Source organism: Miniopterus natalensis, chromosome 2, assembly GCF_054644295.1.
Source record: "Miniopterus natalensis isolate mMinNat1 chromosome 2, mMinNat1.hap1, whole genome shotgun sequence".
Lineage (NCBI taxonomy): Eukaryota > Metazoa > Chordata > Mammalia > Chiroptera > Miniopteridae > Miniopterus > Miniopterus natalensis.
In genome coordinates, this window is record NC_142082.1 from 20,189,035 (window position 1) to 20,477,392 (window position 288,358).

At 41.0% G+C, this 288,358-nt stretch overlaps 8 protein-coding genes, 1 long non-coding RNA gene and 1 pseudogene across 20 annotated transcripts; 3 read left to right on the forward strand and 7 right to left on the reverse strand.

The window, feature by feature from the left end:
• Positions 1–2,958: 2,958 nt before the first annotated feature.
• Positions 2,959–7,274, reverse strand: STAR (steroidogenic acute regulatory protein). Its single transcript, XM_016210563.2, has 7 exons — positions 7,211–7,274; positions 6,268–6,381; positions 5,824–5,951; positions 4,621–4,779; positions 4,304–4,488; positions 3,603–3,696; positions 2,959–3,086 (listed from the first exon to the last, which is right to left on the reverse strand). Exons 1-7 carry the CDS (start codon positions 7,272–7,274, stop codon positions 2,973–2,975), a joined length of 858 nt encoding a protein of 285 aa, XP_016066049.1. The 3' UTR covers positions 2,959–2,972.
• A 10,030-nt stretch (positions 7,275–17,304) lies between these two features.
• Positions 17,305–27,308, reverse strand: LSM1 (LSM1 homolog, mRNA degradation associated). Its single transcript, XM_016210540.2, has 4 exons — positions 27,119–27,308; positions 23,075–23,143; positions 21,647–21,762; positions 17,305–17,811 (listed from the first exon to the last, which is right to left on the reverse strand). The coding sequence occupies exons 1-4, from the start codon at positions 27,162–27,164 to the stop codon at positions 17,641–17,643; spliced, it is 402 nt and encodes a 133-aa protein (XP_016066026.1). The 5' UTR covers positions 27,165–27,308; the 3' UTR covers positions 17,305–17,640.
• Positions 27,309–27,664: 356 nt separating this feature from the next.
• Positions 27,665–58,737, forward strand: BAG4 (BAG cochaperone 4). Of its 2 annotated transcripts, none has more exons than XM_016210521.2 (5): positions 27,665–27,971; positions 41,416–41,523; positions 52,230–52,484; positions 53,549–53,803; positions 54,537–58,737. In XM_016210521.2, exons 1-5 carry the CDS (start codon positions 27,702–27,704, stop codon positions 55,020–55,022), a joined length of 1,374 nt encoding a protein of 457 aa, XP_016066007.1. In that variant the 5' UTR covers positions 27,665–27,701; the 3' UTR covers positions 55,023–58,737. The 2 variants fall into 2 exon arrangements, with proteins under 2 accessions (XP_016066007.1, XP_016066014.1); XM_016210528.2 differs by lacking the exon at positions 27,665–27,971 and adding an exon at positions 47,238–47,398 and having other exon boundaries at positions 41,456–41,523.
• On the reverse strand, positions 48,093–48,823 carry LOC148093644 (origin recognition complex subunit 3 pseudogene; annotated as a pseudogene).
• Positions 58,738–70,338: 11,601 nt separating the features above from the next.
• DDHD2 (DDHD domain containing 2) lies at positions 70,339–89,210 on the forward strand. Its single transcript, XM_016210496.2, is given in 18 exon segments — positions 70,339–70,372; positions 70,375–70,557; positions 71,041–71,231; positions 71,997–72,086; positions 73,175–73,295; positions 74,614–74,703; positions 75,644–75,779; positions 77,342–77,550; positions 77,820–77,887; positions 78,709–78,825; positions 79,927–80,022; positions 81,782–81,907; positions 82,009–82,164; positions 82,435–82,537; positions 82,664–82,834; positions 83,532–83,694; positions 87,318–87,425; positions 87,895–89,210. Coding segments are annotated over 17 exon segments (2,136 nt in total). The 3' UTR covers positions 87,400–87,425; positions 87,895–89,210.
• Positions 89,211–92,888: 3,678 nt separating this feature from the next.
• PLPP5 (phospholipid phosphatase 5) lies at positions 92,889–98,035 on the reverse strand. The gene is made up of 7 exons (XM_016210509.2): positions 97,877–98,035; positions 97,618–97,726; positions 97,068–97,158; positions 96,574–96,637; positions 95,973–96,097; positions 95,172–95,342; positions 92,889–94,066 (listed from the first exon to the last, which is right to left on the reverse strand). The coding sequence occupies exons 1-7, from the start codon at positions 97,951–97,953 to the stop codon at positions 93,903–93,905; spliced, it is 801 nt and encodes a 266-aa protein (XP_016065995.1). The 5' UTR covers positions 97,954–98,035; the 3' UTR covers positions 92,889–93,902.
• A 552-nt stretch (positions 98,036–98,587) lies between these two features.
• Positions 98,588–192,941, reverse strand: NSD3 (nuclear receptor binding SET domain protein 3). Of its 5 annotated transcripts, none has more exons than XM_016210457.2 (24): positions 192,515–192,941; positions 164,698–165,416; positions 156,402–156,473; positions 155,769–155,931; positions 152,523–152,677; positions 150,469–150,984; positions 148,667–148,793; positions 142,597–142,694; positions 140,479–140,524; positions 137,458–137,588; positions 136,966–137,094; positions 136,209–136,335; positions 130,833–131,030; positions 130,118–130,291; positions 126,064–126,210; positions 122,677–122,860; positions 118,881–119,083; positions 118,070–118,182; positions 116,981–117,250; positions 109,118–109,234; positions 107,387–107,528; positions 105,986–106,092; positions 104,814–105,018; positions 98,588–104,421 (listed from the first exon to the last, which is right to left on the reverse strand). In XM_016210457.2, the coding sequence occupies exons 2-24, from the start codon at positions 165,370–165,372 to the stop codon at positions 104,180–104,182; spliced, it is 4,341 nt and encodes a 1,446-aa protein (XP_016065943.1). In that variant the 5' UTR covers positions 165,373–165,416; positions 192,515–192,941; the 3' UTR covers positions 98,588–104,179. The 5 variants fall into 5 exon arrangements, with proteins under 5 accessions (XP_016065943.1, XP_016065950.1, XP_016065958.1 ...); XM_016210464.2 differs by having other exon boundaries at positions 122,677–122,833; positions 192,515–192,940; XM_016210472.2 differs by lacking the exon at positions 126,064–126,210 and having other exon boundaries at positions 192,515–192,939.
• Positions 192,942–196,305: 3,364 nt separating this feature from the next.
• Positions 196,306–197,298, reverse strand: LOC107535507 (uncharacterized). The gene is made up of 2 exons (XR_001603035.2): positions 197,213–197,298; positions 196,306–196,614 (listed from the first exon to the last, which is right to left on the reverse strand). It is a non-coding gene; the product is annotated as an uncharacterized LOC107535507 (long non-coding RNA).
• A 2,483-nt stretch (positions 197,299–199,781) lies between these two features.
• Positions 199,782–213,434, forward strand: LETM2 (leucine zipper and EF-hand containing transmembrane protein 2). Its single transcript, XM_016210445.2, has 9 exons — positions 199,782–200,291; positions 200,917–201,060; positions 205,155–205,292; positions 205,727–205,927; positions 207,089–207,208; positions 209,791–209,904; positions 212,147–212,239; positions 212,546–212,647; positions 213,372–213,434. The coding sequence occupies exons 1-9, from the start codon at positions 199,932–199,934 to the stop codon at positions 213,432–213,434; spliced, it is 1,335 nt and encodes a 444-aa protein (XP_016065931.1). The 5' UTR covers positions 199,782–199,931.
• Positions 213,435–217,443: 4,009 nt separating this feature from the next.
• Positions 217,444–264,940, reverse strand: FGFR1 (fibroblast growth factor receptor 1). Of its 7 annotated transcripts, none has more exons than XM_087814179.1 (18): positions 264,848–264,940; positions 256,026–256,204; positions 232,424–232,690; positions 230,963–231,046; positions 230,532–230,704; positions 228,736–228,859; positions 227,527–227,717; positions 225,465–225,609; positions 223,231–223,434; positions 222,254–222,398; positions 221,910–222,031; positions 221,377–221,487; positions 220,642–220,832; positions 219,710–219,832; positions 219,403–219,473; positions 218,922–219,059; positions 218,645–218,750; positions 217,444–218,526 (listed from the first exon to the last, which is right to left on the reverse strand). In XM_087814179.1, exons 2-18 carry the CDS (start codon positions 256,114–256,116, stop codon positions 218,350–218,352), a joined length of 2,463 nt encoding a protein of 820 aa, XP_087670305.1. In that variant the 5' UTR covers positions 256,117–256,204; positions 264,848–264,940; the 3' UTR covers positions 217,444–218,349. The 7 variants fall into 7 exon arrangements, with proteins under 7 accessions (XP_087670305.1, XP_087670304.1, XP_087670303.1 ...); XM_087814178.1 differs by having other exon boundaries at positions 230,957–231,046; XM_087814177.1 differs by lacking the exon at positions 264,848–264,940 and having other exon boundaries at positions 222,254–222,399; positions 223,238–223,434.
• Positions 264,941–288,358: the final 23,418 nt, after the last annotated feature.

A 288,358-nucleotide genomic window follows, 5' to 3' on the forward strand; every position in this document is an offset into this window, starting at 1 on the left:
CAGGTCTTGTCCTTGAACATGTGGATAGGTACATCCAGCTTGTTTTCCTGCCTTCTCTTCTTTGTATAACTGATGATTAAAGGGCAGTTTTCAGAAGCTAAAAACTAGAATGTAAGAAGGAGCATTTCCTTGGGATCCCCCCCCCCCTTTTAAAAAACACACACGTGTCTATTGATTTCAAAGAGAGGAAGGAAGAGAGAAAGGGAGATAGAGACAGAAACATCAGTGATGAGAGAGAGTCATTGATCAGCTGCCTCCTGCACGCCCCACACTGGGGATTGAGCCTACAACCCGGGCATGTGCCCTGACCGGAATCGACCCTCGATCACCTGGATCATAGATCGATGCTCACCCATTAACCACTCCAGCTGGGCGGGGTCCCTTTTTTATACATCTACGGCAGTGCAGTCCTCCCAGGATGGCCCCAAAGACTCCTGCATATAAATTTCTACCTACATTAACAGGTAGAGTGATTCACCACGAGGTAGGTAATCTGTTGCCAAGAATCACCATATGTTATGCCTGTTTTAAGAAATTCCCAAAACTTCAAGTGACTGTTGGTGTCTTATCACAGTAGCTTTGACTAATTATTTGTCTCTGAACAAGGAGAACCTAACTCTGCATCAGTATGATCTTAGGCTGGAGTCTCAGCCAGGGATCACACCTGCAACTGAGGTATACGTCCTTGACTGGGAATCAAACCTGAGACCCTTTGGTATGTGGGCCGACGCTCTAACCACAGAGCCACACCTGCCAGGGCTTGTTTGTGGATGGTCTTAAAGGACAGACATGATTATAAAGTTTCTGGATCATCAGAGTTTGAAGAACTTTTAAGGAGATGGTGTTATTTAGAGGAAGTTGGAGGTAAATTCTTTTGTAATATTAATTACCACATATATAATTATGTAGAACACAAATTATAAAATATAATTACCAAATATACAGCCCACTCTCTTTTTAAATGATAAAATTAGATTTTTGTACATTTGGCTTTTGTAAATCAGAGATAACAGGAATAATGATTTTGTTTTTACTTTCATATTTAAAATGTGTGTATGTTTTGATAAGGTTCATTTGAAGGGCTCAGAATACCCACTTGTTACAATACTGTATAAAATGGTTTCTGTAAACAGATCAGCACAACTTATTTTATTCCAAAGTAAAGTTGAACAAGTGGGAGAATATCTCCCCAGTCAATTCCAAGACATGGTTGCATAGTTTGAAGAGGCTAGTTATAATCAAGCTCTAAACCATGTTGTGTGTTAAAAGCCCATTTCTTTACTATTGTCCTGTTCTCTTTTGAAACCAGAGTGTATATTTGCTGTACACATTTTTAAACAAGTAACCATTTTCTCTTATTAGGGAAGAGATGATAGTTCTGTTCTAGGAGATACTTCTACAACTATCCTCTCTCACTCTGAAGCTCCTGGACAGATAAGCAATAATTTCATCTATTCCAAAAACAGACTAAGAAACAATCAGCATAAATAATAATAAATAGCTCTAGTTGTAAAATTTTAGTACCTCAATAAATACCAGAATTTCTGCTACTGCTAATTTGTTTAATAAATAAGATAGAATTCTATTTCCAAATGGTATAAATCACCAATGCTGTTAGCACTAGAATGGAAAAGCTTCATGTGGTATACATTTTAGTAAAATAATGCCATCCCAATTTATATTTTTAAAGCATACATTCTTGGAAAGGGAATTCGATATTACCCCTTCCACCATCTCTCAAAATTGTAAAATATTGATCTACTAAAGCAGAGAAATTGGCATCCCTGAGCCAAGCTGAGAGCTGATACAATATACTAAAGATTCAATTGCCCTGTTAGGTCTAAAGAGTCACTAATGGAAAAATAATATTTGTTTTTAACATTATCATAGTAATAGTGTTCATTCACTGATATTTGGCACTGTCCGTCCTTTTTTATTGAATTTTTTGGGGTGACACTGGTTAATAGGACTATATAGGTTTCAGGTGTATAGTTTTATAATAATCATCTGTATATTGTACTGTGTCCACCACCCCAAGTCACACTATTATTTTAATTAAGTAAATAAAAATCCTCAGTCATAATCTTCATCTTTCAATGCCCATTAATCAGCTACCAGTTATAGTGCTCTTAAGATTTAGGCTTGTGCTTATCATGGAAATTAAATTTTTATCACAGGTTCTGATAACAGATTCTAAATAATTGAATGATATAAGTCCTTGGTAATTTTTCCTTTTAATGAGCTAGGGGATTTAAATTTAATTAAGCTTTTTGCCTAGGACTCCTTTAGTATGAAGTTGCAGTTTATTCAAGCAGATTTCTTAAGTAGAATTTTAAAACAGGTGCAGACTGAAGTTTTTGTATTATAATTTTTTATTCCGACTGGTGCTCATGGAAGAAGTAGGGAAACCAGTCTAATTAGTTTTCTATTTTTTCGTCAAGAAAACTTGAACTGGGTCTCCGGCTGGCACCTGCTGTGGGGAGTTGCCTGTGCTTTGCTACAGCGCTCTGCTTACTGGATTCGGGGGGCAGAGTTGCTGGAGCCCCCCTTTAAGACCCTATGTCCACACACATTGCCTGCAAGGAGTGGAGCTCTTGAGCCCATAAAGCATGAGGTCCCTATCCTTGTATTTAGCACCCTCTGCACCCTCTCTCAGCTAGTAGCATTTTAAGATGTTTTTAGATAGACATAAGGGCCAGAGAAGTTTTACAGATATTTTGAAACCCTTAACCTTCACAGCTAATCAGTGAATGAAGTTAAGAAGGCTCACCCTCTTTATATGAGACCATCCCTATTTTCTTGGTACTAACATTTTACCCGTCTGAGCCCTAGTATAATGTAAGTACACTGCCACCCCAGCCCGCTGTCCCCAGGTGGAGATCTCAAGCAGACTTGCAGGCTTCTGGGAGGGATTTTCCTTATAAGCGCGCAAGCCAATGCAGCAGGAACAGTGGAAAGCAGCAGGCTGGCCTTCAGCACCCGGCTTCAGGAGCAGGACTGGACTCCAGGCGCTTGCGCAGGTGGTTGGCAAAGTCCACCTGGGTCTGTGATAGGACTTGGTTGATGATAGTCTTTGGCAGCCATCCCTAGAGTAGAAGATAGAAGAATTTGGTATCTTGGGGGTGGTCCACTCTGGAGACCTCTGGACCCTATCACAAACATTATGGGTTGGTTTGGTCATGGTCTTCTAGCTCTGTTTAAAGCAGCAACCTTGTAGTTGACCGGAGTCAAGGGCTGGAGGACTGCATTGCTGCCCTGCTGTTGTGCAACTGTCAGAAGCACAGGATTTGCTCTCAAGACAAACAGACCTGTCTTCCCACTCTGTGAGACCCTGAGCTAGTTAGCACACCTTTCTAGGCCTAAGTTTCCTTCTTTCTAAAAGAACTACAGAGTTGAAATTTAATACCAGAGGTAAGAGGGAGCCATTGCAGGCTTTTGAGAGAGTGGAATATAAAGCCATTACTCTAACCTCTTCCCCCTTCAACAGTCTGATTCTCTGTAAATGGAAGGATTTTTTCCTATTCTGTGGGATAATGTGGGAGTGGTAAGGACCTATATTTCCCTCACTACTTTTCCACTGTGCCGCCTCCCACGCCCCTCACCTTGAGGTCAATGCTGAGCAGCCAAGTGAGTTTGGTTTTGGATGGACTCCCAGCCAGGGGATGGAGCACCATGCAAGTGGGCCCATGTTCAGCTCTGACAATTGAAGAGAAGTCAAGTCAGGAGGACAGTTCCATTCCCATGCTGACGACTTATACTAGCCACACTTCTTGACTGCCTGGTCTCTCCAAATCTCATGAGAGAAGTATCCTTTGCCAGGGGTGATATTTAACAGTTGGCATGGTTACGAGCTTATCAGAACAAATGCTATTTAGAGCTGGAGCTGGAACCTGGAGGCTTCCTGGGTGCATTTTAGTTGCTGGATAACAGAGAGATTGGGGAAAGGGTCCAGGGTGGTGGCTGGGGCCCCTGAGAAACTTAGGTAGCAGCTGCATCCTAAGTGGTGTGGATAATTTAATGACTAGTACAGCCGTATCTGGCCATACCAGCTCAACTTCAGCCCTACCTCTTGCTTTAGGAAACTTTTGAGGTCCTTAAACTTTTGGGGAGGGTCAGGACAAATTGGCTATATAAGTAGGGCTAATCTTGTCTTCCTCCCCTGCTATGGAAAATGAGAATCTTCCTTTGTAAAAGGAAGCTGAGAGTAGGGACCAAGGATTGTTTTTTTTGGAGCCAGGGGCTCATCACACGCTTGGCCCCCAGGCCTGGGTTAGGGGGCTTTTGAGCCTGCTGCCAGTATTACCTGATGACACCTTTCTGCTCGGGCATCTCCCCGAACTGTGTGGCCATGCCAGCCAGCACACAGGTGGAGCCTCGGCGCTTGGCACAGCGCACGCTCACAAAGTCACGGGGCCCCACGAGGTTTCCTGCTGATTCTGCAGCCAGCTCATGGGTGATCACTGTGTCTTTTCCAATCTTCTGCAGGACCTACCAGGCCACATGGAACCAGAGTCACTACTTAGCCATTGCTGGGGGTAAGGCACCACCACCCACAGCCTTGGCCACCTTTCAGACTGGGCTCTCCCGGGTTCCTGCCACTCACACTTGGGCTCCCCTCACCTTTATCTCCTTGACATTCGGGTTCCACTCTCCCATTGCCTCCATGCGTTCCACAAGCTCTTCATACAGCCTCTCCATGGGCTGGTCCACCACCACCTCCAGCCGGAATACCTTGCCGACGTCTGGAACCACTTTACTAAGCACTTTGTCCCCATTGGCCTATCGGGGAGCAAGAGAAGCCCCAGGATAAAGTTAGACTAGGACAGTATTCCTAGTCTAGGGCACTTAATGCCAGGCAAGGCAGGAAGGGGACCGTGAAAAGAACTGTGTATCAGGAAACCTGGAACTGTTTCTGAGTAAAATAGAGTAGGTGATTTTTCCTACCACAAGCCTTATACAAATGCTGAAGACCAGAGGTGACCTGCCTACTCCTTGGGCCCTTTTTCTTGGTGGTAACTATTGATAGACATGGGCAGGCCCAACTGGAAAGAGCCTGCCTTGACTTCAGAAGCTCAAAGGTCCTGGGAGAGACCAACTCATTACACACAAAAAGCGTTAGATGAGATCTTAAAGATTTTTTTAGTCCAGTACCTCATCCAAAAAAAGATGTAGGGACAGAGATAGGTATTTGCCCAGAGACCCTTAGCTAAGAGCATTGCTGGAGCTACATCCCAGATTCTTGACTCCCATACTGGTGGTCTGTTAACTTGGGGAAGGAGAGGTTTCACCTGAACTTTGGGCAATGGGCAGCATGTAAGCTTTTGGTGAAGATAAAGCCAAAGTCTCAGTAGAGCCACCTGCCTCTAACATATGCCCCGTTACTGGCTCCCAGTGAAGGTGCAGTGCTCGGGAGCAGAGAGCCCAGAAAGCGTGGGCTGTCCGTGTTCTAGTCCAGCCCAGTTGCAGGTGAGCCCAGATCAGCCCTGCAAGCTCAGCCATAAGGCAGGCTGAACACACAGTCACTTCCTTGGCACTGGAACTTCTAGCCCATGGTGGTCTCTGCTGAATAGGTGTAGAGTGTTTTTGGAGGATAGGTAAAGATACAGGAATGATGTTTCTCAAGTATGAGAGTACAGGGTGTCTTTGATGGGGGAAGGGAGTATTTGAGGATATGTCCTTGGGAAAGGAAAATCCTCAAAACCATTTGTTGCCCAGTGACCGCTGCACAAGGCAGGAATTCTGAGAAGAGCAGGACCCCCAGCTGGCCTGGAGGGTGGCAGTGGCATGGTAAGGAACCGTGTGTTCCTCCACACCCTCCCTCACCTGTTGGTTCTCCTTCTTCCAGCCCTCCTGGCTGCTGAGGATGCCCAGGGCCTTCTGCATGGCCTCCTCTCCCTGGTGGATATAGGCCAGCTCCCGGTCATTATAGAGAGTGTCTTCCAGCCGAGAACCTGGATACGCAGCCAAGGAGAGACCAAGTTTTCTACAGGTCCCCTGTCTTCCCACCAGCTCTCCTCCCTTTGATCTCTGGACCTGCTCTTTCCTCTGAAGAGGCAAGACCAAAGCCATAGGATTCAGCCTGCAGGTCAAGTTAGATGTGGCAGCTGCTGGTGACAGGGAGAGGATCTGGCCATGAGGAACTCCATTCCCATCCTCTCAAAGTGATTAAGAATGGCCACAGGGCTGGCTGGGAACAGAGCCACATGCAGTGTTTGCACCCTGGAAGCCTCCTGCCACTGGTTGAAGCCCAGAAGCCTCAATACTTACCAAGCAGAGAGCTCCGCCGCCGGACCTGGTTAATCCATGCACTTGGGGTTGGGCCCCCCAGGGCCCTCCGGTTCAGCTCCTGGCCAATGGCCAGCATGGCTTGGTGCCTCAGCCCTGCAGGAAGGAAAGGAAACTGTTACTTAGGTGTGGGAAAGCCCCTTCCACCCCTTCATCTTGTCACAGATGAGGAAACTGCCTTGGAGAGGGAAGTGACTTGCTCAGGAACATACAGATTCCTAGCAGGGACCTGAACTAGAGCCGGGTCAACTCCCAGTCCAGGGCTTGCTACACTGCACCAGGCTTCCTCTAGGGCCCAGAAATCTGCCTTCCATCTGGGCTGGCTGTCCCGGTCCTGCGTGGAGGCAAGGGCCACACCAGGGTTTCCTTCTTGAAAAAGGGAAGCTTCATTCAAACCAGAAAAATCCTGCAACAGCAGGAGAATTGAAGATGCCAGTCCCCTAAGGTGTATGTAACTGCCAGCAGCTAGGGTCTTTGCTCTGCTGCTGTCTTACTCCCCTTTCTCTCCTCCCCACCCACCTCTTCCCTGCCCATGTCTCAGGCTTGCCAGGACTGCTTGTTGGAGCCAAGGCTTAGCCCTACCTCTACCACTGTGGCTAGGACCTTTCTGGTACCCTTGGGACCAATCCTAGAGGAAGGCTAAGTCAGGAAAAGTGGAAGGAAGATTGGAGCCCTGGAGGGGAGACCAGAAATTACAGAACCTGGAAGGGACAAAGGCATCTTGATCTCTAGCCTAGTTCTTCGCGTGGGAAAATTGAGGTCCAAAAGGGACAAGACTTGTGCAGACTCACCCGATAAGAGGCACAGCTCGGACCAGAGCCTGAGTGGCCTGCTCTCCTGCCCCCTGTCCTGTACTTTCCCCACTAAGCCACATGCCTGAGGCCCCAGTCACCACCACGAACACCCTCTCCCAGAGGGAGCTCACCCTTCATGTTGCGCACGTGTCTGTAGGAGCTCCCGGCACACAGTTTAAACATCGCTTGGAGCATGGTTTCCTGGTGGCGGGAAGCGGTACTGTTGCGGCTGCTGCTGCCTCTGTGCTCAAAGGTGACTCCTTCCGTCCTCCCTAAGCACGGCAAGGCCTGCCTCTGGGTCCTGCAGCTGTGGCTGCGACCCTGTGCTCTGCATCTTAAATGCACCCAGCTGAAGGCTGTGCTTCATCACCGGGAGATAAAAGAGCCATCAATCACTGTACAGAGGAAGGGGTCAAGGATAGAGGGATTACATCACACTGCTGCGGCCGCCCGCGGGGGCGGAGGGAGGGGAGGGGTAGAGCAGCGCACAGAAAGGAGGAAGGAGGCTGGCGCCAGGCTCAGCCGACGCAGGGGGAGAGAGAGCGGCTGAGGTGAAGGCGGTTTAGAAGAAAGCAGACACCGTCTGACGGGTACTATTTGAAACAGATTTCTAGCCCTCATCGCCAGAAACTCCAGACTCAGTAGGTCCAGAGTTGAGGCCCTGAACCCTGTACTAAAAATAGAATGTCCAGGTGATCGCCATGCAGGTGTTCTGTGAACTGCACCCTGGGCTTTGGGAGACGCCGCCTAGGACAGTGCCAGGGTGTCTGCTAAGCACTTAGGGGGTTGGAGCAGGTAGAGGCCATCCAGCCCCTGGGTGAGGAGCCCAAAGTCCAGAGAGTGGAAAGGACCTGCTCAAGGTCACACACGTAGTCAGTGGCAGGGCTAAGACAGCAACACAAATCCTCAGTCCATCTTTACACAGTTCTCGGAAGCCCCCAGACACTGTGTGTGTTCAACTGTTCAATTATTTACTCAGCCATGTAACAGCTTCACCAAAGCCCTGTTCAGAGATAGTTCCCCCTCCTTAGGGGTTTGTGCTGGTGCCAGGAGAATACCTCAGGGCTGAGTCCTGTATGCTCGCAAAGCAGAGGGTAGAACTGGCCACAGACACAAGAAGAGGAACCTGGGCCTGGCCACTCTCTGCACCCTTCCCCTCCCTCTCCCCAAGTACCCAGGTTGGGCAGGCTGCACCCTAGGGCTTGGCATGAGCAGAAAGGCGGAAAAGACAGTGTCGTGGGGTGCTCACCCGAGTCTGCACTCTGGGGGCCCGTGCTCTAATCAGAGACACTGGAGGCAGCAGAATCTTCTCTGCTGTTCCCCATATCATCACCCCCCCATCCCACCCTGCCCCGTCAGTGGAGGAGATCCCCACCCAGCCTGCATGCTGTCCTCTGATGAAATCTTTCCCCTTTAAGATTGACCTTGAGGTTGATTTTAAACCAGATTCATCCGGCAACAATATTGGGAGGTCGAGAGAATCACACTGACTCGCTCTTCACCCAGGGTCTGCCTCCTGTGTGTTTTGTGCCCTGTCACCACTGGGCACAGAGGGAAGGTCTAAAAAGCGGGGAGCAGTAGCAGCCTCCGCCCCCCACTGTCTCTCTTACTCCAGAAAGGATGAAAGGGACGGGACCTGGTCAGAGCCAGGCCTGGTGCCCGGAGCCCATACAGACCAGGGTGAGTCCCACACCGCCCATTTCAATCCCTGGTAAAGCAGTGGAAAGGGGCCAGCAACTCAAGAGGCCCTCATCCTGGGCTCGTCTCTCACCAGCAGCGGCCCCGAGGCCCTTGGCCCATTCCTCAGGCCCACCGTGGCCGGCCTCTGTACAGCCTTCCTTCTGGAACGACTCGTTCCTTACTGTCAGCACCCTAGAGCGGCGCATCTCCGCCCTGATTTGTGGAATGGTTTGTGTGTGCTCCCTTGTCCCTCCCGTGGGACCGTTTGTCCCCGAGCAGGCGCAGGCCCCTCAGCCCCCTGCACTCAGCTTCGGGAGGGCCCTGAGCAGGCTGTTGCTGCCTCTATTGGGTGATCAATTGGGGAAGCAGCTGGGGGCGCGAGCGTGGCCTTTGAATTAGGAAACCTGCCCGTGGGCTTCGTTTCCAGCCCTCAGAGAGAGAGGACGAAGGGAAGACAAGGCCAAAGGAAGAGGCCTGGGCCCGCGCTGCTCATGTGGGGAAGGGGGGTGATGGGGGCTTTGCCTGCCTTAGACTTGGAAAGGGGAGGTGTGGGTGGTGCTGGGACGCCGCTCCTCCCTCCTCAGTACACGTGTGCCCTCCTGCACGTGCGTGTTCCAGCGGAGGGGGTGCGGAGGGGGTTTTTGTGGGACAGGCCCTGCAGATAGTGTTCAAGGCCCCGCTGTTGCCATCCTGCGGAGAATTATGGCCACTGTGAGAGGGGAGGAGGTGGAGCGGGGAGACCGGAGGACTGAGGCATAGGGCTGTTGCTGATGTCAGAGGCAGCCACTGACTCAACGGAGGAGGGTGCGGGTGACCTCCGCCAGGGCCAAGGCTTTCTTCTCCCTCATCCTTTCCAGGCCGAATGACTAGTTAACTCTCACTGTCCCTCTGAGTAAGGAGGGGAGAGAGGTCTGGGAATTTCCTCTGGTTCTGGATGTCACCTGTATCTGGCTTTGTTTTTTTTTGATGAGGGCAGAGCCCCCCGGGGAGATCAGATGGAAGAGGTCGGGAAGGAAGATACCAGAGATCTGGCTCAGGCTGTGCAGTGGGGAAAGGAAGGCCCCGTGGTCAGGGGAGGGAGGCAGGGGGAGCAGAAAAGAAGACTCCACTCCATTCACTCATTCATTCATTCATTCATTCATTCATTCATTCATTCATTCAACAATCCTTTATTGAGTGTCTGCTGTGTGGCTCTACAGTTATGAGGAAAATGAACTATGTGACCCAAGACGGAAAGTTGTAGAGCAGATGAGGGGTCTTGGAAGTACAAGGGGATGGAACACCTAATTACACAGAGAGAGGGAGGAGTGTTATGGAAGGCTTCTGGGAGGAAGTGACATTAGAGCTGAGTGTGGGAAGTGCAATAAGGAGTTAGCCAGCTTTGAGATAGAGGATGGGGTGTGGGTGTTCCAGGTAGAACGAAAGGCCAACAGCACGGAGAAGGGATCTGAGGGTTGAGAGCTGGGTGTCCTGGGGAACTTTGGTGGTTCAGCCATGGAATGTTCGTGGGTTGTTGTGGAAGATTCCTCTGCAGGTTCCTAGGAGGCAGGGGCTGAGGTGAAGAGAGGCACCTTTAGCTTGTCTGGGCCCCAGCTCAGAGCAGGCGAGTGCTGGGCAGCAGCACCTGTCTTTGGGTTTATTGAATGGTAGTGGGGATGCTGTGAATTGGAGTGGAGAAAGCACAGGTTTAGTGTTCAGAGACCTCCAGTTCTTGCTTACTTTTTAAATTTCAACTTTCTTATCTGTAGAATAGGGATATGTTTCCTTTTTTTTTTTTTTAATCATCACCCAAAGATATTTTTTCCATTGCTTTTCAGAGAGCGGAAGGGGGGGAGAGAGAGAGAGAAACATCAGTGTGAGAGACACATCAACTGGTCAACTGGTTGCCTCCTGCATGAGCCTCAACAAGGGCCTGGGATGAAGTCTGCAACCGAGGTACTTGCCCTTGGCTGGAATCGAACCCAGGACCCTTCAGTCTACAGGCCGACGCTCTAACCACTGAACCAAACTGGCTAGGGCTTCTTTTTCCTTTTGTAATCCTTTGAGGGTGGTTTTACCACTTAAATGAGGTAAAAATACATCAAGAGCCCATAAGATGAAGTGCAGACTTCTCAGCCCAATCTCTGGGTCCTCTGAATTCTCACCCTGGCTTTCTTCTCCAGTCATGCTCAGCATCGCGCTGAGGTGCCCGCCTGTGGTCTGCCCCATTTGTACCCTCTCCACCTTCAAGGCAGCTCACAGTACTGTCTGTCCTCAAGGGCTTCCCTTTCTGTCCCACATCACCCTACTTTTTCATTAGAATCCAATACTTTTCCCTTTGGGTCTCCTTAATAAATGTTTGTCAGTAAGACTATTGCCTATCCCCCCCCCTTTTAAAAGATTTAATTTTTTAGAGTAGTTCTAGGTTAGCAAAGTTAAGTGGAAGGTACAGAGATTCCCCATACACCCTCTGTCTTCCCTGCCCCCACATAGTTCCCCATTTTTTACATATCTGTAAACACCATAAGGAGTTTTTGCATTTTCCCAAGTTTTTGAATAGCTAGCACTTAGCACAGTGCTAGATAACTAATAGACACTGAATAAATGCTTAATGATTGGAAAGCATAGAACTTGGCACTTTGTAGATTCTCAGCAAACGTTGACATTGTCCATCTCTTAAGGATGGCCAGCCTGAAGGTGAGGGCAAACCTTGGACTACTTATAGGGTATATGCTTATTTAATATAGAGAGAATGGAGTGTTTTCCTCCGAAGGGGCCATTATGAGAAGGCAGCAGGAAGTTAAGGAAAGTTTGACTCTTTGGATTAGAAGTAATTATTGATTACCTTCCTTTAGAGTACATTTTATGTAACCCAGCATTTAATTCCTTAATCTGAGTAGGTTGCCATCATTTCACAGGTATAATTCTTATTTGTACAGGGGCAACTGTGAGTATAGGCTCACTGAGGGTATGGAATCTCTCCCGCGAGTCTGGCACTGCGCTGGGGATTCAGTGGGTGCTAATAATTGCTAATGAGAACTCCTTCTGTGCCAGGCGTTGTTCTAAACCCTTTACACACATTAACTCACCTAATACGACCACCACCTAGGGAGTTGGTACAATTATTACCCCTGTTTTATAGACGAGGAACTGAGGCACTGAGAGGTCAACAGCTTGACCAGTTCAGAAAGCTATTTACATAAAGAAGCCAGGATGCAAAATCAGGCAGTCTAGTCTGTGTTCTTGGTTACATAGCTTAACTTTTAAAAAAATATATCTTTCTTGATTTCAGAGAGAGGAAGGAGAGGGAGAGAGAGTTGAAACATCAATGATGAGAGAGTCCTCAATGATCAGCCGCCTCCTGCGCGCCCCCCAGCTGGGGATGGGCCCCGCAGGTGAGCCAGGTTTCTTTGCCCAGGGAGTTTGACAGAGAACATAAAGCTTCCTCTCTTTTATAATAGCCTAAACCAGAAGAGCAAACTGAAGGCAGGTGGGACGAATTTAACCTTCCAGATATTTTATTTGACTTGCATACTATTTTAAGAAAAAACTGAATTATAAACTCTAGGGACAGAAAACAAATCAGTGGTTGCCGGGGGCTGGGGAAGGAGAGAGAAGTTAAATACGAAGGGGTATATAACTAGATGCAGTTGTTAAAACTCAGAGTCGTATACTAAAAAGAGTACATTTTACAGGATGTAAATTATACGTCCATAAAATTGGGTCTCAGAGACGGGGTTCCCAGTCAACCTGGGTTCCTGACCTTGAGATACGCCCAGCATTGAGCCCTCTCTCTTCAAGTCCTAGCTCCTGGTTAGCTGGTGCCCTAGAATTCTCTGTATTTCCAGAGCAGCAGGTGGAGGCCATTTTTTGCCCCCTGGTCTGGCCAAGTGGCAGCAACAGCCACTTAGTGGCTGGAGTTAGGGGGGACATATTTTTAAAAAGAATGGGTAAAATATAGGAAAAAAGGACCCGATTTTATTCTCTGCTTCCAAGTCTCCTGGCAGAACCCAAGGAGTAGACAGGTAGGGGAGTCCTAACCAGGCAGACCGACCCTGAATTTGAGACGGGTGAGTAGCAGACATGCTCCATTTCCTAGGGTTGGTTTTCTCCTTTCAGGCTAGAAGATCTTGGGAAGGGGACAGGAACATTTACTTTGGATCTTGGCTCCCTTATCTGGATACAAACCCTGTAAAAGCAAGCACCCATGAAGCAGCCCTTTGCTCTCCTTCTCCGGGGACCCCTTGGAGGGGTGATGTCAAGATGGGGGGCGGGGCACTGCAGGGGAGTTCTGCCTGGAGGGCAGTTGGGAGGAAAACAGGCATTACTTCCAACAGCCCTGACAAGTCCTCCCTCACCCCTGACCCCACGTTCCCCGGGACTTTCTTCTAGACATTTTGACACCAAGTATCTCCAAACTCTTCACGCCTGGGAGAGCTGTGGTCCACAGTGAAGGCTGCCCTACAGAACAGCTCCGTGTTCAGCAGAAGGATCCCCACTAAGTACTCAATTCGCGGTCGTCCCTACAAAGTACCCCACTTTGGTTGCTCAGGGGGTTCAGCTGTCCTCATCTTTTGGTGCCTTACGTGTCTGAAGTATCTGAAGGCTGAATTCACTGCATGCTCCCAGTCATCTATCCATCTGTCCATCCATCCTTTGAGACCTAATACATGCCAGACATCATTCTAGATGTGGGAATATAGGAGTGAACACGACAGACAAAAATCCTGTCCTCAAGGGTTTACATTTTAGTGGCCAAGTGGAGCAGATGGTAAACAAGTAAAACTGATGTCAGACTGATACTTGCTATGGTGAAAAATGAAGTTGGAAAGGAAATAGGAGGGGAGAAAGGAGTGCTATTTAAGAGAGGGAAGGTGAAAGCCGAGCAGAGACCTGAAGATTGTGAGGGAAGGACCCTGCAGCAAGTGTGTTCCAAGGCAGGGAGAACTGCAAATCCTAGCCCCAGCCAGGGCACAGATGATTTTCAGGGGGTGACATGAAAGATGGGGAATGGACATACAGTTTTCTTTCCTAGTTGCAGTAGCATATAACAACTTACTACAAGCTAAGGCAGTTTTTCAAATGTTTCTGATAACTACCCACAGTAACAAAATTTTAAACACATATGTCTAAATTTTATTATGTAATGCACTCTATTTTCTACTCTATTCCAATTTTTTATATTTATTTATTTAAATCCTCACCTGAGGGTATGTTTGTATTGATTTTAGGGAGGTAGAGAGGAGGGGCTGGAGAAAACATCAATGGGAGAAACCGATCAGTTGCCTCTCATATGTCCCTTGACTGGGGATCAAACCCACTACACCTGGGTATATGCACTGACTGGGAATCAAACCCACAACCTTTTGGTGTATGGGACGATGCTCCAACCAAGCCTGGCCAGGGCCTATTCCAATTTTTTAAAATGCTGATTATAGCCCAGCCAGGCTGGCTCAGCGGTTGAGCTTCGACCTAGGATCCAGGCGATCGGGGTTCAATTCACGGTCAGGGCACATGCCCGGGTTGCAGGCTAGGCAGCCAATCAATGACTCTCTCATCATTGATGTTTCTGTCTCTCTCTCCCTCTCCTTTCCTCTTTCTGAAATCAATAAAGATATATTTTTAAAAAAAATGCTGATTATAATCCACTAAATTTGTATCAAGACCTAGTAGATTACAACCCAGGTTTAAACTAAGGTGATCATGTTCAGTCTCATTGGCAAAAACTTGACCTCCCTTGGATTTAACATAGTCCTAACAGGTTGTCATCTTTAGGAGTCCTTGCATTGGTACAACACATGTGCAAATGAGCTGTTATCACCAGTGACATTTCTGCTCAGCTCATGTTAACTCCTAGGTGACGGCTCAGACTAGACTCTCTCCTGCTGCTCTTTCCTTGATTATGAGCAGGGTTGGTTAGCTTCAGTCTGGAAGGTTGGTTCTGCATTAGTGCATCAACCTGCAACGTGTATAAGCAAAATGCTTTCTTTGTACCTCACTAGGAATGCTGGCTCCTAATAAGAAAGGAAGTTGGATGGAGCTTATCTCATAGTATGACTTAAAAAATATATATATCTTTATTGATTTCAGAGAGAGAAAAGGAGGGGGAGAGAGAGATAGGAACATCAATGACGAGAGAGTCATTGATCGGCTGCAGCCTGCAACCTGGGCATGTGCCCTGACAGGGAATCGAACCCCGATCTCCTGGATCCTAGGTCAACGCTCAACCGCTAAGCCACGCCCGGCCAGGCTCATAGTATGACTTTTGAAAGGTGAAAAATGCCCCACAGATTTTATATATATATATATATATATATATATATATATATATATATATATACACACACACACACACACACACGTATGTGTAACTTTTTTGGGGGGGAGCCAAAGGGTGGGGAACTGTTCATTAACTGCCTCTCCTCTAATATTTTCTTGCCAGCTACAATTCCTGGGACCCCTTTCTTGAGCTGTGCAGTGCCACCATGAACATCATGATGGACCTGAGACTAGAGGCTGGGAACTCCCACTGTAGTTGCCTGGTGCATCCGCTCTGCCTGCTGGCATGTGTTCTCTGCTGTCTGCACTGCCCTGCCTGGGACTGCCAGCCAACATTCGTGAGCAAGAGACCATTTCCCAGTCTTCCTCACCTCTGTGTAATATCTGTGGGGTTCATACGGCTTCCCAGAGGAACCCTCCACAATAGGCAGTATAAAGGTATCTAGCTGTCGTTAAGCATCCAGGGCCTGTTGGGAGTTTATCAGACGTGGGGAGGAGAGCAGATAGTGCAGTTTAAACTTAGCTAGAGGCGCGCAACATAAGATCAAAGGCCAAGGAAAGGCAGAGAGACCAGCTGGAAGAGTGCGAGATATGCTGCTGCACTCAACTATATCACAATAAAGATGGCTAGGAAAGGGGCTTTGGTAGATCTTCCTTGTCTCCTTTTAAAGCCTCATGGGAACCCCTATTGGAAGAAACTATTAAAGATAAAACAGGCCCTGGCTGGTGTGGCTCAGTTGGTTGGAGTGTCCTCCGGTACACCAAAAGGTGGCAGGTTTGGTTCCTGGTCAGGGCACAAACCCTGGTGGGGGATTGTATGGGAGGCAACCAATTGATGTTTAAAAATTAAATAAAGGTATGAAGAGGGAAAAATCCATGATTTTAGTATCTGCAAAAATCCTGGGCTGGGCAGAGCTGAGGGTAAGCCATTTTGCTGAGCATCCTGGAGACTAGGAGGAAGGAAGCTGGTAGTCTAGTTTCACTTGTTAGGTCTAATTCTTCACTGCTGCCTGCGTGACAAAGGTCTAAAAGCAATAATCAAAATCTTGCTACGATTGGGAAATTCTTGGCTTGTCAAAATTCAGTCCCTTTTCCTTCTTTAACATAAGAATAAACTAGAACTCGTTAATTACGTTTGAAGTTGAAGGTTGAACAAACAAGGTAACTAGAGTGAGTCCAAATTCCTTACAGGTATCAGACACTCTGAAGCAGTGGTGCTCAGAAAAACAAATGCTGTAATCCCAGTGACTCCCAAAGAATGTTATGTAGATATGTCCCCCCCTTCAAGTAGTTAAAACAGCAAGATTAGAGGCAAAACATACTTGATAATCACTAGGTACAAATGTTTCTTCACAAATTATCTACTTTAAAACCAACTCAATGATGAATACATAGCTCAGGGGTCAAACGGTTTACAGGCATTTGGGGCAGTTTTGAAAACACCCAAGCTCATGAAATGTTAAGTATATGTAATGCTGTAAGATAATTCAGACATAAGAATTGCACAAAAATCTTATGAAAAGGACATCTTTGCTCAACAGATTATGAAAAGGAAATACCTGGAATAATTCTATTTCAAAAAAACCCCGAGAATCTGAGGACTTGCTCAAGCCAAGGTGCCAGGGGAAGAACGAAGTAAAAATTCTAACCTATGTCTCCTAAACTCCTAGTCCAGTACACTGTCCACTGAACTACACAGTACTCTCTTCAAGTAGCCTGTCACACCTACTACGGAGTCAACATCAAACCAGAAAAATGGCATCACCAGGTGGTCACCCAGGAATAACCTAGATGTAACAGTCACTGAAATACCATTTCATTTGTGTTCCTTTTTGATAACAGCATAAGAGGCTCAAGACTCAATCCAAAGGGCTAGAAAACAAAACTAAATTAACAGAAGATTTAGAGAAAAAGCCACCTTAGTTAAATATTGGATCTTATGGGAACCTAGTTTTGAATAGCTGTTGAAGCTGGAACAGCAACTTCAGTAGTGATGTTGTTCCTCAAACCTGAGGCTTTTGTTATAACCAGTAACTGTGAAACATACTGATAGCTCCTTCTTGAAGGCCGAAATGTTTTTTTTTTTTATCAGTGGGGAGAGGGGAGGACCCACAAGATATTTAGTATGAAAATATTCCTTTGAAAGTAACCAGCAACTTGGAAGTGAGACGGGGGGGGGGGGGGGGGGGGGGGGGGGAATTCCAGTATGCGTACTGTTTATACCTTTGAGACCAGAAATTTTGTCTATTCATTGGAGGCAACTCAAACTTGGGAAATAACATGACAGTTTGAGATTCATATTTTATTTACAAGCAAATGAAGACTGTCCCCTGTAAACTGTAATTTGGGGTGAGAAGAGCAACATAGAGAAGTAGTTGCTGGATCCACAGTGATATGTGAAAGAAGTCCATCCAGCTGTTTCTTTAAACGATGATTTCATTATTTAAGGAAAAAAAAGCCACATGATTTCTTCATGTTGCATATTCATGTTCATAGAATTCAAAAGAAAAATGACTTTTCAAAATTCTACAGTCTCTAGTCAAATGTGTGTGGTGACCAGAATGCCACTTTCACTCAGTGACAACCCCTGCTCCCCAAGAGCAACAGTCCCTGAGCAAAAGAGTTAATACTCATCAAGAGTGTCTGCTCGAGGAATGGAGAGACCTCGATCTTTGAGAGCCTGAACTTTCAGCTTCTCGGCTTCCAGCTTGGTCTGTTGTTCCACCCTTTGTTCTTCTAGGATTTCTTCAATGGACACTTGCTGCAGGGGTGTGTCACTCTCTTTTTCTAAGTCCTACAAAACAAGCAGGTTTAAGCAACTTCAGCTGATGACCAAAACTAGAAAACACTATACATCTTAAGGCAAATGGATTCCTATGTCAGACTTGGTTATTTTTCATAATTGTGGCATGGCTGAAATATCCTTCTAGGAACAGATAAGTTTTACAAAGAAATGGCTGGCCACCCTACTACAGAATACTTACATGAATGTGGTAATATGGAAGAGTAACAGTGTGTATTTTGTATAATAAAGCTTTAGGTTGTCTGAAGTCCTACATTAGTTAAGAACTACTTTTCCTGCCTGGCTGGCGTGGCTCAGTGGTTGAGCATTTCCTAAGATCTAGGAGATTGCAGTTCAATTCCTGGTTAAGGCACATGCTCGGGTTGCAGGCTCAGTCCTCAGCAGGGGGTGTGCAGGAGGCAGCCTATCAATGACTCTCTCATCATTGCTGTTTCTATCCCCCCCTCTCCTTTCCTCTCTCTAAAATCAATAAAGATATATTAAAATAAAAAACCCCTCAAACTACTTTTCTTAAAAAGAAAAAAAAAATTAGGGCTATCTCTCCAACCCAAGAGAATCCAAGAGAGAAATTACTGAGGCCAACAGGGCTTTAGATAAATTTTGTATTTTTACATTATCAAAGTCAGCTTAATTTCTGGGAGTTGTTGCTCAGTAAGAAGGCAGAGAACACTGATTCAAAGAAGCACCTCCCCGCCCCCAAAGGCAATAAACTGTCTCTCTGTTGCATTAATTGGGAGTCTTTAAATTGTAACACAAGACTCCTTTCCCGTCTATGGCAACAAGTCTTCTAGGAAAATCTCAGCAGACCTGTTAGATCACTGAAACAGTTCGGCCCCAATATAGTTCTCTTATTTTAATTAAAAACTATTCTGCTTACTGCCCTGGCTGGTGTGGCTCAGTTGAAGAGCATCATTCCGTATCCATTCCTGATCAGGGAACATACCTAAGTTTCACATTTGATCCGGGGTTGGGCAAGTATGGAAGCAATTGATCGATGTTTCTCTCTCATATCGATGTGTTTGTCTGTCTGTCTCTCTCTCCCTTCCTCTCTAAAAATCAATGAAAAACATCTTCGGGTGAGGATTAAAAAAAAAAATTGTTTTGCTTACTAAAAAATTTTTTCCATTATTTAAAAAAAATACATGCTCATTGTATAACATTTAAAAAACAGAAGCAGAAAAAAGAAATCCTTAATTTCAGTATGGAGGGATAACATTTTGATGAATATTCTTCCAATTTTTCCATGTATATACTGACTTTTAAAAAACCCCACAATGCAAATATTGACTGTAATTTTCTTCACTTAATATGGCATATGTTTAATAGTTTTATTTTTAAACACATAAACATTTGATAACCAATCTTGTAATGCAGAATCTTGCTATAAAAGCATCTCACTATTATCCACAGATTCAATTCATTCTCCTTAAAATGAACAGACAGGTATTACTCTCTTCGTAACTGGGTCTCATTTCTTACCCTCTTCTCTGACTTCCAATGATAAAATTCTGGGAAGGCATTACACATACACAAACTCTCCAGATGTTCCAGCTATCACTGGATACTAATCTTCTGATGCTGCCAAGGCCTCAGAGCCCCCAGGCTATGACATACCAGAGGGAGAACTCACCAGAGAGGTTAGATGAAAGCTACACAAATTACAAAAGCAAACCCTGCCCTGGGTCAAATGTTAACTGCACAGGAAAATATATGTTATCAAGTGTAACCTGCCCTCATAACCCATGGGTAGCAGCTGAAGGGAAGATCGTGTTCTTAGCTTAGCGTACTGCCTCTTGGACTTCGGAGTAGGTTACTCATTGAGCTACCCATGTGGTTACGATGCTGCTGTTTCCCAACAATCTGTCTTGTTACTTAAGTCTTTGTACATCACCATCCTTGAGGCAGAATCCAGGGACTTCTTAAGCAATGAAATGTTTACAGAATCTAGATGGTTTTCCTAGGGTCGGTACTTAATTTCTTCAAACTGACTACTGATTCATATAACTATGTAAGCATTCCTATTATTTCTTTAGTAGTACCACTGTAAAAATTCTGCAGCATCCAAACCATAATATATAAGAAGAGTACTTTTCTCCACAATTGTGCTATCAGGAAACAATGAATCTTCGAGAACAAACCACTTCTCCTAACATACATATACATCTACATAAGGATAATTTGTGTTAATGTAACTGGCATAGAAAGCATTTCTGTGATGTTCACTACTATAAAACTGAAGCAGAGTATGTGTAAATATTTTAACTTAACTCTTTACTCCTGACAGCAAAGTAATACGTTTCCTCTTTAAAATTAAATTCAGAAAAGTATAAAAAAGGAAAAAAATAATCACCCATAATCCTAGTGTCCAGAGGGATTAGCCCCTCTTAATATACTGGCGGACTACTTCATAGTCATTTACTACCCCTCCCTCACACCTCCAGGTGGTATAGTGCTTTATTTCAACCTTTACATAATACAAGGAAATGGCACTTTCTGCTGCATAAACATGCAAGAAATGATACACTGAACCAAAAATATCAAACACTAAAAATATTTTAAAAATTAGAAAAAGGCACTTCATATATTTCATAGCAGCACTTGGGCAGTAATGATTAGTCATTTCTAGCTAACTATTTCACACAAGGTCTCTGAACCAACCTGACCCTGGCAGAATTATCTTATTTTCTCAAATGGCTTATTGTTAAAAAATAGCTATGAACCAAATCACTCCACTCAAAACACTTTTGTAAACCTGATTTAAGAAGTGGCTAGGTATTGGGAAACTTTACTGAAAACTTTAAAAACAAAATAGGAAAACATAAAATCAAGCGAACGTCAAAGTTTTATTTTATTTTCCTGGCAAACCCAATAATCAGAAGCAGTAGGATCAAGTTGAAGGTACTAAATAAGCTACTTTTAAGTAATGTTTCATGTAAAACATGAAACCATGTTTATTTTTTTAAAATGTTGAGTACTTCTAAGTTTTATATACACGGTTGGGCAAAAGTAGGTTTACAGCTGTGAGTATGCAAAACAGTTTATTCTTGTATTATTATTTATTAATTATTGTATTATTTTCCATACAAACAACTATAAACCTACTTTTGCCCCACCCTGTATAAAAAATAGTTTTGTATGTATTTATGCACAGACATGTGTATACATGTATATACACACACACCCCTATAGTAACAGCACTTTAAAAGATTTAACTTCACACCTGCCAGCTAGTCTTCTTCCTCACTGGTTTTAAGCTAAGGAATCAAGTGAAGCTGACTGAGCTCCATTATCAGGTCAGTTGACAGAAAGACTTCTACATCTATTCTCCCTCCCCCCCCTTAAAAACATGGGTATCATATTGCATATATATACTCTTTCCCCAAACACAGCTAATTATGAAAACTACTTGTAACCAACTGTTTAAATGACTGCAAAATATACAATGTATATATATCTTACTTTATCGAATTATTCTTTTCAAGTTTTTCAATTTTCTGCTATTAGAAATAGCAGAAATAATTTATTAATGAACATTTATAGGATGGTATTTTTTAAGATATCAGGTAAAATCAGTATTTTGCTGCTAATGGGGTCAATCTTTACAATGTCAAGAGGCATTGAAACAAAGTTAATTATTCTCTGTAACTTTCCTTTTACAACTATGGCTTTCCTAAACTAATCTGGTAGTTTCCTGTGAGAAGCTGGGTGAAATATGGAAAACACATTTTTCCCTTCTTCAAAAGACAAAAAACAAAACAAAACAAAACAAAAAACCCTAACTAGCATAATTATAAAAACCCATAGCAGCTTAACAGTTTTCACTTACTATTTCTCCTAGTAGGACCACATTTTCTCCTCTGACCACAAAAATCCCTCGAGGAATATCACCGTATTTTTTGCCCACATGAATACGCTCCACAGTCTGATGTAGCACTAAATTAGCTATAAGTGTACAGGGAAGAAACAAAGATATTTAGTTCAAATTATTGGGTAAAGGCCTATAACTCAGTTTGAGTAGAATAGATTTAGCTAAACATGATTTCAAAACTGTCTAATTTGGGGAAAGCTAAAATTTCAAACAATCTCCTATTTTGTTACGACACACTACTTAAGAGACTTTTAACCAACAGCAAACTGAGAGAGTATATGGGATTATGTTGCACTGATACATGAGTGATGGTGGGAAAAAGTTTTAAAAAATTAAATTCATTTATCAATTTAATTGCTAATATCAACATGGCTGTAAGAAAATACAAATGAGTAGGGCACTTGGAAGACTCTAAACAACTGCAGAGATTAAAACTCTGGTTTTTTAGAAGGAAACAGTTTTTCTATGTTGTATGGGTATGTGCATGTGATGATTTACCAAAGATTTAACTTTGTTTCAGCACTTAGGATTTACTTAACTCAATACAAGCGTCCATGAATTATGACACAGCAAAAACCTATTTTTTCACTGTCAGATAACCATACTGGTAATCTGAGAGTAGTCAATATTTACTATTTTTCCCTCAAAGTAGTCTGAAGAATTTGACTTAAGACTTAGAACTCCAATGTTAAGAATAATTATTTTTCTTCTTTCCATTTGTCTTATTAGAAGCAGATATCCAAATTCTTTATCTTCTATAACTCAATCACATTGTTTTTCCCTTATGCCCAAATCCACTGACCTAGCAGATGTCCAACAAATGTTGAAATGAACTGAGAAGTTTCTTGAAACAGAAGCCAATATAGATCTCTTTAGAAAAATGCAGGATGCAAAACAAAGGCTGAGCCTCTTGAGTCTGATGTACCCATAAGTGTAAAATCTTGAGCTTAATGTTGGGGTCCCTAACAACCTTCAGAAAATGCCTTCTATCCAATTTTCATTGGACAGGGAGGGATTACCTTCAGTGCAGGAACTGCTTTGAAGAGCAGTCACACCCGAGCCAATGTACAAATGAGCAGCTTTTTCAGTGGACTGAATTTATTTCTATCTTTTGGCTCCCTCTAATGGGGAAAATAAATAGTCCAAAATACTGTAATCATTTGTTCTAGTGAAAACCAGTTTTAGAAATACAAGCTTGAAAATACAAGCTTTTGAAATATCTAGTCATAATTTAGGAAACAATGATGTAATGATTCAAAACAGTATTCCATTATGCCAGACACATAAAAAAATTGCACATAAATACATTACAATATGAAATACCAAAAGTACAATGGGCAGCTCTTATTCTCCAGAGTGTAAGAGAAGTCTATAACTAATACATACCAAATTGATCAATGCTTCTCAAAAAGCCTATAAGTGTCCTTCCATCTCGAAGCAGGACCAAGTGCTTTTCTGTGGACACAAAAAAAAGATCTTTAAAAAATGAAAACTGTTAGCTGCAGTGAGTTTACAGGGTAACAACAAAAATAAAGTTGACAGTTTAAGCTCTACCACTCCTCTTCCAATGTATTTAAGGTGGCGCTCCCTGGGAAATTGGAGGACCAAGGTAGTCCAGGGTTTAGATTAAAACAGCAATTTTCAACCGGTGTGCTGCAAGAATTTTTAAAATATGCAATATCTCACTATTTAGTCAGGGGCACTGACCTCTTTTCCCTTAGATCATTGAATAAAATATGACAACAGCCAACACAACAATAGCTGTCCAGTATGAATCAAAATTATACCTTTTTTTGTCAGTATGGCAAAAAATATATTTTTTGGTGTGCCACAGAATGTTAGTTTATGTGTGCCACGAGATGAAAAATGTTGAAAATTGTTGGATTAGAAGAATCATAGTAGTGGGGCAGAGTGGAAAAGGGACCCGGCGAGTAGCCAGGAAGCCTGACTGGCTCTAAATCCCCACCCAATGTCATGTCAGTTTCTATATCTGAAAATTGAGAAATTTAGTCTGGATGATCTTTATGATCTTAATTGTAGAATTGTTTCCCTCCCTGAACTTAGAGAAGAGCTTCTATTTTACACTTTGGAATCAAGGGAAGTTTTATTTTTATTTAAAAAAAAAAATCTTTATTGATTTCAGAGAGAGGAAAGGAGAGGGAGTCATTGATCGAGCCCGCAACCAGGGCATGTGCCCTGACCAGGAATCGAACCCCGATCGCCTGGATCCTAGATCGACGCTCAACCGCTGAGCCACACCCGGCCTGGCAAGGGGAGTTTTAAATAAAAACGATGCCCCAGACATGTAAAAGGAGGATGCTGATAATAAACTAGAGCAAAAATTCAATATTTATTGAGCGCTATGTGCTCTTCTGAGGCCTCATATAGAGAATAAGACTCAGAAAGTCACCAACCTTATGAAATTATATTCCTGGTGGAGGAAGGCAAACAAAATAACCCACTGTGATTAATACAATGGGGCAATAAGTAGGATAACAAGGAGTATAATGAAAAGAGGGAAGTAGCTACAGAAGAGTGGCTAGAGAGGGTGGCCAGGGAAAACCTCTCTGAAGGGGTGTCTTTGAGCTGACTCTGAAGAATGACAATAAGCCAGTCATTAGAATAGCTAGAACAGTTCATCCACTCGCTTATTTAATGCCACACATAAAGTACCTTCTAGATGCAGAACAGAGGAAAAGACAGTGCTTCTTCCCAGAAGGAATTTACAATTTTCTTCCTTGAATTTATAATTTATAACTGGGCTATAATTGAGTACCACAAGAAAGTACATCTTAATTACATGAGACTGAGAGAAACTCTAGCTGGAGTGTGTATCTTAGTTGGTCCTTGAAAGGTACAATTTTTGGTTATGGGAATAGTGACAGGGAGGGGGAGGGAAATTTGTAATTAGGCAGGAGGAAAAAAGGGCTATGTAACCATATGGTTGGTGAAAAGTTGAGGGTGTGAAGGGAAATAACAGCAAATGAAGTCAGAAAAGAACTGGGAGCAGGCTGAGGCTATTCCCAGAGTCTGAGACATAGAGACCTGAACCAAGGTAGAGGTGAGAAGGGAGACGATGAGAGGACTAACACTGTGCAGTTTAAGTAAAAGGATTTGTCAACTAACTGAGTCTGTGTATGTAGGTATGTGTGAGAGAGTGGGGTGCTGAAGAGATGAGTTAGAGAACAAGTAGGAATTTTGAATCATGTCAGGGAGGACCACTTACCAAAAGTTAGAAGTAAAAGGTTATTAGCTGTTTATAATTCTGAAGTGCTATCAGGACACTTATACAGAAATGTCAAAAGACAGCTGGAAATGTAAGACTTGAATGCCAAAGAGGTCTGAATTAGAGCAATTTTGGATAAGGCCACAAAGTGGTGATATAATTTTTAAAGTCCAGGAGATCTAGAATTTAAGAGAGAAGCAGGCCAAAGATGGAACCTAAGAGACAATCTATTTTAGGAAACTAAGAGTTGGAGAGGTAAGAAAATCAGCAAGTGCCAGTGTTAGAGAAATCAAGAGCACAGATTAAGAATCCAGTAGCACAATGTAATAGTATCACAATCCTGCAGAGGAGGGGGTGGGACTCAGAAGAGTGATTAGACTGATGCCTTTTAAGAATGGAGCTGCAGCAGGGTGCTGATAACAAAAATCAAATTGCAGGGGTAACAGAGGTGGTTTATTGCAGGTGGTCAGAAAGAGTCAAAATGGAGATGACTCAAGAGGTTTGGGGGTAAAGATAGAAAAAATAGATGGAAGTTTGATGGGGAGACACAACTGAAAAAAAAAATTGCAATGGACAGAAAAGAACATACATGAGGGGAAAGAACCAGAGGGAGAACGATAGAAGGTATGAGAGAAAAAGGATATTAATGAAGGAAGGAAGCAGTGGGAGGAAAGAGTATTAGATACAAACTGAAAGGGAGTAATACTTCCTGCATGAATGAGAGGATGGGTGAAAATACTAGAAAGACTAAGGAGAGGAGGAAAGTGAAGGATGCATATGAAATGGTTTTGAACTTCTCAGTAAAGGAGGAGGCTTGGAATCTATAAAAAGAGGTTAGAAGACTTGAGAACAAAAATTATTTTAAAAAAGATTTTTTATTGATTTTTAGAGAGGAAGAGAGAAACACTGACGTGAGAGCGAAACATCCACTGATTGCCTCCTGCACGCCTCCTAACAGGGATTGAGCCCGAAACCTGGGCATGTGCTCTAACTGGGAATGGAACTGGCAACCTTTCCGTGCATCTGACAAGGCCCAACCAACTGAGCCACACCAGAGAGGGCCAAAAATTGTTTATAATAAAACAACAGAATGTATTAGGGACTCAAATAATTCACATATATAATGAGAGCTGAGGGCAAAAGGGCATCCTTAGACAACTAAAACTTAAGTTTTCATTACATTACAGATAGGCTTATACAGTGGTTATTTGTATGAGTTTGGTCCAATTTACACTATATTTCCCTTCATTAGCAAAATCACTAATTTAGATTTTAAAAATGTTTTCAGACGATAAAAAGAAGTTTAATTATACACTCACTCTTTAATTTGCATCTACACTAATGAGACTTGAAACTTGTTGGAAACTGTGTGTAACCATTTTGCAGCAATTGCAAGTTAATGAGACAGATCACACGATTAAAACGATTACAAAAATGATGCTTGAGAAATAATTTACAGATGAGAGTTTAGCAAAAGGAAAGAAAGGACAACTGTAAGTGGGTCCTCTTTTGTACAGAACTGAGCTCCTCTTCAGGACAATGACGAGGAATAAGGGAGATCTTGTTAGTAAAAACAAAAGAAAACTGTCTAATAGGAAAAAAAAAGAAAGTTTCAAGGGATTCAGCTTTTCCAGAAAAGTCAATCAACACCTTTTCTGGCAAAAGTCTACCATAACCTGAAAGTGCTGAAGACCTTCACGGTAAAATAATATTGCAAATGGCTACAGAGTTTATGCATAAGGCCTGTTTACTGACAATTAAGTCCAAGCCTATGTTTACTGGCAATTAAGTCCGAATGCTGTTGTCTTAATATTTTCATTTCTTGATGAATCCACCAGTGGTACACCGAAATAACGCAGAGGAAGATAGTTGACCGGGCCGAGGGGCAAATTTCGCGTTTGGGCCTCAGCAGCCACGTCCCTCGGAAGCAGTAATGAATTTTACAGCCTGTGGCCGACCAGCCGGTGAACTGGTGGAGGCTGCCAGGGGCAGGACAGACGTAACAGGTAGGCAGGAGCTGGACATACGGAGCGTCCCCGTGGCTCCTCCATCCCGTGGAGGATGTCAACGCCAAACACCCAGAACTGTGCCAAGAACACACCGCCCAAGCCCCACACTCATTCTACGAGGTCCCTCGAAAGAGGCACCCGTTCGGGAGGAAGGGTCTCACCCCGGACTTCACCCAAAGGAGATGAGCAACTCACTGTCGATGTCCTCGATGAGGCTGGCGGTGCCGGGCATATAGTTCATTTTGAGCTGAGATAAGGGTGCAATGTACAGCGGCGAACGACCAGCGCGTCCAACACCTCCTTCCTCCTACCGTAGTCGCCGCCTCGGCGGCACCGGGACGCGAGCCCAGACCCGGACCAGCACTTCTGCCCCGGCTTTCAGCGGCCGGGGCACGCCGGAAACTCCTCCATATTATCCCCACCCACTTCCGGTATCACGTGCCTGTCTTCAGGAAGAGGCGGGGCCATCTTGAGGTCCTGGAATACCCTTTCCCCAACCGCGAAGAGAGGGGAAGAGGAATCTAGATGCATAGGTGATGGGAAAATGAATTCTTTTCAAGGAATACGGTGCTGCCCCTCATTTTCCTGATCCGTCGACCAAGTCAGGGACATCGGTTCCTCATCCCTTCCGACTCTGCAGCCGAAGGGGCGGAGCTTGGCCCGGGATTGGCTGTTGTCGGCCGACCCCCTTCACTGTTGTCCACTCCCTCTTGCTGGCTGGCGCCTGCGCATTGGGCCGGCTGTGGGGGGCGGGAAGCTCTTAGGGGCAGTAGAGCCTATGTCGGCCCTAAGGCGCTCGGGCTACGGCCCCAGTGACGGTCAGTCTTATGGCCGCTACTACGGGCCTGGGGGTGGAGATGTGCCTGTGCAGCCACCTCCACCCTTATATCCTCCCCGCCCGGAACCTCCTCAGCCTCCCATTTCCTGGCGGGTGCGCGGGGGCGGCCCGGCTGAGACCACCTGGCCGGGAGAAGGCGGAGGAGGCGATGGCTACTATCCCTCTGGAGGCACCTGGACGGAGCCGGGTCGAGCTGGAGGAAGCCACCAGGTTCGCTTTGTGCCATCTGTCCCGGGGGTGGGGGGCGGCAGGAGGAGGTGAGGACGATTGAGATTGACAAACCTCCGGAGTTGGTAATGGATCGGGTTTCATATTTGTTTACCTTTTGGGAGGGTGTGGAGATCGGAGGCTGGGATCGCGGGCGGGGCGCTCTGCTCCGGTCCTCTTTGCCCCTCCTTTTCTGCTTCGACCACAGTCAACGTGTATAACCATTAAAAGGGGGAAAAGATCCGGCACTGACTTGCTAAGTAGAGGACGCGGGGTCTCTCGCCTGGGAACGAGGTTAGGCTGAAGTGACCCGGCCGTTTTCCGAGCTCTAACAATTTATCCTGCGTGGCTCGTGGGGCCGGCCTCCCGCGGGAGGGGGCGGCTGCGGCCCCGCGTCGCCCGGGGGCCCCTCCCGCGCGGGCAGGAACGCGGAGGAAGGGCGCGGGGAGGGACCTGGGCATTTAGCCCTTTGCCCCTAACGCTCTGCCCAGGGTTGAATCACGAGTAATCAGTGTTGGAAAGCACTTTTGTGTGGGTGGTTTTATTTCATCTTCACGGCGACTGCAGCATCAATGTTACTACACACGGCGTCTCTGTTTTACGAGTAAAGGACCGTTGGATCTGAGCGGTCAGCTCCCTTGCTCAGTATACTCGGCCCAATAACATCTGATTTCTTGCATGCCTGCCAGAAATCTGCAGCACTCCTCTTTGTTGATGCAGTGCTCTTCCTAGAGGACGCCCCGGAGGCGGCGGGGGGCACATCCCTCCTTTGCTTCAGGAATTGTGGCAGCCTCATTGTTTGACAGTGTAATAGTTAAATTCCCATGCATTGCTGGTGGGGATGTAAAATGGTTCAGGGCTTTGGAAAATAGTCCGGCAGTTGCTCAGTTGTTAAGCGTAGAGTTAGCACATTACTCAGCAAGTCTGCTCTTAGGTGTATATACCCAAGAGAACTGAAAACACGTCCTCCTGAAAACTTCCACACGCATACTCGTAGCAGCATTCTTCGTAACAGCCAAAAAAGTGGAAGTAATCCAAATGTCCATCAACTGATGAATACATGAAACATGGTATATTCATACAGTGGAATTATTTAGCCATAGAAAGGAAGGAAGTACTGATGCATACATTCTGCAACATGGGTGAACCTGGAAAACATTATGCTAGTCAGAAAGACCACATATTTCACTTATGTGAAATGTCTAGAATAGGCAAATCTATAAAGATAGAAGGATTAGTGGTTGCCAGGGGCTGGGGAACTGGGGATATTGGGGGTGATAAAGGGTATGGGTTTTTTTGGGCGGGGGAGTGGTGAAAATATTCTGGAACTAGATAGTGATGATGATTGCGCAACTTTGACTATACTAAAAACCATTAAATTATACACTTTAAAAGGGTGGCTTTTATGGTATGTTAGTTATATCTTTTTTTTGATGTATCTTTTTCAAAAAATCTTTATTGATTTCAGAGAGGGGAAGGGATTGGGAAAGAGAGAAACATCAGTGATGAGAGAGTCATTGATCCGCTGCCTCCTGCACGCCCCCTGCTGGGGATCGAGCCCAAAACCCGGGCATGTGCCCTGACCCGGAATCCAACCTCGATCTCCTGGATCCTAGGTGGATGCTCAACCGCTGAGCCATGCCTGGCCGGGCTAGTTATATCTTTTTAAAATTGTGTGAGAAAAAACGTGTAGTGAGAGGTTAATTGTGAAGAAGCGTCTATATTTTCTCTATCTTAATCTGGAATAAGTAGCCTGTGGGACTTGAATCCCACGGTAGAGTGATGAAATGCTTGGCCTATAAATAGGCAAATTAGATGGAAGATCAATTGAAGGGAAAGAGGAGAGGACCGTTAAACTGATGACTTCTACTTGGACTTGCTGTATTATCAAAACATAAGTATGTTAGATGCTCAATAAGTATTTGTCAATTAAAAAAATTTAAACAAAAAACAAAAACAAAAGTATGTTTTCAGAGTAAGGTTAGAAAAGTTAAGATTTTAGTACTGTGTAGGCAGTTGTAAGGTATGGTTGGAGCATAGGCTTGTGCATAGGGTGGGCAAAGGTGCTGGGGTAGTTGGAGGTAAAGCTGGAATGAGAAATGGGCATTTGTAAACCATTTCAAGTTTATCTTTCTGATTGATGTTTCTGAAACTTGAAAAGTATTGCTGTAATTTCTGCAACAATAGAAAATTAATACAAAAGATATACATGTTGCCATGAATGTTGCAAATGTTTCTTTCCAAATTACTTATTCATCTTTTAACTTTATTGTGGTTTTGACATAGAAGTTTCACATTTATCTGTAATCAAATACATTAAACAAACAAAAAGGTATAGGGGCCTTTTAAAACCTTACTACTCAAAAAGTGTGGTCCTTGGACCAGAGGCTTCAGTGTTGCTTGGAGGTTTTTGGAAATGCAGAATCTCCTGCTCTAGGCTTAGTGCTGCAGTTTAATAAGATACCCAAGTGATTCATCTGCACATTCATGTTTGAGAAGCACTGCTCTGTAGAACTGAATATAGTGAGATAATGTTGCATTGAACTACTACAAAGACCTGACCCTATCTTTACATATTTAAATATGGCAGGAAAAAAATAGAAATCTACCTCTCCCTGATTTCTCTTTTTTCTTAGTTTGTTAGCTATACTCACAGCACTGTTTGCTCTCTGAACTAGCAGTATCTGTATCACCTAGGAGCTTGTTGGAAATGCTGTATCCCAGGCCCTGCTCCAGACCCACTGAGTCAGAATGTGCATTTTACCAAGATCCCTAGATGGTTTACATGTTCTCCCAGAACAAGTCACGGAGAGAGCGTGTGCCGAAATGGAATCTGGAAAGTGCAGATGAGATTGTAACCTAATCTCTGAAGTGATACACAGTTGTATTGGTCATAGAGACCACTCCTGGTACAGTGTGGGAGGCAGGTCCACGAGGATGTGAATACCAGGAGGCAGGGACCCCTGGGGAGCCACCTGGGAGGAGGATTGAAGTGGCAAGGAGTGGGGACATGGCTCAGTTAGGCTCCCAGGGCAGTTCAGCAGAGAGAACAGGGCATGTGCTTAAACAGCGTCTGAATTGATCAGGTTGTTTTTCAAAATTTTATTGTAAACTCTTAAAAATATACAGAACAGTTGAAAGAATTATACAGTGAATGCCCATATATCCACCACCTAGATTCTGTAAATAGCATTTATTATTTTTGCTTTATCACATCTATCTTATTTTTTGGATGCATTTCAAAACATAGGTTTGAAAGACATTTTTCAAGGTGTATATCAATTGGAAGTGAGAGATGCAGGAGAAACAGAAGGTGATTCTGAGGTTTTAGTGTTTCATAGGAATAAAGGTTTCGTAGGAGTAAAAAGGAAGAGGAACAGGTTTTTATGGGAAGATATGGCTTACTTTTGTACCTGAAGAAGTAGTGATTGGTTAATAGAGGAGCTTAAAAAAATATGAAATACAAAGGCTTGGTGAGGGTTTATGTGCTGCCTTTATTTCATTTCTGCTGGAAGCCAGTTAGTAACGGTGGTTAACCATGTGCCAAGCTCTGGATGCGATGTATGCAGTTGATTAAAGAGAAGTTTGTGATTTTCTTTTCTCGTTTTGTTTTTTTGATGTCTAATTTTAGTGTCTTTGTGGCATCCAGTGTTTGTTGTCTGTGGGAACAAAACAGTAGACGTGGAGCTTAGGAGGGAGAATGGGGGCTGGAGATAGTGATTTGAGAGAGTCATCAAATATAAGCATAATTGAATTACCAAACTGAGTAATATTGCCAGGAGAGATCTTTGAGAATCTAGAGTAGGTGACAGCAAAAGAGGATCCAAAAGAAGACAATGAGAGAGAATCCTTAGAAAGGTAGTAGGAAAATCAGGAAAGTCATGCAATACAAACCAAGCAAGAACACAATTATTTTGTAGGTAAGTGATGTGAGAATTGAAAAGAAACTGTTGGATTTGGCAATAAAAAGATACTGTTGATTTTCGTGGTGGGAGTTTAAAATAGTATTAAAGTAATGAATGGGGGGTTTGGATGAGAAAATAGTGTAGACTATACTTCAGAAGTTTGTTAGTAAATGAGAAAGTGGTTACTTGACTGGGAGGTAGGACTGAGGGAAGAATTTTTAGGATTAGGTGGTTCAAGTGTGTTCAGAGGCAGAGGAGAGTAACCTAATAGATTGGGGGGAAAGATGCAAACAAAAGGATGGAATATGGTGGGGCGTGAGGAAGAGTTGAGAAACCTTCCTGAGCCAGAGGGGGTGATAGATAGAGTAAGTTTGGAGTTGGAGGGAGGGACATTGAGGGATTTATAGCTAGCTCTTGGCATCCTTTCTTAGTGAAGTAGGAGGCTAGGTAAAGAAAGTGGGATGGGGTAAGCTGGGAACTTGATACGGTAAATGTTTGAATCAGGTTCTAGGAGAAAGGGAAAAATTGTAGAGAAGCATGGAAGACATCTAAATGAGACTGAAAATAAAAAATGTGTGATGCTTGGCTGGCGTGGCTCAGCGGTTGAGCATCGACCTGTGATCCAGGAGATGGTGGTTCGATTCCTAGTCAAGGCACATGCCCCGGTTGCGGGCTCGATCCCTAGCAGGGGGCGTGCAGGAGGCAGCTGATCAATGACTTTCTCATCATTGATGTTTCTCTCTCTCTCTCCCTCTCCCTTTCTCTTTCTGAAATAAATTAATAAAATATATTTTTTAAAATGTGTGATGATGGTTAATACAAGAGCATAAAGTGCTTTTTGTGATTTTGGAATATGTAGCTATAAAAATAATTTATAATGCACTTTTCTAATAATTTTTTGTCTAATTGTGAAAAATATAAACAAATTTGTAAATGGGACTTAGGTAATAGCAGCACTACTCAGCTTCCTCTACTATAAGATTTGTTTGGGTTGGGATATTTTTTGGAGGCATGTTGGCAAGTCATTTTGTAAATTGAACCATAACTCTGCTTTTTACAAAACTATTTAGTCCTAAGGTAAATATGAAAGGAGTTTACTCCAGTCTCATTTGAGAATAAGGTTGTTGTTTTTTTCTTAGAAGAAATTAAATAAATTTATTATCTTTTTGCATAATTTTAATCTAATTTTCTTTCCCACAAAAGCTTTCACATTATTACCACTTATGAAAACCTTAAAAATTTTTTTAAAGTTTTTATTCATTTTTAGAGAGAAGGAGAGAGAGAGAGAGAGAAAAGCATTGATGTGAGAGCGAAACATCCATCGACTGCCTCCTGCACACCCCCTACCGGGGATCAGCCTGAAACCCTGCATGTGCTCCAATTGGGAATCGAACCTGCAACCTTTTGGTGCATGGGATGTCTCCCAACCAACTGAGCCACACTGTCCAGGGCATGAAAATCTTTTATCATGTCTAATTTACATTATCTTTGTCTAGTTTCAAAAAACAAATAAAGTTTGGAAAGAGTTAGGCACATGAAAAATTGGCAGCTTAGTTTATAGAACAGAGATCAGCTTCAGCTAGCTTGTGAAACCAAATGCTGTTTCATAGAATTAGTATCATGTTAGGAGGACCATGAGCCACAGGCTTTCACTGTTATTTGGGATATTTTAAAATTTGTTCCATAGACAATCTTTTTATTAAGACTTAAAGAAAGAATAATTTTTACCACTTTATTGAGGATATTTTATTTTTCATTAAAAAAAATATGTTTATATACTGACACTGACAGAAATAGCAAGCAAGCAAAGCAAACAAACAGGAAAGAGCAAGTCCATTCTCCCCACCTCTAACCTAGTGCCCCACTATTGGCAGAAGCAAATGGTTAAGCAAGTGGCAAAGGAGAAACATTTGCAGACTCCAAATCCTGCATCAGGGGAGCTAATTATAGAATGCTTTGTTTGGAGTTGAGAGACAGTAACTTAATAACTGATTCAGATGTTACATTTGGATTCTAGGTGTACTGGTTCCTATTGTGTTGTCATTGCTTTGGACAGAGTTATAAAATAAGTATTTTTAAATAGAAAAGTGAGTTCACATTTACATTAATTTAAATTTAACATTATAGGTTATTTTTTTTTTTTACTTTGTATGAAATTTTACTTTTATATGAAAAATTTTGGTCACTAACAATATTAAGATAATTATAAATACTTGCACAATCCTACATTAATATGTAAAAATAAGTTCAAAATAATGCCAGGTTGCAGTTCTGGCATAGCAGTATGAGGAGCTCTGTGGACCCAGTCCCCAGTAAAACTGGTAAAAATATTTAAAAAAACAACCAATTGAAGTCTCTGGAAATGGCTTTAGGAAATATAGCAAATGAAGAAACATTTATTCTATAAAATTTACTCAAACTCAGTATGACTAGAGAGAGTTTGTACTAAGACCTGTTCCATCCCTCCCCCTCCCAGTTCAGTGAGACAGAAACTGGATCTCAGACTGGTGCAGCAAGAAAACCTGCCCCAGGTCCCAGTCAGAGGGTTTATCATCTGGGAGGGGCAGCACATCAACATTTTTCATCTTGCCCCCAGCTGTTTTTGCTGAGGCCAAGTTCCTGGCAAGTGTGGCTCGGTAGTGGTGATTGCCTTCCTCTGTCCCAGCCCTACTTGTGGGAGGGAGGCTTTACCTTGCGCAGGGCACTGCTGAGAGTACTGGGGCTCTGATTACCCTTAGTCTGGATTGTAAGGCAAGCTGAGAAGGCCTGAGGCTACTGCCCTTCCACCCCATCCCAGGTGCTCAGCTCTTAAAGCAGGGGTGTCTCTCAGAGAACCACACCATTGTCCCTAACTCGGCTGCAGAGTGTGGCTCAGATATTTTTTCCAGAAGCAGAAGCAGGCTGTGAAACAGGTAGTTCCTAATCTTTCCCCAAAGGAACTGACTATTTGCAGCAGAGTGTGGAGAAGCTGAAGCCTAAGGATGTTCTCAAAAACTGTGAAAGCTGTTGTAAAAGGCAATTGGGAGAGAATTGGTAGAATCATTAGAGAAATAGACTAAACTTTATGCTAGCTAGTTTGCTGCAGAGAACCAGGGAAAAAGATAGTTGGGATGACCCCTTTGGGGTCAGAACAAACCTCAAACACTAACTTTGGGACATGCCCCTTTCAAGAGGCCCAAATTTGGTTGGACAGTTTGTGGAGCAACTTATGACCCAGGGTTTTGTTGAAAACAGCAGAGAAATCAGCTGGAAATTTGTGGAGCTTTAACAGCTTAGGTGTGGTCAAGGAAAGATAATGCACGCTCACACACACACATACTCATTAAAGAAATTAAAATGCTACATTAGAAAATACTTAATGCATAAGAAAGCAGTAAAGGGAGAATAGAGGAACAAAAACAGACACGAGCCCAGCTGGCATGGCTCAGTGGTTGCTCATCGACCTATGAACCAGGAGATCATGGCTGGATTCCCAGTCAGGGCACATGCTCGGTTGTGGGCTCGACCCCCAGTAGGAGATGTGCAGGAGGCAGCTGATCAATGACTCTCATCATTAATGTTTCTATCTCTCCTTCTCCCTTCCTCTCTCTGAAATTAATAAAGACATATTTAAAAAAAAACAAAAACAGACACAAGATTTAGAAAAAAAGAAATAAAATGGAAGATATAAATTCATCTATATCAATAATAACATTAAATGTGAATGGATTAAACAATCCAAAGACAGACATTGTCAGGATATATTAAAAAAAAGAAAATCCAACTATATGCTATTGTGAAATAATAGAAATATATATACTGGTCTCTGCTTCAGGGTCTTGAAATAGAGTTCCTGAAACCCTTGTAAATTTTTAAGTGATAAGAACAGTAGGAGCATCCTTTGTTCTAATATTTGGTCTGTGACCCTGGTTTCTGACACATGACTCCTAAATCCCTTGGAATTTCCTGAGCAATAGGAAACTAGGCAACTCTGGGTGGTCTCCTGGATGGGGCTGGTTACCAAAAAGACAAGCCATGATTAGAAACTTGTAATTTTTAGCCCAGCTCCTCATTTTCTAGATATGGGAGAAGGGCTGGAAGTGAAGTTAATAATCAATCATGCCTACATGAGGCCTACATAAAAATCCCAACAGTATGAGATTCCGGAGAGCTTCTAGGTTGGTAACACATCCACATACTGGGAGGATGACAGATCTCAGCTCCACGGGAACAGAAGCTCGTGGGCTGAGGACTCTCCCAGACCTTGCCCTGTGTATCTCTTCATCTGAATGTCCATCTGTATCCTTTATCATATATTTTAATAAACTGATAAAGTATTTCCTGAGTTCTGTGAGCTATACTAGCAAATAATCAAGTCCAAAGGAACCTCTGATTTGTAGCCAAGTCGGATAGAAATTGTGGGTAACCTGGGGACCTACTACTTGGATTGGCATTTGAAATGGTGGGCAGTCTCATGGGATCTGACACTATCTCCAGGTAAAGTGTCAGAATTGAGTTAAATTGTATGACACCCAGCTGGTGTTGCAGAATTGCTTGGTATGGGGGGGAAACCCCCCACATGTCTGGTATCAGAAGTGTGAGAGTGGTGGTAGTGTGAGAGTAAAGGAGAAACATAGGAGTAGGAGGTTTTTTTTCTCAGCTGTCTATAGGAGACACATTTCAGAATTAAAGATACAGAAATAGCTTAAAAGTAAAAAGATGGAAAAGAAATATGCAAACAGTAACTAGAAGAAAGCTGAGTGGCTATAGTAATATCAGACAAAATAACCCAGCCAGTGTGGGTCAGTGGTTGAGCATCAACCTATGATCCAGGAGATCCCGGTTCTATTCCCAGTCAGGGCACATGCCTGGTTTGTGTGCTTGATCCCCAGCAAGGGGCATGCAGGAGGCAGGCAGTCAATAACTCTGTCTCATCATTGATGTTTCTATCTTTCTCTCCCTCTCTCTTCCTCTCTCTCTGAAATCAATAAAAATATTTTTTAAAAATCAGACAAAATAAACTTTAAAACAAAAAAAAATGTTACTAGGAATAAAGAGGGACATGATAAAAGGTCAATACATCAGAAGATATACCAATTGTAAATATATATATGCACCTAATAAAATACATGAGGGAAAAGCTTACAGAAATAAAGGGAGAAATAGATTATTCAATAAGAGACTTCAGTACCCCACTTTCAATAATGGATAGAATAATTAGACCTAAGATCAAGGAAATAGAAGATCTGAACAGTACTGTAAACCACTAGACCTAATAGACATCTGTAGAACACTCCACCCAACAACATAATATACATTCCAGGTGTACATGGAACACTCTTCAGGATAAATAATATAGTAGCCATAAAACAAATCTTAAGTATGAAAGGATAGAAATAATACAAAGTGCCCAACCAGGCATGGCTCAGCAGTTGAGTACGACCTAGGATCCAGGAGATCAAGGTTCAATACCCCGTCAGGGCACATGCCCAGGTTGCGGGATTGATCCCCAGTTTGGGGCTTGCAGGAGGCAGCTGATCAATGACGACTCTCTCATCATTGATGTTTCAACTCTCTCTCTCCCTCTCTCTTCCTCTCTCTGAATCAATAAAGATATATTAAAATAAACCCCAAAACTACAGGAAAAAGTTAAAAAAAAGAAAAAAAGAAATAATACAAAGTATGTTCTCCAACCATAATGTAATGGAATTTGAAATTATATGCCACAACCAAGTAGGATTTATCCCAGGAATAAAAGGTTGGCTTAATATCCAAAAATCAACTTAATGTAATTCACCATGTCAATTGAATAAAAAACAACCCTATGATTATCTTAGTAGATGTAGGAAAAACCATTTGAAAAAATCCAGTGCTCTTTTCATGATAAAAATGCTTCAGAAATACAAAGAAATTTTTTCAACCTGATAAAGGGCATCTTATAAAACACCCACAGCCAGCCTCATACTAAATGATGAAAGATGATGCTTTTCCCATAAGATCAAGAACAAGACAAGTATATCTGCTCTTGCCATTTCTATTCAGCATTGTACTGGAGGTTCTAGCCAGGGCACTTGGGCTAGAAAAGGAAATAAAAAGGCTTATATGACTCATATGTCTGTATGGAATAGAATTGAGAGTCCAGAAATAAATCCATGTGTCTATGGTCAGTTGATTTTTGACAAGGATGCCAAGACCATTCAATGGAGGGAAAGAATAGTCGATGGCACAACATATGGTGCCATGACAAGTGGATAGCCACATACAAAGAATAAAGTTGGACCCTCACACCATATATAAAAATCACCTCAAAATGGATCATAAACTAAATGTAAGAGCTAAAACTATAAAACTCTTAGAAGAAAACATGGGGTAAATCTTCATTACTTTGGATTTGACAATGGTTTCTTAGATAAGACACCAATAGCAAAACCAACAAAAGAAAAAAAATAGATAAATTGGACTTCATCAAAACTATGAACTTTTGTAGTTCAAAGGGCATTATCAAGAAAGTGAAAAGGAAGAAAATATTTGCAAATCATATATTTGAAAAGGCACTTGTATGTAGAATATATAAAGAACTCTTAAAACTGAACAATAAAAATAGAAATAACCCAATTTAAAAATGGGCAAAACGTTTGAATAGACAGTTTTCTAAAGAAGGTATATAAATGGCCAGTTAACACAAAAAATGCTCAACATCATTAGTCATTAGGGAACTGCAAATTAAAACCATAATGAGATACCAGTTCACACCCAATAGGATGGTTATAAAACAAACAAAACCACAGAAAAAACAAGTATTGGTGAGGATGTGGAGAAATTGGAACCCTTATACATTGCTGATGGGAATGTAAAATGGTACAGCTGCTTTGGAAAACAGTTTTCTAGTTCCTCAAATTGTTAAACAGAGTTATCATAGGACCCAGCAATTCCATTTCCAGGTATATACCCAAGAGAACTGAAGACACGTGCTAACCACTGAGCCAAACTGGCCAGGGCAAATTTTATTATTCTTATATCTCTTATCTCCCACTGTGAAAATACTGATTTCCAACCACACAATATAATCATTCATTTGCAACTATAGTACCCACACAACAGTATAAAAAATACTAACAATGTTGGTAATTATTCATATGATAACTGAAAAAAATTCAGGTTTTGTGTTTTTTTTTGTTTTTTGTTTTCCGTACTCTATAAAATTTGTATATCCTGGTAGGGATGTCAGTCAAATTACTGTGCTTTATATTCACTTGAAATAGTTTCTCTTTGTGAGGTTGTTCTTTCAACTCAATACTCAGTATTTTTTGTTTTGTTTTACTTTCTTTTAGGGATTTAAAAACATTTCATTATCTTTTATAGTTATGTAAAATATTTACAATTGTTCTAAAGTCAAATGTAAAAAACAGTATATTTAAGGGAAGTCTACTTTCAATCCCTGCCCCACAGTTTTTAACTTTTCGTTATAGAAACTTTCAAACTGATGTAAAAGAAAGAGACTATTATAATAGAAACCCCAGATACCCATCACTCGTCTTCTCAATTGTCAGGTTATTGTTAATCTTGTTATTTATACACTCAATTACTTACCCACTGTTAGTTATGGTAGTTTAAAAATGTTACAGTATCTGTTTAAGGTAGTCTTGAGGACAACCTGGAGGTAATCTGCTCTACAAAGAGAAATAGATGATTCATGAAAGAATAGAGATAATTGCAGGAGTGAAGTGTTAGGAAGAGATTATGTGTTCCAGAGCTGTGTGGAAGAATTGGCCGTTAGTAGGGCCAAAGACACTTCATTCATGCTTTCTGAGAAGACAGTGACAGATACAGTATTTGGAAGATTTAGTAAGATGAAGGAGTTTCTGTCTGATTGCTGCTGCTGCTTTTTCTTTTTCTTCTAAGTGAAATGTGAGATAAAGTTATCATTTGAAAAATGAAGGGTGAGATAAGAGTAGAATGGTTGTTCTGGAGAGTGTGGTGAACATACTAAGGAAGTGTAATATAGTCACTAGGCAGTGCTGATTGTCTACCTGAGATTTGTGGTCATGAATTTATAGTGCTTGTGTTTTTCTCCCCCAGATGTTTAGATGAAGTACAGATGTGAAGTCAGTGAATAACTTGGTTTTAAACTGGGTTAGGTTGTAGGGTGAGTATATCTGAGGGAGAGTAGCAGGGGATTAACTTGGGAAACTGAGTAAGGAAGGAAGTGAGGACATAGATGGGGTGAGGTGGAAGGGTGGAGAGGGGAGAGGTAGTAAAAATGTGGGGTACCTCAGAGAATCAGTAGGAAAGAACAAAAACCAGGGTAGTTCTGAGGAATAAGGTATTAGTTTACCACTGCTGGGGTGAGTCAGCTTCAACCCTTGTCATCTCTTTGCTCAAGATTCAAGTTCTTGGTGGAGAGAAATCAATTAATTAGACAAATGCTCACTCCTTAACTAGGAGAAGGCAGTGTATTAATCAGGGTAACTTGCCTGATAGAAAAATTTGGTAGTTAGGATCTGAAGTTTGCCCGTAAGTTTTTTTTTTTTTTAATCTTTCTGTATTCTATTTTCTGTATATTGTAAAGGAAACTTTACTTGCCCAGTTTGTATACTGTCCTATGGAATAATTACAGGCTTTGGAAACAGTTTTATGAAACTGATAAGTAGTACAGTTAAGCTGAGATGGTGATAAACTCTCAGTGATCACAACTGCCAGTAAATTTCTTTGTGAAACCGTATTCAAAGTGTTGGGGAAAAATTCAAAGATCCTGTTTAAGCTTAAAACTATACTGAAACTATAAAGTTCAAAGCACATTAACAGCTTATAGGACAACAAATGTATATATTAAACCAGACTCTTATCAGAGTTCATTGGCTTATTGCAAATAATTGCATTAACTCTTTGAGTTGGAATTAAAAGCTGTAGAGATTAATATCATAGCTAGATTTTCTCCTTGGATAAAATCACTAAATTGTTCTGTATCAATTTCTGATATGAAGTTAGTTGTAGGTTGCCAACACAAAACTGAGCCATAGCAGAGAGTAGAGGAATATGAAAAAAAAACTAGAGTGGCCAGGCAAAGAAGTTGAGTATTGAAGTTTTATGTATTTGAAGTAAAAGTTTAGTAGTAATACTTTCAAGTTCCAAAGTTGTTGAGATAAGTAAATACTACTCTTCTTAACAGTGGCAAAGAACTATAATTGTGCTGCACTAATTAAATTTAGTATTGATGGGGCTGGTGGTTGGAGAGGGATAAAGGATGTAATGTCTCTGGTTTTGTTAATCATCTTGACATAATAGAATTCCTTTATATATCATTTGGTCGGGTAGCCTTGGCATAATGCATAAGAACAGGCTTTTACTAGACAGTCAACACTGATGTGTTCTAGGGCATGTAATTTATCATATAATATATCTGCAACATTTTAATAATGAGTGATTTTATAGTGAGTTTCTAGTGCTTTTTTCTTCTTTTTTGAAACTTATACTTTCTGCTATCAACTTTTCAGAGTGATGTAAGAATGTTAGTAAAAGTGCATTTATTTTCCTTTTTTTTGTTTTTTTTTGTTTTGTTTTAGGAGCAGCCACCATATCCTAGCTACAATTCTAACTACTGGAATTCTCCTGCCCGCCCTAGGGCTCCTTACCCAAGTACATATCCTGTAAGACCGGAAATGCAAGGCCAGGTAAAATTGACAGAATTTCAGAATTTTTTCTTAATGAACTGATTTATTTTCAGGACCTATGGAGATTTCATAGTAATGATATGCCGGTTTTTGTTAAGGGATTCTGTCTTAATCATCTTAATATTTTTAGCTCAGAGATAAAGAACTATCTAGGCAAATGTTACTTGTAGCAAAGATAACTTGAGGCATAATAGTTTATTTCTCAGGATATGGAAACAAAAATAAAATGTACTTATTTTTAAAAATTTGACCTTTTTTGAAATATAATTGACATATATAACTTATTAGTTTCAGGTATACAATATAATGATTTCATATTTGTATATATTGCGAAATGATCACCATGGTAACTTTAGTTAACATTCATTACCATACATAGTTACAAATTTTATTTTCTTGTGATGAGACCTTTTAAGACTTATTCTTTTAGCAGCTTTCAAATATACAGTACAGTATTAACTATCGTCACCACGCTGTACATTATATCTTTGTAATTTATTTATTTTATAACTGGAAGTTTATGCCTTTTAACTGCCTTCCTTTATTCCTGCTGCCTCTCCCTTTCACCCACGAAACCAACAATTTGCTCTGTTATCTTTGAGCTGGGTTGTTTGTTTTTTGTTTAGATTCCACATATAAGTGAGTTAATATGGTATTTGTCTTTCTCTGTCTGGGTTATTTCACTTAGCATAATGCCTTCAAGGTCCATTCATGTTGTTCCAATTGGCAAGATTTTCTTCTATTTTTATGGCTGAATAATATTCCATTGTGTATACACACCACATTTTCTTTATCTGTTGATCCATTTATGGAATTTAGGTTGTTTCCTTGTCTTGGATAAATAACGCTTCAGTGAACATGGGGGTGCAGATACCTTTTTGAATTAATGTTTTTGTATCCTTTGGATATATTCCCAGATGTGGCATTGCTGGGTAATGTGATACTTCTATTTTTAATTTTTTGAGGAACCTCAATACTGGTTTCCATAATGATTGCACCAATTTATAATCCCACCAGCAGTGCAAAAGGGTTCCCTTTTCTCTACATCCATACCAACACTTGTTATTTCTTGTCTTTTTTGATAATAGCCATTCTAACAGGTGTGGGGTGATAACTCATTGTGATATTACATTTCCCTGATGATTAATGATGTTAAGACCCATTCATATACCTGCTGGCCATGTATATGTCTTCTTTAGAAAAATGTCTATTCAGATCTTCTTCCATTTTTTAATCTGATTGGGGTTTTTTTGCTATTGAGTTGTAGGAGTTCTTTATATATTTTGGATATTAAGTCCTTATTAGAAATAGAATTTGCAAACATTTTCTCCGATTCAGTAGGTTTCGTTTTTGTTTTGTCATGGTTTTTCCTTTGCTGTGCAGCTTTTTAGTTCAGTGTCCCACTTGTTTATTTTTGCTTTTGTTGCTTGCTTTTGGTGTAAAAAAATTTGACCTTTTTTTTTTTTTTTAAAATATATCTTTATTGATTTCAGAGAAAGGAGAGGAGAGAGAGATAGAAACATCAATGATGAGAGAGTCATTGATCGAGCCCGCAACCCGGGCATGTGCCCTGACCGGGAATCGAACCCCAATCGCCTGGATCCCAGGTTGACGCTTAACCGCTGAGCCACGCCGGCCGAGCAGAAAATTTGACTTCTTTAATTTTAAATATTTCAAGCATACTGAAAGAGTACCCAAAATATGTCCATTTTTAAATCTAGCACCTTTGTCAGTTTTTAAATTTGCCACATTTGTTTTGGAGTTTTAAAAAGAAGTAAAACAAATACAATTGGAGCCCCATATAACATTTCTTTCCATTTTCTGAAGTTATATTTATATTATAAATGTTTTTATGTTTTTACTACTTGTATATGCATTTATGTAGTATTACTTAACATGTTTATAAACTGGTATGAGTGGTTTATATTAGCATTTTCAGGCACCTAGTTTTTTTTACTCAACATTGTTTTTTACTTTTCTATTGTATGTATGAGATAAGGATTTCTCTGGGGTGATCTGAAAATTCTGCAGAGAACATTAGTTTACATGAATTATGATCTGGATCTAAAATTCAGATTTTTTGAAAGCTGCTTACATGCAGCTACTTTGATGCAGATACTAGGGTATGGAATACATCGTTACTAAACATTTCCTCATTGGTACAACCATTGTGAAAAGTAATTTGGCTATATTTAATGATCTGGCCACACTAATAAAGCAATAATTGTCACATTTGCATATTTCTTTCTATTTTTTAAATTTAGGTACCATATTTCTATATGCAGATAACTTTTAAAAAACATGCTGCAGTATATTCAGTTTTAAATTGGCTGCACTTAAGTAGCTTTCAAATAATTTGAAGTTTAGATCCAGGTCAGAATTCATGTAAACTAATGTTCTCTGCAGAATTAAAATTTTAGATCACTCTAAACTATATTAATGTAATTCTGATACATTTAAAATAGTTGAATACTATATTTAACTCTGTTCTGATTTATTAGTGATACGAATGCCGAAATAATGGCAGTAAGTTTCTTTATGGGGCTGAATAATTAATTCACTTTTTAAAATACCATGTTCCTTCTTTCTCTCTCATTAATTTGGTGATATAATCAATCCTTTGTGATTGATTTTTGAGCCAGAAAAACTATTAAAATTAGAGCAAGGTTTGCACATTTACTTAAGGAAAATATAAAAGCAATTGATTTTTTAAAATAATAAGTATATATGAACTTTAGGATAAAGTTGATCAGAGATAGTAGAATGCAAAATAAAGAAAAAGATCATATTCCTACTTATCTATCACAAACTTCCATTTTGCTAATGTTTCATCATTCCTGTAACTGAAATTGAGAAGCAGGCATTGTTATTGCTTAGAGCTACATGGTTGTGGTTTGGCCATGTACTGTAAAATTCACCCTTTCAGGTGTACAGTTCAGTTGTTTTTAGTACATTCACAAGGTTGTGCAACTATAATCACTGTCAAATTCCAGAACATTTTTATCACCCCCTATATACCTATCACTCCACCTCCTACCCCCTAGCTCCTGGCAACCTTGAATTTACTTTTTATCTCTATAGATTTGTCTATCCTGGACATTTCATATAAACAGAATCATTTAATATGTGGTATCTTGTGACTGGTTTCTTTCACTTAGCATAATGTTCTTTCATGTTGTGGCTTGTCAGTTCTTTTCTATGGCCAAATAATATACCATTCTATGGTTATACATTATTTATTTTATCTATTTATTAGTTAATAGAAATTTGAGTTTTTCTATTTTTTGGCTATTTTGAATCATGCTGCTATAAACATTCGTGTACCAATTTTTATGTGAACGTATGTTTTCCGTTCTCTTGCTTGGGTATGTAACTACAAGTGGAAATGCTGGGTCATATATTAACTCTGTATAACAATTTGAGGAACTGACAAACTGTTCTCCAAAGCAACTGCATCAGTTCACATCCCCAGCAGCAATGAATGACGGTTTCAATTTTACCATATTTTTGGCAATAATTTCTGTTTTCCTTTTTTTTTTAAAAAAAACCACTGATATATCTAGTGGGCATGAAGTGGTATCTCATTGTGTTGTTTTTTTTTAAAAAAAATGTTTTATTGATTTTTAGAGAGAGAAGGGAGAGGGATTGAGTTAGAAACATTAATGAGAGAGAAACATCATTGATCGGCTGTCTCCTGCACATTCCCCACTGGGGATCTAGCCCACAACCCGGGCAGGTTCCCTGACTGGGAATTGAACCTGTGATCCCTTGTTTCCTGGGTCAGTGCTCAACCAGTGAGCCACACCGGAGGCTGGGCTCATCTGGGCTCATCGTGGTTTTGATTTGCAGATCTCTGATGACTAATGATGTTGAGGGCCTTTTCACATGCTTATTATCCATTCTTATATCTTATTTGGAGAATTGTCTATTCAGATCCTTTGTCCATTTTTAAATTGGGATTTTTTTTATTGTTGAGTTGTAAGAGTTCTTTATGTATTCTAGATAAAAGTCCCTTATGAAATATATGACTTACAGATATTTTCTCCCATTCTGTGGATCTTTCACTCTCTTTTTCAAAATATGTTTTTTATTGATTTTAGAAAGAGAGGAAGGGAGAGGGAGAAAGAAACATCGATGAGAGAAACATGGATCAGCTGCCTCCTGCACACCCCCTTCTAGGGATCGAGCCCACAACCAGGGCATGTGCCCTGACCGGGAATCAAACCTGCGACCTCTCGCAAGGGACAGTGTTCAACCAACCCAGCCACACTGGCCAGGGCTTTTTTTCACTCTCATGATAGTGCCCTTTGGAGGACAGTTGCTTTTAATTTTGAAGTCTAATTTATCTTTTTCCTTTTGTTGCTCTTGCTTTTGGTGCCCTAAGAAACCATCACCGAAACCAAGTTCACAAAGATTTGCTCCTCTGTTTTCTTCTAAGAGCTTTTTAAAAAAATAGTTTTAGCCCGGCTGGCGTGCTCAGCAGTTGAGCATCGACCTATAATCCAGGAGATCCCAGTTCGATTCTAGGTTAAGGCACATGCCAGGGTTGTGGGCTCGATCCCCAGCAGGGGGCGTGCAGGAGGCAGCTGATAAATGACTCTCACCATTGGTGTTTCTCTCCCTCTCTCGCCCTTCCTCTCTCTGAAATCAATAAAAAAATATATTTAAAAAAATAGTTTTAGATTTTACATTTAGGGCTGTGATCCATTTTTAGTTAATTTCTGTAGATGATGTGAAATAGGGTCCAACTTCATTCCTTTACACATGCCTATCCAGGTATCTCAGCACCATTTGTTGAAATGACTATTCTTTCCTCATTGAATTACCTTGGTACCCTTGTTGAAAATCAGTTGACCATAAATATGTGTTTATTTCTAGACTCTCAATTCTATTCCGTTGATCTCTATGTCTGTCCTTATGGCAATATCAGATTGTTTTGATTACTATAGTTCTGTAGTAAAACTTGAAATCAGTAAGTAGGAGTCCTCCAACTTTCTTTTTCAAGATTGTTTTGGCTATTCTGGGTCCCTTGCAATTTCATATGAATTTTAGGATCACCTTTCAATTTCAGCACAAAAGGTAGCTGGGATTTTCATTGGGATTGCATATAGATCAATTTGAAGAGTAGCATGCATTACTTTGACAATTAATGTAAGAGAAAGACAAAATTCCTTAAAGTTATGAGTCACAAGTTTTCTTAGTGATGTTAATTTTTATGATTTCATCAATTGATCTTATTGATAAAGATCGTTCTTATGACATGACATTTCCCCCTTTAGGTAAATGCATTTATTACATGCATATATTACATATGTTTAAGAAAGAGTCTGTTATTATTTCATAATAATTTTTTGAAAGGAACAGCAGTGACCCAAAGGTATCTAGACATCCACCTGTATGAAGTAGCACATGTATTTTCTGATGAAACATCACGTGGGGATTCTTGCCACATGATCGTTCTTCTTTTTGGTAGGTTTTATAAATCTTAAACATTCTAATTCAGAAGCAGCTTTAATAAACCAAGAATGCATAATTTCATGCACTTATTTTCTGAGAGTGTGGAATTTACATCCATTTCTTTAGAAGCTGTTAATGTTCCTAAGGCTTTTGATCGATCCATGAAGTTGATTTGCCTGCTTCGATTTCAGGTGCAGTTTATGTGCTGTGCAGGTATTGGGGGCAATCTTTGATATATAGCTTTCCTCATTTTTCAGAGCTTCGTTCTTCAGCTAATAGTAAGGATTGTTAAAAGGAGCATGTAGGGCGGTTCATGGAGCAGGGTGTGAGCAGCACTGAAGTACACCAATTCATACAGAGGCTGTATCTCTGGAGGCAGAAGATATTGTGTCGCCAGACTGTTGATGAAGTTCGTGAGGTATTCTCTGAGTTCTTTAAACTAAGATTACTTCTTATTTGCTCTTATAACTCCTTCATTTCCATCAAGGACTTCTGAAAGTGAAAGAAGCCTGTCTTGATTTTCTTCCTCTTTGGCTTGTTTCAGACCTGTGAAACTGGGCCAGGAACTTCTTTATTTTCTTTGCTGTGCTGCCAAACTACTTTTCAGAAGACTTAAAAACTTAGAAACATTTCTGAAAAATGATCATTAGCTCATCTTTAACCAACATCTTTAGCAACTGCAAGGTTAATACACATTCTACTGACTCCATGTTCTTTTGTACACATGCACGTTGTAGCTCTGTGATCTGCCGACTTAGTGGGTACTTGGGAAAAGGTATCTCTGAGACATCTCAAAACCAGGAAGTAATTTGTATGACAAACATGCAGGTTTTCTAGTAATGATGTGGGTTGTTTAAAATCCTCTCATTGAGCCCTGGCCAGTGTGGCTCATTTGGTTGGACCCTTGTCCATGCACCAAAAGGTAGAGGGTTTGGTTCTAGTCAAGGCATATACCCAGGTTTCGGGGTCAATCCTGGTCAGGGCAGGTGCGGGAGACAACCAATAGATCTCTCTCTCTCCCCTCCCTTCCCCTCCTCCACCCCCCTCCCCCATCCCCTTCCCCTCTCTCTCCCCTGTCTCCCCAAGAAAAAGTAAAATCCTCTCATTGATCATTAATTCTTTTCCTTGAACTTTCTAAAGGATGAAAGGTGTTGGGTGTTTTCACATTGATTTTCTGATAAAGGAGATATTCTCTTGGCTTCTGAGAGATTACACCATAGAACACAGAGTGCCTGGAGATAGAAATGATCTAACAAAGAACTGAAGTCCTTTTATAACATTCTGAATTGAGAAATCATGATTCAAAAAGGCATTGTAACACTTTTTCATTTAACTTAAAGGGTAGCTAGGTTGTAAAATACAGCTTATTAATTACTATGGTGAGGTGTTCCTGTGAGACAAAAATTGGAATACTTCTATAAGCAGAAGTAGTGCATGAGGAAACAACTGGTGGATAATAATAGGTTTGGCAATTCCAAAAATGATTAGTAGAAATTCAAATTGATGTTGACTGCTGATAATTATGAAATCTTGGAGTATTTTGTGGTGGAGCTTTCCATGTTTTTCAATATAAACTAAACAGGAGGAGTTGTGGTGTTGCTAGAGGAATTTTTGTTTTGACTTGGATTATATTTGTTTGCTATTTGATATTCACTTACTAAATGGAAAAGGAATTCTTTGAGCAGTATATTGTTTTTCTAGATGAGAGACCTGACCCCTTTCCTCCTCTTTAGACTCTGCATCCACACAATAGTCCATTAACTGTGAAACCACCTTTTGGAAGAAGTATATCATACTAGATAATCTTTAGCTTGCAATGTGATGCCATATGGTGTGATTTATTTTGACTTTTGAATGCTAAGTCATGTCTATATTTACATCTAGAACAAGAGCAGCAGTTAGTATTTCTCTGAGTTTAAAGAGCTCCAGTCTCTTGATTTCCTCAGGAATACAGAATGAGAATTTTACAGAAATTCAATGACTGTCAAAGATTTTATTTAATTCTTCAGTTTCAGAATTCATCTCTTGACATATCAGCTGACAAGTTTCAAATCACAGCTTGCTGTCATCAGATACAAGTTTCCCTTTATTATAAAAAATAGTCTATTTAGATACGAATGAAGTAGCTGTGGTCCAAGCAGCCTGCTGGATTCTAGATACATATGGGATTTCATGACATTTTTAATAGCATAAAATTTTTTTTACAAAAGAATACATCTTTATTATTAAAAAATTGGAAAATAAAGAAAAGGGTAAAAGAAACACTCTTAATTCTATTATCCTAATGAGGAAAAGCAGAGTTTCCCATCCCCAAATAGTCCTTTTGGGATATTATTTTAAGCCAATTATTTTTAAGAAACAAAAGATTAAGAAAAACCCTTTGACCCTCTCACTTACCTAAAGGAATTCAGACAGAAAAACTTGTTTAATGGCTGGGAGCTATTCTCTCTAGCTGTTTACCTTAGCATATGTGAATTAAGTGTGGCAGACAGACTGGGCGGATCCAAGTAAGTCTCTGTTAGATTCTCCTCTGTGTCCTGTTGTTTCTGGGTGGCCTGGCAAGAATTTGTTTATCACATGTTTGCTCTTTCTCATCTAGGGTAAATTGCTTACTTTCACTTTGAATACTAGACCCCTTCCTCCCTCTCCTTAGTCCAGAATAACATATAAGCCTCAACTGCCCAATGTGACCTTGAATTTCATATTCTCATGGAACCCCTGAATGTATATATGTAATAAAATTGGTCATTTTCTCCTGTTACTCTTTCTCTTGTTAGTTTATTAGTCCAGATAAAAGAACTTAAAAGGATGGGAGAAAAATTGTTTTCCCCACACTAACATATCCATATTTTGGTAGACTTGTTTTCAGCCTTTTCCCTATAATGTTTACACAGCTTTAAACTTACTGTATATACACTTTTTTATATGACTTCACTTATCATATGTACTTTTCGTGTTAACCTCCCATGTACCCATCTCTCAGCTTCAACAACAATCAGTAAATACATGGCCATCTTGGTTCACCTATATCCTTGGAGTATTTTGAAGCAAATTGAAGACATCATTTATTTCACTTGCGAATACATATATATCTTTAAAATATAAGAAAGTTTTAAAAATATACCACAATGCTATTATTAAAACTCAAAGAAAAAACACTAAAAGTAATTCTTTAATTTCACTAAATAATCTGGTCAGTTCTAACAGTGACTTTTTAAAAAAATCCTCACCCAAGGACTCGCTGAGAGAGAGAAAGAAAGAGAGAGAAAGAAACATTGATGTAAGGGAGAAACAACTATCAGTTGCCTTCTGTATACTCTCTGACTAGGGATCAGATCTGAAACCTGGCATGTGCCCTGACTGGGAATTGAACTGGCAGCCTTTCCGTGCACTGCATGATGCTCAACCAACTGAGCCACTGTGGCTGGGCTAACAGTGGCGTTTAAGGCAGAGTAAAATTCCCTCAATGAATAGCCCATTATTTACTTCATCGTTCTATTATTATAGGACATTTAGGCGTTTACAGTTTTGTGCGATTATAAATAATGCTGTGATGAACAAATTTATGCTTGTAACTTTTTCTTTAGTTGAATCACTTTCTTAGGATTTCTAGAAGTTAAATAACAGCACAGAGCCCTGGCCAGTGTCGCTCAGTATATTGGGCATTGTCCCTGCACCGAAAGGTTGCTGAATCTATTCCGTCAGGGCATATGCCTGGATTTTGGGCTCAAGCCTTGGTAGGGGGTGTGCAGAAGGCAACCCATCGATGCTCTCATATCGATGTTTCTCTTTTCCCCTCTCCCTTTCTCTCTCTCTAAAAATCAGTAAAAACAACAACAAAAACCAGTATATAAAGTCGCTTGATGTTTTTTCAAGTCTCCAACTGTGTATGTTGTATTAAAGGATTCTTTGTTTAGGAACAGCAACCCATGGGCAGAAGACCTTAGCTGCCTCCTACCGGTTTTAAAAGGGTGGCTTGCTGTCCTACTCAAAAAGTGCCTTGCTGGGATCTTCAGTTGAACCTCTCTCAGGCGTGTGGCAATAATAGCCTGTCTTTTATTCTCTTGCCATAAAAGTATGACTAGGAATTTAAGTTATTTTCCATAGTCTTATAACCTCTCTCCCACATTGATTTAGCTCACTTTTTGATGTGTTAGATTAGGAATCAAATTTGAATTTCATTTTCATCAGTCATTAACAGCTGTATAAGATGAGGATTCTTTTTTTAATGAAGTATAACTGAAATACATTAGTTTGAGGTGTACAACGTAATGATTCAATATTTGTATATGTCGTGAAATGATCACCACAATAAGTCTCGATAACATCACAGGATTCTTGTTCTTCTATCTCAAGTGGGAAAGATTATGTAGTCTTAGGGAGAAAGACAAGTACTGGAAAACTTGATTCTGTGTTTTAACCATTTAAAAAAGGTAAAGTGGAAATTAATAGAAAACATTAAAGTAGTTATTTAAATTTAGAGTTCAGATTTGTTTGGATTACTAAACTCAGGATTCTGGATGTCAATAATAGTCTAGATAGGTGATTTAAAACTACAGTAAACAATAAATGAGTAATGTGTCTCTTGTCTGCTGTTATTATTTGGCAAGCAGAGTGGGATAGTACAAAGAACATGAGTTTTGGAGTCAGATTTGGGTTCATTTCCTGGCCTTGTCATAATGATACCAACACCAATGATATTATAATTACTATTTATTGACCATACTATATGCCAGATACTGTATTAAACATTTTATATATGTCATCTCATTTAATTTTCACAATAACCCTGCAAAGATAAGTTTATGATCTTATATACACAGGGCCTCTGGTAGAGCTAGGTCTGTCTCTGTAGTCTTTTTTTCTTTTGTGTCATGATTATTTTATGCTTTCTTTAGCCATTCTCCCACATTTCCCAGAATCCCCTCCCCACTCTGTGAGTACAACTTCTCTGCTGTTAGGTCTAATTTTTAGGTCTACCTATGGAAATGTTTGGAATGGAAGCAGTACTCTAAGGCGTCTCATCACAGTGTATTCTCCCATTGTTATGACACAGACTCTACAGTGATAATCTGAGTTTAATACATGGCATGTGATTATGATATATGAAAGAATGCTTCAAAGATTGCTTAGTAGTTCATATTTTCATTACTGATCTCTTTTCTTTCCAAAGTTTTCAAAGTTGGGCATTAAGTTGGGGCATTTCAACTTTTACTCATCTTGTTTTCTCTCAATTTTGCTTTTTTTAGAGTTTGAATTCTTATACAAATGGAGCATATGGCCCACCATATTCCACTGGCCCTGGGGCAAATACTGCCTCCTACTCTGGGGCTTACTATGCACCTGGGTATTCTCAGACCAATTACTCTACAGAGGTTCCAAGCACTTACCGTTCACCCGGCAGCAGCCCAACCCCAGTCTCTCGTTGGATGTATCCCCAGCAGGACTGCCAGACTGAAGCACCTCCTCTTAGGACGCAGGTTCCAGGATATCCTGCTTCACAGGTGAGCATTTTCCTGTTGGGTTTGTATTTTTTAATATTCTATGAATGATGCCATGTTTATTTCTCTGTTCTCTCTAAGAGGAGTTCTAATATGTTGACGTAAGAAATGTCCAAACCTCTAGAGAATTTTTGAGTTTATTTGAGCCAAACTGATGACAATTGCCAGGAAGCAAAATCTCAACTAATTGAGAAAATGCTCCAGAGAATGGCAGTTTTGCACCTTATTTTATACATTAGAATGAAAGGAGGAAACCTAAGGCAGTTACATGAAATCCGATGGTGGTAGATTAGGGAGGTGGGAGAAGGCAAAGTGAGGAAATCTCTGAGGCTGGATAAAGAGTAAAATGGAGAGACAGATACTTCTTTTACATTGGTGGGTGCAGGACAGTAAACAGTTAACATTTACAGCACAGAGAGATGGTGTGCAGGGAAAAAGATAACAGTGAGGGGCTCTGTGGTCTAGTGTTCTGGTGGGAGACTGTGTCCTAAGGGGCCTGGAGAAAAGGAAATGACCCTGACATTTCAAAGGTATGTTGTCATAGATGCAAAAGGACAATAGGCTCAGTTAAGGTAAAGATTGACCTTTGTCAAAGAAGATACCTAAGACATGACTACCCACCAAGACTCACTTTTAGTTAGGAAGTTTTAATTTCAAACCATTGGATGTGGTTACTTTTGGTCTCTGAGTTTGTAAGGCCTGTCATGCAGGCCTCCCCTGAGCTTGTCAGGTTTAGTATGGGGCCCTTTTTCATCCACAAATATGTCTTTGTTTCTGCTTCCTTATAGTATACGGGTCTACTTATTTATAGTGTGTCTGGGGCAGACTCATGTTGTGCTTCAGACATTGAATTTTAGACCGTATTTCTTCTTTGGAACCAAACTTTTTTAGGCTTGGAGAAATTACTATAACTGATCAGAGATGTTATAATTTAGCCCAGTAGTAGCTAAAATATACTCTGTTAAGGAGAGAGGAAGCATCTCAGAACCTGTTAATACTAGAATATTTTCATTACTTTTAAGGTTTTTTTTAGCAGTGACCAGCATGTTTCCTTCCTTTCAATCTAGAACCCTGGAGTGACCCTGCCTCATTATCCTTATGGGGATGGTAATCGTAGTGTTCCACAACCAGGACCATCAGTACGACCACAAGAGGACTCGTGGGCTTCTCCTGGTGCTTATGGAATGGGAACCCGTTACCCCTGGCCTTCAGCTGCACCCTCTGCACCGCCTGGGAATCTTTACATGAGTGAAAGTACTTCACCATGGCCTAGCAGTGGCTCTCCTCAGCCACCTCCATCACCACCACCCCAGCAGCCCAAGGTAGGAGACCTAAATGTTGTTCTTTTGATGTTTGGGTAGTTAACAAAGCATAAAATGAAACTCTTCTGCATTTGTCTATGTTAAGTGGGGACTAACTGCAAAAAGTTGGTAACTACCACCTATAGCTTTACCTAGCCCAATTTCTTTTAAAAAAAAAAGACTTTATTTTTTAGAGCAATTTTAGGTTCACATCCTCTTTCTAAAAGACAGCTCATTTACTCTTTGTTGTAATACTACCTAAATGTTTTTAAAATGTCAAAGATTGTATTTTATTACCTCAATCTATAGACAGAAAACAAAACCAATATGAAATTGCATGGTTTAATTAAATCAAAGGTTTCAACATCATTTGCTTGTGACTATGTTCCTTTTCAACATCTGTCCTAAGGTTTTAACTCTTTATGGGCAAAACTATCTAATTTCTTTTTATTAAGTCAGTCAATGGATTGTGAGGTAGTAAGGGTAGATTATGAGGTGTTCATGATGATGAACCACTCCAGGTAGATTCCAGCCATTATACACAGGAATTCTCTGCCTTTTACTTGACAGGGTACTCCCTTTTATCTTTTTAGGGCTGTTTTTCTCAATTCATTAATGAGGGAAGTCCAGTTTTATTGGTGGGGAATCTTTTCATGTACCTTCCTGGTCAGGTGAAAGATGTGGGCTAACAAATCTGATGTTGATGGATTCCCATTAAAACAGCTTTTCCCCCCCTTTGCTCTCCCACCTCAAGGATTCCTCATACCCCTATAGCCAATCAGAGCAAGGCATGAACCAGCACAACTTTCCTAGCAGTGTCCATCAGTACGAGTCTTCGGGAACAATGACCAGTGATAATTCAGATCTTTTGGATCCCCAAGTCCAGTATAGTGCTGAGCCTCAGATGTATGGTAACACCACCAATGAACAGCCCAGCAATCAAGAGCAAAGTAATAATCTTCCTGAAGAGTGTTTGTCTTCAGATGAAAGTCCTCCCCCAAGTATTAAAAAAATCATACAAGTGCTGGAGAAGGTCCAATATCTTGAGCAAGAAGTAGAAGAGTTCGTAGGAAAAAAGACAGACAAAGCATACTGGCTTCTGGAAGAGATGTTAACCAAGGAACTTTTGGAACTGGATTCAGTTGAAACTGGGGGCCAGGACTCTGTCCGACAGGCCAGGAAAGAGGCTGTTTGTAAAATCCAGGCCATACTGGAAAAATTGGAAAAAAAAGGATTATGAAAGGATTTAGAACAAAGGGGAAGCCTGTTACTAACTTGACCAAAACTGCTGATTTTGGTTAATTACCCTCTTTTTGAAATGCCTGTTGATGACAAGAAGCAAGCAATACATTCCAACTGTCCTTTGACCTAAACTTGAAAAACTGGTAAATGACTTGGAAAAACATTTTCGTTATGAGTTGTTTTCAGTTTTCAGACCAATGAATGTAGTAGGAAACTGTGGAGAAACCAATATTGCCAAGTAGGCTCACTTATTAAGAAATTTATGGATATCTGCAAACTGCTTCTTATCAACAGGAGGGAAATACACTTTATGTAACAGGCTTTTCAGAAACCTACCAGATGAGACTGGATATAATCTGAGACAAACAGGTTCTGTTTTTTAAAACATCTGGATTACTTGTCACATTTTTGTACATTGTGACTGCTTTCAACGTACACGTCGTGTGTAATTACAGCTTGGACTTTAGCCTTGTTGGACCACTGTTTTGTTTTGTTCTTTGCAGTTCACAAATATAATGTTATTCTCTACTTCTTGGTACATTTTGTAGTAATACGTTTAATATAATTATTCAAGAGACTATATTGACAGCCAGATAGTATGGTATTTCTGAATGAATTTCTATCTTTTCACCGCTTGAATATATTGCAATGTGTAGTGAATTTCTGAGGTAAATTGTCTCCTTTTTTGTATAGATCATTAGGTTAGAATTTTACCACTTATACTTTTCATGTTAATAGCGGAAGGCAATTTGGAAATGGCATGGGCACAGGAATGAAAATGTTTGTGGCCAATTTTTCATTTTTACTCTTTTATTACATTTGGATAAAGATCCACTTTAAAATTTCCTTTCCTCCTCTTTATTATCTTTTCACTAGTGCTGCTTCCATATGGAGCATTGCGATAGGTAACAGATGAAAAATTAAATGCCACAGTGGGTAGAAGTAGTAACTGTAAAAAGTAATAATTTGGAAATGCTGTTCTCCATCTAAAATATTAGTTTCACTGTCAAGATCCCTATGAGCAGACTTTAGCTCAGTTTATAGTAAAAAACAATGAGGGTAAAAGAGAATTTATGCTCAGGGAATGAATCAGCCATAGCTAGAGTGGGAAATATTTTTTTCTTTTAAAAGTAGATTTGATGTTTATCTTTATTTCCCTAGAATAAATTGCATAGAAGTATTGCCTGTTTTATAAAAAGATGTTTATTATCATTAATAACAATCATTTTTGAGCCAAATTTAAGGAAGGGATATTGAAAGGGTCTTAGCTGGGCTTAATTGGGTAGCTCTATGCTACCGTATAGAAGAGACCTTAGGTAAGTAATTTACTTTTTACACCTGAAGTGACTTCTAGTATACAGTATCTGTTATTGGAAAAGCAGCTATTTCTTAATAAGATATCCAAGTGATAATATTTTTTTTCTAGACTGCCAGGCCTACTAGTTGTAATAAATCTGTCAGCCATCTCCTCTCCTTATTAAAAAAAATACAAAACGAATACAAACATAATTGATTATGAGAAGAAATGGAGTAAAAATAATGGCTGGGTCTTATGGTTGGGATGAGTGATTTTATGAGATAATGTGATAATTTTATTCTAGGATTTTTATTTTTGGCCTAATATAGGAATTTTTAAAAAGGCTTTTTTATGAAAATTAGAAAACTATACTTGAAACAAAATGTAGATGGGGGAGACCCTTAAAGCTAAGTTAACATAAACCAGTGAGACGATTAATTCTGGAGAGAACACTACTATTTAACTGAGTGCCCAAGATATCAGTTTCCATTGTCTTGATTTATATGTATATATACACACAAATACATTATGCACTATATTCATATGTGTGTATGTTTCTTAAGTTATTTTTTTAAATTTTCAGATAATTTTAGACCTCCTGAAGAGTTGTAAAAATAGTATTTTCTGTATACTCTTCATTCAACTTGCCCTTCTGTTAACATCTTACATAACTATAGACCATTTGTCAAAGTAAGAAATTAGCCTTGATACAATACTATTAACTAAAGTAGAGAGTTTAAAAAGTAGAGATTTTCTTAGAGTTTTCACTAATGTACTTTTTACTTACTGTTCAGGATCTAATCCAGGTTCCCACCTTGCACATAGTTGTCATGTGTCTGTAGGGTCCTGCAATCTGTGGCAGTATATTATGACACCTGGTGGTATAATGTATTTCTGGTGTTGTTAACCTTAATCACTACCCAAGGTGGTGTCTGTTAGGATTCTCTACTGAAAATTGCTGTTTCTTTTGTGATGACTAAATATTTGCTGGAGATACTTTGAGACTATGCAAATGTCCTGTTTCTGCTTAAACCTTTGCCCACTCATTTTTGTATCCATTGCAAATCTTACTTGTGTCAGTTACTACTGTGGTCTTCTAATGGTGATTTTATATTTCTCTCATTCTACATTTATTAATTAGAATTCTTCTGTAAGGAAGGGTTAGTGCTTCTGGATTTATATTTTTAATTATAGTAAAATATTCAGGATAAGTACAAACTTAGAACTTAAAGATGTAAGCCTTATTAAATTAAACTAATTCCAAATACCAATTATCAAAGAAAGAAAAACTAAATTGTTAACCTGTTTCAGAAAATATAATGAACTTATGAAGGAAAGTAGTATTTATGTTTTGTGGATTTGCTTCAGTTTTTGACTTAGTATTGACTCCAGACTGAATTCAAAATTTTCTTGAAATTCCACATCTGGACTTTTTTAAAGTATCTAAATTTATATTACTTTGGGGATAATTTTTGTCAAAATCTTGAATAAAGTTACCCAGACCTGGCATGTTAAACACAACTATGTCTTTTTTATAATAAGCCACAGTTGTTCCAAATCTAAACACCAATATGAATATTTAGATAAACAAGCCCTAACGAAATATCTGGGGGATGGGTTATGCTTTTCTCTACATTTTTGGGGTGGAATTCTTTGAAATGCTTTTTAAAATAGAGTTTTAAAAATACTTCTTTGGCTGGTTGATGTAATACTGTTAAAGATATGCAGATTTTTAAAAATACATTTTTTTAAGTATTAGATTTTTATTATTATTGAATTTTCGAGAGGAAGAGAAACATCGATTGGTTGCCTCCCGCAGGCACCCCTGCTGGGGATTGAACCTGTAGCCTGGGTATGTGCCCTGACTGGGAATCAGATTCACCACCTTCTGGTGTATGGGACGGACGATGCTCCAACCAACTGAAACACACTGGCCAGGGCTATGCAGACTTTTTAAAAAACTTTAAGAATATGGATTAAGTTGGCATTTTAAAAATAGGTTTTTGGGGGTGGATAGTTGATGACTGGAAATTTTCTTTTTCATCTTTCTAAAAAGTTATGAGTTTAAAGAATTAAATAATTCTAAGGAAGTTATGATTTTAAAGAGTCAATTCTATGAAAAGGAACTTTTTCCTGTTCCCACTCCCATTTTTAATTCTGCAAAAGCAACCACTTTCAATTGAGTTTAAAAAAAAAACTCCATATTTTTCAATAGCTTCTTGATTTGTGAATTTTAGGTAATTGCTACTGATTTTTTGTTATAGAAGATGAAAGTTTAGGTTTATTTATCTGCCTCTAACAGACACACATCTCAGTCCTCATTCCCTCAACTTTTCGATCTAGGTATATGGCAATTTTGTTGACTATGTAAAGGATAACCAGAGCTCAGTCATGCAGTAAACTGTGATTACTTTAACTTTCCTGAACAGCTTGTTTTCCCTGGAATTAATAATTTGTCTTATTTTTGTTTGCTTATGTACTTATGGTTAATTTGACCTCAAACCGTCCATCATTTGTCTAAGTCTTCTCTTAGGATGATCAGACATATATTTTATCAATTTTAAATGGAAAAAGTCTCTCCTAGAGCCCTCTGACTGGAAAACTGGTATGTTTCTGGTGCATACTTTCATTCTGGGTCTTCTATTCATCCTGTTGGTTTCCTTTTTTCTGTAGCCTCTCTTTCTCCTAGTTTATTTGCTCATTTTCATAGAGCTTGTTCTTAAGTAGTTTCCTGGGAAAGGGTACGTGAGACATAATTTTTTTACATCTTGCATATTTTAAAATGTGTTTTCATGGTCCTTGGTATGAAACAATTTTTTTCTCAAGAAGCTTGTAGGATATTTTTGTCCCCTCTGTTCTGAAATTTCCTAAGGTATAGCTTTGGTGGGTCTGTTTTTCTCTATTTGCTGGACATATTTCATTCTGGAAACTCATGCCCTTAAGTCCTATGAATTGTTGTCATCGTTTGTTAATTTCCCTCCACCACCACCCTAATCTGTTAGCTCTGCAATTCCTGCTGTTTCGGTTATAGAACTCTTAGACTGGTTCTTTGATTTACTTACGTTTTCTGTTTTTCATTTTCTGCCTTTTTGCTGTACTTTGTGGGAGATTTACTCACCTTTATCTTCCAACTCTTGAATTTTACATTCCTTCTATCATATTTTTAATCCTTAGAATATTTTTTCTGTGTTCCTTTATGGGATTGTGCTTTTCTTTGTGGTTGTAGCATTTTATATCCTTGAGGATATTAATGATAATTTCTTGATGTTCTTAATGAATAATGGATTTCCTCCAAAATGGCTTCCCCTCCCCTCCCCTCCCCTCCCCTCCCCTCCCCTCCCCTCCCCTCCCCTCCCCTCCCCTCCCCTCCCCTCCCCTCCCCTTCTCCTTCTTTCCCCTTCCCCTTCCCCTTCCCCTTCCTTCTTTCATTTTAGAGAGAGAGAGGAAGGGAGAGGGAGAGAGAAACATCAGTCGGTTGCCTCCCATATACACCCCAACTGTGGATCCAACCTGCAACCTGGGTATGTGCCCTGACCAGGAATTAAACCAGCAACCCTTCGGTGCACAGGACAATGCTCAACCAACTGAGCCACACTGGCCAGGGCTTCTTTTTTGATCTCCATCTTTATCATGTTAGGTTTCTCAGATGTCTAGTAGTTCTTGGTTGTATTTTTTTTACAGTGTTACTTTACTTGAGATCCAAAATTATTTCTAGAAAATGCTTCCTGACTATTCTGTTTAATTATTATTATTATTATCTTTCTTGGAGTGGGATAGCTATTTTAAATTTTAAATTGGGAAGGGAATATTATTTGGATAATTTTCACTCTTGTGTTTTAAACAGGAGGGTTTTATATTCTGTGTGGCTTTTCTTCAGTAGTGGGCAGTGGTAGCACATTTGCTATAATGAAATGTGAAGCAGAGGAGGTGCCAGTTGCTAAGAGTGAGGCTTTAGGGGCTTCTGGGATCAGGGTACATTTTCTCTCAGCCACCCCTTAAATGTTCTTTTATTTCACAATATATACTTTATTTTGGTAAGCTAATGCCATAAGTAGTATTGCCAGATAAAACATAGGACTCCAAGTTACATTTGAATTTCAGATCAACAATAAATCATCATCTTTTAGTATAAGTGTGTTCTAAATATTGCATGGGACATACTGGGACTAAAAATGATTGTTTTTCTGAAATTCAGGTGTAACTGGGAGTATAGTCGTTCCTCCTTATGTGAGGGGAGATATGTTCTCAAGACCCTCAGTGGATGCTTGAAACTGCAGATAGTACTGAACCCTATATATATATTTTTTCCCATGCAGACATACCTATATAAAGTTTAATTTATAAATTAGGCACAATAAGAGATTAACAACAACTAATAACATAGAACAATTATAACAATATGTTTTAATAAAACTTACATGAATGTGGTCTTTATCTCTCAAAATATCTTAGTGTAGTGTATGTACAATGTGGATATGCTGGACAAAGGGATAATTTATGTCCCAGGCGGGAGGAGCGGGACGGTGCAAGATTTCATGCTACTCAGAAAGGCACACAATTGAACACTTACAAATTGTTTATTGCTGGAATTTTCCATTTAATATTTTCAGACTGCAACTGACCAAAGGTAACTGAGATCATGGAATATAAAACCATGGATGAGGGGGAACTACTGTACTGTATTTTTTAAATTAAAATTTTTATTTTGAGATAATTGTAAATTCACATGCAGTTTTTGTTGTTTTGTTTTAAATATATCTTTATTGATTTCAGAGAGAGGAAAGGAGAGGGAGAGAGAGATAGAAACATCAATGATGAGAGTCATTGATTGGCTGCCTAGCCCTCAACCCGGGCATGTGCTCTGACTGGGAATCAAACCCCGATCGCCTGGATTCTAGGTCGACGCTCAACCGCTGAGCCACGCCCAGCCGGGCTCCCGTGCAGTTTTAAGAAATGATGCAGAGCTTTCTTGTACCATTTACCCAGTTTTCCTCAGTGGTAATATCTTGCAAACTTTGCTGCAGTGTCACAACCAGGATATTGACATTCATGTAGTCAAGATATAGAACAATTCTGTCACCATAGTTTTTCCTCCTGTTGATCTTTTATAGCCACACCTGCTTCTCCTTTCCAACCATGCTAAAACCAAAACCCCCTGGCAGCCACTAATCTGTTCTCATTTCTAAATTTTGTCATTTCAAGAATGTTATGTAAGTAGAATTGTATAGTATGTAGCCATTAGAGAGATTGGCATTTTTTAATACTCAGCATAATGCTCTTGAGATTTAGCCAAGTTGTTTCCTGTATCAGTAGTACTTTTTTTATTGCCAAGGAGTAGTCTTAAGATACAGATGTACCACAGTTTATTCACCTGTTGAAGGACTTCTGGGTTGTTTCCAGTTTGAGGTTCTTATAAATAAAGCTGCTTTTATGTAAATTCATGTACAGATTTTTGTGTGGACAAAGTTTTTATTTCTTTGGGATAAATGTCCAGGGTGCAATTCTGGGTCATATGGTAGTTGCATGCTTAATTTTTAAAGAAGCTATCAAACTTTTTTAGAGTGGCTATACCATTGTACATTCCCACCAGCAATGTATAAAGTTTCTCTGCATCCTTGCCAGTATTTGGTGTCACTATTTTCTTTTTAAGCCATTCTGATAGGTGTGTAGTGATATCTCATTGTGGTTTAATTAGCATTTCCTTAATGGTTAATGATGTTGAACATCTTTTCGTGGGCTTATCTATATATTGTCTTCTACAAGATGTCTGTGCATGTCTGCTCATTTTCAAACTGGACTTATTTTAATAAACTTATTTTAGAATACTTAGGTTTACAGAAAAGTTGTGATATACTACAGACTTTCTATATAACCTACACTGTTATTAGCACTTTAAATTAGTTTTGTACATTTGTTACAACTAATGGACCAGTATTAATACATTTTTATTAACTAAAGCTAATGCTGTTTTCAGATTTCCTTAATTTTTATGTAACATGCTTTTCCTCTTCCAGGATTCCGTTCAGCATATCACATTACATTTAATCATCATATCTCCTTAGAAGCCTCTTGGCTGTGACTCAGACTTTTCTTATTTTTGATGACTCTAACAGTCCTAAGGAGTACTGGTCAGATATTTTGTAGAATGCCCCTCAACTGGGATTGTCGGATGTTTTTCTCATAATTACAAGGGCTGTGGGTTTACGGAAGACCACAGAGGTAAGTGCCCTTCTTGTCATACACTATTGATGCTAGCCTTAATCACCTGGCTGAGGTAGTGTTTGTCAGGTTTCTACACTATAAAGTTGCTCGCTGCCCCCTTTTTTCAATACTGTACTCGTTGGAAGAAAGATACTATACGCAGTTCCACACTTAAGGAATGGGGGAGTTAGCCTCCACTTCCTTGAGAGTGTTTATCATAAATTATTTGGAATTTCCCTGCAAGGGAGATTTGTCTATTCTCTCCTATTTATTTATTTGTTTAATCAATAATTTATATCAATATGGGCTCATTTATTTTATACTTTGTGTTATGATCTAGTACTGCTTTATTTTTGTTGCTCAAATTGTCTTGCTTTGGCCACTGGGAGCTCTTTCAGTTGTCCTTTTGACATACCCTCTCATTGTGTGGCTTTTTTGCTTCTTCGAGTCCTTATTTTCTAGTGCTACAAGATTCTGCAGGTTCATCTTTTATATTTCCTGTTCTAGTCCTAGAATCAGTTATTTCTCCAAGAAGCCCTGGTTCCTCTTGTTAAAGAAAGGTATTGAAACCAAATTTGGGGTCCATTGTGTTTTCATTGTTGAATTTTAAGAATTCTTTGTTTTCTAGATAAAAGTCTTTTGTTGGATATGTGACTTATATTTTATCCCAGTCTATAGCTTGTCTTTTCATCTTCTTTTAAAAATGTGTTTTTATTGATTTTAGAGAGAGGAAGGGAAAGGGAGAGAGAGAAACATCAATCGGCCGCCTCCTGCACTCCCCCCTCCCCCCCCAGGGATGGAATCCCACAAGGGACCAGAATGGAACTGGCGACCTCTCAGTGCATGGGACGATGCTCAACTGAGCGACACCTGCCAGGGTGTCTTTTCATCTTCTTTAACAGAGTCTTTCACAGAACAAAAGTTTTAAATTTTGATGAAATCTTATTTATCAGTTTTCCTTTTTAAGGATTAGACTTTTGGTGTTGGGTGTCTAAAGAACTCCTTGCTTACCCCTAGTTCCTGAAGATTTGCTCCTGTTGTTTTTTTTTCTAACAGTGTTATATTTTGCATTTGCTACATGTACATTTGCTCAATCTGACCACCCTAGCCAAGAGGTCTTGGCACGATGGAAACCTCCACAGGCTAGAGGAGAGCCACCTTGCTGTAAAGTTTACACTGAAGTTATCAGCTTTCAAAACAAATAGCCCTCAGTGAAGTAGTATAGAGAAATCATAAGGAAAGTACAAATCACTTTCCTCAAAGGGAAAAAATCTAAGATTATTCAAATTGAGGGCAAGGACTATTCAGTTGTGGCTATAAAATAATAAAATACATTTTCATCAATGGTGGGAACTTAATAAAAATCACCAACTTTGGGCTGGAAGAGAACATCACACTGTATGTCTCTAAATTTCCTTCCAGCTCTAACATTCTGATTTTATAAACAAAGTAAGGTGGTATAGCTGAAATTACAGCTCAGGTCTTCGGTGTTCTTCATTTAAGCACCTTGCCTAACAGTAGCAGTCTGTATATTCTTGGTCAAAATGTAGATTATACAGAATTCCTGGATGTTGGATTGGAAAATCTACATTTTAAAAGAATCTACTTAGCATTTTTTAGGGATTGAGAGTCACTGTCACAGCCCAAAGCCCTGGTCTTGTTTTATAGTTGGAGCATCAGAGATGAGTTTCCTCAACTCTGGATGCCTAGGTGTCCACCAAAGGTTGAGGACTTCTGCCTCTAAAAACTATGTATCCTTGTACCACCTAATGCCTTGATAGGCATTCAACACATACTTTTAGAATATTGAAATATGATTTATTCTGGAAAGAAATGAGAATTCAAATTGATGCCTAAAATTATTCCAACTGGATATGAAATCCATTTGATCTTCTGTCCCTTGCTTTTTGCTCTTTAGGCAACTTACTGGTCATTAGCATTAACTCTTGCACTGGAGCATGGAGTCAGCAAACTACCACTAGAGACCAAATATAACCCACTGCCCATTTTTGTAAGTAGTCTTATTGGGACACAGGCATACTCATTGGTTTACATATTGTCTCAGGCTGCTTTTGGCTACAACAGGGGAACTGATTAGTTATGACCAACCTATGGCCCAGAGCCTAAAATATTTATCTGGCCCTTTATAATAATAAATGTTTCCTGCCTCCGCACTAGAGAATTGAAAGGGAAAAAGCAGTTTGAGTTTTTATTTCAGAGTTTATTTTAGAGTTTATCTCTCTCCCTTTTAAGTCTTTGCTGGTAGACATTTAAAAAAAAAAGATGTTAGAGAAAGGGAGAGAAACTGGTTGCCTCCCGCACGTGCCTGACGAGGGATCGAACCCGCAACCTGGGGATATGCCCTGACCGGGAATTAAACCCACTACCCTTCCGTACACTGGATGATGCTCCAACTAGCTGAGCCACACTGGCCAGGGCTTTGCTGGTAGATTTGATATACAGCTGCAAACAATAGCTAGTGAAACTAAGTATATTTTTTGAGAGAGACCATAAGACATTCTCTCTCAAACTACTTACTGGGCCTGCTTGGGAACCTGAAATTTATACCACTTAAGTTAGTATTTCTCAAAGTGTGGATCTCATACTGTCTGCATCTAAGTCATCTGGAGTACTTGTTTAAAATACATGTCCAAAGACCTACTGCAAGAGAATTTCTGGAGGTATGGTGGTCTTTTGATTACTCTTGTAACTAGCAGTGTCTGGTCCCTGTCTGTTCTAGCACTAAACAAGATATATTTGTTTACCTGCTTGTCTCTCCTGTGAACTCCTCCAGGGAAGGTACTGTAGGTATTCATTACTTTTATATTCCAAGCTCCAGGATGGGCACATTTAATTGCTATAGTTCTCAAAGGATGGTCCATGGACTATGGGGGTGGGGTCATCTTAGACACCTTTTCAGGGATCACAAGCTCAAAACTATTTCCTTAATAACTAAGACATGATTTGCCTCCCCCCCCCCCCCCCCGCCCCGTTGATGCAAAAGCAATGGAGGGTAAAACTGCTGATGCCTTAGCAGGAATTAAGGCAGTGGACCTACTTATATGGCAGGGCAAACTAGTAATAATAATAAATTGTACTATTAGTCATTGTCCACTGCTGTGCATTCATAAAAATAGTACCAGTTTCACTTAAGAGCAATACTCTTCATGAAGCAGCAAAAACTAATTTTATTAATTCTTAATCCTTGAGTTCACATTTTCATATTCTATATGACCAAATAGTATGAGTAAAACATTTCCACATGCTGAAGTATGCTGGTCTCTTGAGAAAAAAGCACTTGACTGATTATTTGAATTGGTAACTGAACCAGCTACTTTTTTTCATGGAATGTTTTTATTTGAAAGTACAACTAACAAAGTATGGCAATTCAGAGTTAGGTATTTGGCAGAACTTATCCTGGAAGTACGAGAAGGGAAAAATTCCCCTTTCCTTCCTCTGGTTCTTTTGTCTGGCTGAATAATCAAATCAACAAGAGACAGACTGACAAGAGAAAATACAATTTAATTTTGTGTGCACAAGAACCCCGCATACAAGAAAAGTTTAGGCAGAAAGGGAAAATGGGTATATAAAACATTCTGAGCTAGGGATGAAGTATGGCACATTGGAGCTTCACAGGTCATTTCAGGGAGAGCACATGATCAGTGATTAATAGTTTGCCCTGCCATATAAGTAGGTCCAAAAAGGTTATCTCTGATAATCTATTATGGGCAAGGCTCCTCATTCAAAGTCCTCCAGATAGTTAAGGGGCGAGGCAGAAGTTTCTCTCTGAGCTCACAGGGTCTCAGTTGCCTTTAGCTCAAAATAAACCACATACCACTGAGGCACATCTTGGGGTGGCTCTTATGAATCTCCACAAAAACAAAGTGAGCTTGTCACTTCAAGGAAAACAACTGACAGTATTTGTTGGCAATGATAAAATCTGACCTTTTCAAGAAAATAGAATTTTGGAAAACTTTGCTGTGCTATGAGCTTGACAGCTTCCCAATACTTAAAAGACTTTTCTGAGATTGGTGGCAATTTTAAAAAATGTACAATAAAATGTGTTAACATTTGGAAGACTGCATAGCTCAAGTGAACTGATATTTTTCAAAAGACCAACACATGATGTTATAAATAATTTATAGGTAAAAGACCGATTCAAAGTGCCAGGTATACCAATGAATTTTAATGTATCGGAGTACAAAAAATTCATTGATATATTTTCAGATTCCACATTGCAACTAATTTTTTAAGCTACCATTTGTTGAGTTTTAGTGTAGTATTAAAAAGAATATCCACAATTACCTAAAAAGGCTATGAAAATACTCCTCCAACTACATAGTTGAATGAGGCTGGATTGTCTTCATATACTTCAAAACTAAAATTGTAACAGATTAAATGCAGAAGCAAATACAAGAATCCAATGGTTTTCTATTAAACCAGAAATTAAAGAAATTTACAAAAATGTGAAGCAATGTCATTCTTTTCTCTGATTTTTAAATTATTTTGGAAAATAGTTATTTTCCTATAAAAATATTTACACAAAATGGGTTTTTACTGTTATTTAAAAGTTAATAAATTTTGCCTGGCCAGGCGTGGCTCAGCGGTTGAGCATCGACCTAGGATCCAAGAGATGGATGTTCAATTACCGGTCAGGGCACATGCCTTGGTTTCAGGCTTGATCCCCAGTAGCAGGGCATGCAGGAGGCAGCTGATCAATGACTACTCTCTTGTCACTGATGTTTCTATCTCTCCTCCCGTCTGAAATCAATAAAAATGTATTAAAATATATATATTTAAAAAATTTTTAAATTTGTTTCAATTTCTAGTATAGTAAATAGTGATAGATACAAGCTACATAAACATCACTCTTTAGGGCTCTGAGACAAAAATAGTTGACAACAGCTGGTATAGAGGATAACAGGATTTAGGGATAGAGGACCTAAATTCAAGCTCCAGTTCTGCCACTTGGAGAACTAAAATGCAAGGTCCAGTTCTGTCACTTAAATGACTCTGATTTTAGGTAAGTTATTTAGGTACAGGGTTGTGAAGACAGACTGCTTATAATTTTCGCTCTGTTATTTGCTGGTAGTATGACTTTGGATGAGTCATTATACCTCTGCAAATAGGGATAACTATAGTACCTACTTCATCAGGTTGCTGTGGGGACTAAATGGGATTATACTTGTAAAATGCTTACTTTACACCTATACCTACAACAAAGTAAGAGCTCAGTAAATGCTAGTTACTATTATTATTTTGTATTAGTCAATCATCTGACAAAATCTAGAGAATGGGGCACAGCCCTGGCCTCCTTCATCCTTTCCATAGAGAACGGAAGTTATTTAGGTGTTATAAATTTGAGAAGATACCAACTTGTCGATATATATGTGTGGCTGTTGACCTATAGGAGAATTAATGTTATAAGAATTCCCTATATCGGTTTTCCTTTTTTTCGGTTTCTGAAGAAATAACAAAACTGAAAAACATTCCCTAAACCCTTGCCCAATAATCTAGTTCGAAAATAGTATTTTATTACTCAATTATTCCCCCAAAGGAATTGAGGTCTTCCAGAAAAGTAAATACTCAGGAGAGCTGACTGTGGGAAATTGGTTTAAACTTTTCACTTCAGTTGTCATCTCGTTTGGACAAAAATACCTCGTCTCCAGCTTCCCTTCCAGCTTTTAAATCCCGTCCAGCTCACCTCTACCTCTTTTAGAGAGATCTTTTTGGCAGCCCCTAAAGCCTAATAAACGCAAGGGTGAAGGGGCAAAGCCCCAGAGATAGCCTTTTTCCCTTGCAAGTGCCGACTGTATCCGTTCTCCGCACCCAGAAGTGGAGGTCTGCGTAGACACAGCTGCTGCTAGCGCCCGGCCGTCCTATTTTTCACCAGGGGCGTGGCACCCTCATGTCCGTGGCTTCCGGCACCATCCCCGGCCCATTACTAGGGTGGGTAGCCGGAGTATCAGCGGGCCAGGTGGCCTGTTTTCCCAAGTATTAAGTGAGGGCGCTGGGCCTTCCTCCTTTCCTTCACTGAGATGCAAACGCAGTCCTACAGCTGCGAGGTCGTCTTCCGCACCCCAGCCTTCTAATGACCTCCGGCCTCACACCGCCCACGGGCCCAGAGCGGAGGGCACGCGCACTTACGACCCGGCGCCCGGAGCTCCGGCTCCCTGCCTGCAGGGAGGAGCCACATCTCGCGCGATTCCCTCCACCTCTCGCGACACTTCCTGGCAGTACCCCCGCGGCCCTCCTAGTCCCACGCGTCGTTTTCACGCCCCGGTCACAGCCACCTCACCTTTGCTCTCCGAAACCAGGTCCGCTGCTCGTCCGCTGGGAGCGCGGTGGAGCCCAGCGTTGGGCGCGAGCCTGGCGGGGCCGCAGGCCCCGCCCTGCCCCGCCCCGCCCCGCCCAGGCTCCGGAGAAAGGCCGCCGCGGGGAAATGTCGTGTACCCCTCAGCTAGGACAGGACAGCGTGAAAGGCAGCGACGCTGCGGGGTGAGTACGCGACGGCGAGCTGGGGTCGGCGGATGGACCGAGGGAGGCCCGACTGGGGTGCGGGATGGAGACACTGCAGGATGGTGATGCCAGGAGTAGAGGAGGACGCGGTGCCCGAGGCAGGGAATGGGGGTGCTGGGAAGACCGGCCCCGGTGGGGTGGGGGTGGTTTCGATTCCAGGGAAGTGGCCCTTTGTATCGACTGAGTCCCACATTCCCTGGTTTCCATTGGTGGGTTCGCTCCGGTCTGCGGGGCTGGAGGGGGAGGAGAGAAGCCCTCGAGCTCTCAGGTCCCAGATCTGGGCTGCAGGAGTCCCGGGGTCGCAGGGGAGAAGAGACACGCCGAGGTGGCTGAGGTAGTTTGTGTCAGGAGGAGATAAAGTGGCCGAGAGCCGGGAGAGGTTCGCTCGGAAGGAGGTCAGGGGTTTGCCATCCCGCCGCGCCCGGTGCTGAGGTGAGGGTGGCCGTGCGCGCTCCCCTTGGGGCAGCTGCAGTTGGCTCTCGGTGTCTGCGCTGTCAGGGGTGCCGAGTGGTCTGAGTGCTGAAGGGGTAGAAACACATAGGTCACGGTTTTAAGGGAAGGAGGCTCCTGAGGTCACCTGTTACTTTTACCTGAGACGTGGACCGTGTCTGTGGGTGCGCGCGCGCGTGCGCACAGTGGCCCCAAGCAAGGGTTTGTTTTCAGTCAGATTTTGTACCATAGTCTCTAATTAAGCACTCTTCCAGGGTCAATAAAAAGTGACCGGTTCTTAAGTGAGTAGTTTTATTTGGAATATTTTAAGATTCCAGTAATCATGTAAGTGTGTAATGATAGGGAGCCTGGAGCCTAAAACCTAGGTTTTATTAAGAGGAAGTAAAATTTTGCCTTTGGCATTAGACTTAGATTGGAAATTGGGTTAAAGTGTTCTTGTTGCAATTAAGTTTTTGATCGTGTGTTTCTTTTGCTTCTAGGTTTGTTTTATTTTTATTTTACTTTATTCTTTTCTTTTCTTTCTTTTCTTTTTGTTTTATAACTTGTCTAAAACCATGCAGTTTTCTGAGAGAATTAGGAGATCAGTACAAAGTGGTTGGTCTGACTACAAGAAGCATTTTGTTTAAAGCCCTCTCCTCGCCACCCTCCCCAATCCAGCTATTATTATAACTTATAAATTAATAGCTGTTTTAAATTGTGTAACTCCCTTAGGTTGTTGGGGTTTTTTGTTGTTTTGCAGAAATGACTCCTTAAAATGACCAGTTGTGTCTGTGAACAATTACACTGTTAATAGAAGGAAAATAATTTTTCTGATAGTTTTCTTTTATCTTGTGTTTTAGAGAGAAACATGTCAACAGTGGAATCACGCCAGGAACAGTTGACTCATCAGATCCATCCCCATCACCAAACTCTTGTAGTTCCTTTGAGCTAATAGACATGGATGCTGGCAGTTTGTATGAACCAGTTTCTCCTCATTGGTTTTATTGTAAGATAATAGATTCTAAAGAGACATGGATTCCTTTCAACTCTGAGGACTCACAGCAGCTGGAAGAGGCATATGGCTCTGGTAGGAGAAAAATGATGACCAAGAGCCCTAGCCGGTTTGGCTCCCTGGTTAGAGCATCTTCCCTGGGACTGAAGCGTCCTGGGTTCGATTCCAACCAAGGGCACATACCTTTGTTGCAGGCTCCATCCTCACCCGGGTGGGTCAGGGTGCATGTGGGAGGCAACCAACTGATGTGTCTCTCTGACATTGTTTCTCTCTTTCTCTCTCCCTTCCACTCTCTCTGATAAGCAATGGAAAAAAATATATCCTCGGGTGAGGATTGAAAAACAAAACAAACAAAAACCAAGAATGGTTTTGATGGTTTGTAAAAAATTACTGGAAAGAAAAAAAAAGCAATTGAATTCCATTTTGTTTAATGTTTATCCAAGTAGAAAATGTTAATTCATGTGTTTTATAACATTATTTAGAGTATAACTCAGAACTGTATTTTGGGAGATTTATTTTGATATATGTACTTCTTTTCCTCTTCTCAATTCTTGATAGGAAAAGATTGTGATGAGAAAGTTGTCCCTACTGATGGGGGCCGGTATGATGTTCATTTGGGGGAGAGGATGCGGTACGCTGTATACTGGGATGAGCAAGCATCAGAAGTGAGACGATGTACCTGGTTTTACAAGGGAGACAAAGATAATAAGTATATTCCCTACTCGGAGAGCTTCAGCAAAGTATTAGAGGTATTCCTTTGACCCTTTTAAACTCATTTTCTTAATATTTTTCCTTATTTAATAATATTTTCTTCCTCTGTGACTTATATTTTTTTGATATTTTCAGGAAGAGTTTGGTTCTAACTGCATACAGTTTGTAGCCTTTCTTTTTGCAAGTTAGTTTCAGGATAAAATAGTTTTAGTTCCAGATTTTAAAATATACTATGGAAATTGTTATGCTTTTAAACGAAAAAGTATTTTCCCTAATGGTGATTATTGTCAATATTTAAACTATGACCACAGGATTGTCTTTTTGTCTTTTATTTTTCCTGCTCTGAAAACAGCCTGAAATTTGCTTAAATTGGAGTAGAACATTAATATTATTGAAATAAATGTATAAAAATGTGAACAATGATTATCTTTAGTCTAGATGATGAAATTAGGGTTGATATTTTTTCTTTGTCCTATACTGTTAATGTTGTATTTTAAAAGAATTTAAAAATAAATTTGATAAATCAAAAGAAAAAACTATATAATTTTATGGAAAATATACATGCATTAATATTATTGAAAGAAATATATCATGATGTGAAAAATACTTATCTCCAGTCTAGATGATAGAAGTAGGAGTGATTTTTTTTCTTTGTCCCATACTATTTGTTGTAATTTTAAAATAAATTCAATTAATTGGAATAGGATATTATTGTAATTGTTTATTTAGCAGTATCCTCTTGAAAACGTTTAGTTTTAATAGGAAAGCAATAAGAGAAATCTAATGAAATGTTTTCTTTTAAGGAAACTTACATGCTTGCTGTAACTCAGGATGAATGGAAAAAGAAACTGGAGTCTCCCAACAGAGAAATTATTGTATTACACAATCCAAAGGTAAAGCAAATTAAAAGCCTTTCTCTAATGTTGGGATTAAATGTTAATTGTATTACTAAGGAGAACTTCATTGGTTTCTTTTTCTTAAGGATTCTACTTAACCTTCGGGAATTTTATATTACAGTAACAATTATGAAACTTAAAACTTGAAGCTACCACCATTATTTACCTTGTTCAGTTTATACAATATAATTTTCTTAGGGAAAATTATGCCTCTGTAGATTATTACTGATACATTATGTAGCATGTTTTCCGTGTGTAGGAAAGTCTTTTAGCCTGCCTGGCCCAGCGTGGCTCAGAAGTTGAGCATCTACCTAGGATCCAGGAGATCGAGGTTCTATTCCTGGTCAGGGCATATGCCTGGGTTTGGGGCTCAGTCACCAGTAGGGGGTTGTGTAGGAGGCAGCTGATCAAAGACAACTCTCTCATCATTGATGTTTCTCTCTCTCTCTCTCCCTCTCCCTTCCTCTCTTTGAAATCAACAAAGGTATTTAAAAAAAAAAAAAAGTCTTTTAGCTTGATGTGTGTTTTTCTTTTTTTAGCTTTATTGAGGTAAAGTTGACAAAATTATAAGATATTTATTTTTTTTAATCCTCGCCTGAGGATATTTTTATTGATTTGAGAGAGAGAGAATCATGGAGGTGGGAGAGGAGCATCCATCCATACCTCCTGTACACACCCTGACTGGGGATCGAACCCACAACCTAGGTATGTGTCCTGACTGGGTATGGAACCCACAACCTTTTGGTGTACAGGATGACACTCAATCAATTGAGCCACCTGGCAGGGCATAAGATATTTAAATTGTATAGCATTAGCTAAAAAATTTTCAGGGTTCTCATTTCCATAGCTGTAGGAGTTGCATATCAAAAGTCCAGTTGAAATTTGACTATGTATTATGTTTTGAAAGATGTTCCTGCCCCTTAGGATGTATAAATGTCTTGAATGTACAGAATCTTTATATCTAGTCATTGTGAATGTTTCATTTAATTTTATTTATTAAACTACTTTAGAACCAGAAAAATTCAGTGGTATGTGCTTAAAATAGCTTATAGGATTAAAGTTTTTGACATTTTTTTCTATTTAAGCTTATGGTGCATTACCAGCCAGTTGCAGGGTCTGATGAATGGGGTTCAGCACCCACAGAGCAGGGTCGACCAAGAACAGTGAAGAGAGGGGCGGAGAACATCTCTGTCGACATTCATTGTGGTAATGTCAATTGTTAATTTTTTTTTAATCTTCTGATATACTTATTTACTTATGGCTTAAATTGTGACCTTTTTTCTATGGATTTGGATTACCTCAAGGTTTAAAAATAATCTTTAATTGCACAAGCTTATTTGGAATTAATATTAGTATCACTTCATCTACTAAGAATCTTAATAAATACAGAAATCTCTTTTAAAGTTGTTAAGTACATCTGGTAGGATGGGTAAAATTTGGCAGTACTGATTAGGGATTCCTTAAGTACAGATGCACTGATTTAGCCCTAATTCTATGAAAAGCGACTCCACCTATTTGATTAGAAGTTTAGTATTAGTAACTCCTGTTGTTGAAGATTTTCAACTAAGGAAAACTATTTTTTAGGATGACCTTGGTGGTTACTCATTGCTATCTAGGGTCATTTATGGTTGGTTTTATAATGTATTTAACTGGATTATAAAATTCCTTTTATCTTGCAGAGGAGATAGCTTGTCTCTTGGACAAAGTCTTAGACTTACTATAATTAAAAAGATGGGTTTAAAGTTTCAGGCTTCAAATACGTGCCAGACATTATTGGTACAATTGATAAAAATGGAATATTAGATAAAATTATTTTGTTAATGTTAAAAATTGCCTGAATTCAATAACTGCACTGTGGTTATATAAGAGAATAATCAGGATATACACATTAAAATATTAAAGGGTTACAGAGACAGGTGTGATATGTGCAATCTGATGTATGCAGCCTGCTTCCAGCTGGTTCAGCCAATAAGTGTATACACACACACAAATACACACAGAATAATAAAGCAAATGTGGTAAATGTTAAAGTGTTGAGTCTGTGTACAAAGTACATGTGAGTTTCTGTAGTACTCTTCAAGTTTTCTGTAAGATTGCAGTTATTTCAAAGGAAAAAAGTGTTAAAAACCTGAAAATTTTTTCACAGATTTACTTTAAGATAAATTAGAAACAATGTAGAGTGGGTGGGGAGAAATTAACCAAAGAATTTATGTGCATGTATGCATAACCCATGGACACAGACAATAATAGTGTGGTGAAGGCCTGGGGTGGGGGATGGTTGCGGGCTAGAAGGGGTCAATGGGGGAAAAAGGGGGACATCTGTAATACTTTCACAATAAAGATAAAAAAGAAAAAGTAAAATCACTGTATGTTTAGTAGTTATGTATAGGATTATTTTTGTCCTTTAAATTATCTGCTTATATTTTATCTTGCCTGTTTTTATAACCTATTCATTGTGAATGTTTGATTTTACAATATGTGACTAGTTATATAGAATAATTTTTCTTTTTAATTTTGTTTATAGGGGAACCTTTACAAATAGACCACTTGGTTTTTGTAGTCCATGGAATTGGACCAGCTTGTGACCTCCGCTTTCGAAGCATTGTACAGTGTGGTAGGTTTGCAAAGCATTTAAGGTTAGGTCACTTAAGGGGAGTATTAGTCATTGCTCCTGTGAGTTAAAATAAAGTGTTGTCTTTAGTCTGTTGTCTCAGCTGCATAATAAGATTTGGAGAGCTAAAGACAGGTCACAAGGTAGTAAAGCTTCCCAGCTTAGACCTAAAGTACTAGTAAATTCCTTAGGCTAATAGTTTATATTCTTAACTAATAATTCTTGAGTGAACAAGCACTTAATCTTTATAAAATCCTTTTATGATGTGATGGTCCTATGACTAACCATTCCAAATTTAAGGGACTGTAAGTATGATACAGTTTAAATGAATAACGGAAGCTTCAGTCATTTTTGTAATTCATACTGTGATAATAACCCTCTTGATATTCTAAGTGGAATATTTTGGTCATTAGCATAACTTGATTTTGAAAGGTAGTATCCTCTAAAACTTGAGGGTATTCAAAGTCTAATTGTCCCAATTTGAGAGTCTTATCCTACTAGCTAATGCTTCTAAGCATAAACCTTAGAAGGTTAAGATTGACATAATATGAATTTCAAACAGCTGTGTATTTTTCAAAAATCTGAAATATTGGGTAGTGGTTGTTTGTAAGAACCAGAAAGTTAGAATAAGAATCTGACTGCAAGTCATGTGATATTTTTCTTTCCTTTTTAAAATTGAAACAATGCCCGTGACACATTAGAAATTTTGAAGTCAGCTTTTTCTTTGAGGAAATGTATTGTGTGGTAAAAGGAAGTATTAAAGGAACAGCTTTTCTTAATATGCATTCATAATTTTTCTGAATACCACTTTGCTATTTTTGACTCAAGTAAATGCATGTTCTAAGCAAATGTAGATAGAGAGTATAATTATGTGATCTGTTGCATCTTAATTCTGCAAATTCATTGCTTCAGCGTTGATGCGTAAGTTAATTTTCTCTTCCAGTTAATGATTTTCGCAGTGTTTCCTTGAACCTGCTGCAAACACATTTTAAGAAAGCCCAAGAAAATCAGCAGATTGGGAGGGTAGAATTTCTTCCAGTCAACTGGCACAGTCCCTTGCATTCTACTGGTGTGGATGTGTGAGTAATACCAACCATGATTGTAATATGTTCTCCGATCATTGATATGCTTAGGGACATTTGTGCTGTAAGTGACTGTATATTTAAAATTTTGTTTTAACAAAAAGTTTTTTGTACTCCTATGTCTTTTTTTTTTTTTTTTAAGAGATATATTATTAAATGCTAACTAACCCCTTAGTTTAACTAGTCCAAGTTAGGAATAAAGAGCTGAGTGCATTTTCTTCTAGTATGTTTTACTGGCTCATTAGTATTTACTATTACAGCTTTTTTATTTCTTTAGCATTAAAGCCAAACATTGCTTTCTTCCTATAGAGTATAAGCATTTCTGTCTTCAGATGTCAAAAACCATCCTCCCTCAAGATGTATATAGTATTTTGTTGTTTCTGTTATTATGATCATATTTAGATAATATTTGTCCAAATTTGGGAAAAAAGGAAATTCCCAAACATTGAGTTATTAGCATTTATAATTGAGGTATAATTGGTACAACTATTTTTAATTTTTTTTATTTTTTAATGTCTTTATTGATCTCAAAGAGAGGAAAGGAGTGGGAGAGAGAGAAACATCAGTGATGATAGAGTCATTGATCAGCTGCCTCCTGTGTACCCTCTACAGGGGATTGAGCCCTCAACCCAGGCATATGCCCTAACAGGGTATCGAATCGTGGTCTCTTGGATCATAGGTCGATCTCAACCACTGCTCCATACCGCCTGGGCAGTACCACTAGTTTTACATGATGGCTTTCTTAAGTTCCAAGCCCAATAGTTTTGTTTGTAAATTTTATGGTAACGTCAGGGAAGGTTTCTTTATATTAAGGATATTCAGCTATGGACTCTCCTGCCCGGCCAGCGTGGCTCAGCAGTTGAGCATCGACCTATGATCCAGGATCGCTGTTCAATTCTGGTCAGGGCATGTGCCTGGGTTTGATCCCCAGCAGGGAGTGTGCGGGAGGCAGCAGATCAGTGACCTCTCTCATCATTGATGTTTCTATCTCTCCCTCTCCCTTCCTCTCTCTGAAATCAATAAAGATATATTAAAAATAAATAAATACTTTTTTAAAAGAAAGTACTTTTAATAAAATATAACTGTAATACCATTATCACACCTGAAAAGATTCTTAGTACCAGCAAATACAGTGTTGTTTTCCAATTTTCTAATCTCATTTATACACATATATATTTATATATATACACACACACACATATATGCAAATACAAATGCACACATATATACATAGTTTAAACTGGAATTCAAGTATGCCTTTTAAGTCTCCTAATCTCTTGATTACTTTTCTGTCTGTTATTTTCTTGCAGTTTATGTATTGAAGAAACAGTTGTTTGTCTTGTAGAGCTCACACTCTGAATTTTGTTATCCCTTTGGATTCATTAAGCATTTCTCTCTGTCCTGTATATTTTCTGTAAATTGATAGTTGTCTCTTGCATCTTTAAATATCTAAGTCTAAGTTTGGAGGCTAAGCTAGATAACTTAGAGGAAGTTATAGAACTTCCTAGAAGTTATAGGAAGTTTGGTTTTCTGCTAAAAATATCTTTCCTTTTTTCCAGAGATCTACAGCGAATAACCCTGCCCAGCATTAACCGCCTCAGGCACTTTACCAATGACACAATTCTGGATGTCTTCTTCTACAATAGCCCCACCTACTGTCAAACTATTGTGGACACAGTTGCTTCTGAAATGAACCGAATATATAAACTTTTTCTGCAGAGGAATCCTGATTTCAAAGGGGGTGTATCCATTGCTGGTCATAGTTTAGGTAACAAATGAATTCCCTGTAACCAGAGAGGACAATCACATTTTTAGGACATCTGTTTTTGAAAAACAATGTCTTTTATCAGTATCAGATTCAGAGGTCTAGAACTTGTTTGTGATGAAGAATTTGGAAAGGGTTGGAAGGGTGGTGGTGGAGTGGAAAGAAGACTCCTCCTTCATAGATTTTGCTACATGGGTAATTGGCTTATTATTTTTTTGTATAAAAGACAGCTATTTAGAAATTGTCCCTTCTTTCTTCTATTTTATTTATAGGTTCGCTTATATTGTTTGATATCCTAACAAATCAGAAAGATTCTTTGGGGGATATTGACAGTAAAAAGGTAATTTAGATGTTCAGATAGGTTCTCTTTTCTTAGTAAGGATTTTTAGATTTTAGACTTATTTTTTGTTTTTCATTTAGTTTAGTCTCATACCATAACTTTAAATTTACATTTATTTTAACAGACTTGTAATTATCTCTGTCATTCTTGGATGATAGAAGCAAGACAGTAATATGCTTCTACAAATATTTACCACATCCTAAAATAACTATATGTATCTTATTTCCCATTATAAATATGCACTACTGATCTATTATTAGAATTATAAAATTGTTGATTTGATATGGAATTTGCATATGATAAAATGAAGAGTGAATTAGATGCAAATTGATATAATTTATAGTAATTGTTTGAAAGCAGTGGGAGGACTTAATGTTTAAACATCTTTTAGTAAAACAAAGTCCTATGAACACTCATCTGTACTGCTGAGTTAGTACTTGGCATACACTGTCATGTATGTTTTCTCTTTTTAATGCAAATATCCTGTGAGTTCTTCCAGGGCAGGAGCTTTGCCTTAAATTGTTTTATATCTTAGACACTGTATCCCTAATAAGAGCTCAGTAAATGTTTTGCTAATGATAGTGAACAATGCTTTGATAAATATTCACTTGTTTATTTATTTTAAAACTCCTGCAGTTTTAAATGAAGTTGCAGACACTTAAAGATCACCTCTTAATTTGTTTTGTACAAATCACAGTTTAAAGTAAAGATCCATCTCTGTGGAAGTCTTATGTAGTACATGTCTTTATTGTAAAACAGTATTAATAAAGGAACATCTCAGCAACTGTACAGAATAAGGAACTTTACAATTTAACTTTTAGGATTTGCAAAACATGGATCAAGGAGACACACGGACACTAGAGGAAGATCTGAAGAAACTTCAACTCACTGAATTCTTTAGTATCTTTGAGAAGGAGAAAGTAGATAAGGAAGCTCTGGTAAAATAGTCTTTTAAAACTTTATGCCGTACCATTTTCAGTATTTTTGTTTCTTCTTCATACTGCTTAGTAAGATCCTGCCCTTTCGAAGCACTTTAGTCATAAATACTTTGTTATCATTAGTAATGTTCTTCAGCATTACTTATGTGTTTTAAAGTCATATCAAATGATCTTTGCTTTGTTGGAGTTTAAAGTTCAGAGGAGTCATGTTGATATACGTATAGCAATAGGGCAAAGATTAAAACAGAAAACATGAGAGCAAGAATAAATGACCAGAAACTATTCCAACTCTTATTTTCTGTTATAAGAGCTCTACTGTTGATATTTGCCTGTTTGTTTTTGGTTTTTTGCTGCTTATGTTGCGTTTTTACTCTGGTTTGCGATACATGCATTCAGCAGGTATTTAGTAAATGCTCACTGTGATCAGGCACACTATACCAAGTACTGAAGATAGGGAGGGTGGTGACAAGACAGATATGGTCCCTAACCTCATGGAGTTTATAGTTTAGTGCGAAAGACACATATTAAGTTATCAAAAACATAATTAAATTACACTTGTGGTAAGTTGTAAGTAGGAAAAGTACACAGTGTTATAAGAATGTGTAGTAGGATGAACTAACATAGTTTGAGAGGGTGAAGGAAGACTACCCTAGTCAGGTGAGTAGCACTTCAGCTGAGATCTTGATTGTTAGTCTGTTTCGTGCTCTGTTTGTTCTATGTTCTTACGGCTTGTGTCCATGAGTAGGAATATAAACTCTCAGTAATGTGACATCCAAGTGAGCATGGACATCACGGAGGGTTTTTCTGTCATGAGTTAGATCCTACTTCTGTTTATTTTTTCAATAATATAATGTTTTCTGTATTACTATAGCATTGATACTATAGTATTGATATTGATACTTCTTATTCTTTTTTAGGCTCTTTTATGAATGAAATACTATTTCCTTTTCTGAGTTATTAATGATGTACCATTAGGGAGCCCTAGTAATATAAAGCAAAGAAAAGCACAGTACTTAGGTCTCACTCTTCTCAAAGAACAGGACATTTAATTGATTTTATTTTGCCTAGAAATAAGAAAGATATTTGATTTTCTATTCCTAGGCTTTATGTACAGACAAAGATCTTCAGGAAATGGGAATTCCCTTAGGACCAAGAAAGAAGATATTAAATTACTTTAGGACCAGAGAAAATTCAATGGTATGGACTTAATGTAGCTTATCGCAGTAAACAATTTTTTTCTTTTAATTCTCACCCAAGGATTTTTTTCCATTGCTTTTCAGAGAGAGAGAAACATTGATGTGAGAGAGACACATCGATTGGTTGCCTTCCACCTGCCTCGACTGGGGTGGGGATCGAGCCTGCGACTGAGGTATGTGCCCTTGGCTGGCATCGAACCCGGGACCCTTCAGTTCGTGAGCCGATGCTCTAATCACTGAGCAAAACTAGCCAGGGTGGTAAACAGTTTTTGACATCGTTGTATCCTTTTGCTTTGTGAAGTGTTTAGGGAGCTAAGTAATTTTGTTAATTGATTTTTGGCTCTGTTTTTAGAAATGAAACACATTTATTAATACCTTAAAGATATTATTAACTTCAGAAGTCTTATCTCCCCGACTCTTGCTACAATTCCATTTTTCTTTTTTTGTCTTATAACCACTTTATTGAAATATAGTTTCTATCACATACCATAAAATTCTCCCTTTAAGAGTATACAGTTCAGCCCTGGCTGGGTAGGTTAGATGGTTAGAGCATCATCCCGATATGCCAAGGTTTTTGGTTCAATCCCCAGTCAGAGCATGCACAAGAATCAACCAATGAATGCATGCATAAATAAGTGGAACAACAAATCGACGCTCCTCTCTGCCTTCTTCTAATAAATAAAAAAATAAGTAAAAAGTATACAATTCAGTGGTTTTTAATATATTCAGAGTTGTGTAACCATTACCACTGTCTAATTCCATTACCCCCCAAGAACCTCATACCCTTTAGCAGTCACTCCCCATTCCTCCCTCCTATGAATCACTGATCTATTTTCTGTCTTTATGGATTTCTTATTCTGGCATTTCATATAAGTGGAATCATACAATATGTGCCCTATTATAACTGGCTTCTTTTGCTTAGCATAATGTACTCAAGGTTTATCCATGTTGTAACACTACTGTTACATTCAGTTTGTTTGGCCACTGAATTCCTTTCCATATTTTAGTAGTTAATTATTATTATTATTTTTTTGTGTGTGTTAATCCTCACCAAAGGGTATTTTTTTCCATTGTTTTTTAGAGAGACTGGAAGGGAGGGGGGAGAGAGAGGAATAGGAGAGAAAGAGAAACATCGATGTGAGAGAGACACATTGATTGGTTGCCTCTCACACTCGCCCTGGTCGGTGTCCGGGATTGCACCTGCAACCCAGGTACATGCCCTTGACCAGGAGTGGAACTTGAGACCCTTTAGTATGTGGACCGACACTGTAACAACTGATCTACCTCAGCCAGGTTAACTATTTTTTAACTCTTAGCAGGTTGCTCAGTTCTTATTTAAGGCCCAGTATTTGCATCATTTTCTATTCCCACAGAGATATTCTACTTACACTTTAATTAGAAAGGCACAGTACTTCACTGAACTCCTTAGCAGTCCTTAACGTTCTTTTCCACAGTTCTCTGCTATTGTTTCCTCTCATGTGGTTGCCTAAAGTTTCTACTGCTGCCCAGATGCCTGTGTACAGCTTTCATCATTTTAGAGCGTGTAGGGATGTCAGTTCATAATTTAAGCAAACTTTTGTTTTTATCACTTTTATTTTGTTTTCATCAGCTTTATCTTGTTTTCTGAGAGACTTTTCCTGGAATTATTGGCTGTCATTTCAGAACTTTCCCATGCATTTTTTCAAACCAGTAGAAAACTCTATAATCCTTTGGATATCTTTATTACATAGCAGCTCCACAAACTATTTTTTATTCTTTAGGGTATTAATAGACCAACTCTGCAATCAGCTTCAGGGGTGAATATGTCTAATATCCCCAAAGAATCGGAGTTCTGTATAAGTGCTGATGGTACTGGACATGACTATATGGATGTTGGCATTGGGCAGGTAACGATACTACTTCTCATTGTTCATTTTATTGCCTGCAATTCATATGGTAACAGATGTAACTTTTGTTATTGAGAGATGCTTTTATTTTCTCCTTCCAGGTATCTGTAAAATACCCCCGACTCATCTATAAACCAGAAATATTCTTTGCCTTTGGATCTCCCATTGGAATGTTCCTTACCGTCCGAGGACTAAAAAGAATTGATCCCAACTACAGATTTCCAACATGCAAAGGTTTCTTCAATATTTATCACCCTGTAAGCATTGGACAGCTCTTGTGGTTTACCTGAATATTAGGGCTTATTGGTAAAGAGCATACGATTTTCTGTTGTGTTGATTTACTTTTTATGTATTATTCTCTAGTAATGAGATAACTTACAAATAGTATTATTTTGGAAGTGGTGTGACAGAACAACTACATTTAAAAAAAATTAGCTTATAATCATTCTTGCCTGATACACATTAGCAGTTCCTCAGACTATTTTTCTTCAGCAGAGGTGTATGTAGCTATTGTTTTTCCTATGTAGTTTGATCCTGTGGCCTATAGGATTGAACCAATGGTGGTCCCCGGAGTCGAATTTGAGCCAATGCTGATTCCACATCATAAAGGCAGGAAGCGGATGCACTTAGGTAAGACTGAGTACAGAACTTGATCATTCCAGTGTGACTGGATGGACCTCATTCACTTTGTTTAGCTGTGTTGGACCCTAAACTCATTGTAAACTGTGTAATGTTCTTTATTCATATGTATTTCAGAACTGAGGGAGGGCTTGACCAGGATGAGTATGGACCTTAAGAACAACTTGCTAGGTTCACTGCGGATGGCCTGGAAGTCTTTCACCAGAGCTCCATACCCTGCCTTACAAGCTTCTGAAACTGCAGAAGAAACTGAAGCAGAACCTGTATCAAGCTCAGAGAAGCCTAATGGTCAGTGACACTGTACACATTGATTTCCTACATCAGGCCTGAGACAAGGGAATTCATTGTGTATAGTTCTTGTTCTCAGAGGGACTTCTTACTTGGCCCTTTTTGTTGTATAGGACCAATGCTATGAGACCTATTATGCTGTCTTCTCTGCTAGCCTTTTCTAATCATCTAATAGTCAAATTATGGAAGAACATTTTTTGTGAGGAAGAATGTGAAGAGAAGCCAAGCATCTAATGAGGCTTTAAAACATCCCCAACTTGGGAACTATGGGAGTGATGTAAGAGCCTACTCTCTGAAACAGGTTGCTTTTACAGGGGAATGTCTGTGTATTCATGGATCAGTTTATTTTCCTGGCTGAGAACGAGCTAGGATACTCTTCTCTTAATTTCAGCTAACATTGCATTCTTTTGATTTAGTTTTCAGCTGTCTAAATTAGAGTTTTATCCCTGCTTGCATTTAGTTGATAAACCAGAGGCAAATGAATTAGCTATCAGAGGTGCAGGAAAGAAAGAAAAAAAAAGGAATTAGAATCAGTGTGACTTAAGAACCTGTAAAGGAATGAGAGCAGGAAGATGGGAGAGAGCTTTTTTAACAGAGTAGCTCATCCCTTTCAGTAACTTGGAGTCTGAGGGGAAGTAAGGACAACCTTGGAGGACTGGAAGCTTTTAGATTCTTATTATGATTCTTCCATATATAGATGTTAACACAGAAGAGACCTCTGAGGCAGTTAAAGAAGAAGTCCCCCCCATCAATGTGGGAATGCTGAATGGAGGCCAACGCATTGACTACGTGCTGCAGGAGAAGCCCATTGAGAGTTTCAATGAGTATTTATTTGCTTTACAAAGCCATCTATGCTACTGGTAAGTGTTGAGGTGTGTGTGTTTTCCCCTCAATTGTTTTGTTTTCTTGGTCTAATTGTTTCGCAGTCTCCAGGGAACCACTGATCTGCTTCTGTCACTATAGATTAGTTTGCACATGACTTTTATATAAATGGAATCAAACTATTATACTCTTATTTTGTGTGTACGGCTTCTCTCATTCATCCATGTTGTATCAGTAGTTCTCTCCTTTTTATTGCTGAGTAGTATTCCATTGTATGAATATATCACAATTTGTTTAGCCATTCACCTGTTGATGACCATTTGGGTTGTTTCCAATTTAGGGCTATTACCTAACTGCTATGTTCAAGACTTTTTATGAACATAGTCTTTAATTTCTCTTGGGTAAATATCTAGGAGTAGAATGACAGGTAAAATGATTTTTTAAAAGAAACTGCCAAACTTTTTTCTGCCAGCATTTTCCATTCTCAGCAGCAGTGTTTGAGAGTTTCAGTTGCTCTATATCCTCAACACTTGGTATGATTAGTCTTATGATTTGTCTCTTAACCTTTGTAAATGGGTTGTAATGGCACCTCATTATGGTTTTAATTTGCATATCCCTAATGCATAATGATATTGAGCATATTTTCATGTGTTTACTGTCCATACATCTTCTTTGGTGTATGATCTATTCAGATCTTTTCCCCATTAAAAAAATTGCAGGAATTTTTTCTATGTTCTAGTTACAAGTCCTTTTCAGGTTTGTTTTTCCTCAGGATGTGGTTTGTTTTTCATTTTGTTTTGAAGAGCAAAAGTTTTTGATTTTAATGAAATCCAATTTATTGACATTTGCGCTTTTTTGACATTTAAGAAATCTTTGCCAAATCTAGTCATTAAGATTTTGCCTGTGTTCTAGAAGTTACATTGTTTTAGCTTTTACAGTTATGTCTATGATCTATTTTGGTTTGAGTTTATTTTTAATACGGTGTGAGATAAAGATTAAGGGTTGTTGTTTTGCATGATTATCCAATTGCATTTGTTGATAAGTTTATTGAGGTGGAGAAACCACTGAATTGCCTTGGCTATATTTTGTTCCATTGATCTTTTTGTCTGTTGTTATGCCAGTAAAACATTCTTGATTACTATAGGTTTGTAAATCTTTAAATTAGGTGGTGGGTCCTTCAACTTTATTATTTGAAGTTATTTCCACAGAGGTATGTTTTAGAATGAACTTGAGCCCTGGCTGGTGTGGCTCAGTTGGTTGGATCAACATCCCATACACCAAAAGGTTGCGGGTTCGATTCCAGGTCAGGGCACATAACTGGCTTTGGGTTTGATCCTCCATCAGGGTGCATGTGGGAGGCAACCCATCAGTGTTTCTCTCTCTCTCCCTTTTTTCCTCTCTCTAAAATCAAAAAAAAAAAAAAGAGCTTGTTAATTTCAACCAAAAATCTTCCTGGGACTTTGATTGCGATTGCATTTTATATGTAGATCAATTTGGGGAAAATTGACATCTTAATAGGGAGTCTTCTGATCCACAGACATGGTATCTCTGTGTACTTTGGTCTTTACTTTCTCTCAGCAGTGTTTTGTAGTTCTCAGTGTATGTATCGTGTACACTGTAGCTTTAAATTGCATTCCTCCTATGCTTCTTTTTCTCTTCAGATTGAATACATCTTAAAATTGCATTCCTCCTATTATGAATAAGGTCGAAGCACCTTATCATATACTTAAGGACCTTTCTATCCTTTTCTGGGAATTATATTTGCCCTTTATTCTCTCTTACATTGAAATGTTGGGGGGGGGGGTGTATGTGTGTGTTTATTGATTAGTCTGCAGTGAGTTGCAAATACCTTTTCCCCAGTTTGTCTTTGACATTGCATACACTGGTTTTTGCTTACTAGAAAATTTTCATTTTTATGTAGTCAAATTTTTTTTTCTTTTTTGGCTTCTATAATTTGTGTTATACTTAAATCTTTCTTTCTTTCCAAAGAATTTCTTACCACAGTTCATTCTGATATTTTATGGTTTCATTTTTACATTTAAATTTTTGATTCACTTCAAATTTATCCTAATAAGGTTTGGATTGATTCATGTCATTTTCAGATGGCTATCTAGTTGTTGCAACAGTTAATAGATTTGAGATTTTTCTAACTTTATTAAATTCCTATATGTATTATATTAAATTCCTATATGTGTTTAGGACTATCTCTGAACTTCCTATTCTTTTCTATTGATACATTTTTTTATGCATCAGGATCATACCATTTTAATATCACACCATTTAAAATCCCCCCTTGCCCTGGCCAGTGTGGCTCAGTTGGTTGGAGCATCGTCCCATACACCAAAAGGTTGCTGGTTCGATTCCCCGTTGGGGCACATACCTAGGTCGCGAGTTTGATCCGTGATCGGGTATAGCAGGCAACTGATCGATGTTTCTCTCTCACATTGATGTTTCTTTCTCTCTTTCTTCTTCCCTTCCTCCTAAAATAAATAAATAAAGTCCCCTCCTTGTTGGCATATGAGTTTCTTAACCTGAGGTATGTATATGGAGTTTGTGGGGGATAGAGAAAGTCTTGAATCCAGTGGAATCTGTTTATAATTTTGGGTATATATGTAAATGTGATCTTTTCTGGGGAGAAATGCATAGGTGTCATTGAATTCTCACAAAGATTCATGACTCAAAAAAAGTTGAATCACAAATCTAGAGCAGTGATTTTCAACCTTTTTCATCTCATGGCACATACAAACTAAAAAAGGTATAATTTCGATTTACAAAAAAAATAAGAAAAAATTACCTACTCTTTTTGCTCCAAAGTGACCTTTTAAAAAATCAGAATCAGGTGCCTATATTTGTATATAAGGATTTTTGGTACCAAGAATTAACCAATCAGACATAGCCTTATTATGTGATGTGACCAATAAGATGCATCTCTATTATATGACCTATATATTTATGGTTTAAGATAGGGTATTCACACCAGATGGCTATTGTTGTGTTGGCTGTTGTCATTTTTTTTAATTAGAAAATCTAAGGGAAAAGAGGTCAGTGTCTCTGACTAAAGTCAGGTATTGCATGTTTTAAAAATTCTTGTGGCACACCAGTTGGAAATCACTGCTCTAGAGAAATGTTAGAGCCACATATCCTGAAAGCAGTCCTTCATGAATGTTATTTTTTTAATCCAATTTCTTTATGAGGTAGATATAAGTAATTGCTTGTACATACACAGAGTATCTAGAAGATGCATGAGAAATTGATAACATTGCTTGTCAGAAGATGGGAACTAATGGTTAAGTAACAGGTGGGGGAGACCTCATTATTATGCCCTTGTATATCTTGAATTTTGAACCATGTGATTGTATTATCTTTTTAAGAAAGTAACATTTAAAAAATTAAGGTGAGCAATTAGATAGTTCTTCTATATTGTTCCAAGAATGGAAAGGGAACAGTCCTTGGTCATTTACTGCTAGCTTTTTAATATTACTGGATATAATGCTAGACTTCCAAACCACTGCAAATTACATCACCTTGGAGTCTGACTTTTTGCAGTAGTAAAAAGATGAATTTGCAAGGAGGTCATATAGATTAAATGAGTTAATATATGTAAAGCATCTAGTACAAATGTTAGTTTCTTCTTTTTACAGCATATTTTTTTTCTCTACAGGGAGTCTGAAGATACAGTATTGCTGGTCCTCAAAGAAATCTACCAAACCCAGGGTATCTTCCTTGATCAGCCTTTACAGTAAAAATGAATCTTCTATGGCTGCCTAATGTAAGTTTTTAAATGTCATGTATATAGTATAGTTCCTACATATTAACATGTTATAAAGAACTATGGGAGTCGGGCTCTTTATAAATATACTTTTCTGTTGCCTGTCACTAAATTCTAGGTTATTATTCATTTTTAGAGGGACTCTGATTAAAATTCATGGGGAAAAGGTGCTATAGTGCTGTGATGTGTGTGTGCGTGTGTGTGTGTTTGTGCATGCGCTTTGCTAGTGATTTTGTCCAGTAACATATGTCATTTTAGGATCCAAACTCAGAATCTTAATAGTTCTGGTCATCAAAGAGTTACCATGGCAGCAGTTACAGTTTTAATTACAAACAGCCCATCCTGAGATTTAAATTACTCAGCCTTTTTAGATACATATTTTATCTAATGTGTATTAGACTCTGGCATTCTCTGTGGGTACCTTCAAGTTGTGACAGCGTGGTGACCTCTTTTCCCCTCTCTCCCCTAGATGGACATTGAGGGGTCCTTCCCCAGAAATCCACCTGTTTGTTGCTGCAGTTTTTCTCTCCTCAGCTGCATCATTTCTTGCATGTTGCCTGCCACTTACTCACCATTGGGGGCTTTGGAAGATAATCTTCCAATTTGGGAGTGGAAAAGCAAAGGGAACATACCTTATTACTTTTTACCACTGGCTTCATATAAATACTTGTCATTCTTTCTTCAGCTGGAGATGGCTTGCGTCCTTAATTCTTTGATGATAGTATTTAGGTACCACACTTCATTGCTTATTACATGAGATGGTAGTAAGTCTGCTTTGGGTTTGATTTGTTTTGGGTTGGTAGAAATTTTTCTAGGAAATGTTCTAGTTTGGAAGCAGACTGTTGAGATTCAGCAGGCAATTGGGGTACATTCGTCTCTCATTAGGGTTCTCTGCAATTGAAGGCTAAGTCTAAGTGTATATGGAAAAGGTTGTTGGGCAGTCAAATTCTGTTGATCTGTCTTGTCTTTTCTACAAATTGTGTTATGAAGAAAGACTAAAATGTAGCTTAAATTATTGTTAACTCTCTACAGCTGACTGACAGTTTTATTGCTAGGAATCAATGATGCTATGGTGTTCATTGTTTTTCCAGCTGTTTGGGCTCCTTTGAGAGTCTAAAGTGGACAATTTAGTTCACATTAGGTGCACCTTTATAAAGCAAAGATGTTATATATCTAGATTAAGTCTGACAATTATTTGATAGTAGCTTCTGTTCTTAAGTTGAGAGTAAAGCTATAAAGGCTAAAATTATATAGCCTTGAATAAATAAAATCTCTTAGTTGATTGTATTTATGGTAAAATACAATTTTTGTAAGTCACCTGCCATATTGACTTGAGTGAAGGTAGTATTGGGTGTACTCTTTAAAAACACTTTGTAACATCATTGCCTTCTTAGGTACCTACCATAAACCAGAATGCTTATTTAAAAGGCTCATGGCACAGGCAGTGTTGGTTGAGAGGTCGGTTTGGCTAGAGGGGAAATGTTTCTTAGTCTGAAAGAAAACCTATGCAGTAGCCAAGGAACAGCTACTGTAGAGTCAGTGTCAGAACATGCAAAGCAAGATGTACCTTGAAGAAAACGGGTGAATGTAGACTAATTTTTTCTAAGGCACATGCTCACCGCTGTGCTGTAGGTATTTTCTCTCTCATTGGTCAGAATTTGTCAATGTTTTTGCAATATTCTTTGTGATACACTCCTCTCAGATTTCCATAAGCCACTGAGTGGCATAGACAGGCAAGCTGTGTGTGTTTTGTTTTTTAAAATAAATGTTATCATGGTATTGAAAGCACTGGCATTTAACATTCACTTAAGCCATTCCTTTGACAGCAGTGCTCTTTATCCCTTTCTGGAGAGAAAAAGGAAGGGGAAGGTTAATTACTGTCACCCTAGAGATGGTACAGGTAAGATTGGGGTATAGGTCAGAGCCTGGCCTTTCTTTGTTCATCTGCTTCTAAACTAATGCTGACTAAACCACTAAGCAGTTTCGGATAAATTGAATACTTTATTTTCTTTGTATGTAAATTCTGAGTTTGAAATAAGGGTTGAGAATTAAGTAGCATTCAATATATATTACAGGGAAAGTTTCTGCTTTTCATATTAGCAGAATTGGTACTATTTATGAGTAAACCAAAGGACAAGCAAGAATGAGTTCTTATAACCAAAGAATAAACTCTCGATAGCTAGATAAACCACCACTTTTTATAAGAAATGTTTCTTTCCTGGTGGCGAGGGCAGGTAGCTGTAAAAGAGCTTTATATCTTGTCTATCCACCTGTGGTATTATCATGACTGCATATTACACAGGGTAATAAGCTTGATTTTTTTTCTCTGGAATCTGAAATATTTATTCATGTAATTGTATAGCTTTATAAAGAAAAGTAATGAAGGAAAATGACTTAGAGCTAGAAATTCTTAAGTATCTTAGGATCTACCAATTTCAAAATCTGCTGAGTAAGGTGAGGTAGCAGAATTCTCTTAGTTTCCCTGTCTGTCCTTAGTAGCTAAATCAGTGGGTATCCTTATACACAAAGTAATGTTCAGTCAGTAAAGGTTTTCCCAGGACTACATATGAAATGAGTCATCTCAGTACTAGTCTTCTCTGTCCTGATTGTAATTATACAAAGAAATAATCATATTTACACTTAATTCACTAGCATCTTAGGGAACACATTTCACTAAAAATAAAAAGCAGCTCTCTATTCTAAAAGTTAAGAAACATCTAGAAGAAAATACAAATAAGCATTCTAATCATGAAGCAGTGTAATAAGGCAATGGATGCCTTTCTGGCTGGAAATAACAATGAAACATTTAAAAATGATGACCAAATGTATTTCAAATATACTCTTAAGTAACACCTAACATAGCAAGTTTCACTTGATTTGGAGAGCTCCTGGGTTGGTGAACACGTGGAGGTGCTGGGAGAGTGGTGTGCCAGGAAAGGGCATGAAAGCTCCACACCCCTTTCCCATGCCTTGCCCTATGCATCTCTTCCATCTGGTTGTTCCTGTATTCAGCTGTTGATGTCAGAACATCCAAACCTCCCGCTCTCCTTCCTTGCATGTCCACTCCCTTAATCATTAAGCCCTCAGGACAATTAGGTTCTGGTCAGCATCAAACAGTCTTAGAAACAAAGTCTCAGGTCTAAATAACATGACCATTTTTCTTTTTTGTATATTTTGCAACTTCCCCAAATCTCCAGAAAGATCAGATTTGCTTATTTCTTTTTTGTCCAATTAATAGCCAGATGAAGAGATTTCACAGGGTGATGTCTTAAACAAAGAGCTTCTGTTGTCTTGGAGCTCTAGGGCCCTGGCATGCTGGCATATGAAAGGATTCTGATTCCTCAACCTGGAAGCTCCAATAAGCCTGATTTAAATCCTTTGTTTAGTTGTATATATTTTCTTTAATCACTTTTTATTTTTTAATTACAATTGACATACAATATTATGTTAGTTTCAGGTGCACAACCCAGTGATTAGACATTACATAATTTACTAAGTGACCATCCTGATAAATCTTGTACCCATCTAACACCAGTTTTTAGAATATTAATGACTATATTCCCTATGCTGTACTTTATATCCCCATGACTATTCTGTAACAACCAATTTGTACTTGTTAATCCCTTCACCTTTTTCACCCCTCCTTCCAACCCGTCAGGTAGCAACCATCACAATGTTCTCTGTGTTTATGAGTTTGTATCTGTTCTGCTTGTTTATTGTTTTTTAGATTCAACTGTTGATAGATATGTATTATTGCCATTTTATTGTTGATATTTTGATCTTTTTTTTTCCCTAGGAGACCCTTTAACATTTCATGTAATACTGGTTCGGTGGTGAACTCCTTTAGCTTTTTCTTGCTTGGGAAGCTCTTTATATGGTCATCACTTTGAATATTTCTTGCCAATCCCTTCTGGCCTGCACAGTGTCTGTTGAGAAACCAACTGACAGTCTTATGGGAGCTCCCTTGTAGGTAACTGCTTTTCTCTTGCTGCTTTTAAGATTCTTTGTCTTTAAGCTTTTGCATTTTAATTATGATGTGTCTTGGTATGGGCCTTTTTGGGTCCATCTTGTTTGAAACTCTCTGCACTTCCTGGACTTGTATGTCTATTTCTTTCACTAGGTTAGAGAAGTTTTCTGTCATTATATTTTCAAATAGGTTTTCAATTTCTTGCTCGCTCTCTTCTTCTGGTATCCCCTATGATGTGTTGGTACAGGTGAAGTTGTCCCAGAGGTTCCTTACACTGTCCTCATTTTTTTTTGCTGTCCCAATTGGGTGTTTTTTGCTTCCTTATATTCCAAATTGCCGACTTGAGTCTCAGCTTCATCTACTGTTGATTCCCTGTAAATTATTCTTCATTTTAGTTCGTGTAGCCTTCATTTTTTCCATGTCCTTTTTCATGCTGTTGAGGTTCTAAGTTCATTGAGCATCCTTAGAATCATTGTCTTGAACTCTGCATCTAGATTCCTTGTCTTCATTTTGTGTAGTTCTTTTTCTGGAGTTTTGTCCTGTTCTTTCATTTGGGACGTTTGTCTTCTCATTTTAGCTTCCCTGTGTTTGTTTCTATGTATTAGGTAGAGCTGCTACATCTCCCAGGCTTTGTAGAGTGGCCTAATGTAGTGAGTGTCCTGTAGTGTTCAACCCATCACCCAAGGTGGGTAGTCCAGGTGCATCCCCGGTGTGGTCTGTGTACATCCTCCTGTTGTAGTTGAGCTTTGGTTGCTGTTGGCACATCAGTGGGAGGGATTTTAGTTATCTGTTATTTGCACTATTTCAGTTGTATCATGTGCAATCTCTTGACCAAACTTATTTTAAACTCTAGTAGAGTGTCATTTTATACATAGTCCCAACTCCAGAATTGGTATTGCATATCTTAGCAAAAGAGATTGTTTGCATGGAAAGATTAATAGCACTGATTAGCTTTGTAATATTTTGCACTTTTTGAAATGTCTGTTTTTCTACGTGATTATATTTAAAACTCTAGTAAATACTGAAATAAAACCACATTGACCTGTTGCCTATTGTTACCTGGTTCATCCATCATAAAGAAAATCGGTACAATAACCACTTTCTCTTCCTCTATGTATTACTAAACAAATTTCAAAAAACAAAAGTTTTGAGCAAGGAACTGATAAATTTAAGTACTTTTCCCTTGTGTGGTGTTTTCACTGTCATAGGCAGATGCAGTTCATCTGCCTATGATAAATTCATGTGAGCAGGGGCGAAACTGCATAATCATATGGAGGCAGATGCTGATGTCCTCACGTGTTCTTAAGAGGTCAAAAGGTAGAGTTTAAAGCCACGGCAATTTTAAGGCAAATACTGAGACTGTCCTTTGCCATTTATAATCATCAGCCATTATTGTAGTTGAATCACTTATGTCAGATGGGGAAACCAATGTTTTACTCTGAAAATGTTCCAGCTCTTGAATGGTACACTTAAGTACAAAAAAACAACAACACAGACACATTTACCATTTTATTTGAGTATCACACTTACTGAAGGAAAAGATACATTGAGAATATGTTATAGAAAGAAGTATGTAAGACAAGGTCATGTCTAACATATAATCTCAATAAAGAGAAAGGTAGTTGTAGGTACTATAGCATCAGTTCTGATGATATCCCATAATTGTTCCTTGTAGCTCATTGTGAAGATGGGACAGAAAAAGACTGGTTCTCCAGATAACGATGGCTGTAATTTTTCTTTCCTGCCTTAGCCAGTTGGCAAAGGTGATGCATTTGGGCAGATCTTCAGTCATGAAGGGAAAAAGAAGCTCATGAGCAGAGTTAAGACAAATGAGGTAGAAATGGTCATCAGTTGTTAGCACTGAAACCACACTCCTAACCATTTTCTTTTTTATTGTGTTTGCTTAGTAATTTGACAAATCATTTATGTTCACAGTATTAAAAATAGACAGTATTATTTAGCTGGACTTGGGTAAGATATGCATAGCAATGGTAAACCAGCCAGAAGCGGACATTTTCCTAGTTAAGGCTTGATGGGATTGTCACCAGAAAAAGTAAACAGAACCAAAATAATTTAGTTGGTCATGCCCTAAATTTTAAGATTTCAAGGTATAGGAAATGAAGTTTTGAGAATTAATTCTAGCTTTTAGGATAAAGTAGAGCTATGTAAAGGCTTCTTTGTGACAAGATCCTTCTAAGGCATTTATATTAAGTGTAGAAACACTGTAGATCTTGGGATACCAATCTAATGGACCAGATTCGTAAGCTGTTGGAGGACAATTGAAAGATCTCTTATCAGAATGTGTGGCATACAGTAGTGGAAAAGAACCCTGACTCCTCATGATAAATTCATGTGAGCAGGGGCAAAACTGCATAATTATATGGAAGTAGATGCTGATGTCCTCACGTGTTCTTCTTAAGAGGTCAAAAGGTAGGAAATTCTTATCTTTTCATGGTCCAGAAAGGAGTGGCTGATTCACCTATTATTCTCCATTGAGGTAGCTCCAGTTTCTAAATATCAAAATGATAAGGGCCCATAGAATTCTTTTGTGCAGGGGGAAGTACAAGTCTGCTGTGAAATGGTTTATGGCATTCTGCATCAGTCAGAGGAGGGTAATACTGCCTATAACAGACATAGGCAAATGTCAGGCCAATCATGGATCCAACCAGTACATCTGAAGAGAGAAGAGATAAAGTCTAATCATATTAGGCTCTTCAATCATGTCAGACAGCACAGAGTATAGAGAACTTGGTCCTACAGGTTATTCTTTATTTTTTAAATGTATCTTTATTGATTTCAGAGAGGAAAGGAGAGGGAGTGAGAGAGAGAGAAACATCAATGATGAGTCATTGACTGGCTGCCTCCTGCATGCCCCCAACTGGGGATTGAGCCCGCAACCCGGGCATGTGCCCTGACTGGGAATCGAACCCTGATCTCCTGGATCCTAGGCCAATGCTCAACCGCTGAGCCATGCCCGGCCGGGCCCTGCAGGTTATTCTAATTGTTTGGGGTGCAAAGACCCAGGTTCAGGGCTTTCTCAGTTTCATCATATAGTTTACAGGATTATCTTTTATCAGATTGTTCTCTAAGCACCAAAGCAAAACATATCTTTAGTTAAGTAAGTATAGGAAGTATTTTTCCAAGTACACTAGATTGATTTTTTAAAAAAATTCAGAACAACAACAAAGTTCCACTTCATGCTATTAATTTTCATTGTTTTTCACCATTTAAAGAGTTCTAGAGGAACGGATACATTTTTCAGGAGTTGCCTCTCTTTGTACAATTAGTTTATTCTTAAAATAGGTCTCTTAAGGACCTCTGGTCAAAACTCAGTTTTTTTGTTTTTTGAATTGTGGATTTTCTGTGAAGATATTTTGTAATTTGGATGTTTTATTATATCATTCAACTTTATGTTTCCTTGAATTTTAGTTTCATTTTCGAACAAAATCTCATGACAGTGAACTTGATTTTTATTTTAAGACCATAAATTTGAGCTTTGAGGTTTGCTGTAAAACATTTATTCTAAATTTATGATGCTTCAAAATAATGGAAAAATTAGGACATTCCTCTCCTTGGTAATCTCTTTAAAAGGTAACTGTGTACTTTCTCATCTTTCATGTAGTTAGAAATGCATACTCTCAGTTCAGAACCCAGACCGTCCCATACTCATTGGTTTATTCATTCAGCAGATGCATAGTGAGCTGCTCCTCTGTGCCAAGTGCTAGAGGTAAAATGATAAGGAAACATGGACGCTTCCACAGCATGAATACCTAGCTTACCTTGCCAGTGATGCTTGTAGTCACAGGTGCGGGACAGTGCAATCACAGTTGCAAAAAACAGAGGTGACAGAAAGGCACAGAACCTCCAAGATTTCCCACGGCCTTGTGGTGTGAAGCAATGTAACTTCCCTGCCAGGTAGAAGGAAGCAAAGGCCAGCCCAGCAAATGCAACTAGAAGAGGAAAACCTGTAAGCGTACGTCTTTCAGAGGAAACCACCTCACTAATCTGCATGTTTTATCCCCCTTTTTTTGTACACTTCTGGAGTAGAACACTGGTCATGAGGGGGAGGGAAACAAAAGGAAAAATGGAACACTGTATTTTGTGTTCCAAAGTTAATATTTATCCTAAGAATAGTTTTTGGAATACTAGCTGTATGACTTTGGGCAGGTAACTTCTTGATACCTCAGTTTTCTCATGTATAAATGGGAATCATAAAAATAATAGTACCTACATAGTAAATGAGGTGAGAATCTAAAATGCTTTCCAAAATACCTGCCACAGAGTGTCAAGGTTAGTTAATATTTCTATGACTAGTACCAGACTGTAGGATCTAGCAAATAGTACAATAATAATAAAATGTTCAGATCTCACGCAGGTAAACTACTTCCCCTATTCTTGAATATGTACCCTAACATTTGAGACTTGTGAAATCTTGGGGTTCTTAAAGAAAGAGGGTAGAGCTGCTCCAACTTCTAGATATAAGAACAAGAGTAGTGGGATGTTTTCATCCTCACAAGATTCCTGTGCTAAATTCAGTGATCCCCCAAAAGCACAGAAGTAGAGTCCACAGGTAGGCATACAGGAAGAATGTCCGCTAGGGAAGCTCTTGCGGCCCTCATTCACCACGGCGTCCTCTCCTGTGCACATCAAGTCGGAACGGGCCTGCCCATCCGGGAAGCAGCGGTAGAAGAAGTCTGGGCGTGGCCTGGAAGAAACGAGCGTGGTCTGAACAGAGGTCATTTACAAGTCCAGAAATTATATTTTGGTGTATCAGACATCAATAATCCTGTTAACTGTTGGTCAAATAGTGTCCCAGGGAACATGATTAGATTAGATTAGGATAGTCACCACTAGAGAAAAGCCTTATTTCCAGGCTTGATATTTAATTTAAGGGAGGAAAAAAGTCACTCCAACATGTGGTTACTTTTTAGGGCAAAGAGCAAGCAAGTCATGGTGCAGCTTCAAGGGGTACTTGGACACTGACACTACTGTGGTTGTCAACAGGAAATGCTGTTTGGGGCAAGAAATAGAAGAAGTGTCACCCGCAGGACTGAGGTGTAGGGAAGGGAGCAAGAACAGGCTGAGACTAAAGAAGAGGAGAGATGTATGCCGGAGTGCCATTAAGCATCTCCCGCCGAGGTAAGGGCTGAGGCAGACACTGGAGGCTAACTCGTCACTTACCTCCCTACTATCAGTTTTACTGTGTTGGTGAAGACACCATTCAGAACCAGGGCAAGGCTGGCAGCTGAAAGCAAAGAAACTTACTGTTAGTGGCATCTGCCTAGGAGGAATCGCATGCTCACTGTCCCATTGACAGCAGTCATAGCCATTCTGAGATAGAGGAATGAATGGTTGGGCTCCAACCAGAGCTGAGCACAAAATAATTCTGGCCCTTAACAACTGACTGCTGTATTGTAGCACAGGGAGAACTTCTGTACTAGGCTGAAGACACTTCTGAGGAACAGATAACCCAGGGCATTTAGTCATACCTTGTGAGGTTAACCAAGTTCTTACAGTGCTATTTTTCTGTTTCTCCCCCGTAACAAGTGGGGTGTGGGGCAGATACAGTTACTTCAGGAACTCAGAACTCAGTGGCCTCCAAACACTGAGGCCACAACCCCTGCCTTCTCATTCCAGCGCTAAGACAGGACCAGCTAGAAAGGATTAGCTCTTACCCAGGCAGGCTTGCCTGCTGTCTGCTGTGTCTGCCTTCTTGAGCCATTTCGCCAGGAGGATCAGAGACAGTGGAGTGAGAAATGCAATGACCTGAACCAGAACATGTCAAAGGTTAACAACCAAAATGAAACCACAAAACTAGTTGTTAAAGGTGCTCCTACAGAGAAGAGGGATGGAAATGGCAGAACTCATGTATGAGACCCAGCTGTTTCCCAGGAAAGATGTAATTAGCATCTCAGTGTTGGGTTAACTGGGCTCGGGCAGTTCCTGCAGTGTACGCAGCGGGGCATCCTCAGGAACTGAGCTCACAGAACATGGCTCTTGAGCCAAAACAGACGAACGTCTGCTCTCTAAATCTGGATTTTAAACATTAGGAAGCAAAAAGCTAAAGAGCACATCTGGAACCAACATCTTAGCAACATCAACAAAGGGAGTAATAAGTTCCCTACAAAGACCATTTTGGAGCCAGAATGACCACTTTCGCTTCCCAGCATTAAAGCTCAGTAAGAAGGGCTCAGGGGCAGAAGGAAGGGCTGGCTCTCCACGCACAAACATCGACTTGGTGGGGAAATACTCCGCTTCCACATACGGATTCCGGTAAAGCCACATCTCCTCTGGCTGGATAAGCCTCTGGAAGGGAGGGAGCAGCTCTGTTACCCTGAAGCGAAACACAAAAGTGCAGACGCGTCGGTTTCCTTCCTCCCGGCTTCCCGCGGAAGAGCCCCGACCTCGGCAGGGGCCGCGGGACCCGCCTACCCGGTCCTTGCAAGAGGGTGTGGGGCCGGGGCCCGATCCTTAAACCGCTTACAGGAAGGCCGCGAAGAGTGCGATCCGCACGCCCAGCTCGGCCCCGAAGGCCGCCGCCGCCTTCCTCACGCGACCCATCCCGCTGACGTGGCTGCCGCCGCGGCGGGGCCACGAGGGCCGCCCGGGAGGCCGGGTCTCCGCACTGCGCTGTCAGCGCCCGCTGGCGGGCACTCGGGGAACTGCCGGCGCTCAGCCCCCTGACCGCAGCCGGGCGGGCGGTGCAGAGCGAGTGGGAGGCACCTCCCGGCGCTCAGGCCGCCCGGCGGGATGAAGAGGAAGCAGCGCTGCTCTCCAGCACACTCGGCGAGGAGCTAGCTCCCGGTGGCCAGCCGAGGGGCAGGCTGCCTTCCGTCCGACAAGCCAAACCAGCGGGATGAAAGGGACGACCACGTCCCGGTCATGCCCTTCACCAACGAGCCAGTGCCGGGCGCTCTCGGAGGACACCAGAGCAAGCACGACACTACCCAAGGGCCTTTCCTCCGCGAACACAAAAAACCCCTGCATTTTCAGATCCCAGTTCATGAGCAGCACAGCGTTTTGAAGAAAGATGCACTTACTTTCCTGCAGGACTTGCTGTACTGCGCCTCACTGACTGAGGGTGGACACATACAGTGGGTCATGCAGCCCCGAAGCTAGGTCCCCTCCCTCCCACAAAGGCCTCTGGCCCAGTGAGTTACAGCAAGAAACTACAGGCAATGAACAAGTCCACGTATTTAATTTGGAACATACAGGACAATTTATTGAAGTCAATCTCAAGCAAAATCTGAAATCAGTGGAATGTCATTAAAAATCTTTCCAAATTAATCCTCATGGAAGCAAAAAAAGCAAACCACATTTGAATTTCAAAGTATTTGTAAAATAAAAAAAGGCAACATCTCAGTAAATATAATATACAAAATTATATGTTCCTACCAGCACAGACAGCAGTAAGCGCTTAAATATTACAGGCAATCCTAAATACACAGTAACGAGTCAGCAGTAAGCTATCTATATACAGGTTAACCAAGCTTTGCACACTTCACACTATGCAATAAAACATAGGCCAATCAACAAAATCCCCAAAATATATATCTTGAAGTCTGTGTGGCAACATCAAGTCAATATACAGTAATGCCCTAGTGGAACACCCCCAGGGAAAATGAACACTAATCCCTTAGTGTCGAGCTTCTAGCCAAGTCACAGAAACTTAGGAGATTGACTTTCGTGAATATTGGTGCTTTGTTATTAAAGACTCAAGTCTCAAGTGATTTAGGCAAAATAACATTTCACAGGATCTACAAAGTTTATTACAGGTAAACAAAGTACAGAAATAACCAATCTACAAAGGTTGTTATAGATAAAGATCACAAGGAAATGAAAACAGAATCTGTAGGTATGTGTGTTTGTTGTGCAATATCACAAGTGGTTACAAATGAATTTCTCATATCAATTCCAATTATGCACATACCCTTGTATATAAAAAGAATTTATTATTAGCCAGTTGTAATAATCATTTAGCATCTTGGTTGTCGGCGGCAATAATGTTTTTTTTTTTTCTAACATAGGGTATGTGACAGCACAAATGAAATAGAGATATAAATGACAACAAAGTAAAAGTAACTTTTATCCAGTCCACTTCCAAACTGACCAGAATACCTTATCAATACCTAATACAGGTAATCTGATGAACATATGAGAAACCTGTGGCGGGTAGGGGAGTACTGGAACCTGAGGGTGCTTCTTGCCCATATGCAGATGCAGTCACGTCACGTAATAAAACTAAGATCTGAATAAATGACTTTGGCAACTACTCATCCTTTCCCTTTTACTTACACGTTAATGACTTTCAGAGCCTACCAAAGGACAGGAACTTCTCTTCCTCCTCCCCCTTCACACATACATGCCATAAGCACCTGAACTGGTCACTTAAGCAATGGAAAAAAAGGAAATGGTTTTTGAAACACACAGATTACACCCAGCATTTCAGGAGTGTAACGTAAGTGCAAATTACTACCCCCCCCTCGGGCAGGTATATATTAAAAGGAAAGAAGAGGTGCTTGGGTTGACGAAATGATAAAGAACATACATAGGAAATACTCATAAAAACGCTGCTGGCATCCCAAGCAGGAGTCTCCCCCCAGGTGTACATCAGATCTGAGATGCCTACTGTGAGCACAGTCTCCCATTTGCAGAACTTCACCTTTAATCCAAGCGAAAGAGGGTAAGAGACTAGGCTGTTTTCAAACAGTATATAGAACAATGCTTTCTACTTCATAAATTTTAAAACAACTGTTAAAATAAGGAGAATCTGAAGAATTTCAAGTACTTAAAAAACCTGAATTCCATGAGGCAGAGGTCTCAATGTTAAAGTGACTATTTCGTACCTGTGGTAAACATTGTCCCCTCCCTCACCCCACGATACATGTGCCCCACCCCAGATAAAAGTTGGTAGATTTCAGTATATACAAGTTTCCAACTTCTCAGTATTTGTTAATACATGACAAAGCTGTCTAATTATACCGATTCCCTAGCTTATCTGAAAAGGGAAGCTAGTTCTCCTCTTTACAAATAACCAGAGACCAGTTCTGTGTGGCCCTAGGCCAAAGGGAGTTATTCCAAACGACCACTTCCCGCCTGCAGCAGCCGGACGGCGGGGGCTCCCCACAGCAGCCCTGCAGGCGGTAACACAAGAAGGGTTCCCACGGCCCATAAGCAACTTCCCAGTATCCTCGTACCTCACGAGCAAGCGCATCAAACGCAGCCTCCCAAGCTGTGACTTGTTTTCTTACCCTGTTGGGACATAGCAAGTGGCAGCACCTTGACTTTAAGGTGAACATTAAAGGAAGAGCTCTGTATTTAAAAATGAAACAAAAGACAAGCATCGAGTGCTGGGTAGTCCAGAGATTACATTCTGAATAGCTGGCCTATCTGTTTCCAAACTGCAGATCTGGGTTTGACCCTGATTGGAACACATGACACATACCATGCAACAAACTACTCAAAAAGGAACTCCATGAACCAGGGAAGAAAGCTGTCCAACAGCCTGACCTGTCTGAGAGTCCTTCACATGATTATCTCAGAATTTCACAACATTATTTACAGGCATGTTTCCAAATATTTGGAAATGGCAGAAGGGAACTGGGAGCAGCATCACCTACTTCCGTTATTTTTTTGTTTTGTTTTGAGTACATTCCTTATTTGAACACACAGAAATCTCCAAGCTTCAATGATTCTGAAAGCCTATTTTATAATTTAGGCCAGATTATTTTTGAGAATTAAGGTAGAGTGGGAACTTGTTAAAACAAAAATAAAAATAAGCCCCACCTCACCCCTAATTCTAGCCCTGATTAAATACTAAAGAAGTGACTCCCGTCCTCCAGCTGCGTCAGCCTTCCAGGCAGGAAGGGCCACCCCCCTGCACCCCCCTTAGCCGGCTACAGGCAGCTCTCCTGATTTCTCATACCAGCCATGGTCCAGCCCCTCTCTCCACTGTACAGTGCCCGGAACTTTTTACCAGGATTTCATCTTTAGTTGTTACTGATCCAATTTCTGATGCTTTATGCTGATTATAAAAAATTTTATATTCACTTCTTCCTCCAAAGAATTAACACGAGTTTAAAAAAATACCACCATTATTCCATGCTGCTTTAAGTTATTTCATTTTTGGACAATAATAAATACCAACCATGTATATGCTCTGACCACATACAGATTTAAAAGTTAACAAATACCAATCTCAGACTGAGTGAGCAACGTGTTGTGGAATATTTCATGGTGAAGCACAGCAAGCACAGCGCGTGTATACTATGCACACTTAAAGCACAACTTACTCCTTTTCTGCTTCCAGACCTGCAAGTTCACAATATATTAAACAGGTGAACAGTGACACTATGGAGGTGAAAGAAGAGCTCCTTGGCACTGGCATGACTAAAACCACTGTTTAGACCACTGAAGAACACGCATGCACAAAGACCCCAAAGCTAGGGTTAGCTATTTTGTTACCTACCCTGATTTCTGAAATGGCAGAACAATCCTATTAGCCACCCCCCCCCCAAGAAGTCTCTGCAGAGCTGTTACAGATACACAAACACAATGTGACACAATGAAGAGCTGCATAAAAATACTCAAACCTAAGGTATTTGCAGTTTATAGGCTAGACCCTGGCTTACCATAGAAAAGTCTTCAGATATCAAATAGCACTAAGATAAGATTTCATGTTGGATACTGTTTCAACAAGAGTTACATTTTGAATATTAAAGGAAATCCTTCATGTTAGTAAGTTTAGAAAAGCAAACACTTATCATATACATATATAAAATAAAGTTTTAGTATGATAAAACCTATATTTTCTTAAGTTATTTTTTAAAAGGACATCAAACTATGTAATTGTTTAAGAGCAAAGTTTAGTGTTTTGGTGAGATGTAATTCATGTTACTTGTAGCAATTATATGTGGTAACATGTATAGCATTTTCTATTTTGCTCTTTCTTTTGGGACCATATCTAATCAATAGAATTACTGGAGGCCCAATAAGTTACCTCAGAATTAATTGCCAGAATCAGGCAAATGGCAGTTTAGGAGCTTAAGTAAAGGAAATGTAGTGTTTTTTGTTTTGTTTTTTCACAAGACAAAATCCAGTATAATTGCACATTTACATACAAAAAAAAAAAAAGAGAGGCACAAAACAGCTTTTCTTTTTTCCAGAGAAAAGCTCTAAATTCATAAGAAAAAGAAACACACATAACACGACTGAAAGAATGTGGCAGAACATCTACTCTCCCTACCTTTGTAAGGTTACTAGTTACTTTTTGAGGGAAAATAAATGCTACCAGGTACCAGCAATTGTAAGCAGTCAAAATTCACAGAGAAAGTTAACGTTCATTCAAGCTAACTGGTACTTCTACTTAGTACAGTGTTAAAACAATGTCTGACATTACTAATTATTTCATACAAGGAATACTGGAATATACATATTCCTAAGCATTAAAAGCAAGTGAGTTTTGTGGGCAGACATCTGGGTACACTTGCATCTATGAGATCCAAGCACCACAGCCAATCATTTTTGCTAAAACTGGTTCCTTGGGAGCTTTCCCTACGTGGTTCCTAAGATGATGAAGTGTGTTTGTGTGGCTATCAAACACCCTGTAGAAGTGCTTCCCCTCCCTTCTTCCCTGGGAGCAATGTTACGTACCGGATAATACTAAATAGAAATTGTTTAGAATATAACTTTGGGATGCCCCCCAAATAGGAACTAAACCAAAAAGGGCTATTCAAATACAGTTCAAATTCACCTGTATGGTTTCACCAGGAAACTGAGAGGTCAACTGACACAGGGAATGTTTGATTGAGAGAGGGAAACAGAGACAGAAAATAAAATGCCCTTAATTCTTTCCAAGTCATGCAGGGTGTGAAGGAAAAGGTGCTTATATGATCCAATCTTTTTAGTCTGTGCCTTTCATCGCCCTTTAGCTGCCTTTATCAGTGTGTCAAGAAATAGGAATGACCATTCTAATACTATGCATTCATACCCACATAAACACACTTCATCAAAAACACCCACTATCAATGGAAAACATTTCAAACTCAGTACATTCATTTCTTTTTTTCCCCAAAACAAAACCAAAACCACATTATATACCTTTCTAGGTAAAGTGATCATATCACAAAGCCCACCTAGTTTAAGACCACAGAGGCAAAACCCACTGAAGCCTTTTGTTTTCAAGAAGCCAGATCCTATGCTTCCACAGACCCTTCTCCAAGTCTGCGAAAGACACTCTGAAGGGAAAGAAGTTAGCCCACCCACGGCACAGAAAAGAGGTATGTAAAGATCATCAAATCCTTTGCTAGGGGGCTTTCTCCAGTTCCTACGAAACACATACACACAAACACTGATCAGACTATCTGAGCTACACTTCTCAAGATTTTAAAAAATGAAAATAAATAAAGGAATGATGGTGACTTTTGCTTTTTACACCCAAGGAACACATCCTAGACTTTACACTTATTTCATTAACAAAACCTTCTTTTCTCTCTTTTGTTCTTGTATAAACAAAGACATCTCTTTTTCCGCTGCAAAGGCATTGAAGCACAATAAAAGGCAAAGAAGGACCAAGGGAACCGAGCCCTCCACAGAAGAATCCCGAACCAACAAAACAGAGCAGGAAGACCAGGCCCCACCACGCTGCTGCCAGGACAGGCTCGTCTCCTTGGGCAGCAGAGGCAGGGCGGTGCCCGCGGTCTCTCCGCTCCCTGACCACCACCTGCTTGCTTCCCGCCTTTCCCTTCTGTTCATTTAAAGAGAAAGAAAAAAGGGAAACCACCACCCATTATTCTTTCGCCTCTTCTCCATGATCTTGTGATTCCAATTTACACTTGATCTTGCTCCAGTATCCCGGTGGCACAGGAGACACAGGGTCGTGCTTGGAGCAGCAGGGCAGGCCTTCCAGCGCAGAGGGAACCAGAGCGCCCTTGCCGTGGTCTTTACAAAAGGAGCGCGGGCAGAACTCGCAGAAGGAAACGGCCGCACCGCTGCACGCGTCGCACTGATGCCACGGGCACTCCCACTTTCCTAAGGGGCGGGAAGGAGGAAGGAGCCCAAGTCAGCACTGTGCTAATCACCAGGAGAAGCCCACGTTCCCCCTTCTCTGACTGGAGACTGATCTCGAGCCAACACAACCCGACTGTCAGTCGCACGTCAGTCTGGCGGGCGCACCGTCAGGTTTCCATGTGAGTGTGTGAAGTACTCGCCTACGGTAATAATAAAGAAACCAAGCCCTGCTGCCCACAGGTATCCCGCATTTGCAAAGACACAGATTTCCACCAGCGTGATACTTGCTATGGTTGTTTGTCCTACTCAGTGATTCCTATTCCACGGGTCCGCTAAGGACAGCAGAATATATTCTGAGTTACAGAGTTGGCAAAAATGCGAGTTGGAGAAGGGCTGCTAACGGTCTAGCTTACCATATGGTGGCTGAGTCAGGTTAAGGCATAGGAGGTGGTAAGCTTTGGGACAGTCTTTTTTGTCACACATGACCAACTCTCCACCATCTCCACACTGAAAACAGCAATCTTCATGCATCTGCTTTGGTTCTGTTTTGATTTTCCGCTTCTTCTGCTTTAACTTGGGGTTTTTTGCCCTTTCTTCAGTTGTTGGCACATATGCCGACTGGCAGGAAAAAAGGATCACAGTTTTAATGATCATAATGTACGAAGCTTTACAGAGGAGAAATCCTACAGCACATTTATTTAAATCCTACAGCACATTTATTTAAATTCAAAAACACCAGGAGGACTTATCCCATAACAGTACTATAATAAAAATAAGGATTCTGCCTGGCCGGTGTGGCTCAGCTGCTTGAGCGTCATCTAATGCACTGAAAAGTTGCCAGTTCGATTCCCAGTCAGGGGCACATGCCCAGGTTATGGGCTTGATCCCCAGTGCAGAGCATGCAGGAGGCAGCCAATTGATGTTTCTCTCATATCTCTATCTCTCCCCCCCCCTTTTCCCTTCCTCTCTCTAAAATCAATTTTTTAAAAAAAGGATTCATTTTTATACATTTTTGAATAGGTGTTTTTAAAAAAAAATTGCAAGGACACTGAGATGTAATTCACATACCATAAAAGTCACCATTTTAAAAAATAAATACCTTTTAAAAAAAAATTTGATTTGAGAGACAGAGGAAGGGAGAGAGAAATATTAATTTGTTGTTCCACTTATTTATGCATTCACTGGTTGATTCTTGTGTGTGCCCTGACGGGGGATTGAACCCACAACCTTGGCCTATTATGATGACATTCTAACCAACTGAGCTACCTGGGCAAAAGTCACCATTTTAAAGTATAAAATTCAGTGACTTTTTAGTATGTTGTGAATTTTTTAAAAAGTTTTCAAAAAGGATTTTGCTAACTTCAAATTCTATCAGAAATACAAATAAATTTTCAGAACCTAAAGGATCTTTCTAAGATACACTTCATTAAAAAGTCAGTCTAAACTCTGGGTAAACACAACCGAAGACCTGCAAACTAAACCAGGTGCCCATTTGCCAGTATTTTCTCGAGATGGTCATAAACAAACTTCTTCCAGAGCCCACTCCTTATTCCCGCTGCCTTGGGGCACTCCCCTCACAACTGACCTTTGGCCGCACTCCAAGGAAACCACTGCAGTTCTCTGCCCCACAGTGGCACACTGTTCTGCCATTGCCCAGACAATCCAGGTTATAATTAAAAGTTAACTCCATCCCTAAAACAGAAGAGAAATAATTACTCATACTCAAGTCATGGGGAAGAGAAATGCTGTCATACACACACTCTCACAATGAAAAAAAGACATAATTCTGACATCAATTTCCCCTCCCCCATGTTCTACACTGAAGACAGTGATGGAAAAAATAAAATAGGAAAAAAATAACCAGAGGAAAACGTCCCCATCCACCCATGATTACAGCAAAAATATTCTACAAGAGTCATCACATCCTTTCCATTGAAGCGGTCAGAAACAATGCCACAGAGACTGAGATTCTGAAGTCTCTGCTTAAGAAAAATGAGTTCTAGTTTAGCTCTCTTTTCTAAAGCTAATTTATACTAGTTTCTAAATGAACAATATGATGTGGCATTATAGCGACCATACTGTTTCCAGTAATTAATGCCTCCTATCATGATCAGAAGAGATCAAAGTGCAGGTTTTCTATATACACCAAAGATCCAGTGATTCAAACCAGGAGGCGCCAGCTTTTTGTAGCTGGGCTTGAACAATCCACCACGAGTCTAGAAATACAACTAAAATCTCTTAGCTACAGCATTTCTCTTCTCACCCATGTTTCTACACTTAACAAAGGAGAGACTAAGTTTTGTTGTTAAGATGCTGGATGGGTAAGGGAAAATGAAAGCAGTAACTGGCTTCTGAAGCTTTTTATGTCTAATTTGAAACAGACGGATTTTTAAACTAAAACAACAACCTCCCCCCAAACAAACCAAGAAACCAGTTGATGTTAACACAGGCTTTTAATGCTTTAAAAAGAGGAAAAAGCCCAGCCGGGCATGGCTCAGCGGTTGAGCATTGACCTAGGCTCCAGGCGATCGGGGTTTGATTCCGGGTCAGGGCACATGCCCGGGTTGCGGGCTCGATCCCCAGTCGGGGGCGTGCAGACAGCAGCCGATCAATGACTCTCTCATCATTGATATTTCTCTCTCTCTCTCTCCCACTCATTTCCTCTCTCTGAAATTAACAAAGATATATTTAAAAAAAAAAAAGAGGAAAAAGCTTAACCATCTGTTTACGTTATATAGACAGAAATGATGTGGAGAATTAACTCAGTAGGATCATGGATACTCAGAATTCTGTAACATCCTCTCTTACAGACAGGTTCTTGCTAAGCTCCCTGTTGCAGGATACAGATTTTACTTCTTATTGGCAGATAACAATTCTAAATATAACTCTATCTAATTTGAATAAATATTTGAGCATCAGACCTTGAAGAATGTCCGGCTCTCAAAGGACACACTTGTGCCCTAGGGAGGGGCAAGTTACTTTTTACCTGCAGGAATGTCACAAAGGGCAAAAAGTCCGACTCGAACATCTCCATTCACTGTCCACTTCTGTGTTTCACAATTTGGATTACAACTGTGGTTCATAAAGCGAGAGTAATTTCCTTTGGGGCCAGCATCAATTATACGGTCCTTCAGAAAGAAAGGAAGGAAAGGTACCTTTGACGTGAAACTGAATATAAGCCTGTCTTAGAAGCATCCAACTCAGTCAAGAGTCACGAGGCAGCAGCAGTCTGCTACCAGCTGATGTCTGACAACTGCAGACCTGAAAATGTGGTGCTCTCTGAACAGTTTATTAAGTTCTCTACTTCCTCTAATGACCTTCAAGTCAAAACAATCAAAGTGGAATTTATTGTCTTTTTAAGCTTGTTTTTAGAAACAAACAGACCAGAGAATAATGCTACTTAAATTAGCTGGCCATCGGTTTAGGAAAATTATTTCTTATTAGAGAGCTCTGAGTTTAGATGGCTACTTACGATGGGAACTATGATGTTTAACTGTGGGCCCCCCATTCCTGCTCTGAGCAAGAAGCGCAACTAGAATAGGGCCAGGTGGCTGAGAGGCCATAAAGAGCAAGTAGGAAAAATGAGAAACCTCTCTTGTGAATGAAGATTTGGAGATTTGATTGATAGAAGAAATGTACACTCTAGTGGTTTTCTTTCCTTTTCAATTAGCAATAATTGCTCCTCGGATAAACCCCATTGGGTGTGACACTGTCACTGTGCAAAGCTAGTAGTTTTCTATTTGTTCTATTTTTACTTATAGTAAAGTCCTAAATACTGTACAAATCTCAGCATTTGGCCCCTAAATTTAAACTCTGCTCATCTGGGTAAGCTCTAGAAAATGGGTCCTCTCCAAGTGTCGTAAAGTTGGCTGGAGGGGTCACTGGCAGTGAGGATAGGATTTAAGGAGCCAATTGACAATCATAAATAAATGGCATTTAATGTTTATGGAATATATATTCATGACAGTTGTGAAACTTTCAAACAATGACATATCAGTTAAAATAATACTTCTTTTACATGATCTCTAGTTCTTCCTTTTGTGATATTCTGACTTGGTTTTAGAGGTGGCCTGGGACACAGGAAACATGAGTATTAAACTTGGCTATTCATTAAACTGTAACAAGGTGTTCAGCAAACCACTTATAATGCCTGGACCTCAGTTTCTTGTCCTCTGTAAATCAGAGGACTACTGAAGAAATTAAATGAGATAATGGACATAATGTGCATCAAATAGAACTTATAACTGCATGTATTAAACCAGCAGTTCTGTCATTTCTCTTATGACAGCATCCATTTCTCCTAACTCATTTAAAAAAGTTTAAATATGCAGAACAATTTTCAGAGTGAGAATTTTTGCTAAATCTGAACTTTAATGGTGGCTTATAACTTAGAATTATAGAGCTCACTTTCTCCTCAGTGATAAAGAAACTGAGAGCCAAGTCTTTCAGTGACTAAGATGAGCTGGGGCTAGAATCCAGATGTTAACCCTCTTCCTGCTAGAATCTAGATATTAACCCTCACAGTGCTGTCTCACATGGTATGTGCAAGGCTGCAGTCAGCATTCGTTTTGTACTCTGGTGTTATTAGCACATTATAGTGGGGAGCACACTGGCTGTTGCTAATCATTATATTTGGCCTGAAAAACACCAAATTACAGGAAACTGAGTTCAACCTAAGACCATGAAAACAAAAACAAACCAAAAAAAGCAACTTTACCTTGGTAACAGTTAACATATAAAAATTGGTTACACTGTTCTCATGGGCTCGTTTGATTCGCAATCTGCATTCTTCTTCATCAATTAATTCTCCAACATATTCATTTACAAATTCACCCTGCAGAGAAGCATGCAATGTATAAATGTGAAATCAGTGTATTATATTAGGAAGCATTCCTTAACACAAAATGTATGATCCAAGAGAATTACCCAAAAAGAATCACAGAAATATAACTTCAACAGTAGAAACAAATAGTTGCTGTTATTCATGCACATTCAGGTGGCACTATTTTTCTTGTGTCAGTGCCTCAAACAGTAATAATCTGCTTGTCTTTTTTTGCTGACAATATTATTTCTATATGGGATCTGAGGATAAGGCTACCTCGAGCCTTTGAAGCTGTACTATAACAGACTTGATTAGTTTGTAGCTTTAGGGGTAAGACTTGCAAAGATCTGACTCTGAATAAGTGAGTTTTTTAATTTTGGTTAACTTTTTATTTTGAACTAATTAGATATTCACAGGAACTAGCAAAAATAGTGCAGAGATGATCTGTGTACCCTTCACTCAGTTTTCTCCAATGATAACACCTTATGTAACTACTTAAAACCAGAAAAATGACATTGGTGCAATCTACAAACCTTATTCAGAATTTACCAATTTTACATGCACTCATTTGCATGCGTGTATGTAGTTCTATGGAATTTTATCAGGTGTAGAGTCACGTAGCCACTACCACAATCAAGATACAGAACTGTCCCATTTCTACAGAGAGCCCTAAACTACTCCTTTATCATCACACCATCCTCCTCTCCCCTCTCCCACCCCATCCCATCCCTTATCAGTTCTCCATCTCTATAATTCTGCCATTTTGAGAATATTCTGTAAATGGAATAATATGTAATCTTTTGAGATTGACTTGTTAAAAAAACAAAAACAACTCAGCCTAATTCCCTTGAGATCTATCCAAGTTGTGTGTATCAATAGTTGTTCTTTTACTGCTGAATAGTATTCCACAGCATGGATGTACCGATTTTGTTTAACTATTCACCTATTAAAGAACATCTGAACAATTTCCAGATTTTGGCTATTACAAATAAAGCTGCTATGAACATTCTAGTAAAAGTTTTTGTGTAGACATAGGTCTTTATTTCTCTGGGATAACTGGCCACAAGTGCAATTTGTTGGGTCATATGGTGAGTGTATATTTAATTTTAAAAGAAACTGGCAAACTATTTTCCAGAGTGGTTGTATCATTTCACATTCCCACTACACATTCCCAATGCATGAGATTCATTTCTCTATATCCTTGTCAGCATATGGTATTGTCACTATTTTTCATTTTGGTGTTCTAACCAGTGTGTAGTGATAAATTCCTTTTTAAATAAGGGTAAATACTGTACATTCAATGTTTTGTTTATAAATGCATAATCAATAACCCTTCACCTTAAAAGTGTGGATGATCTGATCTAGGACAACAGCATTATCTATAGGCTTATTAGTCTAATACATTTTTGAGGAAAAGAAATATCTTAGGAAAAATAAAAATATATTTGCTTACTGTTTTATCAGACTTCTATTTTTTGCTCTCCTCCCCACACAAATATTCAGTAGCCCTTCTCATAGTTCTTACTATCAGAACTGATAGTAAATATCAGTCATCTAAAGAGAAGTACTATATTATCTTTTTTGATTTTGGTAAATCATTAAGAACATGAGCTATTGGTCTTTAAAATAATTTTTTTCTATTGATAAAAACAAAAGATTACAACTTCTGTAATAAAAGAAGTTATTGAGTGACATTGGAAGGCATCAACCTAATGTCCCATGCATCAGTTTTTCTCTGGTAGTTAGCTGTTAGTGAGGTCACTAAGGAACACCAGTCTGCTTCAAGGAGCCACATACTTGTTTTCACTGGGGAGTGGTCACCACAAAAGCTGACCTCTGGCTTTTTCTCCCATTTTATTGATTGTACAAGCTATGACAAAGAAACACATTTCATCTATAACTGCAACACTATAACAGAACAGTTTTTTCCTCCACTTTTTCCTTCCAGTTCTTTCTCACAAAGGACAATGTACTGTGCATTGTCAGCCTTAAATGGCTTTTCCTACATCCAGTTTCAGCTTTGACAACAGCTGATGAATGCAGTTTGCACTATTATATGGTAGAAGATTTCATTTCCATCTTGGTTGCATTGCCACCTAGTGTATATGTTTCAAGACCCCCCAGTGGATGCCTGAAACTGAGGATAGTATTGAACCTTTTTTATACTATTTTTCCCCTATACATACACACCTATGATAAAGCTGAATTTATAAATTAGGAACAGTAAGAGATTAACAATAATTACTGATAAAATAGAATAATTATAACATACTGTAATAAAAGTTATATGAATGTGGTCTCTCAAAACATCTTACTGTACTGTACTCACCCTTCTTATGATGATGTGAAATGATAAAATGCCTAATTAAGTTGAGAAATTTCCCCTTTTCACTTCAAGGATGCACTTTCCGGCTTCTCTTTGGCATATCTGAATTGCCAGCATCTTGTGCTTTGGGGCCATTCTTAAGTAAAATAAGGGTGAATTACCCACAAGCACTATGATATGGTGACAGTGGGTCTGATAACTGAGGTGGCTACTATGTGACTAATAGGCAGGGAGCAGTTTGGAGACCCCGGACAAAGGGATGAGTCACATCCCTGGTGGGACTGAGCAGGATGGTGGGAGATTTCATCACATTACTCAGAACAGCATGCAATTTAAAACTTAAGTTGTTTATTTCTAGAGTTTCCATTTAATATTTTGGACTGTGGTTTACTATGGGTAACTGAAACTGCAGAAAAGGGGTGACTACTAAACTACTTACTTTATGGCAAACTTGCTTTAATGAAAACTTATGGAACAGAATTTCAACCAAATCAGCTATACTTCACCTTTTCCACATAGTGGATTCAAGGTAAGATTTCATCTGAAGAAATGGTTCTGTGGCTTTAAAAACTTGAGAACCATTTATTATGGTTTATATTTATTATTCTATGAAAACAAATGAATATAAAAAATTAAAGTGCTGATATCAAATATGGGGAGTTCATGTCTCATAAACTTGCTATACCATTGTGAATAAATATTTCTAGCTATTTTGTAAAAGAAATACTTTAGATGTCCAAAGTGGCAAACCGTTAACCTCAAAGAGTCACTTATTGTACTTCAAACCATTATCTGTGAATAAAAATAAAATAAAGACCTCAAAACATGCTAAAAATCTCCCCTTAAAGACTGGCAAAAAGACAGGGTGTAATTTAGCATTTATACATATTTTTCAATTTCTAAGAAACCACTTGATAGCAGGAAGTGCCCTGCTTGACTCTGGCACACACTGTCAGGATTTAAGTGTGAAAAGAAGGGGACTGCCTGTGTACTTTCAGTTTCATATTTGGCTTCTGTCCCCTAAATGTACCAAAAATCTTTTCCATGTTCCTACAAAGTCTTTATGATAATGCTTTTCAGTGACTGTATATTTCTAGCTATTTTGTAAAAGATCAATGGTCTTACATTAGCAATTCCTCAAGTGCTAAAGGGCAGAATAACCCTGACTGTATTTTCTTTTAATTACAGTTGACCCTTGAACAACACAGGTTTGAGCTGCACCTGTCCACTTATACATGCATTTTTTCAATAAATACTTGTACTACTTTCCCTCTGAGGCTGGGAGTCCACAGATGGAGGGCTGACTGTATGTACTGATGTACACCATTTTATTTTTTTAATGTTTTTATTGATTTCAGAGCGAGGAAGGGAGAGGGAGATAGAAACATCAATGATGAGATTCATCAATTGGCTTCCTCCTGCACGCCCCCTACTGGGGATCTAGCTCCAAACCTGGGCATGTGCCCTGATTGGGAATCAAACCTTGATCTCCTGGATCATAGGTTGATGCTCAACTGCTGAGCCACACTAGCTGGGCAATGTATACCACTTTGTACAGGGGACTTGAATATCCTCATACTCTGGTGTCCACAAGGGGTCCTAGAACCAATCTCCCATGGCACAACTTAAGTTTTGGGGAGTCAAAAAGTTATATGTGAATTTTTGACTGTGTGGGGTTAGTGTTCCTAACCTCTAGGTATTGAAGGGTCAACTGTATACCACTAATTTAATAAATTAGAAGATGTTTCAGAATAAGTGCTACTATTGAAAGGTATTAAAAAGAGCCCTAGCCAGTTTGGCTCAGTGGTTGGAGCACCAGCCCATGAACTGAAGGGTCCTGGGTTCAAGTGTGGCCAGGGGTGTGTACCTCATCGGCAGGTTTGATCCCTGGCCCTGGTTGGGGCACGTGCAAGAGGCAACCAATCGATGTGTCACACATTGATGTTTCTCTCTCTCACCCTTCCCCTCTTTCTGAAAAGCAACGGAAAAAATATCCTTTGGTGAGGATTAAAAAAAACAGGTGTTAAAATGAAATTAAACTCGACAGTTTTCAGGATCCTCTAAACATTCCCCTGAAATCATAGGCAAAAATGTGTATATGTGATATTCATGGCATTAAAGTATTAAAAATTTTGAATCATTAATATTTTACATGCAGATGGCCTTTGACGGAGCAGCCCAACCCACATATCCAGTGCATAGCAAATCCTATTGGCTTCACCTTCAATCTGTCAGAAAGCCAACCTCCTCTCTCCTGCTCAACTACAACCCTAGAAGTGTATGCCACCATCATCTCTCTCTTAGATTATAATGGTCTCCTTCTTATCACTTTCTCCATTACCATAAATTCTCCATACTAGAGCCAAAGTTATTCTTTTGAAACCCAAGTGTGGCAGACAGACTCTGAGGGTGGCCCCCATGATCCCTGCCTCCCGGTGTTCACATGGTTGTGTGATCCTCTCCCCTTGAGTAAGCAGGACCTGTGACTTGCAACAGAGCATGACAAAGGTGACGGATATATGTGATTACATGAGTTTGTTACATTATGACTTTAGCACACATCTTGCTGGAGTATCTTTCTTCCTTGTTGGCTGTATGGAAGCAGAGCCATGCTGGGGAACCCCATTTGGCAAGGAATTGCAGGCAGCCTTTAGAAGCTAAGGACAATAAAACAATAACAACAAATGAAACAAACAAAAAAACACCTGAAGCTCTCAGACCTACAGGTGCAAAGAACAGAATTCTGCCAACGGCCATGCAGGCAGGGAAGTGGATCCTTTCCTAGTTGAGGCACACGAGTGAGAATTCAGCTCTGGTCATCACCCTGACTGCAACTTGTGAGAGGGCCCAGCTAAGCACTGCCTGGACCCCTCACCCACAGAAACTGAGATAATAAAATGCGTGCTGCTTTAAGTTGCCAAGTGTGTGGAATACTGTTAGGCAGCAAGAGAAAATGCATACATCAGGTCTCAGATCCAGTCAGGCCCTGCTACAACGCTCCAGAAATTTCCTAGGCCCACATGATCTAGCCCCTGACGAAGCCTCCCCTCCCCTCCCCTCCCCTCCCCTCCCCTCCCCTCCCCTCCCCTCCCCTCCCCTCCCCTCCCCTCCCCTCCCCTCCCCTCCCCTCCCCTCCCCATGCACTAGCTTTCTTACTGTTCCAGAGCACGCTAAGGCCTTTGTCCTTGTTGTTCCCAGTCTGAAATGCTCTTCTCAATATGTATCTCTGTGACTCTCTCCCTCTCACACTCAGGTCAAATGTTACCTCCCCAGGCCTTCTATAACCATTAAATTTAAAGCAGCCAGCTATCCCCTCTGACAGCTTAACTTTCTTTGTAGCATTTAGTGGTGCTCAGCATCAGGTATCTGTTCATCATCTGTCTTGTTCACTACTGTTTTTCCAAGTACCTAGAACAGTACCTGGCACACAGAAGAAGCTCCACAAATAGGTGCTGAATGAATGAGGTTCATCTCAAGCAATCTAACCTATAGAAACAGGTGCATGAAGACAGATGACCAAGAATGTTCCCTACAGAATTAAAAATACAGCCCTGGCTGGTGTGGCTCAGTTGGTTGGGTGATGTCCTGTGCACCAAAAGGTTGCCGGTTTGATTACTGATCAGGGTACATGCCAGGGTTGCAGGCTCACTGATAGATGTTTCCCTCTCTCTCTCTTTCTCTCTCTTTCTCTTTCTCTCCCTCCCTCCCCCTTGCTATCTCTCTAAAAATCAATAAAAAGTCTTTTAAAAAATAAAAGGCGTTGTTTAAAAATATATATATATATATAAATTTATTGGAAAATAGGTTATATAAATTATGGTACATAATTTGGTACATTTACTTTACTATGGAATACAATGAGACTGTTAAAAAGAATGAGATGAAATCTCTATGTACTGTTATACAGATATATTTATGATATATTAAGTAGGAAAAGTATGTATGATCACACTTATTAAAAACCCTACAAATAAGAATATATGAATATATATTTGTATATGCATTAATGCTTATAATTGCACAGAAAAAGTTCTAAAAGTCTACATACAAACCTATTAACAATGGCCATTCCTGGTGAGACCAAGAATTGAAGGGATGAAGGAGGAATTTCACTCTATTGTATTTTTGTATTGATTTTCTTTATTATATTACATGGTACTTTTTAATCACAAAAGTGATTTTTTTCTCTTTTAAAAAAAAAATATCTTTATTGATTTCAGAGAGAGGAAGGGAGAGGGAGAGAGAGACAGAAACATCAATGATGAGAGAGTCATTGATCAGCTGCCTCCTGCATGACCCCTGCTGGGGGTCAAGCCAGCAACCCCGGCATGTGCCCTGACCGGGAATCAAACTGTGATCTCCTGGATCATAGGTCGATGCTCAACTGCTGGGCCACACCTTGCCAGGCACAAAGGTGATTTTTTTAAAAGGTAGAAATATGTAAAGAGTAATGAAAAATTCTACCTAGGTCCACCTCTCTCCGTGACTACATCTCCAAGTTCTATATACTGGCATTAGGCAAGCAGGGGAGAGGTGAAGTGGGGGCAGGGCGAGGACTTGTTATAAAATGCAGAATATACTGTCCCAGATATTTCAGGCATTACTGTTTTAATAAGGACCCAGGAGATTCTCAGAATCTCTCAAGTTTGAGAGCCTCTGTTTGAATAGTAGGATATACTGGTGATTTTCATTTTTTTTCTTTGAATTAATTGTATTTAGAAAATTTTCTGCAACGGACAGGCATTTCTGTGTTAAACAAAGGGACTGCTTTGCAAAACTCCCTCAAAGTACTTAAGGTTTTCCAGTTGCTTTTGTATATACAATCTAATTTGAGACTAGCAACAATGCTGACGTGTAGGGCAGGGATTACTATGTCTATTTTAGAGATGAGGAAACTGAGGCTCATGGAGCTTGACTAACTTGGTCACGGTTTTAAGGCTAATGAATTATGATGTTGGAGCAAAGCCCTGGGTTTGCTAGTTTCTATCCCAGTAATTTTTTTAAAAAAATATATCTTTATTGATTTCAGAGAGAGGGAGGGAGAGAGAGAGAGAGATAGAAACATCAATGGTGAGAGAGTCGTCATTGATTGGCTGCTTCCTGCACGCCTATCCCAGTAAATTTTTACTTTTACTATTTTGCCTTTACTAGGTTTTTTAAATCTATTTTACTTAACAAGTAAAACATAATTCAAACAGAAAATGACCAATGTCCCTTCTCCTTTTTATGACTGATCATAAGACAAAGTTTATGTGCATTTTATTACTACCACTTCCTACAGCTATTTCATTGCTTAAGAAGTGCCAAATTGTCAACTTGGGAACTTTCAAGAGTCTGCCATGAATCCCCAAACATTCTATCCCCGCTGAAACATCTGAGAGGCACAGGCCTGGTCTAGGATCCATGCCACCAGTGCCCCTGTCTCACATTACCTTCTTAATGCTCCTTTTGGTCATGAGGCCCCAGCCTCTCCGCTCCGTTTTAATGATTTCTGCATCCGGATAGAGCCTCTTTGTGAAGCACTGGTTCTGGCAACGATCTCCAGCTGGGCACACCTGTGGGTGACACTCATACTGCAGCATTCTGTTCAGACACTCTGATTCCAAGCCGCAGGGGTTTTCATCAGCTGGCTTGCAGTTACAGCGGGGAATCTCTGACAGATCCGCAACCTGGATCTGTACCTTTCCTATGACTTTGTTAGCCTAGAAAACAAAATCACAAATGAAAGAGAGGAATTTAAACAGAACATCAGAAACATTCATGCTGTTCTTGGCTCTGTTACTGCTCTGCAGCGTGACTCTGAGAAAGGCTCCTTATTGTAATTGTAATTTCCCCACAAATAAGCTAAGAATAGGAACTGCCTCTCCTTATTGACAAAAATATCAAAAACTGATGTGAATTCTCACTTATCTGTCCTGTGTATTTCTCATTCTACTATTTTTTTTTTTTAATTATATCTTTATTGATTTCAGAGAGAGGAGAGGGAGAGAGAGAGAGAGAAACATCAATGATGAGAGTCATTGATCGCCTGCCTCCTGCAAACCTTGACAGGGGATCGAGCCCGCAACCTGGGCATGTGCCCTGACCGGGAATCGAACCCCAATCGCCTGGATCCTAGGTCGACGCTCAACCACTGAGCCACGCCCGGCCGGGCTCATTCTACTATTGACGGCAATTTCACTACTGAAAACAACTGTGGGTTGTCTAGATAAAAGGGGCAAATATCTCCATTCTTATTTGGTAGCAGGATAACTGGGCAGAGTGCGAACAGGATTTCCCATCAAATGTGGCGCTCCTAGGTGCCAGAGGGTTTATCAAAGACCTCATCCCACAGCTCCTGCCCCCAGCTCCCTCACTCCCATCTGACTTTGACACTGCCAATAAAAGCTCTGTGTTTTATAGAAGACTGGGCGGAAATTAGCAAAAGTTTTCACAAGTCAAAACGGGCCTTCTAACTACTGAGAGAGCACTGCACTTCATCTTGCCCGTCAAATACCAATCTTTCACCGGTAAAAACTCACTTTGATGTGTTTGTAAGGAGGAGGTTTTCTTGAGTTTTTTTCAATCTCTAGTGCTTCTTTACTTTCTCTTTGTGCTTTCAATTCCTGGAAACGTTTTGCGGCTTCTTCCAGAGCTGCCAATAAGAACAAACAAAGTATATAAATGCCAAAAAACAAACAAACAAAAACCGTTAGGAGAGTAGTTTTACTCTGCCTCCCCAATGCACTGAATCAGGCCAATTTTTTCTTTTTAAAATCATTTCTGGAAATAACCACTTACCACCAGGGTAGGGTAACACTGAAATAGGATATGACTCACTTTTGGCTGAACATTGCTCTGTGCGAGCTGCTGCCTCAAAGATGAGGTTCTACTTCAATGATCAGAGGCTTCCACGTGAACCCACGGGAAGCTCTGTACCTTGTACTAGACTTAAATTCACTTTATTCTCACCCAGAAAGCCAAACTTTCTGGTAACTTGTTGCAAAAACAATTGTAAGGCTCCTCATGGGGAGTTCTACTGCTCTTCTGTGGTAAAGGAACATCACTTGACTAAGAACACTATTCCCAGAAAAACCTCTTTATCTAGAAAGATCACTGAAGAAACTCCTTTCACATACACAGCAGAGAGCCTACTATACTGAAAATGTATTTTTCTAAATGATTAGGTTCTGATATGGTTCCAATGGGATTAGAAACGCATGGATGTTGGATCATAAAGCCTAGTGAAAATTCTCTAGAGTTCCAGGAACATGTCATATGCAAGTGGGAAGATGTTGAGAAATCAACACTGGAGCCTTAGTTTCGGGCCACTATAAACATCATCCAACTTACCTTTTTTGAAGGTCTTGTTAATACTAGTCTGCCCCTCAGCAAAGCTTTTGTCTCCTTCAACATAAGGGAACACTCTGCCCTGGTGCACCCAATAGTAGTCATGAGAACCAAAGAAGAACACAGGGAAGTCCCCCAAGTCATGCTTAAGGCCCTGGATGTTCAGTGGCACAGACCTGGGATTGCAGATCTCTGCTGGCCACCATCTGAAAACAAAAACAATTTTAGACCAAGGGGATGAAAATCACACTATTCTTTACATAGCTGGCAGGACTGAAAAAAGGTTTTGTACTTTGCAGCTTTAATTCAGACTCTAGAGACACAAAATACCTTGTTTATCTTTAATCCTGCTCAAACCACACAGCATTTAAAATCATATTGATTAATGAATTTATTAATGAAATACTGAACATAGACTAAACAAACTAGGCCCTAAACACCCAATCTAGTTTCCTTCTTTAAATATAAAATATTAATATTTATAACAGAATATGTATCATGAAATATAAACTATAAAGCATAATGAAATAATTTTAAGAATTAGAATTCACCAATATCACAGTTTACCAATATCAAATTTCTATCCTAGAAAAGGCATATTTTTTCCAAACTTGGTATTCTTAAAACCAACATTGTCCTAGGCATAAAAGCTTATTACTAGTAGTCAAGGGGCTCGCTTGAAAATAAACTGATACTAAAGAATAGCCACTCCCCTTTGAATTAGCATTTTCTGACCTTCTAATCACCCAGGGTAAATACTTTTTGGTCAAATGTACTAGGTTTCTATCAGTGTGTATTTCAGAATCTAGTTCATCTTGGATCATAATAAACATGGACTTTGGGTCAGAATGAAACAGAACTGTTTCATGCCATAATGACTGAAACCACAGCAATCACTAAATGAAACCATCTGTAAAGCGCATGTGACAACTTCCAGCATCTGGGCAAGTCAGAAACTGAAAGGTGAAGCTTTTGTAGTGTGTAAAACCATCAATGTGAACAGTAAACACACAAAAACTTAAACTTTTTCAGTCACTTATTTTATAGGTGCCTAATAATACCACTGACTTAATGAGTAATTGTATTATTTAGAAGATAAATGACAGCATGGCCACACTCTCAGGGTTATAGTGCAGAATTTGAATATGCTTCATCTAAAAGGTATCTGCTGTCCATCTAAAAATTAATGAAAAACGTGGGTAAGAACCTGTGCTCAAATTGTTCAAACAAAACCAACCACCATTTTGTGTAATCAGTGTTTGGTTTCCCTCAAAGTGGGCTAGGAAATGGCTATTTCTAAACCATTTTAAGGCAGTAAGTATGTACACGATGACTGCATTCATGGGGTCAGGAAGAGGCACACTTTCTGCCAGGAGCTGTTCCAGGTCCTCATATTTCCCCCAGGAAGCTCCACACTGGAGCAACTAGTCATTGAAAAGAAACAGCTTCATGTGGCCCAGCTGGGCCTGACTGGAAAAAATACATTAAGATTTAGTTCATGGATGGAAGTCTTTGCAGAACATACAGGAAGAACCTGACCTGCATATAAAACCTCCCTGGGATGTGAACTGGAGCACTGCTTTGGGCTTCTTTAAATGCAATATGATTAAAACTTAAGCATTTAAGTTAAGGCAAAGATATTTCACATTTATAACATCTTTAAAAAGGATGTATGTAATGTACAGCATGGTGACTATAGTTAATAGTACCGTATTATGTATCTGAAAGTTGCTAAGAGAGTAGATTTAGAAAGCTCTCATCACAAGAGAAGAAAATTGTAACTATGTCTGATGATAAATGTTGACTAGACTTTTTGTGATCATTTTGCAATACTATATACAAATACTGAATCAATATGTTGTACAGCTGAAACTAACATGTCAACTATGGCTCAAAAAAGAGCCCCCCAAGATTAAATAAAAAGAAAATATTCTGAAATTTATTTGAAGAGCTAAAGTTTCTTATACTGTTTTAGATATTTCTTATCCAGGATGTCTATCTATTAATTGTCAAACCCATGACCCTCCTCACCCCAAAAGATATATATTTTTAATTATAAAAGCAGTGTGTTTCTTTTAAAAATAAAACAATGCACAAGTGTATAACAGAAAAACTGAAAATGCCTCTCCTTATAATCTCATGCCTCAGACCATTAATATTAGACGTATTTCTTTCCAGGTATTAGAAACATATTGTATCTAGATCTACAGTTTTAAAAAATTGTATAAATACATGGAAAGATAATGTACATACTGTTTAACATGTTTTCTAAATTCAACTATGTATCATGGATATCTTCCCACGTCACTACACAGACTCGCATTATTCTTTTATTGGCTTCAAGGTATTCTACAATATGGATAGACTACAATTTATTTGGCAAATCCCTTGTGGACTGAGCATTTGGGTTATTTCAAATAATTCTGCAACAAACACCTTAATACATACATTTTTGCCTGCTTGTCCAATATTTTTTCATTAGATAAATTTCTTGAAAGGGCAGTGCTAGGTCAAGGAGTATACACAGTTAAAATTTTAAAACGTGATGCCAGACCGCCTCATGGGGAGCACCCGTTTCCCCATGCCCTCCCTAGCCATAAAATTATTACTCTCTTAAATTTTGCCAGTCTGTTCTGGGGTGGGGGGTTCTCTTTGTATTTAATGAACATTTATTTTTTAGTGAAGCTGGGCATTGTTTACATGTTTATTTTCCATTTGCTATTCTTTTGCAAGCTAGCTCTTTCACTTTATTCCTTTTTTCCTAGGTATTTGTCTTTTCTTATTGAAAGTAGAAAAGTAAACACTTTCCCCTGGCTTGACATTTGCTTTTAAAAACTTTACAATATTGTTTTCCATACAGTAGAAAATTTTTTATGTATTCAAACTGTCAATTTTTTTAGGACTTGGAGATTTCCTGTCATATCTTAAAAAAAACTAATGTGTGTGGGGGGGTATCTCAACCTTAATGCCACTTATCTCAGCTAAAAAACAAAGTTTTAAAAATTAAACAGGTAAGCAAGCAGCATATTTAAAACAGAAAACAAAATAGCCCTTGCTAAAATAAATTTCAGTATGTTTGAAATTCTCTAGAAATATATTTTACTTAGGATTCTAATAGAAAAGCAGAATTCTATTGTGTTCTCTTGAATAGTATCTATTTTCTTAGTAAAACAATAAAAATATGCCTCAAAATGCAGAATGTAGAGTTTTAAAAATATATCACTATTCCTGTTCAATGAAGGCTTGTTAAAGGAGAGTTTTATTAAAATAATGGTAACACACATACTTCTTACTCTCTTAAGAGCTAAAGGCTCTTAATGAAACAACTTCTCTCTTTAAATCCTAAAAAGCTCTCTCTTTGCATACAGGTTAGAGCTTTTAGCTAGAACTAAGATGGACCAGGTTAAGGGGCAAAGAGAGCTATTTTGGCCAGGAAAAAACTCTTGATTTTATTAGAAATCACAAGTCAATATAAGGCTAATTAGAGTGCAAAGACAACATCTTCCCCATTACATACATAAGAATTCTTATTCCAAAATCTAGGAGTACATAGTTCATTAGTATAAAACAACGTTTGGAACTTAAAAGCAAATGTCAACCAACCAATCAAAAAATAAAAATAAATCCACAACTAACCTTTCCATCCTCTAAAAATCCAGACTCAAAATGTTTCTTCTCTCTCTTTTTAAAGGAGGGAGCTCTGCTCTTCTACCTGTCTGCTAGCCAGTTTGTACACAGATTATGAACCTAGGTCTGAACAATGACTGAACACTTCCTCTTTGTCCTTGGAAAAACTTGCCTGTAATTTCCCAATTTGACCCAAACAATCTGCTTGTAATGTAGTTTCTTGCCAGCTTTACAGTCATTACAGTTCCAGCAGCCGTCTGGCATTTCTATGCTCAGGCATTCTGGGTGGAAGGAAGCTGGGCACGACTCGCAGCAGAGCAATCTTCCACCTTGAAACAAATAAACAGTCTTAATAACTAGAAAAGAGGGAAGAGAGAAAGAAAGAAAAAGGAGAAAGTTATCTTTTAAGTGCATTAAATCAGATTCAAACAGGGGGAAATAACAAAGGATGGAGTCATATCTATGGTGATGGATTAAAATAGAAAGCAAATGAACAGATTTAGCGTCTTCTCTTTTCAGGGCTTCAGTGGCCAGAAACTTGGCTTTTGAACAGTAAGAGAAACAGGACTGTACTCTTCACCCCTGTAAAATGCGGGCTGTTGAGCTATCAGTTTAGCAGGCGGCTAAAACTCTTAATATAGGACAAAATAGGGGAATCAACTTTTTAATCGAGTAAATCTGAGAGCAGATTTTCAAAGAAATATGTAGCAACTTACTTTCTTTTCTCCTTGAGAGGTAAGAAAGCAAATAATGGTCACCTTTGTATTTTAATCCAGTGCCATAGTCGACCAAATCCCTTTATAATAAAATTAGCAAGAATGAAAATAGGCAATAGGTTGATCAGTACTTTTGTCTTCCCATAAAAGGATACAAAAAAGCAAAAGGATTGCACTTGCTCAAGTTAGTGATTACAGACATCATCATTACCTTTTCAGTGAAAATAAACAAAGTCAAACAGGCTATAGAGCAGTGGTTTACAATGTTTTCATCACCAAGGATCTCCTTCCCTTCCCTTCATGAACCCACATGATCAGCCAAAAACAAACCCCTTACATTTTAAAAGTAACATTTTTCCTGTTTTTATTAACCAAAGAAATATGTAACTGCCAATCAGAGCTTCTGAATCCAATAACAAAACTAGCATCATCATACTGAATTGTTTAATATTAAGCACAGTTCAAAAGTTCTGTTTACATAAGTTTTTTCTGACTTCACATTGAGAACCACTGCTTTATAGCATAAAATTAAGTAAATATCAGTGTAGAATGAAGTACCACAAGTGAGGAGATCCCTTCAACTCCCCTAAGCAAAATCCTCTTCTTAAAATTACACAGAATGATCTCTGGATTAAGACCAAAACAGGTGCAGCAAACAAAACAAAATAATATTACTAAATGCAAAGAAATGAGAAAGATTTGGGGGCGGGGAGAGGAGAGTCAGTATTTCTAATAGGTATTTCAACAAGTAACAGAGAAGGACGTCAACCACTGAAGATGAAATATGATAAAGACATTTACTACAAAAAAAATTCATCTTCCCATTGGAAAATCAGGTCTATAACCCACAGAACACTAAGATTTTATTAAAGTCTCATTAGCTAAAGGTTAGGAGCCCTCTATACAACTTTATCAAATCACATGCTCCAACCTTTTGAGGGTTTGCTTTTAATTTTCCAGAAAATCTTATCTTACTGCAGACTTTCAAACTTCTAACTGATTAACATAAAAACAAAAAGAAAATCCATATAGAATCAGTGATGAATTAAATTACTATATTTCCTCTGCTTAAAAGCTTTTCTTCAATCATTGGGATTTTTTCCTTTGTCTGCAAACCTCAATATGGATTAATGGTTCCAATTCCCCAACCCAGAGATTAGCTGTCTGAGTGTTCTTAGCCTAGGTAAGAAATTCTTCTGTAAGTTTAAACTAAAATGAGAAAATCCATTTTTTCCAACAGAAAGAAATGACCAACAGGGAGAGCAGCCTTTGCATATAGCTTTTAGAGGGCATGTGATTATTAGAGCTGATGAGGAAAAGTAAGGCTGGCCATTTTTAACATTACGGGGTAGTCCTGAATTTTAAGTCTTATTTCAGAGGAAATACAGACTGAGAATCATCAGTGAAAATCACCATGATTTTTTGACCAAAAAACCCCCCCAAAACACAAGGGAAATAGAAAAATAAAAATATGAATGATCCACCTTGGTGCTATGCAAGAAAACTGCTTTAGGATGCAAGAAAAGATGTGGTTCAAGCTAAGCAAACAGAGGGCTCAAAATAATTTCAATTTATGTCAAGGTCAAAACTGAGTACTGAAAACGAAGTAAGCAACAATTGAATTAATCTAATTTTAATGGCACCAACAGGAAAATAAGGCATTTCCTAAAATGCTTCGGGTAGTCTAATTTTATTGCATTAATGGTTAGTCAGGCCTATGCCTATCTTTGTTTTGGAAGTAGGTGGTGTCACCAGTAAGGTGACATACTGTGGACTTCAATGAAAAACAAACAAAAAAACCTAATACCTCTCCAACCTACTTCTCCAGGTTCTAATCAGCTTGCTTAGTTATACTTTCTTTTAGGCAAGGGTTGCCACTTAAGGATTCTGACAAAGAACAAAGATATATCAAGCAGGCAACACAAAGAAAAAAAAAGAGGCACATTTCCAATGTGTATGCAATATGTTAGGTATGAATTAATTTTTCTTTAAAGAATCCGAACCTAGCCCCAGATCATAATGGGAATGCATTCAGGAAAGGCTTTCATCTTCCAGATTATTTATTTTACCCGCTGAGATAGTAACTTCCCAAATAATACATTATAGTTAAACCACTTTTTACCTTTATTACAGGTAAACTATGCAAAGCTAAACACAAGATTTTTTTCCCCACAGACTAAATTAACTGGGAGAATATAAATAAACATTTAGCTCCTGATTCTCTGTGGATAAATTATCCATAAGCAATTCTTCAGCTCAGCTGGGCTGCCTTTCAATATCCAGTATTTAGGGCATCCTTCTCAGCTGCCCACCAATGTATCCTAAGAGAAGGGCAACTAGTTTTCATAGCAACTGAACAAAAACATTTAAGAAACAAAACGACAGAATGTATTCTAAACTCAAATCTTTAAGTATCAGTATCCTGGTTTCCCTCTATTTAACAACTATTTAGTTGAAAGTTAGTAACAAATTATATTGTGTCTATTCTACTCTAACATGAAAGTTAGTTCTACATCAGGCAAAGGAGAGAGAGCCCTTAGAATATTTCTCTCTGTTAAGCAAAATCCAAGTCTTTCAATTTTAATAACCCATAGATATATGGAGTGTGTGAGAATTTATTCAAGGAGAAGAGTAGGTAAAAATTTTTAATAAATGGAATTATTTTAAGCCCTTTTTAATAATTTTTGCAGCCATATGAAGACAGTCACAACCACCAAGGTAGAATTTATCAAAAGCAACAGATGGTGCTTGACAGGCATACATTTCCCCCCTTCATTTAAAAAGAAAGAAAAAAAAAGGAAATGCAAAAATAAAAGCAAGAGATAAACTATTTTGATTATTACCTTTCTCATATTTCTTTTTGGAAGCTGACGAAGAAGGAATCATAGGTAATTTCATCAACTCTGCACGATTTGATTCATTCAGTAGATAGTGGGACTTATAGGCATATGAACTGAACATGGGGTCTGAATGGTCCTGAACTATCAGCCCTATACGAAACAAACAGAAAGAGATGAGCTGCAATGAAACTACCCATGATTCCATGAGGAGAAAAAATAAACCAGCACCTATTGAGTAGCTGCGCTTAAAGTTGGGAGGAAAAAAGAAAGTATGAAGAAAAAGAAAGATCTGACAGGAAAAGCTTTCTATAGTTATTAAAGGGAGTTTAAGACACTCAATGCCTTGTCCCTATACAGAAACCTATATACCCAGAAGAACACTCCAAATTAATCTGAAGATGTAAACTGCATTTGACACCATATGGAAAGCTCTCTATGGAAAATAAAACCGCATTCCTTAATACTTAGAAGTACCATGATGACAACCCAGAGAACAAAATACAGTACCACTTAACTGCTAGAAATAAGAATTATTACATAACATAGTAAGCCCTGATCTACCTTTAATGTACCAAGTAGCACTTAAAGGAAGAAGTGAGTTTCTCCTTGTCTCTATTCATGTCTTGAGATACTCAAGCAGATGCCAGCTTTCTCTGCCACAGAAGAAAGCTTTTCTCTATCAGCACAATATATGATTTTAAAGGGGGCATACTTCGTTGAACTTTACTAGGTAATACAAACCATTTAATTTTTTTCTCTGCTGTGATATAAAGTGAGTACCAACTTAAGGGTTTAAAACACACACACAGTCTTTTTGATCTACCAATACAGCTATCCTATTTGTAGGAAAACATAAGATCTGCTCTAACCCACCTATGACATCCACTTCTTCTCTCCCTTCCATTCCCTTTCCCCTAGTTAAGTTCATAACATAGTGAAAGGCCACTCCTAAACCTAGGGAACTGTGAGACCAGGGGAAATTTCTCTATTTGGTTACTGGTCAGTTTATAATGACCTAGGACTTTATAATACAAACCATGACAGCAGTTTCATAGAGATCATTTTGAGAAAAGGAAAGAGTTTTGTTTTTAAAGTGGATACCATTTACTTTTTCTGTGGATCTTATCTTCATTTGGTGCTAGCCTACACTGAGATATTTGAGAAATACCTTGATTCAGATGACAGAATAGAGCTTGAAATTGCTAATTGGTAATAAAAGTCATATAATGTGTCAAGTGAATTTCATACATTTAATAGAGAAAACTAGTGTAGTATAAAAAACATGGGTTTTGAAGTAAGAAAGATCAGGTACACATGCTGGTCCCTCTATTTAACAACTTGTGTTACCTCCAGGTAAATTACTTCATCTGGGCTTCTGCATTCTCATGCACATAAAATACGGAAATAACTTCTTGGGGCAACTGTGGCAATTCATTCAGATAGTATCTAGTGGAGTTTGATTTATAGATGCAAAATAAATTTCTATTATTATTAAAATTAAAAGAAAACCCTAATCTAACTTCTCCATTTAAAATTACGATTACAAAGAAAGGCACAGATGTTAGCTAACTATTATTTTACACCGCCCTCCAGACGAAAGATGCTGAGTAATACACAGGGGTGGGCAAAGTAGGTTTACAGTTGTGAGTGTGAGAAACAGAGTTTATTCTTGTATTATTATTTATTAACTATTGTATTATGTAAACCTACTTTTGCCCACCCCTGTACGCTACACTGAAATATGACCGAACACTTCCTATGTACCATGAGGAGGGTAAGGGAGGAACAATGTTCCTCTAAACCTTGAAACATTTCTAAAAATATTTCTAGATAGCTGTGTCCTTAAAAATTAGCTTACTGATTGTAAACAAGCAATAACCAAGAACTAAGAAAAATCCTCTCAGAGGAGGGAAAAACTGTATGAGGCAAGAAACAAAACAAACAAGCTAAGTTTTCTAAGAGCAAAACATAAATAATTATTAAAGTACTCCTTTTAATATGTGAATTTATTACAATTAGGCCTCTTTTAAAAAACAGAGACCTCTACTACAAATAATGAATAAAGAATACATATTATTGCCTGGCCAGCTTGGCTCAGTGGTTGAGCATCGTCCTAGAATCCAGGAGATCACGGTTCGATTCCTGGTCAGGCACATGCCCGAGTTTCGGGCTCGATCTCCAGTGAGAGGCATGCAGGGGGCAGCCGATCAATGACTCTCTCATCACTGATGTTTCTCTCTCTCTCCTCCTCTCCCTGAAATCAACAAAGATATTTTTTTAAAAAAAGAACACATATTACATATTATTTATTTCTGAAAAACTTTTAAGCCTTCTCAAATCCCAACATCTGATCTATTTTGAATAAGTTTCTGTAAAATTCTGGAAATAAAAATGAAAGTTTCTGTTTACTGGACAAAGCTTCATTTAAAATACTTGGAAATTAAATAATCTTGCTTAAATAGGCATTTAAATGTAGTAAATCTTTAGAATAATTGCTAAATTGATAAGATGCAAATATAGATCCTAGTGTTAAAACATGGGTTTTTCCCTGTTTCCATTATCTCAAGCCCTTAATCAAAGCATGTAAGTTAAACTTAACAACATGGCTAGATTTTCTACAAAATTAGGTTCCTTGACAATGGGCCATTTTCTACCTATTTTAAATTGAAAATACCTGTTCTCAATTATTGAATGAAATAGAGCCAAAGAAAATATTGGTTAATATATTGATGGTACTTGACTGATTCAGAATGTATTCCAAAGTCAGTCAACTTGAGTGTTAGTAACTTAATATTTTAAATGTTGGCTCAGTTATACATGCACACATGCAAACAGAAACACAAATGCACCCCCCCCCCCCCAGTAAAAGTGAGTAAAAGTGCCTAGAATGGTAGAATAAAATATTAACAAAGTGATAGAAACTTTATGTTCTCATCAACACTCATCTGTCAAAAGGCCTCTAAAGCTAGCCACTCAATTGGTTAAGTCAGTATTTCCATCCTATCATTACTTTCTTAGGAATGGGGAGATGGAAAAGACATTTGAGGCAACTTTATTTCTTTTGAGTGTTTGATTTATTTCAGTCACCTGTTACAATGTGGCATGAAACATTTCAGACCTACTTCTCCATGTACCAGCCAGGTTTCAGAGCAGGATACAAATATATAATTGTTCTAGTGAAGAAAGACACAATGCTTCCCCTCTAATGGCAGACAGTCCCAAGTGCTTACAAAACTCTGGCATACTGAAAGCAGTATATACAATGGACCCAGCTGGTTGTTACAAAAAGGACTACCATTTATTAAACTTTTACTGCCTACTTCCTCTTATTATTTTAAAAATAGAGATACAAAAGTAAAACAACTGAAGATCTATCATACTACCCAAATTCTATTAAAAAAATATCATACTTTCACCAAATTAACTGTCTCCTAAAGCAAAAAGATGAATACTCTGTATCATATTCGACTAAAGAAGTTCTATTTTATATTTATCACGAACTCAAGCTCACTGACCCCGAGGGACACAATATTGTTTTTAGTTGATCAATCTCTTGGCATACCTAAATATCAACAGCCTGCACTTCTGGCTCTTAACTACCACCACCACATATGTTGCCTTGGCTGTATCCCATCCAGCCTTCCTCAATGCCAGACCAAAACATGATAAAATATGACATAAATGACTAAAAAGTAAATGTGCTCATTTTGCCTTCTAAGTGAAATCTCAATCAGTTGCAAGCTCTGGATTAACGAGTATGACACACGAAGTGTGTACTTCGAATGGAACAATTGTTTGCAGAAGGAAATAGATTCATTTTTTGATGCTCCAAATAGAAATGCTAAGAACTTATGTGTAATTCTAAGTTATTAAAAATGCAGACGTTAGCTTAATTTATCGAAGAATTAATATTCTAACAGTTTCAATGTCTAATGATATAAAAGGGACTAGTTACTGGTTACTGGAAGTGTTAATCTCTCTTGGAAATATTATTGAAACTCTATATTTTAATGCCAATGAACTCAGAAAGAACAAAAGAGAGAGGACTGAGACTCACCTCTTGCACAAACGAAACAAAAGCCTACATTTACAGCAGAGGACGAATTACTGCTCCGTTTGGAATGATTACTACAGATGAGAATGTAGGAGGACACAAATATGCTTCCAGCAGCGACGCAAGCATCTCCAGAGTGATAGGCTATCGGACATCTCAAACACCTCATCATGCGACCTGTTTAAGGACAAGTCAAAAATGAATGTAGGTAATAAGGCATCAGCTGAATATATAAAATGAAATTTTTGGAGTTGGGTTCTTTTTAGTTCCCATGTGATGCTCATTATATTAAGATAAATATATTTTCTCCACTAGTTTGGCCCTGTCACTCCTATGCTATACGGATGCTCATTATATTAAGATAAATATATTTTCTCCACTAGTTTGGCCCTGTCACTCCTATGCTATACGGCCCCTAAATGGAGCACCCATCTAGAGAGCAAAGAAAAATTTGTCTGCTCCAATGCTGGAGAGATGGTGGCCTCCAATATGGCACCTGTTTAAAGAATTTTCAAGGGTAATTTTGAACATACAGAATTTTCTTCTCAGGGTCTGAATGAGAATCGGATCTACTTATTATGCTATCTACAGTGGCTGAGCTTATATGTCTAAAGAAAAACAGAGGGAGAATGCCTGATGTTCTTTATAATAATATGCTTATTATTTGCTACTGAACATAAAAGGAAAAACCTTGTCCCCTTCCTTAGCTCTGTTTTACCTTTACTTGCTTTGTAGATATCTTTCTCCATCGAGCAGGCAGAGCAGCAGTGCTGGGGACAGCGGAATCCTTTTGATTCAAAGATGGCAGTGGGGAATTTGCGGACACAGGCTTCATGATAAAACTTCCCACAAGCACCAACAGAGCAGCGCTTCACATCTGTACCAGACACCTTACATGAAAAACAGGGGTGCTGTCCTGGAAAGTTGGTGAGGAACACAGATTTAATAAAAGCTGATTAAAGCATATTCCTTTTAAATAGAAGCAGCTACTGACATGAAAATTGAAAATAAGTGGTTAAATTAAAATATCATTTAATAAATTTTGTTAGAATGATTGATTTGCTATGATAATTGATTTGGAGATATAGCATTAAAAATAATTTAGATCTTCACTTTTCACTCTACACTAAAATTATTTCCATAGAAAACCCAGAACAGAATTTTTCAACACCCGAGAAGTGAGTATCAAAGTCTTTCCAACACAGAACAAATAAAAGAAACTACCAAAGAAAACACAGGTTCCATTAGATAATCACTTAAAATTTCCATATGTTAAACAGGGATAAGATGAAAACTCATAATCCCCTCTCTCCCAAAACACACGCAAAATTATAGCCAGAAATCTTATTCAAGCTGTACAAAATCAAGGACAAAGAGAAAATATCAAAATTATCCCCACAAAAGACAATTACCTTCAAAGGAGCAACAGTAACACTAAGAGCTGACTGAAAGAAAAATGGAAAGCAGAAAATAATGGGATACTATCTTCAAAGGGCTGAAAGAAAATTGTTATCAAGCCAGAATTCTATACCCAGTGAAAACATTCTTCAAAAATGAAGTGAAATGAATATACACTGGGAAGGATTAAAAAAAAAGCTGGCTCTTTAAAAAAGATTAATAAAACTGATATTTCTGGCAAGAGTGACTAATTAAAAAAGCAAGAAAAAGCAACAATACATATTAACAATATCAGAAAAAGAAAATGATATGACACTACAAATCCTACAAAGTTAAAAATATAATAAATGAACACCACTACATTTTTGCCAATAAATTAAAAATTTTAGATGAATAAACAGATTCCTAGAAAAACAGAACTTACCAACACTGGCATAAATACAAATAGAAAATATGATTAGTTATAGAAACTATTAAAGAAACTGAAACTATAATTAAAAACCTTCCAACAAAAAAACAAACTTTAAGCCCAGATGGCCCACTGGTCAATCTGCCAAATATTTAAAGGAAGAAATAACGCCAATTAGAATAGAAAAAAAGAAGGAACAAGTAAAAGACAAACAGATGTGGAAAAATGTACGCAACAATGATAAAATATTGTTTTGTTATACAGAGTGAAAAAATATGTAACATATATAAGCTAAGAAAGCTAAACATACTTATAAAGAACTATCAATCAAAATAGAAACAAAACAGCCTAATAAAAGTGGGCAAAAGGAATGAACAAATTTACAGAAAACAGAAAGACAGCCAATAAACATGAAAAATGCTCATGTTAATCAGATAAATGCTAATTAAAACCACAAGTAACATTTAAAAAATTCATCAATAGAAAAAAACTTGAAAAGTCTGATACCACCAATTGTTGATCAGGGTGTAGGGAAAAGGTTCTCTTACATACTGCTGGTAGGAGTTTCAGTTGGAAGAAATTACCTTAGAAGGAAACAAGGCAGTATCCATTTTTTCAAAAAAGTGCAATGATTTTCTGTGGCCTAGAAATTCTTCTTGCTCTCTACATTAGGATAAACTTGTATATGTAAAAGGATGCTGACTAAAGCACTGTTTGTTATTGCAAACAACTGAAAGCAACTCAAACGTCCTCCAATAGGGGGATAAACTATGATATATGCATACTATAGAACACTATGTGGCAATTAAACATATTTGTATTGACAAAAAAAAGAGCTCAAAGAGCCTGGCTGGTGTGGCTCAGTGGTTGACCATCGATCCATGAACCAGGAGGTCACAGTTCGATTCCCGGTCAGGGCACATGCCCGTGTTATTGGCTTGATCCCCAACTTGTAAAGGCAGCTGATCGACGATTCTCTCTCATTGATGTTTCTATTTCTCTCTCTCTCCCTCTCCCTTCCTCTCTCTGAAATCAATAAAAACATTTATTTTTTTTTAAAAAGAGCTCAAAGACAAATTTAGTAAAAAAAATCTGCAGAACAATGGTATAATACATGTTTTATTACAACACACACAAAAATGTTACACACATATATATGCATGCACACACACAGAAAAAGGTTTACAAGGCTACACACGAAACTGATAATGGATACCTCTGGTGAGGGCTAGAATTAAGTAGGGTCCTACAATTAAGAGTGATGACCTAGGAGGACTTCAGCTTGAGCTACAATGATAATATTTTCATAACATTATATTTATGTACTACTTGTGTAATTAGATATAAGTTTTAAATACTAACAAATAACTTTAACACTGCAATACATAAATAGTCAAGATGCATGAACAGAGTATTCACAAGAGTGAATAAAAATACCAAAAGAATGCCCGGGTGGCATGTGCTTACTGGCCATCTGTATATCTTCTTTGGAGAAATGTCTATTCAGGTTCTTTGCCTAATTTTGAATTGGGTTGTATGTTTTTTGTTGAGTTGTAGGAGTTCTTTATGTGTTTTGGATATTAATTCCTTGTCAGGTATGTTTTTGTAAATGTTTCTTCCCATTCTGCAGGTTGCTTTTTCACTCAGTTGAGTGCCATTTGGTGTAAATAGTGCATGTTTTTTCAAAATGGAGATGTTATTTTATTGATTTTTATTTTTATTTTTTTTATTTTCAGAGAGAGAGAGAGAAAAACATTGATGTGAAAGGGAAAAACTGATAGGCCAGTGACCTTCTGGTGCACAGGAGGACCAGCTCAACCAACTGTATTCACAATTTTTAATTTTGATAAAGTCCAATTTGTTTATTTTGTTGTTGTTGCCTGTGCCTTTGATGTCGTATCAGGAAATCACTGCCTAATCCAATGTCACAAAGCTTTTCCTTTATATTTTCTTCTAAGAGTTTTATAGTTTTAGCTCTTATGTTTGCTTTCTGATATATTTTGAATTATTTTTTTATATATGGTTGTTAGTTAAGGGTCCAATTTCATTCTTCTGCATGTGGATATCCAGTTTCCCCAGCACCATTTACTGAAAAGTCTGTCCTTTCCTCACTGAATGGTCTTTGGACCTTGTAAAAAAATCATTCCTACATATATGAACGTTTATTTCTAGACTCCCAATTCTACTGCATTGGGTTATAGGTCTGTCTTTATGCCAGTACCATGCTGTTTTAATTACTGTAGGTTTTAGTAAATTTTAGAATAAGTAAGTGTGAATCCTCCAAATTTGTTCTATTTAATTGTTTTTAAAACAAATTTCCTTCTTAAATTTCTTAATAGATGTGTACCAATTTAGTTTATATCTAACCTTGTTGGCAGAATTCAGCTGGAGTCTAGAGTTAGGAGAGAAGCCTCAAAAGAGAGTTTTAAAACTGAGCTACACAGTCCTTCCTATCAGTAGTTTGAATCAGAGATCGCAAACTTAAGTGTTTAAAGGGGCTGGACAGGTTACATAAATGACTGGAGTGACAGGGTTTTAGAAAAAGGGAATGAAAGAGAATGTGATGAACCAGGAGTACGTGCCTGATCCATGTTCACTCATTCAAAACACATTTTGAAGGCCAAAAAAAACCAACGTGCAAAAAATCTGACCCTGAGGCTGCCAGTTGGCAAATTACTCAAAAGTTTTACTGCAGAGTCTACATGTGATGAAAACGATTATCTTACATAGGAAAAAATGTTATATATTCAAAACACCTTTTATAGCTTAATTTTTGCATGTGTATGTTTGTGAGAGAGAGAGAGAGAGAGAGAGAGTGAGAGAGAGAGAGAGCATGTGTGTGTTAAAATATATGATACATGGTCTCCATCCTACTTAATCAAGGTAGTACAAGGCAATGGTAAACAGCAAGGATTCTGGGGGTGAAGCCGCATCCTGGGTTTAAATGCCAGTTTCATCATAGGCTGTTTTTGTGACTTTGGGAGAGGTACTAAACTCTCCAATCCTCAGTTTGACTCTCTGTAAAGTGAAAATAACAGTATCTATCTCATTATGTTATGAAAGTAAAATGAGATAATAGGATAAAATGCTTTGTACTAACAGCACCTGGCCTATAGGAAGTGCTCAGAAAAAAATTACCATCCTAATGGAATTTAGCATATATAAACAATTTTAGGAGGCAAAGAATCAAATAAAAAAGGGTACAATAAATAACCTGTGAGAATCCAAATAAAAAGGGAAAAGGAGTAGGAAAAAGTGTCACAGGTAAGATGAGCATATTGTAAGTACTTGATATCCAGCTGGCTCATAGTTCCTCATAGCAAAAAACAAAACAAAAGCCCTGGCTGGTTTGGCTGAATGGTTAGAGCAAAGGCCTTCGGACTGAAGGGTCCTGGGTTCAAGTGCGGCCAAGGGCACGTGACTCGGCTGCAGTCTCCATCCCCCGCCCCAGTTGGGGCCTGTGCGGGAGGCAACCAATCAACGTGTCTCTATCACATGGATGTTTCTCTCCCTCTCTCTTCCTTCTACTCTCTCTGAAAAGCAATGGAAAAAATATCCTTGTGTGAGGAGTAAGAAAACAAAAACAAAAAAAACTAGAAAAGACCATGCAAACATAGTTCCTGGAAACACTACCATGCCATCTTCAGCTGACTTCACTTGCCTTGTTACAGATTAAACAACTCTACTTCCTTCTTTCCGTGACTTTAACTAGAATCATGGCTACACAGGGAAGAAATATAAACTTGCATATTTCTTTCTTTATAAATTATTTTGATAGGTAGTAGTCTGTATTTGACGGGGAAGGGTGATAAAAAATAAATGGTGAATCCAAACCCCACGTTTTAAAAACAACTTCCAGTAGCTCCATCTTTCCACTAAAAGCACTATCATCACGGTTACAGTTTGCAATTGACATTTATTCCAGTCTATTAAATTCAAGGGATTTTAAACCAATTTAATGAGCATAAAAACTCAAACCCATTCGAAAAATAACTCTTTCTATATACCTTGTATAGCTCTTTAGATAAACTACAAATACATCTGGATGATTTGATAGATTTTATGATTAAGGCACTGGTAGGAGGAAATCTGAGAATAATATTGCCAACTACTCTTTTGATTTTAAGAAGCCTAAACACTGAATGGTCTTAATTTGTTGAAATACCTATGGGAGAGGAAGATAAGAGCTACATAACAGGGTAAGAAAATGAGATATCATGGGAGATGCTAGCATAGCACATTCCTCCCTATTCATCTTTTCGTATCTATCAGAGTAAGTAAGCTTACCGGATTTACATTCCATGCAGATGAACTTCCCATCGGGGAGTGATGTCAACCCCAGGCACTCCAGGTGAAAGTGTTTGTAGCACTCTCCCTCACAAGGAATCAGAGAGTCACCAGAGCTTTCACAGACCTGCAATATAGCAAAAAGCAGCGGGTCTCAAACTTCAGCGGGCATCAGAATCACCTGGAGGGTCTGTTAAGACACAGATCACAGGGCCCCTTTCCTACAGTTTCTGATTCAGTCGGTTTGGGGGTGGGGGGAAATAATTTGTATTCACAACAAGTATCCTCACAATGCTGACGCTGCTGGTTGGTCCTTGGCCCTCACTGTGAGAACCACTGAACTAGATAACTATTTCCAGGCCCAATATGGTATAATTTAAAAGGATCTTTTATGATTCCTTCTCTGGAATCTGGATACTTTTAACTTTTCTTCACAGGGCAAAGCAGTACTTTTCAAAAAGGGCAAATATACATGAAAAACTTAGTAACAACTTAATTTTAAGAAAATGTTTTTGAAATCAGTCATCTGCCATTTGCTTCCATTTCATAACATAGTCTCACAATAAAGACTGACATCTGCATGTGGACAGTAAATATCCCAACTCAGAAAAGGAAGAGCTCAAAATGGCTTTTAGATCTTGCTTTAAAGGAGTATCACAATTTAGAAAGATACCACCCTCACCAACAGGAGGTAAGTGTACTACTGGCAGAATATGACAGCAATTCTTTCAAGCTACAGGATAGGCCACTTGCCTACCTGACACACAGTGTCCTTCTTACTCATTCCAAAGCCTCTTCTTGATAAACTTGAGTCCACGGACTGCACATCAGAAATGTCTGCATCTGCAGTAGCCGAAGGGCTATCTACTTGCTTTCCAAAGCCTACCTACATGGAAAACATAGCACATTTTTAAGAAAAACAAAATAAAAATTTCCTCAAAGTCAGGTGCTATGAAAATCCTAGTAAGAGTTACTCAAATAAACCTTAATATGACCTTTCTTTTTAAAACACCTGGATACCATGTCTGGTGTTTTGAGAGAAACTCTCATTAAAATAACTAGCTATGCTTCTGTTATGTAAGAGATTAGCAAAATTAAGACACTCATTACAAAATAACCAAAATGACTTCTTTGCTGTATTTAAAAAATCCCCAATGCTTCCCAAATAAGTTGGATAAAGCAGTATGTATGTTACTTGGTTTTGCAAAGCAAAAAAGAGCACTGTGCTCAGACCCTTGAACATATTTACCTGCAGGTCACTCAGGCCTCTAGAATCAGAGTCAGATGTGTCTCTGTATGCTGAGCTAGTCATTTCTACATCAGTTGAGGCGCGACTCCTTTTCTTTAGAGGTTTACAGGAATCTGAAATCTCGCTGGCACCTTAATATAATACACCGAAATTAATCCTAAAATAGTGCTTAAAGTTTGCTCTTTTAATTTTTTTGTGGGAGAATATTTTCTTTCCCCAAACTCATTTGTAGTGTGAAAAAAGCACAGCTCTCTTTTTAACAGTGAAGTCACGAGTCAAAACTTCATAAGCATGTGACTTTCCTCGTAGTGATTTAATTTAACCGCTCTATTAAAACATCAAATTCAGTGCTCCTGCTCTAAAGCTATTTTCAGTCAACAGAGCCCAAGTTCCAACCTAAAAACCAATTCTATCAATACTGCAGGATAGCTGATTTTTTGGAGCAATCCAAAGAACCATTCAATTTGGAGGGGGAAGACATAAAACCCAACACACTGTGTAGCTTACAAATATGGTCGCAGAGACATCTCCAAGTTGTTTTTATTAGGGATGTGACAAATCTTTGATTTGTATTCGATTCGTACACGGATAGTGCCATTTTCCCCCAAATTTTGCAATTTAGTTGAGTATTGCCCCCCCAAATAAATTTTGGATGTTCATAATTGTTCATCTGAGACTTCCTTGGTGAAGTGTCATTTATTGTGACCATTAACAAGTGCTGCAGCACATCTACATATGTCATGCCATTTAGGAGGCACATTGCTGAGGGTTGTAAACAGACAATCAATGTTCAAGTGCAGCCAAATCACGAAGAGCTGGATGAGAGGCCTCTATGTGGAATTTGTGCGGGAAGAAATAAATATGAAAAAAAAAAAAAAGGCAGAGAATAGTGTGGAATTTTTTTTTTTTAAAACTGTGTGTAATACAAATCCAGCCAAAACAATAGTGCAAAAAGTTACAAAGCAACAATCTCTTGGGCTAATGCAGTATAGGCTATACAGAAACAGCCACGATGAAATGTGCAGATCAGGCACGGTGAGTACCAAGGAACCAAGGAGATGGTTCATATTCCAACCCACAGTTTGTGTTTTGAATTTTTTCCCCCAAATTTTCCATACAACAAACAGACATCTAGATCAGCCCAGCAAGCTATGGTGGAAGTGTGCAGTCCAGAAGAGACCATGGAGAAACAAGTCTCCTGAGGCCATGAAGATCCGCAACAGGCTGAGTGAGAGGAGCACTTGGTACATAGCCATGTTCTGTGGTGGAGGATGTGGGTCTCTTTAGACTGCTCAGATTACTGGAACCTCGTTATCACATCCCAGTCTACAAGTTTTCACTGAATGTTTCCTTACATCTATAAATGAGGGTGCCTGCCCATGTTAACGCTGATTAAAAAACACAAGTACACAAATCTATCTCCTTCATTGCTGGTGTATGGACCCAGACCACCACCACAAAATATTTCCTTGGCCTAAAAGATCACTGGATTAACAAGGAGTTTTAACAGAGGAACAGGAGTGCTGTACTGAGAGGCTTTCGAAGGGAAACACAGGTACCGCCATTTCCGATGAGTTTCTGAAAATGCTAGAAAAACGACAGACTGCCAAAGACAGCTGCCATGCTGTTCTCCATGATAACGGCACTAACATTAAAAAAAAAAAAAAAGAGCTTTTAATGATTGTAATGTACACAGTTTGGGCTGTTTGGCAAAACCCTGCAGATGTGCATTAATGATGCTTTATTTAAAAACAAAAGCAGTCCATGTTGAAATTGATCAGTGTAAGTTAAACGGTGGTTTTTAGGCTGGACCCATGATTTAAGCTGTACCTATCCAGCACAGACAAAAAAAAAAAAAAAAAAAAAATCATTTGAATGTTAAAGCAATTGTTCAGAGTCTTGAAGAAGAAACCAGTCAGGAAAATGCCAATAATGATGATTGGCAAAATCAAAATTGGAAACAAAGAAACTGTTTATCGAGCCGCCGACAAAGAAATCTTGCATGGAGACTACAAGTCTGGAGTTTCTGGGATGAAATTGTACAGGAATCTCAGTCCACAGTTTCCTCAATCGCTGCGGAGACGGAGCTGTCACTGAATCTGACAGAGCCCTGCACTCCCCGGTCCGCCGACCCTGTGGAATGGTGGAAACACAACGCAATCAGGCCTCCTAATCTCGCAGCGATCGCGATGTCTTTTCTTGGAGCTCCGCCAAGCAGTGTTCCCTCCGAGAGGCTGTTCAGTTCTGCTGAGGATCTCCACGGAGACCATCGCTGCAGACTTCTCCCCGAGAATGCAGAGAGGCTGGTGTTTTTTATTTTTTTTAATAATGCAATTTGCCCAGAGTAAACTACAGGTATTAAATACAGTCTGAATGATCTCACCAAAAACGCACGAATCATGCTATGGAGTTTGTACTGTAGTCAAATTGCACACAGAAAATACAGATATAAGTTTAAGGTTTCTTAAACTTTGTGCATATCTCAAATAGATTTGCATAAGGTCATCTAATAATGGCCATAAATACGCTATGAATCATTTTAATTTACAAAAAGATTTTACAGCACTGTAAAAATAAACGTGGCAAGATTTTTTCAATCAGGTTGTCTTGTCTGATTTGTCATAGTCCATGTTTGACAAACATTAATAGCTACTATTCGGTATTCAGTCGAATACCAAAAAAAGTGGATTCGTCACATCCCTAGTTTATAAACCAGTGAAATCCCAGAAACTTATGGAGAAAAGTTGGAAACAGTATCAAGTCTACGTGGTGCTCTCCAATTTACATAAAACAAATAAGACTTTTCACATGGAGGTACAGAATAATATCAATTCTAAAAGTCACACACACACACAAACACACACACACACACACACACTAAGGAATACTTCAATTTCACACAAATTATTGACTGAAAAGCAACAATGATTTACAGAGACAAACAAAAATACATGAAGTACAAATAATTCTTTAAAATTGTTTTTAATCAAGGAAATGCAAAGCAACATTATAACAACTCACCTTTCTGTAATCCAGTCTTCACTGTAGCCTGAGGAACTGTTTCAACCTGTTTGGACAGAAAAATATGGCATTAACGAGGAATTATTTTCACTTTTAATTAACAGAGGAAACACGAATACTTCCATCAATCTAAGTAATGATGAGTGATTAATGTATCTGAAATCTGAACTTGGTCCCATCTGCTGGGTAAAGTTCTCTGTCTCAAGGTCAGGGAGGATTTAAATCCTAGCTGCCTGTGCTGAGTACACAGCCACATGCTCTCTAGCAAAGACTCCCACCATTCCCTTGGTAGATGAAGAGAACAAGAATGCTTTCCTCAGTGTCTGGGAGGCAGGAGAGGGGTTGTTTCTGCAACCAGCCCGATGTTGCTATAAACCCCTCCCGCCCCAAAGACGTTAGGATAAATTTTTACTTACTATGATACTCAGGTTAATGTAACTCACGCCACTTTAAGACCCTTCCGCGCCTGCACTCACAGCTAAGTTGCTGGGAATCAGGACCCTCTCTGTAGAGAGTGCTACAGGGCTCCATACAGCTGGAAGCTCAATACTTTTGCTGCTAGTACAAACTTAAGAAAATAAGTTTGTGATATTGCAAAAGCACTTTCTTGAGTGTCTTATGAACAGTGTCTTGATCCTACATTAGGAGAGCGAGATCAGAAGTTATTCTGCCAATGTATGTAAAACACGTGGTAATTTTAGGATTGAACCATTGGAATTAAAGAAAGGATGCTGTCTGGAGGAGTTCCTGTTTAAGCTATAAACTGAATTTTATGTTTCTTAAAAATGTAGTGAAATATGCATGTTGAAACACATTTTGTAAATATTTAAGGATTGTTCTAAGCTTTTAAAAATATTTTTATTTTTTTTACAACAGGTAAAAAAACATACAACAGAAGCGCTTTTATAAGATACAATTAGTAATACAAATATAAAATCTTCTAAACAATCACTGGTACTGTTCTACTACTAACTATAACACAGTGGCATTAACAATTTGTCCCATTCGGTACTCATTCTGCTTATTAGTTTTAAACTGACTGGTCACAGACTGAATCTGGAAACCAGCTGGCAAAATCACAACTTCATTTTGGTAACGAATATTGTAGGTTTGCAAGAGCTTAGAAAGATTTTTTGGAATATAATTTCCTAAGTATGAAAGTTAATTATGATAAATGAATGACAAATTAGTATATTACTGAAATTTTAAATATTTCCGGGAAAATTATTTTACATGCTTGATGATACCATAGAGCGCCCACAAAGTCACCTTTAAAGTTTGGAAGTTTATAAGGAAATAAATAGGAAAGTTCACACTCTTCCATATTAAGTGGTTTTAAAAATATAAAGCTTATTGGAACTAATACCATTCAGAAGTCTTTTTGTTTAGCAGCTGTCTGGGCTGTAAAAATGGATCTTCTTTCAGTATAAAACATTAAGAAAAATTCTGATTGCGAGTTTAACTAAAGGGAGTATGGTTTCTAAAAATGTCTTTGAAAAGGTAATTTAATATGAATATCACTAAATTGATTACACTGGTGTAAAACCCTTCAAAATGCTCCTCTTCCTTTTTTCCCCCCACTTGAAAAGTGTTTATCTGATAACCCGGCAGCAGGTGAGTGCAATTCCATTGTGAAAATAACATTCCAAAAAATCTGTGATACCAACAGAAATCATCTATGATCATCTGTTTCTTAAATATAATTCTTGTAGTTAAATTAATTTGATATGTTTAAAAAATAAAAAAATACATACCAGCAGCTTAAATTTAAAAAAAAAATAATTTTTTTTAAAGGAAACTCATCGATGGTTCCAATAAAAATCGTGAAATCATTTTGCTTGTAACAGAAATCTGAAAATAAATGTGAGGAATTCCTTAAGTCTTGCACCACTGGCTTCCCATCTCCTGAAGCCTGACTGTGTTCTGTGAAAATGCTTGAAGCAGAATCACAGGGATGGCTGGGTTAGAATAGGGCAGTGGAATTTACCAGGACAGAAGCATTAGATAGTCCAGAAAGGAAACCCAAGGTAGAGAAAGTTTTTCTTTTTTTAAGATACCAACATAAGCCACAAGATTTACAAATACAATGCTTTAACTCTCTACATGTAGGAAGCCAACCTGCTCCTTTTTGATCTTCTTCTTTGGCACAACCTCAGTGGATTTCTCTGATTCAGAACGAGTTCTAATTGATCTTCTTTGTTGCTTCTTTTCTGAGCCTAAGAGGTAATTTAAACAAACAAATAAATAAAAACTCATTTAAGGATGGCTTGACATTTGTGTAATTAAGATTTGACCAAATTCCCTGTTTTTCTGATCTATTACTTTTGGTCTTTTAATTTAAATTACTAAAAAGCTATTAAATATTTGGGAGCACATAAAAATTTTTATAAGATCAAATTGTAAAGGCTGATAGCTTGAGACTAGGATTAATAAAGGACCCTAAATTTTACAAACGAAGATGGACTGGACTTTTTAAAATTATAAAGTCACATAGTTTATTCTTCTTAAAAGCAGATAAACACATTTATGTAACTATAATTGACGAGATGAAGGGATTGAGGGGATGGATGAAAGTGACTTTATTCTCAGTTGACCTTAGGAATTACTGGTTCAAAATTCAATCAGTACTACACATTTTGCATTTTAAGAAATGGGTTAAATTAATGATATGTGTAAAATGCTTAACAGTGCTTGGTGCATTTATACAAGTTTTGCTACTGTTAAATTATTAACAACAAAAGGGGGAAAAGCAGGAAATGCACAACAATGCTGACCAAAACCAAATCATTAATGTGACTATCAAGGGGTTTGTTATAATTTAGAAATATTAATTATGGAAAACTAGTTGAAACAAATTATCAAGGCTTTCATGTTCAATGGTAAAACAAGAAACTATTAAGATTTCTAAACAGTAAAATTCTTTGAAGGTAAACAGAGGACTCACATGGACCCCATTTTGGAAAGGGTAAAACTCAGACTGAAGATCACAACTTGAAAGAATACTACGTCGGGAATGACCGTCTGTGGCCCTGAGAAGGAGCAATACCTTCAGTGCAGCTGTTCTCCATCTTTTTGGAGCTCCATCTAAATGGTCCTTCCTAGGTAATAACCATCTTTCACTTACCATAGGAGAAAGCTTCTAAGACTTCCTATAAAATCAGGCATAAGCTACTTCAGTAAAGCCTTCAGATCACCTGTATATTATTTGTTTTCATTGTTCTTGTTTATTTGTAAGTAGATTCCCTCACTTTAGTTCAAGGCCAAAACAAAGAAGATTCCACTACTTTTATTTTGGGGAGGGAGTAGGTAGTTTGATAACAATATATAGTTTCTGAGCTGTGGTTAATCATTTCTAGCAGAGAAGTCACAAATGAAGGTACTAGCTCCTTCCTTTACTCTCATTTTTCTCCTTAACACTGATGAAAATGTTCACCAAAACAACAGATACTCTACCCTCACAGACACATGAGTATCCAAAAATCCATACTTTAGTGTAATCATCAATATCAAGTACCTACGAGGGAAGAAGAAAATGAAAATAGAACTGCTTAAAACAAACAAATATCTTTACTTGTTTTGAGGATGACAACATAAATGTTCCATCAAGTAGATACCTGAGGTACTGTCTTATAGAAGATAAGGCAACATGATGTCTTAAAATTCTAAAAGCTACTCATATAGCACATAAATTTCACTACATTTAAAGTCACTAAAAAGTATGATGTTTACGTTAAGACAGAGAAGGTAAGCATCTTTGGGTTTGGAACGTAGCTTAGAAACCTAGTATAAATGCAAATACAATTCTGCAACCACAGAAATGCAGCAATGCCACACACTCTATGCATCCCCCAAATTTACTAGGAATTCTCAAGAATTCTCCCTATGTAGTTAACATCAGTTGAGATAATGATGATGTAACAAGTTTCTGAAGGAAGATCAAGTCTCTTTTCTGACTTTCAATTACAGGCATACCTCAGAGACATTGTGGGTTGTTCCAGACCACTGCCACAAAGCAAGTTCTAATTTTTTGGCTGGTGGAGGGTATTGACTTCAATTTGGAAGAAACACAACATATGTGAAGCGCAGTAAAGTAGAGCGCAATAAAACGAGGTATGCCTGTACTGAAGCTATTTTCACAAGAAGCAAAATGGTCATTTAAAACAACAAAATACAGCCCGGCCAGTGTAACTCAGTGGTTGAGCGTCAACCTATGAACCAGGAGGTCACAGTTCGATTCCAGATTAGAGCACATGCTCCGGTTGCAGGCTCGATCCCCAGTAGGGGGAGTGCAGGAGGCAGCTGATCCATGACTCTCTCATCATTGATGTTTCTATCTCTCTCTCTCCCTCTCCCTCTCCCTTCCTCTCTCTGAAATCAATTAAAAAACCCACACAAAACAAACAAAAAACATTTTTAAAAAATCAATAAAAATATTTTAAAAAATAAAATGACATACACTTATCAATCACAGTTGGTAAGCAAATTTAAACCAAGGTGAAAGCTTTGGTATATTCATCTCTATATTAAGGTCCCAATATTAATTTACAACCTAATTATATGTGCTTGCCTGGGAAGAAACTGGGCTTTTTCCAGATATAAAGAATTATAAAATTCCACTTTACCTTTCATTTAAAAAAAGTTAAGAAGAGAGAAAAAGTCCATAGCAGAACTTAAATCTTACAATGAAAAGACTACATGAAAATAAAATGTTCAGTGGCTGAGAAGGAAAGAAACCAGCTCCATTAAAAATAAAAGTATAATACTTAAGATCAGTCTAATATTATATGAAGAATTTACTTTCTCCCTAGTTAGGAGAAAACAGATGTTTAAATAAAGATCCTCCTAGTCTAAGTATCACATTTAAATTCAGATAAATTACCAACAGTTTAGTGTAAAGGAAGATAACAAAACTGATTATGGAGAGCGGAGGCCAAAAGATTCTTTTAATATTCAAAGAAGGAAACAAACATTTTCAATTATGGCTAATTAATGCAAAATCTAAGTCCATTTATTCATTCCTTCAACATAATAATTTCATTATTTTTTTAACAGTGTTTTGATGTGATAGGTAGTAGACAGACAGGCATAAACAGAGCAAGGACCAGAGGCCCGGTACCGAAGGTCACCAAGGGGGAAAAGCCCCAGGTACCTAGCAATGGGCAAAAGTGAGAAAAACAAGTATTGTGTATGGTGGGACCCTCACCCCCAGAGTGACCTCTTCTCTCCCAGCATATCACTGGTCTTGAGGTTTAGACCCTCTGATCTTTCATACCACTTGTCATGCGGTTCAGACCCCACTCCTCCACAACCTTTCCTCCCCTGGCATGTTGCTACTCATTCAGTAGATTCCCATAGAGAAGGATTACAGGTGACAAGAGAATAGCCTCACCTGACTCCCATACAAGCCCTTGCACGACCACTCCCTTAAGCATTAAGCCCTCAGAACAATGAGGTTCTGACTTGCATCAAATGACCTCATAGGCAGAGCCTCGGGTCTGCTGACGAGAGTCAGAGTTTTGGTCAAACTTGAGATGACATTTAGGCCTCAGTTGTTTCAGCTCCAGGCCCAGAAAAGCAGCAAACCCAGATGAAACTATGCCATGTCTGACATCAGGAACAGATGCAATAACTAATGTCCCCCTGATATTGTGCTGAAAATCAGTGGATACCACTACACTGAAAGCACACACCTAGAAAGCTGATGAATATTCTATTGAGCTACTCCCTTGGGACCTCTCCTAAGATCCCCACCTTTTGAGAGCAGATAAAAACCCTGCTAGCACCCATCACCTGCGAGCACCTTTTCCCACCCTCTCCTTCCCTCAAGCACCCTCTCCTTCCACCTTTTTCCTAAGTTCCAAGGGCCCTTCTTTTGCCTCTGTAACTCATTTTCTGAACCCTCGCAGCCCAGCTGGCTCATCTTTTCTACCTCTGTGACTTTCTAAATAAACTTTCTCTTATAATTTGAGTTCCTTGGCTCTGAATTCTTTCTTTGCCAAACTTAACTACGAGGCTGCTAAACCAAGGTCTGGTAACATTCTGATTCTGTTTTGTCACTAACAGATACAAGCTGCAAATCTGGTTCTAGACTTTGCTATTCCCTCCTTACTTTCATATGGCTTCCTTTTCCAACTCAATTTTGGATAAAGGCATATTGTTTAATATGCCTGGTCCAACATATGCCCATCTCTTCTGACACCACCTCTCCCTGTCCTGCAGCCCCCAACCTATTTTTTTGTTTTAAAGAAAACTAGCCCAAGTTCTTTCCTAAACAATGATTGTTTTTACTTAGGTTTTATAGTAATAAGAATCTTACTCAAGCCTGGCCCAGTGTGGCTCAGTGGTTGAGCATCGACCAAGGATCCAGGAGATTGTGGTTCGGTTCCTGGTCAGGGCACATGCCTGGGTTTCGGGCTCCATCCCCAGTAGGGGGCTTGCTGGAGGCAACTGATCAATGACTCATCATTGATGTTTCTCTCTCTTTCTCTCCCTCTCCCTTCTTCTCTCTGAAGAAATAAAGACATATTTAAAAAAAACAAAAAACCTTCCTCAAAATTCCCTTACAAAAAATATTTACCCCTTAGTGCCACTAAATCACAGGTTTGCCTGAGTTAGTAATGATTCGAGATTACTACCTCAGGTCTTAAGACTTTAATCCTTCTCGAAAATTATTTGGTCACTTCTTAGATTCCAAAAAAGTTTTTAAAGAACAAAGTGAAACAAACTTCTTTCTCCTAAACTAAGATTCCAAATGGCCAACTTGGTTTGATATCTAACTCTTTACTTGATGGCTATATGAAGCAGTAATACTGTTATATAAACCTAACATACCGGACACTCAGTTAAACTATAAGATCCTTAGTAAGTCAGTCCCTCAATAAAAATTACTTTGGCTATTCCAACAGTCACAATTTTACTGAATATAGGCATTTGCCCTATAAGCAAAAATAATATAGCTTGATTTTCAATTCATGGTATTGTGGTAGGCAGCTAGACAGACATAAGCAGAGCAATGACGACTGGCCAGGTACAGGATACCAGGGTGGAAAGCCCCAGGTGCCTAGCAAAGGACAACTGTAGGGTGGGACCTTGCTCTCAGGGTGACCTTTCCTCCCCTAGCATATCCCCTGGTCACGAGGTTTGGACCCCTCTGACCTTTCCTTCTTAGAGATAACATCGAGAAACCTCCATTGTATTTCAGCTCCAGGCCCAGATAAGCAAAAAAACCAGCCACAGCTGACCTCAGGACCAGCTGCACTGAATAATGACCTCCGGCCCTTGTGCCAGCCAACCAATCAGTGGAGACCGAAACCCAGAAAGGACACACCTGGAAAACTGTTGACTATTCTATTAAGATCTTCCCCTGGGACCTCCCCTAATCCACTCGTGAAGTCCTTGAGACAGAGGACCCCGTGTACTCTCCCTCCTGGGAGCTTGCCAGAGCCTATGCCTTAGCCTTTCCCATTCTCTTCCCCCTTCCATTTCCCCTTCTCCTCTCCCTCCCAGGTACCTTACCATCACCTTCCTCACTCCCAAGCTCCAAGGGCCCTTCCTTTGCCTCTATAACTTGTTTCTTCAGTCCATTTCTTCTACAAATTACTTCTTCTACCTTTGTGATTTTATAAATAAACGTTCTCTTATAGTTTGAGTCTTGGCTCTGAATTCTTTCCTAGCCAGAACTCAAGTCCTGATGTTGCTAAACCCAGGTCGAGTCTGACCCCAAGGGTCCAAGACCGAGTGATGGCCCCACCTGAACCTGTCTCCAAGGCCCCCTTTTCTCTGCTTTCCCAATGAGCCAAAGCAGCCCAGCCTAGGCCCTCTTGTTGCTTCTTCTATGCCCTTCCTTGTTTCACTGTCCTAAGTATATTTTTGCTGTGGTCAATAAATTCTTGCTTGCTTTTCTAAGCTTTGTCTCTTGGCTGAAATCGTTCCTTCAAGAAGACAAGAACTGAGGTATAGTCCTCTCGTCGGTAACACTATTTTTAAATTCCTATAGGAAAAATAACTGTTACTATAAACTCTCTAGCCCCTAAACCACTTTCTTATTGAAATAATTGCTTTTATTGTTTTTTTAAAAATATAATTAGATTTTTATAACTAAAAGTTTCTTAGGAACATAGCTACCATGTTATAGCAGAGCAGAACTATAACCTCAAAATAGATCAATGTACTCTTCATTCATACCAACCTGCAGAACAAGATGTTGCTTCAGGAGATGATACATTCTGAGTTGCCTTTTCATTTCTCTGGTTTGGTGTAGAAATTATAAGTCTGTCTTGTCCCCTGACACTTATTTCCGTTTTGTTACCAATTCCCTTCAAAATAAGGCAAATAAAAAATAGGTATCAATGGCTTATAAAAAAATAGCTTAAGATTATAATTTGCTTGAATTTTATATGGCCTTGATCACAGCTAATTATCTTAGTCATTATCAGAACAATTTTATTAAAAGTCATTTGGATGTGTTCCAAAATGTACAATGAGATTACGTGTGTGTGTGGGGTGGGAGATCTATATGTCTAAGTCCAGATGACGAATATCACTAAAAAATGTGTTTCACATAATTTTCTATACAAAAACAAAGTATTTTCTGATCTGAACAGTCTCTCCCTTTACTCACGTCACAGTAAGAGAACTCTAGGCATCTTCATTTGGTAATGTACCCTACCTACTACACATGTTGTTGAAAGTGTCAACACATGCTGAAAGACAAGAACATCCATAGATACAGAAATATGTCACTCATGGTAACCAAAATGTGTACTCAATAAGCAATTTGAAACAGAGAGCTTTAAGTATTTTTAATGCAGTGAAATAAAGGAGTGATTTATAAATATATATGTATTTTTAAGCCTTCATTTATAAAAGGTCAGTTTTATCTCAAATTTCATTTACATAGCACTCTTTGGAGGAGGTTACAAAAGTCTGATTTGTGCATCTAAAAGCAGATTAAAAACTAGCTGCAAGAATGGAGCCAATCTATGTTCAAAAAAGATGCAGAGTACTCATTTGCCATTCAACGCTATCAGCAGAACCAAGTGGGAACTGTAACTTAAGTTTTTCCAAGTAGTTTAGCCTTAATGAAATCGGTAGAACCTATAGGAAGAAATAGGTAAACAGAGGAGCCTTACACTTCTCTCTAGGGAAATATATCAATAATAAAGCATACCTACATTTAATTATTTTAATGTGCATGTGACAATGTTAGGAAATACAGAACTCTTTAAAAAGTACTCATCCATGAGGTGCTACTAACTCGAATTCACAAGCCCACGATTGTGGTATTGGTGGGGGGGTAGTAAAGAGGTCTACAGAATAAGAATTATAAATCTTATGAAAGAGTTTTAAAGTATTAAAACTAAAATATAAGTTCCCTATATGGGGGCCTGGGGCTGGATGATGGAGATATTCAGTTTGAAGAAGCTATTTTCACCACATACCCAAGCTATCGCCATAGTTAATTGTTAAAGAACTAATGTAAGTTCTGGTTATTTCTCCAAAAAAATTAGGATCCCAAGCCAACATGAGCTTAAAAAAACTGCTGGTGCAACCAAACAGATCGATCAGTAGGTACAATTATTACAAAGGTTAATTCAGATAACTGACAAAATGATTTAATGAGAAGCACACTTTTCAACTAAGAAAAACTAACTATACAAACTAGAAACAGGCAAAGTGACCAGTTTTTTCCACAACTTTAGGGAGCTAGTCCAAATTTTGGCTGCACAGCTAAAGATTAATCAAGTACAGATGGGGATATTATAAAAGAGGGGATGGGGGAAGAAGAAGAAAAACAGCCTCTTTGCCTATGTCTTTTTTGCCCCATCTGAAACAGACTAATAAACTGGCTGTACATTTCAATGAAGTGGATAAAAAGGGTAGTTAAATTATGACCTGATGTTGTTTTTTTAAATACCAAGGTTAACTAGTTATTAAATACTGCTTCCTGGGGAAAAATAAAACAAAAACCAAGGTGAAAAAAGGAGGTACCTTCGTTGAATAAACAAACTGATCGATAAATTTCCCATCTCCTGTAGCATTCTGAAGAGCAAACACTTGTTCAATTTTCACAACTGGAGACATGTTGCACTTCTGCAAATCCAAGCTCCCTTTGTGCATTGTAATAGAAGCTGGTAAAGATTTCCTGGCTGCTGCAGTTTTCCAGGCTATTTTAACAGGAGGTGGCTCTTCCTCTTCCACACTCGTGTGCCGCCTCTGGCTATGTCTCCGAATCTCAGTACTTGATAGTGAGGAGGCCACCTCACCTGCATTGGTCTGTTCTGGCTGAGTATTCAGCACTGATCTTGGTCTCCGGGGTTTTTTAACTTCAGCTTTGGAGGCAACATTCTTTTTTGCTTGAGATAAAGCCTCCTCAGGCTGTTTATCAATATAGATAAAAGTATACTGTTCTATTCTTTCCTCTCGGGTCATTTTCAATGCTTTCTCTGCATGGGCAATGCCAATATCCCATTGAGCACGTTCTCTCTGTGGGCGAGGTTTCCGAATCTTTAAAAAGAGATATAGGCATTATCAGACACACTTTAAACTAATGAGTACATTTAAACCACAAGGTATTTCCCAGTGAGCCTGCCATTTCTAGGTATACATAAATATCTTCAGGTTCTTCAGTCAAATCAGTAAAATGTTCTTACTCTATAACTTGGATAAATTGGTATTATTATCAGATGACATGCAGGTCTTCACTCATTTATATTTCCTCCTTTGTTGACCACCCTGCTGGACAAGTCCCTCAAAGAGGGAGTTGTCCTTCTAACATCATCTTCATAAAAAGTTAGCACTAATGACGACAAAGAGAAGAGGAATTACAGAAATGATTAATTTCAGTGGCCAATAAAACACTAACATTAAGAATGATACCCTAAAGCTCCAGGGTGCTACAGAGATCATGACAAAGCTAGCTGGCATTTGAAGAGCCAGCATTTGAAGCTGTGCTGCTAGTTTATACCATAATGCAGATGGGGCAGAATGAAGAGAAAGGACAGAGCCCCAAGGAACAAATGTAAGCTGTTAAGACACAGCAAAGCAGAAATGCATGAAAGAAAAAGTAAACCTGAATCAGAGTTTCCACAGGTATCTATGTCCAGGGTTGATAAGAAGACTTTGGGTTGGCAAGACATGTAAGGAAATTTTAATAGAGCTACGTGAGATGAACAAAGGATTTAGGAATTATCCAGGGGGTTAGACTGAGATAGCCAGAAATTAGCTAATGAAACTATAAAATGGTATAGTATATGTCAAAGACCGATGTATATAAATCCATAAAATGTTAAGTATGATAAAATTAATCAAAATCCTCTGTGATCAAATTAGCTTTGAAAGTGTAAAAACATGACAAATTTCTGAATCACAAGAGACCCACACTAAAATTAGTTGAGTTTAAAAATCTCAACCAGACAGAGTATCACGAGTTCATATAAAAATCCTAAAATATCTACTGCCACATCAAACATGTTTCTTGGTTCCATCACCTGTGTGACCTGAGTTGAACCAGTTACTAAAGCTTTCTGTGCCTCAATTTCTTCATTTGTAGAAACAATAATAGTATCTACCACATCTGAGTGGTTATGAAGATTAAATGAATTAATATATATATATATATATAAAATGCTTAAAACAGTGCCTCTCTCACAGTAGGTGCTCACTAAATATTTTTAAAGCTTTACGTTCATAAAATATTTTGCTAAATAAGAATGAAGGAAAATTATGGAAAGATGCTGAAATAGAAAAAAGAATAAAAATCCTTGGCAAAATCCATGTTTCACTAGTATCTACTAGACTTACCTATATTAATTCAAAATAGACTCCAATGTTGTATTAGAGCAGACAGGTAAAGTTTTTAATAGTACTATAACACTGTTCATATGACGTATAAAACTATTGACAGAATAAGTTATTAAAATCAAAATAAAAGAAATTAAAATGCCATTCTAACAATAGTCTGAATTCAAGTATTAAAAGTTCTACTAAATTATGAAGTCCTTTTAAAAACTCTATTAGATTGATAATGTTAACACGTCAGTTACCTTTTGTTTCTCAGAGTGATTACTGGCTTGTTTGGTTGCCTCAGCCAGTAATTCTTCATACTGTTTATGACCTTTATACTCTCGTACCCGTTTTTCATGAACCCATGCCCTCTCTGGTTGGTTGCTAAAAAACTGGACATGATATTCCCGGGCACCTGAAAGTAAAAATCCTTATTAACCATTTCAGAACATAAGTATGCACATATACTTCGCAAAAAATATGAACCTAAGCTGTTCCCTAGTATTATTCCCGTCAAAAGTTGTAGTTTTGTAGAAACTATCTACCAATTATATAATTAATAGTTATTTAAAAAACTCACCCCAAATGACTAAAATTAGTACAGCAAGTTTTAAGAGAAAATTATAAATTCTGCTAATTATCAGATTTGTTATGTTGGTTGCACAATTTATTTTTACTTGCCTCCAAACTTTTTACAAACAAATCTGAATAAATAAATTTTCCATAAAAAAAATGTATAACAAGTGCTGGTCAAATTGCTTTTCTAGCTGTATAGAAGTATGGTATAAAGACCTGAATTTAAAAATAGGAGAGGCCACTGAGACTCTTTCAGGGATCCTGTGAGGTCAAACTATCTTCATAATAATATTGAGATGTTATTTGTCTTTTTTACTCTGTTGACATTTGTGCCTAATATTGCAAGAGCAATGGCAGATAAGAGTGCTGGCATCTTAGCACAGAGAGGCAATGAGTGACACCAAACTAGTGTCACATTCTTCACGGCCATACACTGGCAGTTAAAAAAAAGCCAGTTTTGCTTCATGTCCTTCATGAAGCAGTAAAAATGATTAACTTTACTAAATCTCAACCCTTGAACACCTATCTTTTTAATATTATGTGTGATGAAATGGGGAATATGCATAAAGCATTTTTGCATATGGAAGTATGACGGTTATCTTGAGGAAAAGTACTTGTGTGATTGAGTTGCTGCAAGGTGAACTGGCCACTTTTTCATGGAATACACTTTTTACTTGAAAGAATGACAGAAAAACTATGGTTGTTTGAACTTGAGCATCCCGCAGATACTTGCTCAAAAATAAATAGTTTGTCACTTGAAGGAAAACAACTGACAACATTTGTTGCCGATAATAAAATTTGGTCTTTCAAATAAAAAGTAGAATTTTGAAAAACTGGTATCTGCCCCTACTAGTCTTCCAACTTCCCAATAATCAAATAATTTTCAAATGAAATAAGTGGTGATGTTAACTAATGTGATTTTTAAAAATATCTATAAAGAAATGTGTCAACATTTGGAAGGTATGTATGACTTAGTAAGCCAGTATTTTTTAAATGGCCAATCTATATACGGGCACCTTACAGGAGGCAACCGATTGATATCTCTCTCTCACATGGATGTTTCTCTTTCTCTCCCCACCCCCCAATTTTTCTCTCTAAAATCAGTAAACATATCCTTGAGTGAGGATGAAAAAGTAAAACAATCCCATTTTTTTCATTAATTTTTTTGTTTGAGAAAACAGTTACTTTTCATCAAAACACAGTAACATATAGTGGGTTCTTCTAAAATAAATTAGAAAATACTTAAAATTTTTCTCAGCTTTAATTTCTAAATTAAAATAAATAGTAATAGATAGAACCCAATGTAAACACAAGCTTTTTAGAGTCCTCAAATTTTAAGAGTAAAAAAGGCTCTGGGACCAAAATATGTGAGAACAGTTGCTCTAGAGTAGTGCTACTCTGAAAGTATAGTTCCCAGAATAAGCCAGTCTGTGACAAAATAAGAACAGAAGTTAAGAGTGAGCATCTATGATAATTTGACACTGCTGTGGCATCTAGACACATAAGCAGGGATCTTACACTTTGTGTTTTTTGGAGGGGGAGGCCTTTTGTTTCTCTAATAGTTAATTTTATGGTATTTGACAGAAATATTGGTCTATGGTGGACTGGAAATTAAATAAAAAAGAAAGTCTTTTACCAAATATAGTTTCAAAAACACTGTTCTAGAGAAAAAGTCTCAGGTCAGTCGAGAAATATAGAAACTGGTCTTTTTGGGGAATCCAAGAGAATTCACATAAGGAGAGAAAGACAACAAGCAGATCCTGACTAGAAAAATGTGGGTATTATGCTTAAATTGAACTATTTTATCTGAAGTCAATTACATCTTAGATTTGAAAATTTTTAACTTTATTAGGAATTAAACAGGAGATTATGTAAGGAATTTTGAAACGAGATTAAAATTTCATATGCATAGAAGTAGACTTTCAACAATCTTTTAAAAAAATCCTGCCCCACTGATGCTTTCAATTACCCCAACCTTTAATGGGCAGGTCACAATGACGAGATGATTGTCTTCTTTAACAGGGCACATTTCTGGCTGTTCAGCACAAGAGCTACAGATATGCCTGATTCTATCACGAATCTGGCTTGCCAGACTTATGCAGGCACTTTTTCTCCTCAGAACAGTGAACAGGGATCAAGACACAAAGTTTAGAGTGAGAGAGAAAAAAAAGTTGTCAAAAACAATAAGGAACTCAAACATGTAACAAGAATGAGTTTGCAAAACAAAGATCCAGAAGTAAATTCCAAACTCAAACCTTCCTCTGGCTACTAAGCAAGTCCATTCCAAATGGCATCAGGAATCTAATATACATGCTTTGGTTAAATCCAGGAAAAGGAGTGGAGAAAAGTTAGAACACACTTTTTCTTAATATTCAACATTTCTAAGGTAAGATTCCATGCTATATAGATAAATTCAAGCTATACTTCTATGTCATATTGAATTTATAAGGCTATCCCAGTAAATGTAGATTCAAAAATGGAGTAGAGGAAGAAAAAATGTCCTGTAAAATTTATCAGGATAAAAAGAACTTGTCTGGCTAAAAAATTACTACCCACAGGAGTCAGTGGATGAAATTAAAATGATCAAAATTTCTTGGCCCAAATGCCTATTAAAACTCATATAAGACATCTTATTACTTATCCATCTGCTTTCTTTCAGAATTCATATGAGAAAGAAATTATAAAATAAAACAAATAAAAGGGTGTTAAAGGGAAAACAAGGACTATATCACTTACAAAGGCTCTTTGCCAGTTAAGATGTCCATAAGCATTTCACTGCTTATTAAAAACTGATGTGGACATGCATACTGATGTTAGATTATATGTCATGTGTGTATTCTTATATTCAAATACAACATTTAAGATTCACTTTTTTCTTTCCTACCTTTTACTTAATCTGTTATTTAGTATCTGTTTATACCTTTTCTTACCTCTTGTATTAATTTTGGTATGAACCTCGAGCTGGGGATCGCTTGAAACCATACAAGGCCACCAAGGATAGGTTCCAACCTTAGACCAAACAAGATCGCCGACCTGGAACTTAACACCAGCGGAGACTTCTGTTGTTGGAACAGAAGATAGTATCGGCTGAACCTATAGGAAAAGGTCATAAAACTTCATCAGCAGAGAAATTTTAAAGAAGAAACTATGTATGAAGTACATTTAACAATAACAATCCATGTAAACTTTATCTTCAATTATACTTTTCTCTGATACCTGCTATCCATAACTGGCAAAAGGGGAGAAGAGAAGAGGAAAATAATAAGCCCAATTCCAAATATTAAAATTAGGATTCAATTTCTTTTGCCACATTATTGATAAGGTATCTTGAAAATTCACATAATCTATTAAAAAGTGGTTATAGTTTTGAAAAGGAAAATAATTTCCTCTTAAATATTTCCTAAAAATATCTTCCTGTTAAACCAGCTCTAAGATTTATTTCAGTATAACCTCTGAAATAAAGAAGTATGGGGCTGCAAAGTGAAACGTGTTGTAATCTAATCATCCTGGTTTCACCTTCTTATGCTGTACTTGGTTCAACAGTATTCAATAAAGCAGCTCACCGAGGTTTCCTCTTTTAGCACTGGATCTTCTCTTGGTTTTTCCAAAGCAGGCTCAACTCTCTCATTTGGTCTCTAGGTGAAAACGCATAGGTAAAAAGAATAAAATGGCAAACCAAAGAAGAGTAACATACACAGAAAGAATCAAAGTAAACTAATTAGTAAAGAGAATAAAGGACACTTATTAACTGGATAATGTAAGGAGTAAGAATACAACTCATGCAGTACTTAATGCTATGTCCTAATAGTCATTTTCTATTCTACACCACAGCCACACCTTCCATTTCTTATTTTATTACTTTTAAAACAGAATTTCTTAATTTGCTGGTTTTGGGGTCCTTTTAAACCTATCAGAGAGCAGAAAAATGGGCACTCTGAGATTGCTAAAATGTAACTTGGAGGTTTTTCTGGAGAGCAATTTGGCAAAATGTATGAAAAGCAAATCCACTTCTAAAAATATATATTGAAAAAGCATTTATATGTGTGTGTGTGTGTGTGCATGTGTATGTATATATATGAAGATAGCAAACCAGTGCTATTTGTATGAGCGAGTATTAGAAACAGTCTAGATGTTCAAAATGTAGAATTTGTTAATTATGGTATAACTAGATAGTAGAATAATATAAATAAATTTTAATATGACATGGGAAAATAACAATATAATGTTACTTAAAAACAGCAAATTGCAAAGCAGTTTATATAGTATGTTTCCAGCCTTGGAAAAATAATTTTTTTATGTGCACAGAAGAAAAGACTAGAAAGATACCACTATGTGATGGAATAAGTGATTTTTTTTGGCGTGCTTTTCTGTATTTGTCAAATTGTCCATAATAAACACTCCGTTACTTTTCTAATCATAAAACCCACAAATCTGTTATTTAAAAATGAATTTCTACAATCCCTTGAGGAGGCAATTTGGAAGTATCTATTAAAATTCAAAATACGTATACTCTTCAATCTAGTACTTATATTTTAGGAACCTATTCTACAGAAATATACAAAATGAGAAAATCTAAGCAGAGGGATGGTAACTACAGATATAGCATGTCAATAATCTACATGTCTGTCTACCAACATCTTCCTACTTTTTATCTGATACATTATACACCAAATTAATAAGAGCAGCTATCTTTGGGAAACAAGATTAGGGAAACATGAGGGAAGAGCTATACTTTTGTATTATTTGCATTTTCTGTAAAAAGCAAATTACTTTTGTAATTAAAATTTTTTTTTAAGTTTCTCACTTGTCAAAGAACAGAATTTAATTTAGATGGCTTAGAAAGAGGAATATATCCATCAAATACGGTCTGAACTCCATTAAAAAAATGTCTAATTTTATTTTTTTATCCTCACCCGAGAATATGTTTATTAATTCTTAGAGAGAGGAAGAGAGAAACATCGATTGGTTGCCTCCCCTAAGTGCCCTGACTGGGAATCAAGCCCACAACCTTTTGGTGTAAGGGACAATGCTCCAAGCAACTGAGCCACCTGGCCAGGGCAAAAAACATGGCTAATTTTAGAAGCTACTCAAAATTCTCATTCAATTAAGACATTTAAAATACTGTTGTAAAAACAAAAATTTATTAAATAAATGAATTGTAAGAAGGTTTTTAACTGTTAGGAAATGTTAAGCTACACTAATATTATATCCCAACCCCCAAGTATTAATCATTCATTCAATAGTGCCTACAACTTCCCAGGCACTGTTCTAGAAGCTGGGTATACAATGGTGAAACAAACAGATGGAATCCCTGACCTCAAAAAACTTTACAGTTGGGTAGGATAGACACTAAACAAACAAAACCACAAACACATACTAATACAATGTAAATGTATGAGGAAAAATTATGGTGTGTGGGTGTGTGGGGGGTGTAAGGGATTGAGTGTGGGTGTGTATATTTTTAGATACAAAGCTCAGGAAAGGCCTCTCTGAGAAAGTAAATCTAAAAATCAAAGGGAGGGGAATTAGTCTAGTAGAAAGCAGGAGAAAGAACAGTCCAAAAAGAAGTGGAACGTGTGAGATCCCTGAGGTTAAAAAAAGGTAGAAATTTCAAGAAGGCCATTACAACGGACTCAACTGCCCCAAGGAGGAGAGAGGGTGCAAGATGAAAGTGGAGAAGCAGGCTACATTACGAGGGCCTTGAGAGCCATGTTCAAGTGTTTTATCTTCAGCGCAGTGAAAAACCACCGAAGAGGATGAGGTAGGGAAGTAACATGCCAATTTGTTTTTAAAAGACCATATTAGCAGTTATGTGGAGAACATTTTGGAAGGGAGCAAGAGGGGAAGCAGAATGTTTAATAGGAGGTTAATAAAAATAATGGAAATGGCCCAGGTGAAAGAAGGTACTAACAACTTGTTGATGGGAACAAAATTAGCTTTGTTAGATGCATCTGTGGTGGTACCATAAGTATCTAATCTAATAGGACACACTCATTGAGCACGGAAAAAAATATCTATGTTCAAAAGAAAAAAGGTTTTTTCCTGATCACTAGTGTAATAACAAAGCAGTTTAGAAATACTGTTCATGCTTGCATAGGCCCATTAGGTAGTTTCATTTCAGTCTATAGATGTAGCTTACACCTTCCCCTCAGCTTCTCACTCTCAAGCTATAGCAGAAAGGCAGGGCCCCTTGAGGAAGCAGTATGGAGCCAAGAAAGCGAGTCATCCTCCTCACGTTGAATCTTCCTGATGTCTGGGTGTAAGGAATCTCTATAACTCTTTTTGAGGGCAGATAGATAAGGAATAACTAATCTTTGCCAAACAACAGAATCCTACTATTGTAAGAACCTGTCTGAACCCCATTAACTTTTTTCCCTTTCTAGATTAAAGACAGGATTGCCTTCAAAACTTTTAAATTACTCAAATGTCTTATCTTTATTTGATTTTTTGTTTTGTTCCAAATCATTCGTGTTCCCTTCAGGCCGGATTGAAACACTATTAAAATCACTTTCCTAGAACTAAATTTTTTTACACTTTAAAAGAATTTTTAAATTATTTAAAAGAATTTTTTACATTTTAAAAGAAAACAAATGGCAAAGTAGAGAAAGAGACCGAAGAAGATTTATTCTAGCTTTCAAGACTATATAACTAAAAGGAGGAAAAAAAGGTTAAATAAGGATGCTGCAATGACAGAAAGGAAATATATACATTGAAAAACGTACTAATGCATAAGCAAAATGGAATTATCTAGGAGGCATTTAGAAATCTCTGACGAGCTCAAAAGAAAGGTAAGAGGATAAACCAAGAGATAGCATAGTAACACAAACAAAAATTGAGAGAAGTTTTTAAGACAAAATGGTCAACAGAAATCAAATGTTTAGAACTCAAGAAAAATAAGGAGTCAGAAAATGCCAACAGGTTCAGTAATTTTGGGTATGAAATCCATTTTCCTTTAGTTGTTCAAAGGATAGATAAGCTTAAAAGAGATTAAAATCAAGTAAGGGCAGAAAATACCTTTTTTGGTAACTTTTTTGCTTAATAATTTTCAAAACATTAAGCAAAATCATATTTTCTAAAAGAGCAAAAAATTGATGTCAACATTTAAGGTGAAAAGAAAATTTTAAAGGCAAAATAAATTGTTCATTTTTTTTTAACTTTCTGAATAACTGCTTAAGTCCATAGTTTTAAAGACTAAAAAATCTGTACAAGAAGAACATTTTGCACGTGAACAGGTTCTAAGACTTTTAAGACCTAATACTCTAAGGCTAGGGAACCAAATATAACCTCTAAATTAGTGCTAATGGGACTGAATCAGCTATTTGGCTTTTTATAAGTGAAATGGCAAGCTAAGAGTTAATGAGACTAGAATTAGTGGAAAAGCCCAGAGGTGCTGGTGGAAGACCAAAGTTTGAACAGGGCCTTCACTCACATGCCTGAGGCATTACACCTGCCAAGGAGGAAGAAATGCAGAAACACTTCCACATGTTTCTAATTTGGTGGGAGGAAAAACAGTTAAAGCAGCTTTAAAAAATATACAGTTTCAGTAGTGATCTCAGGTCTCCTGCTGCCTAGATGTTTGGACACTTTTTCATTGTTGAGAAGATATATGTAGGTTGTTCCAAATAACAGCCACTCTTTAGAAGGCCAAACAGCTCAGAATTGGGAGGAAATATTTGTAGATCAAATACTGAGGGGGGAGGGGGAGTGAAATCTTAAAGTGAGATTTTGTTCAAAAAAAAAAACCTATCAGCTTGAGGAAAAACATGCCAAACTTTTCCTCCAGGCACACAGTTCTCATTATGCTTCCCTAAGGTACTGGGAGAACGGAACTATCCAGTGGTGTCAGCTCCCTTACTTGGACTTCACTTTCACTCCTAGGCCCTTTATAATGCTAAATACCAATGGTTTGGGCCCCTAGTGACAACCAGGAAGCACAAAGGTGTCAAAAATTAAAACATTTTAAAACACTGTCCTGAAGGAAGCAAAACAGATATTCTAGTTAAGGAAATGTAATTAAAAAACATATAAGGTTACAAAACATTAATTTGTGCACATCACTAGTCATCTGTATAGCTTAGTAAAAGCATGATAAAGCAGGACACTAACAACAAGCAAGAGCCTTGAGAGCTCTAGCTTTAAAGTTCTATTGTCAGAATAAAGTACAACTTTTACGGCACCCATTTCTTAAGTTTCTCACTGTCTTCCATGTGTGACAAAATTTTGATTAATCAAAATTCAACTTATAAGAACTTAGCTCTTCACTTCTTTGAAAGAAAAGGGAGGAGGGAAGGGAGAAAAAGAAAAAGGGAGAGAAGGATGGGGGGGAGGGAAAAAAGGAAGGGGGAGGGAGCGGGAGCACAGGGAGGAGAGGAGTGTGGGAGGAGAGGGAGAAAAACAAGAAAAAAACCTGAATTTTCCCAAAAAACTCAACTTTCAGGCTATAGTTCTGGTAATATTTAGTGCAATCAATGCCACTTTCTACATTTATTCCTACAAATTGACATTCCTTAACCTCAAGATATTGTAGGATCCTAAATAATGAAATATTAACTTATGCCTCACATGATTTACTAAAAAAGAAAATGAACCACAACTCTTAAATTATATCTAACCATTCTAATGCCTGGATATAATAGATGACTGAGAGTTTAAGTGCTATAAAGCATAGCAGATATCCAACAAAGACAGAGATGGCTTTAAAATCTCACTGCAGAGTGATTACTAGAAATCCTTGCACTGAATTTTTCCTAGATTCCAATAAAGCAAAAAGTAGATATGAAAAATAGCCTGGCTATCCTGCCTTTAATTGCTTCCAGCACTATTTCTATTTTGAGATATATTTTTAACTAATTTTATCAATAAAGTCAAAAAGTCTAGCCTATTAAATAAAATTAGATAATCTCCTACTTGCCAGATTCTCTACAGCAAAAGCAAGATGGGCCAGAAGGACAGTTCTCAGGAACTGAGCTAAAACCAAATTCGGTTTTGTGCATTTTGTGATTCCCAAGGGTCATAGTGCATCACATACCTTTTCATTTCAGATTTAGGAAAGAAATGCTACAGTGAATGTATCTGGAGTACAAAAAGTTAACTTCTCTCCTATTTATTCATTTACTTAATACACAGTCAGTATAAGATACTATGTGAGGTAATTTCTGTGGGGGACATTTAATAAACGACATAAGAAATTAAAAGGCATTTCAGAAACCACTTAGTTCCAAAGCCTTCATTTTACAGTTCTTACAAAACTAAGGCACCATAATAGCTAAAGTGTCCCTGATTACTCTTTATCTTATTACCTGGTTTCATTTTCTTCACAGTACTTAACACTATCTGAACTTAGAAATGTACATACTAGAATAGAAGCACACAAAAAGCAGGCATCTTTACTCTTCATTCATTGCCCTACTTTTAATTCTAAGTGTCTGGCACCCAATTGATCTGTTAAATGAGTAAATAAGAAAACTATAGGAAAAAACCCCACATATTGAAATACCACATTCGAACTTGTTAAAGTGTAGAATCAATGTGATCTTTACTCCAGAAAAAGATCACATTTGAGTTGTATGAAGTACTGGAATCCAGCTATCAAGGAAAAAGTGAGCTGGTAAGAAGTAAACATTTATTTGAACAGAAAATAAAATTAACTTAGGCATACCAGATGTAAAAGCAGACAACTGTCAAAAAATAAATAGATATTCGTTTCTTCCCAAATCAATATCTAGAAAGCATCTTCAATTCATATCATGTATTAGAATACTAACTAAAAACTCTTCATTCAAGCTGTAATTGATTTATTACACGCCTATTATTATTATTAAGAAATTCATACTGAAACCTCAGATATTAAAAACTCCTAGAGGAAAACATAGGCAGTTAACTCTTAGACATTATTCTTACCAATATCTTTTTAAATATAAATCCTTGAGCAAGGGAAACAAAAGAAAAAAATAAACAAATGGGACTATATCAAACTAAAACGTTTCTGCACAGTGAAGGAAACCATCATCAAAATGAAAAGACGACTTACTGAATGGGAGACGATATTTGAAATTGATACATCCGATAAGGGGTTAACATCCAAAGTATATAAAGAACTCATATAACTTAATACCCCCCCCCAAAAAAACAAACAAAACCAAATAATTCAATTAAAAAATGGGCAGATGATCTGAATAGATATTTTTCTAAAGAGGACATACAGATGGCGAACAGACATATGAAAAGATGCTCAACATTACTAGTCATCAGGGAAATGCAAATTAAAACCACAATATCCCCTCATACCTATCAGAATGGCTGTCATCAATGAATCAACAAACCAATGAACAAGTGCTGGAGAGAAGGAGGAGGAAAGGGAGCCCGGGCACAAGCCCTTTGGTAGGACTGTAATTAGTGTAGCCATTATAGGAAACAGTATGGAGATTACACAAAAAATTAAAAATGGAGCTGCCATACAATCTCGCAATTCCACTTCTGGGCATTTAACTGAAGAAAACAAAAACACTAATTCAAAAAGATATATGCACTCCCATGTTTACTACAGTATTACTAGTAATAGCCAAGGTATGAAAGCGATCTTGATGTCCATCAAAGATGACTGAAGATGTAGTGTGTGTGTGTGTGTGTGTACACACACACACACACACACACACACACACGAATATTATTCAGTAACAGAAAAGAATGAAAGCTTGCCATTTGTGACAACAGGGTATTATGCTCAGTGAAAGAAGTCGGACAGAGAAAGACATACCATGTGACCTCACATATATGTAGACTATTAAAAAAACACACAAAAATGTATAAACAAAACAAAGCAGAAATAGACCGGTAAATACAGGGAACAAGCTGATGGGTTGCCAAAGGGGAAAGGATGGAGGGGGGTAAAAAAAATAAGTAAATGTAGAAAAAAAAAATCATGCCTGAAGGTGCCCAAGCCACATGAGGGATCACAAGATTAGGTGTTACCATGGTTCTTTCCACTGGTATGTGACACTGATTACTAAAACAAAGAGTGTGAATAAATATGAACCAAAAACTTAAATGAGAGCAAATGTCTAGACCTAACTACCAGTTTACAGGAAATACGGGGGACTGAACTTGTTAAATGATGCCATTAGGACGCAATCAACAAAATCCAGAATATGGGACCCTCTGAAGGAGAAATATCCAGTTTCTTAAATAAATACATTGTAAGAAAAAGAGTGGTGAGAGGAACCTGTAGATTTAAGAAGTCCTAGGAAACATATCTACCAGATGCAACATGTGGGCGTTGTCTAAACCCTGCTTTAAGTTACTTAACTAAAAAGCAAGATTTTAAAAAATTTCAACAGCATACATCTTAAGTTACCTAAGAAGGATGCCTTTGATAAAAACTGCACCTGAAGTTTTAATCAATATATATGAAAACAAACTCTGACTTTAATCAAAAGAGTTCCTCTATTACTTCAGGTTATTTTGTAGCAAACACATTAGTAGTGCTAAATCTAGGATCTACTGGCAAAAGTTGGTCTAAAAAAATAAAAAATATAATTAACCATCTTCTCTTTGCCTTTACTCTTCGTCTTCAGAAACAAGTTTATTAGAAGCAAATAAAAGTAAAGTGAGGCATTACACAAAGAAACATAAAAAGCAAGTTTTAGTGTTAAAATATTGCTTCACTCTAATGATGTCCATTCATTTATTCAATAAATATTTTCTCAGCACCTATTATAATATCCTAAGCTCCTTGCTAGGAATTAGAAGAAGTTATCAGAAATATTTACACTTAAAGAGACTAAAAACTGAAAAATATCTCTAGGACTTCCAGGAAATGTGAAATAATACAAAAGTTTTCAAAAAGATGTTTCAACTTACACTTTGTTCCTCTGGTTCTAATTTGGGGATTTTGTGTGACTTGCGCTCTTCAGATCTAGATGAGTCATGCTTGTTGCTTTTTTTCCTTTTTTCTTTTCTACTTTCATGCTTTGACTTTGTGTGCTCACTTGCCTGTACTTCATTTAAAAGGTCTCCACAGAGGGAAGACTCAAATAATTCCCTGCCATTTTGGATAGTTTTGGTTATTTTTAGTTTAATTTCAGGTGAGCCAGTCTTCTTTGGAATCACAGTTTGTGGTACCGAAGGAGGAGGTGGTAGCTGTGGAGGAGAAGGTTTTTCCAGAATTTCATGTGGTCTTGTGTTTGGAATTTCTGAATGGTAATAGTCAGTGGGGCTAAAGTTTCTAACTGCACCGAAGCCATTGGCTGACCCATTGGGATACTGATTATAAGACGGGTATTTGGTTTGAGTTTCATACATGCTGATTGATGGTGGATAGCCATTTGTGAGTGAAGGAAGATCTTCTGTTGTAGGTGGGTACTGAAAGCCTTGCTGCAAGGTAGCTTCGTATGGTGTATGGCCACCATCTTCAACAATGTCACTGTTGTTATCAAAGGCATCCTCCTGACGGATGTTGACGGAGTCAATGAGTTGAGGTGGTTGCTGAATTGTGTTTCCCATGATCCCTTGCATGAAAGAGAAAGAGAAATCCATTGTTCTGCTCCAGCATCCTTAACTTTCCCTTTCTCTCATCGGGCCTGAATTTTAAAAGAGGAGATTAAAAGGTGTTAGTATCTTCACAAGCTAAAAGCTAATCAATTGAAAAAGGATTAAACTAAATGATTCTGAATCCAATTTTCGTATCCAGATATGAAGAGACACTAAATATTTTTAAAACAGGTAGCCAATATAATTGTGACATGGGACATACACTTTTTTATTTTAAATTCTTATATGCTGAAAACTCTCCATTACCTTCACAATAACTTTAGTAACAATTTTTATCCTCTTTGCAAACATGCAAAATAGTTTTCTGTTTCCTAAGTTAGAGGTTTTATTTCTTATGTTAAACCTGGTATTTGCAATATAAGCAGTCCAGATACATATAAATTAGGTTCCACAAAGCTTCCTTTAAATCATTCATGTTCTGTCCAGTGGTTCTTTTGTTATTACAAAATAATAAAATCTTATTGGAAGTATTGCTCACCCTTTAATGCCTATTGCTCACCTCTCCATCATCCCTATTCTTCTGTTATGAATAACTACTGTAAACACCTTCCTGGGTATTCTTCCAAATCTTTCCTTCATATACTTACATATAAAATTTTACAAATAGGGTTTATTCTGTGACTTGCTTATTCAACTTAATATAGCCTATATATCTTTCTACATCAGCATGTGTAATTTTCATAATACTTCATTCTTTAAATGCTTGCATAGTAAACAACCGTGGTATCTACCATAATGTATTTAACCAATTGTGTACTGACAATCATTTAGTTGTTCACAATTGTTTGATATTATAAACAGGTCTACAGGAAACTTAAAACTGTATTTTTGTGCATATACGGGAAAGATTTGAAATTCTGAGATACTGCAAAACTGTTCTATAGTTTGTACTATAGCAATTTACATTCATACCAATAGTGTATAAAGATGTCTGATTCTCTATATTCTTGCCAGTATTTGTTTTTAATCAGTAGTGTATATATCAGATCATCTGGGATACTTTTACAAATTGCATATGTCAAAGTCTATGTGCTGATAAATCTAATTTAATAAATCTGAGGTGAGACCTAGACATGAGTATTTTTTAAAATATATTTTTACTGATTTTTTTCTTAGAGAGAGACGGAGAGAAACATCAATGTGAGAGAGAAACATAGATCAGTTGCCTCCCATAAGCACCCCAACCGAGGATCAAACCTGCAACCTGGGTATGTGCCCTGACTGAGAATTGAACTCCTGACCTTTCAGTGCACAGGATGAAGCCCAACCAACTGAGCCAGACTGGCCAGGGCTAAAGCATGAGTATTTTAAGACCACATTCCAGTTGATTCTGATGTACACTCTTTTTTGAGTCATTGCATTATACTCTTAGAATTGTTACACCCCATCTAGATGATGTCTAAAGATGACCATGTTACGTAAGAATGTTATAATACAGAGAAGCATCTGTTAGGAAATGCTCTAAGGCCACTCTGCTTTTTCATATGGTTTGAAGAGCCTACATCTTGAGACAGAGGATTAATGGACAGTCCGGATGGTATTTTGATAATTCCATAAACATTTCTTCTAGAAAGCTCTAAGGAAGAGAGGATTTCACTACTGTATAAAGTCTTATAAACTGATTATAGCTACGTGGGATACTATGAAGAAGGATTCTAAGGCTACAGCTCAGTTCAATTCTGTGGCTGACTAATAATGTCTACCATCTCACCCTGGCCGGTGTGGCTCAGTTGGTTGGAGCAATGTCCAGTATACCAAAAGGTGGCTGCCGGTTCGATTCCTGGTCAGTGCAAATACCAAGGTTGGGGGTTGGATCACCAGTCAGAGCGCATGCAGGAGGCAATCGATCAATGTTTCTCTCTCTCCCTCTCTCTCTTTCTCTCTAAAAATCAATAAAATTAAAAAATCATAATAGTAATGTCTACCACCTTGATTCTAGTAGGATTTAACATAGTTAGGTAAGTAACCCAAAACAGAAAAAGGAAAAGGGGGGGAAAGCCAATAATACACTTTTAAAGGTATATACAATTAAACAACTGCTGTTTATTCTCCTGTGAGCAAATGGAAACAATTTTAGAAGTTCTAAAATTTCAAACAAATGCATATGAAAGCATACAAAAAATCAAACTGCCCATACTGCTCTACAGTGGATAAGGGGGTGGAGGTGTCAGAGAGCAAGCTCATTTTTTTAGCACCTACTCGGACCAAGCACTTTATACATTATCTCATTTAATTCTTATAACAACTCTGTAAGATAGGTATTGTAACTCCTGGTACACAGGTAAACGAAACTGAGTTTCAGAGGGATTAGGTAGCTTGCTTAAACCACAAAGCAAAGGGGGCAGAATCAGGATTTGAATCTAAGCATATATGACTCTACGGTCCATTATTTTTACCGCTATACCACTTCCACTTCCCTCAGCTATAGGTTTTTTAAAAAGTACATTTTTTAATTGATTTTTATTTTTTAGAGAGAGAGGAAGGGAGAGAGAGTCAGAGAGAGAGAAATATCAATGTGAGAGAAACATCAATGTGAGAAAAACATCGACTGATTGCCTTCCACACCCACCTCGACCAAGGATCAAATGGCTACCTTTCTATTCACAGGATGATGCTCAACCAACTGAGCCACACCAGCCAGGGCACTCAGCTAGGAGTTCTGAGAGGATTCATTGCTTTTGTTCATGTACTTTATTCTTTGGTCACTGCCAAAATAACAACTATTCTATAATAACCATCAACAACACTTATGTCATGCTTAGCCTGGGGAGAGGGCTCAGTGGTTGAGTGTGGACCTAAGAACCAGGAGGTCACAGTTTGATTCCCAGTCAGGGCACATGCCTGGGTTTCAGGCTCAAACCCTATTAGGGGGCGTGCAGGAGGCAGCCGATCAATGACTCTCATCACTGATGTTTCTATCTCTCTGTCCCTCTCCCTTCCTCACTCTGAAATCAATAAAAACATTAAAAAAAAATTTTTTTTTTTTTTTTAAATATATCTTTACTGATTTCATAGATAGAAAAGGAGAGGCAGAGAGAGATAGAAACATCAATAATGAGAGTCATTGACAGGCCGCCTCCTGCACGCCCCTGACTGAGGATTGAGCCTGCAACTCGGGCATGTGCCCTGACCAGGAATCGAACCCCGATCGCCTGGATCCTAGGTCGACGCTCAAGCGCTGAGCCATGCCCAGCAGGGCTAAAACATTTTTTTAAAAATCATGCTTAGTATATTCCAGGAACCATTCTAAATGCTTTACATACAATACTACATTTAATCTTCCCAACAACCTTCTAGTAGATATTAATATTAGTTCCCATTATAGATGGGGCAATAGAGAACAGAGAGGTTAAAGGACTTGCTTAAACGAGCAAGGCTAGTCCTTAAATGATAGAGCTGGGCTTCAATCAAGGCAGTCTGGTTTCAGAGTCTGTGATCCTAACCAGCATACAATATTGATAATGCTGCATTAGAAATTATTTCTTCATATATAGTTTAAGAATTGAAACATTACCCTATTTTGACCCTTGGCAAAGATGTATATAGCTCACAGACGCAAGAAGGGTATGCTCTAAAATTCTGTAAATACACATGGGGCAAATTATACAGGTGGAATGCAAAAGTTCTTCCAACTTCCAACTTGAAGGCAAGTTAAATATTGACATTTGACAAGATGCGACCTATGTTTTTGGTTCTCATTCCTGCCAGATACAAGATCAGCTTCCAGATTAGCCTCCCAAATTATACAGAGGTAAACAGAATCTCAAAACAAGAAAACAATCAGACAAATCCAAAATATAAAACATTCTCTCAGACAACTGGCCTGAGCTCTTCAAAAACCAAAGGTGGAAAGACTATTCTGAATTTTTAAAAACAAGATTGAGACTACCAAATTCAACGCACAAACTGTGATTAAATCCTGGATTTAAACACACACCCACAGGTTAAAAATATGTATTTTGGAGGAAACTGAGAATTTTAAATATGAACTGGCTATTAAATACAGCTATTAATTTTCAAGGGTATGATAATAGTGTTCTGTTTATATAAGAGAATGTCCTTATTCTTAGGAGAGCCATGCTGAAATATTTAAAGTGTCATGGGATTCACAACTTTCAAATGGTTTAGGATTTAAAAGTACATATACCTAGAGTAAAACAAAGAAGGCATAATGTTAAAACTGGCTAATCCAAGTGTGGACTCTAATATTCTTTTACCTTTCTTAAAGTTTTGAAAATGTGAAAAGTAAAAAGTTGGGAAAACAAATAATCTGACTAAGGTAAAGTGGTAAAGCCTGCATGAAATCTTGACACCATATTCTGACCAGCTAAGCCAAATGGTCCATACTGTTATATTTTCAAGGAAGTCTAAGCATGAATATAGCCACAGGTTTTCATATTATCCTTCCAAATGATACAATCATGCAATCAAGAAAGTAGTTTTGATCATTTTTTTTTAAAAAGCTATTTTAGGACTATAATGAAATTCCTTTACAGTGATTTTTATAATTACTAGAGTTTGGCAGCCAGCCTCCAAAGAGTAGACATACTGATTGACATCGTAGTTAAGACCTCACAGAATTAAGGGGCTCTCTAGTGAGCATAGGCTCAGAATCAAACTGACAGATTCAAAACCCAGATCCAAGGCTTGTCAGCTATACAACTTTAGGCAACTTAATCTCCCTAAATCTCAGTTTCCTTATCAAGAAACTGTAGATACTTATAATTTTCTGTTTACCTTGTGTTGTTTTAAGAATTAAGAGTTAATCCATGAGCAATACTGCAACAGTGCCTGGTATAGTTAGAGCTCAATACCTGTTGGCTATTGTAGAGTGCAATGTTGAGCACCAGAACTTGTGAAAAACTTGAACTCTGACCTAAAGGCATTTACAATAGTATAATAAACTAGATAAGATTTTATCAGCAAGACTCATAAAATAATAGTGAGAAAAAAAGATGACTAAGAATTAAACTAATGTGTTACCATTATAATTATAAAAGACATTTGAGAAGAACAATGTTTACTAGGAAAGGGAAGCATTCAGATCATGAAAGACAGGTAGGGTGTAGAAGTTAGGTGTTTTTAACCCACTGATTTAAAAACCACTCAGTACAGGCCTCCAAATATTCTCACACCTTTGTCCTCAATAAATCCCTGATAAAGAAGGTAAGTTTTATTTTTTTCGTATTACTAAAGTAATAATAATAATAATGGATAACATTTGAGGACTTACTATGTGTCAATACTATCCTAAATGCTTCACATCGGTTATATTACTTTACTCCTCAGACCATCCCTTTGAGGAAATCCTATTACTACCCCCATTTTACAAATGAAAAGTGAAGGCCAGCATGATTAAGTAACTTGCCCACAGGCAGACATCTTGCAAGTGGAGGGCTCAAACACAGCCACCCTGTTCCACAGCACTGGCTTGTTAGGTAAGCTTATTTCCTACAATCCCTAAGTATGTAAATAGCAACACAAACAAAAACATTCGCACTTCCTACTTCCCACTTCCTCAATCCCACTCCTCAGAGTTAACCATTTGGTGGGAGAGACCACATAATGATACTAGTCTTCTATCCATTCTAACATGTACTTCCAAGTAAATGAACCCACCACAGGCAAACAATTTATGACAAATTCTTTTTCAGACCAGTCTCTAGTTTTTTTTTAAAGACAAATAAATCAATAAATACTTTTTTTCTTAATTTTGTTGAAGCTGTCTATAAATAGTTTTAAAGGAAAACAGTTGATAATTATCAACTAAAAATTTAAGGCTCTTTGTTTATTTACCAACTTACTCATGAGGGGAGTGATAACAGAAAAGTTTATGGAATCCTTAAGTGACATTTTAGAAACAGAATATTAAAAAAAAAAAAAAAAAAGCAGCAGCATGTCAGGTGGTTCAGATGAACAGCTTAAAGCTATAAATATCAATTAAGTATTCATGATATGTTAAATGTATAGTTTAAGTCAGTTCAATAAATTCTCAAAATGAACAACTCTCTTTGGTAGACCATACATATTGCTGGATCCTATTTTAAAGAATCACATGCTATACTGTATATACTTATTTTTCTATGTTTAACACCAGTCTCTTCTCAATAAAACTTTATATTTTATTATACATCAAAATTCCTCATGTTGATATCATTATTCAAGCTTCTTGAAATCAGAAATCATTCTAAGATGTCATACAAATTGCCTATTTCTGTTTTCAGACCCGTCTACCCTTTAAATACATTCCTAGGTTACTTAATTCATAAATCTAACCACAACACTTTCCTTATTAAAATTTTTCAATGATTCCTAGAGAAAGTCAAAGTATAAGGCCCTCCAAGAAAGGTCTCTATCTATATCTCTAACCTCAAAAGTCAGTTCTGTACACTAGTAATGTTAAATTACTGGGCATTACTGTACACACTATAATTTTGTACCACTGTGCTTCCACTAATGTTATATCCGATGCTTAATATGCCCTTTTACACATTTTTTTGGGTTTAACCTTCAACCACCTTTTGAGCTCAAAAAGTCATCTCCAAGAAGCAGTAACTTAAACTGGAGGCTAGTCTGAGTAACTTTCCTCTGTGTTACTAAGATACACTACACAGACCTCTTAGAATTAATCATGAAACAACCTGTTTATGTGGTTTTCTTAAGAGCAGGATGTAATTTTTTTCATCCGTGTGCTCCAAGAACCCAGTCAACGCTGAGAGAAGAGGTTTAATGAATCTTTTAAACTGAACTATGTAAACTTAAGGGAGTTATTACATATAAATGAAATACTTTAAAGAGTTGTTGAGGATCTTTCCATGGAGAATGCAAGAGACTATAAATGCAGTTCTCATCTCCTCAGGTACTATCCTTGGCAAAATCTGACTGATAACTGCTTACCTCACCACTAACGACCGAGATTCTCCTTAGTTCTGGGCTAACCTTCCCCCCAAGGTTTAAAGCATGAAAAGAATGGCATGAAGTCAAACTTCCAGGGAGAGTCTATAAACCGAACAAAAAAACCCCGAAGATATTAAAAAACTGCACATAAGCATATCTATTTACAATCCTAGTGTGATTAATACTGTAAATCTGAAATTCAGAATGTGAAAGATCTCAACATAAAATTTTCAGTCACTGAATTGACATGAACATCAATCTTTGTAATTTTTTTAAAAAATCCTCACACAAAGGACATGCTTTTACTGATTTTAGAGAGAGAAGAGAGGAAAGGAGAGAGAGGGGCACATTGATGTGAGAGTCAACATCGATCAGTTGCCTCTCACATGCTCCCTGAGGACTGAACCTGCAACCTGGGTATGTGCCCTGAGCCACAATGGCCAGGGCAAGAACATCAATCTTTATTTTCCAAATCTCTTCATTATATTCATACTAAAATACACACACACACACACACACACACACACACACACGCATACTTACTATATCAACATTAGAATTTTTACAGCTAAAGAAAAATAATAGAATATAATGTGATTTCCACAATATAGAGGAAAAGGGTGGTCTTCCTTTACCCCGGGATAAACAAGGGATTCAGATATTTCTTTTTGTGAACTGTTGCAAGGAACATTTCTCATGGTTTATGATAAATCCACAGTCTGTGTTTCTATAGTAACAAGAATAAAATGCATGCACACAATCTACAGTAATGAACCAGCTATGCTGCTTCTTGAAAACCTGGTGTTTTTACTGTTTGAAGATTTCTGTGATGAAACATTTATAAAGAAAATTTTAAGACACACTACTGAAAAATTAGAGGGTCACTTTGTTTTAAAGCAAAAACATCTAAATTTAATAAATAAAGGAAAGCTTAAGTATATATTCTTTGAGGTATGACAAGATAAAGCTATCAAATATATTAACATACTGATTTCTAACTGAATGATCACTTACTGTTTGAAAATCAGATCCTATGTTAAAATCAATTTAATACATACACCCCCAAAAAACTTAAACTGTGACTCATATTTAATGACTGAATATGAAGATTTCTTTTAAAAAATGTTTGATTTTTTTTTTAGAGAGAGAGAGAGAAAAACATCGACCAGTTGGCTCTTGCGCAAACCCCAACAGGGGATCAAACCCACAACCTGTATATGTGTCCTGACTAGGAATCTAACAGGCAGCCTTTGGGTACATGGGACAATGCTCAACTGAGCCACACTGGCCAGGGCTGAATATGAAGATTTCTTGATGACAGCATCAAGGAAGATTTTCATTTTATTATTTTCCCCCCAAAATCTACACACACAAAAAGTGGGAGGGGGGGGAGTTAACTTTTTTCCTTAGAGAGGCAGGAAGAAGGAAAGAGAAACATCAATGGAACAGCAAAACACCGATGGGCTGCCTCCTGCACACTCCCCACCACGGATTGAGCCCCAAACCCCGGCATGTGCCCTGACCAGGAATTGAACAGCAACCTTTTTGGTGCATGGGACAACATCCAACCAACTGAGCCACACTGGTTAGGGCTGATTTAAATTAAAAAAAAATTGGTCCATTATTTTCAGTACACAAGTTATCAAGAATGAAACCAGAGCCTCTATAAAGTAAAAACTTGGAAACAATGCTTAGGAACAATGCTAAAATCCTCTAATGCCAGAGTTTTAAAAGAGACTCCCTTCTTTGTGGTACTGTGATCTATTCAGATTTTAATCTAATTATATGATCACAGTAATCTGTATTGCCCATTTGGCCTTCACAATTTAAAAATTATTTAATCGTTAGTAATGTAATAACACCAGCATATTGTTATAAAAAGAATAGAGCCCTGGACAGGTAGCTCAGTTGGTTAGAGCATCCTCCTGATATACCAAGGTTGTGGGTTCAATTCCCAGTCAGGGCACATACAAGAATCAACCAATGAACGCATAAATAAGTGGGACAACAAATTGATGTTTCTCTACCTCTTTCTATCTAAAAATCAATAAAAAAAATTTTTTTTAATTATTTTTTAAAAAGAGAGGTATGTTATTCTATTTTATTATACCTATTTAAAATGGTAAGTCATTCATTCTTTATGAAAGTAAGGACCCAAGAAGTCAAGAAAAGGCTGAGACATGGAAGGGCTGGCAGCAATGGAAGAACTGGGAAAGATTACCAAGAGCAATGATGTGTCATTACAGACTACAGCCAAGGCCACCCATACCCTTGTATTCCAAATTATTATGTATGAATGTGAAAGATGAACAGTGAAGAAGGCTGATAGGAATTATGTGAAATATGGTGTTGAGGAGAGCTGTATGGATTCCCCGGACCCTCAGAAAGATGACCAAGTGGGTCCTAGAGGAAATTAAGCCTAAATATCACTGGGGGCAAAAATGACAAAACTGAAGCTGTCCTACTTTGGGCACACCATGAGAAGGCATGGTTCTTTGGAAAAGACAATACTGCTTGGGAAAATAGAAGGCAGCAGGAAAAGAGGAAGACCAAATTTGAGATGGATTGACTCCATAAAAGAAGCCACAGGAGTGAGTCTGCCAGAGCTGAGCAGGGCTATTCAGGTCAGTACACTGTGTACATCACTCATTCATAGGGTAACCCGGAGTTGGAGCTGACTCAACCGCACAGTACACATACACACACACACACACACACGCACGCACGCACGATGAATATATATATATATTTTAATGTTTTTTTTTACTGATTTCAGAGAGAGGAAGGGAGAGGGAGAAAGAGAGAAACATCAACGATGAGAAAGAGTCATTGATCGGCTGCCTCCTGCAAGCCCCCCACTGGGGATAGAGCCTGCAACCCAGGCATGTGCCCTGACCGGGAATCAAACTGTGACCTTTTAGTTCATGGGTTGACACTCAACCACTAAGCTACACCAGCCAGGCGAGATGAATATTTTTAAAGAGCCTAAACACATTTAAAAATCAGCAAACACTAACTGCTATTAAGTCTGAACAGGATGCAAATTTCACTAAAAAGAGAGCAAGCTTTTCTACATTTTAACAACAATAAAAAAAACCGTGGGTGAGAGTGGGGACTATGGGGAAAAAAATGAACCACTTGGTTCTAAGAACATGACCACGTCTCTAGAGTACCAAAAAGGAAATGAGCAACGTTTACCTTTTATTCACTAAAAGCAGCTAGCATTGATAGCATCTAATCCAGCTCTACTACAGACAAAGAGCAAGAACTGAATTTGGTACAGTGACTACACAACTCTATGTCAATCTTTCAAACAAAATGGATCCTGCTTGGAAATTTTTGTCAAGGAAATACAAACAAAATTACAAATGCAAGTAGTTGTTCCATTTGTCTTCAGGTGATTTTATCCTTTGAGAGAACAAAAACCGTATCAGATTGCAAGATTTACTATTTTACCCACAAACAAAAGAAAGTACTTTTAACAGCATCCAAGTGTTATACTGTTGGTAGTTACAGCTATCCATAAAAGTTTTAACCACAGTGGTATAGAAGCTAATTATTTCTGACTAAAATTTGAGCATTTTCTTCCCCCAAATTTGTTAAATTTCCATAGTAATGCAAATGCTTGGACTTCTGAGACTTTGAGGCCATTATACAATGATATTAACTCTAGAGGTACTAAACAAATTTTTAGTTTCCTTATTTTTAAATGAAAATTTGAGGATGTCAAAATTACAAGGTTTGAAAAGGCTGCTGGTCAAATTTTTGAATCATTTAAAGGGGTTTACTACATTCTGGTTGAGGCTAACTCTTAGAAAGGTTAATGCTATGATTTAGGGAAAACATATTTAATTTTTCAGCAATTATTCTAATAAAATATCAAGTCTCCAAATGACACAAACGGCTTATAGTATTTTAGTATGTTAAATAAATGTTCTATATTAGTAAACCTTATCTGGGTATCTTGAATTAAAGGTACTTTCCAAGGTACCCTTTTAAAAAGAACTCTAAGCTGCTGACTAATTTCTGTGTTAAAGTGGAAAATCTGTTAGCTTTAAACATAATTCAGGCCCAGCCAGAGTGGCTCAGTGCTTGAGCATCTACCTATGATCCAGGAGATCACGGTTCAATTCCTGGTCAGGGCACATTCCCGGGTTGCAGGCTCGATCCCCAATGGGGAGCATGCAGGAGGCAGCCGATCAATGACTCTCTCATCATTGATGTTTCTCTCTCTCCCTCCCTCTCCTTTCCTCTCTCTGAAATCAATAAAAATATATTAAAAAAATAATAATTCAGGAGAGAATATATTCCCTTTATCTTTTCACATGATAGTACTCACTTATCCATAAGACATAAAGCAAATCATGTCACTTTTATACAATTACTGACAACAACATGCATCCAAATCAAAGTGTTCTCACTCTGTCTATATATAATAAACTCAAGAGGCGTCAACATAAGATACTTTTCTATAACAGGATTTGCTACAAAACATTTGCTCATTAAGGAACTAAAGCAAAAGCATAAAAGTGGTCACTCTCTTCAGTAAGTGAAAGAGAAATAAAATGTGGATTTGATGCTTAAACAATAAAAACAAAGCAGAAATAAATATTGGTGGTATTTGCTCTTTTTCTCCCCCCTATTAAAGCACAGAATTTTTGTCATATTTTCTAAAAGACACTGTAATATATCCCTACAGAATGCCCTGCTAATCTATCAATTTTACTCAATTTAAATAAGAATGCTCTCACAAAAGGCTACATATTGTATATTTCCATTTATATGAAATGTCCAGGATAGGAAAATCTGTAGAGACAGAAGATTAGAGGCTGCAAGGGGCTGGAGGAGGGAGAAGTGGAGGGTGACTGTTAATGGATATAGAATCTCTTTTTGTAGTGATGGAACCACAGAAATGTACACTATAAAGGAATGAATTCTATGGTATGTGAATTATAGCTTTTAAAAAATGCTCCAAAAGAAATCAAGAAAGCCTTTACATATGTTCCTCAACAATAAAGTGTACAATATCCATTAAAAAAATTATTGGTGTGAACACACACATTAAATGTGCTTAACACCTTGCTGACCAGCTATTTCAAGCCAGAACTTGCCTGTGTGGCTGACTACTTTTCTGTTGTAACTGGTCAGCAAGGTGTTTAAAATTACTTCAATTAATATAAGTGCAGACACGAGTTATCTCATGACTGGTCAGCAACATTGGGACACGGAAACACGTGTATACTTGTGACTGCTCAGCAAGGTGTAAAATAAAAAACTTTATACTTATAAAGCTACAGTAATTAAAATATGAGGTACTGGGCCTAATATATGGTGATGGAACATGATTTAACTTTGGGTGGTGGGCACACAGTGCAATATACAAATCTTGTATCACAGAAATCTATACATGAAACCTGTATGAGCCTATTAACCAATGTCACCCACAATAAATTTAATTAAAAAATAAAATAAAGCCAACAGTTGAATAATGGGGGGAGAATAAAGTCTGTAACACTAAAAACAAACAAAAAACCCACCAGTCAAAATAAATACATAAATATTAAAAACACACACACACATGCACAAATAAAATATGAGGTATTGGTAAAGGGGCAGACAGTGAAACAGAATAAGATCCTCAACACAGGACCAAGCCTATACAGGAATTTGGCATATAACAGAAGGACTACAGATTAGCGCGGAAAGGACAGAAGATTCAAAGAATGACACTAGGAAAATGGCTTATCAATATAGAACAAAAATTAGATCTTCACCATATAATATACCAAACTCCAGGTGGCTTAAAAACTAAATATGAAAAGTAAAATTTAAAAACTTTTAAGAAAAAACAAAATCATAAAACAAGAGTACATCTCTATGAACTCAAGGTAGGGAAGGATTTCTTAAACAATACATAAAGAGTACAAAGAGTACAACACAAAGGAAATATTTATAAACTCAACAGTATTAACTTTAAAAACCATATACCAAAAGACAACACAAGTGAAAAGACAAGGCCCCAGACTGGGAGAAGATAAATACAATGCATAAAACAAAACCAAGTTCTACCCCCAACTCTCTTGCAAATGTTCCCAGTTTGCACTATGTTCATTGGTTCTGTCTTATCATTTCTCATCTGGATAACAGCAACAGTTTCCAAACCTTTCTGCCCGTTTTCCAAAATTGTCCACCTCCAATCTGCTCTCTACAGCAGGGGTAGAGAAACTTTTTTCTGCCAAGGGCCATTTGGATATTTATAACATCATTCTTGGGCCATACAAAATTATCAATTTAAAATTAGCTATGCCTGGTTGGCATGGCTCAGTGGTTGAGTGTCAACCTATGAACCGGGAGGTCAGGGTTTGATTCCCGGGATGGGCACATGCCAGCGCTGCAGGCTCGATCCCCAGTAGCGGGCATGCAGGAGGCGGTGAATCGGTGACTCTCATCATTGCTGTTTCTATCTCTCCCTTCCTCTCTCTGAAATCAATGGAAATATATATTTTTAAAACAATTAGGGGTGAAGGGGATCAATGGGGGGGAAAGGGGGGACATCTGTAATACTTTCAACAATATTTTTAAAAAATAAAATAAAAATAAATAAATAATAATAAAATAAAATTAGCTATGAAAACAGCTCCTAGATTTTCCAAGTCCCGCCTGCAGTTGCCTTGGCAGGGCCAGACCAAATGATTTCGACAGCCATATATGGCCTGCGGGCTGGATGTTCCCCACCCCTGCTCCAGAGCACTGATAATATTTAAAAACAGAAAACCCCCCACAAATTTAATAACCTCCCATGGCTCTCCATGCCTTAGGACAAAAACCCAAAAGCAGATCTTTCTTGATTTGGCCCCTGTATACTTGTTCAGCCTCCTCTCCTGCTGCTTCAGCTTTCCCACCTTGCCCTCCACTAGTCTAGCATTTCCTCTCTGGTCAACCACTCATCCTTGAAGATTCTATTCGGATGTGTTAAGATACTTCAAGAAACTTTTCCAGACTGCCCCCCTCACACATCATACACCCTCTGAAGCCAGGTCAAGTACCCTCTTCTGCGGGATAGCATTCTACCTACACTCTACCATAGCACTAAATACATGGTAGAGGGCTGTCTTGACCTAAAGGAAGGGTGTGAGTGTTAGTGAACATGATTCTAAAACACCTGTGTAAGAAATAATAGCAAAATACTTTATTACATCAATTCTGGATACCAGCTGCTGTCTGTTAATTGCCCGCTGTAGGCTGAGACAATGTTGGGCCAAGGTTCATGCTAGCTCCTCCTTCCTTCCCATTCTACTGCTGCTACAATGGGAAGGAGACCAAAAGTTACAGCCAGGCTGTCCCCACCCCAACCTACACAGGCTTCTCTAATAAATATTTATTGAACATCTACTATTTACCAGACACTGGGCTAAGCACAAAAATGATAGGGATGAAAATTTAGGCATGACTCCTACAATCATACAGTTACATTATTACTGGAGACAGAAAAGCAATAAAGGAAAAGTGCAGGAGATGAGGCTCAGAAATTGCTCCTGGTAAGATTCATTTATTCATTTCATATTGAGTGCCTGTATTATGTTTAGTCCTAAGGACTAGAGATAAAAGATAAGCAAGACAGAGGCCCTGCTGACAGAAAGGGACAAGAGCTCTGGATGACAAAGGAAAACATTCGGGTTGAGAAGCTAGGGGATGTGAGAACAGAGAGAGGATGCAGGGGACCTCAGACATTTCTAGGCTTAGGAAACAAAAAGTCCTAACCTGGGGGGAGAGGAGCGCCTTCCCCACATTTAACTAAAAGGATTTTCAGTTCTGTTAAAAACTTTCTTGGCTTCTTAATATCACAGCTTCCAAATGATCTAGATTATTAGAAAGGCCTTTCTTGATATGTTACAAAACCAAATTACAAGTATTTAATAAAAGCACACTACCTAATTCCGGGAAATAAAAACAACTTAGATGCCAGAGAATATGGAAAGACTGGAAGTTTATTTTGAGGACATGGGACTACTTCATCTCTGAATCCCCAGGCCAACTACAATGCCTGGCACATTATCAATAAACAAATCAGTTGAAAACAGAAGCGAGTACTACATTTAAGGGGCCCTAGGATTGAATTAACAACTGAAATATTTTAATATGAACTAATAACCATTAAGTAATTAGTATTGTTGAAATCCCACGGGCTGTTTGTTAACACCATGCATTTAGAACTCACTGTACAGATTTGCTTTTTCCTTCTTAAAAAAGGTCATAAATAAAGCTAGAAAATATCTGCACTTTGATTATTTTTATGTCTAACACAAAACCAAACTAGCAGCAGAAGAAAGACTGGGTAGCTCAGAAGAAAGAAGGCAAACTTCCTCAGAGCTCAGGAATGAGCTGCTGAGAGCTAATAAACCAACCACAATTTTCTATGATGATTTTTCATATACAGACAATAATAAACTTATTGGCCACGCTAAAAAAAAAAAAAAAGGTTATGGGTCCTTTTATTACTAAAATATTTAGTGTATTTAAGATTTTCAATTTCTAACCACCAAAATCTCTGGGTCACATAGATTTGTGGGTGATTTTCACAAAAATGTGCAGGGAGGGAGAAAACTTCCAGTGGTAAAGACAGAACTATAATAAGAACCATTTTTCAAAATCTGTTCATTTAAACATAATAGCCACAGTTAAAAAAGAAAAGCCCTTACAGCCATCCAAAAGAACTATATTAAGCCAATATTTTTTCTAATGAATAAGCTCTAAGTGGAAATTTATTTTATAAAGATAAATAATGTATAAATTCCCTAAATAAAAAGGCTTTCATTCGCATCTTAAAACATTGTTTAACTGCTTTAAAATATGTAAAGCAATAGATAAGTAAAAATAAAGCCCTTTCTACACTTACCATGTTGGCATTTCAAGATCAGAATTAAATCACTAATTTACTATAAGAAATATTTGATCTCCAACTACTCTCAGATAACTCAAACAAGCCAAATATTGCTTATATCAGTTAAAGTGACTATATCCGCTACACAGTGATGTTCATTCATAAATCATAAATCAAAAAAATACACTGGAAAATAAGGACTTGGAAGTTCTCCTTTTCATTTCAACCAATGGCATACAAATGACTTTCAATAAATTCCTTGATCTCTAAAGAGATTAGGAAATAAAGCTAAATACTAAAAAACTGACCATGGATGTATTTTCTCATATTTTTGTCCATTTTGTTAACTCTATTGCATTTTAGGTAGATAGGATTTAGAGCATGTGTGTACATCTGGACAAAAGTTTGTTTTTAAAATAAGAGTTCCCAGAGAAACATTTCTATATGAAATCACAACTAGTCACCCTAAATTAACCATACCAACACCACCAAGTAAATAATTCTCTAAGTAAATAATCAAAAGCTGAGTCTCACCTTGCCTATTCCCAGACTCCAAGTGGCATGTTACTCCAGATATGTATCTTATTCCTTACAGAGTCCTTTTTTGTTTTGTTTTGTTTGTGACAGAGTTAATTACTGAAGACCAACTATGTACCAGACCCTGTTCTAGGTCCTAGGAAATCAAAGGAAAGAGATTCTGGTCTTACGAACAAGGAAATTTCAGACAATGTTAAGCTAATAAAACAGGGTAATATGATACAGTGACTGGGGGGCTAGATTGTTATAAAAAGGATTAATGGAATCAAAACTAGGAATTAATCATATAGAAAGACTGGAGGAAAAGAAGTGAAAACATAATGACCAGGCATAGCTTTAATTTTCTACCGAGTTCTCTTTGTTTCAGAGGCTTCTGAGGTATGGCTATAGTAAAAATATCTAAATAATAGTTTAGTCAAGTAATCCATGTAATATAAAAAGCTTAAACTTTAAATACGTTTTTGTTGATTTTAGAGAGAGAGGAAGAGAGAGAGAGAGAAACATTGATCACTCTGGGGACTGAACCCAAAACCTAGGCATGTGCCCTGCCAGGGTATGGAAGCAGCAACCTCTCAGTGCATGGGACAATGCCCAACCAACTGAGCCATAAAGGCCAGGGCCAGAGCAGCACTCTTTTTAAAAGCATAATAGTACAACTCCAGAATCTGCTTAACTCTAGTGCTGTCATCCCAAATATTTTCTGAAACTTTCGCTTAAAATTTTTCTACTAAAAATGTGCCAAGAAGGATAATGGTGAAGGACATTAAAATATCCTGTATTAGGAAGTGACCTACATGAAATGAAACATGATTAGGAAATCCAAAAATCTATATCTTATTTCATTTAACCAGAAACCCTGTCACTAAATACAATCACAATTTTCACTTGACTATGATTCCACTAAATTACATGTTTTAGGTTGCACTGTCAATCTTATTTTTTCCTGACTAAACTACATTACTATTGAACTGCCTTGTAGCAACACAAAACTTAATAGTAAAACACCCTATTTTTCGTATCCATTTGGTTTAACCTCAACAGTCTTCACTTTATTCTTGACCAAATCCATCAACAACAGACATGGTGTTACCACTTGAAGAAAATTTACATTATTTTCCAATCCCTTACATCAAGGGTACTGGCTCACAATGAAAGTTACTACAGACTAAGTAACTTACACCAGTCATCCCGTTCCATTCACTATGGAATCTAGTAAACAAACAAGTTCATCCATATATTTTCCTACCTCTTTCCCCAACAAACTTAAATGATAATAAAATGGTTTCTCAGATTGGTTCTTAAAATTTTGCAAATGTTCAAATTTTACTTTCTTTTCCCTTGTATTCTTCATTCCCCATAACAAGACATAAAGAGAATGCATTACAGAAATGATATGTAGTTCTTAAAGTACTAAGCAACTTATCATAATATCTAAAATAATATATACTAAGTTTATTTTTCCTATAAAGACCAGGGTTTTTTGTTTCATCAGGTTGAGTACTTTAGTATTTTAGGTTCAACTGTATTCAACATTGTGTTTTCAAAATAAGTTATCAATAAAAGAACATAAGTAACTTCATACCATAAATTCAAAATTTACATGATTACCTATTTGCTTAATCAGAACTCTAAGTGTTGGTGAAGCTATAGCCACCATGCTGTTGTTATAACAACAGTGTAAATAACTTGGACTGGAAAGTTAACTTCATGTTCATACTTGTACCAGCATGAATTCTCTCTTACCAACTGAGAAACACCCACATAACCCATGCAAACATTCTGACCAAGCATTAGTTAACTTTCAACTTTTAACTTCTATGAAAGTGAGTTTGGGCCAACTGAGTTTATTTCTTCATCCATTAAGCATGCAACTAAAGATTAGTTTGTTTTGCAAGTGTTATTTTTCTTATATTAAAAAAAGTCATTTACTATCAGCTACATATGCCTGGTACAGTTCTAGGCACTCTCTGTTAGCAATAATCATGCCTGGGATAAACCCCACTGTTATGACACTGATGCTGCGCAAAGCTCTAGGCACACTCTAGCACTTCTAATTTGGATCCCTATAATTCTATAAAGTAGTCATTTTCATCTCTACTTAGAGATAACACTGAGCCTCAGAGGTAAGAGGTACAGTGGGAACAGGATCTCCTTGATTCTTGCCCTACACTCCACTGACCACTGAGTTTAAAAAAAAAAAAGAAGAAAAAAAAAGATGTTTTGTTATATGGCTTACGGCAAACTGTACAACTATCAGGGTGAAGGTCAGTTAGAGCAAAGCAAACCTCTCTTAAAAAAGAAAACCATACTTTCCAAATGGTGACAAGTTTGCAACAATTAATTATACAGGCATAGTATAATTTATATAAACATTTTCTAAAACAAGGTATTTCTAAATAAAATCTGAATGAAAAGAAATATATTTTAAAGCACATACAGCACTCTCCATTGCAATGTGCACCATTGCATTATACTCTTTAAATGGGTGAATTGTATAGTATGCGAATTATTTCTCAATAAAACTGTTATTTTAAAAAAACCTTTCTGGAGAATAAATTGAAAATATGTCAAAAGCTTCTGAAATGTTCATATTTTTTAAGTAATTCTTTTTCCAAGAACTGACTGTAATAAAATAATCATACAGTGGTTTTTTTTAAAATGTGTAAGGATGCCATCAAATTATAATATTCCCAAATTGCAAAATGCCTAAAATACCCTCAACAGAAGAATGGTAAACATTCTTTACAATGAAATTTATGACAATTTAAAAAATCACATTCTCAAAAAAGAATTTATTTCTCAGTAAAGCACGTTACAAAATAATATAAATGTACAATTCCAATTTGTAAAAAAAAAAAAAATACATATACTGTATACATAAGAAAAAACACTGCAAGGCTATTGAATAAAGTGTTAATAATAGTTACTTCCAGTTGGTAAGATTTCAGGTGATTTTAAACTTCTTTATACCCTACTGGTTTTCAATTTCCCTCCTTTCATAACTTAAATATAATAAATGTTATTTTTAAACTAGTAGCCACTTTAGAAAGTACAAATTTTCCATTAAAAGATAAAAACTAACAGGGTCATCAGCATTTCTTAGGGGTAGGTATGTATGTGCATGTATGTTACATGTTTGCAATACCTTAACCTCAATACCTCAGTCACCAAATAAATTTTTTGTTTTAAATGTTTTTATTGATTTCAGAGAGAGGAAGGGAGAAGGAGAAAGAGAGAAAAATATCGATGAGAGAGGAACATCAATTGGCAACCTCGGTATGTGGGACGAGGCTCAGTGCAAGGCAATAAAATATATTCTAATGACCAGTGCATAACTGTGCAGGTGATAATACAGAAACCCTGAGATGACCAAAAGCATATTCACTATACTTCATACACAAAGCCAAACTACCTAATTTAGGTTTTTAAAATAATTACATCAAGTCATGTTTGCTTCCACATTTAGGAAAAAACATCCTTTCCGGGGGGAAATTAGCAAGGGATATCTTTAACCTTCAGTCAGAATAAAAAATGAACACCATTCTATTGCATTACAGAAAGAAACTCGAGGATATAGTAAAGCACAGCAAGAAGTTTCTCACCACAATCAAACATGAAATACTACATACTAATGTATCAGGGATCCTGCAGAAATCATAAACACGAAGACAGTTTTACAGAAATAGACTGTATTCCCAGCAGGTGTGTGTGGGGCGGATGGACAGTCAACTTTTTCTATTAAAATCCTTGAAAGTCAACATTTAACCTTTGCAAACATATAAAATAGTCTAGAAAGCCCAGGAGGCACAATCAAGTAAAGTAAGTTTCTTTAGTTTCAAAAGAAATTTGGTTCACCTAGGCAAAACACAGAAAAGGTAAGAAGAATCCAGCAGAGGATGAAGAGTCAAGCATAGATGGTCACTACTGATTACGTCTCAGGTTAATAGTTTTTGAATGGTTTACATTAATGTGAAGCAACAGTCAAACTAGTTTTTGTAAAATAATATACTTAAGTTAGAAGATTATTATTACTATAGGCAAATTTGACACGTACTAAGCAAAAGTCTGAAAGATTAGAGTTTGCACATGAATCTAAAGCCAAGTCATTAAATCCTATCAAAAAGTGCAAAAGAGACGAACTCTGAATAAAAAACACTTTGCATAAAATGACATAATTCTTGTAGAATTCAGTATTTTTTGTTGTTGTTAATCCTCACCCGAGGATATTTTTTCCATTGATTTTTAAGAAAGAGTGGAAAGGAGGGAGAGGGGGGTATAGAGAGGAAAAGAGAAGGAGAGGCGAGAGAGGGAGAGAGATATCAATGTGACAGAGACACATCAATTTCCTGGCCCCCGTGTGTGCCCCAAGTGGGGCCAGGGATCGATCCTGCAACTCTGGTATATGCCCTTGACAGGGAATGGAACCCGTGACCCTTCTGTATGAGGGCCCAGTGCTCTAACTGCTGAGTCCCACCAGCGAGGGCAGGATTCAATATTATTTTTGTTTCACATTCGTTAATAAAGCCCAAGATTTTCAAATCACTAAATGACTATACTAAAAGTTAGAAAGCTGTTCTTTTTTAATTGCATAGATAATCCTTCTGATAATAACATGTAAAAACTGGTCATTCAGTTTTTACATCTGCTGACACCTCAGGGCTATTAATTTTTAGGTTATTTTTCAACATACTTTTATCCCTAAAGTCCAAATATCAGGAAGGCAGTACCAGCTACAGGAAAGTTATCTCTGCAGCTTTTCTTAAAGGGTTTTATTACCTAGGTGGTGACTACATGATGTTCACTTTCTAATTATTTATCTGTGCTGTACACTTAGGTTTTATGGTCTTTATGTCATGTTACACAACTTAAAAGTTTTTTAAATGATTATTTTTAAAGTTTCGGGGTGTTTTGTTTTGTTTTGTTTTTTAATGTACAGCTTTCTTACAGATGTTAGAAACAAGACTCAACAGATGCAATACTGTCTTGGCTATGGCCAAAAGTCTCCATATGACACTTTTTAATTTTCTTCTTCATCACAAATCAATTTGATAAGCTAACTTTTGCTTTACCCAGAAAATCCCAGGAGGTCACAGAGTTCTTAAATTTAAAATATCTACTTATCTATTTCAGGAACCCTGAATACAAGTTACACCAAAATAAAAAAAAGCATGTTCTATGGCAGAAAAATATTCTTACATTAAAAAGTAATGTTTAATTGTCTATCAAGGTAAGGAGAAAGCAGGCTATAAAGAAAAAGTCAAGAAACACATACCCATATATATATTTTAAACCTTCTAAAAAGTACTCAAACTGAAATCTGAAAATCTTATTCTATTTAACATGGTAGTCTATTCAGCCTAAGGAGTTCCTGAAGTCTCTTAGGTTAAAGAATTCTTGTGCTTTCCTACTTCATATTAAAAAGGAAAAAAGCTGAGTTATTGTGTGGGAATTCTATCCAACATTTCAGAAGGTATAATATAAATGCAAGGTATTATTCTTAGATAATGATATATTCCTATGGTTATAAATGGAAATTATAAATATAAAAATTTTTCCTTTTCCTTTTCACTTTCTCCTCAATACAGCCCTAAATCTAGATGAAAAAGGGAACTGAGTAAGAAAAAAAGTTATCATTGTAGATAAGTCAGCAATGACACAGATCCACATTTATATTTAAAAATAAGCCAAGAACCCATTTTTAAAGAGCTTTTCAAATTCAAAATCTTGTCAATAAACAGATGTACTTTAGGAGTAACAACACATCCATCCAGTAAAAAACTGACCATTCTCTAAATTCACAAAACTTAAAATATGCCTTTAACCTTCTTTTCATGCCACATTATAGAGGCCCAACATGAAACAGAAGTGTTTACAAGTATTTATTAACTACTTAGTAAAGTCAACAGTAAAAACCAAAAACAAAACTCTGTAAGCTTTTTAAAAATGTGTTAGGTAGCCATAGTATAATCAATTTCTTACACTTACCATTATTAATATTTATAAAAAGATTAGCTTGCAGAAATAAAGTTCATCATTCATTGAAAACTCAAATGCTGGACATGTTTATTAACAAAGGGATAAATCCTCTTTGTTGCTCTTTCAAATGTAATAGACTCTGCTTTTCTTACAGTAAAACTAAAAAGAGCACTGCATCAAGATTTTATGAATAGATACCAAATTCTAAACCTTTTTAAAGCTTTAATGATTTTAATTTTTTAAATATCTAAAACAGACTACCTTTTTGTTTTAAAAGAACCCAATAAATAAATACCCATGGTAACTTATTTTTGTCCTGATAGACAAAAATAATAAAAAATAAAGTTATCAACAGTGTCTGCTATGATTTTTAAAATTTTTCTTTTTTTTCTTTTTTAATACATCTTTATTGATTTCAGAGAGAGGAAGGGAGGGAAGGAGAGAGAGAGAAACATCAGTGATGAGAGAGTCATTGATCGGCCGCCTCCTGCACGCCCCCCACTGGGGATCAAGCCCTTAACCCAGGCATGTGCCCTGACTGGGAATCGAACCCTGATCGCCTGGATCCTAGGTCGATGCTCAACCGCTGAGCCATGCCCAGCAGGGCTAAAATTTGTTTTCAATGAGGTATAGTTCATTTAAAAAAATTTACCAATGTCGCATTTTTCTTTCCAAATTGTTTTCCAGGACCATAAAAGTCTTCTTATTTTTTCGTTTCACTGCTGTCTTATTTCATTGATAATTTTATTAAAGTAGGAAAAATTCTGCCCCAAACCACTTCATTACGCAAAACACAAATTTCAAGATACTTGGACATGATTCATTTATGCATGCAAAAATAGTCTGTGCATATGCTATATGTAAAACATAGTGAACAAATGAAAAATAGAAGCATGATCCTTTGCCTCACTGCAACTTAATCCTCTTGAATTCATTATACTAAACGTGCCTAACCTTGAGAATTCCCTCTCACCTTGAGCTGTCACAAAAAGCTCAAGTACTTTCATAATAATGAAGTAACGTGATGTGGTGTAAATAGCCAGGTAACAGGTTGTCACCAAAGCCTGTTTTCACTCATGTAAAATAAAGTAGTTGTACTGGATCTCTTTTTATTTAAATAGGCTGTTAGGGACTTAATTCAGGACCTGCTCTATGACTTATAATAGCAAAAACCTGTTAACAACTTAAACAACATTCCAAGCAATGAAATACTATGTTACCCTTAAAAAAAAGCTATAGATCCATAAGTGCTCATTCAGAAGGATGTCCCAGATAGGCTGTTTTTTGTTGTTGTTTTTTTAAATTTTATTTATTGATTTGAGAGAAACATCCATCATTCGTTGTTCGACTCATTCATTAACTGATTCCTGTATATGCCTGACCAGATTGAACCTGGGGATCAAATCGCAACCTTGGCATATCCAGACAATGCTCTAATCAACTGAGCTAATCCGGCCAGGGTCCAGATAGCCTGTTAAAACAAAAATGCAAAATGCAGATAGTGTGGCCAAATTCACATGCATTTTTAGGACAGATATACGTATATGTACAGAAATGTTCTAAGACACACAAGAAACTTCAAATGGTCACCAGTGGGAAATAGGGTGTTAACTTTTTTAAACCTCTTAGTCTTTTTATAATATTTCAAAAAAAAATTTTTTAAATAATGAACATGTATTATCTTAATGAATCTTTTTAAAAACCTAAAAGTAAAGGTCTGCTGATTCAGGTTGTATAATTAGAAAAGACCTGCGTTCAAATACTGGCTTTGCTATTTACCATGTGTGATGTTAAGCTACTTAAACCTCAATTTTCCCGTCCGTAAAAAGGAGTTAATAGTACGAACCTCACACAACTGTCTGGAGGGTAAAAGAAAATCATGCATGTAAGATACTCAGCATAGCACATTGAAAGAGAACAACTATTATCAGCTGTAATTATGATTATTATGAATGTTATTATAAACTCCACAAAGAGTATCTAGAATCAGATTTGACAATTCACTCAAGGATGACCAATCTCAAATACAATCAATTTCTTTTACCCAAAACTCACTCAATCGGGTCCACATAAGAGCATATTTAATAACTTAAAGTTAAATAAAAAAAAGGGCTCTTACAGCCCTAGCCAGTGTTGCTCAGTGGTTAGAGCATCAGCCCTCACACTGAAAGGTCGAGAGTTCGATTCTTGGTCAAGGGCATGTACATACCTAGATTGCAGGTTCAATCCCTGGCCCTGGTTGGAGCTCCTGCAAGAGGCAACCAATCAATGTGTCTCTCTCACATCGACATGTCAGTCTGTTTGTTTCTCTCTCTCCCTCCCCCCTTCCTCCTTCCACTCTCTCTAAAAACCAATGGAAAAAATATCCTCTGGTGAAGATATATTTTAAAAAAAGCTCTTAGGTAGCAGGTGAGCTGATGGATATGGTAATCAGAGTAAAGTTTGGGTTTTAATTGTCATCTAACTAGAACAGCCTTCTTCATTATATGGATATCTAAAAAGGAGCCAGAATACTCATGACAACTGGGCAAGGGACCCTGATTTTGTTGTGGTCTTTACAAAATGTTGAATACATAGGAATACACTTTTTTTTTTAGTAATTCAAGCTGCCAATGTGAGTTAATTTTAATATAAAGCAATTTCTCATTTTCCTAAAAATTTATGGCACTAATAGTTCATGCACACAAATTATGATTTAATTACAAATAATATGTCAAATGAATGGAGATATAAAAATGCAGTCTGCATAAAAATAAATTCCAAAAAGGCTTACTGAATGTTTTTTTAGTGGAATTTTTCCTCACAAAATTTTTCCAAAAGATCAAGAACACCTCCTAAACTTCTATGTAACAAGTGAAAAAATATTGCATTAAGGTATATTAAATCAATATGTAGTACAACTGGTTTGAGTCCATCATATCACAATTTTAACAAGCCTTCCTGGTATCAGAGAACAGTTGAAATATGGACATGATGAATTAAAGTTTAGATTACCTCAATTACAATTATAAAACAAGAGGTCACACACACATTTAATCTTCTTCAATATGAAAACAAAAGAGTTTCCACCTAATTTTTCTACCTTTAAATTTGTCAGGATTTAAACTGAATTTCATATCACACAAATATAGTTACATGTGAATACACTGAAGAGTTACTATAGCTTTCCTGAGAGTGACCTGAAGTTCCCACCAAAAATACTGGCTCCTCAATGAGGCTCTGAGAACTGTATGCCTACTTCATAGATTATTGCAGTATGCTGCACTGGCATTTGAAGAACGTATTGAACTAGCAACGTGAAAGTGAAGGGAACAGAGTTGATAAAAAATGGAAATGCTTCTTAACCTATAAGCAAGAGCTATCAGAAACACCATTTTAAAATACTACGTGCATTTCTAATTTTCTAATACTCAAAATACAGCAAGCAGATTATCTATGACAAGCAGATCTTCCAATCAATCCCTTCTCACCCCCACACAATGCTTTGCCAAGAACACAAGCCCAAGTAAAATAACCGATGCAATTTCCTTGTTTACTTAAAGAATTGCAGAAAACATGTTGACTGCTTCTGAGGCCTCTGAAACAAATGAATATTTAAAAGACCTTTCATGGTCATGTCTCAAATAAGAGAGTACTAATGATCCCTTCAGCTAATAAAAATACAGTCTTAACTTTATAAAAAGGGTTAAAATTTACACTGCAGCTCATTAGCATGTCTTCTTTGCAATCAGAAGGTGGGGGGCCAGCAAAACACACGAGATGGAAAACATCACTACCTTCCTTTGGTGGTTATGAATAATTTTAAATGACCTCAAGATGGAAGGGAAGAGTTCATGAATAGAAAGAAAGGGGGTTAACCGTCTGAAATGGCCCCTTCCAGATTCAAACTGATGTCGGAGAGAAGGAATTTATTTACACTGCAGTGCCTGGCAGCAAACATGGCTGCCCCTGCCCCCTTTAAATCTAAAGAGTCTTCACTCCTTCACCAAGACCATCAAATTATGGCCATGTCTCTCCCTGTCTTGCTATCGTAACACTAACACTTCTCCTCCCTCAACAGGGTAAAACCCACACCTCCGCATTTCACAACAACCATAACAGCATAACCACTTGCTTCTCTATTTTCCAGCCTTGAAAGAAAAGGCACAGAATACACACAAATATAGGAACAAAAGACTTTCCCTCCCTAACACTTTAATAACCCCCTTCCCCTTCTTTTCCTCCCACTCTGTGATGTTTGGTCGCTAGTTCCCATCATTTTCCATATTCAGTTAATTTCCTTCTCTATCCCAATACTAGGTCTTCCAGTTTCCTGAGTCTATTTCCTACCTTCCTTTTGCATCCAGTTTCAATCATTTCTCCTCCCTTTTCCTAATCCACCTCTTCCTCCACTTCCATTCCCTCGTTTCTCCCTTGATGCCCATGTCTCCATCAAATTCCATCTCCTTCCCCCAGACCCTCCCAGTTCCTACCCGACACCCCCAAGCCTCCCTATTCCTCCGCCTGCCCAGGTCTAACTCCGCTCCTCTTCCCCGCCCCTCCCCCGTCCATCTTTATCCCCGCCCCCATCCCACCTCTACTCCCAATTCCCAGCTCAGCGCCACTCCAGCTCTTACCCCAATCCCACCTCCCCTGCCCCACCTCCCCACACCCTTCACCCCCCCCCCACCTTGCCATCTGCTCCTCCTTCTAGGTTCCCCTGAACCCTTGCGGGCCACTCGCTCGTCCTCCCACTCGGGCTAAGGTCTCTCTCCCTACCACGGTCCCATCCCTAAGTCGGCCCCTCCTCGGCCCTTCCAGCAGACACACACACAAACACGCACGCATTCACTTTACCTTCAGTTTGTTCCATTCTAACCCCCGGCCGTGTCAGTAGGATCACAGGAGAGACACGGAGGCCCGGAGCGGGACTGGGGTGCGGGCAGCCGCCGGGGCTGCGGGGGGAGGAGACGGAACCAAGCTAGGCCGCATGAAATCCCCGGGCTAGATTTTTCTCGCGCAGGATGCCTCTGCCATGGCGGCGGGCACGGAGGAGGGCCACGGCCAGGCTGGCCAGGCCGGCCGGAGCGGAGAGGAGGACGGCTGCGGGAGGTGGGGTAGGCAGAGGGGGTGGACGGATGGGGGGGTCTCCGCGCAGCCGCTGCTACCGGAGAGGAGCCTGTGGCTGGCGGCCGACTGGGGCAGCGAGGGTCCTCCGGGCTCGAGTGGGCCTTCGCTCGCCTGTCCGCGGCGACCAGTGGACAGTGGCCCCGGCCTCGCCTAGCTTGTGGCCTTCGCTGCCGCTGCCGCCGCTCCCGCCGCTGCCGCCACCGACGCCGCGCACAAAGCCCCCCCACCCCGACTCTCAGAGCGCCGCCGCCGCCGCCGCCAAATCTTCAGCCGCTCATTGGCTGCCCCGGCGCCTACCGGGAAATGCAGTCCTGAGTTTGGGGCGCGGGGGGCAAAAAGGAGGAAGAGGCTAGTCAGCGGGGCGGGAAGGAGGGGCCGGAGCGAGAACCGAAATGAGAGCAGCCCGAGGGAGCCTAGACGAGAAGTGAGACCGCGGGCGATCCAGGCTCAGAGACGGGAAGGAACGGTGCGGAGGGGAGCCACCCCAAAACCAAACTAGAAGACAGGGAAGGCAGGTTCAAGGTTGGGCGTGCGCGGTGAAATCGTGCTCGTGTGTGTTACGTACTTAATAACAGCACGTATATTGCACACCGTATGGTACACCTCCGAGTGGTACTGCTCTCCAACCCCTGGATGTTAGAAATAACCTAGGGACGGGCGCCCGGTTAAGACGACGGGGACAGAGTACAACAACCGATGCGCCTCCTGGGCTGTCCGTCCGACAGCTGTCAGCGCCGCCTGTTCCACATGGGTCTGCGTGTGGACACCGTGGCCGCAACTTCCTACTTGACCCTCGGGGGCAGCCCGTCTCTCGGGGGGCAGGCTTCAGCCGCACGCTCCCCACTGCACGCATTGGAGGCCTTGGAGGCATCTCAGCCCCTGCTACGGAAGCGCCGACCGCCCTAGCAGGCACCGGGCCCCGCGCGCCTTCTTCCTGCTCGCGCGGCGGGCCCGGAGGCTTGTGGGTAACTAGAAAGAAGTCAGCGCCTCCTGACCCCGGGGCCCGAGGGACCCGGGGGCTCCAGGGGGCTCCGTGCCCGCTTCCCGTGCCTGGGCCTTCTGCGGCTGGCCGCCAGATCTCCCTCTACAGGGATGGGAGGGCATTTGTCTCAGAATTCACTCGAGCACGAGAGGAGGGAAAGGGAGTACAAATTCCCTGTAACCCTCTAGCCCTCCCCATCCTAGGAAATTTATGTTAAACAATGGAAGGACCTGGGGGTGTGACACAGTAAACTGTTCTTGCTGGGGCGTGCAGATTTGGTGATATTTCCTGGGGACTGTTTGATAATGACTAGAACGTTGCAGCACAGAGAATGTACCAAGGAAACACAGGCAGCAATCAGATGAGGAAACCAAAACTCTGCTCTCGGTTTTGAGATTAATAAAGCCATATCACTACTAGATGCTATACTCTCCATGGATGTTACAGTGCTGGATCTATTTGGTACAGTTACGAGAAATTTCCTGATATCTTTAAATACCACTTAAATAAGAAGTTAAAACATTCCTACAGATCAATTATTTTAATCCTCTCTGGAGGATATTTTTTTCATTGTTTTTCAGAGAGGGGGAGGGGGGAGAGAGAAACATCGTTGTGAGAGAGACACATGGATTGGTTGCCTCCCACATTCATCCCCAGGGAGCCTGCAGGAGCCTGCAACCAAGGTACATGCCCTTGGCCGGATGGAACCTGGACAGTCTGAGGGCGGAGGCTGTAACCACTGAGCAAAACCGGCTAGAGCCAGATCAATTATTTTAATGATTACTAGTTATGTATTAGTTTTTAAAACATGACCCTGTTGATAATACTAAGGATGATATTCAGAATTAAGCATTCCCATTACAATTAATCATTAAATATTTCTAAAACTATGCTTATGTAGTATCTATGCCATGTGTAGCAACCGAAGTTAAAGGAATCAATAAAATCACATTTTTTGTTTTAAATCCCTAGATGCCTTTTTGGAACACAGACCTCCAAAGAGTTTGATTCAGTCTCCTGGGAAGAAAGGTTAAATTGGTCTTTTTTCTTTTTTTCCTATGATCCTTTCTACCTCCACCCTTCTTTTCCACCTTCCCATGTTTACCTTGTTTTGTTGATAAACTGTTGCCTTGACCAGACACCTGGATTTTCCCCTTGAGGAGAATCTGGTTGTCCCTGGGGATTTTATTTTGATTTTCTTCTAAAACTATGCTAACTTTAAAATTAAGGGTATGTGAAGTAGATGCATAGTCTCTTTCTGCAAAACATTATAAAATACATTGTTAATAACATTTGATTTGGAACCATATGTAGGGAAATGGCCATTTAAAATAACTATATTTTTAGCATCTAACATCTGAAGAGAATATGCCTTCTCTTCTTCAAAGAAAATGGGCAAACAGGTCATTAAGACAGCAATCTAACAATCAGGACCAGAGTTAGGGAGAAAAACATTTTTTGTTTCTTTTTAAAAGATTATAACTAAAACTCCTTACATCATAGATCACTTATCCTGAATGTCAAAAAGTCGCCAGTCCTAAAAACAGGAGAAGGCAGACATTGCTTTGAAGAAATGAATTTCAGTAAGAAAGATTCTTAACCCTTCTCTTTGCAGAACAGGATTGCTGACATATGGCCATGGTAGAAAATCAAGCTCATCTTTCAAATAGTGATCTTGGAATCATGCATCTGGTTTATGAATACTTAATGCTTTTCACTGTGCCTGGTTGTAAGTGAATAGAATGCATGAATAAGAATATTTCCCGGTATAAAATGTCTCCCAGCGAACTCAGGGGAATATATTTGCATCCTTTATCTTTTCCAGAAAAGTATGGGTACATGGTTGTGCAGTGATTAATTTATGAAATTAATGTGAAAATTATAGCCTAGACTTTTAGAGCTCAAAATTTACCATCGGGAATTTTCAGGAGAAAACAAAACAAAAACAAAAACGTAAAAAGACCAAAGCTTTATAGAATTTGTTAAATCTAGTAAACATAGAATGTGAAGTGAAACCTTTACGTGGAAAGTTGGGCATCACACATGCACAAAGGGCCCTCTAGTGGCCAAACTGAAAAGTTTTGCCTAGTTAACATAGTTGATCCATTTAGCTACTAGCTGAAAATGCTTTGCGGATTAAAAGCAGTATGTATTTAAGAACAACCCCCCCTCCCCAAAAAAACTCTGAAATTTAATACCCGCCATCTTTCATTCTTACAAATGTGCAGCCCAGATGAGTAAAGTCTGTGGTCAGCTAACATGTTAAGAGAAGTGCTCTCTGTGAGAAAGGTATTCCTTGTTGTCTGGCTTTAGTCACAGAAGAGCCACTAAATTTTTTTTCTTCTTTCTAGAGGTAGATAAAATGGATGAGTAGAGATAACTAGGGAGTGAGAACATTTCTAGATCTTTCACATTCCCAAGATGGCTCAGTTGCCCATCCTAGGCACTGAAGTGCCCCCCAAAACCCACACAGCTACTATAATATATATTTTAAATATTACTTGAGATTTTTGCAGAAAGTACTGATCATAAACAATGCCTGTTAAGAGAATATTTATAATGCAAATTCAGATTACACAGCTTTCCAGTTTTGGGCCAGAGGGATGCTAAAGATGTTTTCTTTACCATTCCCGCCCTTTCTGCCACTCCCTCTTTCCAATGCTCCCTCCGCCGCAGTTGCGCAGTTGGAGGGGGTGGGGAAGGAAGGAAAGACAGGAAAGTGATGTAATTCACGACTCCAAGATGGTTACCATGGCGACTATCAGGCCTGTTGGGCTATCCGGGGAGTAAGAGCTTCTTTACCCCGGCCTTCAACGAAGGGTGTCGAGGACGACTGGTCCACAACCTAGAGACGGTGGACAGGTAGAAAAACGTCAGTCTTGCCTCCCTTCTCCCACGCCCGAGCACAGTCTCTTTAAACTAAAGCCGCCAGGGAAGAAAGTCATTTTACGGGTGGGAACTGGACCTCGCTGCCTCCAGGGATGCCACCGCGAAGGACGCCCTCGCTCCCCGTAATTTGAGAGCCCATTGGTGGGTGATGTCGTCACTCAGAGTGGCGTCACCCCCGAGGAAAGAGGTGGAGCCATAGAGACGGCCTCGGGCCCTTCTAGCTTGGGGAGCTGGGGAAGGGGGCATCGGGAAGGGCCTGGAGGACTGAGTCAGCCGTTCGCGGGAGGTAGGAGGTGGGGCGGGCGGCCCGAGTCCTCGGGCAGCGACCCGGGGGACCCGAGCGCCTGCCCTCCCGCGGAGCCGCTCCCTCGGCGACCCGGTTTCTCCCACCAGCGCCCAGTTTCCCCGACAGCTCCCAGCTGCCCAGCACGTTCTCCTGGGCCTCGGCCCTCGTCCCCCTGCCCGCCCAACAGCTCCGGAGTTCGGCCTCCATTCCCCCTCCTTCGTGCTTCCCTTCCTTTCTCTCCGTCGCCCGCGCCCCGCTTCTAGTCTACCTTCCGCACACCCGGGTCGCCGGCGGGGCTCGTCGTCTCGGTGCCCGCGCCTCTCCCGCACCCACCTACAGAGACGAGCCCAGACCCCACCACAGTAAACACGGCCCCGCACCGCCACGCGCACCAAAGCCCGGGGCTGAGGAGGGCGAGGGCGCCTTTGGCCCGAGTCTCCGAGAGGGAGCCGGAAGCAAGTGCATCCGGCCGCCGGCGGCGGGGCGTGCGGGCGGGGGCGGTGCGTGGGCGCAGGCGGGGCTCGCCGCCCGCCCCGCCCCGCCGCGCCGCGCCGCGCCCCGCCCCGCCCCCGGGGAAGTGGTTGCTCCCAGCCCCGAGAGCGGATTGGCGGCCGGGTGGGGTCGGTCTCCCTCAGGCGGGAGGACGCCCGGCTTAGTCTGGGCGCAGACGTTCCAAAGGATGACTTGAGCCCTTGCTCCGGATCTCAGCTCCGGCCGAGGTTCCGCCGGGAGAGGCCCCGGTACCGCGCTCCCAGCGGCGGGAGCGCAGGGCTGACGCCGCCCGGACCCGGCTCCTCCCGCCGCGGCTGGGAAGCGCGCAGGGCGGGGGAGGCTCTGCTCGGCTCACGCAGAGGTGCACAGCGCTGCGGGGTCCCTGCGCCGGACCCCCGTGCACTTCCACTTGGACGCTTAGGCGGTACCCTGTGTATCTTCGCTGCTGCTTAAAGGAGTACTTTCAATCTTTTTTAATGATTCGTTGTATAATTTTTTAAAAATATTTTTATTGATTTTTAGAGAAAGAGGAGAGAGAGGGGGAGGGAGAATGATGCGGGGCTGCCTCCTCTATGCACCCACCAAGGCCCTGCCGGGGAATCCACCCGTGACCTTTCAGGGCGTACGAGGATCGATGCACCTACTGAGCCACACTGGCCAGGGCAGCACTTTCAATCTTTTCAAGTTCGGGGCAGCTTGGCCAAGTAAATTGAATACAAATTCAGGATATTTACTTTCTATCTATATTTTTAGGCTACAAATAAGTGTTCCTTGCTTAGCTTCTTGAATACTTGGCAACAATTTAAGTAGATTATTAGGTACTATTGACCAGAGATGAAAATGTCTTTGAAGACCGTATCACCATCCAGAGCATCATCATATTAAAGGTCATTTCTGTTTGTTGGGATCTCAAATTACCATTCTCAAATCCAGGGCTAAGAGAACTATTCATGATTGTTGGACTCAACCCTGAAAGATTTTACTCCTTGAATAGAATATGCAAATATTCTACCCTTGTAATAGTTAAAAACACTTAAGTCCAGATACCTTTATAATTGATGTGTTTTTCAAATACTGAATTGTTTACTTACTCCTTCTGCCTAGGTACCTATGTTGACTAGTTGAGACAAATATAAATATGGCCTTCTACTGTTATAATAAAGTCTTAGTTATTGCCCGAACAAGGTAAGCCTTGGAATTTTTCTCCTACCCCCAATATTTATGTGAACTTTATTCTTCTAGATGGAAAAGATAAGTGTAAAAAGATAGGCTTAGTACACAATTAAAGCTTTGTTGGTTTTAACTGTTTAAACCTTTGGATTGACACCAAAGTTTTAGGACGCTGAAATCCTAATGTATTTAAGCTTATCCCAAATTTTCAATATGCTTTGGAACTCAGGCTGAGTAATTTTGTAGATGTGTAGTACAGGTAAGATAGATGATGTGAAGGTTTTAGAATGTCATTGATGAATGTTACATGAAGCCCTTACATATAAAAAGGAGTCAAGTGGCTGGCAAACAAGCCAGTCCTAGGGCCTATACCTTCCCAGCAAGGTCTGTTATCATTTATTTATTACAAAGAATATTTACCAAGAACTTAACTATGTGCAGGATACATTGTACATCTTCCCTTTTAGCCATTCAAAAAGTGTTTTATCTTGGCATGCTTCAAAAACAAAGAATGGAAAAAGCCATCTCTTTGCCAAAAGAAGTCTCTTTGCCAGGAACTTTCTTTGCCTAGATAATCTTATTTTTATTTTCAAACAATCTGATGTGCTAGTTTAACTGAAGATTGTGAGCTGTTGCAAAAGTAGAATGTAGAAGATCACTGGCTGGGGTGCCTAGTTCTAGTTCTTACTCCTAAGGTTCTTTAGGAATCTTAGGTGAAGGGCATTTCGGCTGTAAGTGCCTCTCACTTGAGGGAATCCATGGGCACTACATAGACAAGGCAATCTTATGTGATTAGTTAACCCCCAAAGGGACCTTGAAGTGCTTCATTCAAATAATATTCCTACTGTCAGTACAGTAGGCGAAGGCGGAAGTCTTCCACCTGTTTTCTGGTTGTAGATAGAGACAGAACTTTCAGACATAACCGCTGGTGAGAAAATATTTGCTGTTAGATTTTTAAATGAATAGTTGCAGAGTTTCTAACTTCTAATATAGCAATTATTCTTAGGCATAAGCCTATTACTATTTCTTAGAGTGTATTATTCAATCATAAAGCTTACTGTTCTTCAACTGGGATAAAAAGTTATATTTCATTTACTAATGAACATCATCCACTTTAAAATACAGGCTTTAAAACTATTGTTTATTTTAACCAGATACAGTATCTATTTCTTTAACTTTTAAGTTTGCAATCATTTGTACTCAACTCAGAGGACGTTGCTCTTTATTCCAGATTCCCTATCCATTTTGTCCATCCTACCTGCTCTTCTTATCTCCCATCACTTGCATTTCTTCACTTGCCAGATTCCCATTTAAATAAAACATATATGAAGAACTATGGAAGCAAGAAGTACCCCTATCCTAGTCAGTCAGGCAATAAAGTACTTCACTTACGAACTAGGATAATACAAAAGGTACACACATCAAGTTGCTGGCTGCAAGAAGTCCCTGGTAAACCTCAGCTGGAGCAACCCTCCACAAAGCCACAGGTGACAAGCCCTCAGCCCACGAAAGAAAATGGTATGAAGACTAAGGAAGAAAAGCGATCTTACAGACAAAGAATTATGGGTGAACTTAAATATTATTACAGTGGATTCCATTTGCTTTGGATTGACACCAAAGTTGCTGCCAGAATGAGTTGGAGGCTGTTGCATGGACAGGTGCTGACCAGACGAGAGAGACGACGGGTAGGCAAGAATCATATTTAGGAAAGAAAATGTAAAGTTAAAATGAACTATTTAGGAACCAAGCTTTAAACTCAACCTAAAACTCATTTTAACAAATCCCAAAGTAGAAATAGCAAATGATGGTGAGAATGAGAATTTCTTATTGAGTTTCTTGTCTGCAACTGACTTGCTGTACAACTTTAGGCAAAATTCTTAAAATTTGTATATATTTGCCTATGGAATGGTTATAATTGTGTTTTCTAATCTCTCCAAGGAGCTGCAGGTTTGATCTGTGCATCTGAAGTACAGAGTGTTGTTAATATATTAAGTGTACACATTAAAAACCAATTTTAACAGATACTATGTTATTCAACAGACCCCTAAGTTAGATGAAAGCTACGAGATACCGATAATATGTTTTGATTGTCATAGATTTCCTTGAGGCTACCCCATACATATTACTTCAGAGCTGTGATAAAGAGGAAAATTCCACCTTTCCCTTTTATAAACAGCTGCAAAAAATGTCTTGTGTTCTCAACACTTTAAGAGCCAAACAAGCTTTTTAGTTTGGGGGGGTTGCTTATTTGTTTGTTGGTTTGGCGCATCCTAAACTAATAGATGTTGCATGTGCTGTTCAATCCCTTAGCTATTGAGGACGTGCGTTGATTTATTCCGCTTGGTTCCATTTGTGGTGTTCATAATTGTACCCTTCATGGAACTCTTATTGCCAGTGTTTCTGAAACTCTTCCCAGAGATGTTGCCATCAACTTTTGAGCGTGATTCCAAAATGGTATGTAGGAGTTTTTAACTTTTAAAAAACAAATAGACTTCAATTTTTAGAGAAGTTTTTAGGTTTTCAGAAAAATTGAACAGTGAGTACAGAGAATCCTCGGGTACCTCCTCCCCCCTTTCCACCATTATTAACATCTTACATTAGTATGGTACATTTGTTGCAATTGAAGAACCAATATATATACATTATTATTAATTAAAGCTTATACTCTACATTAGGGTTCTCCCTTTGTGTCGTATAGTTTTATTGGTTTTGACAAATGCACGCCATCTATCCACCATCACAGTGTCCTATTGCCCTAAAAATCCCGTGGTTCACATGTTTGTCCCTCTTCCCCCTATCCTTCAACCTGAGGCAACTGCTGATCTTTTTAGTGTCTCTATAGTTTTGTCTTTTCTAGAATGTCATATAGTTGGAACCATATAATATGTAGTTTTTTCATACTGGCTCCTTTCCCATAGCAATATGTTTTCTCAGTGTCTTTTCATGCCTCATTTCTTTCTATCACAGCATCATATTTCATTGTATGGATGTACCACAATTTACTCATTCACCTATTGAAGGACATCTTGGTAGCTTCCAATTTTTGGCAATTATGAATAAAGCTGCTAAAAATACCCATGTGCAGGTTTTTGCGTAGATATAAGCTTTCAACTCATTTGGGTAAATACCTAGGAGAGCAATTGCTGGATTGTATATAGTAAGACTATGTTTAGTTATGTAAGAAATCGATAAACTGACTTCCAAAGTAGCTGTATGATTTGTGTTCCCACCAGCAACGAACAAGATGAGAGTTTCTGTTGCTCTATATCTTCATCAACATTCGGTGGTGTAGTGCTTTGAGTATTAGCCATTCTAATAGGTGTGCAGTGGTATCTCATTGTTATTTTAATTTATAATTTTTCAATGACATTTGATATTGAGCATCTTTCCATGTGCTTATTTGCCATCTATATACCTTCTTTGGGGAGGTGTCTGTTCAGATCTTTTGCCCACTTATTAATGGGGTTGTTCATTTTCTTATTGTTGGGATTTAAGAGTACTTCATATATTTTTGGATGCAAGTTCTTTATCAGGTATGTGTTTTGCAAATGCTTTTCTTCCAGACTGTGGCTTGTCTTTTCCTTCTCTTAACTGTGTCTTTTGCTGAACAAATGTTTTACATTTAAATGAAGTACAACCTGATTTTTTCTCTCTTGGATCATGCTTTTGGTGTTGTATCTAAAAACTTGCCAAATCCAAGGTCACCTATAATTTTCTCCTCGGTGTTTTATAGTTTTGAGTTTTACACTGGAGTCTATGGTCCATGTTGAGTTATTGTTCTATTTTTTAGGAAAGTCCTAGAACACTTTCATGGCTTTGGTGGTGGGGAGGGGGAGGTCTGCCCAGAACCTCTTGGTCTGGTGAGCCACGTCCCCTTCACCGTCACGGGCGTCTGGCTGCCAGGGTGGCGCTGGCCAGGCGGGCTGCAGCCCTGTGCAGATCTGGGCAGTACCTGTCCTGGCAGCTCCTGTGCCCGTGGCTGCCAGGATGGTGCTGGCCGGGTGGGCCGCAGCCCTGTGCAGATCTGGGCAGTACCTGTCCTGGCAGCTCCTGTGCCCCTTGGCCTGGCCTTCGTACTGACGGCGGCCCGCACCTACGTTGCCGGCTTCCGCTGGCGGCATCTCCACTTCAGCACGACCGCCACACCTTTGCCATCACCATCGGCTCCACACCCACTGTCTTACGGTGAATCAGCTGGCTGTTGAGCTATGGTGGAAGGAGTTGCGGGCCTTCGGATTATTGGGTTCGCTGCTGTAAGTCCGCTTGTTCTCTAGATCAGGAGGAAGCCGGAGCAGTAGCACCACCAGCCAGTGCAGGTGGGTAGACAGGGCCGCAGTTCCTCTTGGCTGGAGACAGAAAGAGCAAGAGAATTTTAAAGAAAGGTGTAACATCAGTGTCGAGAGTGTGTATGTATGTATGTATGTATGTACGTATTGGTTCCCTGACCCAGAATCGAACCTGCCACCTTTCAGTGCATGGGACAAAGTTTCATCCAAGTGAGCTACACCAGCCAGGGCAAGAGTAATTTTTTCCATGTGGATATCCAGTTTTTCCAGCACCATTTGTTGAAAAAACTACCCCCCTCCATTGAACTTTAACTTATTTTTAACTGTTGAAAAGTAAAGCAAACATAACAACTTATTACAGTGACTACTTGAACAGCAGGCATGCTCCACTCAGTCAAGCAGACCCTTTAGGGCTTATGAGTAAGTATCTCTGAGAAGAGGGCGTCCCCATTTGATGATCACTGTGAAGGTGACGAGCTAGAATACCGAGACAGCCCCTCATTCTCTTTATTCTGTGCCTCTCTCCTAGACAATGGTATGAAGATATGAACACAATAGTATGAGGGGACAAAGAGGGCAACTTTTAGATCAGACTGGGAAATGTTTTACAGAAAAGGTAACTTTGGGAGCCCAGACTTAAAGAGCGGCAAAATTTTTTAACCCAGTGTTTGAAAGGCATTCTGGATAGAAAGAATAGCACTTAAAATGGCTTAATGGTGTAAAAGAGTATGACATAACCAGAGACCACTGACTGATTCTTTATGGTTGGAACACATGGTAGATGCTCAATAAGAGGATGGATGGATGGATGGATGGATGGATGGATGGATGGATGGATGGATGGATATGGATATAGATGGATGAAATAAATGACTAAAAATTGTATTGACTAATGGTAATGACTAATCATGGTATTGCCATTGTGTGAGTTTTTTGGTTGAGTCTTTTAAGATCTTTCTAAAAACCAATGATTGCTATGATTGGGGTGATCATTAGAATCTCTTGGGAACTTAAAACGTGTATATGTAACATACATATTCCTGTTTCTCTGTACCCCTGAGTCCTGACCATGGTTATTTTGAAAAGCCCACCACACTGCATTTCTGCTGGTGAACAAGGATTTAGAAGTAATGGTTAACATAGTATCTTAAGAGTATACACTTAATTCTCCTTTGTATAGTGCTTTGTTCGTATCTGTTATAGCACTTAACTCATTGTATTATAATAAATTGTGTCTGTTTTACATTACTTAAACTATAAGCTATTTTAGCATAGAGTTAATTACCTAGTTTTCTTTGTTCATGGCCCAAGCAAAATCCAGGGCCACTCAGACTAAGGGTTTGTTCAACTAGCAGTCTAGATGGTTTGCACCAGGTTAAGAAATTATCTCATTTATAAATAACTCAGACAACCCAAATGCCCATCAATAGACAAGTGGATATAAAAGCTGTAGTACATATATACAATGGAATATTACTCAGCCATAAAAAAGAATGCAATCTTATTTACTATTGAGACAGCTTGGATGGACCTAAAAGGTATTATACTAAGTAAAATAAGTCAGTCAGAGAAAGACAAATATCATATGATTTCACTTACATGTGGAATCTAAAGAACAAAATAAATGGTCAAACAAAACAGAAATAGACTCAAACGTACAGAGAACACTTGTATTGCTAGTTGCCAGAGGGGAAAGGGTTGAGGGCTGGGTGTAAAGGGTGAAGGGATTAAGAAGTACTCATTGGTAGTTACAAAATAGTCATGGGGATGTAAAGTACAGCATAGGGAACATAGTCAATAATATTGTCATAACTATGTGTGGTGCCAGGTGGGTACTTGAAATATTAGGGAAACCGTGTAAAGTACATGATTGTCTAACCACTATACTGTACACCTGAAACTAATACAAAACAGTGTTGAATATAAACTGTAATTGAAAAATAAAATTTAAAAAAAGGAAATAGTATCTCATTCTAAATAATGACAAAGCCTACCACTGAGGGGATATTTTGGATTTATCCAATATTTATGATCATTGTATTAGCGATAAATAAAAGGTAAGATTAGGGAGACAGGTTGCAAATAGAGGCTACTTTTTATTTGCTCTGGTTCTCATGGAACCCACTCAGTCAGGTCTGAAAATAATATTAACGCACGAGACAGGGATGGGCGAGAATAAGGTAACAGTTATTTTTCCTGCATCTTCATCTACTAAGTCATAATCATAAAGGGTTGGTTAACTGTTCCTTTTCTATTGTTAAGGAAGAAAAACAGAAAAAGAAAATGGTTGTCAAGTTGGAACTAGCAAAATTTCTTCAAGAAACAATTACAGAAATGGCAAAGAGGAACAAAGCCACGCTGGAAGAGGCCTCTAAACAGTTCTCGTCCTATGTCAAACAGGTGTCAGTCTTGGATATAACACCAAGCAACTTCTGGGCTGGGAGCTTTATGAAAAATGCATGTCATCATGGATCGTCTAAATTGTTTACAGTCTCTGAATTTGCAAATCTAAGTTGTATAGATACGATATTGCAAATGTTTATTTGCAGAAATGTCTGTCTTAAAGCAGCCAATGTGCTGAAGACGATGATAACTTCTTGGGAAGAACAGTAGAATTAGCCAACCGTTTGTTTTAATGATTCCTGATTTTTTTATTTGATTTAGGCCGACTTCAGATTCCTTTACCCCTCCTTGTACCAGATGCCCCATTTCCAGACCTAAGGTAGAAGCCATAAGTGCTTTGACGTGTCTTTCAAATAGTCTATTAGGAAAGTTAAATTGAGTAGGAAACACATTTTAATTGCTTAATTGGGTCCTTTTGTTCCATTGCCTAGGTCCAGACAGGCCACAAGCCTAGTACAAAGGAGATAGTTCGCTTTTCCAAACTATTTGAGGATGAGCTAACCCTGGAGCACTTAGGTCGACCTCAGCTGGTTGCCCTTTGCAAACTGCTAGAACTGCCATCTTTTGGAACCAACAATTTGCTTCGCTTTCAGCTCCTGATGAAACTGAAGTCTATAAAAGCAGATGATAAAGTGAGAGCTTAACTGTATCTGTAGGGTACTAGCAAGGCATTGGGAGATATCTTAGGGTGGCTTTGTGATACAATGCAGTATCTTCTGTTAGGTCTGCTCATGGACCGGTTCTAGGAAAATGAGTGGTTTTAACAGCCATTACCATGACAACCTGAACCTTGATTACTCATTTTAAGAGTTATTGTACTCTGACCCATTTTCTTGAGAAGGCCACTGTAGTTTGGATGTCTTAGCTGGGATAAATGTGAAGCAGTTAGGACTCACTGGGAAAGAACAGCAGCTCAGTAGATTCCTGAGTCTTCTGCCAAGGACAGGACTCTACCCCCAACACCTCTGCTCCTGTCCCAAAGAGCTGGTGCCAAAGCAAATATTCTCCTGGGTGAGCTGGCATGGTAAGAAGGAGTGGCACAATGTAATGCAGGGAGGGAAAACAGCGCCTAGACACCTGTGGGAGAAAGGCACCATTTGGACTATACCTACTAATTAGACTCCTTTAAAAAATGGAAAACATCTTTCTTGAATCTGAATCAGATGCTTTAAAACATTCTGTCTGAGAGAGCAGGATTCTCAGAACTGAGATGCATGATCCCATCGGCCCCATTTAGATTTCAGTTGTTGTTTTCAGAACTTTGGAATAAACAATACTGGTCCCAGGAGCATCATAGTTTTGGGTCACACCAAGCAAAAACTCTGTTATTTATTGAGAGAGTTTGTGGACCAGAGAGAGCCATTCCTGGGGTGTTGGCGGGGAATAGGGGAAAAAGAGCACCACTGGGACATGCAACAGGTGGTACAGAGAAAGCTTTTCAAGTGAAATATTTTTTAAATGAATCAGAAAGCTGCCATGAAAGAGGAGAGCAGGAACCTCGCAAGCAGGCAAATGCAAATCAAGAGGGAAAATAATTACTTTTGTGACAGAGTATTAAGAAGTTATCTTAATATCTCTGACCTTAAAATCCTCTTGGCAGGATTCCCTTCATCTAAACTGCCACACCTTCCTAAGTCACCTTGTTTTTATAGATGGCTGGCCTTTGCAGCAGTCAGTGCTGGGGACAAAGGGTTGGAAGCACCAGATCCTGTGTTTCCTCTGATTAGTTGGAATTTAGGGATTAGGTAAAATTGGAACCAAAAGAGCCAATACCATTCCTACATTTCTTTCAGATAATTGCCAAAGAAGGGGTGGGTGCTTTGAGTGTGTCAGAACTACAAGCTGCCTGTAGGGCCCGAGGGATGAGATCACTGGGTCTCACTGAAGAACAACTGAGACAACAGCTCACAGAGGCAAGTAACAGCTTTCCTGGGCCCCTTTCACTAGCTTTCCTACAATTTGCAGACCTCATTTTGCAATTTCTACTTTGCAAGCAAACTATCTTACCTAATTTGCTTTATTTTATTGAGCAGTGGGATACCAAAGCAGCTAGATTTTTTTTTACTGAGACAAGGTATTGTATTAGTTTTCTATTGCTACATAACAGATGATCACATGTTTAGTGGCTTAAAACCACGCCCATTTATTAGCTCATGGTCCTGTAGGTCAGAGGTGCAGGCTGTGCTCCTTCCTGGAGGCTGTGGAGGGAGACTCCACTTCCAAGTTCATTCAGTTTGTTGGCTGAATTTAGTTCCTTGCAGCTGCAGGACTGAGGTCCTTGATCCCTTACTGGCTGTCAGCCCTGGGCTAGTCAGTCCTGGAGGCCACCAGCATTCCTTACCTCTGGTCGCCTCCATCTGCAAAGAACTTCTCACATGCCAACCTCCCACATGCTTTAAATCTTGGGACTTTCCTTGTTTTTGAGACCTAGCTCCAGATTTAAAGGTCTCATGTGATTAGGTGAGACCTTCCTGGATAATCTTCCCATTTTGACATTGACTGACTTGGGACTTTAATTATATCTATAGAATCCCTTCATAGCAGCACCTAGATTATTGTTTGATTGAATAACTGGGAGAAGGTGTGGGTTCATGAGGGACTGGGAATTTGGAGTCCACCTTAGAATTTTGCCTAATCCAGGTATTGTAAGGGCTTGGGCAAACTCTCTAATACAAGGCCTGTCATCCGTGTGTCTCCGTCTGCAGGTATGGCCTTGCCAGTGGCCCACCTGGACTGCTTTCCCAATTAGTGCCCCAAACCAATGTAAAGTGTTAGCTTTGGTATCCGATGTTTAATATTTTCCCTTAGATAACATATTTTAACTAAATTTAATGCTTTTTTCCCCTTCAAATGATAAGAGAAAGTGTTTTTAGAAAGTTACAGAGGTAGTAGAAGTGAGCCAGCTGGGCTGTGTAGGCTCAGGAAACAAGTCAGAGGCAGAAGAAGGGCCCTTGGAGCTTAGACGAGACAAAGGTAAAGGTAACACGGCTAGGGGAAGGAGAAGGGGAAGGGAAAGGCATAGGTGTGCTACCAAGAGGCAGAGTGCACCTAAATTTAGTGCTTTAAAACGAAGTAACTCCTATTAAAATTCTCATTCCTATAACTGTGAAAAGTACTATAAAGTGTACACAAATTATTTTGGGACAGGAGCCATTGCTGTGACTTTGGAACCATGTCAGGTAGCTTTCCTCTTCCATGCTGGACCTGCTCTGATTGGCAGATGGACATATTGTAGAGCAGTGCTAAAATAATTTGTTTCTGGAACAGAGAGCATTACTTGGGTTCAGCTGTCAAGTTTCTTTCTTGCAAGGGGGTATCATTTTACAATCCCACTACAAGGGAGTGAGGATACTGATCCAACCACGTGATATGCAGCACTATGTACTATTATTCAAAAAAATCCTGAATTAGGATATGGGAAGACACTTCCTAGAAAGGAAAATAAAATTCGTAAACATGAAACATCTTAACTTCATAATAAGATAAAGCTATGAGATACCACATTTGCCTATTATATTGGCAAAGATCAGAGTTTGATAATATACCATGTTGGTGAGTGGGTGGGGAGGGGGCACTTATACATTGCTGGTAAAAATTTCTGTGGAGGTTTGGCAGTATCTTTCAAAATTTTTAAATGTATTTACTTTGACCTAGCAATTTCACTTCTAGGAATTTATCCTATGTTCTTGCATATGTGCAAACTGTCGTATCAAAAGATGATCCATGGCGGCATTGTTTGTAACAGCAAAGGATAAGAAACTGCCTAAAATGCATTAATAGGAGTATAATCAAATAAATCATGGCATTTCCATACAGTGGAATCCTTTAAGATGTTTAAAAAGGAGGCAGCTCTATGTCTACTGATATGAATCAATCTGCAGGATGAAATAGTTCAGTGAAAAAAAGCAAGGACAAAAGTATATTAACTTACCCCGTGTGTAAAGGTAAAAAAAAAAATCTTTTGTATTTGCATAGGATATCTCTGGAAGGTTATATAAGGAACTGGTACCAGTGATTGCTTCTAGGGAGGGAAACAGGGTAGCAAGAGAAGAAGGGTAGAAGGCAGGCCTATTTTGCTTGATTTCATTCGATCTTTTGAATTTTGTCTTGCGCATATATTATTGATGTAGAAAAATACATGTGTTTTGAAGCTTGGCCAATTTGGTACTTGAAAACTTACATCTCATTCTCATTTTAATGTTTGTTTCTCTGGTTTTGAATGAGGCTGTTTTATTCTTTAACATCTACTTTGTGTTCAAGAGAAGATAACGTAGCTTCTTTGATCCACAATTGGTTTGAGAGTTCCCACTGGAGGGGGAGGTGCCGTACAGCCACTTTCTGCAGAAGCCGGACGAACGTTCTTAGCCTCACTCAACCATGAGTTATCAGCCTGTGCCTGGGAAGCTGTCAAGCCTGGGAAGCAGTAGACGACGGGTCACATCCAGTGCTAACACTCTGTGATTCTATCATGTTTTATTTCCCTCCCATTCTCCAGTGGCAGGACCTCCACCTGAAGGAGAATGTCCCCCCTTCTCTTTTGCTCCTGTCACGAACCTTCTACCTGATAGATGTGAAGCCAAAGCCAGTTAAGATCCCACTAAGTGGAGAGGTGAGTAACTGGGCTCACGGGCCTCTCCCCAAATGTCTTATTTTCTATTGCAGTCAGAGTAGGCATTTCTTTTGGTATATCTTTTGGAATTTGGCCTTAGAATCTTTTTTAAATTCCAAAAAAATATTAAAATCACTGCAACTACCTCTAGCGATAGGGCTGTCACTGCCTTTAATCCCCGGCTTGATTTAGGTGTTTTACCAATAGGAGTCCAGTTTATTCTTCCTCCTTAACTATCTAGTCTTCAGGCTGTTCCCACCACTTTCCCCTCTGAGACTGAATTGTTCCTGTTATATTATGTTTGTTTTATTTGTCCAGATTCCTATTAATTTTCAAGCAGTGAATGGCCAATCTAGCATGTAAACTTTTTGTCTTCCTACAACTCATTTTCTTTTTTTAAAATCAGGATATTTTTGCCATTGCTTTTCAGAGAGTGGAAGGGGGTGGAGAGAGAGAGAAACATCGATATGAGAGAGACACAGCGATTGGTTGCCTCAAAGAGACACCCTGACTGGGGCCAGGGATCGAGCCTGCAACTGAGGTACACGCCTTTGGCTGGAACCGAACCCAGGACCCTTCAGTCTGAGAGCTGGTGCTCTAACCATTGAGCCAAACCAGCCAGGGCTATAACTCACTTTTTTTCTTTTTTAAAAAAAACAAACACATATCTTTATTGATTTCAGAGAGAGGAAAGGAGGGGGAGAGAGATAGAAACATCAATAATGAGAGAGTCATTGATCAGCTGCCTCCTGCACCCCGGGCATGTGCCCTGACGGGGAATCGAACCCCGACCTCCTGGATCCTAGGTCGATGCTCAACTGCTGAGCCACATCCGGCTGGGCATACAACTCATTTTCTTAATCACTTTTCCTTCATGTTGCCTTTGACTCAGCAGCCTTTTTTTTCCTGGTATTTTCCTGACGAGCCCAGTATTGGCCCAATCACCAGAGCCTCTTGCTCCGGGTCCATGAGGAATGGCCTCTCCCCTTTACCTTGCGTTTTCCTGTCTAACTCAGAACCTGCATGGGTGCGAAAGGAAAAGACCTACAGAGCGTGCAGCACATGTGGTTTAGTAGATTAGACAAAATACTCTAGAGTATTTTTAATCTTAGTTATACTGTTGACTCCTTGGACAAGCCGAGGAAAATTATATGAAGTTCAGCATGAAAAATGCACTTCAGGAGACCCCATCTTGCTTTCCCTCTGCATAGTTCAGAGACTAATCTGGATTTGGGCTTTGCCCAGGAAGGATTCTAGGGAGACTAGCTAAGAGCAATTTTGGAGGACAGACTATGCTCTAAAAGGCAGGCTATTGGGCTCTTACTCTATCTTTGGTTTTCACAATATACCAGAGTTACCTGCCATCCTTAGACTGCTGTCAGGAGCAAGGAAATCTTGCAGTAGCACAGTATCTCAGAGCTAAATTTGGGTTCTCAGACTTACTGTGGATGGGCAGAAACTCTTTATCTGGGATGGTTGAGAAAGACCTAGGAATTAAGGACAAAATGACAAATTCCTAGGCATTGTATTGGTTGCTTTTTAAAAAAAATCCACATTTTAAAACGTCTATTCTCCATATATACAAAATGAGAACAAGAAGCATGTTAGGTTCTGTAAAACTTTAGAGACATCAAATTGAATATTCTATAATTTTGGATATATGTAGCCCTTTTCCCCCAAAGAACACAAAGGAAGTACTTATTTCCAAAAAGCAGTGATATATTTATTTTTCAAATCTAATTAATATAATTCTTAAAGACAGGTTAGATAGCTATTCTAAAATGCCACCCTCTCCCTCCATTTTCCTTGTTGCCGGAGATTCTATTAAGCAGCACCTACCATTTAAATAACTTTTATCATTTATTAGAAACTAACAATGATAAAGATGTCAATTTTCACTAAGTTATATCAATGCCATTAGAAATAGATAATTGGAGAAATGGCAACTTTTTTTGGAGACTAGAATACCACTAGAATTGGCAAACCAATTCTAGCTTGTTAATGACTGAGGATTTTAAATTCTAGAATCTAAGTGTGCTCAAAGCTGCAAGGTAAATAATACTAAGTTGCTATTTCAGGGACTTATTTCATGTTACTCATAAAGGGTATATAGTTGGAGGAAGTTAGGGACTTGGTGGAAAGCGAATTGTGCTAGAAAGCACTGACTACTTACTGTAGTAGCTCTTCTGAGTTTCTGGAAAAGCAGAAAGCTTATGCTTACATAAAATATTTCTCTGCCTAGGCTCCAAAGATGGATATTCCTGTGGAATCACCTACTTTTCCTGAGTCTAAAGAGAATTTGGTGAACTTGGCCCCTCAACTGAAGGGAACCAAGGTTATGCCATTACTTTTCATATGGTTAATTAGGTTAAAAATTAATATGTTAATTTCTCTATTTTTAACCCCCTTTATGAAACTGAACTTCAGTGGTGTTTTTTAATAAGGAATGCGTATTGTATCATTTGCTCTGTTTCTAAGTTCAACATTTGGCTGTAATTAGGTTCCAGATTTTGCCTCTTGAGTCCTGTGACAGGATGTATAGTAGTTGTTACAGGTTCCTGGTAGTCATGGCGATAGGACTGTAGATCTCATACACATTGTTTTAAAATCAGTAACCCAACTCTCAGTTCTGATGTTTAAGGATGAAAAATTTATGCAACTGCCTCCAGTTCCATCATCACCCGTAACACCATCAACACCTATTTCATTACCTAAAGAATCCATCACTTCTGCTAAAGAAGCTGTAAGTATTACCTTAAAAACAAACAAACCCCTTTCCCTCTAGTTTTAAGGGCAGTGAGAATCTAGAATCGTAACTATGGTAAAACACTACACAGTTCTTCCTGTCATCCAAACAGGAAGCTGTAGGCTGCATTTTAGTCATAACCACTACATTTTTTTAACCTCAATTATCCAAAAGTGAAAAAAAAAAAAATCAACCAATGCAATTGGGGATCCGACCTAAACATGTTAAGCCTAGAAGCTAATTACAATATAGGCAGATTCTTATTTTCCTTTGTGCCAGATGGAAATAGTTCCCATATGTTGTGTATTTCACAGGATTCATGTCAGGAAATACTAGCAGGAAAGCAATTTAAATCTTAGGAGAAATGCTTGTAAATAAGAAATTACTTATCTATTTTTTTCCCATTTGGATAAAGGAATTTGGGGCAAGGGCAAAAAGCATAACACAAACAGTAGAGGGGTCATGGGAGAGTTGAACTGTGTAGTGAGGGCCTCTACTGGCTCCTGAGGACCAAAGAGCACCGGTGAACACATAGATGGGGTAAACTGCACCCAGAGGCCTGGTTTGCATGTCTTTATTTTTATTACCAAGGTAAATTATAAACTCAGATTTGACTTTGTGGTCTGTCATTATTTTGATTAAGAAAACCAAAAAGCGACTCCTAAAGAGCTTACACATCTAATTGTGACCAGGGCTTAACATCCTTATGTTTTGTACCTAGACGCTCCAGGCCAAATCACAAGAGAAAACCCAGAACAGCAAGGCTAGTTCCAAAGGAGCGTAAGGACTACTGGAGGATGACGCTCACTCTCTCCAGCTTCCTGCCCACGGCAGTGGCATTCATAAAAGACCTCCCAGCTAAGACTGTGTCTGCTTTGAGTAGAGGATCAGGGGCAGTCCTTCGAGGCCTTGTAAACATTCCAGATGATGTCAGCAGTGAGACCAAGTTCAGACCATTTAGAAAACTATAATTGCAAAGCCCATTTCCTCTGTGCCATTATGTCATCCCACTAAACTTTGTGTAAAGCACACACTCCCTCCCGCCCCCCGCCCCATGTTGTTTTTAACAGCTTCATATTTGTGCCCACGTCCTTTAAGGGAGGAAATTTTTTGCATAATGGAATCAGCTTTTAGCCCTTAGATACCTTGGCCTCCTTATGGCTTGGTAACCTGAGTAAGAACCTGGAAACTCCAAAAACCATTTTAAGAGCACCTGACCAACTTTTTCAGTGACCCATCAATAGGAATTGTGCCCTGGAAACAAAGTACCTTATGAGATGGAATGGATATTCCCCAGTAAGGTCTTTCTGGATATAAAGCAAAAAGTTCTTGGAGAATAAAATGGGGAGTTAGACTGGCAATCAAAAAGGTTTGGCTGCTGCTCGGCTGTTCTGAGACTTCCCCTCTGGGCCTGCAGGAATCTGGGAGGCTGCCACAATTCTAGCACATATGGCTTTCATTAGCCACCATTTTGCTAGGAAGCATAATTAAGGGTTTAAAACTTAACCATTTGTTTGTGCTGGGTGTGTGTTTTTCTGGTCTGTTTTGTCTTTCACAAACAAGACTATTTGTTAGTCATAGGGGTTGTTAAAGTCTGATATAATCCCCACGCTACCCAGTAACAAATATTATGTTCAGATATTTGTTTGGTGTTTTCTGAATTGCCAATACTGAAAAAAACAACATAATAGATTGCTGTGCAACTAACCAACCACCTTTTCCCCTTGGGGAACACTTAGGAGGAAAAAGGTACCTCGACCTGTGGGTGACGAAATTAGATTTCTTTACTTGCTGTGAAATTCAAAGCAGTTGGATGGGAATCAGTCAAACCAAGTAAAATACAAATATCCTTGTCTGGGATCACCTACATGAGGACTGTCATCAGCATTTCATAGCAAGGATGTGTGCTTTTTATAAGCTTCCTAAACCTCCTCTCCACCAGAGGACAAGCCCTACCTTGTCCTGCTAATGAACTCGGGTTACTTGAGAATAATGATTCCCTACTATGCAGCATTCCATGGATCTCACCATAGGCCCAGCAAGGTGATTCATAAATTTCCCCACTTTTAAAATGATGGGTGTTTATTTTAATTGATTCTCATTTCAAATGTTGACTGTGGGAAAGGGATTAGCTACGTAACTTGTTGAATCCTGTTCAAGCTGAGTGATTCATCTATACTGTTGGGCTACAATCTTTTTGGCTTTCCCTATGAGCAAAGTGGGCATGGACAGGTCAAGGGGCCCCTGGCTACTTTTGGCCCCCATTGGCCTTCACCCATTTTTGCTTCATAAACTGGCATCTAAGACACACGATACACCTCTTCCCATTCTTATGCCAGTAGCTCAGAAAAGTTCCCGATTGTTAGCTCTAGCCCCAGGCTGAAACCAAGTTAGTGGTGTTCTGGTAAATGATTAACGACCAACTCTGGCAGAGGGGGCTGGGGCTCATTTGTAGTATTTGCAGATTCCAGCGATGTAAATACTCCCACGCAGCTGATTTCAAGCCACCAACAGGTCACTGAACAAGTTGGGAAAAGATGTCACAATTGGCTCAAGAACCTGTCCCAGCACAGTACTGACTCCAGCGCCTACTGGAGTAACAAGAGACAATTAAACCTCTAGTTGTCATGTTCATTAAATGCACTACTTTTGTGCACCAGAAGTATAAATGCTTCTAAATACTGTTACTTGCCAAGCCGAGAGAGAACTTGCCCGAGACTGAGTCTTCCTGAACATTTGGGTCTTGCTGACTTTCCCTCTCCCTGGCTCTCATCAGCTGAAGGAATGGGAGGCTGTGCCAGGTTGCTACAGGGCTCTCCTTTCTGTTTCCTACTTTTCCACACAGATACATATACCTCAGTGTATCAGCTGCTAATAATCTCACTGAGTATACTTGTAGGCACTTTCTGAAACCCAACCAGACTTGTGATGTCAGACCTGGCCTGTATCTTAGACACTGAGAATTCTGTTCCAATAGAGGTGTTGGTGCCACTCGACATTCATAGCCCTGCACTTGGGCTAATTCTGTACTTCAATCATTACAAGTCGTATTGGTGATATCAAGTAAGTGCTCTGTAATGCTAAAACCTAAGCTAAAGATCTCCCAGTCACCACCAGTATACGCCTAATGGAACTTCAAAGCAGATTGGCACGTAACCTAACAATGACTGAGATTCTGGCCTGCTGGCTCCTCCAAGTGGCTGCTGATAAACACAGCGACTTCACTGTCTGAGATAGATTTCCTGTTTCATGAGGTTCCATCTTACTTACCTGAGATCAATACATTACATTAGCAGTACCAAGGGACTGATGATCCCCAGTCTATGGCAATTAGAAAAGGCAGTATCGATTAATACTGTGGTAATCCCAGGCTCTAGTCTTTTAACCCTCAGGAAACCAGACAAATTCAGTGCCTTGACAGCACATCACCTTCATTAGATAAACTGGATTCCTTTTCTCAGGAGACCCAATCTGGTCATCTAAGTAAAATGGTCATTTCATTTTCTCTCAGGTCAATTTCACTATCTTTTATTAGACAGCCAGCTCAATCTCTGGGGAAATTCATGGGTGATTTGAGTAGTAACAGCAAGGACATCACTTGTAACAGTGCTTTATATTTCTCTAGCACCTCTCCCAAAGGCATATAAAGCCCTGCATAGATCCTCCATCCATTCCCACAACATTGGTTCAAGGGCCAAGGCAGAAATGATCATCACTGTTTTACAAGGAAAGACACCACTATATGGTCTGAAAGCAAATGTTTTTAAGAGCTAAAATTCATTTCCTGGCTCTGTTCACCAAATTATGCCTTCATTAAACATAAACACAAACTGTAATATGTTGACAGTTGCATATTTACAGAGACACAAGAAGGGAACTGATTTACAATAGTAGCCAACACTGCAGCTGCCAGAAAAATAGCTAGCTCAGAAAGGAAACTTAAAGCAGCAATCCCATTTTCCCTACAGAAATGAAAGCATATTGAACTTTCTTTTGTATTCAGCCGTAATCCGGCAAAAAAGCAAGCTTTTGGTATAGAAGGTGCATAGAAGCAGGTTGAACACCTTGAGCCAGGACACACTGGGTGAGTGCAGTGATAGCCAGCAGGTGGCAGAGGAAGTAAATCTCCAAGCAGCCCAAAAACAAACATTTAGAGAATTTTTCCCCTTTCCTGAGGGATGGGGTGGAATTTGTACAGGAAGAACTAAAGGAAGCAAGATCTGTGATAGTCCCAACACATGCAGTTTGATCACATGGATACAGAAGACTGGTGTGGGGGAGGACAATGAACACAAAGCAGGCTGGGAAACATGAAGCAAGGGACCATAATGTAAACCTAGTCCTGGGTGACAAGTTTCTCCTTCCACAGCGGCACAGGCATGCTCTGGTCAGAATAATCCTTAGCTTTCCTCCACCTCTTTAGCTCTACCCCTTGGCTATTCCGAGGTAGGCCCTCAGCTCCCTCCTCTGACCCTCTGACCTACCCAATCCCACCAGTTTCCCCTGAGGAAACAATTTGTGGTTGAGGGCTGGGGGTGGAGTAGGGGGTGTCTTAGCTTTGGCCCAGCAACTCTGGTGCACTGACAGGACGTTCCTGCCCATTATGCAGATGTCTTTGTTTCCTAACTTTCCAAAAGCATCCAAGAGGTGGGAGGTATGTCCGGAGGTCTCAGTCCAGGACCTAAAGGGAAGAGGTTAGGAGGAAACTGCAGGGAATGGACAGACACAGACCAGGGGCCCATTATTCTTGCTCCCTTTCAGTTGACATTCTCTCCCTTGTCACACAGCCCATATAAAAATGAAGCAGCAGCAATTTTTATTTGAGGGACCTAAACTGAAAATAGGTTTAGAACATAATTTAAAAAAATAAAACAGCAAAAGTAGCAAAAAATATATGACCTTTTTAAAAACATTTTCCTTTTTTTTTTTTTTCTTTTTTCTTTGTTTTTAATATATAGCAACTGATGTCTCCCAGCCACCAGGAGCATCTTACCCAATGGGTAAATCTCTGGTAACGACCCTTTTAAAAAGACATGTAAATATATACTCAGATTTATACACTTTGTGTTTTCTTCATAGCTATGTACAAAGCCCCCAGTTTGGGGCTGGGCCCCAGGGCCACGACACTGCTCCCAGCCTTTGCCTCCCTGTCCTCTGGTACCAGGTATTTGGTCAGCAAAGCAAATTAGTATCAGAATTAATAAGCCAATGGCACCATCTATCTGGAGCAGAGGTCGCCTTCAACGGAGGCCCAAAGTGGTGACCTCCCCCTCCCTACTACTGTAGCCTTGAGGACTTGGCACCTGCTACCAGAACACAAGGGTTTACGGGTTACTGTGAAGCAGACAAAACCAGCATAAGAAAACTCAGTCAGTTCTCACTTGCATGCCTGCTCAGCATGCTCACCTCCTGTTCCCTACCCCTCCAGGCAGTGACAGGTGGCGGGGAGGGGTCTTGGTCCACCATTTGGGAGGGAACGGAGTGGCCATCAGCAAGTACCTGCCTCTCTGCTCCTCTCTCTCATAAGCAAGTTGAGAGGAGGAAGAGAGATGAAATCAGTGGGGTGAAGGCCTCAGGTGGGCAGCTGGCTCCCGCCAGCAGGAAAGGGACAAGGGGAAGGCAGTGAATCCAGCGGGGAGTGGTGGGTGAGACTTAGAGCTGATGATGGAGTTCGGGGAGGGGCAGTGCTGGGGAGCTAGTCAGCGTCGTTTGAGTCCGCCATTGGCAAGCTGGGCTGGGTGTCGGGGGAGACAGGGCTCCTCAGGCAACGGCTCGTGAGAGAAGACAGAATCCTCCCCTGAGGAGCAGGTAGAGCTTCGGGTGTCGGGAAAACTGGGAGAGTATTGGTCCAGGGGCATTGACAGGTCCAGATACTCCTGTGATGGGAGAAACAAAAGAACAATAGATCCAACACTCCCCTCCCTACGGCAGTCTTAATTCACAGAGATGCACCTAACTGATGATGACTGAAAGCTTAGGACTGGGCAGCCTCACCTGGTTGGAGGTCAAGGCCACAATGCGGTCCAGGTCTTCTACTAGCTGCTTGAAGGTAGGTCTTTGAGACGGTACTGCATGCCAACAATCCCGCATCATCATGTACCTGCGCAGGATTGTAAGGTCAGGGGAGAAGCATAAGCAGAGAGGCTAAGAAGCTCGTGGGGGAGGGGCTGTGGCAGGAATGACCCTAAACACCCCGTTTCTTCCTCTTCCCAGCAAACCCACTCTGCCTCCAGGGCCTAGCTCAGGACCTTGGGGATCTTCCCATGCTTACAGCTCATTGGTGCAGTTGCTGGGCTTGTCCATACGATGACCCTCCTTCAGCAGCTTGAAAAGCTCCTCCACAGGCACACCAGGATATGGGGAACCTCCCAGAGTAAAGATTTCCCACAGGAGCACCCCAAAAGACCACCTGTAAATGAGCACAGAGCCTATGGGTGTTGTGAGCACAGGGCTTGGCCAACCTAGAGTCCTTTCCATCTCTCCTTCACAAGCATGTCAGATGTCAGATACTCATCCCGAGCCCACGCCCCCAACCCCTAACACAAATCCTTAATTCCAAGGGGACTACCAGGGGACAATGCAGAAAACAGATTGGCCTTTCAGCCCCCAGGAACAAAGTAAATGGCTACATCCAATGTTTTGTTTTATCCCCAAGATGCAAGACTCTCATCAATTCAGAGGGGAGGACAGGATCCTATTGTACCAGACATTTGCTATTCTACATATCCCTGGCAATTGCCTTTGAAACTCACACATCACTCTGGTGGGTGTAGATCCGGTCAAACAATGCCTCAGGTGCCATCCACTTCACAGGCAGTCGGCCCTGCAATCAGCATGGGGCAGTTGGGGGAGGCCCAGGGCGGGCAATGAGGGAATACGGAAGGTACATGAGGGACTGGACTTGGGAAGGAAAGCATATGTTCAGCTCATCCCACCACCCTGTTTCTCAGGCAGAGCAACCTGCACCAGGCTATAGCAGAGAAGGCTGCACGGGAGAAAGCCTAGCACAGCAGGGTCCTGGGCAGAGGACATGCACCTAGTAGCCTCGTTAGCACTTACATTGGTTGTCTTTTTATAGTAGTCGATGTGGTGAATGTCCCGAGCTAGGCCAAAGTCTGCGATCTTCATCACGTTGTCCTCCGTCACCAAGACGTTCCTGGCGGCCAGGTCTCGGTGTATGCACTGTGGAAACAGGAGGGGAAACGGGAGGAAGAGGTGGAGAGAGGAGGGTGGGATGCAGATGAGGAGCTATAAGGCTCTATGGGTCGAAAGCTGTAGACGAACATCAGAAGCCAGCTCTCTGAGTCATGCTGCACTCTAGCACTCACTTCGCAGCTGGCAGGCAGGCCCAGTTACCTCCCAGGCCTTCTCCTGCCACACCACTCATTTCCTGGACATTCCAGTTCCCTGCTAGAAGGTCCCTCTTCTCCACTTCAAACCCAGCCATTCAAACACTTCCAGCTCTAGGCCTCTCGATCACTTTAGCAAACCCCTGTATTTGCCTCCTCTCCTGGTCCTTCCAACTCTTAGCTTTGGATTTGCACCTGGAAAGGCCGACCCTTTATGCTTCTGTCCAGTCTGTACAGGTGTGTGGCCACAAGCCCTGTCTCCCCAGGCCCAGCACAGCCACATTGGGTTGGGGCCCAAAGCCAGCATTTACTGAGTATCAAAAACTGTTCTTAATATTCTCATACTTCATTTTACTCCACAACCATTCTTATTTTATATTTGAAGAAACAGAAATAGAATACATACAGTATTTGCCTGGGGCAACTCAGAAAGTGGCAGCGCACAGATATGAACCTAACCCAGTCTGGTGCCAAGGCCACATAGGTTACACTGGCTCTCCTGACTCTGATGTCCCCTTACAGCCTAAGTCAGTGCTCAATGTGTCCACCACTCCACCAAAGGACAGAAAGTCATAAGCCGGAGTACAAGAAGGGCCTTGTTCCCTTCCCAACGTCACCCAAGGGATCTGCCAGGTACCTTACCTTCTTGGAGGCGAGATACTCCATGCCTCGGGCCACCTGATAGGCGCAGGACACCAGGTCCTTGGAGGAGAGCTGCTCCTCTGGGTTGTGGCTGGGGTTGTAACAGTATTCCAGCCCAGGAGGCCTCCGGGCCTGCAGGTACTCCCTTAGGTTGCCCTTGGAGGCATACTCCACGATGACGTACAAAGGACCTGGGGTGTGTAGACAGGGAGGCCATCAGGGCAGGCAGGCCAGTATGCAGGTTTCACCTTACCTCAAGAAAACCCTATGCCCAGTGGCACACCCTGACCTAACCTCCCCTTTAGGGAACCAGGGAAATCCATTCCACTACTCAGAGAGAATCAGGGAAATAATTCTTCCTAGCATAGTCCAGAAAGTTCCCAAGCAAAATTGGGGTTAAGAGCCCTAATCTAGACCACAACTACTACTCACCTATTTCTATCCATACACTGTGTCCATGAATTCTAGGGACACCTGTATTCTCAGATGAGTACCAATGATCATCAGCCCAGACCCCAAGGGATATATCCCAACTACTGTTAACCCTGCCTCTCTCCTTACCCTGCCTCTCTCCTTACCCTGCTTCCCTAGTGTGGCTGACAGATGCATGGCCACCGATACCCCAGCTCAGTGTCTTCTCCCTGACAGATACTGTTATGGGAGCAGCAGGCCCAGGTTCCCATTTGAGACCCGCTCCCAGAGGGGGTGGGAAAGCCAGCCTGGCTTAGTGCCTACCATCCTGCGTGCAGGCCCCCAGCAGGTTGATGATGTTCTTGTGCTTCCCAATCATCTTCATCATCTCCATTTCTGAGATCAGGTCTGACAGGTCTTTCTCTGTTGCATCCGCTTTGCACACAAACGAGAGACAGGGACAAGACTCATTTACTTTGGAAGGGAGGGCAACAGGAGAAAAGCTAAGGGACAGGGGGTAAGGTGAGGTGCATACCCAAGGAGTCCTTTTTTTCCTCTAGTGGCTTCTCTCCTCCCCTTTCCCTTCCCTCCCATGACAGCTGGGGCAGAGGGTATGGTAAGAAAAAGCAGCTAGCAATGGAATTTAGAATAACACCTGACCACAACCCAGACTGACCCCAGGTCATGGCAATCTCAGGGTGCAGAGTGTCCCCTCCACTCCCAGGAAACCCTAGGCAGGCCGTGTAGCAGGTGTGGGCGAGGAAAGAGCACCAGAGAGGGTGTTTCACTGGGCCCAAGGCCACAGTTCCTTTGGCACAGGAAGGAATTGTTTTTACCAGGATGGAATCATCACTTACACTTCAACATCTTCACAGCCACTTTGGTCACACGGTTGGGCTTGTCCTTGTCCAGCCCAATGGCCTCCGCCAACACCACCTGCCCAAAGCAGCCCTCTCCCAGGGGTTTTCCTAGAACCAGTCTTTGGGGAAACAAAGGGAGGTGTAAGATGGGGCTGGTGAAGTCCAAACCCTGAAAGGGCACTCCATCTCTACCTCTCCATATTTCACTCGGCTGCGAGTAGAAAGTGGAAATTATTATTTCTGGATACGCCTGGTACACCTTCACTTCCTAGAAGGTCTCAGTACACACAACCCCACCACCAGAATAACAAACAGACTTCCTCACAAGTTCAGAGTATTACCTGTCTCGGGGCAGCTCCCAGCGAGGGTCTTCGGGAAGCTCGTATTCAGAGACCCCAGCCAGCATGGGGGTTCCACTGGAGGAGAGGCGTGAGGGCCGAACGAGCAGAACCCCAGAGTTCATGGACGCGCTGGAGTCAGCCGACACCTACAGGGAAGCGTGAGGTCACCCTTCTAGCGAGGATGGGGGCAGTGACACAGATTCCTCCAATTCCATGTAAGGGCTTTTCACCAACGGCAGAGGTATGTATCTGTTACCTGATGGCCCTTCCCAGCACAGAGTGGCAGAAAGACCACGAGAGGTCAGGAAACCAAAGTTCTAAAACAGACTTCTTTTTGCCACCAACTAGCCTTCTTGGGCCTCAGTTTACTCACCTTTCACATGAACAGACCATATGTACCTCTCACAAACTGACAAAAATTATCATTGCAACAGCTCTATCTTATTCTGATTCTTTGTGAAAACCCTGCCTCGGATTGTGGATTCCTAATTCCCAAAGCGCCTCCCAGAACTAGCTTAGTTCTACGTGAACGCTCCCTCCTCTAACAGCCTTCACCTTCTGTTCCAGTTCCTTGGAGGAGGGGAGGGTGGGCACACAGGAGAGAGGGTTACTTGGGACCCAATTAAGGTCCTCCTCTCTATATCTCTGCACCTCTCACTGGGCCTTGGGGATAGTTCAAATGCACAATAGCCAATGCACATTCGCCCCAGCTAAGACTTTCTCCCAATCCATGTGCCAGGCGAGCAGGGGACTTGCAGCTGAGGTATGGTGGGCCTATGGAATTCATGGACTGGGAACCCGACGCTGGAACACGTGGGTCAGGACATGCCACTGCCCCTGGCCCACAGTCAGAAAGCAAAGCTGGAAGCAGTGGGTTGGGGACAGTGGAGAGGCAGGGAGTTGGGGGGTTCCTGGAGAAGCACCTGGAGGTGCAGGGAAAGAAGGGATGCAGGGCGTGCAAATCCCCTATCTACTTTCTGTTACCTGTCTGCGCAGAGGGATGCTCTTGGCCAGCTTGTGCACGGCCATCTGGCTGTGGAAGTCACTCTTCTTGGTGCCACTCTTCATCTTGTAGATGATGACAGACCCCACCATGCAGGAGATGAGGAAGGCCCCCGTGCAGTAGATGATGATCTCCAGGTACAGGGGCGAGGTCATCACTGCAGGTCTCTCTTCCAGGGCTGAGTCAGTGTGAACAGGGTATTAGCAAGCTCGGGGGGCCCAGCCCACTAGGGTCCCTAGCTCCATAAGAAAAATACCACCCATCTCCTTTCCTCTGGGGATCTTTAGGGCAGAGAAGAATCCTAGGTAGTATTGGGGCTCTGGCACTGGGCAGATCAGACATCTTGTGATCCTTGAGGCTTGCTGATCCTGCCCGAACCCTCCAAGAGGGACAGGCTAGAACTATCTTGCTACGCGTGGCCCATCCTCATTAATTCAGGAGTCCTTGCTCAGCTGGACTGCTGGGCTAGATGGGTACCAGGAACCCTGCAGGGACAGCAGAGAGGTCCCTTCTTCTGGGTTCCTTTTTCGGCCTCCCATGGAAGCACGTGGCTCTTCTCTGCAGTGCCTGAGCACTGCGTGTGCACACTCATCACATGGGGACAGGTTGACTGTCTTGCGTGTCTGGTGGTCTGAGGGCAGGATGGCGCACTGTTTATTTCTGCAGGCCACAGCACCTGGTGCACAGTGGCACTCAAAGAATGAGGTCAAATGGAGGTGGCAGGAAAGGGTGTGTCTGTGTCAACTTCATATTTCACCTTTCACCTGTGCTGTCTGTCTCAGGTCAGACACGTAAATATTTACACCTAGCCAAACCACAGGCAAAACTGACTAAATTTCCAAACATGCCTGGACTGCTCAAGATGAAAAGTGTAAATGTTTCTGCAATTCTTAAGAATACTACTCAGAGCCCCTAACTCCTAAAACTGAAGACGGAAATGGGGGGGGGGTCATGTTCTATTCTGCTGTCCCATCTGCCACTTGGAATTTACCCTGTTCCCATACAAGCCCATCCATTCAATCCATCGTTCCCTTCTGCATGAGAGAATGGGAGGGGTTACGTGCAGCACTCACAGCGCTGGCTGCAGAGAACACTCCATCCCTACCAGTGTGAACATCCCTCTTCCTTCCACAGCCCTCCTCCCAGCCCTTCCCTTCAAAAAACCCCAGCCAACCCAGAGGCAAGCACCCTGGGGACCTCCCCCAAGAGGTCCAAGAGAACTTCCAGGGCCTGAGCCTCAAGAAACTTCCGGGGCCTGACAAGGAGACTGCAGAGCTGATAACAAGAAGTGTTTCTGTTTTTCTCTTTCCCCAGTGTTGAGAAACAAAGACAACTAAGTGGGAGCACACACGGACAAAGACAGTGACAGTGATAAAAACAGAACGCTTCTCTGCCTTGAGCAGGGGTGTTATCAGACCCTGTTGGGCAAGCAGGGCAGAGGAGGAAGAAGAGGGGACAGTATCAGCAGTCACAAGAACAGCACAGCGCCCAGCCCCACATGCAGGCCCTCAGAGAGGCAGCAACAACCAGCTCCAGCCCTGCCGTCACCAGCCCACCACCCTGAGCAGGCTGCGGGCTCCTTCCTTCCTGGCCCAACACAAAGACCTCCCCTCTTGAGAGAAAAGATACATCAGTACCCAAAGAGGATAAATGGGCACCATCTAGCCCCCTGTGGCTTGGCCTTACTTGGCTCAAGTCCACTTGTCTGGGTAGAACCTCTCCTGTGATCAGAGGATGGCCGTAAAAGAGGGTGGCCTAGCATTGCTAGCAAGCAGCAAGCCCATCTTTAGAGCGACTACATTCAGTTAAAGGAGGAGTGGGGCCTTTCTGAGACTTTGGGGGCTGGCAAAAAAAGGACCAGATAAGTCAGGGACAGCTGCTGGACCCAAGGATGGAAGGAGCCTGCCCTGGAGGAGAGCCCGGCTACAGGTTAAATCCAGATTTCATGCATGCATTACATGGGCCCAGGGGAGAGCCAGATGCAGGTGTACAAGGTGGGAGGCCTCCGTGTTCCTGCAAACGAGGAAAGCTCCTGTGGGAGCCTTGAGGAATCGACCCTCAACGTTGGACAAATTGCTGGAGCCACCCACTGGCCCATGGAGCCCATTCCTCGACCTCCTGGCTCTGTGTCTCCCCCAGCCCTCAATGCATGGTCCCCCCGTGCCCGTGGCGAGGGCAGGACATCGAGAGGAGAAGTACAGTGTATACCTTCCAGAACGGTCAACCATGCAGAGTGATGGGAGAGTCCGATAGAGTTACCCGCCAAGCACGTATACTCCCCCGCGTCCTCAAAGGAGACATTCCTTAAGTGAAGCACTTCCATCTCTTTGTCGGTGGTATTAACTCCGGCAGTCTAGAAGAGACAATGGAAGCAAAATGGACAAGCACAGGACATGAGACCTCTAAGAGACACAGAAAGGGAGGAAGAGAGAGGGGGTGGATAACCAGAGGAAGAGATGCTCCCCAGCGTCTCCTTCGCAACAACGAACAAACAAAACCACCAGGCAGCGAGACCTGTTAGAGGAAGAGAGTGAGGCCCTGAGGGAGGAACTCCAGCAGACCTGAGATGACGAGGGCTGGTTACTACCCTTCACCAGACGCTGGCAGCCCCTGGCCCATCCAAGCATGCGGGCAGTGGGCAGCATGGAGAAATGGGGCCCGGCGGGTGGGGGGGCTGTTTGGTTTCAGGTAAAGAAAGTCAGAGGGCACACACAAGAGGGATGGAAGGGGTGCTGCAGTCACACGCATGCACGCACGCATGCACACACACACACACCTGTACAAACAGCCTGAGGATGGTGGTTCGCAAGGGAAAGCCTGGTCCCTTCATACCCACCACTCAAACCTCTCGTCTGCACTATTATAATGCAGCAAGACTGTCCCTGAGAATGCACGCACAGCCGAGGAACACACACAAGGCACAGAGGGAGCCGACACCAACACAGTACCAAACCAAACCAGCCTCCCAGGCCGGGTATTTTTCCATGGCTCTGGGCTAGAAATACAGCAGGATAACAGGGAGAGTCAGGTGCTGGCTTCCCCACCTGCCCCAGCAGCCTGGGGCTGAAATCAAACTCCCAGCACAGGGCCCCATCCATCTCCCCGTTACCTTTTGCCACAGGTCTGGTGACAGTGAGCCACGCAGACTGGTTAGCTTCACCAATATAATTGGAAACCTTACACACATACTCCCCGCTCTGGGCCTCTGTCACATTGAACAGGGTCAGCACTTCCGCATCCGAGCTATTAATCCCCGAATGCTGGAACAAACCAACGACACGCCAGTCAGTTGGGCAATCAGAGATGTGGCCATACTTTGCTCCCATCTAACACGGAGGCAGGGAGCTAAGGCAACGGAGACGTTAAGTGAGACTTATCATCTTTCCTTTTTAGGCGGACAAAATAAGTTGTCTGCAAAAGTCCGAAGCATTTGACTGCAAAATAAACTAAAAAAAAAAAGGCACTGCCCCCAATCAAATGCAATTTGTATTGAATCCCCTCTTCCAGGACTAGGGCAGGGATTGTGAATGGCCAGAAACAGTGGCCAAGGTCCAAGGCCATGGCCCTGTTTCCCACACTGCAGTTTCAGCACCGATAGTGAAGAGAAGGGATGGCCAGTAAATCTTTGGGACAGCCAAGTGGGAGGATGAGGTCTAACTCTGGGACCAGGAGGTAAAACACTTTCCCAGCTTCTGGTTACTTCCTGTTGCAAGATCCACTGGAGGATTAGGCAATTACCTTCCCTGGATTAATGGAGCATTCAGGGACAATCAAATGTCTGGGAGTGACAGGAAAAAGGAAGAAAATGCCATTACTAATAGTGCTTTAGAATTTACCTGTGGCATTTGCCTTTTCAACTCTACCTAAGCCGTGCCCTTATCATTCACCCCACTTGCCAGAAAGAATGTGACTTGGGAAACAGGACCAAGACTGGAAAATGCTTGCTGGAAGGGCTTGGGACCCGAGCAATGGAAAAGCAGGACTCCAAATGCCTTCCTTGAGTAGCCGACCCAAAAGTCTGAGCAAAGTCACTCTTAAAGCTCCTTAGGAACCAGCGATGCCCAACCACCTCCCATCACACCTCCAGTCTGTGACCTGTCACTAGTCCTGGGAATGTGGATAGTCCTTATTTGAGATGGAACATGTATTCCTGAAGGGTAAAGGATGAGTCCCAGTCATGGGCACTGAACTGGACCACAGCTACTCCAGTCTCAGGAAATACTGGTCTCCTTCCCAGCACCCAGCCCATGGACACTGGGGTCAAGATTACCTTCAAGATCTGGACATAAGGCAGGTTGTCCGGACCAATCTTACTCCCATTCACCTCGATGTGCTTTAACCACTGGATGTGGGGCTGTGGGTCACTGTACACCTTACACATGAACTCCACATTGCTGCCCAGGGCCACGGTCTTATTGGCAGGCAACCCTGCCTGCAGGATGGGCCGGTGAGGGGACCGCTCTGTGGAGGAAGGGAGAGGAGAGGCTTATCAGGTCCTACCATGGCCCTCTCCTAGCTGGAATGCTGACAGAGAGCATCCCAAAAACCACAAAGGGAAGTGCACTACCCAGCAGTTCTGCTGAGATCCTTGAACCTGAGCTAGGAGAAGAGCCACCTACTTGTCAGGCCCTAGGCTATTAGGAGCCTCCTCCTCAAAGCAGTGCCTCCATATTTATAGGCATAAGAAGTCTCTCTTGCCTTCATGGAGAGCCCTATAACTTAGTCACACCCTCAGGCCTCAGCACAGCCTACTTTTCCTTAACTAAAATTACAGAGTCACTTAGACTCCTGCTGTTAAAGGTGAGATCCAAGAGAAGCAGCCCAGCATCACCTAGGAGCTTGTTAGAAATGCCGAATTGTAGACCCTACCCAAGACCTCCTGACTAGAAGCTTCTTTTTAAACCATCTCCTCAAAACCAAAACAGAATGCTGGCTGTGAAACTCTTTATCCTTAAGATCTCTAGAATGATGCTGAGAATGTCCAGAAGGAACAGGCTGTAATAACAGCACCTTGCGTCTCGCTCGATGCCCTGGAGTCAGCATGGGCCTGGAGTTCTGACCTCCCTGAGCCCCAGTTTGCTCTTCTGTACAGCAGGAATATTAGTGCCTGCTTTGCAAGGGTGCCATGAGACTGGCAGTTGATGTGTTTGAAGTGCCTAGCATACTGCTGACATTCACGAGCAACAGCTACGATTATGCTGAATTTAACATCACTACTCCAGTCACCTCTTGCAGGAGAGACTATCAGCAGCACCTTTCACATTATAGTGAGTCACAGCACTATCTGATCCTCTCAACTCTATTTACAGATAAGTGAGGCACAAAAGAGGAAAGTAACCTGCTTAAAGTGACAGAGCTATAAAGTGCCTCTACCATCCTCACTCTATCCCCAACTAAACCTGGACTCCATGGCTGGTTCCTCAACGACCCTGCTCTTTTCCCTCTAAGTTCCCATTCCTGTCGCCACTGGCTTTCTTACCCACAACGTCAAGCTGGTAGGTGTGGTTAATGCTGCCATACTCGTTTTCCACAATGCAGGTGTAGTTGCCCTTATCAGAAGGCACCACGGAGTCCATTATGATGCTCCAGGTGGCATAACGGACCTGAGGGGAAACATGCCAAAGGGCTCCATTGAGGGTTTGGAGGAAAATGCAGGAGGAGCCACGTGGCAGCACTGGTGCCCTGTGGCATTTACCCGCCAATCTGAGCACAAAGCACATGGCCCAAACAGCACTGTGAGACAGGACAAGGCACGGTTTGCCCACTCCTACCCCACCCACACTCTGAAAGAACGTATCAGGCAAACTGGGTGTGAGGAACTCTGGCTGTCTACCCACAACAGCCAAGGCCATCGTGACATGGACAAATATACCTTCTCTACTCTCCCAAATACGCCGGGCACTTTCCCAACGCTGTGGGCTATCTGAGCTGTTCCTGGGCTGGACCAGCTCCCTGCAAAGAGTCTGGCCCTGTCTGCCCTCGATGTCTCACTTCAAAAATCAGCTCCTCTAGCCTGATCAGTGGTCAGAGCTGTTCTCTGTACCTCTAATGAAGCACTGATCGCAGCCTGCTTTTAATGACCATGCTCAAGGACATCTGCCCTCCTGAGACTGAAATTCCTTATGGGCAAGAGTGCTGTCTTGTACCACTCATAGCACTGTGCCTCGCATACAGCAAGTGTTTGGTGAGTTAATTTAAAATGTTCCCCTATTTTTTCCGCTCTCCTCTGCTCTTAAGATTAATGAGAAAAGAGCAGCTAGGTGGGATGGGAGAGAAACGGGAACTATAAAGATGATCAGAGACTCTAAAAAGAGAGATTCCAATGAAGACGTTTTTCCTACAATGTTGGGCAAAGAACATGAACAATTTACACAACAGAAAATGGAAACTGTTTATTAACAAGAAAATTCCAAGTCTGTTAACAAGCAAAATAATGCATGAGAACAATGCATTATTTTCACTTATCAAATTTGTTGGCTCATGCTCTGCGATGGGAGGGTGAACTAATTTTTCTCTTTAAGAAAGTAATTGTTACCACAATAAAATAAAATTTAAAAAAAACAACAAAAAACTATACCCAACTTGTTACCCACATCATCCTCCATTAGAGCAAATGGCACAAAATGTTATATCTTCCCATTGTACTTTGAACTCTCTTTTGCCTAGTGTACTTTCTGGAAAGACATGTGTTCAAGAAATGTTCACATAATAAATGAATAAGTGAATGAATAAAATAACCTAATTACCAGGAAAAAAGTAACTGAGTAATATGCATCCAGGGCTTTCAAAAAAAGCTAATACTCTGAACTAGTAACTTTACTTCCAGCAATCCGTCCTAATGAAGAACATTTAAAAATGCTGACAAAGATTTAAGTGCAAAGATACTGGAATATTAATTATAATATTGAAAAACTAGAAAACCACTAATAGCACAAAACAGTTCATCCAATTATGGGACATTTTAAAGGTGGAATACTACGCATTTATGAAAAGTTATCTTTAAAACACATGGCAAAAGACTCATGCTATAATGTTAACATGTGACAAGATAAGAAATACATACATGATGTAATTAATTACCTAAACACCATATATGTAGGAAAAAGATAAAAAAATTCAACTCTATTTGCACATGCTTGTATTTGAAATTATTCTAAAATGCACCACTTCTATAGTTAGAAAGCATTATTTGAAACAGGTAAAGGCATATAATAAGGATTTCCTAAGCCAGCTTCTCCTGTTCCTCTACTCTAATGTTCATATATACACACATACCTTGTAGCCTCCAATCCTGTGGTCAGGTTTGAATTCTTTGCCATTTTTCAACCAGCGCAGTGTGGGGTTAGGAGTCCCACTGGAAGGGCATTTGAACTTTACTGTCTTGGCAGCTGGCACTGCGTGCAGTTTCTTTTCCATCTTTTCTGGGGACGTCCAGTATGGAGCCACGGCTGCCCAGGAAAAGCGAAGAGAGACAGGCAGGGGGCTAGTCAGGCTCAGCAGCAAGGGGCCAGGACAGGACCTGGAGACACCCTGCCCGCCTGCCCAACACCTGTGAACAATGCCTGCACTGATCAGGATGCCCTAGGGGTCCCACGGCCAAGCATCAACCCCCACGTGCCTGTTCCTCCCGTCTTCCAATCACCTAACCTTCCCCTTCCCACCCAGACCCAAGGGCAGTAAGGTAGGAAACAGTGTCTCACGCATACGGTTTGGTTTGGTGTTATCTGTCTCTTTCTCCTCTGAAGAGGAGTCATCATCGTCATCGTCATCCTCCGAGGAGGGGAGAGCATCTATGAGAAGGAAAAGGGGCACTGAGGTCCCTCCAAGGGAAGAAAGTCTCTAATTTCCTTCCATATCAACAGTTCCAAACATAAAGGCCAATCCAGTGACAGATCAACACAGACACCTTCCCCATGCCAACTCCCAGGCCCACTCTTCCCTTAGTGACTGTCTCTCAGTGGGACAGAAATGGTTCATTAAGAACTGCACCCTCTATGCTTGTTCCCTTCCTCCCCCAACCTAATGCACTGCCTCTCTCTGCCCACAGCTCTTTACACCTTATCAGGGGCAGTGGGCCCTCTTTAATTTAATACCACCCCACATTCAGAGGCTCTCCCCCACTCGTGGTACCACCTGAATGTGCTGGGTCTCAGAACTAGCACCGCTGGAACCTGAATCCTCCTTTGGCCTGCTAACCATTGGGAAATCCCGATAGATCTAGACACACTGAGGCCAGAATCTATTTCCAAAGCCATGACCTGAACTTACAGTCAGAATTTTTCTAGCATGCACCTGCTAAGGTTTGAAAGCTGCCCTTTCAGCCAGAGCAGGTAGAGAGGCTACTACACAGTCTGCAGCTGCCAACACCTCTCCCCAACAAGTATGCACCCCTCTTAAGAGGGTCAACACACATGTGGTCACCAATCAGGGCTTATGCCAGATCTTTCTCCAGTCCTTCCTAGTGCTTTTGGTGGTCTGGAGGGAAATAGAGGGAGCAAGTGCCTGTTAGGGGCAGGTTCTAAAGGATGCCTGAGTGGGAGAGGTGCCAAGCACACACCCTGAGATTCACAAATGGCTTTAAAAATGTTTCAGCTCTACTTCGTTTCTTCCTGTTTGTGTGAAAGTCGCATTCTAAAAGTGGAAGATTCCCAAAGTCACAGAGCTCTAGGGTTCTCTGGCTGCCCTAACGCAGCTCCAGAAGCTGCAGGACAGATGTTTTCCATAAACCCTGCGGATATGGCGGTGCACCTGGATCCTTCCCCATCACAGCAGGGACCTCACAACGTATTCTGGGGATCCAATCACTAAACCAAGTACCAAGTCCAAATGGCAAGGGAATGACAGGGTGGAAGCTGGTTGAGCCCTATGTAGCAGCCCTATGGAGATCTGGGCAGGCTGTGGTGGAAAAGTCAGTGTTTTACTGCTCCAAGAGTATCTGCAATCACCTCAGAGCTAGATCGGGGAAGCCTGGGGCCCACACCACCTGGTCATCCCTTTGAGAGCTAAGCCACGCGGCGGGCAGGGAGCAATGTTAGTGGGCAGCAGTTTCTGAAGCAGAATGGGGGCAGGTCATGGGAGGGGAGGAGGTTCACCTCCTCCTGAGACTAGCAGAGAGGGTTGGAAGAGGGGAACCAGGGACAGGGTGAGGGCAGGGCTTTGCTACCAACCTGAGACATTGACGGAGAAGTAGGTGGTGTCGCTGCCCGAGGGGCTGCTGGTCACGCAAGCGTAGAGGCCGGAGTCAGCGGGCACAGAATCCCGCACCTCCACCTCCTCCCCTGTGATGCGGGTACGGTTGCTTTCCACCAGCTGTACCCCGTCCCGCAGCCAGTTGATGCTCTGGACATCGTCCCGCAGCCGACAGCGGAGCTGCAGCAGGTCACCGGGGTGGACCAGGAAGGACTCCACTTCCACAGGGGCTCCCCAGGGCTGGGCTGCAGCCACCCACAGGGGCCAGGAAGAGGAGCCAAGGGACCGGAGAGGAAGAGAGGGAGAGGGAAGGAGGGGAGAGACAAAGGGAATTACGCTAGAGGCACTGAGCTGCCACATCCCAGGGGCCACAGAGCTGGGGAGGTGGGGACTGGAATATGGGTCAGTCAGGAAACGGCTGGCTACCTGGGAACCCTCATCTCTTCTTCTCTACCCCCCTCCTCCAAAGGTCAAAGGAAGAAAGAGGCAAAGTTAGGAAGCAGCTGCAGCAGCATTAAGCGGTTCACATTTCATTTCACTCCATCCTAGGGGGACACAGCCGGCCCTCCCTAGGACTTCTGTGTCCAGAGTGGCCCCTCCCCACATACTCAGTTCTTTGCCAAGAATGGCCACTTTCCAGAAGAACACCCCATTTTCTTTTGGCTAGGTCAGCCTCACTCCTTTCCCAGAGTAATAACTTAACAAACCCCACCCCTCAAAAATCCAGCAACCCCCACCCAAACTGAGAGAAGGCAATTTGTCAACTAGGCAGCTCTAGGTTCAAGTGATTGGGGGATGGGGCTCTGGCGCCCCAATGAGTCAGATGCATAAGATGCATATGGGGGAGAGACAGCCCAAGCAGAGGTCAGCTCAGGGGAGCCTCTAGCTAACAGGTGTCAGGCCACAGGACTCGGAGCTTTTGCCTATATTAGGAACGGAGGCCTGCAGCTGCCACCAAACCCACACTTGTGCTGGCAGCCTAAGCCAGTGCACACAAAGCTCTTTTCTCCTCACCCCACTGCAGGGTTTCTCCTCTCAAGCCCCCCACCTTCCTTTTCCCCCATCCCCTCCCCGACACATATGTCCAGTCTCCCTCACCTCTCTTCCCAGAACCCGGGTGGTTCACAGCTCACGAGATCTGATGGGACCCTTGTCCACATGGCCATCCCTCTCACGACCAACAGTTCCACACTCACACTAACAAGACAGCTCAAAGCTGGACACACCTAGGAGTCCATGGTGCCAGGATGTTCCCCATCTCCTGAGCATCCCTGCTTCACTAACCAAGGGGAAAGGCAGATTCTATTTCAGTTCAGGCGTGCTCCCAGCATCTTCTGCCAAGTGTCCACTCCCACCAAAAGAAAGTGCTGGTTGCAGCTCAAATCTACCACCTGATTTAGTCTCCATTAAAGGAAGCCTTATTTCTTGCCACTGGTTTACAATCAGAGGCTCAGCTGGGACTCCTCATACACATCCCAGCCCATGGTCCTGCAGGGCTCATGTCTCTACCTGGCTCTCCACTCACCCTCCAGGTCTCAGCCCAGCTGGTAACTCTGCCTCGAAGCCTTTTCCGACTCCCAGTCAGGATCAGGGGCCCTCCTACCACACTTGTCACACTGAAGGAAAGCCCCTTTCTCAACTGAGTTGAGAGGGTAGGGACATGTCCTATTTACCTTTAAATCCCCAGCACCTAGTATAGTGCCTGGCACATGAGAGTTGCCCAATAAGTGCTTGCTGGATAATGCAAAGATGACAAAGGCACAGTCACAATGTCCCTTTGTTGTCTTCCTTTCTAAATTCCCTTTCCTCCTTCACCACCCTTTAAAAAAAAAAGTATGTTTTTACTGATTTCTGAGAGAGAAAGGGAGAAGGAGACAGAGATAGAAACATCATTGATGAGAATCACTGAGCGGCTGCTTCCTGCTGGGAATCGAGCCCAAAACCAGGGTATGTGCCCTGATGGGGAACTGAACCATGACCTGGTTCATAGGTTCAACCACTGAGCCAACCTGGCCAGGTCCTACCCTCATTTTACAGAACTCATTCTGGTGCTAAACAGGCATCCACTGGAAACCTCACAAATGAAGAAATGGGTGTCCTGACAGACAGGTGGCACCAGGGAGTAATTTTCCTCAGTGGGGCCTCAAATGAGGCTTTGGAGCCAAGGCTGCAACCCAAGGGCTCTATCTTAAATATTGGGTAAATACTAAGTCATCAAAAAGGGAGGAAGCTGCTTTAAAATGGTTTGGAAACCACTAGGTTGACAATCATTTACTTTTGTGAATCGGGTCAAGGAGAACACCAAACCACAAAGGTGTGCAGATCACACAACTGGTTAAAAATAAGCTTTTATGGGTCCTAAAAAGGTGATTCTTTCCATTTTTAATGGCCTGTGGTTTTGCCAAAAAAAAGCAGAAGAAAAGCAGTTCAGACTTGACCCTTAAGGAAACAGCAGACACTCCTATTGATCCAATCTCATTTCCCTCCTGTGACTTCACAGATTAAATATTTTGCAGCTCGTGATCTGTACCAACCGTTAGCCAAATAGTAAATTCAGTAAACTCAAATTCTTAGCCTCTGTCATCACAGCCTATTTTGACAGGCCCCAGAGACAAAAAGGTAGCATGGAGAACATGGGCATTTCCCCCAGAGGAAGCAGCAAAGGGACACTGGTCCTGCTGAGACTGGCTCTGGCTGATTCTAGCATGGATCCCTAACTTCCCACTCATCCCAGCCAGGATGTGCAAATAAAATTCTTCTACATGATCTATAAAAAGCCTCCAAACCTGCTTTCTTTTTCCTGCCCCTGGAGTTCAAACTCAGCCCTGATGCTCCAGACCTTGGTGTGCTATGTACTCATAATTCTACCGATCAAGATCCTACAGTGTGGGGCCCTGGCCGGGTAGCTCAGCTGGTTAGAGCATTCCCCCAAAATGCCAAGGTTGTAGGTTCAATTCCCAGTCAGGGCACATACAAGAAGCAACCAATGAATGCATAAACAAGTGGAACAACAAATCCCCCTCTCTCTCAAATCAATAAATACAAATTAAAAAAAAAAAAAAAAAGAGCCTACACTGTGTATAGGATAAAACCTAAGCCCTGCTTGACATCCAAGGCTCCCCACAATCTGTTCCCACCTCTCCATGCAACCTTCTTTTCCCTGCCTTCACTTCAGGTGTGGCGGTCGTCCACACGGACTGCATTCTCCCCCCACCACAAAGCTCACTCAAGCCTGTCAGCCATCTCTCTGGAGTCCTCCTGCCCCACTCTTCTCAAAGCGCGCCATCAAAGACATCTAGGAAGCCTTCTGTCGGCGCTAGTGTCTCGACTCTAATTTTCTATAAAACAGTTACTGTCTGAACCACATAAAATTGCACTCAATTACATATCATCTTGTATGGTTTCTTTTGTAAACACCTTTCTTGAGATATAATTAATTCAAATACCATAAAAGTCACCTATTTAGAGTATGCAGGGGTGGGCAAAAGTAGGTTTACAGTTGTTTCATCTGGAAAATAATACAATAATTAATAAATAATAAACTTTGTTTCACGTATTCACAACTGTAAACCTACTTTCCCGGTATAATGCAATGTTTTTCAGCATATTCACAGTTATGTAACCATCACAATTAACTTCAGAACATTTTACCACCCCAAAAAGAAACTCCGTACCCATTAGCAGTCACTCACCATCCCCTCCCTCAGTCTAGTTAATTACTGATCTGCTTTCTGTCTCTATAGATTTGCCTATGCTAGATATTTCATATCAATGAAATCATACAATATATGGTCATTTGTGACTGGCTTCTTTCATTTATCATGTTTTCAAGGTTCTTCTGTGCTACAGCATATCTCAGTACGTCATTCCTTTTAATGGCTGAATAAAATTTCATTGTATGGACATACCACATTTTATTTATCCATTCATTGATTGATGGACAGTTGGGTACATCGTTTCCTGTCAAAAGGGTCCATGTCTCACCTCTCCTAAGAAATAGCAAGCAACTCAGAGCAGAATGGACTATTATAATTTTCCCACAGTGCCTAAGAATGTCAGAAACGTAGAAAACACACTCAGTGGGTTCTGAACTGAATTTAGCATCTGGCAAAGGCTAATTTTTTTTAATCCTCACCTGAGGATATTTTTTCCATTGCTTTTCAGAGAAAGTGGAAGGGTGTATGTGTGGGGGGGGGGGGGGAGAGAAAGAGAGAGAGAGAGGGAGAGAATGAATTGGCTGTCTCCTGCACGCACCCCGGACTGGTGACGGGAATGGAGCCTGCAACAGAGTTACGTGCCGTGCCCTTGGCTGGAACTGAATCTGGGACCCTTCAGTCTGTGGGCCGGCATTCTAACCACTGAGCAAAACTGGCTAGGGTGAAAAAGCTAATTTTTAGAGGAACCAAAAGATCAGCCTATGGCTGTTGGGTTACAGTGGATTTTTTCATGGCTAAGAGTGCTCCTGATGTTAAAGTCTCCATTTACAAAGCAGAGGTAATGTCATTCTCTTCTAGGAGGTAATGGAAAGGTAACCAACGATTAGCTGGTTCACCAGGCCCTGCCCATCTGTGTCATCGCCCTGAATTGCGGTCCTGACCTTAGGGAGTCCCTATGTAAGGTGGCTAATGGGAAGACATCACTGCTCACTGGCAGCCGCAGCAGTGACTTGATGGCAAGTGGCCCACTGAAGGCTGTGCAGGCTGGATGGGTACTCCTTTAGTGGGAGTGAAAAGGATTCATACACCAGTCCCCAATCCCATGTGCTTCTCTGATGGAGCCTCTCCATCCCCTCAAGGGAATCTAGGAGCAGATCAGGAACCCACACTTTTTAGTAATCCTCAAGGAAGCAGCTAGCAAGACAGAGAGGTGGGGATGGTGTTTCCCATGGTGTTCTCAAGTCACTGGTGTTCAGCAATCAAGTCACTACTCTCCATTCTCTTTTGGTCTTTCCAGTGTCCCTATTTATGCCCTCATTGAAAGGCCCTTGCATCTGTGGCTCCATCTCCTCTGAGCTGGCCTTTCTCTGGTCAAGACCAATGGTCCTATACTGTTATGTATTAGTTAGCAAGAAAGGAGCTAACTGACATCTTTATTGGACTGACCATGAAAGATGAAGGAAAGAAAGCCAGTTTATTGCTTAGCCACTTGAAACCAGCGTTCCAACTCTTAGAGAAACTGATTAATTGGAACCGGGATGCTGTGAGGGAAGTGGCAGACCAAAGCACTCGCATTATGTGTCTTGTTTCCTGAGACACGAGATGGGAAATGGAAGCTGGAGGACATTTGGTATCTGGATTCCATGGTGACCTAGCTGGAGGCTGAAAATGTTTGGCGTGAGTCAAATTACAGTGTTCATTCACTCTTACAGGCTCTAGGTGCCATGTGTTCAAAGTGCACTGTGGAAAAAAGGTGCATTGTGCTTTGAAGCCCACAGCACAGAGTCACTATTATCTCCACTGGGAGCGGGGAGTTTAGGGTTAGGCTAGGGCTTGACTTGACCATCCTTACAGGATGAAGGCTACAGATGCCTCAGATAACTCTACAGAAAACTGGAGAGAACAAAGACTCCTGCTTAGCTGCCTGAATCTGAGGCTGAGGAGGTCTCTGGCCCTGAGGCAGTTTCCTGGGACAATGCAGATGGCAAGTGGCCCACTGAAGGCTGTGCAGGCTGGATGGGTACTCCTTTAGTGGGAGTGAAAAGGATTCATACACCAGTCCCCAATCCCATGTGCTTCTCTGATGGAGCCTCTCCACCCCCTCAAGGGAATCTAGGAGCAGATCAGGAACCCACACTTTTTAGTAATCCTCAAGGAAGCAGCTAGCAAGACAGAGAGGTGGGGATGGTGTTTCCCATGGTGTTCTCAAGTCTAAGAACATGATAAATGTTAATGGGGCCCCAGTAAGTTCCTTTCCCTTCCTACTTTCCCCTCAAATACCACAGCTTTGTCATTCCCAACAAGCCACCAGGATGCAGTATTTCTCTTATGGCAAGACTAGCCAGAAACCATCACAGTCATCGAGCAGGCAGTTCTGCCCTGGGCACATAAGATCAGATTGGAGTTCTTGATTCTAAATCTCTGTGCCTTTTGCCAGCCATGGACATCATGTAGGGTGGGGAGATGAAGCCCTGAGGAGGCTCAAACCCATATAAACCTTCTATTCTTATGAGAAGATGAGACCCCAGCTCCCCTAAATCCAAGAAGATGGGGAGCTCTCTTCAACATAGCTATCATTAACTAGGTACTTCTGCGAGCCCTTGTAAGGAGAAGAAACAGATTAAGCAAAGGAACTGCAGACCTATGTCTGGCCCTAACCAGGGTGATCAGATTTACATTATACCTTGATATGTATAGAGCACTTCGGATTGCAACATGAGACAACTGAAGAATGTAAGGACCAGTACAGGCTCTGAGGTTACAGAACTTAAATATCAGTGGTCAGAGCAGACAGCGGTGTTCACAGCAGAGTCTAGCTAGACATAATGGTAAGGAAACCGGGGAAGTAAATGAGGTTTTAGATTGGGAGTGAAAACCTGGAGGGGAGCAGAAAAGGTAAGGTGCTTATGAGCAGAGTAGTAACTTGGGATGTGGGACATGAGGTCAGACTCCATGGCCAGTGCGGAACAGAAGCTTCATGGCAGAAAATAGCAAACAAACAAACAAACAAATAGACAGAAACCCCACTAAAGAAGTCCCAGGAGTACATTCCTCTGCAGAGAGTATAAATGCAGGCCATTCATGCCACATGTACAAATATACCTGAACATGTATTTTGAAATACCACTTCACCAGCCCTGGCCCCATAACAGCCAGTTTGGTCTGAAAGTTATCCACCCCAAAAACCTCACAACTTAACATGAACCTAGTGAAGAATAACAATATATTTGCTTAGCACTCTGAAATTTAGCATGTGCCTTCCCATGTATTGTCTTGGGATCCTTAAACCATTCTGAAAATGGTAAAACTAACATTGGCCAATAATTTACAGCAGGCCTACTATATATCCCATGTACTGTGATGCCTCTTAACATGGACTATCATTTACTCCACACAGCACTCCTATGATGGTGATAATATGATCATCTCTACCCTATGGATGTGGACACTTACTAAGTGCCGAGCACAGTTCTCATTTAATCCTCACAACAACCCTGTGGAGTACACACTATTATCATCCTCATTGTACACAGTGGTCATTGAGGCACAAAGATGTTCAGTGTGCATCCAAGACAGCCCACCTAGCTTGGCCACCAGCTCATGGCCAAGCTGAGATTCAAACCCAGGTGGCCTGGCTCTCCAGAATCCACACAAATTCAGACCCCAGGCCCACTGCTTTGAAAGACAGTATCTACCTTCACTGTGCCTTTGTAATCATTGACTTCAGAAAAGTGACTGCAACCCTTTCTGTTCAACCCACTGAACCTGTCTAATGCCACCAATGTCTCCTCCCTCACACATGGGATTCTCAAGTTGGTTGCTCTGGCCTTATCTTCCCTTTCTCATTCTCTGGATTTCCTCAGTCCCACAACTACGACCCCATAACTTAGTACTTTTAACTTATAAATGCACTTTTCCACAGCATCTCACTTCTCATGCTCACCTACTCTTTAAAGTTGAACAGATGTGACTGTGCACATCTGGCAGGTGAAGAAATGGGGGGAGAGGGAGGGCAGTGTGATAGTGGCAGACTCAGGACAAATATGCCCTATTTTGGTATGGCGCTCGATACTCTACAAGGCACGTTAATTCATGTTCTTGTGATTCCTGTTCATTCCCATTTAAACATGAGAAAATGGAGGGTGAGGGACTTCTCTCAAAGTCACAAACAGGGATCAGCATTGGCTTTAGATGCTGGTCCTGGGCCCCTCCACAGCATCTCACTTCTCATGCAGCACACTGGACAGCGAGGTGACCCATTCAGGTACTTACAGCTCTGCCTAGGCCACAGATAGACAGCACAGACCCTCTCTCCCTCCCTCCCTGTGTCTCTGGCTCAATCCTGGATCAGTCACCTGATACCTTGCCATGTCCCAAGCCCCTCACCCTTGATTACAGTTTACAGCTGAGTTGATGACCTCTGATGACCCCTGCCTGACTCCACTGAGAAAATTAAGAACATTAGGCAAAGGGGCTCATCAACTGTCCCCTGGGGCCAGCTCTCCGGATCAGAGATCCTCAGACTGTCCTGCTCTCGAGCCCTGACCCCTGCACACAGGCACTCTGCATCGCGTCCCCTCACCGCCCTTAATTTTGCTTTCTTCCACCCAAAGGACTTTGCTTCTACTAAAATGTCTTCCTCCTCCTATCGCTCCATCACCTTCCTAAGACTTCTCCAACGACATTCTTCATCTCATTTTTAATGTGACTCACAAGTTCTCATGGCTTTATCTCGTGCTTGTCCACGGTGCCTGGCTGTGGGTTGGTCCATGGACAGGGTATGTCTTATCTACCCTCTAAGTCATGAGGGTGTCATCTACATTCTACACTCCAGAGTGCACAGAGCTTGAATAACCAGCCCTCAGCAAACCCCAGGCACAGTGTCTCGCGGTGGAGATGTCTGTCATCCCTATGAAATCCTTTTGATTCTGGATTTCCGGGTTAAGAAAATTAGGGGAGAACGCCATCCTCTTCAGTAACATGGGGGGGGGACTGGTGGTCCAGGAATGTTTACTGTCTTGGCACAAACTCCCCAGAGATAAATGAGGGGGCAATTGTGGGTGGAGGAGGAACTGGGGGTGGCTTTGAAAGCAAACTTAAAAGAAACACAGAACAGCCCAGCAGGGCTCTGGGAGCCCTCTGCAAATGTTTTTTATTATGTTATTTTGGCTTTGAAATGGAACTGAAAACTTACTTTAGTCTGACAAGGCCAGGCCGGAGGGGGGATCTCACTGAAATCCCGGGGAATAACTATCATCTTATAAGGTTAGGGGTACAGAGAGGAAGCCCTAAAGATACGTGATGCCCTGAACTCACAAGGTCCCCAAGGCACAGGGCAAGCTGCGGACACGGGGAGCGGGGAGCGTAGCCATGTGTGGGAGGGAGACAGGAACACCAAATCAATTAGCGGGACCTGACACCCTGATCCAGCAGCATTCACCCGTCCCCAACCCAGGGGATTTGGAGTGTAGGGTGTTTTTTGTTTTTTTTTTTAATAGAAAAAGTGAAAAAAGTAAGAAGGACCATTTTGCATGCAAATAGGCCACAGCCAGAAGAGCCCATTAAAATGTAAAAACTCCACATTCAGCCGGACAAAACTGTGCAAACTGCTGTGTTTGCCAGAGGGGCAGCAATACAGCTCCTGACAAAGGAGCTGGGGAACAATGGCGGGCTGAATGGCCTCTGTCAGCAGGTCCCCTCTCGCGTTGCCATGGGGACCCCACCGGGGCTTACTAAAGGTATTTCCTGAGGAGAAAGGCAGTGCACACAAGCCCAGGCAGCCCGGCTAATCCTGACAGGAAGCCATCGCCATTCAGCAGCCCAGGGGCTTGGGGCCGGAGTTTTGTTTTGTTTTTATTAAAAAAAGATTTCAGTCTTTTGTGTGTCCCACCTCATCACTGTAATTTAGTGCAGAGCCACCTGCGAGGGCCAAAGCTGCAGCCAGGCCCCTGAGCCCACCCCACGACCCCCCAAATACAGCCCCCCAGTAGTTGGGCAGGAGGAGGCCCAGGCACGCAGACCCCACTCAGGAGACCCAGGCAGAAAGTACCCAGGGCCCAGAGAGTTTTGTGTGAATCTTCAAACAGATGTTGCGAGGAGTAACAGCGTCAGAATGGAGCCCGGGGTTCAAGTCCCTAAGCCGGGTCCCAGCTGATGCCTCCTTCATACCACACTGTTTCCCTCCCTAGGGATGGTGTCCCCCACCTCTCCCTACTTCCCACCCTGGGGAGAGTACTCTCACGCTGGGGACAAGGACTGTAATTAAGTGATTAACAAAGGAATGTGCTCAGGAGTTGTTTTAAAAGAAATTTCCCTTTTTCCTTTCTCCCCAGCAAATGCTCTCACCCCAACTATTTACAGACACACTATGAACAGAGCCGGAAAAATAAAAAAAAACCCTTCTACATCCATTTCCCAAAAGGATTCTCAGTACATTTTGCTTCCCTCCTTCCCAGGAAGAAAGAGTTTCTCTGGGAAGAGGAAAGTTCACTGGAGGCACGCAGGAGGCATAGGGCGCACTCGCCCAGGAATAGCAAACGTAGAGGTAAAGGTGGGTGCCCTACAGCTGCGGGAAGGGGGTCCAAGCTCACAGTTCCTAGAAGTTTCTGTCACCATTTCACATTTGGCACCAGAGGAATCTGGCCTTGGCAGATTCAGGGAAGAAAGCCAACACAGCTGGTGGAGACAGAAACTCCTGTGTGACAACTGCCCCCCTAGGGCTCAGTTTAGGGTAAATTAACATTTCCTGAGCAAACTTGTATGTGGAAGGAGCCGTCCCCAAACAAAACAAGAATGAAGGTGGCTCTACTCATTCACTGTGATTTGAATCCAGGTCTGCGTGTTTGCAAAGCCCATGCTCTTGCATCTAGACCTCTCCTCAAAACCTGTATTGAACCTGGCATTTAGATACAATCATGAAAAGGAAAATTGATCATTTTGGAGGCATTAATACTGTGCCCAACCACTCCCCTGGACACCTGTGAGCTTCAAAAACCACACTGGTGGGTCCTGTTTTAGAAAAAGAAGCCAGAGTGCCTCTGTACAACAGTGGAAAACTCCCCCCAAAGAACTCCAGACTCAGTAAGGACCACTTGTATAGGCTGAAACTTAAGGGATCTAGATGCTTACGTCGGACGGTCTTCTCCTGCCTTTATTAAAAATCACGTCCTAAACTCAAATCAGAAGTACAACTGGCCACCAACTGTTACAACACAGAACTAAAAACACTTTCCACTAAGTTGTAAGGGAAAAGCTGGACAACTATTAGCTGAGGGGTGTGCATGTGTGCGCATGTGCGTTGTGTGCCTGCATGCGTGCCTGTGTGTGTAGTGTATACGGTTGGAGAGAAGGGGAGCGCAGACCCTCCCCAGACCCTCCCACCACTGGCCAAGAGCCCAGGCCTCCCAGCCATGTGTCTGCAGCTGCGACCTGTCATGCACTTCCTGGTCTGGGTTCTGTAATGGAAAGATCATTAAGCATGGGGGAGGGAGAGCGAGATGAATCAATGGCGAAAAGGTAACCCTGCAGCTCGCACTTTGCTGTGCTCTAACCTTAAAGTCCGGTCAGGTTCCTTAAAGAAAAGGAATGTATTGCCCTTCCCCCACCCCACCCCCTACTAGGGCCTCTCCAATGGATGGCCTCCCCTCCCCCACGCCCAGCAGAGCTAGTTTGGGGAAGGAAACACCACTAGCAGCTGGGCAGGAAAAAGTTGCTGCTCCCTAAACTTGCTGATGAATTAGTAGAGGCCTCAGCTGTTTCAGAATTTGCCTTTTGGCCCCCCCCAAAACCAAAATGGGTGCTTGAGTGCCTAATTCTCCAGGATTCTCAGCACCCCAAGGCACCTGCCATGTTCCCTCCCTGTATAATCCCATCGATGCCATGGAGGTGGAGGGTCCGGTCACAGAGCTCTGTGTAAGGAGGGTCACTGCCCACGGCAGTGGGGAAAGGAATGGGCTCTGCACAATGCCCTTTATTTTTTTACATTATGAGAATAAAAAAAAAGTGCTAAACATCCTTTTAAAACGAAATGGTGTGGAATGGTGGTGGCCAGGGGCTAGGGAAGGGGAGAAGGGGGAATTAGTGCACAGTTTCGGTTGGAAAGGCGAACGAGCTCTGGAGGTGGATGACCGCAATGGCTGCACAACGTGATGTGCCCACGACACAGAACTGCACTTAAAGAGGGAAAACGGTCAGTTTTATGTTACGTATATTTTATCACAATAAAAAATGGGAATGGTGGTGGATGGACAGTGTTGGTTTTTTAAAACAGGTTTTTACTTGGTAAAAATAAGTTGTCAACCCTATGTAGTTTCTAAAATATTGGGGGGAAATTTGGTCCATGAAATCTAAAAATCTGGGATCACTGGTCTGTTCCACAGATTTACAGGATAGCCAGCACCTAGAGGGTCCACCGAGGTACCGCATTCATTCTTCTCTCTCCCTCTCTCCCCTCTCTCGCCCCTGTACACACACCATGAAGGTCCAGCATTTAGTACTCGGTATTTTAAGAAATTTAAAGACCGTGGTTTAGGAATCTTTCTACCCGAGATGGTATGGCTGTCTGGTAGAGAGCAGGTAGAAGGAGCAGGACCAAAGGTTTGGGGGAAGGTAAGGGCCAAGATCTCCACTGGGGATTCCTTTGCTCAGACAACCTGGGTGATCTTGAATAATAAGGATCTTGGGGGAGAGATTCCTACTCTGAGCACTGTCAATATTGCAGATGTCCTAAGGGATGGGAATGAGAGCCTAGTTTGAAATTCCTGTAAAAACCACAGAGTCCCAAATGTTGCTTAACCACAGGTGGTTATAATTGGCTGGGTGCAGCAGAAAGGGCATCTGAGTAGAAATCACTCAGATGACTGGCCCTACCACTCACTGTGTGACCCTGGGCAAGTCCCCTCCCCACTCAGGCCTCAGTTTCCTCAACTGTGACATGAGAAGGCTGATGGACTTGACAAGTTCCAGTTCTAACCAATATTCTAAGTTTCAACTGGACCTTTGGAGTTGATAACTCACTGCTAGCCCCTCCTACCCCCAACTACCACAAAGCTCCTCGGGTGTGAAGGAAGACAAGAGGGGGATTCTGTTTTGGTCAGAGTTCCAGACATCAGCACCTTCAATAAATGTTTCTCTTCATCTCTTCTCTCTGGCCCATTCTCACCAGAAGCCTCAGAACGGAGGATATGGAGTAGCAAAGGCTGTGACTGGCAGAATGCTGGAAGCCTAGTTATTCTAGAAGGATTTATTTCACTGAGAACTGGCAAGGTAAATAAATTTTCAAAATGGATTTGCAGTCTGAAGGTGGTGAAGGGCAGACATAAAATAAATGCAGCTTCCAAACGTACCCTTCAGGCAGTAATACAGCCTTGATTGCTCAAATAACACTGATAAAAATTTTGAATGCAGAAGAGAGAACTTCATTCAGTAGTTTAGTCAAGGAACCTGACTCTTCTAAGGTTCAAAAGCCAACTCCTAAAACCTAAGGAAAATAAACCTTAATTCCAAATGTAAACTCTGAAGTTTGACAATAAATGAGCAGAAATTTCTGAATGCAATCGGACTCTTTCTAAAGGGCTGGAGAGCTGATCAGCATTCCAAAGGCTGTGATAATTGACTTAAAGCTCCAGGAAGAGGGTCTCCTGCCTTCCAAGGAAAGCTGTAGACCACCTTCCCATTCCTGGTCCTTCCTCCCTCCTCAATACCCCTAGGCAAACGGACTCAGGCCTCGTCCACCTTTCCTATCTCCCTCCCAGTCTATTTTTGTATTCATCTTCCTAGACTCTCAGATATCCCACCTTCCTCACCTCTCACCCCTCCCAGTACAGGAGTTTAGAACTGAAGGCACTGATACCAAATGGACCGAGTCTGAATTCTAGGTCCACCACTTATTTGCTGTTTAACCTAGGCAAGTTTTTGTTTGAGTGCTCTCTTGGAGTCAGTTTCCTAAACTGTTAAATGGAAATAACACCTACCTTATCAACTTTTTTTGGGGAGAATTAATTGATATCAGAGATTCTCAATGTGTAGTCCCTGGATGGGCACCACGGCATCCTCTAGGATCTTGCTAAATCCATCAATCTCAGGGTCCTGCTTCAGAATCAAGAGCTCTGGGAGGGAACATGGCAGTGGGTTTCAACAAGCTAGCTGGTGAGGTCAGTGCAGTGAAAAGCTGAGAGTCACTGCACTGGATGATATAAGAGCTCAATATGTGGTAGCAATAACTAGTTATCGCCTATTTTCCTTACCTTCCTATTGAAAAGGATTTTATTCCTATATTCTCTTTAAAATTAGAAAGGTTAGGTACCTTTTAAAAAAGGAAATGAATTATCACTTAGCTGTGTGTTCATGCATGAATTCATTTATTCAAAAAGTAGTACTAACATGTATCACACAATAAATTATTCTAAGGTGCTGGAGAGAACAAAAGAAAAAACAAAATCTCTGCCTTAACGGCCTACGTACACCCTCCCCACACACACCATCAGAGCCCAGAAATGATGGTCAATTTGTCCTTTCACTTAAGGAGGAGGCCCTCTCCTGTGTTTTCAGATGGTCTCAGACCCTGGATTTATGTCCTTATTTGATGTAGTCTTTGGATGACACTTCTTAAATGAGTCACTTATTGTATTTGCATATTTCTCCTAAGAGTTGCACTGGCCAGGACTGGGCCTAACCCATGGTGAACCTACAGGTATGGGTGGTGTTTGTTCCCATTCAAGAGAGGCCTCCAAGATTCTTGACGTTTTTCTCCCAAAAGCTTATACAGATAGTTACTGACAGAACTGGAAGAAGACATTTACCAACCAACTTTCAGTCTGTGTTTTAATAAGTCTGTGTTTTATTCCTGGGGCACACACTTCAGATAGTATACCCACCAATTAATATGTAGTTTTAAAATCCTGTAATTATTTTGTGACTAGCCCAACTACACTGTTATATTTTAAAACCATTAATTTGTTAAATGTAAATACTAAGAAAAACACTTCAGGCCCCTGTTCCCCCCATTTTTTTTGAATTTCTTCCTGTTTTCAAAAAACATATAGTGGTAGCCTCAAAACAGTGCTAATGGTGCATCCAGTAGACACTGTGGGACCACAGCCATTTTAGGAGCAATCTAGGTGGGGTTTTTTGTTTGTTTGTTTTTAAATATGTCTTTATTGATTTCAAATAGAGGAAGGGAGGGGGGAGAGAGACAGAGAAACATAAATGATGAGAGTCATTGATTGGCTACCTCTTGCATGCCCCCTACTGGGGATAGAGCCCACAACCTAGGCATGTGCAGACTGGGAATAGAACCTCCATCTCCTGGATCATAGGTCGATTCGGCTCAACCACTGAGCCACGCCGGCCGGGCAATCTAGGTGGTTTATGTGCCCCTACAACCCCACTACATTCTAGAATAAGTGTGACCTGCCAAGAAAACTCAGGTGTAGCATCTGACACTTTGGGGACCTTTCATGCTAGACCTTCTCCATGTAGGAGGTCTTGGCCACAGTGGAAGAGGCAGCCTCAATGGGGGTTTTTCTTCTATTGATTATTCTAGGTTGGGAAACCACTTTCCATTAAGGCAGCTCACAGACCTATGACTGATGCATCACTTCGAAGTAAAGACCAGAACATCACACAAGAAATGACACAAGGAAAGCACCTCCAGCAGCCCTTTCCGCAATCACACACATGAATGTACCACCCCAGAAAGGGGGGTGAAGCCTGGTTCCTGTGAGATAAAGGGGGTTGACCTAGCAATGTTTAAATAGAAACGCTGCCTGACATTTGTGGAAAAACCCAGTCTGATGTACGGATATGGTATAATGGACTGGAAAAAAACCCACTGGAATCAGACCTACAGAGTCTGAACCCCCGTTCCACCTTCTCACCAACTATATTAAAAGAACGTAACTCCTTGAATTTGTTTCCTCTTCTGATTATGGTATAAACCTTGGACATGGGATTGTGTAAAGCTATAAAAATGTACAGGATGCAGAGTATAAGGATCAATAAATATTATTTATTAAATATTATTGTAAAAGGCCTTTACTGGTATAACCTTTTTAGGACAAATTGGCACTATGTAATCAACAGTTTCAGAATTTAAGTATCCTTGGATATGTGGACAAAAAGTCACCTAAGTACAAATATTGAAAATAACCTAAATACCCATCAGTAGAGGACTGGGTAAGTAAACAAACTTTGCACATCCATACAATGGAATATTATGTGGTTATTAAGCATGATGAAATTTTTTTCTCTGAAATAAAGACTTGCTTAAATTACAAACAAGTATATACCATATAAATCCCATTTTTAAAAAGTTACTTTTGTATAAATGCAAGAAAATAGTCTAAAAGAATATTCATAGCAGTGATTACTTTTGGATATGAGCTTTTCTTTACACATCTATATTTTCTAAATTTCCTCCAATGAACTTGGATTACATATCAAAATGTTTTAAAAGAGCAATAAAAACATTCCTTCTGGTTGCACACAACTTTGCTCCAGTGGAGGAAAAAGCTATATGTTAAAAACTACATATAATGTAAGGCAGAGTAAAGAAAAGTGCTAGATTGAAAACTTAAACAGAAAGGGGGAAAAAAGGAATGATTAATTTGGAAACAAAGGAAGGCTTTAAGGGAGAGATGGCCCTAAGCTACACCTTAAAGCTAAACCCAAGTTAAACCTTAAGGTAAGAGTGGGAATTAACAAAAAAAGTGAAAAGACAGAAGGATAGGGATGGTCATTTCCGGCAAGGGACCAGGATCAATAGTGGTTAGGTAAGAGGAGTTTGGTTTGGCCAATATAGAGGTAGGGTCAGGCGGGGAGAGAACACAGAAGAAAGGAAAATCAGAGAATGAATGGTGAAAGGACCATTAGCCAGGGGCTAGGTTTCCATCCTGGAGAAAACCGAGGAAAGGCTAAGCTCTAAATTCAACTTCCTTTGTTGATTAAGAATTGAAACTTCAGTGTTGCTGGTTTTTAACCCCTTTCCTTGTCCAGGCTCATAACCACTGAAGTCCACTCGGCGGAACTCCTTGACCCTCTCACCCACTTGAGGCTCAATGCGCCTACACATCCAGGGCCTGGGAAACACAGTGGCATTCACTCAAATAGCAGGGTCTGCTGCCCCAACATTCACCTCCTTTTACACAACCCATCCCAGGAGGCTCAGCCACGACACAACACGTGGGGTGAGGAAGGAGCATTGAGTTTCAAGCTCTGCCGGAGCCAATCTTTCTCTGTGCCTGGATCTTCCTGAACAGACTCCACACCCCAGCATTCCCCAGTTTGCAGGGCACAGACCCTTTATTTTATCATTATTTTAAAAAATCCTCACCCAAGGATATGTTTTATTGATTTTAGAAAGAGAGAGGAAAGGGGGAGAGAGAAAACATCCTTGTGACAGAGAAACATCGATCGGTTGCCTCCTGTATGTACCCCAAACCCACAACCTGGGTATTTACCTTGACTGGGAAACGAACCTGCCAACTTTTGGTACATGGGACAATGCTCCAACCAAGCCACACCAGCCAGGGCAGGGCACAAACCCTTTAAATGAAAGTAGTGGGCACCTCATTTGGCCAGTGGAAAGGTAAGAGTCTGTATGAACCAAGACACAGGAGAGGGGGACTCTGAGGGCACGAGTGCAGTGTCTTGAGGTAACAAACCTACCTTGGTGGGCTTCAGGCAACTGCCCCCCTACTTGGCTGCCACCAGCTGGATGTCAGAGCACCACCTTAGGCAAGTTCAGGAGCAGCCTAAGACTTCTTGTAAGAGGACAGTTGGGGATTTACTCCAGGCCCTTAGGAGCCCAGGTAGAGCAGTTAACTTTCAGCTTGATCACTTGGGGCCTGGTGCGGGTGGGAGGGAGGGAGGGAGGGAGGCAGAGAGAAGAGGATGTTTGCAGTAAGTCTCCAGAATGAATAGGGAGGCCTGGGCAGCTGGACTGGGGAGACCAAGAGTGCCAGAGCAGCTGGACTTTCCCCAGTCAGCAGGGAAACAGTTGTCTCATTTCCAGGCTTTGGGGAAGGAAGAGGCAAAGGTGGTGTCTACAGGGTGAGCGGGAGTCCCCAGCGGCCCCAAAGGAACCAGGCACTGTAAAAACAGGGCGCAGCTGCTGGTCAGGCTCTCTGACCCTGGACCTCGCCCTCCCGGGTTAATGACTCCCCAGGACTCACTTCTCCCAAGGCCATCCGTCAGCACCCCAGACACAAGCCATCACTCACTGCTTCCGCAGGACCAGGAACAAGCACCATGGCTGAGCCCTGCTGACCCACCTCCATGCTGGGGCCACACCAAAAGGAGGACACTCTCTCTGGTTCCTGCCACCCCACACTCCAGGTAGTCACAGAAACTGGGTGACAGAATCCTGGCCTAATTCTTTGTTTGGGCTCCCTCCCCTCCCCCACCAACAGCAAGGGCTCTGGACAGCCATTTGTTCTTCCCTGAGAAATGCCTCCTCCCAGACTTCGGGGAGCTGGCTGGCAAAGCCAGAGTGGAAAATCAGTGGAGCTAATGGTGTAGCAATGCAGAAGCCAGAGCCAAGAACACAGCTCTGGAGTGGCTTTGCTGCACTTGCCCGGCCTGGTCAAGCACTCCTCCCTCACATTCTCTCACATGCTGAGCACTGGCCTCCCTACCCCCACCCGGCTCAGCTCAGCAAAGCATCTGCAAACACCCTTTCAAAGGCACTCTACTCACCCCTCTCTGGGGAGAAGGATGTGGGACAGAGCAGATCCTCTGGGGAAACCTGGTGGCTCAGCACCCTGCAGATTTCTATAGTCCTGAATCCACCATCCTTGTTCTCAAGTGGGTCAGCCAACATCACCTTTTGCTCCATGTAATTCCACTTGCCTTTTGTCAGAGGGTGAAGAAACTCCTCTCATACATCCAGTGTGAATCAGAAGTAAACAGGTTCTTTTCACAAGAAGAAATTATGTTGGGGTGGGGTGGGGCGGAGGAGGGTTCCTGCATGTGTCCCAGGGCAGCCACTGGACACTAGTCCTCGGCCACAGTAATGGGCTCCAGCCAGAGGGATCACAGCCTGTCTGAGGCTGGTAGTGGGATACCTTCTAGCACCTATTTGAGCGTTCCTCTGCAGCTAGGCTGAAATGCGTATCCCTTTGGGCCAAAGGCAGCTGTGGCAGCCCTGGAGAGGGGGTTGCCAGGGCCCTAAACTCGAGGCTGGGGCAATGTCTCTGGCACCACTTGCGGCCTCTCCCCCATGGTCGCAGGTTTCTGTGGAACACAAAGACAAAGCCTTGCTTTGTAGCACGGCATCCAGGGGGCTTGCAGCCAGAAATGGAAACTGCAGCTTTTCCATTAAGTGTAACCTCTCCCCCTTCAACTGGCCACCAGACTCCTTCAAATCTGGAGAGGTGGGAGGAGCTGTAAAACCCCTGCCCATTAAATTGCTTATTAGTTGCAGATTTCCAAGCATGTAGGCAAGTATTTTGAGACTGCATGTCTTATACTGTCCCCTCAACCACAGAGTCTGGGGTATTTAACCACCTTATGCTGAAAGGGGGCAGGACCCCCATTCCCAGTTTTGAAAAGTAGCCTTGCAAACAGTTTACTTGCTTTTCCCCAAGCCTTACTCTAAAAAAGAGAAAAATATACAGACACAACCCTCCTCAAGCTCAAAATGTCTTTCAAGTTGGTGCTTATCTTTTTAAAGGGGCATGACCCAGCTTCAGTCTAGCCACACAATGCCCCCTCCCTCAAAGCCTGATCTGAAACAAGCTGAGCCTCTTTAAGTTCCTAAACCAGAGGAGGGAAAGAAGAGGGAAGGCGGGAGTCTGGTTTTCCTGGAACCCTTATTAAATCAACTTTCCAAAGACAGCCAGAAACTCCAGGTCCTCCCCACTCCCTCAGGAGCATTTGCAGACTGGGGGAGGGGTTCCCAACACACACACACACACACACACACACACACACTCACAGCAAAGCCTTTTTAAAGGAGTAAAGCTTTCAGTGTGAGCAGGGTTTTGGGTAGTTTGCTTTAAACTTTTGCACAAACTTTTTCTAAACAGATTATACTCTTTTCTGAGGACAACAGCAGCATTATTACTTAACAATCAACAGGACCAAGACTACATAACAATACTTTATATTTATTTGTGAGATACTGTATAACTTACAAAGGATGGAGATAAATTGTCCCTTGTGACTTCACAGCAGTTGTCTGAAGACCACGGGGCACCTGTTCTGCTATCACAAAGCTCAGGGGGGACAAGGTATGTGAAAGGGCAGCACCAAGAGAGGGACCTACACAACCAAACAGGGGATGGTTCTCCAGGTCCAGTGGATTTCCACTTCTGTGTCCTCAGGCAATCCAAGTCCACCCATGAAACAAGCCCCTTACCATGTGCTGTCTCCGGGGGGGGGGGGGGGGGGGAGGGCGGTTCCCAGGAAACGGTACCCACAACTGCCATTTATTGCTCACTGACTATGTACCAGGCACTGTTCTAGGAGCTTTGTATACAGTTTCATTTGATATTGACTATGATGTGAGGAACACATGTTCACTATCAGTATAAGCTATACAGGCACAAAGAGGAACTTTCCCAAGAGCCAAGGGTCAGGAAAACGCAGAGCCAAAATCAAAACCAATAAAGTCCAGAGAAAACCTATGCCCACACAAAGACTCATACACAAATGTTCACAGTAATTTTAGTAATAATAGCCAAAACTGTTAACAACCTAAAAGGCCATCAACAGGTGAATGAACGAACACACACTCATCATATAATTCCATGATATGAAATTCTAGAATAGGCCAAGGTGATCTGTAGTGACAGCGAGTGGATCAGTGGTTGCCTGGGGTCAGTGCTGCAAAGGGGCCTGAGGGAGGTTTTGAGGGTGATGAAAATGTTCCATATCTTAATGGGGCTGGTAGCTACATTTCTTAACACATGTCAAACTATATAGTTAAAATTGGTCTATTTTAAAGAATGAAAGTTATACCTCAATGAAGTTGATTTTTTAAAAATGTCTTTAGTCTTTACTGCTGCATAGCCTCCTAATGCCCCCTCCACCTTCGCTATTCCCTCCTTTCTGTTGATGGGGCCCGTACTTTGTCCTCAGCAGGACCATCATCACCCTGGCTCCACCTTCCATCACTGCCCTGGATTCTTTTCCCTGTTTGGACCCACAGTTAGCAGCTTCAATACCCTCTCCACCACCTCTACCAGCCCCCCAAATTCCAATGCTTGTACCCTCAGACGTCCCCTTCCTGTTTATAGAAGTTCCCAGGTTCTGAGAGCCACACTATTCACTTTTTCTATCCTCCATTTTTGGGCTGCAAAAGAGTTAGAGAAAGGTGTTTTTTGGTTTGTTTGTTTTAAAGTACTTTAGGGTCCATCATAAATTCATATTCTCAAACCTCACCCAAGCCCTCCTTGTTTTTGGACTCTCTTATCACCACCTATACTGTGGCTGATCCAAATCTTTTCTACTCCTCACAAATCTCCTGTCCTAGCTTACTCCCCTTATCTCATCTTGTCTGTGTCTCCAGTCACCAGAAGTTGACATCCAACCTACTTAAACCAACCAACCCGTAGATTCTATTTCTATAGTGTTTCCACTATTTTTCCCTTTCTTTACAACCTCAGGGCCCCCACCCTAGTTTATACTCTGTCTTCTTTTAGCTAGACATTAAAAACAAAAAACAGCTAACTCTCTTTCTGGAGACAGCAGTGGTAGCAGCTACTAACATTTTACATATAAGTGCTTTGCCTGAATTAGTTCACTTAATCCTTTATTGCTGTCCCCATTTTAAAGATGAGCAGACTGTCCTGGAAGAGTAGCTCAGTTGGTTAGATTGTGGGCTCGATCCCCAGTCAGGGTATGTACAAGAATCAACCAATGAATGTATAAATAAGTGGAACAACAAATCGATGTTTCTCTCTCTCTCTAAAAATCAATAAATAAAATAAAAAAAAACAAAGATGAGCAAACTAAGGTTTAGTGTGTTTGAGGAATTTGTCAAAGCAAGTAATGCAGCTCTTAAGTGGTAGAGCAGAATTCAAATAGGCCCATCTTCTTCCTCCCATGCATCCGAATTCTGCTACCAGATTAATTTTCTAAAAGCTGAATCCCATTGCTACCTGCTCAAAACTTTGAAAGATTCCTAGTATCTACCCATTTAAGGAAACTCCTTAGCAGGGCATTAAGGCCTTCTATGTGCTCATAACTCAATATAATTTTTCTGGGTGTTACTTCCCACGACTACCTACCTACTCACCATGTGAATCGTTCTCTGGCCCTGGCCAGTGTTGCTTGGTGGCTAGAGCATCGGCCTGTGCACCGGAGGGTCTCAGGTTCGATTCCCGGCCAAGGGCACGTATCTGGGTTGAGGGTTTGCTCTCTGCCCCGATTGAGGCTTGTGCGGGAGGCAACCAGTTGATGTGTCTCTCTCATATCAATGCTTCTCTCTCTCCCCCTTCCTCCCTCCCTTCCACTCTTTCTGAAAAGCGATGGAAAAAATATCCTCAGGTGAGGATTAACAAAACAAACAAACAAAATCGTTCTCTGTACACCTTACACATCCTGCCTCAGTGCCTTCATTCATGCTGTTCCACCTGGAATGTCCTTCAGTTTCCCCTTCCAAACCCCTACCATCCCTGTGGACCCATCTCAGATGCTCTCTGCTCCCCCCATCCGCTGCATGCCCAGTGCATTTTGTTGTAACTCCACTATGTGGTTTAAATATGGTCTACTTGTATTTAGATACCTCTGTACTTGTCTCCCCCTACCAGACGGCGAACTCCCTGTGGGCAGAGACAGTACCTCTTGCTTTGGGTGGGTCTCTGGCATGTTCTAGCTCAGGTCTTGCCTTTAGTTATGTAACTGAATGCAACATTAATCTGCCTGCTCCAGCCGGTGCACATTCTAGAAAGTCTCACACACCCTTCCCTCCTCTTTCCACATCACCATACACATGGACAAATATTCTCACTCATCATTTATCATTCAAATAGGTCGTGACAGCTGAGACTGACAGCCCTTTAAATGCAGCCACCATGTCATGGGCACACCTGACCCTTTCACCCACTGCCTTCCAACCTTCTCTATTTATGTGACCAGCCACTGAATCATGCTCCATATACCCTTTGGCAACAGAAAAGCCCATATATTAGTTCTTAAAGACCTTCGAAAGCCACCAGGTATGCTGTACCTATAATCTCCATGAAGTATTTTTACAACTCCAGCAAATCCCATGAGCGGTAGAGAAAGTCCTTCCAGTTACTGATATAATAAGCTCTCTGCATTTCTAACAAGCTAGAGATCTCTCCTGGCTCCCATGCCCCATTATGCTCTCTGGTTCTCAATCTCTTCCAAATCTCTCTAGCAGCACATACTGAAGGAAAACTGCTCAGCAGACCTCTGAACAGGGCCTCAGATGTGGTCAAGGAAGGCACAATGGCAAGCAGTCGGCCATGACTGCCAACCCTCACAGAAGATGTGTCTTTGGAACAATTTTACAAGTCAGAGGTCTTTATCAAGCTCCCACTTCCCTCAATATCCCCTGTAGCCTGATGTTCTAAACACAAATTCATAGGTCATTCCCTCCCCATTGTATCACCCAACACCACTTCATCTAGGTCAGGGAGCTGGCTCTTGGATCCCAATCAAGAGTTCTTTTTTCAGAAGAGAAAAGCATAAACCCACCCAGAGCATGTCACCTCTGGCAAAAAGATGTCACCAGCCTTCATGACCCAACCTCTCAGGAAGTTGGTTATGTTTATAATCAGGCCCTAACCAGCCGAGGCATCTTGGGGGTCTCTTCTACAGGAAAAAGAGCCCTTGGCTCCACCTGGGGTGGAGCCTTCCTAGTCGACCCCGTCACCTCCAAACATATTGCCTCCGTCCCAGCCCACCCTGTTTCCGAGGGCCAGAAGTCGGGGTTGACCCTCGGCCCACGCCTTACCTTGTTCAGGCAAGGTCGGGGCCGGCCTGGCAGTGCAGAGTGTGGCTGTGACCAGCACAGCCCAGAAGAGGAGGCACTTCCAGCTCCACATCCCAGTTCTGCAGTTAGAGGTTGGTGACAAGGCTCCACACCTCCATGGAGACTCCGCCTTGAGCTTGATTCTCCTTTTCAAGCTAACTCTGGGGAAATAAAGAACAAAAACTTAGGAGGATCCGCATGGAGGGGACAACGGGACAAGGAGAAAAAGAAAGTAAAAATCACAGAGTCACCCTGTCCAGAAGGGCGCTCGAAGCAATAACTTACTCCTTAAAGACAGTGAAGAGAACTGTGGTCCTGTCCCAATGCTGAATTTGAGGTTATAGGCCTTACTTAGACAAAGGAGTGCTTTAATTCAGTTCTACAACTATTTACTGAGTGTGGACTGTGTACGAGCCTTGCTGGGAAAGTCGTCATGAAGTTCTCCAAGGCATAAGCGCCAAGATCATTTGTGCTGGGAAAGCAAATAGCTTTATGACAACCCCAAACAGTTCTGCCACTTCATGCGCAACGGCTTCACAGAGTACGGTGGGACTGCAAGAGCCTTCAGTATGCTGATGACTCTAGTCTAAGACTTCACCCCCTCCAGGACAAAACCAACAGTTTGGTGCGGGGTAAAGAGAGATGAAGAGCCCGGCTGGAGTGGCTCAGTTGGTTGAGCATCGTAGTCCCGTGCACTGAAAGGCTGCTGGTTTGATCCTCAGTCAGGATGCGTAAGGGAGGCAACCAATTGATGTTTCTCTCTTACATCTATGTCTCTTCCTCTCTCTCTCAGCATGAAAAAAAAAGGAGAGATAAAGAATCAGGCCAAGGACTAGGAAATGGGAGCCAAGTAAATGGGAGACAAGTAAGATGCTAACCCTCTCTGGACCTATGTGACCAGGAAGCTGAAAGAAGTGATCTCTAGGGTCCTTTCCTTTTGTCTGGTGAATTGTATGCATCACAGGGATCTCAGGTTCTATCAGCTTCCCTCAGGGAGAGAACACAACTCTCACCAACTCCTTAAAAAAAGCCTCAGAGTGTGGAGCTGTGAGGTGGGTCCAGGTCCATTCCCCAGTGCTGAAAGGTGACAGCTGATGTCCGACAGAAATGAATCCAGAAGTGGGGAACAAAATGTTGTGCTGAACAGTTAAAGGGCTCTTGCAAGGACTGACTCAATGATGGTTCATGTCAGCCCGGTTAAAAGCACAGACTACAACCCTGGCCGGGGTGCTCTGTGGTTAGAGCGAAGGCCCACATGCCAAAGGGTCGTGGGTTTGATTCCTAGACAAGGACACATACCTGGATTACAGATTCAATCCCCAGCCCAGGTTGGGGCTCATGCGGAGGCAATCGATCAATGTGTCTCTCACATTGATGCCCCCCCCATTCCACTCTCTCTAAAAAACAAACAAAACAAAACAAAACAAAACAAAACAACAGTGGAAAAAATATCCTCAGGCGAGGATTAACAAAAAATAAATAAAATAAATAAAAGCACAGACTACGGCCCTCTACCCTTCTCAGGTATGGAGTGGTAAAAGTTAAGACAACTCCCTAGGGTCCTAAGGAAAATGGGATTGTTGCTATTAAACATTTACCAAGTGATAAGACTTTCTAGGCACTGTTTGGGCTACGTTGGGGTGACCATCTCCATCTTTCAGGTGGCTTTTGTCCTAAATACTCCAGGGAACCATCCAAGTTATTCAGAGAATCCACTTCCCCGGAACATGCCCTAATGTGGTGCTTCAGCCCTGCCTCCTCTGAGCCAGACAGGGGCCCCGTGAGTGAGTCAGTCTCCGCTGGCAGAAACCCCCCGGATTCTTGGCTTCGTTACACGTGCTTTCCAGCAGGAGTACAAATACACTACCGCTACCTCCCTCCGAAGGCTTTCCTAAAATTTTTTAATGATTTCAAATCAAAGGAGAAGTAAATATTTCTCTTTTATTTTTCTACATTTAGGAAAGGGACTAGAAGAGAGACCAGAACAAACGTTTACTGAATACCCACTACATGCCGAGCATGTATTAGGTAAAATCTGTGAGTGTAAAACTTCACTTCTTCCTCACTATAAACTTATGGGGGTAGGGATTATTATTCCCCTTTATGCCATGGGGAAATTGAGACTCAAAGAGGTAAGTGTTTTGCCCAAAGACATGCAGCTAGCAAGCCACAGCACCGAAGCTCTCATCATCCAGGTTTTTAGATGCTGGAGAACAAGGGGGGAGGAAGCAAATCAGAGGTTGATCAAACCTGGCTCTATCTGATGAAAACTCATTTTCTCCAAAGGGCATCCCTGTGCCACAGAGAAACCAATAAGGACAGATCTGAGGTAACTCTGGAAATGGGAGAGCCTCGATTCTCAATTCCATTGGTTGAAAGACCCTTGGAAGCAGCTCATAGATGTGCCATCTAGGACATAGGATGGGACATGATTCCTGGACCGGGATAGAAACAATGCTTGCCAGAGGACATTCCACATCTCATTACATCTCAAAGACACACCAAACTGATGCACACCTATCACCCAAAAAGGTACACACAACTAAGAACCTAAGTCCTACAGGAACCACCAGAGTAATGAATGAATTTTTAGTATCCAGCAGGAAAGGGTGGTATCATCTTGAAATGATTAAGCTTGTTTTCAAATGTAGCAGATGATTAAGCTTGTTTTCAAACCCACGACCACTTGACCACTCTGTCCCCTGAAAAGCCTGCCCACCTCCTCACAGGTGTGGGTTGGCTGCAGACTGTCCTCTTTCAGCTGTGTGTTCACTGCACTTCAAACTAATCTGGCAGCTTCCCTGTAAGAGTCTCTTCTGCTTCCCCTCTGGGCCTCAAATCCCACATCTGTAAAACAAAGGATGTTAAGAAAACTCAGTCTCTGTCTGGCACCGACTCCTGGAATGAGAAGGTATGTGGGCACACACTCCATTGCAGACAACACAGTGATGCAAACCACCAGTCCACACACTGCCTGGGACCTAGGGTCTGCCACTTCCTCCACCTCACCTTCTTCTCATTCTACTAATTAATGAATTCTCAAATCCCTTAGAAACAGTCTCCTTCCTTCACTGCTGGACAGATGTGACCTGTAGCCTCACAAGTGCACACAGCAGCTTCCTCAGAGAGCCTGGAGCTGGCTCCACCATCAGTCTCTCCCATGTCAGGTCTCCTGGGACTGGCAGCCAACTCTGCCTGGGTGCAGAGGTCCTCACTAGGGAATGAGGGGACAGGGGACATACATATACATCTCAGTTTTCCCATTTGTTGGAGGGGCTAAAGTTGCCTTGCCTACAACGCAGGTGCTTTTGAGGATCAAATGGGCAGCATGAATGAAAGTACCTGCTTTCTCCTCTCTAAGTACTAATTCAATGTAAGATGAGATAATGGCTGGTGAGAAAGCAGAGACTAGAATATATGACCTTGCATTTCTCTTGAGTTCTAAGAGTAAAGATTCTACGACCATCAGATCTCCCTGTCCAAAAATGATGTCAGGAAAACTAGCTTATGAATTTAGGGCCAAGTTGTTTACTTTTTGTTCTCTGGAAAAATTAAAAAAATTAATTATTGACCTTGCATTTAAGATCCTGCCACCCTGAGAGTCACTGAACTTTTCTGAGCCTGTTTCCCACTTGTCGGAGGGGGCGAAAATATTTGCCTTGCCTACATCACAGGTTATAAGGATCAAATGGGCTGCATGGGTGAAAAGTATCTGCTCTCTCCTCTCTGAAGTCCTAATGAAATGTAAGGAATTATAAACAATGTGCTTTGAGTCATTCCTTGATAGCACTCTCAGGATATTTTGGTAATTGGGAGCAGTAGGACAAACTTCCTACCTTTACAAAGGTATTTCTTACTATCCTTCTTCAAGCTCTAGACCTAACTGTTCCACATGATGGCCACCAGCAACTTGTGGCTATTGAGCAATTAAAATGTGGCTAGTGCGAATTGGGGTGTACCAGAAATGAAAAGAACATAGATTTTGAAAACCTGGTATAAAAAAAGTAAAATATCTCAGTAATTTTTAATAATGATTACATGTTCAAATTATAGTATTTTGGCTATATTGGGCTAAATTAAATGTATTATCAAAATATAAACAAATTAATTAATAAAAATTCATTCTGCCTGTTTCTTTTTTTAAAAATCCTCACCTGAGGATATTTTTTTCATTGCTTTTCAGAGAGAATGGAAGTGGGGGAGAGACAGAGAGAGAGAGGAAGAAACATCAATGTGTTTGGTTGCTTGCCACATGCACTCCAACGAGCCTGCTACAGAGGTATGTGCCCTTGGCCAAAATCGAACCCAGGACCCTTCAGACTGCAGGTTGATGCTCTACCCACCGAGCAAAACCACCTAGGGCTCTGCCTGTTTCTTTTTACTTAATTTCTAACTTGGCTACTAGAAAACCTAAGATTACAGGTGGCTTATGCTTTATTCTATGGGGTAGCACAGCTCTAGGCAACCTCCATACCCTGCCCAAGTGTGTTTTTTGTTGTTTTTCTTTTTGCCTTTTCCTCCATCTTCAAAGACTCAAACTTTCATATTCTGAGCCTCACCTCAAAAAGCCACAAGTCTTTCTTGGGCCTTCTAGCTGAGAATCTCATCCCTCTGAGTTTCCAAAACACCATGGGATCGCAAGCTCCTTAACACCAGGGTCTGTACCTGACTTGCGTTTGTTAATACCCTTAGCACCTAAGATATACACAGCAGATGCTGACACATTTATTAACTGGACGAATAAATGAATAAAAGAAAGAAAGGCTGATTGAAAAGAAACAGAGCTAGATACTCTTGCGGACAAGAGGTTGAGAACACCAGAGAAAAGCAACAGTCAAGTACTCCTTGTTAACCAGCCAAGCTCTATTTCAAAATACACCAACTGGGACATTTTGTAAACCTCTCAATTCCTCAGAATTGAGGAAGTAACACCACAACATTAATTCCTTTAGACAGGAATACGACTTACTTCTTAACAGAAATGGTCGCTTTTCCCAAAAGTGAGCATTGACAGTGGCAGAGCAAGTACTTACCAAACATCTAAAAAAAGTTATGCAGCTAAGCTTGCAGAATTTTAGTTCATCCAAGGGAAACATGAATTTAAAAATTTTGAGTCCCCGTAAAAAAATACCTAAATGTCTTTGGGAGTGAGGTATATAAAAAAATTAATGAAAAAACAGTAGTAGGTGAAACACAAACTGCTCCACCATCATCTAGGAAACCTTGCTATAGAAGAGAGGATGGGCAAGTGGACTACCACCATAATCTTGGAGTTGTTCACCGAGGTGAGGGCTATTTACTTGGGGACTAAACACAGCCCTTTTAATTACAAGGGGGAAATGGTGGTAAGGAGAGGATTTCTGTTTAAGGTAGATGCAAGCGTAGGGGGGAAAGCAAATATCCTAGCCTGAGTCTGGTATTTAATCCTCTCTGGAAGCACCAGAATCTTCTCTAAAGCTCTACATCTGGACTCCCACCCGTCCCTGGCGCATTCAGACCTTTTATAAAGCTCTTGGGAAAACAAATGCAAGACAAATTTCCCAAGAGGAAATTAAACTCAAGTGATGCGAGGATTCTTCAGAGTAAGACATACGAATCAATTCTTTCTACAGCCTTTTCCTGCAGCAGCAACAGGCTCCAACTTTCCTAGGCATTTCTGAAGTAACAGCCATTTTGATGAAAGAGATGAAAAAATGGAGGCAAGAAGAAAGCATTCAGAGGAGCTGGCTGCTAAAACCCCAAGCTCACAGGAGCAAATCGCCTATTTTAGGAGTCTTGTTTCAGGTCAACATCCAAAACAAACAAAAAGCATACGACTTGGAGCAAAAACCCATGGATTTTCCTTGGTCTCCATGGCTGGAGTCAGCCTACTCAATGCTCAGCTCAATGTTCCTGCCCTCTTGCAGTCCCCCAGGAAGGAAGAAAGCCAGCCCACGGTGCCTGAAGGTACTTACTCTAACCCTCTCCCTCAAGAGGGGTGGGACAATAGCATCTGTGAGGCTCCTTCTCTGTTTCTTCCAGTGCTTTCTGCTTCTTTCTATTCTAAGGACATCTAACGGAACTTTCTACCATTCTCCATGGCCAGAGGCCAAGATAAAGAAGCACCCAAGGCTGACTACTTGGGAACCAATAGAAGTAGTGCCCACTCTGGCCCAATTCCCATTTGTGAAAAATGCCTCCTACAAGCATGATAAAAACAGGCAGTGAAAGGCACACATGTCCAAGAGGCTATCCATCCGGATGGCCCTCATTAAAAAGCTGAACTCAGCTATGGCTAAAAGTAAATGCAACAGATATTTCAAGGAGCTGGTCACTGATGCAGTCAGTATACCAGCATCCCAGCTGGAGCCAGGCCCCAGTAGCCTCCCTATCCCCAACACCCCCTACTCCTTTGGGGTTATCGGCAGCCCTGGAACTTCTCCCAACCAAGTGGGGGGGAAATATGTAAACAAGTCATTAGTAAGCAGGCCACCAGGACAGCGGTCTGTCCCTCGGCAATGGCTCTCTCTCCCCCCCTCAGTCACTGAAAGGAAAGGAGATGACCCAGGCCTGGGGGTAATTAGCCAGAGGGAGGCTCGTCCCACGGGGCCCTGCCACTTAGCCTTTCCAACAAGTCTCAGAGAAGAAACCGGGAGCCTGGGCCAACGGGGGAAAATGGCCACTTTCTGCTAAACAGTCTCAAGGCTAAAGTTCTACAGTTTAGATGGTATTCCAAAAAAAGGGCTCCTCCGGAGGTGCAAAGGGCAGGGCACATCTGCGGAGGAAACAGTCACCTTAATTACCATGTCTAGAGAAAGTGCGATTTCATTACAGCCTCCAAAACTACCGCCCAAAGGAGAAACCAGAGAAGTGTTTTCAATTTGAAAGAGACTGGAACAGAGAGGGTGAGAGAGACCAATCTCCCCACCCTCTCGCAACTTTGGACCACAAGGTGCTCTCCTACCTCAAAGGACATTACAAAAAGAAAACCCCTTAACAATCCAACCCCCGGTTTCAAAACTGTAGCCGTTATTTAAACGGTAAACTGTCCCACTTTAGTTTCCGAGGCTGCAGCCCAAATAACTCCTTTAAAACACAGAGGGAGCGTCCCTGGCAGCAACAGCTCCCCCACCCTTAACGCCCCCAGCCGCTGCGCTCCGGGCTTGCTCTCGGGAGGGTGGAAAAGGGACTCGCAGGACGCCACCCCCGGGCGGCAGGAGACCAGACAGCGGGCTCCGAACGGGGTCTGAAGCTCCCGCTGCCCCAGCGGTAACTGAAGGGACAAGAAGCAATACTTCAGTTCCAGAAACTTCTGTCAGGGCCAGTTCAGGGTCAGACCCAGGACCAAAGAGTCCACCGCCAGCAGATGAGCCGTTCCCAAGTGGTGGCCCCTTAAAACACTGCCCTATCTTCTAGGATGCCCACCCCTCCCCACCACCTCAATCTAGAAAAACACCACCACCATCAGATCCTAAATAACTTGGGACCCAGGGTAACTTTTTTTTTGGTCCCCAAAGCCCAACGACTCATCTCCAAGTCTTAAGAAATTTTAAAGAGGGAGGTGGAAAGGACAGTTTTAATTTGGGGGAAGGGGGGGGATGTTAACGTGGCTTCGGTGTACTGGTGTGGAGTGAAACAGAACCAGATGCGGCTGCTACATCTGGAAAATGGGGGAAAACGTGTTGGGGGAGAAAGACCCCGCGGAAAGTTTTAAATGGGCTAGGAGCTTCTGGGCCCAGAAAGGAGAAGCAGGCTTCACCCCCTCTTCCAAAGGTGTCTGGCTGTCTTCACAGGCTATGTGTTAAATGAACTCCATCTACAACGTCAATAAATTCCTCCGCAAATGAGGGTTCTACTAGCCCCTCTTCTCCCAACCCCGAACACGATGGGAGGTGACGGGGGAGGCACAGGGGTCTGGGCCAGAGAAGCAACACGCATCGCTGCCAAGTGAACCGCACCGGACAAAACCCTCATCCCTTCCCCCACCTCCTAGAACCAGCTCGGAATAGAACGCTCCCCTCCCCCAGACCCCGGCGCAGGGCTTAACATCACCCGCTGGGCGCCCGCCCCTTCCCCAAACTTCTGACCCTTTCGGAGAGGGACTAAGTAGAAGATTAGCCCCTCTGGAAAAGGGAATTCCTTTCTCGCTCCGCTAAAGCAGATTCAGCCATTTGGTGACGAAATGGGAGTTAAAACCTATTCGGAGGGAAGCTAACTTAGCCCTCTACATCATCCCTTCTTCACGCCCCCCCATCCACCCACCCCTAACCTCTACCCCAGACTTTTTCGAGGTGATAAAGGACTTAGAAATACCCCGGATTTTTAGTGTTCCATTCAAAGCTACCTGCTGAATTGGAGTGAGTCCCCACGAGTGGACTAAAAAGACACGGAGAGGAATGCAACGCATACCCCACCTCGCTGCCCACCCTCGCCCTCCTCCCCAGTCCGAGGACGTTTCGAGGGAAGCCGCCGCCTTGGTCCCGACCGTCCCTGCCCGGACTCACCGCGGAGCCGTCGACGCCGCCGCCTCGCCAGCTCCCCAGCGCGAGTTGGCGGAAAAGTTGGGCGGCAGGAGGAGCGGCGGGACGAGCGCGGGCAGGGGGCGCAGAAGGTGACGCGAGCGGAGGGAAGGGAGAGGAGACAAAAGGGGGGCGCCGAGCGCTGGAGAGGGAGTCGGGAGGTGGAGGGGGGCGGGTAGCCAGCGGAGGGAGGCACTGGACCCGACCCGGCTGCGGCTGGGGAAGCGCGCAGCCAGGAGGCTCCAGCGCCGGGGGCCGCTCGGGATGCCAAACCCGCCCCGGATCTGGGGGCGCCGCGACTCTTACCTCACTCGGCGCTGCGGTTCCGCCTCTGGAGAGTCCGCCGTGGCTTGTGCGGGCGGGCGGGTGCCCGCGTCCGCGGCTCCGGCCCGCCGCGCCCGGGCTCCTGGCGGGGCCGCGAGAGCCCCGCGGCCGGCTCTCGATTCCCGGTGGCGCTCGGCGCCCGGCGCCTGTAGTCCGGGCGGGAACAATGGAGCCGAAGCTGGTGCCCCGGAGGCGGGGCGCGGGGGAGGGCTCCGTCCGCCGCCCAGGGTCTCCAGACCCCGTGGCCCCCCTCTCCAGACCCGGCGGCGGCGCCTCACGCTTCTTGCAGCCCGGGCTCCATCTCCTTGAGGGGGCCCCCGCGCCGCGGCGTGCCCGACTGCAGTACTGGTTCCGTGCGCCCTGCGGGGCGCCCCTCGGACCAGCGAAAAGTCCTCGGTCTCCGCTGCCTTCCCGCTGCGGCGCGCGCTCACGGCCCGGGAAGGCGAGGTCGCCGCAATGCGCTAAGCCGAGTCTTGGTCCTGTCCGGACGTTGCCGCCCAGCTCCGGGCACAGCCCGGGTTCCTCCGCGCGCTCTGGCTGCACCAGAGTTCGGGCTCCCGCTGGCCGCCGCCGGCTGCCGAGGCCGCCGAACCAATGCCCGCAGGAGCGCTCCGAGCGCTGTGCGCCGGCGAGGCGCGAGGCTCGCTCTCTCACTCCCACCCCGCGCTAGTCCCACCTCCTCCTCCTCCTCCCCCTGCAGCTGCCTGCTGGGCTTTGTAGTCCCGGAGCCTGGGCCCGGAGCAGGGGTGGGGCGGTCTGAGCTGTGCGGCGCTGCGCCGCTCCTTCCCTGCAGCCTGGTCCGCTTCTGAGTGCGCGGTGCCCCTCCATCTGAGCATCGCCTGGGAGGGCGCCCGAATTTCAGGCAGTGGACAGATGGACAGTTTAGGGGATGAGGTGAGAAAACGCTGTCGCCCTGAGGTTGTACATGGCAGCACGGGTTTGGAGTCTGACCCACTGTGTGCTTGGGGGATATAATTTTCTTGCTCTGCATCTCCGTTTTCTCATCTGTAAAAGGGAGATAATAGTACTTTCCATGTAGAGATGAGAATTAAATGAGGGCCGAGCATAAAGTTACTCAATAAATGCAAAATTTTTATTCATGAGAAGGTCAACCCCCTTCTCGGGCGCTTCCCTTATGTCTCATTTTCCCCAGCCACATAGGTTAGGTTTTGTGGTCCATGAAAAGGTGGATCCTATAAATTCTGCAGCGCCATTCTTGGCTTCCAGAAGTCTCCAGCCTTTGGTTAATGTTTTGGAAGCAAAGAGTAAATGGGGTTTGTTGAGGGGTGGTGTTGGCTGGAAATTAATCAGAGCCCACCCAAAACACTCTCCAATACCCTATGGAACGGGAGGGAAAGTGGCTAAAACGCCCTTTGCCCTGGATCCTTCCACAGAGTGGTATAATCTACTGGTTCCCTAACCAAAATGGACATGAGTCCTTTGGGTAACTTCTGAAAAACATAAATTCTTGGACCTGCTCCGACTTGAGGAATCAGGCTGTCCCAGGAAGGAGCAAAGAGTCTGTATATTTTCTACAGTTCCCGTGGTGCTGGGTTGGGGACCACTGGTAGGGTGAGAATTATGTCTCATTAGGTATGTAAGATACCTCCCCTACTTAGGAACTCTTTGATTTTGTTCATCATGTATCTGAAAAAAATAAAGACTTGTTTACATATTACCCCCAGTTGGTTGGGACTCCTTCATGAGGTTGTCACAAGAATAAAATGAAATAAAATAACAGATGTCAGTGTACCAAAAATGTGCCTCAGATAGAAGTCACTAGGTAAGTTAACGGTAGGGCCCGCTCCCTCATTCTCACCCCACCTAAACTCATAACGTTGTGGAATCTGGAATACTGAACAAGATAACTCCTTTCTCCCTAAAATTAAGGAAAGACTCTCTCAGTTATTCCTCTGTTTGACCAGCAGGTGAAAGAACAGTGACCGACAGTGTCATTCACATAGTAGGAGCTCAGTAAATTTTTTTGACTGTTTATTGACTGACCATTGAGTAAATATTCAATAAATATTTATTGAACAAACGAATACATTTAAAACTAAATAAAAAGCAGGAACTCATATATTTGTAGAATAAATGAACTTCAGCAATTTTTTCTAGAGCTATTCCCCCTACAGGCCTCTCTCTCCACCCTTCAGCCATCCGACTCCTGATCAGGCTCTGTTTATACCCTCCCATTTAAGCTGCCCACCCATTAGCCGCCTTCACGTTAAATCATGCTCATTCCAGGCCTGTAAGAAGGCCAAACTCAGGCTCCTCTTCCCCGGAGAGGCCTTCCCTGCCAATTCCAGCAGTGTTAGTTCCTGGAACCCCTACTGACTGTTTGGTATGTCTCACTGATTTGATACTGAATATGACTTTGTTAGTTGTCTTTTTTACTTTTTCTCTTAACTAGCTCCTAAAATGTACCAGGGCAAGGATCCCATCTCTGTGTCTAACCTAGCTCAGGACTTCTCAGGAGGTGTTTCATAATATTTGTTGATGAGTTTGATGAGGGTGACCAGAGGAGAAAATACAGTTTGAGGGAATACGATTGGAAAGACAAGGCATGGAAAATATAGCATTTAATGTTAACACCTAACTACTATTTTCCTACTTTATTACTAAAAGAGAACGTATCACTCTCCCTCTCTATAATTCTTCTAAAACAAGGTCTTTTAAATCCAGCTCTTTTTTCTTTTGATTTAGAAGCATTTTAGAAGTGTCTTGAACCCAAAAGAGGAGGCTGAAGAATGTGTCCTTGATTTAAACAGAAAGAGAATGATCTAAATGTTTGTCTGTTTGGAGTTAAAGGGCCTAGACCTTTTGCTCCAAATTTCTCTATAGATTTAGCAAGAAACAGAAATGAAAGCAAGTGGCCAACTTGACAGCTCTCCCTCCCCCAGTTCTCAGGGAAACAGCCAAAGACAGGGGAATGGAGAAGGTGAGAAACCCCGAGAAGAATGTATTTGCCATCCACAGACCACAGGCATGGCTCCTGAATAATTGAGAGCTGCCTGCTTTTATCCTTACAGCCTCACTCCCCTTCTGTGCTGCTCCTGCCCCTCCTCTTTCTGAAATGCAGACCCTCCACTTGGGGATAGGCCCCAGGCCAGTGGAGCGAAAGCATCCCCAAGGTAGTCCTGACCAGCTCCAGGCAGAGGGGGCCAGACTATAGCTCTGCCTACCTCTGTCCTGCTCCAAGGCCTGCTGGCACCTTGCCTCCCCACACAGAAATGTAATCTTCCCTCTGAGATAACAAAGAGCTGGGAGGGTCAGGGAGGATTTGTAGGACCCTTGCCCTGCCAGCTAGATGTCTGAGGGGGAGACAAAAGCCCTCACGCAGGAGGACTTGATAATCAGTTAGGGGCCTGTTGCCTCCTGGATCTGTGGGAGGAGGGGACCTGTGCTGAATGAAACAGAGGGAAAACAGAGCTCTCCCCAAAGCCCCATCAGTTCTCTTTGTTTGGGAACACTGCAGAAAATCCCTTCTCTCTTCCTCCAGACTCTTGTGTCCTCAGAGTTCTTCCTCTCTGCTGGTGCTCCTCTGCTCCATCCAAGTTAAGCTATTTCACTGTCCAGCTGTACCCACCCCACTACACTGGGTTGGTACTGCAGATTTAACAACTCTGTTACAGAAGAAGGGGGAGGCAAGCAATACCTATACTGGGGCAAGTCTGGGCCACAGAGCTGCTCCAGCCAGCTTTGGTAGTCCCTCAGCTTGGTGGGAACCAGCAGAGGCGCAGCTGCTCTGAGAACAGGTTAAAGGAGGGGATTCAGGAGGAGGGAACTGTCTGGTTTTTCCCTACAAAGTGGATGTTCACAGGTCCCTGGGAGCAGGTGGGCGGTCAAGCCTTTTGCCCCCGGCCCCTGGAGTTAGGGAGCAGCAGTCAGTTACCATCTGGCTGCCATTTGGTGACCCCTGGCTGTTCTCAGGACAGCTTCAGTGTATCAGGAAAGGGAGGGCCTTGTTTGGCTTGGTGTTTTTGTAAATAACATTTCACTCTCTCCTACCAACCAGGAGTGAGAAAGGGAGCTCATAGCTCGTAGCTCAGCTCGAAGTGGTGGCAGCTCTGCTTGTCTGGCCCTAATGCAACATTTATTCACTGAGTCTTGGGGAGGGGGGCGCACTTCTCATGTGTCAGGCATTGGGCTAGGCTCAGTGAATCCAAAGATGATAAAAACAACAGTGCAGCCTTGGGGAGCTCACAGTCTGGTTGGGGAGACCAAACATTGCAAATCATGCCATACCAGGGGCACCTGCAGGGTATTTGGGAAGGAGTGATCAGGAAAGGAGACAACTCAGGGGAACTGATGCCTGAGTCTTGAAAGATGACAAACGGCATGTGAAAACCCACAAGCTCATCTGGAATAAGATTGAGGGAGGCAAGACTGGAGAGTCCATGGTGGATGTTGAAGCTTCTGTGTTATCTTGCTCTAAAGGGATGAACTCAGTGCCTGGCACATAGCAAGTGCTCAATAAATGGTAGCCACTGTTGCTACATCTCAGCACAGGAACTTGCCTTGGCCCAACACACCTCTCTTGGAACCTACGTTCCAGGTATCTTCGTGGTGTTACTATCTGTTCACCACCAACAACCCTAGATTCTCTGTCCCCCATGACCTGCTACAGAAAAAGATTTTTTCCACTAATCTCCCCCTTCCTTGCTGACCCCCAAGATAAGAAGCCACTTTTGTTGTAGGTTTTACTGTGAAACAAGAGAAAAACAACACTATATATGGAGAAACTAACAAGGCTTATAAAACCTTAGTGGATCCTTGCAGCCATGGTTCCTGGTCTAGGTTTCAGACTCCCTCCAGAATGTTCACTGCAAAGCAGCTAGCCTTCTGTCTTCTGCTTTTCTTCAGAGCTCCCTAAACTCTCCCCTCTTTCTGACCCCAACTTGCAAACACTTTTCCACTAAAAGCCGCTCATCCAAACCACTATCCTGGGGACTGGAGAGGTGACAGAGGTGGCAGTAGCAGAACAGTGGACAATTTGCATTTCTGAGGACTCCCCAGGAGTAGAGGACCCAGTTCCTTAGGCTTCTGCCCAGCCTATACTGGGATACTTGGGGATTCGACTTTGAAGTGGATTCCATCCAAGGATATGCAGATGACAACTCCTGGGTTGTTACAGATTTTTGGTGATGTGGGGATGGGTGGGATTGGAGAGGAAGACTATTTAAAAATTAAAAAAATAGACAGTGTTCTCCCAGATAAGTTAAAAAAGACAGATATGCATTTTAAAAGACTGGAAGATAAAAGTGTTAGAGTGTGGGGAAACTCAAAACCGTTGTTGGTGGGAGTACTGACTTGATAGCTTCTTTGATAATGTTTATCAACATTTCATAGGTACATACTTTACATACTCTTTGACCCAATAATTCTTCTTCTAGGAATTTAATATACAAATGTCCTTGCACATGTATAGGAACACTATGTATATAATTCACATACAATGATAATCATTACAGCATTGTCTGAAGCTGAAAAACACAGAAAACAGTATACATGTCCACCATCTGACTGGTCCACAGGGAGTTGGTGAAATAAATCATAGTACATCTGTAAATGTAAAATTGCCCATCTGTTCCAAGGAATAAGAAAGATCTATATGTACTAATAGGAAGGGGAAAGAGCAAGAAGCTTTTTACTGTGTGTATGAAATCATCTGGGTAAAAATGACAGGGACATACACACACATACAGATACCTATATACATATATGTTTATCTATATATAAACTACCTGGAAGGAAACTCACACATACACAACTGGCAAATTGAATGACCAGCAGTTCAGGGGTGGCAAGGGGACTTTGAGATTATGCCCTCTGGCACTATTTAAAAACTTCATCATGTGCCTAACTGTATCCCCTCCCCAACTGAATTTCATTATTTTGTTTTAAACAAAGCAAAGGTCTATTAACCAGACTGTTCGTAGTGGTTTTTTTGGGGATGTGATTATATGAGACTTACACTCTCTTCTTTACATATGTTTGCATTGTTTGACTTTTTTGGGAGGAGTGTGTTTACAGGGTCATCTGATGGTTGAGCGGGTTGTGTATGCGCGGGGCAGGGGCTGGAATTCTGTGTGCTGACGCAGAGCTACAGCTGCCCAGAGGAAGTGGCACCTTCTTCCAACTTGCTCAAAGTCACCCTGGCCCTGACCATGCACTGCTTTTATGATCAGTGAAATAATAATAATTGCATATTTACAAAAAGCAAACATATACTGAGTGACACAATTTTATCTTTCAGCAAAAAGAGACATCATGAAGAAATGCCCTGCCAGATGCAAATCCATCTGGGTAACATTTAAGTAGCCATTCTCAAGCCTTCACAAGGCACTCCTGAGCCCATACTCACAGTGCAACCCCAACCACCCTGCAAAATGGCCCTTCATCTAAAGAGAGAGAGAGAGGATGTGAAAGGTGATCTGGAATCTCAGTTGACTGAGCAATACTTTGGGTTCAGCAAGGGCTGGAGACCCCTTCTGAAACCTTTCCTCCACGCCAGCCAGTGGAGAGTCCTCACAAAGTCTGCCAGAGTCAGAGGCCTGCCTCTCCCACAGTGCCCTGCCCCCATACATGACTTTGGTCATCAGCTGAAGGGATGGGTTCTCTAGGCATTTCTTTTGCTGAGTCAGCTGGGGTGGATTTCTGAGGCCTATCTAGATAGCAATCTGGATGGGTGTTGGGTCCCCTTAGGTCTTCCAGGAAGTTTCTTACTAAGGCTAGATAGAAGCCAAGAATTCACTGTTGTGTTCCAAAAGCCTCTTGTTTGACTCTGATAGGTTTCCAAGCATGTGAGCTTACTTTCTAAGAAGTGTATAGAAAGTACAAACAGCAGTGTTAGATTTGATCTCTCTGCTTGAGGCTTTAAAAAAATATTTTGTTTTGAAGCCATGACAGCTGATATTTAACGAATGCTTACTATGAGCAGGCAACTTGCTCAACGCTTTTATACAGGTGATCTCATTTAAGCCTCACAACAATGAGATAGATACAGGCCCACCTTAGAGATATTGCAGGTTCACTTCCAGAGCACTGTAATAAAGCGAGTGTCGCAATTAAGCGAGTCTTGATCTTTTTGCTGGTTCCATTTGTAAAAAACCCAACACCTGTGAAGCGCAATAAACTAAGATATGCCTGTACTATTTTGCTCCCATTGCATAGGTGAGAAAACTGAGGCTTAGAGAGACTCAATAGACCCACAAGTGGTTAGGTTAGGTAAGCAGGCAAGACAATATATCCAGACAGTGTGACTCCAGAGCCTTCCAGCCAGCCATTCCACCTTGGGAAAAGAGGCTGCTCTTGATTAACAGTGTCTACAGAAGGGAATGTAAAACCACTCTTTCTTTACAAATTCAATTATTAAAAAAAAAGTTTAAATCACACCAAACAGAATTGTAACAGTTTGAGTGTGTGTTTTAAAGAGAACTTGTTACTAATCTGCTTGAATCAACACCAGTGCCATTTTTCTAAAATAGTTCTGCCTTGTGGGATCTTGTGACTATGTGTATGCGTGTGTGTGTGTGTGTGTGTGTGTACGCGCCGGGCCCCCCCCCTCCCCCCCCATGCCCCAGCACTGGGAGTAGGGGGTAGGGAGTAGGGTTGTAGGGGAAAAAGAGCTGAAATCTGACACCTGTGGGCCCAAGTCTCAGTGTCACTTAAGGGGTGTCAGTAGGTTTTAGAATCACTCTGTCTGCTCAAGTTCAATTGGTCCTGGTGGGGGTGTTGCCCGGGAATTATGAGTTAATGCCCAAGCAGGGGCTAGTGAAAATATGGAAGGCATTTTTAAGGAGACTCAACCAGCCCGAGCACAAACTGTATTTTAAGTAACCATATCTCTGTTATGAATAGGCCCACAGAGAATTGAGATGGAAAGAATCTTTCAAGTCAAATGTGCTTTCTGCTAGGTATGTTTCAAGTTTATTTTTCATTTTAATCTTTTTCCATACCCCCTACCCTCGCCCGCTTATAATTCCACCTCCTCCTGTCTTTCAACGTTTCGAGGAGAGAAGCAGGAGGCGGTATTCTGATTAGAACTGTGGTTTGGTGTTTTACTTCACTGCCAGTTTAGCTTCACCCAAAACTTTTGTTTGTAGTGTTTCCTCACCTCCATAAAAGATCCCAGAAGCAGGTCCCCTGCCCCTGCCTCCCACCTTCCCAAGAGTATATTTTGGGTCACTAGTTGCCCTAATTAGAGCAGTTGTGCTTAAGACTGTGACTCCAAACCAAGGTTTTCAATGCAGTGAACATTAGTAACACAATCAGAAAGCTTGTAATGGCCAAAAGTTGAATATGGGGGTGAAGGAAGACAATCCAGGAAGAAGAGCACCCAAGTCATACTTCTTGTCCCTGCCTTTCACTTAGCCGGTCCCTCCACCCGGAGGGCCACCCTCCAGCAGCACCCGGGCAATCAGCACTGAAGCTACGAAGTCCTCTCTTAATGACTAAATGGAAACTCGAGGGAGACTTGCTGATTCGGGCTCAGCTCTGTGGCTTCTTCCTTCCTGCATTTTTACTGAAGCTCTGGGAAAGGAGCCAGGACATTTGATGATGTGTATTTCTACAGATACTCCACTCCCTTTTTTACCTTCCAGATCAGATTATCGTGTGTTGGTGGCAGCAAAACCCCCCAGTATTAAAACCTGGGAACACATTGGGACAATGACTGCACACCCGGCTTTATCCAGCCGTAGGTTGTGCTGCCCCGGCCCCGGCTGAAGGCACTTTGTGCTGGGACTGGTGAACGGTCATGCCCCTTCCTGCCCTCCTTTTCCTGTTTCTGCTTCAGGTGGCCTTTTATTTAAACTCTAAAGCCGGTTGGAGGATCTCAATGAGACTTTCTCTAGCCTTGATCAAAAAATACAGAATAACCAGAGCCCTCCCGAGCCTTCTGCTCCACTGCCTTTCCAGTAGTCCCCTGAGGCTAGGTAAGGACTGGTCTGTCCACACTATGACTGTTCTCCTTTGCTACCTTTTGGCAAGTTTAGCAGCCTCTCTTGGACTCAATTTCCTCACCTGTAAAATGGATATATAGGATCGTGAGGGTGTAAAAAAACAATCCTTTGAAAGCCTTGTACATGATGCCTGACACATAGTAGGTGCTCCTTAAATGTGGACTGACTTTACCTGGGCTACTGTACGGGGCACCAGGAGTCAGCACTGGACAGGGAGACCTGAATGACGCTCTAGCTTAACATTTAGACATTTGAGGGGTGGCTATCAGGCTCGCCACCCCACTGAGCAATTCTAAAGCTATCACCCAAACTTATCCCAGTTTGGGTCAAAAGAAGTAGGGATTTTCCCACTTCCTTTACCTTCCTTATTCCTGTTTACCACCATCAGTGGTCTTAATCTGCCCCCATCCCCACTCAGCGTTTCATCCTGAAACGAACCCACAGCATCCAGGTTTCATAAAAAAGGGTATCAAAGAAAACGTAATTGAGGTAGAGAAAAAACGGTGCACAATCAAGAGAATGCAACAGACTGCTGTTCTCAAATTTCTTTTTCTCAACAACGTCCTTGGCAATCTCTCTCCTTCTCTCTGGCCTCAGATTCTCCTCCTCTTTGTGCCTCCCAGCCAGGCTTTAAAAGAATGACGTAAAGCTAGAGACGTATGGAGTGTCCACAGTGTTCCTGGCCCTGCCTGCTGCCCTCTGCCTCCCTTCTCTCCTCCTGGGCAGAACCTGTGGCCCTTCTTGCCCCTTTCAACCCCTCCTCACCTGCATTATCCTTCTCTAGGGAATCCGCTAGTGAACTAGGGAGACCCTCAGTATTTCCTGAGCACGTTTTGTGAAACACAGAGCCCTATAATCCCTATTCATCACGGCTGATTTTTTTTACAGCTCTGGTTCCTAAGAGGTGCTGTGAGGGTGGGGAGAGTGGGCTAAGGGGTGAATGGTGAAGAAAAGCCAAGTCACAGGGGCAGACCCTCCCCAGCAGTGGGGCTTCTTACAGACAGACCGGCAGCCCCAAGACAGCCAGCCAGGCTGTAGGGAAGGCCTCCAGGAGATGCCTTAAATGTGACCCTGTGCCCACGGTTAGGTCAGCCATGGCTACAGATGGCCCCTCTCACTGCAAATCGAGGAAGTGAGAGCAGGAAGGTAAACGTCCCTCATTGCATACCTCTTGGATCAGACCTTTGCGATTCTTCTTGCTTGTGCCTGGGAGAACTTTAAAATAACTTGGGGGAATGGTAACACTTATAATTAACTTACATTACAGGTGCTTTTTATTTTCAATCACTGAACCTTGCTGACTCCCCCACACTTCCAGCAGAAGGGAAAGCATGATTTAAAAGCAGCCTCCTTGGAGTGGGCATGGCAGGGTAGTGGGGGATGGTATGCACGGGAAGGAAAAGCCACGCAGCCAGGTAGTCCAGGAGTCGGGTGGCCACATGCCACAGGCAAGGGTGATTTTGTTCTAAGAGGGCATGACGGAACAGAAATAGGGGGCATGAAGGGGAAGAAAGGTCAAAGGGAACAGAAGAACTGTAGTAGCTAAAAGACAAAGATGTTGAGAAAGAAAGGAAGGGCAGGAGAATGAGAGAGGAGTCTGCCACACGGAGCAGTCACTGTTGAGAAGAGAGACCTATTCACAGGGAGCCATTGTGGGATTCCAGAAGGGGCTCATTAGTCCCTGTCACATGGGCTGCATTGTCTGCAGACTACAGTCCCGCCAGAGAGTCCCACCACAGTTTGTCCAGACAGGGCAGCTGTCCCTTGGCCTGCCTCAGGCTCCTAGGGTTGTGTGGGGAGCTGCTCCGGAGTTATCTCTGTGACCAAAATGACAGTTCCAGGAAAGAGTGTCTCCTTTCACCCTGGCTGATCTGGTGCTAAATTCCAGAGCCTGTAGCCTCCTTGGGGTGGGGTCTATGGAAACTGTGCCCATACAACCACTTTTATTTGTGTAGACCCCAGTGTCTCTGGACTTCAGAGTGCAGAAATTAAATCCAATATTAATGGAAAGACTTTACCTACAAGTGCTGCAACAATGAATGAGACCCAGCTCTGCTCCTGAGTGACCTACCACCTCCAGTGGAAGAGGGAAGGAAGCATCTCTCGGCTTTCTGTCTGCAGCACCCCACCAGGACTAGCCACTGTGATGGAACCTCTAGAGGAAGCTCAAGAGGCAGAGAAAAATTATGTCTAAAGAAGGGGAATGATAACTTGCATTCCAGGTGTCAGGAGTCACCTGCACAGAGCGTAGAGTGTGGGTCAAAAGGATGTTGGGTAACTTGCCCAGGTGGGATTCAGATCAGGACTTTTCAGAATCAGGAAGCTCCTCTGGAGTCATCTACTAGTTCCCAAATTCTTGAGTTGGTTTTCCTCTGGGGTGAAGCTTTCAATAATCTGCAATGAAATAAGTAAGATTATATGTAGTGGATTTTTCCATGTTTTTTGAAGGACTCTCCTTAGTGTTCTAAGATTATGTCTCCTTTTTCAGTACTGCAATGTGCTTTCTCTCTCTCTCTTTAAAAATTAGTTTATTGATTTATTTATTTGGTTTTTTTAGAGAGAGAGGAAGGGAGGAAAAAGAAAAACATTGACGTGAGAGTGCAACATCATTGTGCCCTGACCAGGGATCGAACTGGCAACCTCCTGGTGCATGGGACAATACCCAACCAACTGAACCACACTGGCTAGGGAGAAATGCACTTTCTTTAAAAAATTTTTAGTAAGAGCAGATGGCAATATTTTAAAAAAATTATTGTTTGGCAATATAAAAAGTTTTAGCAAACTTTCAGTAAATTGGACTGGTCCAAAATTTAGGAATCATTGATCAGATCTAACCCCTTCCCAATGTAGGTGAGAAAACTGAGGCCCAACAAGCTCAAGGGACTTGTCCAAGGTCATGTGGCATGTGAGCAGTCTCTGCCATGCTGTGCCTATTTTCATCATTGTTCCCCATTCAGGGGTTTTTGTGCCGTGGGCCTGTGGAATGTTAGTACGTGATCCCTGAAAGTGCAATGACTTCCCTGTGTTAAATCTCCTCCCTCCCTCTTTGGGTCTGGTTTTAGGGCCTCGGTCCCTGTCTTCTAACCAGCTGCCATCAGCTCTCTCGGTATTTGCTCCTTTGCATGGTACACCTCATCTCCCCTTACGGAGCAGACAGTAGCTTGCACTCCCCTTCGCAGCAGCTCAGAGCTGGGCTTTCGCACAAAGTCATCCCTGAAAGGCAGGAAGGAAGCTCACACTGAGCAATGCTTCCCGCCAGACCTGCAGTAGATCTGACGCTGGCTCATAAATTCTGTATTTAACCGGCTTAGCTTTGTGCTCACCTAATCTAAATTAAACTTCCTGAGGGAAAAAACTGTTTTTTCTCTTTGTTCTGTAACTCTCCACCCCTTTGGGCCTATTATCTCTAACAATGCAATGCACTCTGTTCTGAGTTCCAGAAGGTCAGATGGGTTGAATAATAAGGCAGATTGGAGCTGGGAGGTGGGAGGGACGGATTCTGGAAGCACAGCTGGATAAGAGGAAAGCCTAGTCCTGGCAAACCCCAGAGCACTGGGAAGGACCTAGATTCTAACACTTCTGGACATGGAGGAGGGAATTTGAAGGCCCCAGAAGTCAGAGAAAGGCTGGTAGAAAGTGGGGAAGGCCCCTTCCTGTTGTAGAACCTTCCCAGCTTCCTCTCTCTGGCAGGCTACTGAACTGGGGAGTGGATTCATCCCGTCCTCCATCTCCTGAGCAAAAACAACAATGATCCAGTCCAGTTCCATCCCCCTTGGCGTTGTTCCCGTCTGAGGGAACCACTGCCTGCTGCCTGCTTTATGTTTACGTGTCCTAACCAAGGAGGGTGGGGCTCGACTAAAACAGAAGTTACATTTTTCCTTGGGGCAAAAAGAAGTCAAAGGAAGAGCACAGAGCACAGAGCACTCCCCATTGTGCTTAAATTAAAAGGGCTCTCAGCCCAGTTTGCAGATTGAGGACTGGAATGATCATTCAGGCCTTTGTGCTGTGGCCTGTGTAGACCCTCCTCTGCTGAGAGATTGTGCTACAAGTGGGCCTCACTGTCTTCTGGAATAAAACCATTCAGAGAGGGAGGAGGAGAGAACCCCCGCTGCAGAAGGAAGCGTTAGTTATATTAGCAGAGAGTTTCATTATGGAGGAGCTTAAGGGCAGCTGAGAAAGGGTCATTTTCCAAATCAAAGAATATGAAAGAAGTGCCCCTGCCTACCATGCCCTCCTAGCATGTAAATCTTTTTCACAACTTGTTTATCTTGGGTTTGGTACTAAAGGGCAATAGTCTGGATTTACAGGAATAAAACCCGAACTTTTTACATTCCGATACCCATTAGGTAACAAGATGTGGATTTTGGAATCAGACAGGCTTTGGCTCAAATACTGAGGTTAGGGAATTTGGACAGCTGCCTAGCCTCTTTGAGACTCAGCTTTCACATCTGTAAAATGGAGATAAGGAATAATATTACGGCTGGAGTGAATGCAAAAGATTAAATAATGAGAAGGCACATGAAAAACCTGGTGCTTAGGAGGATCTCAAAACTGCTTGTTCCTTCCTGCTACCTACCTGGCTATTATCAGACTTCTGAAAAGGGGAAAGTAAATAATTAATTCTCTCATTTCAAAAGCTATATATTCCCTGTCGAGGTGCCCTGTCCCCAGGCAGCTGAGCGAATGCTATCCTCATTAGAACTCATTGTCCTGCCACTAATATGTTTAGAGGCAGCTTGGCATAGTGGGAAGACTAGAGAATCAGAATCTGGAAGACAGGCTCTATTCCTGGCCCACCGCTTACTAGTCACCTGGTCTCAGAGACATCACTGACTCTCTGGATAGGGAGAGACCTTCAATATCATGTCCTCCGACCTGAAGCTTTACCCTTACTCCCTGCACACACACATCCACACGCATCCACACGCACCATCCCCCATAAAGTGGCTGTCCAGCTTCTGCAGGGACAACTCAAGCACTCAAAGCATCTTGCTGCATCTTTAGACAATTCTGACTCTGACAACGTTTTTTTTTCTGTTGAAGTGAAATTTGTCTTCCTGATGTTTCTTCCTATTCATCATAGTTCTGTCCCTTCGGGCCATAAAGAAAAATGGACTCCTTCTCCCCATGACAGACCATCTTACACTACTTAAAGATGATGATTGTGTCTGCCTGAGTTTTCTCTTCTCTGACCCCTCACATTCTGTCTTCAGTTCCTTTGCCATCCCAGTGGTCCTCCTCTGAACTCACCCAAACACAGTATTCCTCATTTTAAAAGTAGGGAAACTTATACTTATTCCTGAGTTAAAAGATGGCAGTAAGGCCCTAGCCAGTTTGGCTCAGTGGTTAGAGCATTGGCCCACGGACTGAAGGGTCCTGGGTTCCATTTCTGCCAAGGACATGTACCTTGGTTGCAGGCTTGATCCCTGGCCCTGATTGGGGCCCAGTCAGGGCCCAGTCGGGGCATGGGCAGGAGGCAACCAATCAATTTGCCTCTTTCACATTGATGTTTCTCTCTCTTCCTTGCTCTCTCTCCTTCTTGCTTTCTCTCTCCCTTTCTCTCCTTTCCACTCTCTCTGAAAAGCAATGGAAAAAATATCCTTGGAGGAGGATTAAAAAAAAGTAAAAAAAAAAAAAAGATGGCAGTGAGGATTTAACAATGAAATGTGCCCTTAGACCCAGGGCATGCTTGATTAATATTTGATGATGAGCGAGTAGATGAAACAGTATATGGAAGCACTGTGTAAACAGTAACACGCTCACTGTTGTAGTCTGCTTGGGCTGCCGTAAAAACTCCACAGACCGGATGGCTTACATAATGCAAATTTATTTTCTCACAGTTCTGGAGGCTGGAAGTCCAAGATCAAAATGTTGAAAGTTTGGTTTCCTCTGAGGCCTCTCCCCTTGGCCTGTAGATGGTCGCCTTCTCCCTGTGACCTCACTTGGTTGTCCTTTGGTCTATGTTGTTTGTGTCCTAATCTCCTCTTCTTTATTGGGACATCAGTCATATTGGATTGGTGCCTCTATTGACTTCATTTTAACTTAATTACCTCTTTTTAAAAAAATGATTTTAGAGACAGACAGGAAGGAGGGGGAGAGAGAGAGAAAGAGAGAGAGAGAAACACCAATTTGTTGTTCCACTTATTTATGCACTTATTGGTTGCTTCTTGTATGTGCCCTGACTGGAGATTGAACCTGCAACCTTGGCATATCAGGATGATGCTCTAACCAACTGAGCTACCCGGCCAGGGTTACTTAATTATCTCTTTAAAGACCTTTCATTCTGAGGTACTGGGAGGGGGCACAATTCAATCCATTAACACTCATCAATGTATTGTTAGCAATTTTATTTATTGTGACACTCTTCAGAGATAGTATTTGTGTGCTTTGGGGGAGAGTGGTGGAGCCCTTTGCATATGGGAAATGAGATGTTGTAAGCCCATTTTAATAAATATATATTTTTGAATAGGTATTATATTTATGTTTCAAAATTCAAGAAGTCATAGAATAGGAAACATGAATGGACAATAAACATAAGAAGAGGCTCTTAATGTCACTAGTAACCAGAGAAATGTAAATTAAGCTCATAATATCATGCCATTTCACACACACTAGATTGACAAAGAATTTAAAGACTGTTGATATTAAGTGTTAGTGAGAATGCAGGAACAAAACCCCTTCATGCTGCTGGTGGGAACGTAAATTGGCACAACTACTATGGAAACCATTTGGCAAATGGTCACTGAGTAGAAGGCCCAGCACTGGCCCAACAGTACCCCTGCCAGGATCAAATCCTCCAGTGCTCTTGCACATGCGCACCCAGAGACAGGCATGAGGAAGTTCATAGCAGCCACAATGGGAAATAACCCAAAGTCTAACACCAGGAAAATAGATGAATAAAGTGTGTATACTCACTACAATGAAAATACATGAATTCAAGTTGCAAGCATCAGCATGCATGAATCTTAGAACTATGGGGAGATAAATTTGCCCATCACAGAAAAATACATATAGTGTGACACCATTTTTACAAAGTTCAAAACAAGTAAAATGAGCTAGTAATGTATTACTTAGGGATACATAAATTTGTGATGAAACTCTAGAGGCAAGCAAAATTGAGGATAAGAGGATAGTGGTTACCTCTGCAGAACCAGGGAGGAGATGTAGGAAGTAGCAACACTATTGGTAACGTCCCATTTCTTACGATGGGTGGCAGATCCACAGGGCAGAATTCATTATTGTTCTATCTCAATATATACATTCATTTCAGATATTCTTTGTATATATGAAATAATTCATTATAAAAATGCTTTAAAGGTTCAAAAGGTAGAAGAAGGTATATAATGAAAATCTCTCTCTGAAGGCAAAATCTGGTATTTTCAGATTTTTGTGCATCATTCAAACACAATATATACTTACAGAGATAATTTATACTGACATCATTCAGAGATAAGTTATATTTGACAGCAAAATATGCATGTACACATATGTGTGTGGATTCTATACCCCCCCTTTTTATACAATGGTAGCATTCCTGCAGGCTCCTTTTAAACACTATCATTAGATAGTAAATGGCCAGCGTAAGTAGAAAGTCTGAGGAAGAAAACCATGGAGTTGTCTGTCTGTCCAGTAGTTACGATAAAAAAAAAAATCAAAGAGAGAATTTTCACTTGTCAGTAAAGAGACTGGATAGGAGGAATTCCTATCTTAGCTTTGTAGCTCAGGCTGATGAGACTTGGGATTTAGACCTGTTTAAAGCAGAGAGGGTGGAGTCCTAATCAAATCAACCAAAGGGCAGAGGCAAACAATTCTCTTTTCTTGATAATGAGACCCTCTGAGTTATGTGTGACTCAGACAAACAACACAGACGTGAGGAAATAAGAGAAGGGCAGGCTCGTGACCAAATAAAAGCACGAGGCGAATACATCAAGAGGCAATAAAATCAAAATCAAATATCTGTCAAGCGTGTGACTGGAATTAGGGCAGACTGGCAAGCAGGAGACAGGAAAGTGTCCTTGCACAGAAGCCAGGAGAGGAGGCGAAAGCTTGGCTTAGCCCCTGGGAGTGGAGGCCAAGGCCAAGTGCCTGCTGAGGTGGAAGGTGGGTAAGGTGGGTGAGGAACACCCAAGGAAGTACGGGGTTCAGACAGGGCCAAGCCCCTATAGCTGCCAGTAGCTTAGTTGATGTGGGAAGACTTCCCAGAGGAGAGGTTTCCAGGAGCAGCTTGAATGAGAGGGAAACAGGTTGGTGAGCAGATTGAGGGAGGGAGTTAGAGGCGCACTGCCGATCCAGGCTGGCGGAGCGCCAAAGGAACCATCGCTTATCATCTTTCTGTTGTGTCTTTCACTCTTGTGTATTTCCATAAAGATCCCAGAATCCAGCGTGGGTGTTTGGTTATATGCTAAGCTGTGGAAAGTGGGTGTGCACTAAAATGCAGATGATGGCTGCTGAGCCAGGTTCTTGGTGCCAGAGGTGAGATGTAGAGGTTTGGCGCCAGAAGAACTGGACCTGGCAGAGACAGGACAGTGTGGCACCATGCGTGAGCCCCATGTGGGAATCAGCAGCCCTGGGCTGTAGGCCGGGCTCAGATATGAACTTGTTCTGGGATGCTGAGAGGTCACAGAATTACAGGCTCTAGCTTTTCTCATGGACAAGATGGGTGGGTTGGGCTGAATGACCTGTAAGGCTCTTTTCAATCTAAGCAACTCCGTGATTGACAGCCAGAGGAAGTCAAGTCTCCCAGATCAATGGAACTGAATATCCTAACAGCCTCGAAGCTTACAATATAAACATCATTTGTAATAGTGAGGCCTGCCGAGCACCGTACACAGGTCTTTCCCATATATCATTTCATCTGCATCTCATAATCACCGGGGAAGCAAGTGGGGCAGGTATAGAATTAGCCCCATTTTACAAGTGGGGAATCTGAGAGACAGACTAATTGGTTCAAGGTCCCAGTGCTAAACAGTGGCTGGCACTGGCTGAGCTGAGCTAGACCCCCAAGGCTCTCCATCCCTTCCACTACCTGCACTTGGCTGTTGAGTGACATTCAGAGCATGCCCAGTACTGGCTCTGGGACAAGAGCCTAAAGTCCTGATGCCAGGTCCACTCTCTCAGCCTCAACTTCAAGGTCATGCTGGGCCACTTTCATCTGCGTCACACCCATTGGCAGTATGTCTGCTCCACCTGGCAAATCCCAGCTGCACTTCGGCTGGGACAGGCACACCCTCTACTTCCATAAGTATGCACCCTGAGCTGGCACTCAGACCCCAGGGGACCAACCCTCTGGGCTCCTGAAGCAGTGGCATCAGCCTGCCTGGCAGCTGCTGGGCTCTAGCATGAAGGGAGTGTCCTTGCTTTTCTCTCAGCCTGGCTTCCTGTCTAGACATCTCGAATGGTCCACTGGATTTAGCATGCTGAGTTTGCTTGCCAGCTAAGTCAAACTGACACAGTTCAGCACCCAATGGCTGCCTCCCCCTCACCAGGACTGCGTCCTGCAGGACTGAAGCTAAGAAATTCCATAATGGAGGTGCCCAGGGGAGGGTAAGGATGACAACATCCTTAATGATAGCTCTGCATCCTAGAGTGTTGTTCAGAGCTCACTTAGGCACTCTGCTCTCCCACACACCTGGAAGGATGGGTTGTCAAGGCAACTTCTCATAAGTCCCAGTATCCACAGTCTCATAAGTCCCCATGGACCTATTGTGGAGAAGCCTGGCCCTTGGATTGGCTCTGGAAAGATGCGAGCAGAGACAAAGCCTCTGAGATATCCAGTCCTGAGCTAAGATCCTCTCCTTCTTGGACCCATCCTGGCTGGAGGCCTAACCTCCTACACATGGAGAAGCTGGGAGAAACACCAGGCCCAGTGCTACTGGAGAGAGGATGCCAGCGCTGGTTTCTGAACAGTCCACATGCTCCCCTGAAGCATGGGTTTACTCAGCTGCCCTGGCTCCTCAGTGCCCTGGACACGAGTCCCTATAATGAAGGGAAGTGGAGGTGCCCCCCCCCCTTACTTGTCCAGGGGAAAGAAGAGAAAAGCATCAGATAAATCCTGATTAAGGGACATTCTACCAAATACCTGATTAGTACTCCTCAAAATTGCCAAGGCCATCAAAAACAAGGAAAGTCTGAGAAAAGGTCTCAACCAAGAAGAGCTTAAAGAGACATTACTGTGTCCAGCAAAAACGTGACGGGACAGGATGCACACTGGATGGACAGTCTATTATGTCCTAGGATGGGCAGAGTGCTTTACTATTTCAAAGCACAATTCTAAAAATTAACTTTTGCTTTTAGAACCATTTTAGATTTACAGAAGAAAAGCAAAGACAGTATAGAGAATTCCCATATACCTCCACTCGGTTTCCCCTTGTTAATATTTTACATTAATGTGGTCCATTTGTGACAATTAATGAATCAGCATTGAAACATTATTATTAACTAAAGTCTCAATTTTATTTAGATTTCCTTCAAGTTTTTTCTGTTCCAGGATCTCACATTACATTTAGTTGTCCTGTCTCCTTAGCCTCCTCTTGGCTGTGACAGTTTTCTTGGAATTTCCTTGTTTTTTGTTTTGTTAAGCCTCACTCAAGGATAGTTTTTCCATTGATTTTTAGAGAGAATAGAAGGGAGGGAGGGGGAAAGAGAGACAGAGAGGGAAACATGGATGTGAGAGAGACACATCACTCAGTTGCCTCCTGCAGGAGCCCCACCCGGAGCCGGGGATTCAACCTGCAATGCAGGTGCGTGCCCTTGACCGGGAATCCAACCGGCTACCCTTCGGTGCGTGGGCCGACACTCTAACACTGAGCAACACCTTCCAGGGCAGAATTTCCTTGTTTTTGATGACCTTGGCAGTTTGAGGAATATTGGTCAGGTATTTTGTAGACTGTCCCTCTGTTAGGATTTCTCTGATGTGTTTTCATGATTAGACTGGAGTTATGTTTGGGGAGAATGAACACAGGAGTAAAGTGCCATGTTCAGCATATTATATCAGAAGTATATACTATCAGCATGACTTGTCACAGTTGGTGTTGATCTTGGTCACATGATTGAGATAGTATTTATTAAGTTATCCACTGTAAACCTTTGAAAGTTATCCACTTTCAAAGCTGACTTTTTTTTTTTTTTAATATCTTATTGATTTCAGAGAGAGGAAGGGAGAGAGAGAGACAGAGAGAGAGACAGAAACATCAATGATGAGAGAGTCATTGATTGGCTGCCTCCTGCACGCCCCCAACTGGGGATTGAGCCCGCAACCCAGGCATGTGCCCTGACTGGGAATTGAACTGTGATCTCCTGGATCCTAGGTCAATGCTCATCCACTGAGCCTTGCCCGGCCGGGCTCAAAGCTGACTTTTTAATGTATGATTTCATCTAATCACCTTTGGGACTTTGCATAACCACTTACTATCCCTAGCCTTTGGCTGTAAAAGGAAGACATAGAACATCTCTGAGGTCCTAGTTCTGAGATTCTAAATTACACTTCGTTACTACACTTACCTACAGAGGTGGCAGCCACCGGACTGCCCAGGGTAGCATGGCCTTGCTTAGAAATGCCACCCTCACATAGCTGGGAGCAGGCTGCATGTGGGTTCTCACTTTTCTGAGAGTGAAAAAGCATTCTAGAAGCTCCATCAGTGAGTGAATAAGCGAGTAGATGTTGGAGTGAGCAAGATAAGAAGTTTATTGAGAACTTATTAATGCCTGGTTTTGTGCTCGGCATTATAGGGAGTGAAAAGGTATAAGACATAAACACAATTTAGTGTGGGAGAGAAGATGGAAGCTGATGGACGGTGAAACAACATTCATCCTGTCCTTCAACACCATCTGCTTTATGAAGTCTTTTCTGATTCATATCCAGATATTTTCTCTTCCTCCTCTGAACCTTTATAAGGCTGTGTTAAGAAATGGCACTAAGATTGCTAGTGTAGCTCTGAATTTATATGGCTTGCCCTGGTAGACAGGGATTCTGCTCTTTACATCAGGGAGTTATGAAAACTCACTATGTGCTGAATTGATCTAAATCTGAGACCACACGAAATTAGTCTCAGAGGCAACAAATGTATTGGACTCTGAGGAGGGAGACATTTCGGGTGGCTTCCTAGAGGAGGTGAGTCTAGAAGCATGACTGAAGGAACAAGCAAAGGCCTTTCTCCTTCCTCAGGTGAAGCAAAGGTGAATTTAAAACCAGGCTCCCTACCTCAGTGCAACCCAGGGACCAGACCCTTAACCCCCAATTCTTCCAGGCTGGCTCCTTACCCCATACCTTGCATAGTCCTACCTTTAAGTCTTAGATCACACAAGCCTCCCCACCTGCCATGTTCTCCCCTTCTTCTCTGATCACTCTAGCCTATGGTGGCTCTGCCCCTCTCTGACTGCCCAGACTAGCATGTATGGCTTGAAAGCCCTTGTTTGACATATCATGTACTGCCCTTGACCGTGGATTATCTTTTGTGAATTGGCTTGATGTCTTCTCCTGCCAAGCCGACTCAGGGTCTCGTAGGCTCCTTAGCTCAGCCCTGGCACATAGTAGATGCCTAGTCAACAGCCTTCAGGGGCTGAAACTGCTCTTTCTCACCTGTCAGTTTATCATATCTTCACTGCCCAGGTGGTTCTTCCCGTTGGGTTTTCTGTGCCTCCTTGCCCATCTGCCCTTCCCGTGGTGGGAAGACACTGCAGAAGGGAGCATGACTCCCACTTCCCTGATCAGTGCTCCCAGGGAGCCTGGGGAACTTGCCATTGCTCCAATAACACCCACAGAGTCTGTATCCTAGCGACTGTGGAAAGCTGCACCCCAGCCTTTCATGAATGAAGAAAGCTCTCTTCTGTGGCTTCAGAGGTAATACTGGATATGAGGGGGTGGCGAGTGGGATACGGGGTTGTGTGTTGTATAATGTGATTGTGGGTGTGTATATAAGTGTGAGTGTGTATGTATATAAGCATATGTGTGCTGTGTGAGTGTGTGAGGGTATGAGTGTGTTGCAATGTTGCATGTGTTTGTGTGGGTGTGAGTGTGTGGAAGCATATGGGTGTGAGTGTGTACATGTATGAGCATGGTGTGCTGTGTGTGTGGGAATATGTATGTACATTGTGTATATGTGAATGAAAGCGTGAGCGCGTGTGAGTCTGAGTGTGTGTTGCATGTGTGTGTTTTGTGTATGTGCATATGTAAGGGTGTAGAGGGGTTGTGTGTGTGCTAGTGTGGCAACTGTGTGTGTATGGTGCAGAACTGTGGGTTGTATGTGTATGTACGGATGTGTGTGAGTGTATATGTGTGTGTGAGTATATGTCTGCAAGGGAGAGAAAGTCTTCCAGACTGATCCTATTAGAAGACTCAGGCCCTTATTTACCCACAGGGGTAAGACTGTGTGGCCCTGAGCCTCCTTGAGTAGCATCTGAGCTTTTGGACAGTGTTCATCCCCTTCCCCTCCCAGTCTAACCTTCTCCCGCGAGTCATCTGCTCCCACTGGAGACAGTCCCAACTGTGCAGGTCAGTCCCTTCCTCCCCATCTGGGCCCTGCCCTCTTCTAGCAAGGGCAGGACAACCGCAAAGGATGCCAGGAAGTGGTTTCCCATTCCACCCAGGCCACATTCCAAACCTTTGGAGTCCCCCAGTCCCCAGCGAGGGAGATGAATTTGGCACCAGACACCAGATGAAAAGAAACTGCTGACACAGGCCCGAGGTTGTGCAGGCCCTGCCGGGGTGATGGATGATGAGTTTCCAAGTGAAATCTAATAGAAAGTCCATGCATAATATATCTTTATGGGAGCAAATTCCAATTTGCATCCCATTAAGCCGCTGAAGTCTCAGAGGCCCAGCAGTGCCTCTCAGGCCTTCCCTCAGAAGGAACCCAGAGCAGGGGGTGCCTGCGCCAGCAGAGCCAGACCCCTCCAGGGTCTGTGGCCCACAATAGAACCTGACGTCACAGGAGGGGCCGTGGGAGGGGTGGCCCTCCAGCAAGCTGTCCCTTGTTCTGTTTGGGGCCTGAATCCTGGCAGCGTTTCTCATGTTCTGTGCCTCCACATGCTCCTCAAAGCAAGATCAAAGGAGAGCCTGGCTTCCTGGCACAGCTATAATTTATATTCAGAGCCCCAGTTTCCATAGAGGTAAAGGAGGCTTGTAGAAGAGCAGGGTCCTTCCTGGCATGGCAGGTGCCGAAGGGACAGTGAGAGGAGCATGGAGAGGAGCATGGAGAGGTTAGAAGATGTTGCAGAGAGCTCTGAGCTGAGGACCAGTGTGCTGGGCTCAATTCCTGCTCAGCTGTTCACTGCTCCAACCACCTTCCTAACCTATGGGCTTAGCCCCTCTGAGCCTCAGTTTCCTTATCTATGGAAGAGGTCATATTACCTGCCCTACAGGGCTTTTGCCAGTGTGGGAAAGTACATTTGAGAAGCTACAGTGCTGCAGAACTGGGGGTGCTTTCCGGACCCCAAATGGGACGTGGCTGTGTGTGAGACTGTGTATTAGGGGTGGGGAGGGGAAGGGGGACGTGGAATACAGTTCCCGGTGCTGGAGGCCAGGAACCTC

What these genes read in the sequence shown, in the direction of transcription:
- FGFR1 (XM_087814178.1), bottom strand. Translation starts at nt 256,116, where the DNA reads ATGTGGAGCTGGAAGTGCCTCCTCTTCTGGGCTGTGCTGGTCACAGCC. An exon ending in CTTATGTCCAGATCTTGAAG is followed by an intron (nt 225,610 to 227,526) that starts GTAATCTTGACC and finishes TGTCTCTTCTAG; the next exon opens with ACTGCCGGAGTTAATACCAC. An exon ending in TACACCCACCAGAGTGATGT is followed by an intron (nt 219,060 to 219,402) that starts GTGAGTTTCAAA and finishes GCTCATTTACAG; the next exon opens with GTGGTCTTTTGGGGTGCTCC.
- LSM1 (XM_016210540.2), bottom strand. Translation starts at nt 27,164, where the DNA reads ATGAACTATATGCCCGGCACCGCCAGCCTCATCGAGGACATCGACA. An exon ending in CCTCATCGAGGACATCGACA is followed by an intron (nt 23,144 to 27,118) that starts GTGAGTTGCTCA and finishes TTGTGTCCACAG; the next exon opens with AAAAGCACTTGGTCCTGCTT. An exon ending in TGGTCCTACTAGGAGAAATA is followed by an intron (nt 17,812 to 21,646) that starts GTAAGTGAAAAC and finishes CTTGTTTTGTAG; the next exon opens with GACTTAGAAAAAGAGAGTGA.
- STAR (XM_016210563.2), bottom strand. Translation starts at nt 7,274, where the DNA reads ATGCTCCAAGCGATGTTTAAACTGTGTGCCGGGAGCTCCTACAGACAC. An exon ending in GCGGCGGAGCTCTCTGCTTG is followed by an intron (nt 5,952 to 6,267) that starts GTAAGTATTGAG and finishes CTGCGTATCCAG; the next exon opens with GTTCTCGGCTGGAAGACACT. An exon ending in TGCTCAGCATTGACCTCAAG is followed by an intron (nt 3,087 to 3,602) that starts GTGAGGGGCGTG and finishes CTTCTACTCTAG; the next exon opens with GGATGGCTGCCAAAGACTAT.
- NSD3 (XM_016210457.2), bottom strand. Translation starts at nt 165,372, where the DNA reads ATGGATTTCTCTTTCTCTTTCATGCAAGGGATCATGGGAAACACAATT. An exon ending in TGCTAAAAGAGGAAACCTCG is followed by an intron (nt 155,932 to 156,401) that starts GTGAGCTGCTTT and finishes CTTTTCCTATAG; the next exon opens with GTTCAGCCGATACTATCTTC. An exon ending in GAAGACTGGATTACAGAAAG is followed by an intron (nt 137,589 to 140,478) that starts GTGAGTTGTTAT and finishes TATTATATTAAG; the next exon opens with GTGCCAGCGAGATTTCAGAT.
- PLPP5 (XM_016210509.2), bottom strand. Translation starts at nt 97,953, where the DNA reads ATGGGTCGCGTGAGGAAGGCGGCGGCGGCCTTCGGGGCCGAGCTGGGC. An exon ending in CAGCAGGCAAGCCTGCCTGG is followed by an intron (nt 96,638 to 97,067) that starts GTAAGAGCTAAT and finishes CTTTGCTTTCAG; the next exon opens with CTGCCAGCCTTGCCCTGGTT. An exon ending in CCCTAGCGGACATTCTTCCT is followed by an intron (nt 95,343 to 95,972) that starts GTATGCCTACCT and finishes TTCCTCTTCTAG; the next exon opens with TTGCATTTGCTGGGCTGGCC.
- LETM2 (XM_016210445.2), top strand. Translation starts at nt 199,932, where the DNA reads ATGAAGAACTATGGAAGCAAGAAGTACCCCTATCCTAGTCAGTCAGGC. An exon ending in TTGAGCGTGATTCCAAAATG is followed by an intron (nt 201,061 to 205,154) that starts GTATGTAGGAGT and finishes TCTATTGTTAAG; the next exon opens with GAAGAAAAACAGAAAAAGAA. An exon ending in TGAGACAACAGCTCACAGAG is followed by an intron (nt 207,209 to 209,790) that starts GCAAGTAACAGC and finishes CCCATTCTCCAG; the next exon opens with TGGCAGGACCTCCACCTGAA.
- BAG4 (XM_016210521.2), top strand. Translation starts at nt 27,702, where the DNA reads ATGTCGGCCCTAAGGCGCTCGGGCTACGGCCCCAGTGACGGTCAGTCT. An exon ending in GACCGGAAATGCAAGGCCAG is followed by an intron (nt 41,524 to 52,229) that starts GTAAAATTGACA and finishes TGCTTTTTTTAG; the next exon opens with AGTTTGAATTCTTATACAAA. An exon ending in CACCACCCCAGCAGCCCAAG is followed by an intron (nt 53,804 to 54,536) that starts GTAGGAGACCTA and finishes TCCCACCTCAAG; the next exon opens with GATTCCTCATACCCCTATAG.